Consider the following 288358-nt stretch of genomic DNA (forward strand, 5'->3'; position numbering starts at 1 on the left):
GGTTTGAAGGACACTTGCGGTGCCAAAACAGTAGAAACCCCCCACAAGTGACCCCATTTTGGAAACTAAACCCCTTGAGGAAATTATCTAGGGGTATAGTGAGCATTTTGACCCCACAGGATTTTTGCAGAAATTATTGGAAGTAGGACGTGAAAATGAAAATCTACATTTTTCCCAATAATACGTAGGTTTAGCGAATTTTTTTTAATTCCCACAAGGACTTAAGGAAAAAAAGCACCACAAAATTTGTAGAGCAGTTTGTCCCGAGTAAAACAGTACCCCACATGTGGTCATAGACTGCTGTTTGGACACACGGCAGGGCTTAGAAGGGAAGGAACGCGATTTGGAGCTCAAATTTAGCAGGAATGGTTTGCGGAGGCCATGTCGCATTTGCAAAGCCCCTGAGGGGACAAAACAGTGGAATCCCCCCACAAGTGACCCCATTTTGGAAACTAATCCCCTTGAGGAAATTATCTAGGGGTATAGTGAGAATTTTGACCCCACAGGATTTTTGCAGAAATGATTGGAAGTAGGACGTGAAAATGAAAATCTACATTTTTCCCAATAATATGTAGGATTAGCAAATTTTTTTTCATTCCCACAAGGACAAAAGGAGAAAAAGCTCTACAAAATTTGTAAAGCTATTTCTACCGAGTAAAACAGTACCCCACATGTGGTCATAAACAGCTGTTTGGACACACGGCAAGGCTGAGAAGGGAAAGAACGCGATTTGGCGCTCAAATTTAGCAGGAATGGTTTGCGGAGGCCATGTCGCATTTGCAAAGCCCTGAGGGGACAAAACAGTGGAAACCCCCCACAAGTGACCCCATTTTGGAAACTACACCCCTTCAGGAAATTATCTAGGGGTATAGTGAGCATTTTGACCCCACAGGATTTTTGCAGAAATTATTGGAAGTAGGTCGTGAAAATGAAAATCTACATTTTTTCAAATAAAATGTAGGCTTAGCTATATTTTTTTTCATTTCCACAAGGACAAAAGGAGAAAAAGCTCTACAAAATTTGTAAAGCTATTTCTACCGAGTAAAACAGTACCCCACATGTGGTCATAAACAGCTGTTTGGACACACGGCAAGGCTGAGAAGGGAAAGAACGCCATTTGGAGCTCAAATTTATCAGGAATGGTTTGCAGCGGCAATGTTGCATTTGCAAAGCCCCTGAGGGGACAAAACAGTTGAAACCCCCCAAAATTGACCCCTTTTGGGAAATCATGCCGCTCAAGGAAATTATTTAGGGGTATAGTGAGCATTTAAATAAATGATCCAATTAAAAATCCATGGATGTGTGATAAACTTTGAAGCACTCCTTTATACACAGGGCAGGTTTCACAATGATAAGTTGTGTCTCGTCTTCTCCCCCTTTTGTAACAGACTTTGCACCTTTTTTGGCTCCTTCCCTTTTTACCAGTGGAGGGGATTTCGCCGGGAAAGAGTTGCCCTGGTACAATACGTGGACCATCGCATCTAGAAGTACTGGGGCCCTCCCCTTCCTGGTTCCCAAATACAAGGGCCTTGATAACCACCTCTTGAAAATTAAGGAATGCCCCTGTCCGGCCTGCACATTGGTATAGCACGTAAGCGTTATAAAATGCCATCTGTACCATGTGCACGGCCAGCTTTTTATACCACACCTTTGTTTTCCGCATGGCACTGTATGGCTTTAGTACTTGATCAGAGAGATCAACCCCTCCCATGTACTTATTGTAGCCGAGGATGCAGTCTGGCTTGGAAGTCATGTATTGTGGTCAACATAAGGACATCCCTCTTGTCCTTATACTTGACCAGCAACAAGTTATCGCTGTGTAGTGCCCTGCTTTCTCCCTTTCTTAGTGGTTGCGCAATCAGATATTTAGAGAGGCCTCTCTGATTTTTGCGCACGGTGCCGCATGCTGAAGTATTTCTGGTGGAGAGGCATTTAAATAGTGGGATGCTGGTGTAGAAGTTATCCACGTAAAGGTGATAACCCTGGTCCAGCAGTGGGTGCATCAAATCCCACACTATTTTCCCACTAACTCCCAGGACAGGTGGGCATTCTCGGGGTTCTATCCTGGTGTCCTTCCCTTCATAAACCCTAAACCTATAGGTGTACCCTGAGCTGCTCTCGCACAGCTTGTACATTTTAATTCCGTACCTCGCCCTCTTGCTTGGCAGGTATTGGCGGAATTTTAGTCTCCCCTTAAAATGTACAAGGGACTCGTCTATTGCTATATTCTTTTCGGGGGTGTACACTTCAGGAAATTTGGTGCAGAAATGATCAATGACTGGCCTGATTTTGAAAAGGCGATCGTATGTGGGGTCATCACGGGGTGGGCACTGTGCATTATCACTATAATGCAAAAATTTCAGAATGATTTCAAATCGTGTCCGGGTCATTGCCATGCGGTATAATGGGGTGCTGTATAAAATGTCCGCACTCCAGTATTGCCTAATCTCTGGCTTTTTTACTAGGCCCATATGTAGAACAAGGCCCCAAAATGTCATAATTTCTGCTGCCTCTATGGGGGTCCACCTAGCAAATGATGAAGTGGGGTTTCGGGCTAAAAATTGCTGGGCGTATAAATTTGTTTGGGTCACCATTAAATTAACCAAATCCTCAGAGAAAAAGACCTTGAAAAAGTCAATTTCCGTGAGGCCTGCAGTCTCTAACAGAATTCCTGAGCTTCCTGTGAAATCCAGAATGTGAGGCTCATAATTATCAGGGGGTGGGTTCCACACGATATCACTAATTTGGGGGGTTGCCTGAGCTGATGCCCTGGGGCGCCTTTGTGGGGGTTCCTGATCACTGGATGAGGATGATGAGGAGGAGGTCAAGATGAATGGGGCAATTTCCTCTTCTCCCTCGCTGGCCGATTCAGTGTCAGAGGCCAGGATGGCGTATGCCTCCTCAGCGGAGTAGAGCCTTTGGGATGATTGGGACATTTTTATTAGGGGGGTATGTAGTGCTTCAACACGAGTAATAATTTATTTTTAGAGGTGGTTGTGTGTTGTGCTTTTACACGTGTATATGAAATTTATTGAAAAAAAAAAAAAAAGGAAGAGAAGAAAAAGAAAAATTCCTGACTACCTGACACTAACAAATAAATAACTAACTATAACGCTGTAAATTTACTCTAAAACTGTCGCTACGCTATCAAAACTTTAGTGAACGGACTGAATGTCCGTCACTAAACGGATGCTGACTATAAGATATAAATTTATACTAAAACTGTCGCTACGCTATCAAAAATTTAGTGAACGGACTGAATGTCCGTCACTAAACGGACGCTGACTAGAAGATATAAATTTATACTAAAACTGTCGCTACGCTATCAAAAATTTAGTGAACGGACTGAATGTCCGTCACTAAACGGACGCTGACTATAAGATATAAATTTATACTAAAACTGTCGCTACGCTATAAAAAATTTAGTGAACGGACTGAATGTCCGTCACTAAACGGACGCTGACTAGAAGATATAAATTTATACTAAAACTGTCGCTATGCTATCAAAAATTTAGTGAACGGACTGAATGTCCGTCACTAAACGGACGCTGACTAAAAGATATAAATTTATACTAAAACTGTCGCTACGCTATCAAAAATTTAGTGAACGGACTGAATGTCCGTCACTAAACGGACGCTGACTAGAAGATATAAATTTATACTAAAACTGTCGCTACGCTATCAAAAATTTAGTGAACGAACTTCAGTTAAAAAAAACTGAATGTCCGTCACTAAACGGACGCTGACTATAAGATATAAATTTATACTAAAACTGTCGCTACGCTATCAAAAATTTAGTGAACGGACTGAATGTCCGTCACTAAACGGACGCTGACTAGAAGATATAAATTTATACTAAAACTGTCGCTACGCTATCAAAAATTTAGTGAACGGACTGAATGTCCGTGACTAAACGGACGCTGACTATAAGATCAAAATTTATACTAAAACTGTCGCTACGCTATCAAAAATTTAGTGAACGGACTGAATGTCCGTCACTAAATGGACGCTAACTATAAGATGTAAATTTATTCAAACTGTATAAAAAAATATATAGCTATAACTTCTGCTATATATTTTTTTTACAAAACGGTCCGCTACTCTAATGCTACTCTTTTTTACAGTTTTATAAAAAAAAAAAGGCCAGAAAGAAACCTGCGTAAACAAATTACCACTGAGGCTGATTATTAGACTCAGCACTCAGTAGCCGCAGGGCGCACACAAAAAAAAGGTGCAGTAATAAAAAAAGGCCAAAAAATAAAAAAAATTACCACGGATGCTGATCAGTGATGGCGGTCACTGATCAGCACTCAGTGGCCGCAGGGCGCACACAGGGAGGTGCAAAAATGCAAAAAAAAAGTAAGTCCTGTGCCAAAAATTGGCGGTCAGTGATGGCGGTCACTGATCCGCAGCCGCAGGACGTAAAAAGGGAAAGAGGGGGACGGTACAGGGATAAGACGTTTAGGAAAAAACAAGTGCTGCTGCAAAAAAAATAAAAAAAATAAATCAGCAGCAGCACAGATGATGATGATGACGGTTCACTCTGCAGCAGGAAGCCGTCGGGTGAAGACGTCACAGCAGGATCGCAGCACAGAAGACCTCAGATTCGGTAAGTTGGCTTCACAGATGGTCACACCAGCTCTGCTCACCGTTCCTAACCGGAATGAGGTGGGCAGGGCTGGTGAAGGGTGTTTCAAACACCCACCATGGCTGCGATTGGTCGGTCGGTGCAGACCGACCAACCGTAGCGATCGGGGGGCTGGCATCACCGCCATTTTTTACGTGGAAGATGGTAGTGATTGGTGCTGTCCTAGACAGCACCAATCACCACCATATCACTGTGCCCTGTGGCACAGTAATAGGCTAAAGCCGCAAACGGCCGGAATTGGCCGGTCTGAATTGACCGGCCAATGGCGGCGATCGCCGATGCGGGGGGGAGGCGACACCCCCCTGGGCATCGTGTACAGATGGCCTGCTGTTATGAACAGCAGCCATCTTTACTTTAAAACCTTCTCATTTTTTTTTATAACTGTTTTCCCGTTTGCCGTACATGTACGGCATTTTGCGGGAAGTCAATGCTTTCCATGACGTACATGTACGGCAAATGTCGGGAAGGGGTTAAGAAGCATGTTGGAGATTTGAGCTAATTGCTCGAGAGCACCCTGGGTTATAAGAAGGTCCCAGCCCCATCCTCCCACGCCTGAGCCTTGTTGTTGTATCCCTAGTCTGTCTTGCAAATGGCCCCCTAGTGTTTCCTGCTCCCAGTGTTTTCCTGTTCCTGTTTCCTGTTCCTGTATCCTGAATCTAGTGTCGTGCTTGCTGTAGCCGTGCTGTACTGTATTCTACGCCTGACCTGCCTCTCCACACCTGACGTCCACCTGCTGCCAAGTTCTTGCCTAGCCTGCCTCGCTACTATCTGAGCTGCCACAGGTACCCTATACGAACTATAAACATTTACCTGCGTCCTGTTGGCCAGCTGCCATACCGCCAAGACGGCACGGCCCAGTGGGTCCACGAACCAGTCGTGACAGGGTGACAGAATCGAGTCTGTGGATGCCACTATGGGTCTGCCTGGTGGGTTATCAAGTCTTTTGTGTACCTTTGCTAGTACATCGAATACTGGGGTTATCGGATGTGGATTAGTGAGGAAGGTCGATATGGATATATCTATGATGGGCCTACCGAGGTAGGGTGCTAGGGTAGTACGTATATTTTGAGAAATCTTATTTGTAGGATCTTGTGTCAATCTATCATAAAGGAATGTGTCCTGGAGTTGGCAATAGATTTCTCTAACATAGTCTGACCTGTCCATGATTACCGATGCGCCCCGTTTGTCTGCTGGTTTTATGATGATAGTTTTGTCTTTTATCAAGAAATCTAATGCTTGTCCGTCTAAGTTGTTGGTATTGGATGGGTATCTGTATGTTCCTCTGGAGATCTCATCTTTAAACTCTCCTATATCCCTCTCAACTAATTGGACAAAGGTTTCTATGGCCGGGATATTTTTGGGTGGATGAAAAGTACTTTTGTTGTATAGACCCAGTATTTTCAGATCCACTAATAAGTTGGTAGCTCTGTTAACTCCGATGTCTCTAGGATGTGGATCTAAGAAATGTACTTTGAGTCTAATAGTCCTGAACAGTCTTTGGAGGTCCATGTCCATCCTGAAGGTGTTAAATTGGTAGGAAGGACAATGTGACAAACACGTCTGTGTCGGGCTCAAAGTCTTGAAAGAAATGTTTATAACCAATGATTTGTGCCTACCTGTGATCTCGTTGTTACCATCAAGTGACTTGAGCCTATAGCACCGACCGCCCCTCCTCGTCCTCTTCTTACCCTTCTTAGGCGCTGGTCTAAAAAATGGCTGGAGTTGTAGTTTGGGCTCTCCGCCCCTGATCCGGATCTGGAGGAATCTCTGGATGATGAATGGTTCCTGTTCAGTCAGGTGGCGTAGGGGTCTCTCCATTTGTAGACCCAATTATATCTGTAATCTTCCTTATCCCGGAGGAATTTATTTATTTTCGAATTTTTGAACTCTTTGCGATGCTGGGTAAGTTGAGATGATATTCAGTCCTTGAGTTCTGTGAAGGCCTCTGGAGTTAGGGTGCCTTTTAGTTGCTGTTCTGCTGTATTGGTGCGTTCTTTGGTCTCAGAAATAGATTTGTGTAAATGGGAGACAGTTAAAGTCATCAAGTCAAAAGAAAATTTGTTAAGAATTTGTTTGAATTACTCACTGTATTCTTTGTCTTCGCTGAAGATAGTAGGACGTGTCGACATACGTAGTCCACGTGGAATACGTTGAACCCTCAAGCATTCGGCAATCGTAGCACAATGTAGTTCACAATTCACCAAGTGTCTCGATTCCCATTCCAGGTCACGAGATTTAACTTCAGACGGTGTGGTCTGTAAAAATTCACTTGACAAATTTACTTGGGATATAATTTAATTTGTTTCTTCCTGATTATAGGAGAAGGGCAGGCTGGACATCCTTAGTGCAGGTTCACAACTGAAAGGGATATTCATTGTAGATCAAATCTGTGGCATTCTGCAGGTTGTCTGGGTGCTATGGGTAGGGTTCCCACCCCGTCAATGTTTAGAAGATAAACTCAAGCACTCCTTAGGTCGATATGCAAAAAAATTGGTTTATTCGTAAATGCAGAAACTTTATATATATTAAAGTAAAGACAAAGTACTTGTCACATACAAATCAATCATGTATATAACAAAAATGAAGTGAATAACACATAGATGTTTATAGTAATCACAACAATAATTCAGGAAAAATAAAATTAAAATAAAAAGGGCCTAGTATGGACCTGTAAATACACAATCTCTGGCCTGGATGAAGGTCAGAATAAGAGTGATATAATAGTCAGTGGAAAAAAGCATAGGTAGCTACTATAAAATACCACCTTTAATAATTACCCCTAAAATCAGGTATATAAACTCACAGGACAAACAAGAAAAATAAACGGTGTAAAATGCGGAGACCTCCAGTCAGGGGCGTAACTAGGAAAGACTGGGCCCCATAGCAAACTTTTGACTTGGGCCCCCCCTCCCCTGGGTGTCACACAACCCCCCCCCCTTGTAGATAGTGCCATTTTTACAGCCCCCCTGTAGATAACGCCATACAACCCCCTCTGTAGATAACGCCATACAGCCCCCTCTATAGACAGCGCCATACAGCCCCCCCTGTAGATAACGCCATACAACCCCCATGTAGATAACGCCATACAGTCCCCTCTGTAGATAACGCCATACAGCCCCCTCTGTAGATTACGCCATACAGACCCCACTATAGATAATGCCATACAGACCCCTCTGTAGATAACGCCATACAGCCCCCTGTAGATAACGCCATACAGCCCCCTTTGTAGATATCTACAGAGGGGGCTGTATGGCGTTATCTACAGGGGGCTGTATGGCGTTATCTACAGGGGGCTGTATGGCGTTCTCTACAGGGGGGACTGTATGGCGTTATCTACAGGGGGGACTGTATGGCGTTATCTACAGAGGGTGCTGTATGGCGTTATCTACAGAGGGTGCTGTATGGCGTTATCTACAGAGGGTGCTGTATGGCGTTATCTACAGGGGGCTGTATGGCGTTATCTACAGGGGGCTGTATGGCGTTATCTATAGGGGGTCTGTATGGCGTTATCTACAGGGGGGTGTGTATGGCGTTCCCTACAGGGGGGGCTGTATGGCGTTATCTACAGAGGGGGCTGTATGGCGTTATCTACAGAGGGGGCTGTATGGCGTTATCTACAGGGGGGTCTGTATGGCGTTATCTACAGGGGGGTCTGTATGGCGTTATCTACAGGGGGGGTCTGTATGGCGTTCCCTACAGGGTGGCTGTATGGCGTTCCCTACAGGTGGGCGGCTGTATGGCGTTCTCTACGGGGGGCTGTATGGCGTTCCCTACAGGGGGGGCTATGTGGCGTTCTCTACAGGGGGGGCTGTATGGTGTTCTCTACAGGGGGGCTGTATGGCGTTCCCTACAGGGGGGTCTGTATGGCGTTATCTACAGGGGGGGCTGTATGGCGCTCCCTAGAGGGGGGGCTGTATGCCGTTCCCTACAGGGGGGGCTGTATGGCGTTCTCTACAGGGGGGGGCTGTATGGCGTTCTCTACAGGGGGGCTGTATGGCGTTCTCTACAGGGGGGCTGTATGGCGTTCCCTACAGGGGGGGCTGAATGGCGTTCCCTACAGGGGGGGCTGTATGGCGTTCTCTACAGGGGGGGCTGTATGGCGTTCCCTACAGGGGGGGCTGTATGGCGTTCCCTACAGGGGGGCTGTATGGCATTCCCTACAGGGGGGGACCACAGGATAGGGGATACATGTGTGATCGCTGGCAGCGATAGGGAGAACGGGGGACCGAAATTCCTCCAAGTTCTCCATGACTAACCTCTGACTTCCGGAGTCTGCGCAGCTCACTAAAAATGAAAGGAGCGCTGGTCACGCATGCGCACAAGCACGACCGGCGGTCCATTCATTTCTACAGAGCTGCCGACACAGACCCCGGAAGTCCGAGGTTTGTGATGGAGAACTTGGGGGACTTTCGGTCCCCCGTTCTCCCTATCGCTGCCAGCGATCACACATGTATCCCCTGTCCTGTGGATAGGGGATACATGTCTTTTGTTTAATGGCAGAGCGGGGAGATACCTCCCTGCTCTGCCGTAGTGTTCAGTGGCGTCCCGCTGTAGCAGCCATAGCGGCTGCTAGCGGAGCCTGCGGCAATGGTGGGGGCCCATGCCGGCGGGCGACACGGGCCCCCTAATGCCGCGGACCCCGTAGCAGCCGCTACTGCTGCTACGGCGGTAGTTACGCCACTGCCTCCAGTGTACGATAACTGGAAGAACCCCTAAAAAATCCACCAGCAGTAAAATAGTATGCACAGCAATGAGATCAGATGAATATGAAATCTACCGAAATCAGCACATTATGAGTTAATGTCTACTGAAAAATGTGTGGATCTCACCAGAATCAACGTTGGCTGTCTGTGCTCAAAGCGTATAGATGGAGAAAACTCGGACCCTTGGCCAGCGTTGGTCTGTGGAAAGAGGAGACAGTCGTAGCCATTGCTATCTCATTCAAACGAACGTGAATAACGTCCATGTGCTGCGCAGGGAAATCATGCGCAGCAAACGGACCCATAAATTTTAATTCGGCTGTTCACACATGCAGGAGTTTTCACACAGCGTGTGTCCGTTGCGTAAAACTCAGTGCATGTCCTATATTTTCACGCACCTATCACCGATTGAAGTCAATGGGTGCGTGAAAATCATGCACAGCAGACTGATGCACATCCGTGTGCTGTGTGTGATTTATGCATAAAATTCAATTGAAAATAATAAAAAAAAAAAGATGTGCTTTGCGAGGGCGTGAATAACGCAAGCCCTTGAAAAGCACACTGATGCACAATGGACCAGATTCATGTGCGTTTTTCATGCGTGTGAATCTGATACGCTCGTGTGAATGTAGCCTAAGGCCTTATTAACACGAGCGTATTTCACATACGTGTTATGCGCGTTAAAACAACGGACGTCACACGGACATATGAAATTCAATGGGGACATTCAGACATTCAGTGTTATTCACGCAGTGTGTCCGCTGTGTGAAACTCACTGCATGTCCTATAGTTGTGCGTCTTTTGCGTATCACGCACCCATTAAACATGTAGACAGTGACATACAGCCCTCCACCTCCCCCTTATAGACAGTGCCACCCAAAAATAAAAAATTGTACTCACCTAGGCCCCGTTCCCACGACGAACTGAGCTGCTCCACGACGGGATCCTTGAATAGGCTGGCATGATCCTGTAGCCTAGTACAGGGTTTCCCAACCTTTTCGGACTCGAGGCACCCTTGGAAAAAAAAAAATCTTCGGCACCCCTACCAAAAATTGTTTAGAGAAAGACAGAAAACTGCTCAAAACAAGCACTACATTCTTAGGGTATGTTCACACAGCGTTTTTTGTAAGGCAGAAAAAATCTGCCTCAAATTCCTTCAGCTGTATTTGATGGGTTTTTTATTGCGGGTTTTTTAAGCCGTTGAAGCTAATGCAAAAGATGCAGGCAAAAAAGCACTCCAAACAAGCGCCGCAGGTATTTTCAGCCTCCTATTAATTTCACTTGGAGGTCAGAGGTGGAAACCACTTGAAGACAATCAGCCCACTCACAGTAAGGGTATGTTCACACGGCCTATTTACGGACGTAAATCGGGCGTTTTTGCCCCGAATTACGCCCGAAAATAGCGCCTCTATAGCGCTGACAAACATCTGCCCATTGAAAGCAATGGGCAGACGTTTGTCTGTTCACACGAGGCGTATATTTACGCGCCGCTGTCAAATGGCGCGTAAATAGACGCCCGCGTAGAAGAAGTGACCTGTCACTTCTTTGGCCGTATTTGGAGCCGCTATTCATTGACTCCAATGAATAGCAGCGCTAATTACGGCCGTAATTGACGCGGCGTTCAAGCGCCTGCACATGCCGGTACGGCTGAATTTACGGGGATGTTTTCAGGCTGAAACATCCCCGTAATTTCAGCCGTTACGGACCCCCGCCGTGTGAACATACCCTAAAATGACCATCAGCCCGCCACTCACAGTAAAATGACCATCAGCCCGCCACTCACAGTGAAATGACCTTCAGACCACTACTCACAGAAAAATTACCATCTGCCCCCACTCACAGTAAAATGACCATCACCCTGCCACTCACAGTAAAATGACCATCAGCCCGCCACCCAGCGCCACACAGCCCCATTGTAGGTAGTGCCACACAGCCCCCTTGTAGGCAGTACCACATAGCCCTCTTGTAGGTAGTGCCACACAACCCCCTGTAGGTAGTGCCACACAGCCCCCTGTAGGTAGTGCCACGCAGTCCCCTTGTAGGTAGTGCCACACAGCCGCCTTGTACATGGAGCCACACAGCCCCATTGGAGGTAGTGCCACACAGCCCCCTTGTAGGTAGTGCCACACAGCCCCTTGTAGGTAGTGCCACACAGGCCCTTGTAGGTAGTGCCACAAACCCCCTTATAGGTAGTGCCACACAGCTCCCTTGTTGGTAGTGCCAGACACCCCCTTGTAGGTAACGCTGTGGGTGGGTATTCCGCTTCAGGAGTTGCCCCTGATGCCACTGTCCATATATGGACAGAGACATCAAGCACTCTGTCCAGGAGTGGAATCCTCGGCCACAGGGGGATTCCGCTCCTTCAGGGAGCTACAGTGGCGCTAGTAGATAGTAGAGCAAGGAGATACCTCCCTGCTCTGCTATATTGTTCAATAGTATATGTGTCCGAAGGATGCACGTACTATTGAATGTGGCATCGATTCCGCTGTAGTAGCCGCAGCGGCTGCTAGCGGTGTTGCCGGCTATGGGGGGGCCCGTCTGCCCGCGGAAAGGTAGCTGCTGAGTTGCCGGAACCGGGCGCTTCTGAAATAAGCAGGGAAACGGAGCCAGCGCAGCGTCCCCTTCCACCTGCTGGAGTGATGCGCCCTGTGCAATGGCCCAGGTCACACGCCCCTAAGGCCGGCCCTGTATGTGCTGTCACTGTGTTTGATGTTATCCACTTAACCAGTATTCTAGATATGTATAGTACAAACTTACCTTTAGAGGGAGACTACACAACTTGCAGAAATATGTTGCTACTAGTATGGAAACATGTTACATGGGTTTGCTAGCTAAAGGAATGATAAGTGTTTGTAAAAAAAATACTATAAAAAAATATAAGTGTATTTTAAAACCTAATTACCAAAATTTGAAACCTAAGAAAAAGGCAGAAGCATTTGCTGAATAATAGATTATTCACCCAGGGTAAAGGACGTGGACCTCCTTCCATTTGTTACCCTATAATTTAGTAGATGTTACCTGTAGTCCAATGCAATCCCACAGATAACACAGTGATAAATCTAAATACAGATAATGTAGTAGTGCTACCTGCAGTCCTATGTAACACCACATATAACACAGTGATAACTCTGAGTACAGATAATGTAGTAGATACACACACAGAAATATATACACATACAGATATATATATATATATATATATATATATATATATATATATATAGGCTCTTAGACACACAAATACACACACACAAAGACACACATACTGGAATTTATACACACACACACACACAGAGACACACAGACAATTAGAGGCACAAGCAACAGACAGACTGAGCACTCATATCTCCTTAATCACAGGCTTCATGCAGGTCTTTGCCAAATATATATATGATTGTTATGTATTTTTTTCAAAAACACTCTGTTGAAACAGCCACTTTCAGTCAAAAATGTATTAAAAAATGTTTTCTGACTATTATAGAACTCTTATTCTGACTTTCATCCAGGCCAGAGATTGTGTATTTACAGGATCATACAAGGCAGGGCTTGATTATTGTTGTGATTGCTATAAACATCTATGTGTTATTCAAGTTATTTTTTGTCATATACATAATTGCTTTATATGTGTGTAAAGTCTCTGCCAGACACAGCTTCTGTGTCGACGCCCGTTGATAATCAGTCTGCACAGAGGCGTAGCTAGGTTCTCCAGCACCCGGGGCAAAGATTCAGTTTGGCGCCCCCCCCAACCTCTTTCCCGACATCTCCTCCCCCTCGCCGTGTTTGTTTTCTCTACCAATCGACGTGTCATTTCTTTTTATGTAACGCGAGCATAAAATTATTTGTACATTTCACAAGCAATATGGTTCTATAGACAACACCAGAACCAAGCTCAGTACATATATACAGCCCCAGCACAAATACAGCTCAATTTAGTGCAACCCCTGCCGTATAGGTTTGTACGGCGTAAAACTACAGCTCCCAGCATAGCCCGAACAATGGTAAGGATATGCTGGGAGATGCTGTTTCACAAAAAATAAATCCTATCATAATCATACCACCCATCATCTCACTGCAGATCATACAGTGACTACAGTGCTGATTAGAGGCAGAGTGAACATTTACATTAAGTGACTCACCGGTGACGTCTCAGATTCTAGTTATTTTTCTCCATTTGCTCCAGACCTCTATGATGAATTCTCCTGGTCCATTTCTGCAGTTTGCCGCTCACATGTCTTCAGCTTCTCACTTTTCCAACATTTCTGCACCTATAAATAAATATAAAGTTATCATTATACCACACACTACGCCCCTAAATATAATAGCGCCATACACTGCACCTCTAATTATAATAGCACCATACACCATGTCCCCCCCACACACACACACACACACACACACACTGTGCCCCCTGTAGATAGTGCCTGCCATAGAGCCCCCTGTAGATAGTGCCTGCCATAGAGCCCCTGTAGATAGTGCCCCCATATAGACCACCCCTGTATTTAGTGTCCCACAAATAACTCCCCCTATAGTGCTCTACAGATAGCCCACCCCTGTATATAGCCCCCTGTAGATATAGCCCACCCCTGTATATAGATCTCTACAGATAGCCCAACCATGTATGTAGCCCCCCTGTAGATATAGCCCACCCCTGTATATAGTGCTCCACATATAGCGTTTCACAGATAGCCCACCCCTGTATATAGCCCCCCCTTGTACATATAGTCCACCCCTGTATATAGTGCTCCACTAGATAGTCCACCCCTGTATATAGTGCACCACAGATAGCCCACCCCTGTATATACTATATACAATTGTGGGCTATCTGTGGAGCTCTATATACAGGGGTGGACTATATGTACAAGGGGGCTATATACAGGGGTGGGCTTTCTGTGGAGCACTATAGGGGGAGCTATTTGTGGGATACTATATACAGGGGTGGGCTATATCTACAGGGGTGGGCTATATCTACAGGGGGACCATATCTACAGGGGGACCATATCTACAGGGCTGGGCTATACACAGGGGGGCTATATCTACAGGGGTGGGCTATACACAGGGGGGCTATATCTACAGGGGTGGGCTATACATGGGGCTATATACAGGGGGAATATATATACAGGGGGCTATATCTACAGGGCGACTATATACTGGGGTGGGCTATCTATGGAGCACCATATAAGGGGTGGGCTATATCTACAGGGGGCTATATACTATATAGCCCACCCCTGTATATGGTGCTCTATAGACAGCCCACTCCAGTATATAGCCCCCTGTAGATATAGCCCCCCTGTATATAGCCCCCTGTAGATATAGTCCCCCTGTATATAGCCCCCTGTAGATATAGTCCCCCTGTATATAGCCCCCTGTAGATATAGTCCCCCTGTATATAGTCCCCCTGTAGATATAGTCCCCCTGTATATAGCCCAGCAGATACAGTCCCCCTGTATATAGCCCAGCAGATATAGTCCCCCTGTATATAGCCTCCCTGTAGATATAGTCCCCCTGTATATAGCCCAGCAGATATAGTCCCCCTGTATATAGCCCAGCCCTGTAGATATAGTCCCCCTGTATATAGCCCAGCCCTGTAGATATAGTCCCCCTGTAGATAGACACCCCCCGTAGATAAAGTCCCCCGTGTAGACAAAGTCCCCCCCCCGCAGATACAGCCACACGTCTATTACAATTTTAAAAAAAAAAACATTTCAAACTCACCTTATTCCCGCTCCCACGCCGTCCGGCAGCCATGGAGACTCGCTCTCTTCTGCGCAGGTCTCCAGGGGGTTGAACGCGGTGTCTATGAAAGGCGCTGATTGGCTGGGCAGGATGACTTTCCCTGCCAGTCAGTCAGCGCCTTTCATCGACGGAAGCGTCACTGGTACAAAAGGTACCAATCGCTTCATTCGTGGAGAGGCGCTGAATGGTCGGGCACGGAACGTGCCCGGTCATTCATTGCTTCTAATTGTACCTGTGTCCTTGCGACACAGGTACAATTATAGTGCAGGAGGAGGGGGCGCTGGCGCCCCCCTCTGAACTGCGCCCGGGGCACATGCCCCGCTTGCCCCCCCTAGCTACGCCCCTGGTCTGCATCTGCTCCTAGGTCTGATAGAGTGACTCGATCTGCTACCACTCAGGCTGGTAGGCTGGGGAGTGGGAGAACCTATCACAGCCTGGCCAGACGGAGCTAGCTCCCGCCCTCGGTCTATTTATATCTTCATTTCCTGCTCTTCCTTTGCCTGTGATTCTGTCTGGTTTCCTGGCTCTGCTGTTCCTGCTAGTACTATTGACCTCAAATTGACCCTGGTTTTACTGAATACTCTTCTGCTTTGCGTTTGGTACCTCGTACACTCCTGGTTTGACTCGGCTCGTTCACTACTCTTGTTGCTCACGGTGTTGCCGTGGGCAACTGCCCCATTTCACTTAGCTTCTGTGTACCCTTGTCTGTTTGTCTGTCGTTCACTTATTGAGGGACCGTCGCCCAGTTGTACGCCGTCGCCTAGGACGGGCCTTGCAAGTAGGCAGGGACTGAGTGGCGGGTAGATTAGGGCTCCCCTGTCTGTCTCCCTACCCCGACATTACAATGTGACAAGTACTTTCTGTTTACATTAATATATATATATATATAGTTTCTGCGTTTACTTACAGAGTTTGACAAAGGCCAGATTGTGGCCAAAACTTTACTTATATCTTACTATTGCCTTATATGAATAAACCAATTTTTTGCATACTGACCTAAGGAGTGCTTGAGTTTATCTTCTAAATATATATATATACACTGTATTTCAGCTGTACACAATCATTTTGTAAATGGGGTTATCCACTGTACAATAGAACCCCTGACTTTACGAATAGGTGTTCTACAGAGTAACATGTAAGTTTGTTAGCTATTTTGTCATTAAAGGGGTTTTCACACTAATGATGGTATATCAGCAGGTTATTCTATCACTTGATTGGTTGGGATCCAACTGCCAGGAAACCCACAAAGTTTTCCAGTCCAAGGGGCTTCAGCTACATTCTTGGGGTCGGCATCAGTTCCAAAGTTCAGGCCCCCACCGATCATAATGTTATGTCATATATTAGAGATATGCCATACCATTATGTGATGGTAAACCCCCTTTAAATCCAATGCTGTTTGATATACCATAAATGTCTGACATAAGAAAACTTCAAGCTTTTAGATGAGTGCTATATTAGAATATGCTTTTCTGAGCAGAATATAATTAATATTGTTTACTGCATAATCTGCAGTAAAAATATAGTTTTATGTTGTTGATAATTATAAAAAATACTGCCTGCCTATTTCTTTTCTGAAAACACACAGTTGTTTATCTAGGACTGAATGTGTTGTCTCGTCACTAACACATACAATATGCTTTGCTCCCAGGGCACTGGCACAGTTTGGTGATATCATGCATGATGATATAATATGCACTCCTTGGGGCTGAATAATGAGAACAAGCTAAGTCCATGGAATCCCAGGCATATTCTTGTCTTCTATTCATCTGATCTGGAGCAAAGAAAATGCCTCCAGTTAAAACACACCATTAAACATGCTCATTATTGTGCTTGGATGTATTGTAAAGGTTACCCCTGGCAGTCTTCTCTGCCTCTATAGATAATTGTCTCTACAATGGAGGTCTAGTTCTCTAGTTCTGTTTTAGCAATCGATTCCCGAGAACACCCCTCTCTTTCATTAGGTGTTACGATAATAAAAAATAAAGGCCCATTTACACAAGTACATAATTGGTCAGATGCAAATAATAATGAGCGAGCGTACACGATAATTGCTTAATGTAAATAGGCGTAATGACTGAACAACTAGCGATAAAACACTCCTTGTGCAAATAATCGTTAATGTGTAAAATAATAATAATAATTAAAATAATCGTTGGTTGTTCTGACATTTTGGTACGTAAAGATGAATTATTTGATTGATAGCAAACTTGTAATATTGCTAAATAAGCCACCGAACAATGATTTTTTAATGATTACTTAGGCGATAACATTGTGTGTAAATACTCATCTGGAATCGTTATTGGATCGCTTACAGCGATCATATCGATGATCAGTATTACAAGTAAGTGCTTGTGTAAATCGACCTTACCTTAATCCTTGGACATTGGAAAGTCATTTCTTTCTATAACTTCTGGTGGATTCCTGTTGCTATGATATACTTTTTAAGCTTGATATTTTATTTTTCCCAGTTTAGCATAATTATTGCCACAATGTCGAGTTATTGATTTAGTAATGATACTCTCGCTTGGAGCTTTGGACTCACTGCCACTAGCTTCTAGGTGCAATGCAGCAGAATTAGGCTTGATTCAAATGGGACAGAAATTTCTGTGCGGAAAAACCGCAGTGGATTACAGTCCCAGCCATGTGAATGAGATTTAGGGTATGTGCACACGATAGCGGGCATTTACGTGTGAAAAGACAGACTGTTTTCAAGAGAAAACAGCTGCCTCGTTTCACACGTAATTGCTCCTCCTCGTAATATACGAGGCATCTGTGACTCTCGTAAATCTTGAGCTGCTCTTCATTGAGTTCAATGAAGAACGGCTCAAATTATGTTGCAAAGAAGTGTCCTGCACTTCTTTGCCGAGGCAGTCAATTTACGCGTCGTCGTTTGACAGCTGTCAAACGACGAAGCGTAAATTACAGGTCGTCTGCACAGTATTTCGGCAAACCCATTCAAATGAATGGGCAGATGTTTGCCGACGTATTGTAGCCCTATTTTCAGGCGTAAATCGAGGCATAATACGCCTCGTTTACGCCTGAAAATAGGTCGTGTGAACCCAGCCTTACAGAAATCTCATCCATATGTTGCTGAACATTTTCTGGAGGGTAATCAGAACGTGCTGTTGATTTTCAAATCCGCAGCATGCTCATGCTGTTCTTGATGTTCACTGTGGGTTTCAACTCATATAGAAATAAGCACGATAAAGTTTTGTTTCTCTTTGCAAAAATTTTTATTTTCTTTATCAAATGATTAATATCATATCCAATGAATACAAACATTTTTAGATATCACCCAAAGTGTCAGAGTCCATAAGATTATCCGGATGGACTCTTTCCGGTTTATTATGGTTGTTTTGCGGAGACTCCATGAGGAGGGAGGATTAACATCTTGCCACATTGATGTGACATTTCAGGGTTCCGCACCCAGAACATCGCATTGACATGGGAAAACGCCACTCCTCCCTCCTCCTGGAGTCTCCGCAAAACAACCATAACCCACCAGAAAGTATCAATCCAGATAATTTATGGACTCACTTTGGGTGATATCTAAAAATATTTGTATTCATTGGATATGATATTAATGTTTTGATAAAGAAAATATATTTTTTGCAAAGAGAAACAAAGTTTTATCGTGATTATTTCTATTTGAGTTGAAACCCACAGTGAACATCAAGAACAGAATGAGAATGCTGCGGATTTGAAAATCAACAGCACGTTCTGATTTCCCTCAGAGTTAGAGTATGTTCACACGCAGTGTTTTCAGGCGTAATTCGGGCGTTTTACGTCTGAATATGTCAAAATATGGCGCGTAAAATGACGGCTCGTCAAAAAAAGCGCAGGACACTTCTTGGGATGTTTTTGGAGGCGTTTTTCATTGACTCCATTGAAAAACAGCTCCAACAACGGCCGTAAAATACGCTGCAAAAAACGCGAGTTGCTGCAAAAAGTTGTTTTTGCCTGAAAACAGCTCCGTATTTTCAGACGTATTTTGCTAAGACGTGTGAACATACCCTTATATTGCCAATGTGAGACATCAGAGGCGTCTCCCTTAGCACAATTATAACCCAGGTGTCCATAATCCCTTTATTGGGTCGGATCACTTACGGCTATCACTGTGGGTTTCAACCTTTTCAATGTAAAAGGGATTAAATCCGCAGCGAAATCCGCTCATAAAAACGGCATTTTTTTTCTTTTGGAAACACTGCAGATACACCACCAGAGCTTCAGTGCTAAAGCATCGGAGGATTTAATGGGTGAGTAATGTTTTGTTTGTTTATCTTTTACTCTTGGACAACCGTTTTAATACGCTTATTTACAATAAGAAATGGGTACATAATTCACTACACAATGTAAATTGAAACCACACATATTCATAGGATATACTAGGTACAGTCCTATTACATTTTCAAATGTTTCTAATAGCTTATTTATTCACATTTTTTGGGGATTATATTGGTTCCCCTCAGATTCTACTAAAGGTTTTCTCCGGTAAAACTATTTATTTTAATTATTTATTTATTTTTGGCATCATAATTTGGTGCAACCATCCCCGCAGTATTTAACAGCACTGAGACTCTTTCTGTAAAGCTTAAATTCCAGCCTACAGCATTTTTCACCTATCTACTGGATAGGTGATCAATTCAAGATCAGTGGGAGTCTGACCGCTTGAAACCCCCCACCGATCACTAGAACAGAGGACCCCGGGACCACATTTACCCCTGCCACAAGATGACGGCTAGGAGGAGTTTAAATGGAGCGGAGGCCAGACATGTGCGGTGCCGCTTCCATTCATAGTCAATGACCTTTAACAAAGTTGGAGAACATTTGTTGAGAGATCTTGGTTTATGCAGAACATTTCCAGTTCCTTTATATTCTCGACTGTCGGCTTTTATTACACACCACAGGTTTTCAAGTGGGTTCCATTCTAGAGATTCAGAGTGCTATTGGAAAACTTTGATTTTGTGTTCCCGGAACCAGTTCTGTGTTGATTTTGATGTGTGTTTGCCATACCACTCAAACATCCCGGATTCAGCGGGACAGTCCCAAATTCCAGGCGGTGTCCTGTGCGGCCGGTGGTATGTCCCGGATTCAACTGTATCCACGTCCTCAGAATGCAGATACGGTTGAATCCAATGCTGAAGCAGGAAACAGTCAGCTCTCTGTTCCAGCATTCAACTATGGAGTCCCGGGACAGAGCAGTGCAAGCTCTCTGGCCAGGGACTCCAGTCTTGGGAAAGCCCTTGACGAAACTGTCCATATATGGAGCGAAATCCCCAGCCAGAGCATTGCAGACACCCTCGCTGGGGATTCCGACATCTAAAAACCCTAACATCACTGTCCAAATATGGACAGCGATGTCAGGGGCACCTCCTGAAGCGGGATACTCGGCCAGAGGTGAAGAACTGACCGGCGATTCCACTCCTGGAGAAGCCCCTTGCATCACTATCCATACATGAACAGTGATATCAGGGGCTCCTCCTGGAGCGGAATCCCCAGCCACAGCATAGCCGATGCACTGGCTGGGGATTCTGCTCCAAGAGGGAGCCCCAATGGAGCTATCTACAGGGGGTGTTAGCGCTGTCTACAGGCAGGGTGGAGCTATCGACAGGGGGGTTAGAGCTATCTACAGGCAGGGTTGCGCTATCTTCAAGGGGGTGTGGCACATCTACATGGGCACTGGCACTTTATATGTGGGCACTGGCACTTAATATGTGGGCACCATCTACATGGGCACTGTGGCACTATATGGGGCACCATCTACATGGGCACTGTGGCACTATCTGGGCACTGGCACTTTATATGTGGGCACTGGCAGTTTATATGTGGGCACTGTGGCACTACATGGGCACTGTGGTAGGATGTGGGCACTGCTCCATCGATGTGGCCACTATCTATAATGGGCACCGTGGAACTATCTACAGGGCATTGTGGCACTATGGAGCATTATGCTGTATGGGGCATCTGTGTGGGCATTATATGGGGGCGTTATACTGTATGCGGCAGCTATGGGGCATTATGCGGTATGGGGACAGCTATGGGGCATTATACTGTATGGGGGGCATCTGTGTGAGCATTATAGTCTATGCGAGCATCTGTGTTGGCTATATACTGTATGGGGCATTATACTGTGCGGGGGCAGCTATAGTGCCATTATACTGTGTGGGAGTTGTCACGGACACTGGGTTTGTGGACCCACTAGGCCGCTCCGACGTAGCGGGGAGGCAGCTGACCAGGTCACAGTCTATGTGAAAGTAAGATGGCAGACAGGAATGCTTAGGTACCTGAAATAGTCCGGGCGGTCGCTATGGCTTCAGCACGGATGGAGGCAGGTGCGGAAAGTGGCGCCAGACGTGGCAGGCAGTATCCGATGAGCAGATGGCACTTGACGTGGCAGAAGACACTTGACGTGGCAGATGGCACTTGACGTGGCAGATGACACTTGCCGTGTCAGATGGCACTTGACGTGGCAGATGGCACTTGATGTGGCAGATGGCACTTGACGTGGCAGATGGCACTTGAACACGGGTAGGCACAGGAACAATGCGGAATACAGGAACGGTAACAGGGCACGGGTAACAGCTGGAACGGGAGACACTAAGGGACCATTTGCGAGACAGACTAGTAAAGACTAACAACGCTCAAGGAGTTGATCCTGACGAGTGCGTAGGTCATGCATCTCTGTCTGAATCTTCTGTACTGGGGTCTTGGGCTGGCCAGCGGGTTCCATGGCCTGAGCGTACTGTCACGGACACTGGGTTTGTGGACCCACTAGGCCGCTCCGCCGTAGCGGGGAGGCAGCTGACCAGGTCACAGTCTATGTGAAAGTAAGATGGCAGACAGTAATGCTTAGATACCTGAAATAGTCCGGGCGGTGGCTGTGGCTTCAGCACGGATGGAGGCAGGTGTGGAAAGTGGCGCCAGACGTGGCGGGCAGTATCCGATGAGCAGATGGCACTTGACGTGGCAGATGGAACTTGACGTGGCAGATGGCACTTGACGTGGCAGATGGCACTTGACGTGGCAGATGGCACTTGACGTGGCAGATGGCACTTGAACACGGGTAGGCACAGGAGCAATGCGGAATACAGGAACGGTAACAGGGCACGGGTAACAGCTGGAACGGGAGACACTAAGGGACCATTTATGAGACAGACTGGGAAAGACTAAAAACGATCAGGCAAGGATCAGAAGGGCTAGGGCATTCTTATAGAGCAGGAAATCATGTGGGTTAATGATCATTGTTTTCCTGTGCGCGCGCTGGCCCTTTAAGAGCGGGCGCGAGCGTGCACGCGCACCCTACGGGACCCAGCCGGACGGAGCGGAAGTGAGCGCTGGCATCTCCTAGGAGGGAGACGGAGGCCAGCGCTCACAGATCCATGGCTGCGGGCGTCGGGAGGTGAGTTAACCCGACGGCCCGCGGCCATGGGCGCTACAGGAGTTCTATGGGGGCATTATACTGTGGGGAGGCACTATGGGAGCATGATACAGTGTGGGCTGAACTGGGTGTGTATGGGCGGGAATTGGGCGGGGTCAGAGACTTGGCTTATAACTCTCTCTTTGCGATACTTTAAAGTTGTGGAGATATGTGTTTGCTGTCATTATCTTGCTGAAAGGTCCAATCACTGCCAAGTTTTAACCATTCCGGCGGAGGCAGACAGATTTTGGACTGCAATCATCTCCTGATATTTAGCAAATTTATTATGCCATTGATTTGCAAAGAGCCCCTAGACAACTAACAGCAAAACAGCCTCAAACGTTAATGATCCACCACCAAATCCACCATTTTTATAATGAGTATATAAAGGTGCTGTTCTTTGTACACAGTCCTTTTTTATTTCCACCAGTGGTCACAATGATGTCTGTGACCAAAAAGTAATTTTTTTGTCTCATCTGACATCACACTCCATTTGTAATTTCAATGACATTTTGTAAAGTTCACCTGCTGGTTTTATTTCAAATATTTTGCTAATCACTCTCTCACCCTCCTTGAGAGGGTGGACTTCCTCAAAATAATAATTTTTACAAAGCTACTATATTTGTCCCAATCTCTCCCTACAGCCCAAAGATAAGCAGACAATCAACCTATGCTTTCCGTTTGTTTCAGTTTGGATTCCACTCATGGGTTTCCCTGACAGAAAGGTCAGACGGAACCCATTAACGGAGCCCTGACGCAGATGTGAACGAAGCCTTAGCATGTTACACCTGCCATACAAAATACAATACGGGAGAACCCTCTATTCCTCTCTACCTGGTGCACCTAGATAAGCATCTGGCACCGCCTACATCTGACACGCCATGTCTTTTATACATCCCCTGTTCTAATAATCCGTCATCGGAGGGCATTTCAAGGGTAAAATATCTTTCACACATATCCCCACACACAAACGACTCTTTTCTCCATAGCCTGTGCCAAATATAGCTTCCTGTTAAAACAAAATAGAGTGGATGGGCACCACAAAATCACAACTGAGTGCCCGCATGTATTTATAAGTATACAATGTTAAAAACAAGAAACATGCACGAGTCTATTTCAGTTCTATTTAAAATTGTACAGCTTTATTTAAAAACAAAAACAAAACATATCGCAGACTCACACAAACTCTAGTTGAATACAACTAAAAACTGCACACAAAATGTGATGACATGTCCCTGACCCCTGATAAAGTCAGAAGTCCTCCCACATGGTGAGAATTACATTTCATCTACTACAAAGACAGGAATATAAGAGATAAATATATATAGCTGTAAAGTCAAAGACCCCAAACTGTGCATATCAGAAATGACAAAATAGCTAATAAGAAGAAGAAAGCTGTGCACCCACAATTTTTTACTTTCCTGCAAGCTCAAAGCTACAGTATGTTAAATGGGTTTTGCGTTCCTTAGGGGAAGGAGATAGGATAATGACACCTTTTGTTGCAGGATAAACACCTTCACAGAGCCAAGGGTACAGATTTCAGGTTTCTTCTCATTCCTCTGATCCCAGATAAATTATGAGTCTACCATGATACTCCAGGCCTTCTCTAAAGCCTTAAAATGTATCCCTGATATCTCCTACTGGGAAATGTTTTTAAAAATAGGCCATAGAGTTACATCTCCATTAAACAGAACTATTTTGTGGATAATATCCTGGACATGGGTTCCTCCAGCTGCGTGAAGAGTGGCAGACATGTACACTGCATGTGGGAATGCCCACATGCAGGGTTTTTATTTTAGAAAATAATACTTTTCTTTGTTCACTCACAAACATCGCATCATATGACCCAAGTTATGAATTTAGATGTGATGGATAACAGGTGGATCCTGTGTGTCAGAGACATGCAGGAACCACTTTCACTGAACCCGTCAGGTCCGCGGGATTCAGCGAACGAGGCAGCTGATCTGTATAGAGGATACAGAGCAGCTATATCTCAAAAAAGTTACAATTATTTGAAAGCTGCACAAAACTCACTAACTGACATTTATATATATATATATATATATATATATATATATATATATATATAATGTGTATGCAGGTGCAGGAACACGTGTGACTGCAAATATACAGCAGAAAAAGAATGGCGACAGCACACTGCGACACTAATGCCACCTAAACCACTAAATATAAATAAATATGCACTAAAGCTAAATCTACTTATAATAGGGAGGCTCTTAGTGCACATTTTGATCAAAAAGTATTTGCCCACCTGCCATGACAAGGCGACCTCTGTAAGATGGGAACCTACGCTGCACATACACCCAGAACTGGGACTTTGCCTACATATATAACTGGGGATGGTAGAATCCAGCATTGAACTGGGTGATTTTAATTAGTTCAATGCTGGATCCTACCATCCCCAGGTATATATGTAGGCTTAGTGCATATTTATTTATATTTAGTGGTTTAGGTGGCATTAGTGTCGCAGTGTGCTGTCACCATTCTTTTTCTGCTATATATATATATATATATATATATATATATATAAAATCGCTTTCAAAGGTTTACATAGCCTTTAAATCTGGGGTATGAATGTTGCAGCTTAAAGAGGCTCTGTTACCAGATTATAAATGCCCTATCTTCTACCTAATCTGATCGCCGCTGTAATGTAGATAACAACAGTGGTTTTTATTTTGAAAAACGATAATTTTTGAGCAATTTATGAACAATTTTATATTTATGCTAATTAGACAACTGGGCGTTTTTTTACTTTTTACCAAGCGGGCGTTGTAAAGAGAAGTGTATGATGCTGACCAATCAGCGTCATACACTGCTCTCCATTCATGTTTAGCTGTAGTCACAGCACAGCGTGATCTCGCGAGATCACACTGTGCTGTCACATACTCCCACAGTAACTTTACAGAAGTGTCTTGAGAGTGAATAGACATCGACCTCCAGCCAGGATGCGATGTCTATTCACACTCACGACACTTCGGTAAAGTTTCTGTGAGACTTACTCACAGCACAGCGTGATCTCGCGAGATCACGCTGTGCAGTGAAACTAGCTGGGCATGAATGAAGAGAAGTGTATGACACTAATTGGTCATTCACATGGGAGCTGCGGCCGCTCGGCAGCTTTAGCTGGATTAGCCTATGAGCAGACTGCTTGGCAACTTTATTATACATCAGCAGCTGCACATCGACTGATTTAGCTAGTGAATAAGGCTGCCAAGTGGATGCAGCTCATGTGTTGTGTAGAGAGTAGCATAGCTACAGTTGACACATTATGCATTAGCAGGGCGCCGTATAAATCGTCTTGTGGTCAAACAGATAGGTGTTGGCTACAGGCGGGCAGTGCCAGATCTGGTAAACATTATCAGGAAACAAGACCACGTTCAGGCCAGAGTTCAGTACACACAGAAAGCTGGGTTTAACACAGCAAAATCACAGGACACAACAGAAATAAATGGCAGGCAACATACCACCAAGACTAATAACCAAGCTGTTACCTACAGGTGACTGTTATTAGTAAATGCTCACGGGACGGGTGTTTTGTACGCTTTCTATTGGCAGGGTAATACGATACTCCTAGATTTAGCCTGAGTCTTTTGCAGGCCCCTAAACATCTGGGGGGGGATAGCTGCGCCTAATCTTTACCTGTATTACTTGGCCTCTCAACTTGTTTTCGCGTGTTGGTGGATTGACATACATCTGAGTAATGCTACCACTGCACTTGAGTTCTTATGAGAGCATTCCAAATTTATTAGATATAAATCCCCTTGCTCAGTGGTTTTTCCACTCTAAACTGCGGCTTGGTTCTGGGAGATCACACATATACTCAGATGGAACCCCATTATGGTCTAACCCGTGGTTATCCGTCTCTGCCCGGGCGCGGTATTGTGGGCTGGGATTAAGTTTTCGGGTCAACTCTACTGACACCAGCTTTGTATCCTTCTCTGAAATTGGGGCTCGCTATGGGATCCTGAGGAGTGCCCTTTTCACTATATCCAGTTGAATAATGCCTGTGTAGCCTTGGCTCTCTGTCTAATGAGCTGGGTTTCTCTAAATTGGAGGATCTACCTGGTGCCCCGTACACAGACTTATACCCTTCTCCAATCTTCTGGGCATAGACCCTTTGATAAGGCATTCTCTGGGTGACATGGGAATATTTCTTATCTGACAGAGGAGGAATGGAGGGAAGTAGAACTTTTTAGATTCTGTAGAAAGCTCAAGTGATGTTTTGATACAATCTCGATTTTTACACCGGATTTATTACACACCAGTCAGACTTTGAAGAATTGGGGCATCTACCTCTGACTCATATTTTCATTGCAAGTCTGCTGAGGGCACGTACCTCCATTGTGTGTGGTTATGCTCCAAGATCTCACCCTTTTGGTCAGAGGTGGTTGAGTTCCTCCATGATCATTTTTGGTTCCCTTGACTCCTCAATACCCAAATTTTTCTCTTAGGTGTCATAAATGAGGTGGTGCAGTGCTATTATTAAAAGTTTTTTTTTCATTTGACCTTATTTTGTGCCAGAAAAGTTATCATTATGGCTTGGAAGGCCAGTACCTGTCCAAGTCCGGTGCACTGGCTTCAACTTATTAATAAATATATACCTCTTTATCAAAAGCTGTATTTCAATAGGAAATGCCCATACAATTTTGAGAAGATTTGGACGCGTTGGTTGGAGGCTTCTGAGACTGTGGTGTAATCTGTCTTATTGGTTGTTAATGGGGTTGGGAGGTGGCGGGATCTGGTGGCGCACGTTTGCTTGCTGTATGAATGTGTTGCTGTAGCTGATGGATGGTACCTTCTTTGCCCTGACTATTCATACATGTGTTATCTCTAGTATAAGGCCCCATGAACACGACCGTGCCGTAATCACGGTCCGCGATTACAGGCACGGCCGACCGTGGACAGTCATCTGCATTTGCGGCCGTGCTCCCATTATAAAGTATGGGAGCACGGTCCGTAAAATCAAAAAATAGGACATGTCCTATATTTTATGGATGCTTTCTACGGCCTGGACACCTTCCCGTAAATATACGGGAAGGTGTCTATGGGCCATAGAAATGAATGGAACCATATTTTGATCTGCAATTACGGTCCGTATTTAGGGACCAAAATTACGGTTGTGTGCATGGGGCCTAATACCTTAAAATCTGTGGCTCATTTGCTCTTGCAATGTACCTTATCTTGCATTGGAGTTTCATTCATTGCCATTCTGTATAATGCTATTCTTGTTTTGTTGAAAAAAGCATAAATAAAACTTTGTTTTTAAAAAAAGTGCACAGAGGACGGATATGCTGCAGATTTTCCACACCAGAATACAGTAGCAGCCTAGTGGATGTGATTTTTATCGACATGCTGCTGAATTTTTCAGCGCAGAAAATGACCTGCGGTTTGTATTTTTGAATCCACAGCATTTCAATTTATGTTACAGACTTTTTGCGAACTCTAATGGGGAAATCAAGATCCGCAATAAAATGTATTGCTTGTGGATTTTGCTGCGGATTACATATGGACTCTCAGCAAAATCCGCAATTGCATATTTTAGAATCATTGACTTTTTCTTTTCACAGAATCTACAGGAAAATCTGCAGCAGCAAATATAACTTGGGCTAAGAATTCTTTTTGCTAATGCTAATCATTTAAAAAAAATTTTTAACCCCTTAACAACATGCCAAGGCAGTTGTCAAGGGGAAGTATAGAGCAGGCTCACGGGCTGAGCCCGCTCCACACATAGCAGGTGTCGGCTGTATAATACAGCCAACACCTCACTGCAATGGGCGGAATCAAAGATCACTTTGATTCCGCCAATTTAATCACTTAGATGCCACGGTCAATAGAGAATGAGGCATCTGAGCCGTTAGATAGAAGGGGCGAACCCCTCCAAACGTCCATCAGACCCAAACGACACGATTGCGGGGTGCCGATGGTTGTTATGAAGGCCCTCAGGTCTGCATCTTGGTGCTTCTTTTGAACCCTGCCAGAAGCCTGTCAAAATCACAATGTACTTTAGTATTGCAATATATATATGTCACGATCTAGGGGTATGTGGACCCACTAGGCCGATCCGCTGTAGCGGAGTGGCAGCTAGCCAAACAACAGCCTATATAAAGTCTATGGAGTCTTTAGAACAAGAGTATCTGTAAGAGTCCAGACAGACACGAGGTGCAGCAGAGACTTTGGCACGGATGGAGCTTGACGTGGCAGATGACACCAGACGTGGCAGATGGCACCAGACGTGGCAGATGACACAATCGACTCCAACTATAGGCTTAGGCTCAGGAAACATACACAGCAACAGGATACAGGAAGCAGGATACGGGAACACTGGGAGCAGGAAACAACTAAGGGACCGTTTGAAACACGAATATGGATAGACAACAGCAACGCTCAGGCAAGGAGTGGAAGGGCAGAGCCCTTTTTATAGTTCAGGGTGATCTGGGGATTGGTCAGGGAAGATTTTAAATGTGCGCGAGCTTGCCCTTTAAGCCCTAGGTTTCAGAACAGAGCAGGACGGCCGTGTGTGCTGGCGTCTCCTAGGGAGGGAGACGCTGTCCGCGACTGTTTTTTTGAATGTACAAAAAAAAATATTAAAAGTTTAAAAAAAAACTTTTCTCATTTTTATATATATATATATATATATAAAAAATTAACATAACTGATATTGCCGCATCAATAAAAGTCAAAACTATTACAATATATCGTTATTTAACCTGCACGATGAATGCTGCAAAAAAAAAACAAACACAGAATAATAAAGTCCAATTTGCTGTTTTTTGCTCCCCAAAAAATTAAATAAAAAACAGACCAATGAGTCACATGCACCCAATAATGGTACCAATAAAAACTACAGCTCACCGGCAAAAAAAAACAAAAAAAAACAACTCACACCGTTCACTGGACAGAAATATAAAAAAGTTATGGTGACACAAAACACATTTTTTTTATAACAAATAGTTTTTCTTTGTAAAAGTGTTAAAACTTAAAAAATAAAGATATAAATTTGGCATCACTGTAATCGTATCAATGCGTAGAATAAAGTGAACATGTCGTTTTTATTGCACAGTGGAAAATTCTCTCTAAATTTGGCCCTGGGATAGGAGCAGAGTTGGCCATAGTAATCGACAATGTGTCCATTACTATAACTCATAATGAGATCCCAGGAATAGTTCAGTGGTTCAAGGAAGACATTGTGTAACGTCCGTGGTCGCTGACTACGAACTCCTCCCATCCTGATGACGCCTTTCTCTCCAGAGATGCCAGCACATGCGGCCGTCCTGTTCCGCAGTGACCACTAGGGTGCGCTCGCAAGCTACGTCCAGCCTTAAAGAGCCAGAGCGCACACAAGTGTGAGATTTAGCTGATTGCTCCCAGAGCACCCTGGACTATAAGAAGGGCCCTGCCTATTCCTCCATTGCCTGAGCTTTGTTTGTACCTACCCGTGCCTGTCTTTCCAAATGGTCCCTTGAGTGTTTTCCAGTTCCAGTGTTCCCGTTCCTGCTACCTGTATTCTGTATCCCATGCTACCGTGTTCCTGTGCTGTACAGTGTTGAAGTCGTGTTGTGTTGCCTACTACACCCGCTGTGTTTCACTGCACCTGTTGTCTGCCTGCTGCCAGAGTTCCATCCGAGCCTAAACCATCGCTACTGTCTGAATTGTCACAGGTACCTTATCTGAACTATAGACATTGACTTTGTACCCTGTTTGGCCAGCAGCTATACTGCTACGGTGGTACGACCCAGTGGGTCCATACCCCCCATCATGACAGTACACTCAGGCCATGGACTCCGCTGGTCAACTCAAGACCGTGACGACATCACAAGCCATGCAGTCGGATATGCTAGTCTGCCAAATACGAGAGGACCAACTCCTCCAGGCGGTGAACCCCATTACACAGAGACTGGAGGCACAAGCTGCAGTTCTCCCGGCACCTGTTCCTATTGCCCCTGTTGTTCCTTCTACTACACCTCCTGGCAGTACGGATCCTCAAACTGCATCTCCTGGCAGTGCTGAACTCTGATTTTCTCTGCCACTACCTCATCACTATGATGGAGACGCGAGGACCTGCAGGGGATTTCTCAACCAGTGCCAGATCCACTTCAGCCTGTATGCCAAAGCATTTTCCACTGACAGTGCAAGGGTCGCTTTCATCGTCTCTCTCCTCACTGGCAGGGCCCTAGCATGGGTGAACCCCATTTGGGAACGACAAGGACCAGAGACCCGTGATTTACAGGGGTTCCTACGGACATTTGGCATGGTATTTGAGGAACCTGGATGAGTCTCATTGGCAGCCGCCTCCTTGCTGAACCTTCGCCAGGGAGACAATTCCGTGGGCGAGTATGCCACTCACTTCCGCACCCTAGCGGGAGAGTTGTTATGGAACAACAAGGCCTTGGAGGCAACATTTTGGCAGGGACTGTCCCCCGTGATTAAGGACGAGCTTGCCGCCCAAGATCTGCCATCTATCCTGGACGATCTCATTCTTCTGGCCGCCTGGATTGACATTAGGATCCAAGAACGGTTCCGAGAGACTCGTCGGGAGGGAGGACTCCCTAGTCCGGCTCGCACATTTCAGCAACCCCTGCTTTCCTCATCTGCTGTTCCACCTAAGGAGTCTTTGAAGACGGACCATCTCAAACGCTCTATTCAGGAGAGACAACGCAGACGCACTTCGGGACTCTGTCTGTATTGTGGCCTTGGAGGCCATCTTGTGCGTCTGTGCCCCCGAACCTAGGGTTGCTTGGAGAGACAACTCTGGGTAAAGAGGGGCTTTCTTCCAAATTGTCCATCCCTGTGACCATAGTGTCCGGCGAGAGAACACACCGGGTCTCTGCCTATCTGGACTCTGGATCCGCAGCTAACTTCATTTGGAGAGACCTGGTGGATCTTTTCCAGTTGCCCACAACCCCTCTGGAGAGGCCTTTGATCGTTGCCTCAGTGAATGGACTGCCTCTGCCAGACCCGTTTGTAGCTGTGACCAAACCACTGAAGCTCCGAGTCGGAGCCCTTTATTCCGAGCTCATCTCATTTTTTACCTGCCCAGGGTTGTCAACCCTGTGCTGCTGAGTCTGCCCTGGCTCCGACTACATGCCCCAGTTCTGGACTGGAATTCTGGAGAGGTTCTCCAGTGGGGTCCCGAGTGCCTCAACCGTTGCCTGGGTCAGATCCATCCCGCCCAGTCTCTCCAGTCTCGGTTATTGGCAGGATTGCTTTCTCACTACTCAAAGTTTGCGGATAACTTTAGCAAGAGGGAGGAGGAGACACTGCACTATTGAACTGGTTCCTGATGCATCCCTTCCCCGTGGAAGGGTATACCCTCTCTCCTTGCCAGAGACTCAATCTATGTCCGCCTATATTAAGGAGAATTTGGAGAGGGGTTTCATAAGGAAATCCTCCTCCCCGGCCGGGTTCTTCTTCGTCAAAGAAAAGGATGGATCTCTTCGACCCTGCATCGACATAACAGGGTCTCAACCAGCTCACGGTAAAGAATAGATATCCATTGCCATTGCTGTTTGATCGTATACGAGGAGCCAACACTTTTTCTAAACTAGCCCTGCGTGGGGCGGGCTTACAACCTAATCCGGATTCGCCGGGGTGACGAATGGAAGAAGGCATTTATCACTTGAGACAGGCACTATGAATACCTGGTAATGCCCTTCGGTCTGTGTAACGCTCCCGCGGTCTTCCAAGAGTTCATCAATAACATCTTCCGAGACCTCCTCTATGTCTGTATTGTGGTCTATCTCATGTCTATGACATTCTGATTTTTTTCCCCAGATCCAGTGACTCATCAGAGACATGTTCGTCAAGCTTTGCTGCGATTAAGGGAGAATCATCTGTATGCCAAGCTGGAGATGTGCGTGTTCGAGAGAAAGCCTCTACCCTTCCTGGGCTACATTATCTCGGATCAGGGCCTCAAAATGGATCCTGAGAAGGTAAAGGCCGTCCTTGAATGGCCACGCCTGCAAGGCTTAAAGGCCATAAAGCGTTTCTTGGGATTCGCCAACTTTTATCGACAGTTCATCCCAAACTTCTCCTCACTGACCGCTCCCATCTCTACCCTCACCAAAAAAGGCATGAACAACAAGGTGTGGACTCCAGAGGCAGAGGCCATATTCAATAGCTTGAAGAGTGCCTTCACGTCAGCCTCAACCTTCCATCATCCTGATGTATCTCTACAGTTTTCGTTGGAGGTGGACACTTCCTCTGTTGGTGCTGGCGCACTTCTGCTTCAGAGAGGTCCCAAAGGCAAGACAATGGTATGTGGCTATTACTCCAAGCTTTTCTCTTCCGCAGAACGGAATTACTCGATTGGGGATTACTGGCCAATAAACTGGCTCTGGAGGATTGGAGACACCAACTAGAGGGCGCAGCTCATCCCATCCTGATTTTCACTGACCACAAGAACCTTACCTATCTCCAGACGGCCCAACGTTTGAACCCCCGTCAGGCCAAGTGGTCGCTGTTCTTTGCCTGGTTCCAGTTTGAGCTTCACTACCACTCTGCCGACAAGAATGTAAGGGCCGATGCCTTGTCCAGGTCGTTTGAGACGAGACTCCATGGAGCCTCCACAAAATATCATTGACCCATCCTGTATCATCTCTGTCAACCCTCAAGTTTGAGACATCCCTATCAGTTTTTACTTTCTCAGGATCCATCTTGAGACCTTGATCCGAGATGATGTAGCCCAGGAAGGGCAGATAATTTTTTTTCAAAGACACACTTCTCCAGCTTGGCGTACAGACGATTCTCCCGTAAATGCAGCAGAACTTGACGAACATGTCTCCGATGAGTCGACGGATCTGGAGAGAAAATCAAAATATCATTGAGATAGACCACAACACAGACATGGAGGAGATCTCGGAAGATCATTGACGAATTCCTGGAAAACCTTTGGAGCATTACACAGACCGAAGGGCATCACCAGGTATTCATAGTGCCCGTCTCGAGTGTTGAATTCCGTCTTCCACTCGTCACCTTGACAGATTCGGATCAAATTGTAAGCCCCACGCAAGTCTAGTTTAGAGAAAATCCTGGCTCCTCGTATGCGGTCAGTTTCGGATATTAGTGGCAATGGGTATTTGTTCTTGACCATGATCTGGTTGAGACCACTGTAGTCAATGCAGGGTCGAAGAGATCCATCTTTCTTCATAACGAAAAAGAACCCAGCCCCGGCCGGAGAGGAAGACTTTCGTATGAAACCCCTCTCCAGATTCTACTTGATATAGGCAGACATGGACTGTGTCTCTGGCAAGGAGAGGGGATATACCCGTCCACGGGGATGAGAAACGTTAGGAACCAGTTCAATTGGACAGTCGTAAGACCGATGTGGAGGAAGCATCTCAGCCTCCTTTTTGCTGAAGACGTCCGCAAACTGGGAAAAATATGTGGGTAATCTTGCTAATGACTGAGGCACTGGAGGCACTGGAGGCTGGATGATATGGATCTGTAACAGGCAGCAGTGGGGACAGTTGGGACCCCATTGGAGAACTTCTCCTGAATTCCAATCCAGGACTTGCGCATGCAACTGGAGCCAAGGCAGACCCAGCAAAACCGGATTGATAGCTTTAGGCTAGTAATCAGTTCAGTATAAAGAGCTCCAACTTGGAGCTTCAGTGGCTTGGTCTCAAACACGATTGGTTCGGGCAGAGGAAGACCATTAACCGAGGCAACAGCCAAAGATGTTTCCAGAGGAACAGAGTCCAGATAGGTAGAGACCCGGTGCATCTTTCCGCCGGACACTATGGTCACAGGGGTGGACAATTTGGGAGAGAGTCTTTTATTTAGCGCCCTTCCATCTAGGGTTGTCTCTCCAACCATAACTAGGCACTGAAGTTTTTGGGGACACATGCAAAAAATTTCCTCCGAGGCCGCAATACAGACATAGTACCGAAGTGCATCTGCGTTGTTTTTCTTGGACAGACAATTTGAGGCGGTCTAGTTGCATAGGCTCCTCAGGTGGATTAGCTAATGAGGGCAACAGGGGTTGCTGAAATGTAGGAGCCAGCTTAGGAAGTCTTCTGGACCGGCGCACCTCTTGAGACCGTACCTGAATCCGCATGTCAATCCGGGTGGCTAGAAGAATGAGGTCATCTAGGGTAGAGGGCTGGTCTCGAGTGGCAAGCTCGTGTTTGATTTCAGAGATAGACCCTGCCAGAATTTGGCCACTAAAGCGTCATTCCAGGTCAGCTCGGCCGCCAGGGTACGGAACCAAATGGCGTACTCATCCACAGAGGTGTCTCCTTGGCGCAGGGTCAGCAGGGATGAGGCTGCTGAAGAGACTCGTCCAGGTTCCTCAAATACTGTGTGGAAAATTTGTAGGAATTTGTAAGTCACGGGTCTCTGGTCCCTGATGTGATTCTCCCATGCCAGGTCTTTGCCAGCCAGGAGAGAGACTATAAATGTGATCCTAGCACCATTGGAAGGAAATGCTCTGGCAAGTAGGCTGAAGTGGATCTGGCACTGGTTCAGAAATACCCTGCAGGCCCTCGCGTTCCCGTTGTAGCGAGGAGGTAGTGGCAGCGAGAATCGGAAGTCGGCACTGGTACTGACAGGACGTGTAGCAGGAGGAACAGCCGCAGCAGGTGCTGTGGCGGCTGCAGCTTGAACATCCAGTCAATGTGCAATGGAATTCACCGCCAGGAAGAGTTGGTCCTGACGTGACCGAAGGTCTCGTATGTCTGCCTGCAAGGCTCATGACGTCGTCATGGTCTTGGGTTGGCCAGCGGGATCCATGGCTTGAGCGTACTGTCACAATCTTGGGTGTGTGGACCCACTGGGCCGCACTGCCATAGCAGGATGGCAGCTGGCCAAACTACAGTGTACCAAGTCAATATATATAGTCCAAGCACAAGGGTACCTGTAATAGTCACAACAGTAGCAACATCTAGGCACAGCTGGGATCTTGATGGCAGGTGATGCAGAAGAGACAAATGACACCAGACGTGGTGTAAAACAGTAGACGTGGCCAATGGCAGAACTTGACTCGAACACTATAGCGGGCACAGGAACAACTACAACATGGGATACAGGTAGCTGGGCACGGGAACAGGATAACACTAAGGGACCATTTGCAAGACTAACAAAGGAAAAATAAAAATGTTAAGACAAGGAGTAAAAGGGCAGAGCCCTTCTTATAGTCCAGGGTGATCATGGGCTAATTACTGATGATTTACATGTGTGCGCACTGGTCCTTTTAAGGCCGGGTGCGAGGGTGCGCGCGCACCCTACGGGACACAGCAGAGTGGAGCGGAAGTGAGCGCTGGCATCTCCTGGGGAGGAGATGGGGACCAGCGCTCACAAGTCCATGACTGCGGGCGTCGAGGGGTGAGGAATCATGACGGTCCGTGGCCGGGGATGCAACACCAGACACTTTTGTAAGGTATTTGTCTGGCTGGGAACGGGAGCTCTCGTTTCACCTGCTTACATGTCCAGCGCCGGAACCGGAAATCTGTCTTCTTTGTTTTCACGTACACAGAATTCAATGGAATTGAGTATTCAATAGAGGCAGTGCACCTGCCTTTATTGGTCCCAGTGATCACGTGACTGATCATGTGATCGGCAGGAACCTGGAGCAAAGAATTAGCTGCTGGGTCTAACTAGACCCAGCATAGCACTAATTGTGCACCCCCAGTTACAGTGGGAAAGCAGACCGTAAAAAAGAAAAAATATATAAAATAATAAACTCATTTCAATGACTTCCTGAAATGTGGACATCACCAAATGCTGAGTTACCCCCCTTGTGTTTGGGTCTTTCTGCCTTCTGTTTTGTATTCAGTAAGTGAAAAGCATGGTCAATCAAATTGAGGTCAGGTGACTGACTCGGCCATTGAATAATATTCCATTCCTTTACCTTAAAGGGGTTTTCCCACGAATAATACTTATAACCTATACACAGGATGGAGCGGCGATCGAGCATGCGTGCTTCTGCTTAATTCTTCTCTATGGGACTGATGGAGATAGCTGAGCACAGTGCATAGGCCATCTCCATCAGTCCAATAGAGTTGAATAGAGTGGCAGCGTGCATGCCTGACCACCGCTTTATTTAAATGGAGGACACAGGACCCCATGTATGATTAATGTACCCTCAGCCATCAGACACTTATCCTGCGGATAGGTTGATACCCTCTTTAACACCTTAATGACCAAGCTTGTTTGGACCTTAATGACCAAGCCAGATTTGTCAAATCTGGTATGTCTGACTTTATCAGAGAATAACTCTGCAATAGTTTTGCATATTCAAGTAATTCTGACATTGTTTTTTCGTCACATGTTGTACTTTATTTTAGTGGTAAAAGTAGACTGATACAATTTGTGTAAATAAATTTAAAAAATACAAAAATGTAAGACATTTTGTAAAAATTATTGTTTTTCCCTATTTTGAACAGCAATATGTCACATATGTACATACTGTAAAAAAAAATTAAATTAAATATATATTTCCATCTCTTAACTCTATTTTGGCAGCACTTTTGAAAAAAAATAAAAAACAAATGTAATAATAATTTTATACATTTTTAAGTACATTTTGTTTCCCTGCACCAAGCCAGGTTTTCAGAGGTTCATATGTGTCAGAATGATGGAAACCCCCTCAAATGACCCCATTTTGAAAACTACACCCTGTAAGGTATTTATTAAGGGGTGTTGTAAGTATTTTGAGCCCACAGTTTTTTTTGGTAAGAATTCATGCCAAGCAGGCGTAAAAGAACATAATTAAAAAAATTTCACAACTGTTTCATTTTACAGACCGATTTCTTTGTAAAGCAAACATGAGAATGAAAAAACACACCCCAAAATCTATCACCCTGTTTCTCCTGTTTTCAAAAATACCCACTTTGTGGCCCTAATGTGCTGCCTCGACACATGGCAGGGCCCAAAATGAAAAGAGCACCCGGAGGCTTTCAGGACACATATTTTGCTTGAAAATGTTTTAGGCCCCACTGTACATTTGGAGAGGCATTAAGATGCCAGAAAAATAGATACTCCCCATAAACTACCCCATTTAGAAAACTAGACCCCTTAAGGTATTTATCAATGGGTGTAGTGAGTATTTTGACCACACCGTTTTTTGCAAAATTTAATACAAAGCAGGTATAAAAAAATAAAATGTCACTCGTTTCATAAAAGTATAATTTTGAAGACCGATTCCTTTGTAAAGCGAACATGAGAATGAAGATACACCCCCCAAAATCTATCACCCTGTTTCTCCTGTTTTCAAAAATACCCCCATTGTTGCCTCAATCTGCTTACTAGACGTGTGGCTGGGCCAAAAAGAGAGGGAGCACCCTTTGGCTTTCAGGGCACAATTGAATATATTCTAGGTCACATATCATGCATTTCGAGGCATTGAGCTGCCTGAACAAAAAAAAAACAAACACCCAGAAAGTGGTGTAGTGAGCATGCTGACCAAAAAATTTTAAAGGAGGAAATAATGTGTATTATTTCAGACACTATGAGTATATAATGTTTTATTCAAATTCTTATTACATTTCCACATGAAATAGGGGAGACACGTGGTAAAAGGTTATTTTGTCAGAAATATGCCACATTAATAAATTGGCACGGAATACAAAAGAGAAGTGAAGCTGTGTATTCATAACAGATGCATGTCGCTATATACGCATTTGCCTGTACTTATGACTATGTCTTGCTAAAGAAGCAGTTGTCCCGCATCTGTGCCATTATGATGTCATTGTGGACATTCTAACTTAATATAAAATCAGTCAGAGAGGAAAAAATAAACTGTACCGGAATGACGGGCAATAACTTCAAATAAATGGAGGAAAATGTATCCAAATATTTGGCAAACTCGAGTTTGTTCACTAGATAGAAGAACACCTGTAGGGCCGTCAAGCCAAGCGTTTTTTTTTTTTCTGTGACTGGTTGTACAACGTCTCTTTAGCTCCATCAATCTCTATATGAGGGACGAACGTGCCAAGTGACGCAGTACACCATAACAGGCCCCTGCCCGGCAATGTAGGAACCGCTATGTGCACAAAATAACCAATCGGTTCAATTATATATAAATTGGCAGTGTCCAAAACCATCTATAGGAACAGTAAGGCTGGATTCACACGAACATGTTCGGTCCGTAAAGGACGGAACGTATTTCGGCTGCAAGTCCCGGACCGAACACACTGCAGGGAGCCGGGCTCCTAGCATCATAGTTATGTACGACGCTAGGAGTACCTGCATCTCCGTGGAACCGTACTGTCCCGTACTGAAAACATGATTACAGCACGGGACAGTTGTCCCGCAGCGAGGCTGGGACTCCTAGCGTCGTACATAACTATGATGCTAGGAGCCCGGCTCCCTGCAGTGTGTTCGGTCCGGGACATGCGGCCGAAATACGTTCCGTCCTTTACGGACCGAACATGCTAGTGTGAATCCAGCCTAAAGGATCACTAATCCCCAAATTGATATCAGTATTTCCAGAAGAATTGTCGGGTGTACTACGTCCAGTAAGAACCCGAACAAAACTGTAACAAAGCCCATGGTGTATTGATAAGGAACAGCTTGATTATTAGAGATCCTCCAAAAAAAAATATCATGCCCATATTACGGTTCAGAAATGGGAATGCAACAGCTGTATGTGGCAGGACATAGTCATAAGAAAAAGGAAATACATCCTCAATTTATTCTTGTAATCATTGCTAAAATGCACGACTTCCACTAATTCAGTGGTGGCATGTGCAGCACGTGTTGGATTTATCTACTAATAAATGCAATGCCCACATTTATTTTTTATTTCAAGAAACACTTGTGGGGGTCCATGTTCTGAATAGACAGATGTGGGCTCCTGCACAATAAACTGTATTAATTTGTGAGTGATCATGTCCAGGATTGTAATGGTGCCCCCCACATTTTGACTGACATCCCCCTGGCTGTCCTACATCACTAGCAGCCTCCTCCAACTCTTGCGGATGCGCCGTTGCCTTGTACTGGCATGTGCAGTGCAGCCAGGAAGAATACACCTCGCTGCATGGTGCATGCCCAAGTAGTACAAGGCAATGGCGCATCCGAGAAAGTTGGAGAAGACTGGTAGTGATGTATAACAGCCAGGGGATGTCAATGAAACATTAAGAGGTGGGTTTGGAGGCAGGACTAAGGGACTCTTCAGGATAGCGGCACCGCCCCATGACCCTTTAATGAGTAATTAGCATATAGCGTGCACCATTTTACAAGTTCATTTTAAACTGCATCTGAAAAAAACATACAGGGGAATGTTTGGAAATATTATCAGGTCATGTATTACTGCATGGTGGTGGTTTAAGGGGTTAAAATTACCTGACAGGTTCCCATTAAATATACAATGAATTGAAAACAATTCAATCTTTCCTACAATTTTGTTATTATAAATATATCCTACATAATCACAGCATCAGAACCAATCTCATACATATAAACAGCACCAGGACCAAGCTCAGTACATATATACAGAGAACCAAGCTCAATACATATATACAACACCAGAACCAAGCTCACTACATATATATAGCCCCAGAATCAATATCAGAACATATATACAGCGCCAGAGCCAAGCTCAATACATATATACAACACCAGAACTAAGCTCAGTACATATACAACACCAGAACCAAGCTGTGTACATATATACACCAGAACCAAGCTCTGTACATATATACAACACCAGAACAAAGCTCAGTATATACAGTGACGCAAATAAGTTTTTGATCCCTTGCTGATTTTGTAAGTTTGCCCACTGTCAAAGACATGAACAGTCTAGAATTTTTAGGCTAGGTTAATTTTACCAGTGAGAGATAGATTATATATAAAAAAAAAAAAGAAAATCACATTGTCAAAATTATATATATTTATTTGCATTGTGCACAGAGAAATAAGTATTTGATCCCTTTTGCAAACAAGACTTAATACTTGGTGGCAAAACCCTTGTTGGCAAGCACAGCAGTCAGACGTTTTTTGTAGTTGATGATGAGGTTTGTACACATGTTAGATGGAATTTTGGCCCACTCCTCTTTGCAGATCATCTGTAAATCATTAAGATTTCGAGGCTGTCGCTTGGCAACTCGGATCTTCAGCTCCCTCCATAAGTTTTCGATGGGATTAAGGTCTGGAGACTTGCTAGGCCACTCCATGACCTTAATGTGCTTCTTTTTGAGCCACTCCTTTGTTGCCTTGGCTGTATGTTTCGGGTCATTGTCGTGCTGGAAGACCCAGCCACAAGCTATTTTTAATGTCCTGGTGGAGGGAAGGAGGTTGTCACTCAGGATTTGACGGTACATGGCTCCATCCATTCTCCTATTGATGTGGTGAAGTAGTCCTGTGCCCTTAGCAGAGAAACACCCCCAAAACATAAAGTTTCCACCTCCATGCTTGACAGTGGGGACGGTGTTCTTTGGGTCATAGGCAGCATTTCTCTTCCTCCAAACACGGCGAGTTGAGTTAATGCCAAAGAGCTCAATTTTAGTCTCATCTGACCACTGCACCTTCTCCCAATCACTCGCAGAATCATCAAGATGTTTATTTGCAAACTTTAGACGGGCCTGTACATGTGCCTTCTTGAGCAGGGGGACCTTGCGGGCACTGCAGGATTTTAATCCATTAAGGCGTAATGTGTTACCAATGTTTTTCTTGGTGACTGTGGTCCCAGCTGCCTTGAGATCATTAACAAGTTCCCCCCGTGTAGTTTTCGGCTGAGCTCTCACCTTCCTCAGGATCAAGGATACACCACGAGGTGAGATTTTGCATGGAGCCCCATATCGATGTCGATTGACAGTCATTTTGTATGTCTTCCATTTTCTTACTATTGCACCAACAGTTGTCTCCTTCTCACCCAGCGTCTTACTTATGGTTTTGTAGCCCATTCCAGCCTTGTGCAGGTCTATGATCTTGTCCCTGACATCCTTAGAAAGCTCTTTGGTCTTGCCCATGTTGTAGAGGTTAGAGTCAGACTGATTAATTGAGTCTGTGGACAGGAGTCTTTTATACAGGTGACCATTTAAGACAGCTGTCTTTAATGCAGGCACCAAGCTGATTTGGAGCATGTAACTGGTCTGGAGGAGGCTGAACTCTTAATGGTTGGTAGGGGATCAAATACTTATTTCTCTGTGCACAATGCAAATAAATATATATAATTTTGACTATGTGATTTTCAGTTTTTTTTTTATATAATCTATCTCTCACTGGTAAAATGAACCTAGCCTAAAAATTCTAGACTGTTCATGACTTTGACAGCGGGCAAACTTACAAAATCAGCAAGGGATCAAATTCTTATTTCCTTCACTGTATATATAACACCAGAACCAAGCTCAATACACATATACAACACTAGAACCAAATTCAGTACATAAATACAGCACCAGAACCAAGCTCAGTACATAAATACAGCACCATAACCAAGCTCAGTACATATATACAGCACCAAAGCCAAGCTCAGCACATAAATACGTCATCAGAACCAAGCTTAGTACATATATACAACACCAGAACCAAGCTCAGTACATAAATACAGCACCAGAACAAAGCTCATACATATATATATACAGTACAAGAACCAAGCTCAGTACATAACTACAGCATCAAAACAAATACAGCTCAATTTTGTGCAACCCTTGCCATATAGGTTTGTATGGCATACAACTACAGCTGCCAACATGGCCTGAACAATGGTAAGGATATGCTGGGAGTTGCTGTTTCACAAAAAAAATCATACCACCTATCATCTCGCTGCAGATCATATGGTGACTATAGTACTGATTAGAGACAGAATAAAACTTTACATTAAGTCACTCACCAGTGACGATCTCAGATTCTAGTTGTTCTTTTTCTCTTGTCTTCTCCATCCGGTCAAGACCTCTATGATGACTTCTCCCGGCCGCAGCCCGTTTCTGCAGTTTGCTGCTCAGATGTCTTCAGCTTCTCACTGTTCAAACATTTCTGCACCTATAAACGAAGATAAAATTCTCATGATGCCACACACTACGTCCTAAATATAAATATAATAGTGCCATACACTGCACCTCTAATTATAATAGCACCGTACACTGTGTCCCTGATTATAATAGCACCATACACTGTGTCCCACACACACACACAGTGTTCCCTGTTGATAGTGCCCTCATAGAGCCCCCTGTAGATAGTGCCCCATAAATAGTTCCCCCCCCATAGTGCCATACATAGATCCCCCTGTAGATAGTGCCCTGCATAGATCCCCTGTAGATAGTACCCCACATATAGCTCTCTCTGTAGATAGTGCCTTTACATATAGCCCCCTGTAGATAGTGCCCTACATATAGCACCCCCTGTATATAGTGCCCCACATATAGATAGTGCCCCACATATAGCCCCCTGTATATAGTGCCTCACATATAGCCCCGTTTATAGTGCCTCACATATAGCCCCCTGTATATAGTGCCTCACATAGCCCCCCTTGTATTTAGTTCCCTAAATATAGCCCCCAACTGTAGATATTTCCCTAAATATAGCCCCATCTATAGATTGTGCCAAACATATAGCCCTCCCCTCCTGTAGATGCCACTCACACTTTAAAAAAACAAACAAAAAACTTTACATGCTCACCTGATCCCGTTCCCATGCCGTCCTGTTGCAATGCAGGCCTGCTCTCTTCTGAGCAGGTCTGCTGGGGCCAATTGATGCAAGCGGCAGGATGACGTCATTGCACCACTTGTTGAAAGGCGCTGATTGGCGGGGCAAGTCATTCTACCCTGCCAATCAGCGTCATTGCAAGGCGCTGAATGGTCGGGCACGGAACGTGCCCGGGCCATTCAGCACTAATTCATCTAATTGTATCTGCATCCTATAGACGCAGGTACAATTAGTGCAAGAGGGGGTGGTGGCGGCTGGTTTCAGTGGCGCCACCCCCTCAGAGAGGCAGCAGGCCGCCGCCTGAGGCGAGATGCTCATCTAGCCTTATGGACAGTGCGACCCTGTCTGGGAGTTTTACACAGGGCAGTTATCGGCAACGAGCGTTCTATGAACTCTTGTCTGCCTGATAATTTTCCAGTGTAAAACCCCCTTAAGAGTAGCAGCTCAGGCAAGATAACTGCTCCGATAACCATGTAAACAAAATAGAGTAAAAATATATATCAAGAAATAAAAACAGAAAAAAAAGATAATATCAGTAAATAGTTCTAATTAGTGAAAAGTAAAATTGATACATTTCCTTCAAGTTATATTGTGTTAAATTACAATCCAATTGTTTTATAATACCAGATCTAGAAAAATGAATAAGGGTAACATACTGCATGTAATAATCTGTTTTATATGCCTAAATACAAGCTATGCCCTAATTTACTCTCTTAGGTTTCTATTATTCCAGAATTCATAGAAAAAAAATATATGCACAAGCCCAATTTAGAAAGTGCATGAAAAGGATTCAACTTAATCTGTTAGGAATCACTGGCAATAATTTATGCTTCACTGATGCATGTTTCGGGCTCAGTGGACATTCAGATTCTATAATGCTTCTTTGTTGAAACTAGACTTATGAAGTTATGATGTAAGGATTTGCTATTTACATTAGTCCCTAGTCATCCTGGCATGTTTCCTATAATAACAAAAAGTGGTAAAAGCCCCTAAAGGGGTTGTCCGAGGGCCACCAACAAAAAAGTAAACTCCCCAAACATATCTAAAATACTTCTCTAGTGTTAATACCTTCTTATCTACCTAATAAATAAATTTTACTAGCAGTTCCTTACCCCCCCTATCGCGTCTCAAATGCTTCTTCATTTCCAGGGTGAAGGCGGGACTTGGGCGCTGCGCATGGCTGCCCTTAGGGGTGTGCGACCAGTACCATTGCACAGGGCGCATCTCTCCAGCAGGTGGAAAGGGACGCTGTGCTGGCTCCCTTCCCCTGCTTGTTTTAGAAGCGCCCGGCGACTCAGAAGCCGCCTTTCCGCCAGGGCGCTTCTTCACTCAGTGGTGTCACTACCGCTGCAACAGCCATAGCGGTAGCGACACCACTATAGCAGAGCAGGGAGGTATCTTCCTGCTCTTCTATCTACTAGCGCCACTGCAGCTAGCGTGTGGCCGGGGATTCCGCTCCTGGACGGAGCGCTTGATGTCTCTATATATATATATATATGGACAGTGACATCAGGGGCGACTCCTGAAACAGAATCCCCGTCCACAGCATTGCCTATGCCGGGGATTCCACTCCAGGGGAAGCCAGTGACGTCACTGTCCATAAATGGACACAGACGGCAGGGGCTCCTCCTGGAGTGGAATCCCAGATCACGGCGTCGGCAACGCTGTGGACAAGGATTCTGCTTCAGGAGTTGCCCCTGATGTCACTGTCCACATATGGACAGAGACATCAAGCGGAGCACTCCAGGAACGGAATCCAGGGCCACAAGGGTATTCCGCTCCTTCTGGGAGCTACAGTAGCGCTATCTACAGAAAGGGGGGGGTGCTAGCTACAAGAGGACTGTGGGCTGTGTGGCACTACCTATAAGGGGGCTGTGTGGAACTACCTACCAGGGGGCTGTGTGGCACTACCTACCAGGGGGCTGTTTGGTACCTACAAGGGTGCTGTGTGGCACTACCTAAAAGGGGGCTGTGTGGCACTAACTACATGGGGCTGTGTGGCACTACCTACAAAGGGGCTATGTGGCACTATCTACAAAGCGGCTGGTGGCCCTACCTACAGGGGGCTGTGTGGCACTGACTAAAGAGGGATGTGTGGCACTGCCTACAGAGGGCTGTGTGGCACTACCTATAAGGGGGCTGTGTGGCACTACATACAAGGGGGCTGTGTGGCACTAACTACATGGGGCTGTGTGGCACTACCTACAAAGGGGCTATGTGGCACTATCTACAAAGCGGCTGGTGGCCCTACCTACAGGGGGCTGTGTGGCACTGACTACAGAGGGATGTGTGGCACTGCCTACAGAGGGCTGTGTGGCACTACCTATAAGGGGGCTGTATGGCACTATCTACAAAACGGCTGTGTGGCACTATCTACAAAACGGCTGTGTGGCAATAACTACAGGGGGGCTGTGTGGCACTACCTTTAAGGGGGCTGTGTGGCACTACCTACAAGTAGCTGTGTAGCACTGTCTACAGGGGGCTGTGCGGCACTACCTACAGGGGGCTGTGCGGCACTACCTACAGGGGGCTGTGTGGCTCTACCTACAAGAGGCTGTGTGGAACTATCTACAGGGGGTTGTGTGGCACTATGTACAGGGTATCTGGGGGAATCTGTGAGTGGCGGGCTGATGGTCATTTTACTGTGAGTGGGGGCGGATGGTCATTTTACTGTGAGTGGGGGACTGATGGTCATTTTACTGTGAGTGGTGGGCTGATGGTTTTTTTACTGTGAGTGGGTGGCTGATAATCTTCAAGTGGTTTCCACCTCTGAACTCCAATTGAAATTAATAGGAGGCAGAAAATACCTGCGGCGGTCGTTTGGTGCTTTTTTGTATTAGCTTAAAAAAAGGCAAAAAAAAAAAGGTAAAAAAACAATGCTGTCTATACAAAATCTGATAAAAAATTCCTGAAGCAATTTTGAGGGAGATTTTTTTTGCCTGACAAAAAACGCTGTGTGAACATACCCTATGAGTGTAGTGCTTGTTTTTAGCTGTTTTCTGTCTTTCTCAAAACATGTTTTGGTAGGAGTGCCCTGAGGAAATTTTATTTTTCCAGTGGTGAATGGAGTCCGAAAAGGTTGGGAAACTCTGTACTAGGCAACAGGATCATGCTGGCCTATGCAAGGATCCCGTCGTGGAGCAGCTCAGTTAGTCATGGAAAAGGGGCCTAGGTGAGTACAACTTTTTTGTTTGCTTGGGGGCACTGTCTACAAAGGGGAGGTGAGGGGGCTGTATGGCACGATCTACAAGGAGGAGGTGGAGGATTATGGCACTGTCTGCAGGGAGGCTGTTTGGCACAATCTACAAGGGGGCACTATCTACAAGGGGGGCGGGCTGTGTTTGGCAGCCAGGGGAGTGGCATTACACTGTGTGGGGGTCACTAAGCGGACATTATACTGTGTAGGGGTACTACAGGGGGCAATATACTGTGTGTGGCAGTTAGGGGGCCTAATACTGTGTGGGCACAATTAGAGGACAAAATACTATGTTCTCGAAGGGGTTATAATATATATTATTAAATATTATTATTATACTGTATGGGGGCACTAAAATGGTATTATACTGTGTGGGGCACTATATAGGGCATTATACTGTGGGGGGCATTATACTTTTTTTATGGGGCGGGGCGCTGAAAGATCATTGAGCATGGGGCGCCATCTATCTAAAGGCCGGCCCTGGCATGCGTTTATTTAGTTTCTGCAGCCTAATCCCCGCCCTTTTTACTAAAACACCAATAGGTCCGCCCCACCTGAGCTTTTTATGTCCTCCCCAACAAAATTTAATTTATTAGGAGGTATGGAGCATGCACAGTCAGTGGATATATATGATATACTGCACATGCACTAGACTTCTCTCTTGCGGAGAGAGCCAGGAATTAGAACTACCTAAAAATGCTGGCACTGTGAACGCTGCTTTACTAAGCGAGCCCCCTCACAAGTTTGATGATGCACCAACACCAACAGGATTAGGCAGCCAGCACATGTTGCTGTGTTGGCGCATCAGGTAGGATGAAACCACAGAGGTTCCAGGGTCACGTGACCTGGGTTCTGTCTAGCGATTCTGTACAAAAGCTGAAATTTATCACTATTGGAAGTTGTATGGGATTTAATGAATGTGACAATAGCTTTTCAAAGCAACAAAATGATGGAATTCTTGAAAAATTGGGTTTGTTTAGCTAAACTAAAAGTTTGTGGAGGTCCTGCCAGTTGGCACTTACTCTGACATTGACGTACCAGGGCTGGTGATGGTCATTAGCATGTCAGTATGTGAGCTTCAACTCTACACTGCTAGTCCTCCTACATTAGCCCACTGAGCCTCCATATACCTGTAGCTGTTGAACAACCAAGATGTTGGACTATAAAGAAAAAAATCCTGATAAACTAGCATGGAGTTATTTCAGTGAGAATTTATAGTTATGCTGTGTTGACAAAATTGTACTGTATATTTGTATAAACAAATTTCCTTATAAAATCTAAAAAGATGACATTTTTGTTTTAAACCCCTCCGTATGTAAAATAAAATATAATCATATTGTTTTGTATTGCCTAATATTTATTTTCCCAACTGGCTTATACATTGTTATATCAGCCATTATTCCCTTTATTGAGTGTTGTATGACGGCTATTTTTACTAAGTTTTTGTCATTGCCATTTAGCACCCACTGTGATTTATGTTTCTATTTGGCCAACTGTTCAACTGATAAAAGAATGTTGTTGCTGCTTTCTGCTTTCCTGTCAATCTTTCTGTCTGCTTTCATTTCTGCGTGTGTTGTAGTGATATAATCAAATCTCCTCTTCACCAGGTTTTTATAGTATAAGTTATACATATCTTAACAATCACATGTCCTATAGAAAACATATCATTGATCTTGTCTGCATCGTATTGTGAGCTAGCTCAAATTAACTCAACAAGTACTTCAGTAGTTTCACAAATAGAAGTTATCTTTCCTGAAAATGTCATGAGTCATGACTGCAAGCACACACAATGGTGGCATTCTAAAAGCGTTCATTACAGTAAAACAGTGCCAAAACCAAAGCTTAAAAAAGTGCTTATGTTTTTCAGGGATATGAGCTGTATCAGATATAAGCCAGAAGCAATGCTGGTGACATCACCTCTTACCCAAGAGGGGCCTATCTCACAAGTAGCTGTGACTGCCTGTGCTAAAAAATATTTTTGCCTGCCCTAAACATACACTTGGCATCATTATCATCATCAATATTACTTCCTTCTACCTACAACTCAGCCCCTTCTTTCTCAGCACGACCTAGTTCCAAGGTACTGTCCATCATCATTCTCCATGTTGCCACCCACCTCTAACTCAGATAAATGAGAAGGCACCATCCTTTGTCCAAGCCTTGAGCACCAAAACTACTGCCTATTTCATTGCCACCGTTACCACTACTGCTGTAGCAGTTCCACTCATACTTGCATACTTCTCATCCCTTCCAAGTGGTTTTCACCTCATCATTTACTGTTGACAAAGAGAGTTTCAGTAATTCAACATTTTGGCATGTATCCTACACTGACACAATATCACCTCTTCCTATGTAGTACTGACATCCTGAATTTTAGAGACAAGTGATGACTCTGAGGTGTAAGCTACTTGGAAGGGATTAGAAGGTGCTCAGGATGCACAGTATCATAATCAATGTGTCATGACGGGAATGTGGACCCACTGGGCCGTACCACCGTAGCGGTATAGCAGCTGGCCAACCAGGGTACAAAGTCAATGCTTATAGTTTGGATAAGGTACCTGTGGCAATTCAGACAGCAGCGATGGTTTGGGCTCGGATGGAACTTTGGCAGCAGGTAGAGAACAGGTGCGATGAAACACAGCGGTTGTAGTAGGCGACACAACACGACTCAAACACTGTACAGCACAGGAACACGGGATACAGGTAGCAGCAACGGGAACACTGAACCTGGAAAACACTCAAGGGAACATTTGCAAAGACAGACATGGGTAGGTACAAACAACGCTCAGGCAATGAAGGAAGAGGCAGGGCCCTTCTTATAGTCCAGGGTGCTCTGTGAGAAATCAGCTCAATCTCACACATGTGTGCGCTCTGGCTCTTTAAGGCTGGACTGAGCTAGCAAGCGCACCATTGTGGTCACTGCGGAAGAGGATGGCCGCATGTGCTGGCATCTCTGGAGAGAAAGGCGTCGGCAGGATGGGAGGAGTTCGTGGTCAGCGACCACAGACGTTACAGTATCCTTAACCTCAAATATCTCGGCAGAACCGCTGGGGTCAACTGCAGGGCTAAGAGTCTTAGAGTAGCAGTTCAGGACCACTGGTTTCAGAAGAGAAACGTGAAAGGAATTGGGGATCCGGAAGGTAGCGGGCAGTCGAAACTTATAAGAGACCGGGTTGATCCACTGCAGGATCTCAAAGGGTCCGAGGAATCTGAGAGCGAATTTGCATGATGGCACCCTCAGTCGGATATTTCTTGAGGACAGCCAGACCTTGGTACCTGGAAGAAACTGAAGCGGCTCTCTTCTCCTCGTATCTGCCTTTCGATTTATGCGGTCGACTGCTTGCAGATTAGAGGACCGGGTTTGTTGCATGATCCGTAAAAAGTCCAGGAATGCAGAGTCGGCTGCAGGCACCTGGGATGAAGCAGACACAGGGAGAGGAATACGTCAATGTTGGCCGTAGACTATGAAGAACGGTGTGGAGGCGGTGGACTCACTTGTGTGGTTGTTATAGGAGAACTCGGCCCAAGGAAGAAGCTGCACCCAGTCATCAAGCTGCCTGGAGATCAAGTGTCGTAAGTAGTTCTCCATTATCTGATTGATCCTTACAACTTCACCATTGGACTGGGGGTGGTAGGCTGAGGAAAAGTCCAACTTTATATCGAGGAGTTTACAGAGGGCCCTCCAGAACTTTGAGTTGATCAGACACGATATGCAGAGGTAGGCAGTGCAGGCGAAAGATGTGTTGGATGAAGAGGTTGGCCAGTCGAGAAGTAGAAGGTAGGCCGGTGAGCGGAACAAAATGAGCCATCTTTGAGAATCGGTCCACCACCACCCAGACCATACTGCACCCAGCAGAGGGAGGCAGATCCGTGACGAAGTCCATTGCAATATGCTGCCAGGGAGCATTGGGCACAGGCAGCGGCTGGAGCTGGAGCAGGCCAGCCGGTTTGGAGTGAGTAACTTTGTTTGCTGCGCACACCGTGCAGGAAGAGACAAAGTCCATGATGTCTTTGGGCAGCGTGGGCCACCAGAACTGACGGGCAATCAGGTCTTGGGTTTTACGGACACCCGCGTGACCTGCCAGTTTAGAGCTGTCTCCCCAGCGGAGGATTCTTCTTCTGTCTGCCAGAAGCACTAAAGTTCTCTGTCTCTAACTTGCAGGGGATTAGCCGTAATAATGCTGGACGGATCTATGATACATTGGGGGGACTCCACAATGTCCTCTGTTTTAAATGACCTGGATAGGGCATCGGCCCTCACATTTTTGTCAGCAGGACGGTAGTGGAACACAAATTGGAAACAGGTGAAAAACAGTGACCACTTAGCTTGACGAGGATTTAGCCGTTGAGTCGACTGGAGATAAGTGAGGTTCTTGCGGTCGGTGTAAATCAGGATGGGATGCGCTGCGCCCTCTTGCAGATGTCTCGACAGTGCTAATTTGATGGTCAATAGCTCCCGATCGCCAATAGAGTAATTGCGCTCAGCGGAGGAAAAAAGTCTTGAGTAATAGCCACATACCACTGCCTTTCCTTTGAACCCTCTCTGGAACAGAAGTGCACCTACACCAACAGAGGAAGCGTCCACCTCCAACGAGAACTGTCGAGAGACGTCAGGATGATGGAGGATTGAGGTAAAGGCATTCTTGAGGCTATCAAATGCAGATTCTGGCTTTGGAGTCCAAACCTTAACGTTCACACCCTTCTTGGTAAGGGAAGAAATGGGAGCCGTCCATGATGAGAAGTTTGGCATAAACTGGCGGTAGAATTTGGCAAATCCCAAAAAACACTGTATGGACCGCAGGCCCTGAGGATGTGGCCATTCCAGGACAGGGTCTTTCTCAAGCATAGAATACAACGAACAAGTGCGCAATTTATAGCAGGTGTACTGTGACATCACATCCTGTGAGTTAATTTATACAAAAGTTCATAAAATAGTAAATAATAGATAAAGGCAATGTAAACATATCAATCTAATGTGAGTGACATCTTAAAAAATACATGTAACAAGAATAAATCATTATGAATACTCTATACATTCTAAAAGAGCCTGGATCCAAACACGGTGGCCGTAGTTGATTAGAACAGCTGCTTGTAGGGGGAGTGGAAGCTCCAGACAGTCCCTAGTTACCCAATGTTATCCTATGAGTCATAAGAATACACACACTCCAGTTCTATTAACCCCACTGTTACCGCTCACTCATCATCAGGACAACAACCGATGGCAAAATAGATTACATCTGACCATATATATCAGACTATTTATGCAGCCTTCAACGTAATTTTATCAGGAATCACTTTATATGGCACACTCACACTCGTGGTAATGATTGGAATACAAAGCCTTGGCATCAGGTTAACATGGGTCGTGTCTGGCTGCGCAGTCTCGTCCACAATCCGCTAACTAAATGACAGCTAGTCAAAAGAAGGATTTAAAGGAGCGGAGATACAAAATTCAGCTCCTATAAAACTCACTTAGACCCTTTATTATAAACGTCTGTATTAAAACATTTCACCTAGTTAACAGCAGAAAAAGAAAATGTTCTTACATTTATAATTACTATAACTATAGTAGGATTATATCTATACACAAGGTATAAGTATCACAATGGCAAGCAGATATATCTCATCCAACCAGAGTGGGATTATCTATCTGAAAAATTATTTTTATTATAATTGATATACTTCTTCTCGGTCCATATTTAATAGCTGGCATAGAAAGTCAATGTATACATGGTCCAATATACCACTAAAAAGACCCATTTATCAATATATTCAACAGATTGGACTTCTGACAATCCGTCACCCTCTATTAGAACGAGGGGTCGCACCAATAGACCACTGTATATACTGGCCCACTATGGTTTCAAATTAAATGGACAGGAAAGGCTAAATAGACCACTGTCTAGACATACTGCCACATATAGCCCATCATATAAAGATAAACCCCACTTCACAAAAGAATAAACTGGTCATAACTAATTATATGCTGCGAAACTGGTGAAAGATCCGGCACAGAGGTAAGAGACGGGACTTCAGTTCTAGATCCACGGTCTGGACAGGATCACTTTAGTGTATTCAGAGTATCCAAAATTCTCTAATGTAAATAAATCTAAAAAGGTAAAGAAAAAATAAGTTAAAATCACAACGAAAGGTTGGGCACTAAATCTTCAACTACATATTCAGATGATGATGTCGCCAGGATCCTACACGGGAAAACCATTAACGACAGATACCAGTCATCCTATTAAGACCTTTCGGTTCCAAAGTATCTAGTTCAAAGATCCATTTGAGTTCTAATCTCTTTAGGGCCTGTTCACTATCTCCACCCCTCATTGGTGGAACCCCATCTATAATTTTAAATCATAGCGGTGAAACATTGTGTTTATATTTCATAAAATGATCAGGGACTGGCAATTCATTTTTTTAATTTCTAATCGTATATTTGTGTTGCTTTAATCGAGTTCTGCATTCCTGTGTTGTCTCACCAACATACAATAGCCCACATGGGCATTGGATGATTTATATAACATATGACGATTGGCATGTATGTCTTTTAATGTTATATATCTTGCCTGTTCTCGGATGTAGATAGATGTTACCCGTTATCAAACAATTGCAATATTCAAGACAAGGGTAACAGCCTTTCTTATTAACAAATTTTGGAAAAAAATTTGAGCCCATATCGGCCCTAACCAGTCTAGCTTTTAGATTGGTGGGTCTCCTGTATGCCATCATGGGTGGTTTTTGAAACTCTATAATATTTGGGAATGTATCTTTCAAGACCGCCCAATGTTCCCTAAGGATATTAGAGATCTTACCACAAATAGGGGCATAGGTGGATACAAATTGAATTCTTGTCTGCATAGCCTGTCATCTACCAGATCTTCATCTGCAACTATCCGCCTAACTCTCAGGAGTTTACTAAAAGGGTGTGATTGGACAGTCACTCTTGGGCGACTACTTTGAAAATGCAATGGTTTGTTACGGTCTGTAGGCTTTATAAACAGATCCGTAACCAATCGGTCATCACGTCTTATTACCATCGTGTCAAAAAACTGTAACTTCTCTTGTGAATAAGCAAGAGTAAACTGGAGTTCATTAAGGTGGGAATTGATCTAATTTTTAAATTGAAGTAATGTAGGTTCATCACCATTCCAAACAAAGAAAATGTCATCAATGTAACCCTCTGGGGTTCAATGTCGCACCGACCTATGCAAATATTTTTATGGCGTCTTTTGAAGAAAAATTTTTGTACCCATCCAGTCTTTTCCATATATATGTGGAGGGTTGGATGAGGTACATTGATGACATTTTGGCAGTCAAAAATACAACGTACACACAGCAGAGCTCAGCCCAGTGGTCAGTATTACTACAGGTCAGATCTCCTCTCACCCGACTGTACTGCTCACTTCAGGCTCAGCCAGTAACCCTGCAGTCCGTACAATCTGAGCTCCGAGTACACATACAAGCTCTAGAAAGGATGCTATTGATCAATGAGGGCTCTGCTGTTCTGGCCTGGATTGTTGTTTTTTTTGCGCAGTTGGATTAACACGGTAGGATGATAGGTTGGACTTGATGGACCTGTGTCTTTCATCAACCTTATCAACTATTTAATATGCTGCCTGTCAGTATAAGGCTGCATTCAGATGATCGTGTCCTATTTGCGTGCGTAAAAACAGCAGCATTTTTCCTATATTTCATGTCCGTGTGCCATGAGTGTGCATTGCGTATTGGCATCAGTGTGCTTTGTGTGTGGCATGCGTTTTTCACGTTCTCGCAAGCACTTTTTTTTTCTCTGCACTGCTTTGTAACTGATGTGGGAAACACGGACAACTCACGGATGTCGTCCGTGTGCTGTCCGTGGTTTTCACGCTCCCATAGATTTCAATGAGCAACTAGGTGTGCAAAAACACACCAATATAGGACCTGAAGTGAGTTTCACGCAACGGACACTCACTGAGTGAAAACTCACGCATGTCTGAATAGCCCCATTGAAATGAGTGGGTCCGTGTTTTGTGAGTTATTTCAACGCACAGCACACGGACGAGGAACACAGGTATAATATACTGCAATACATATAAATATTGCAGTGTATTATACCAGCTCCCTAAAGTGGGAATAAAAAAAAAAATAGGAAAAAAAGTTGTAAAAAATGAAAAAGATTACAATTACAAGTTAAAAAAAGTGCCTTTTTTCCAATAAGTCTTTTATTATAGGAAAAAAATGAAAACATTAAAAAAAGCTATACATATTTGGTATTGCTGGGTCCATAACGACCAAACTATAAACCTATTATGCTATTTATCCGCACAGTGAACGCCGTTAAAAAAAAAATACATTTTGAATATCTGGAGACAATCGCTGGAGTATCGGGGCTCACAGGATTTCCACGCTCAATTGACAATGTGAACCTTTAAAGCTCGACCTATTCATAGTTTTTTGATTAGGGGCATATGGGATTCTGGGATCGTTACCTACTTAACCTGTTGAAAAGAAATAATCCTACTACTAATTTTACCTGATTTCTGCCATCCCCATTTTCCTTTCTCTTTTTCCCTACCCCTTAATATCACTTTGTCAATCTTTTGGTTTTATATTGTTTTTATTTTCTATATTTCACATGACTGTAAGATACGCTATATCTTAGATATTTCAATGCAATCGATGATCTACTGTGTAAAATGGTCTGATATATTTTGCAGTGACTATTTCTACTTGTGTATCTAAATGTGAATTTCCTTTGTTTGAGCCCCCCTCATTCCTTTTTGTTTCCCCTTTGCATTCTTTTGTAAAAATTTATTAAATTAAGTATTAAAAAAAAAGCAATTGTTTCAAAGCGTACCACACATTTATGGATTATTTTTTATTTACTGCATTATTATACCACCTTATTGTGCCCTGCATTCCGCACAGCTTAGATATACCCCACATTACAAACTGAAATACCAGTAAAACCACAAACAAACAAAAATACTACCAAGCAAAATCCGCGCTCCAAAGCCAAATGGCACACTCTCCTTACTAAGCCCTACAGTGTGCCCAGACAGCAGTTTACGTCCATACCTGGGAGAAACCGCAAAACAATTTATGAGGTACTTGTCACCAGTGGCACAAGCTGGAAATATATTGCACACTGAAATGGCATATGAGTAGACAAATCGCGATTTTTACTTTGCATTATCCGCTGTCCATTAATTTGTGGTAAAAACACCTATGGTGTCAAAATGCTCAGTAAACCCCTAATATATGCAAAATTTGCAAATGGGTTCACTTCAGAAAAATGCAATCCAAATGGTGGTCGTTGTGAAAACGAAAAATTGGGAGCCAAATCGACATATTATTGGAAAAAATGGAATGTTTCATTTTCACTGCCTAATTCTAATAAAATCCATGAAATACCTGTTGGTTTAAAATGCTAACTACACATCTAGATAAATGCCTTGTGGAGGTGTAGTTTCCAGAATACATTCACTTCTCAGGGGTTTCCACTGTACTGGTACTTCAGGGACTCTGCAAATGCGACCTTGCCAAAAAACCAATCCAGCAAGATCTGCATGCCAAATAGCGCTTTTTCCCTTCTAAGCCCTGCCATGTTCAAACAGCAGTTTATGACCACATATGGGGTATTTCCATACTCAGGAAAAATTGCTTTACAAATGTTGTCGTGCTTTGTCTTCTTTATTCCTTGTGGATTCTTGAGAAAAAAAGAAAAAAAAGAGAGAAAACGGCGCTCCTCTAAGGTGATATCGTTCTGATATATATTGTGAAAGGTGTTACTATGAATAGAGCTCACCTTGGTAAGTTGTGCAGTGTCGCCAGCACAACTTGACTTTGTAGCTTGTATGCACTCGATCACACTGTGCTTGCCTCTGGAGCCATAACCGCATGGGATGAATTCGTATCAGGAATTTGTTTCCTCGTGGTTCTGAAGTAATGCAAACTTGGAAGAAAAAATTGCTCCTCTGAACGGGCGCTCAGGTGTGAATTTGAACCAGTATTTTCACAAAATCGTCGGAGTTTGATACAACGATTTTATTCAATATGCTTTTAAAACATATGGCATATGCCTGATGAAGACCACAGTGCGTGGTTGAAACGCGTTGCAGCAATTGAATTCTTATTGTTTTAAAAGCACATTGAATAAAATCGTTGTATCAAACTCCGACGATTTTGTGAAAATACTGGTTCAAATTCACACCTGAGCGCCAATTCAGAGGATTGGATTTTTTCTTCCAAGTTTGCATTATTCCTTGTGGAAAAATTCTACATTTTTTTGGGAAAAATTCAGATTTTCATTTTCACAGCTTAATTCTAATAAACTTTATAAAACATCTGTGGGGTCAAAATGCTAAGTTCACCCCTAGATAAATTCCTTAAGGTGTGTAGTTTTAAAAATTGGATCTTTTTGAGGATGTTTCTTATGTTTTCTCACCACAATACCTCTGCATACATGACATGGTGCCTAAAATATATTATTTTTACAGTAAACAAATTTAACAGAGGATGTTTCTCATTTGTGCAATGGAAGACGTTATTAAGCTAATCTGAATATTTCCTTTAGAACCAAAACATCTCGTAACGGTTCTGCTAATCCTGAATCAGTTCAAATAGCCCAATAATTAATGAATTTGAGTACTTCCTGTTTGTTTACTGTAGATTGTAGATTTGTTTAACCCCTTCCCTCTTTGGCCACTTTTGACCTTCCTGACAGAGCCTCACTTTTCAAATCTGACATATTTCACTTTATGTGGTAATAACTTCAGAATGCTATAACCTATCCAAGCGATTCTGAGACTGTTTTCTCGTGACAAATTGGACTTTATATTACTGGCAAAATTTGCTCCATACATTCAGTATCTAATTGTGAAAAACACCAAAATGTATTGAAAAATTGCAAAAATCATCATTTTTCGACATTTTAATGTATCTGCTTGTAAGACAGGCAGTTATACCACACACCAATAGTCACTAATTAACATCCCCCATATGTCTACTTTAGATTGGCATAGTTTTTTTGAACATCCTTTTATTTTTCTAGGACGTTACAAGACTTAGAACTTTAGCAGCAATTACTCACATTTTCAAGAAAATTTCAAAAGGCTATTTTTACAGGTTCCAGTTAAGTTGTGAAGTGGCTTTGAGGGCCTTATATATTAGAAAACCCCAATAAGTCACCCCATTTTAAAAACTGCACCCCTTTAAGTATTCAAAACAGCATTTAGAAAGTTTCTTAACCCTTTAGACATTTCGTAGGAATTAAAGCAAAGTAGAGGTGAAATTTACAAATTTAATTTTTTTGGTCGCAGAAACTCATTATAATCTATATTTTTTTGTAACAAAGAAGGTTTTACAAGAGAAATGCCCTAGCGTGCTTATGGACTGAAGCACAGGCCTCAGAATGAGAGGAGCACCTAGTGGATTTTGGGGCCTCCTTTTTATTAGAATATATTTTAGGCACCATGTCAGGTTTGAAGAGGTCTTGTGGTGTCACAACAGTGGAAATCCCCAGAAAGCGACCCTATTTGGGAAACTACGCCCCTCAAGGAATTTATTTAGGGGTATAGTAAGAATTTTGACCCCACAGCTTTTTTAAAGAAATTATTAGAATTAGGCTGTGAAAATGAAAATCTACATTTTTTTTCAAATAAAATATAGGTTTAGCTATTTTTTTTTAATTTCCACAAGGGATAAAGGAGAAAAGACTTCACAAAACTTGTAAAGCAATTTCTCCCGAGTAAAACAATACCCCTCATGTGGTAATAAACGGCTGAGAAGGGAAAGAGCGCCATTTGGCTTTTGGAGCTCAAATTTAGCAGGAATGGTTTGCGGAGGCCATGTCGCATTTGCAAAGCCCCTGAGGGAGCAAAACAGTGGAAACCCACCACAAGTGACCCCATTTTGGAAACTACACCCCCTCAGGAAATTATCTATGGGTATAGTGAGCATTTTGACACTACAGGATTTTTGCAGAAATTATTGGAAGTAGGCCATGAAAATCTACACTTAAATAAAATGTGGGTTTATCTAATGTTTTTCATTTCCCGAGTAAAACAGTATCCCACATATGGTCATAAACGGCTGTTTGGACACACGGCAAGGCTGGGAAGGGTAAGAACGCCATTTGGCTTCTGGAGTTCAAATTTAGCAGGAGTGGTTTACGGAGGCCATGTTGCATTTGCAAAGCCCCTGAGGGGACAAAACAGTAATGCTTTTTATTTAGAAAAACGATCTATTTTAAACCACTTTATTAGCGATTTTTAGTTTTATGCTAATGAGTTTCTTAATGCCCAAGTGGGCGTGTTTTTACTTTCGACCAAGTGGGCGTTGTACAGAGGAGTGTATGACGCTGATCAATCAGCGTCATGCACTCCTCTCCATTCATTTACACAGCAGCATCGCGTTCTTACTAGAACACGATGTGCAGCCACATACACAGACATTAACGTTAATCAAGTGTCCCGATAATGAATATACATTACTTCCAGCCTGGACGTCATGTGTATTCAGAATCCTGACACTTCTGAATCTTTTCTGTGAGATTTCCAGCAAGGGAAACAAAATCTCGTTTACATCGTAATCTCGCGTGACTGGCTGGAATCTCACAGAAAAGATTCAGAAGTGTCAGGATTCTGAATACACATGATGTCCAGGCTGGAGGTAATGTATATTCATTATCAGGACACTTGATTAACGTTAATGTCTGTGTATGTGGCTGCACATCGTGTTCTAGTAAGAACGCGATGCTGCTGTGTAAATGAACGGAGAGGAGTGTATGACGCTGACTGGTCACTGATTGGTCAGCGTCATACACTCCTCTGTACAACGCCTACTTGGTCTAAAGTAAAAACACGCCCACTTGGGCATTAAGAAACTCATTAGCATAAAGCTAAAAATCTCTCATAAAGTGGTTTAAAATAGATCGTTTTTCTAAATAAAAAGCATTACTGTCACCTACATTATAGTGCCGATCTCCTTATGTAGGAGATAGGGCACTTATAATGTGGTGACAGAGCCTCTAAGTTTTTTTTACACTGTAAACAGCGTGGAACATAATATTTTTATAGCTCAGGACGTTACCAAATATGTATGTTTTTTGTTTTTTTTAATAAAGGACTTGATAAGGAAATAGGGCGGTTGTATTTTATTTTATTACTTGAAACTTTTATTATTTTTAAAACTTATTTTATTCACTTTCTTTTATGTCCCACTATGGGACTTGAAGGTCCAACTGTATGTTTTTTTTTAATACCTTGCACTACCTATGTACTGCAATGTATTAGATCTGTCAGTCATTCACTGACAGCAAGCTGATTAGGCTTCTCCTCCCGGCGGGGCCTAATCGGCTTCTGTAATGGCAGAGCAGGCCATTTTTAGCAGTTTGCAGCCCTGCTATCGCATGGCAGGGCTGGTGATCTTCTAGCAACTAAGATGCATCGATCGCTTTCAATCACTGCATCTAAGGGGTTAATGGCAGGGATTGGAGCTAGCTCCGGTTCCTGCCATTACACGTGGTTGTCAGCTGTAACATACGGCTGACATCCACCACTGATGTCACCACAGCTCCTGAGCCGGCGATAGCTTTCGTGTTGGCCTCCAGGCGGGACCTGAACGGCTTCTGTGCTAGGCAGACCGGGAGGCCAGTATTAGGCCTCCGGTTGCCATTGTAGCTAACGGAACCCCAGCAATTTCATTGCTGGGGTGCCGATGAGCTGCAAACACCTTAAATGCAGTGATCGCTTTTGACAGCTGCATTTAAGGGGTTAATGGCTGGGATCGAAGCTAATTTCAGTCCCCGCCATTACAACCGAATGTCAGCTGTAATACACCGCTGACATCCGGCGATGATGGCACCGACTCAACTTCTGAGCCGATGCCATCCACTTGTTGTATGGATACGGGAAAATGTGGGAAGCACTAGCTTTGCAGGACATATCCATACGACAAATGTCGGGAAAGGGTTAAATCAAATAATTTTCGTCACGATATAGGGGTTTGTGGACCCACTAGACCGCTCCGTCTTAGCAGAGGTTTAGCTGGCCAAGTCACAGTCTATGCAAGAGGCTGTACAAGTTCGTAGCACAAGGGTACCTGAAATAGTTCAGTTGGTGGCAGGGGCTCTGGCACGGATGGTAGTAGTTGCAGCAGGTTGGGCCAGACGTGGCGGATGACAGCAGGTGCAGTAGGTTGCACGAGACGTAGCAGGTGCAGTAGCTTGCGGAAGACGTGGTGGATGACAACGGGTGCAGTATTATGTGCCAGACGTGGCAGAGGACAGCGGGTGCAGTGTAGGTTGTGCCAGACGAGGTGGATGACAAAGGGTGCAGCAGAACATGACTCCAATCACTAAACAAGCTCAGGAACAATAACACAGCATGGGATACAGGATACAAGTAGCAGGGCACGGGAACACTGGGAACAGGACAACACTAAGGAACCATTTGCAAGGCTAACATGGGAATTACAAACAACGCTCAGGCAAGGATCAAAAGGGCAGGGCCCTTTTTATAGTTCAACGTGATGTGAGCATAATTAACTACATTTTTTTTTCTATAATCGCCACTCTTGTTCTTAAGCTGTGTCTGATATTGCATTACAGTAACATTAATGTAAAAGGGGCTGAGCTGCAATACCAGTCATGCCCCAAAAACAATAGTGGAGATGTCTCCAGAAAAAAAAAGACATTTTTACTAATATTATACCAACCTTTAATAGACCCTAGCTACATAACACATGTATGGTATTATCTACTGTCTAAGCACCACACTTGCAACCTGAAAATCAGTTTATCCACAGAGAACAGAGCCCGGGCCTGCTGGAAGTGGACCTGGGACAGTGAATAAACAGGGCTGCTCCAGCAGCCAATCAGCAGAACAGGTCATAATCAGGACAGGTAATAATGTGATGTGGGAGGCAACCTAAGTCCAGACAAAAATTCATCGTTTTTCCCAGAATATTTTTATTCAGACATTTCTGAGCTTCCTCAGAAGGTAAGTGCAAAAGGGCGACAACCAAGAATTGCAGTAATTATAGAACACCAGAAAGTGTTCACAAGTGGCTTTCCACAGCCTCGAATGTCATATAAATCTGCTTAGGTATTTTTCAGTTTAGGTTTAGTATTATAATAATGACCAAGGTAGATCAGGATGAAAGTCATATCCATAGTACTGCTGAAGAGAATGGAAATTTTGGGGACCGATATAATTGGAATTCAAAGCCTAAGTCTAGTAACAAACATGGGACTTATGTAACAGATAAATGACATGTAATGTAACTACAGTCTTTTTCCTGTGTGATGTCCACTTCTCCACATGATGTCCTCCAGTCTGCATCTGTCAATCAAGTGACATCACTTATGGTCTCAGGGACTGGACATTCTCGTCTCCTAAAAGACCTACCTTTCATGGTCACAGACAATAATTCCAATCGAGGCCTGGGACAGGGCAGGGAGGCTCCACGATGAGGCCAGAAGCGGTTATGGAAGATGGCTCCTAGTTGGTAGGAGACGTACCTGAACTAAGGGATGGAATACAGATAAGTAGGGAAAAAGCCAGCTGAATACATAGTGTGTGAAGTTTTCATCGTTTGATAAATGGTAAATTTTGTGGAAGAAGAACGCTTTTTTTTTTAGTAACACATAAATATTATCAGTAGGCAAAGCTGCATCCCTATCAGCAATCTATGAGGCATCCTATACTGGCTCCTAAAAGTGTAAATCTAGGCAAAAAAAAACAATAGTTATGGAGCACCACATGCCCCAAAAGTTTCACTTACCCGAACGGCACCATTCCTGCTGTCCTCCTCTAAGCTGCAGCTGATGCCTGTGCGGACCATGACAACAGAGCAGCACTGTGATGAGCACCCCCCCCCCCAAAGTTTGTGTAGGAAATGCTCCAACTTCCATAGTGGCTTATGTCGTCCCAGGTGGCGGATGATAAAGCTGCTCGGTAGCCATTGCCAGTACAGGGTCAGTGGTGTATGCTGTAGGTATGTTTTTTAATACACTTTATTGATTCTTATACATCTTCACTGAAGATAAACCTTTACCCAAGTAACAAATTCATTGACCAGCATTTAAAAATATGAGTTTTCTTTATTTGGAATACGTTTTCTACTCTCCTGTGATACAGTATAAATACATTCTATAAATACTGACCCCAGGTGCCCCTCTGTGTCACAAAACTGTCACTTGAACCCATGGCGTCCCTCCATGTCACAAAACCCATGTCCAAAAGTCATGGCAAATGGTAGAAAAGCTGAAAAGGCGTCGGATCCGAGTTGGAGGAAGAAGTGGGAGGGGGATCAAACATCTATGTGAGTATTCATATGTACAATAGTTTGTTAGTGTTCCTGTGTATGCTTTATATATATATATATATATATATATATATATATATATATACACGTACATATACACGCAGACACATACACAGGTATATACTCATACATATACCCACATACATGCACAAACAATTTGTTCTACACCCATTTACAAACATACCCAAGGAGGCAGAGGTGGGATACTTTGTGTATGAAATACATATTTTTTTTAATGTAAAAATAGTATAAGGTGTCTGCTGCCATGTCAGTCAATGTCTACACCCAACATTTTACGATCTTCGATACGTATTAAGATCTAACTTAATGAGTCGAAATGCAAACAGACAATATTTTGTACACATCTTTACCAGTGGGATTTAAAACCAAACCCCTTAAATTGTCTTTCATGATACATAGGAGAAATCGCTTTACTTCTAGTCCCCAGTCACATCTATGAATTAAAGGTAATAAAGAGAATATCAAAATAAGTCTCTTCCTAAAGTATTTACCCAAACTCTGAAAGATAGGCTCTCTGACCAAACTAATATGTCTCACTAGAGCTCCCACTGAACAAAAGGGTTGTGGAATTTGGCACACTTAAATTGTTTCTCAAGTATTTGAAAATCAAAGTCAGCATGCCAATCTCAAAGGTTTCATTCAGTGGTAGGACATTTGTAACCTACACAGCTAATGACTACATCCAGTTTGCTAGGACTTTATAAGTTTAATAACAACTAGAGAGACTACCTAAGCTGGGGGTAGAAACAAATACTTACAATCTTTAAAAGATGGCTCGCTTTCTATATTTGGCACTGGGAGGATTAAGGTAGTATAGAAACTGGGAAGATATTGAACCCCATTCCACAGCTGGCATAAGAATTTGGCACACATTTGGGATAGAGCTGGTTCCTTTATTTTGTAACTAATTGTTTTTTCTTTCTGCTTTACTTTAAAACAGTTGATTTTAGTAATTTGATTTATATCATACCTCGGCTAGTAAAGAAGACATTTCTTTTTCAGCAGCTCATCTATACTGTGACCAGCTTCAAAGTCAGTATAGCTTTATAGAGCTTAGATGACATTTCATTCTAGGAAGGGGTAAGGAAAATACATTAGGCTTGCCACTCATCTGCCTCTTCTTCACTCACAATCTCCTGCTACTCCTTATACATATTCTTAGTTGCAGACCATTATCTGTAAGGTCAAATCCTTTCCTCAGCTAAGCTTCCTTAACGCTCTATGTGCCTTCACAAGGGTTAAAGCACTTATGAAAACAAGAGCATAGAAGAAGTGTTTTCTTGACAGGTCTTGGCTGAAGAGACCCTTTCCATCATCATAGAAGCAGAGCCCCACTCCGGTCCCCCTTCCTCTTTGGGGGTATGGAATGTGTAATTTCAACAACTTCTCCCTTGCCTCAGACACTTCATATAGATCTAATGTCCAGGCAAGGTGGAAGTGCAACATGGTGGGGTGCTATACTCTAGTGGTGGAGTGTGAGTGGGGGAGGCCAGTGCTGTTGAAGCCTGCAGAAAATGTGTTGTATGGATGAAGGCTTTGCAGTCCCACCAGAGAATTTGGAATCATGGTGATGGTGTTGGGTGTCATGAGTGGAATATCGTCTGGAGAACGACGTAAAGTAAGTGTGTAGTCAGGAAGAGTGGCCATACGCAGGTTATCATGGCTGGAGATCCCTCCTCCCTCACAATCAGGGTGTCCAGCATTTATCTGTAGAGAATTCAGTTCCTCAGGAGGTAAAGGGCTGTGTGTTGGATCACGTGTGGCTGAGGCTCGCTGAGGACTAGGCTGACGCTGTGTGTCTTGACGACGTTTATCATTACGGTAGTAGAGTGCAGCAAAAGCCAGCACATTAAGAAACAAAAGAGAGGCTCCCACTGCAATAGTGACACTAAGTTCAGTAGAATAGTCCCTTGGATCCTGTATCACGACCGGGTCCACTGGGTCCAGGTCTGGGTTCCATTTGGCTGCTGGTCCATTAAGTGTGGGAGAAATAGCTGGTCGTTTAGGATCCCAAACTTTGGGTCGGCGGGTGATATGTGAATTTTGGGTAGTGTCAGATGGTGGCACCTTGGTGGTAGTTGAAGTATAATGAAACATATCATGTAGATTGTATAGGTGTGGAACTAGGTGTTTCCAAAATGCTACTTTCGTAGCACGGTAGTGATCACGTACACGTGGTTTTAAGCCAATGTGTAGATAGAATTGTTCCTGCGGATTGTATTTAGACCATGCCACTTCCTCAAAGCGGTTTGCTTTCGTGTGGATGAACTTGGTGTCTTGTGGGACAGGCTTGTTGGGGTCCCTGAAAAATAGAATTAGGAATTTAAGTGGCCAAATCTGTTTCATAAATAGTTGTCTAAAGTGTGATAAAAGAAACAAGGCATAACCACAGATTTTGTACTTGTATTATGATTTTAAATATCCAAAGACATGTCAAATAGATTGTTACTGGGACAGCCACCAGTTATGGAAACCTCCTAGTGCTTTCAGGAGACAATACCCCACTGACCAGACTCTAATAACATTTCTAAGTGTCATTTTTATTTCTTGACAAAAAAAAGTACAGACATTGGGACAGATTTATAAAAACAAGTGCAAAGGAAAAGTGGAGAAGTTGGCCATAGCAACTACATAGGTTTCATTTTCTAAAGGGCCTGAAAGCTGGAATCTGATTGGTTGCTATAGGTAACTTTTCAACTTTTCCCTTACTTTTGTTAGTTGATAAATCTCTGTATCTTGTTAACCACACATCTATTCTTTGTTAAAGATAAAAGAACTGCGGCTCTATTTCCTTACCCTGTTTTGGCAAAGTTGGTCCAGTAAGTCATGACCACAGCACTTAACATCACATCATTCTTGGAAAAATTGCAGGGAAACAAATCCGTTGGACCCACCATAGGGACACCAAATACATAGGGCACCTCATCTCCATGGGCTGCATCAGACCATGCTGGCTTCATCAGGCTCTGGCAGTGATGGTAGAAGGCATAAAAATAAGTTGGTGAGCCATAACGGGCATGTAAATCAGCAGTTACCACAGATGGCTCTACCCACTGGTGGTCAGTGAACAAAGCAACTAGAGTCTTTCGGCGTGTCTCAGGATTGTCTCGATCTGCCCAGTCAGTGTACATAAACTTGATGGTCTCACGAAGTGTGTCTTTGCCTTCTGGGTATCCATATAGGTTATCCACAAAGTTTGAAACGGAGTAATCAAAATCACTCCCAGAAACGCCATCTTCTGCATCCACCACATTCTCCACAAACTTGAGTCCTTCACCTTGGTTGACCCCCAACATTATATCATAGTTGAGAAATTCTCCTTGTTCCATGAGAATCTCAGGGTCATCTGGAATTACATCTCCATCAATAACTGGACCAAAGGCTACATGATACCGGGCTGGTTGGATATCTTGCTCCACCAACTCTTTGGCATTTTTCTGCCGAAGGCAGTCAACCATGTCCACAGTGTCTAGCACATTACAACCAACTTTCTCTGCAAGCAATCGTGTGTACTTTATGGGCTGGTAATTAACTGCCCAGCTGGAAAGAGCTGAACCACTCTGTATGATAGCTCTCTGGAACAGACCTGTCAAGAAACCAGATAAACTCATAAAACTATTTGGTCCTAGCATAGGACAATTTCCATTTAAAGACTAGCTTTCCATTTTCGTCTAAGCTGTACATCTCTATATTCATCTACAATTACTAATATAACCTCAATACAGTACAGTACAGCATACAGTACTGCCTTTGAAGTGGGTATTTCTGGTTTTCATCTCAGCATCAGACACTGAGGCAGAAGGACAGACACAGATATAAAGAGATCAGCAGCCCAACTTCCTGCCCAGCTGGTCTCAGTGTGTGCCAGGGAAGTAACACAGCACAAGAGGATCTTTCTATAGAGGGGAGATGGAGAAAAATGAGTGGAATCAGAAGAGGAAAGGAGGGAGAATTAGAAAAAAAGGAAGTACAAAAACTTAAAAAATGGAAGATATGATATTGGTGATAGCAGGAATATTGCATGTAAATTGAAGCCACTTTATTACAAATATAGTGTTACAAATGTAAAAAAAAAAATCATAGCTTAAATTTGGAACTATACGCCGCAAGTCCTTAGGGTGCCATATACTTGTGTGTTGTGGGAAATATGGACCATTTGCCTCTGATCACAGACTGTGGGCTGTATTTTATCACAACCCCTGGTCAGTTAATGGTCTTCCAACAACAGGCTGCCATAATAAAGACTAGGTCAATAGTCAAAAGAGAAAGGTATGGGAGATTTGAAACTCCGCAGGTGCAGTTATTTGTGAAATCCTTAATAAATGGTGAAAAGTGTAGTTCCAAATATGACAATTTTAATTATTAAATCAATACTCCGGCCAAAATTGATACACTCTGTTATTTCTAATACAGGGGCTGATGGGTTGGTGCATGACACAGGGATTCTATCTTTGTTGTTCTTTGAATCCCTGTGTTATGCCCAGCCCCTCATGCCCCGCACTAGGCATAACATAATGTGTCAGTTTTGCCTCGAATGTTCCTTTAATGTCAAGGAGTACATGAGAGGAGTAAAAATAGAGTGGTGGAGTAAAGCAGAATGTGAGTAAGATGTAAGGATGTTCAAGAAAAACTGAAACATGGAATGATTTACAAAATAAAAGGCTGCTCTTTTTCAGTACCTTAAAAGCTGGCCCAAACAGAGACATCTGGTGATGGAATCATGGAATAATGTCAGGTGATCCAAAGACCTTCAATGTTGTGGAACAGACATACAGACATGGAGTTACACCGTGTAATCATGAAGCAATGGTATAGTGTGATGGTTATTAGATGGTGTTGAGGAGTAAACAGGAGAGACAAATATTAACCATACCACTATTAAATTATCACACTGGAATCCTGCTATGATGTTCAGACAAACAGCACCACACATTTAATATACCTTCAGAATGATGAGAAAGGGTGAGGAGACTGACACAGGAGGCTCCAATGCCTGAGCCAAACACCGTAATCCTGCGAGGGTCACCTCCAAAAAATGCCACATTTTCGCTCACCCAACGGAGTGCCTGAATTTGATCAAGAAGTCCATAATTTCCTTTAGCTGCTTGATCTCCAGTACTCAGGAATCCTGTGAAGATACATTTATTGTGGTTGGTGAATGAGAACATTCTTCACACATACTTTATTTGCCGCAGTTTTGCCCCAATTATTATTATTTTTTAAATATGTATTTTTATTTTGCAAACGCTACAAACAAGCAAACAAATGATCAACAAGATGTCCCATGGCAAAAGAATCTCTGAACACTTATACCATTATGGTACATCTTGTACAGTATACATCAAATGATTATTGATAAATTGATAATTGGATCAAAGATTTTGCCCCAAAAACATGAAGAAGTTTCAAAAGTCATTAAGTAATAGGACATAAAACATACTAAATAAAAAATAAGAAAAGGGGCAACGGGGAAGGAGAGGATAGAGGGAAGGGGAAGAGGATGGACACGTGTATCTCCTATTGTCATCATGACTACTTCCGGTCGCGGCTTCCGGACATATATTCAGAAGCAAGGACTAGGAGCGGAGGGAGCGGCGGCGGCAGGAGCAGGTAAGTTATGTCTGTGTTTGTTCGTGTTTTACTGTGTGATTACCACTGTATATAAGCCTACTACACTGTGCATTCGCTCAAAAAATGGCGGCACACAGTGTAGGAGGTTTGAACATTCAACCCCCTCCTTTCTCCTGGCACTAGCCAGGATAAAGGAGGGGGATTGTTTGAGCACACTAGAGCGAGTGTGTCCAAGTTTGCAGCATAAAGCAATGAGGTTGCTTTACCACATGCCAATGCTGCAATTTTGGGAATTGCTCCCTCTGGTGACCAGCACATGGAAATGTTATAAATTAGAATCTAATTTATAATATTTCCTGATTTGTGAAAAAATGTAAAAAATTAGAACAATGTGTAATCATGTATATATTAACTGTTTAACGAAAAAAAACAAAAAACATTTCTAGCGACACATTCCCTTTAAGGAAATGGGTCTTGCAAATTGTTGGTCTAATGTGGAATCAGTAAAGCAGGCTACAATTTTGAATGTATTTTTTCTCTCAAAAAGTTTTTTTGGTTGTTGTTTTTTAAAATAATAAATAAATGCAGCAAAAATAGCATCTATGAATACAGTAGATGATTTGCTACAACACATCAAGTTTAGGTTAGCCTCTGTAAGCAAATCAGCCTGGACATCAGGCTGATAGCTGTGATTTAGACTAATACACTGTAGCAAACCCTCAGGAAAGGAGAGCGATTTCTGTTGTTGAGGTCTTTAGTTGACAAAGGATTACCTAGAACGCATACAATGTAGCAAACTCTCCACAGTGAAAAGTAGGTGAAAAGTTTTCATTCGTTGATAGTAATAATTTTTGTGTCTGTCTTTTCCATAAACGACTGGGCTTTATCTATTATTTTCTTTTATAGAAATATTTTGACAAATAAAAAAAATATGAAATGTTTGTTTTACATTTAACGTGGGTTAAAGGCCAGGATCACATGTCCAGTTTTGATGCAGTTTTTGGCTCAGTGTATTGCGCCAAACACAGGTGTTTAACCCCTTAAGGACACAGCCTATTTTTGCAAATCTGACATGTGTCACTTTATGTGGTTATTAACTCCAGAATTCTTTTGCCTATCCAAGCGATTCTGAGATTGTTTTCTCGTGACATATTGTACTTTATGATACTGAAAAAATTTAGTCGTTAAATTCAATATTTATTTGTAAAAAACACCAAAATTTAGAGAAAATTTGCAAAAATCTGCATTTTTCTAAATTGTAATGTATCTGCTTGTAAAACAGATAGTTATACCACACAAAATAGTGACTAGTTAACATTTCCCATATGTCTACTTTATGCTTGCATCGTTTTTTGAACGTGCTTTTATTTTTCTAGGACGTTACGAGGCTTAGAACTTTAGCAGCAATTTCTCGCATTTTCAAGAAAATTTCAAAAGGCTATTTTTTCAGGGACCAGTTCAGTTGTGAAGTGGCTTTGAGGGCCATATATATTAGAAACCCCCTATAAAACACCCCATTTTATAAACTGCACCCCTCAAAGTATTCAAAACCACATTCAGAAATTATTTTAACCCTTTAGGCGTTTCACAGGAAATAAAGCAAAGTAGAAGTGAAATTTACAAATTTCAATTTTTTTTTTACTAAATTCATTTGTAATACATTTTTTTTGTAACACAGAAGGTTTTACCAGACAAATGCAACTCAATATTTATTGCCCAGATTCTGCAATTTTTAGAAATATCCCACATGTGGCCCTAGTGTGAAAATGGACTGAAACACCGGCCTCAGAAGCAAAGGAGCACCTGGTGGATTTTGGGGCCTCTATTTTATTAGAATATATTTTAGGCACCATGTCAGGTTTGAAGAGGTCTTGTGGTGCCAAAACACTGGAAATCCCCCAAAAGTGACCCCATTTTGGAAACTACACCCCTCAAGGAATTTTTCAAGAGGAATAGTTAGCATTTTTAGCCCACAGGTTTTTTGCTAAATTTATTGGAACTGGTCTGTGAAAATGGAAATCTACTTTTTTTCTGAAAAAACATACGATGTTTTAGTTTTTACAAGGAATAAAGGAGAAAAAGCACCCCAACATTTGTAAAGCAATGTCTCCCGATTACGGCAATACCCCATATGTGGTAATAAACTGCTGTTTGGACCAACGGCAGGGCTCAGAAGGGAACGAGGGCCATTTGGATTTTGGAGCGCAGATTTTGCTGGAATGGTTTTCGGTGCCATGTCGTGTTTGCAAAGCCCTGGAGGGACCATAACAGTGGAAACTCCCCAAAAGTGACCCCATTTTGGAAACTACACCCCTCAAGGAATTTTTCAAGAGGTATAGTTTGCATTATTAGCCCAAAGGTTTTTTGCTAAATTTATTGGAACTGGTCTGTGAAAATGAAAATCTACTTTTTTTCTGAAAAAACATACGATGTTTTAGATTTTACAAGGAATAAAGGAGAAAAAGCACCCCAACATTTGTAAAGCAATGTCTCCCGATTACGGCAATACCCCATATGTGGTAATAAACTGCTGTTTGGACCCACGGCAGGGCTCAGAAGGGAACGAGGGCCATTTGGATTTTGGAGCGCAGATTTTGCTGCATTGGTTTTCGGTGCCATGTCGTGTTTGCAAAGCCCTGGAGGGACCATAACAGTGGAAACTCCCCAAAAGTGACCCCATTTTGGAAACTACACCCCTCAAGGAATTTTTCTAAGGGTATAGTGTGCATTTTGACCCTACACGGTTTTTGCTGAATATATGGGAATTATGCCGTAAAATTGAAAATCTAATTTTTTTCTAATAAAATGTAGTTTTAGCTCAGATTTTTTAATTTTTACAACAGATAAAGGAGAAAAAACACCCCAATATTTGTAAAGCAAACTCTTCTGAGCACAGCAATACCCCATATGTGGTAATAAACTGCTGTTTGGACACATGGCGGAAGTTAGAAAGGACGGAGCGCCATTTGACTTTTGGAGCTCAAGTTTTGCTGGAATGGTTTGCAGCACCATGTCACATTTGCAAAGCCACTGAGGGGCCAAAATAGTGCAAACCCGGCAAAAGTGACCCCATTTGGGAAACTATACCCCTCGTGGAATTTATCTAGCGGTATAGTGAGCATTTTGACCCCACAGTTTTTTTGCTGAATTATTGGGATTATGCAGTGAAAATGAAAAATCTACATTCTTTCCACTAAAATGTTGAATTGTTTTCATTTTCACAAGGAATAAAGGAGAAAAAGCGCCCCAACAATTGTAAAGCAATTTCTCCCGAGTACGGCAATACCCCATATATGGTTATAAACTGCTGCTTGGATACACCGCAGGGCTCAGAATGGTAGGAGTGCTACTTGGCATGTAGATTTTGGTTGATTGTTTTTTGGGCGCCATGTCGCATTTGCAGAGCCCCTGAGGTACCCGTACAGTAGAGACCCCTGAGAAGTGACTCCATTTTGGAAACTTTACCCCTCAGGGTAATCATCTAGGGGTGTACTGAGCATTTTGATCCCACAGGTGTTTCATAGATTGTATTAGAATGAGGCAGTAAAAATGAAAAATTATTTTTTTCCCCAAAAATATGTAGATTTGCACCCAATTTTTTTTCCCACAAGGGGTAATAGGAGAAAAAACAACACATAATTTGTTACCCAATTTCTTCCGAGTACGGCAATACCCCATGTGTGGCCATAAACTGCTGTTTGGGCACATGGCAGAGCTCAAAATGGAAGGAGTGCCATGTGGCTTTTAGAGCACAGATTTTGCTGGACTGGTGTAGGGGCGCCATGTCGCATTTGCAGAGCATTCTTAGGTACCAGAGTAGAGTGTAAAACCATGAGAAGTGACCCCATTTTGTAAACTACACCCCTCAAGGCATTTATAATTTGCCTGGACATATGACAGAGCTTAGGAGTGACAGGCGCATGTGAGACCTATTTTGGTGATTTTCGCAGCATTAGCCCACAACGGCAGGGCTCGGAGGTCAAATAGTAAAACAAACCCCCAAGTAGTGACCCCCATTTTGGAAACTGCACCCCTCAAGGCATTTTGACCACACAGGTTTTTTTTTCTATTAGAAATGAATGCTCAGTGGATGGTGCAAAGTGAAAATTGCAAATTTCCACAGGTATGTGCCATTTTAGTGCACAATATTTTGTGCCCAGTTCGTGCCACTGAAGACAAATACCTCAAACTGTTAAGCGGGTTCTCCCGGGTATGGCGATGCCATATATGTGGATGTACACTGCTGCTTGGGCACGCTGCAGAGCTCAGAAGGGAGCGCCATTTGGCTTTTGGAGCGTGGATTTTGCTCGCTAGTTGTTTTGTTTGGGGTTTTGCTGGTATTTCAGTTTATAATGTGGGGGCATATGTAAGCTGTGCGGAGAACATCAGGGTATAATAAGAGGGTATAATAATGGGGTAAATAAATAATTATCCACAGATATGTGGCCGGTGTCACACTGATAAATGGCGCCCGATCTTATCCGCTTTTGGACACTTTGCACATTTTGCGTCGCCATATTCTAAGAGCCAAAACGTCTTTATTTTTTCTCCACCGGAGCCGGGTGAGGGCTTATTTGTTGCGGGACAATCTGTAGATTTCATTAATACCATTTTGGGGTACATGCAATTTTTTGATCACTTTGTATTTCATTTTTTTGGCAAGCAATGTGACCAAAAACCTGCAATTCTGATGTTTTTTATTATTTATGTTTTTTACGGCGTTCGCCATGCGCTATGAATGACAATTTTACTTTATTCTGCGGGTCGGTACGATTACGGTGATACCAGATGTATATAGTTTTTCTTATGCTTTGAAGCGTCTGCACGATAAAATCACTTTTGTTTCAAATAATTTATTTTTGGTGTCACCAGATTCTGAGAGCCATAACTTTTTTATTTTTCCGTCAAAAAAGCGGTGGGAGAGCTTGTTTTTTGCGGGACGGGCTGCGTTTTTTAATGGTATAATTTTGGGGTACATGCAAGTTTTAGATCCCTTTTTTTATTCTGTTTTGCGAGGGGTAGTGACTAACAAACAGCGATTCTGGAATAGTTCTTTATTAAAAATTTTACGGTGTTCACCGTACGGGTAAAATAGCGTGATATTTTTATAGTTTGGGTCGTTACGGACACGGGGATACGACATATGTGTACTTTTTTTTATGTTTTTTGGTTTTTCCTATAATAAAAGACTTATTATAGGAAAAAAGGCTATTAGTGTTTTTTAACATTAAACTTATTTTTTTTTACTTTTTTACAACATTTTTATTAACTTGTTTTAACTTTTTTTTTTGTCCCACTAGGGAACTTGAAGGCATGAAGCCCTGATCGCTATTCTAATACACTGCACTACCTACATAGTGCAGTGTATTAGAGCTGTCAGCTATTCACTGACAGCAAGCCTATTAGGCTTCGCCTCCCGGCGGGGCCTAATAGGCTTCCGTACTAGGAAGCGATTGTTAGGCTATGGTTGCCATAGCAACCATCGGAACACTCGCGGGTGCCGATGGTTGTTATTAGCAACCATAGGGTACGATCTAATCACTTAGATGCAGCGATAGCTGCATCTAAGGGGTTAATCGGCCGGATCGGAGCCTTGCTCCGGTCCTGGCCGTTAGGGCACGATGTCAGCTGTGACAAACAGCTGACACCCGCGCCCGTGGCAACCATCGTGGTTGCCGACAGGCTACAAGCCACTTCGATGCATCGATCACGTTGATCGATGCATCGAAGGGGTTAATCGGCCGGATCGGAGCCTAGCTCCGGTCCTGGCCGTTGCAGAGGGGCGTCGGACAGTGATTTCCCGGCGGTGATAACGCTGGCTCAGCTTCTAAGCCAGCGTCATCACATACACACGTCATAGAGCTGTGATTGGTCAGTCTGCTTTGACTGACCAATCACAGCGATCGACGGCAGGGGACCGCTGTGAATGGTCCCCTGCCGTCTTACTGTGCTGGTCAACTGTCATAAACAGTTGACGGCACAGATCTGTCACCTTGTCCATTGACAGGGTGACAGTTTTTAGCCAGGACGCACCGGTACGTCCCTGTGCCTTAAAGCACTTCAATGCAGGACGTACCGGTACGTCCTGGTGCGCTAAGGGGTTAAGGAGATACATTAGTATTTTCTTTACATCTTTTGCATCCACTTTTGTCTTTGGACAAAATGACTGAGCCAAAAACTGTCCAAAACACGGCATTAAAACTGTGTGTGTGATCCTTTGCGTAACGCAGGTTTTAACGTGGGTTCCCCTTTTTTTTTACAATTGTCATTTTGATATACGCAAAGTACTATTGTTGTTGGTTTTTTTAACTCAGTATCCTGAGGCCATAAGAGAACATTTTATCTTTTGATTTATCTTTTAACATAGGTTTTTTGACATTTAAGCCGCAGTTACAGGGGAATATACAGTATCACCTACCTGCTCTCATTGTGAAGCTGTTCTAGGTCTGCTAAGGGTACGTTCGAACAAGGCAGATTCTTTGCAAACATTTCTGTAACTTTAAAAAATTGGTTTCATCCATGTCAATGGGGCTGTTTTTACATGTGCTTGTGATTTATATAGATACATGGATCAGATTTTTTCCAGATGTAGGAATTGCTGCAAAAAAAGGCTGTATGTGGAAACATACAGACAGAGCATCTCTAGTCCTACCGGTCATTCAGTGATTGGCGGGACTAATTCAGCAAGGAGCATTGTCACTTACTGTATTATGTACGCGACTCTCACTAAGCATCATGTATTCATCCAACAAGAAAGCAGAGACGATAATAAACCATGTCTACCTTCTCTATGCGGAGTACGGCTGTCTATGACACCCAGCTCTCCTTTTCTGCAGTTGCAGAGGTAACTATGCAGCCGCAGACTCCTGTTGCAAATTGTTAACAAAAAGTAGAATTATATACAGTTTTGAATGAAATAAAAGGAACGCATGATGGAATATAAACATATAGTCACAATTTCCAAAGCAGAAATGTATTGGCAGCCTGTAGGCAATATCAGCCATCATTGTTTTTGCAGCAGGGTATCCAGTATAAAACATATAATGAGAACTGTAATGTGAGAATTTGCTGTACATTACAGAATTACAACTTGACACCATGACACCTTACAACACGAAATATGGAAAAGCCAGGGAGTGAATAATGGAAAAGCTAGGAGGGGGCAGTAAATTAATGAAATGTGCTCCCTACTGCTAACTCATAATTTTAATATTAAATGCTTCAGGGAACCCATTATCTTTGATGATGTCCTAAGGATGACAAATAAATGGACTTATTAATTATTGCATTTTATTCAACAATTACATATGCATAAAGCCAATGGCATACTTGGAAAGAAGGTACAGACACAAGCAGATAACAGAAGAAAAACAAGTACAAAAGAGAGAGGTAATGAGGATGAATATATTTTGAAAATAGTCACTAACCCAAAACTCCCACGCGATAGTTTAAGGTGATGACTATCACATTGCCATAGCTGGCCAGTACACTGCCATCAATCATGTTTCCACTGCCCTCCATGTAGGATCCTCCATGGATGTATACCATGACTGGTTTGGCTCCTGTGTCCCGGATATCTACAATGGGAAAAATAAATATAATGGAGACTAAACAAGTTACTGAGTTAATACAAAAATATTTCCTATGTCAGATCAACAGACACATTCACTCAAAGTAACGAGGAACAGTACAACAGCCTTAGTTCACATACAGTAGTCAGAACATAAAGGGGAATGTTGTACAAACCACCAGTCCAACACACACAAAGGAATAGCACCCTGCAACTCTACCATCACCTTCCACAGCATTGAATGCAGAAGCAAATAAAGCATGCGGTTCATGCCAAAGACTAAACAAGCACTTTCTCAGGACTGTGACCATTATGGTATCTGACCACTGTAAGACTGACAGCAAATTATTTGGATAAGCACAGTCCTGTGAAAGAAGATCACAAGGTTGTGGAATGACTTCCCCAGTAAGAAACATGGCACTGCTCTATTTACAGGAGAAAGCCATGGACATCAAGCAAAGAATATGGATATATTAACACGGACACACGAGAAAAACAGGTGTTTACAACAGTCACCTTAGCTGAATTTAAAGATGTGTGTAATATTTACAGGGAAGGAGTATAGAGGGTTAAATACAGCAATAAGGAATATTAAAATAACCCAGAATGTAATAACCATACTCCTCACTCACAAGGATCGCAACCAAAAAATAATGATATAGTATTCAGCAATGAATGCAAAAGAAGAGGACAGAAAAGTGGTGTGAGGGTCATAGATACAATATACGGTCTATCCCTGGATCTATTTATCACCAGCTCTTTAACGGTTGCTGCATACCTTGTATCCACATGAGACACCTACTGCCCCTCACCCAGCACATTGGTTATTGTAATCTATGCTTCAGTGCTCTAACTAGAACAAGGTAATAACTCTGCAAGCTTACCAAGGAAAAAAACATTCCTAAATGGAACGGAAAAAATGCTAGAAAGAACAGGTGCAAATCTGACTTGACAAATGGACTCAGTAAAAATAGAAACAGGGAGTCATGGAGGAATTGGGGAAGATGTGGAGTTTAAGAGATGAGCAGTGCATAAAAAGTACATGAATACCCTGTTGACATATTTTTCTAATGGATGGAAGGATGGAGGGAGTAATGGAAGGAAAGTATGATGATAACAAGTTCCATGCATCAGCCTCAGCCAGCAAATACCTCCTTCCTCGTCTTCGTCATTATCCGATACCTCTTCCCCCTGTTTCTTAGCGCTGGGTCCTGAGCAGAGCAGGAGACCGAGCCGAACAAACAGAAACAAACAAGAGAATTCAAGAGATAACAGGTCTAGAGCGTACAGAATATGAGCTCTTACCCTGGGGTTGGAGGACAACTCTCAGAATGAAGGGTTAATTTACATAGAAAGGTCAGACCTTTTACACTGCACTGGGTGGGTTCTACACAAACTACAAAAAGGGCATTTTATGGGGTAGGTCAACAGTGTTGATGATATCAAGTAATTATTTTTACACTAACAACTTGATGTCTTCAAAACAGATTATGTGCAACATAGTGTATAAGAAGTGAAATGTGCACTGTTTCATATTGGTGCTATCAAAAGTGTACAATGTCTGCTATGTACAAAACTTCCCAAAGACAGTTAGCTCTTTTACAAAAATGTTACTCATTTTTAATAGTTCCATAAATCAGCCACGCCAAAGTTAAAAAGGTAGAACATATTGGTTATATGCTTGTAAGGGTTATTAAAAGGGGTTGTCCAGTTCAGAAAACTCATTTTCATATACTCTATAAGGGAATTCTGAGTTCATAGAGCTCTCTGGCCAGGACCCTCTCCTCTTGGCCAGAGTGGAGAGCGGTTACAAAGAATGTCTCTCGCTCTGGAGGACAGACAAATCACTGATTTGAATGGACACTGTGTAATTCTTAATTTTCACTGTGGTGGCGCTGCAGGAAAATTAAACGCTTACTGCCAGGTTTCCTCACAGATTACAGATGATTGCTGGGGGTCCAGCAGTGGGGCATTTTGTGATCAGATTATTGTCAAGGGACCCTTCTAAAAAGTAGGGATTGTGCGAAAGTGGAGAATCCCTTTGATTTAAAAAAATAAATGGCTGCCCCAAATATTTCTAAATTTGTGTATAAGGGGTGCCATGGACGTAAATGTAATTATTATTGTGTTTTACAGTGAATGTAATAGTATTCCAATCAGATACTACATGGAGACGCTGTTTGAAATCTTCCATATAGTTTTATTTAGTGATAATGTTAATGGACAAATATTATTACATTAAAATGCAATAGTGCACTTGGTGATGCTAGAAATATCAAACAAAACATGTACTGGCAGATGATTGGATATTAAAGGGATTCTGTCAGTAAAAATTGCCCTATAAAAGCAGCAGCACAGTAAGATAGTGTAACCTCACCTGAAACGAACACTGTTTTCCTTTTTCATATGCGTGGCTCCGTTGCAGAAATAGAAGTTTATTCTCAATATGCAAATGAGCAGTTTGGAGCAATGAGGGCGTCACCGTTTCTCCAAAAAGCTCTACGTTCTCTCCCCAGTCCGTCCCTCCCTTCCTTCTCTGATTGACAGAACCACTGGAGTTTCATGGGTCGAATGGGCTCTACTGCGCATGCACCGATTAGTCACACTACGCATGAATAGTGTAGAGCAGGGGTCTCAAGCACGCGGCCCATGGGCCGCATGCGGCCCCTGGGGCTGTCATCTGCGGCCCGCAGGACACAGAGCCGCTAGACTCTGGAATTCCCCGACATCGCTGTCCACATATGAACAGCATGTCTGGGGCTTCCCCAGAGCCGGAGTCCCGTGCAGAGCGCTAGTATCGGCTCTGCTCCGGACTCTGTGGAATTCCCTGACATCGCTGTCCATATATGGACAGTGTGTCAGGGTCTTCCCCAGAGCGGAGTCACGAGAAGAGCGCTAGTACAGGCTCTGCTCCGGAACTCTGTGGAATTCCCCAGAGCAGGAGTCCCAGTGATGTCAGGACCACAGCTGGAGTCCCAGGAAGAGCCTACTAGTGCTCTGCCCGGGACTCCAGCTCTGGGGTTGCCCCTGACATCTCTGTCCATATATGGACAGTGATGTCAGGAGCAGAGCTGGAATCCCAGGCAGAGTGCTAGTAGCGGCTCTGCTACGGGACTCCAGCTCTGGGCAAGCCCCTGACATCATTGTGGCAGCCTCTGCTGAGGGCACTTTTTTCTATATGCGGCCCACTTACCCTGCCGAGTTTGAGACCCCTGGTGTAGAGCTTTTGGGAGCAACAGGGACGCCGTCATTGCTCCAAACTGCTCACTTGCATATAATACGCATATTTCTCATTTGCATATTACAAATAAACGCATATTTCTGCAACAGAGCCAGGCATCTGAAAAAGGAAAACAGCATTATGTTCAGGTGAGGCTACGCTATATTATGGTGCTGCTGCTTTTATAGGGCAATTTCTGGTGACAGAAGCCCTATAAAGTGTAGCTAAACGTTCGACAAACTTCTGACATGTTGGCAATATCTCCAATCTCAAAATGTAGTTGCTACATAGACAGCTTTTTCTTGTGAAGTGTAGAACACCAAGTGAAGCATAGCAGCTGAAAAACACAGCTCTAAATGTTTTAATTTTAAAATGCGTGAGAAAGTGTTTGTTATACAGATTCATAGCCGAGGTGGCAGCCTTACCAGTAGGGTGCACTGAAATGTATGTACCTTTGTGTAGGTATGATTTATATACGTATTGGTACAACAAAATATCTATGAATAGCAATCTTCAACGTAGACACAGGCAAACAAAAAGAGACACAAAAACAAAAAACACATACACTTCTATAACTAAACTTTAGTCAATAAATGGTAGAAAAAACATCTATGCTGCCCGCAAATGGTCTAATTAGACAATATGGGCCATGTGGGGGTCCAGACAGTGGAAAATACTTGTCCTATAAACACAAACCCTTTCTTTGAGAAGGGAGGGCTGGCATTCAACGGTCATGCACCACCAGCAAAATCTATGAGATCTTGTTGGTGGAACAAAGGGGCTGGAGAGATATTTGCTGATCTATGGCCCCCTCTACACAGGATATGTCATAAATGTCAGATAGATGCAGGTCCCACCTCTGGGACCCGCACCTATCTCTAGAATGGGGCCCCCTACATACTGTTCTACTGCTCTGTGTTGTGGCTGAAGCATGTGATTTCCGACCATGAAGAATAAAACAGCATAGCTCGCTGAGCTACGCTGTTTCCGTAAGTCCCATAGTATTGAATGGCAGTTACGAAAGCAGAGTAGCATGCGAGCTACGCTGTTTCTGTAACTACCATTCAGTTCTATGGGACTTATGGAAACAGCGTAGCTAAGCGAGCTATGCTGTTTTATTCTTCATGGTCGGAAATCACACTTTTCAGCCACAACACAGAGCAGTAGAACGGGATTTCGGAGCCCAGTTCTAGAGATCGGTGCGGGTCCCAGAGGTGGGACCTGCATCTATCTGGCATTTATGACATATCCTGTGGATATGTCATAAATGTCTCTGATGGGAAAACCCCTTTAATCCACAGCATTTAGTAAGCAATATGTTGTGAATCAACATATTCTCCTGAAAGTTACACTAAATCTGGAAATGAATGAGAAAAGAGAAGCAATCCAAACAAGCACTTGCCTATGTGTCAGTCTACAGGAGCTTCCGCAAGTTTGTAGAAATATCTGGGGATAGGGGTCAAGAGAGGCATAGTATAGTTTTGCTTTGTGGTAGCTGCAATCAGAGCAGTAGGGGAAGAATTCAAACCAGCCAAAGCACCTGTCTCTTCTCCCCAAACTTTACGGTATTGTTGAAATACCCTGTTCTTAGGAGAGGGAAGGAGAGAGAGAGATAAAACAGATGCCTCCAGGATAATACAAAAAAAGGACTCATACCCCATTGGATTGCAATATGAAACAGAACAGTATCAAGAAAGGAGGATATCATTTTATGCTTTTTTTTATATGACTTAATTTAGTTATTTATGCATTCATGTTCTTTTGCTATTTTTTTTTACTAATGCTTTATTTTTAATACTGTTATGATAAAATTTGCTATTATTTTTTACTCTTTTTTTCTTCTTTAATTTTAGTGTTCTTTTAAAAAAGGATGTGTCAGCACTCTTGTCATGTATACTTTAGTAAATATTTGTAAAAATAGCGAATGCTATCCAACAGTTAACATGGATTTCCACTAGCTTACGTACAGAGGACCATTAGAAAACATCATCAGATATATGGTCAGTCCGAAACAAATCAAAAACTGCCTTGGAAGCTTTTAATACCACAAGATAAAGGCCAACAGAACATGGAAGAAACAGTCGTATATTCAGTGTAACTATAGTGCCTTGCAAAAGTATTCACCTCCCCACCTTAGTGTTTTTCCTCTTTGTTGCATTACAACCTGGAATTCAAATGGATTTTAAATTTGACTTTATGTAATATACCTGTCAAAATGGTCCAAAATGTGGAATAAAAATAAATAATAAAAAAAACCTGAAAAGTGGTGAGTGCATATGTATGCATGCCCTGTGCTATGATACCCCTAAATAAGGTTAGGGCCTGTTCACATCAGTATTGTCTTTCCGTTGAGGGGTCGATTGCGCTATTGATTCTGTCAAAACAAAGGAACCCTGTCACAATGGTGACAAACGGAAACAATTAGCAAAGTTTCCGCCACCATTGAGATCAATGGTGATGCAAACGGAAGCTAAGGGTTCTGTCTGCCTTCCCGTTGATTGGTTCCCCCGACGGAAACCTCAGACGGAACCCCTCAATGGAACGACAACGCTGATGTGAGCAGAGCACAGCCTTAGTTGAATAAGGTCCATTGTGTGAAGTCAAAGTGTTACATGAACTGTCACATGATGTCAGTATAAATACACCTGTTCTGAAAGTCTACAACATCACTAAGCAAGCAACATGAAGACCAAGGAGCTCTCCAAACAGGTTAGAGACAAAGGTGTGGAGAAGTATAGACCGGGGTTGGATTGTAAGAAAATGTCCCGAACATTCCACAGAGCACCATTAAGTCCATTATAAGAAAATAAAAATAATATGGCACAACTACAAACCAGACAAGAGAAGGCAAGGAGGGCATTAGTCAGAGTTAACAAAGACTATAACACTGAGGGAGCTCCAAAGATCCACAGTGAAGATGGAAGTATATGTCCATAGGACCACTATAAGTTGTACACTCCACAGAGTGAGACTTTAGGGAAAAGTGGCCAGAAAAATTCCATTGCTTAACCCCTTGAGTACCCAGCTCATTTTGGCCTTGAGGACCAGACCCATTTTTTCAAATCTGACATGTATCACTTTATGTGGTAATAACTCCGGAATGCTTTTACCTATCCAATTGATTCTGAGATTGTTTTCTCGGGACATATTGTACTTTAGTTTAGTGCAAAAATTTGGTCGATAAATTCATTGCTTATTTGTGAAAAACACCAACATTTAGCGAAAATATGAAGAAATTATGATTTTTCCAATTTTAAATGTATCTGCTTGTAAAACAGATGGTAATACCACACAAAATAGTTACCAATTAACATCTCCCATATGTCTACTTTATGTTTGCATCGTTTTTTGAACATCCTTTTATTTTTATAGGACGTTACACGGCTTAGAACTTTAGCAGCAATTTCTCATATTTTTAAGAAAATTTCAAAAAGCGATTTTTTCAGGGACGAGTTCAGTTCTGAAGTGGTTTTGAGTGCCCTATATATTAGAAACCCCCATAAAACACCCCATTTTGAAAACTGCACCCCTCAAAGTATCCAAAACAGCATTCAGAAAGTGTTTCAACTCTTTAGGCGTTTTACAGGAATTGAAGGAAAGTAGAGCTGAAATTTTCAAATTTCATTTTTTTTTACAAAATTCATATGTAATACATTTTCTTCTGTACCACAGAAGGTTTTACCTGAGAAACGCAACTCAATATTTATTGCCCAGATTCTGCAGTTTTTAGAAATATCCCACATGTGGCCCTAGTGTGATAATGGACTGAAACACCGGCCTCAGAAGCAAAGGAGCACCTCTTGGATTTTGGGGCCTCCTTTTTTCAGAATATATTTTAGGCACCATGTCAGGTTTGAAGAGGTCTTGTGGTGCCAAAACAGTGGAAACCCCCAAAAGTGACCCCCATTTTTTAAACTACACCCCTCAGGGAATTTATCTAGGGGTATAGTTAGCATTTTGACCCCACAGGTATTTTGCTATATTTTCTGGAATTAGTCTGTGAAAATGAAAATCTACTTTTTTTCTGGAAAACGTAAAAATTTCTAATTTTTGCAAGAAATAAAGGAGAGAAAGCACCCCAACATTTGTAAAGCAATTTCTCGCGATTACGGAAATACCCCATATGTGGTAATAAACTGCTGTTTGGACCCACAGCAGGGCTCAGAAGGGAAGGAGCGCCATTTGGATTTTGGAGCTCTGATTTTACTGGAATGGTTTTCAGTGCCGTGTCACGTTTGCAACGCCCTGGAGGGACCTAAACAGTAGAATCCCCCCAAAAGTGACCCCATTTTGGAAACTATACCCCTCAAGGAATTTTTCTAGTGGTATAGTTATCATTTTGACCCCACAGGTTTTTTGCTGAATTTATTGGAATTAGTCTGTGAAGATGAAAAGAGACTTTTTTTTGGAAAAAACACAGAATTTTCTAATTTTTAGAAGGAATAAAGGAGAAAAAGCACCTCAACATTTGTAAAGCAATTTCTCCTGATTACGGAAATACCCCATTATGTGGTAATAAACTGCTGTTTGGACCCACGGCAGGGCTCAGAAGGGACGGAGCACCATTTGGATTTTGCAGCTCAGATTTTGCTGAATTGGTTTCTGGGGGCCATGTCGCATTTGCAAAGTCCCTGAAGTACCAGTACAGTAGAAATTCCCCAGATGTGATCCCAATTTGGAGACTATACCCCTGAAAGAATTAAATTAGAGGTGTAGTGAGCATTTTGAACCCTCAGGTGTTTTATAGATTTTATTAGAATTGGTCCGTGAAAATGAAAACATTTTTTTTTTACAATAACCTGTAGCTTTAGCTCAGAACTTTTCATTTCCACAAGGAATACAGGAGAAAAGACACCCCAAAATGTGTTACACAATTTCTCCTGATTACGGAAATACCCCATATGTGGTTGTAAACGGCTATTTGGACACACGGCAAGGGTCTAAACGGAAAAAGTGCAATTTCGTTTTTGGAGTGGAGATTTTACAAAATTTGTTTTTGACGCCATGTTGCATTGCGCTGAGGTACGAGTACAGTGAAAACTCCCGAGAAGTGACCCCATTTAGGAAACTACACCCCTCAAGGAATTCATCTAGAAGTGTAGTGAGCATTTTGACCCCCAAAGGTTTTGCAGAAATTAGTGCACAGTGGATGTTGCAGATTGAAAATTGACATTTTCCACATATATGCTATTTCAGTGCCCAATGTGTTGGGCCCAGCTTGTACCACTGGAGACATACGCCCCATAAATTGTTAAGCGGTTCTCCAGAGTACGGTAATACCCCATATGTGGTCATAAACCGCTGTTTGGGCACACTGCCAGGCCCAGAAGGAGCGCCATTTGGCTTTTGGAGCGCAGATTTTGCTTGGTAGTAGTTTTGTTTAGTGTTTTACTGGTGTTTCAGTTTATAATGTGGGGGCATATGTAATCTGTGCGGAGTACATACATTTTTTGCGTGACACACTGTCGTTTTTATTGGTACCATGTTTGGCTACGCGCGACTTTTTGATCACTTTTTATTCCATTTTTTTTTAAACGTGACCAAAAAAGGAAATTCTGCCATTGTCTTTTATGGTATTTTTTTTACGGTGTTCACCGTGCGGGATAAATAATATGGTATTTTTTTAGGTCAGGCCGATACGAACGTGGCAATACCTATTATGTCTAGTTTTTGTCTTTTTTTTCATTTTTTTTCTAATTATAAAGGGCTTGATCAGGGAAACAAGGCGATTATTGTTTTTATTACGTAAAACTTGTATTTATTTATTTATCTAAAACTTTTTTTTTACTTTTTTTTCACTTTTTATTTTACACATACTAGGGGACTGGAAGATCTGATCTTCTGATCCCCTGCACAATACACTGCACTACTTCTGTATGTACTGATGTAGTGCAGTGTATTGTAACTGTCACTTTACAACTGACAGTTGAGCCTATTACGTCCTGCCTTGGGCAGGACCTAATAGGCTCCCGTACCTGGCAACCAGGAAGCCGTTGCTAGGCTTCCTGGTTGCCATTGCAACCATCAGAACCCCGCGATTTTTCGCGGGGGGGGGCAATGGGGTGCAGAGGGAGCCCCCTCCCTCTGTATCAATCACTTAAATGCCGCTGTCGCTATTGACAGCGGCATTTAAGGGGTTAAACTACAGCGATCGGAGAGGACAGTGATCGCTGTAGTTGCAGTGGGATGTCGGCTGTATATTACAGCCGACATCCGATGAAGATGGAGCGAGCACAGCTCCTGTGCCCGCTTCATCCTCAGGGCGTTACTATACGCCCATTTTCGGGAAGGGGTTAATAAAAAGTGTTTTGTTTTTTTTTACACCGCTTTCTCTGATCTCCTCATGTATCTCACAGAAGTGAGGAGATCAGAGAAAGTGACAGGAGCTTTCTCCTGCAGACGACGTCACAGACGGCTGTGATTGGTCAGTCTTCAGAGACTGACCAATCACAGCAATCTCCGGCATTGGGGACTGCTAATTGGTCCCCAGGCCGGTAGCAGAGACGGTTAGCTGTCAATGACAGCTGCCGCCGCTGTTCTGTCACTATGTGATTTCACATAGTGACAGTTTATTCCTGCGCCGTAATAGTACGTCGAAGGTACGCTGGAATAAGCGGCCAGCGACGTACTATTACGTCGAAGGTACGCAAGGGGTTAAAAGAAAAAAATAAGAAAACACTTTTTGAGTTCGTCAAACAGCATGTGGCAGATTCCCTAAACACATGGAAGAATGTTCTCTGGTCGGATGAGACAAAATTTTACTTTTTGGCAATCAGAAAAAACGCTATGTGTGGCTCAAATTCAACACCTCCCATCACCCAAAGAAAACCATTTCCACAGTGAAGCATGTTGGTGGCTGCATCATGATGTGGAGTCAGGATTAAAGAACAGATGGATGGCAGTAAATACAGGATGCTCAGCATTCTAGTGCAATATGCCTACTAATGCTCAGAGCGTGATCGTAAAGTCATCTCAATTTTTAACCAGGTCGGCGTAGGTAACCAAATAAAAATTAACTTTTAATAATCTCCATTAAAATATACGGGTACACATAACAAACATCATGTGCAAACAACTAGATGTCGTATACACACAACATGTATCTAGGAATGGACGTCAATGGTAAACCATACCCCACAAAATCTTCATAAAGTTAGATAGTGTCAGAATATGTCAAACAGTCCATGCTGACTTGCCCTTGTAAGTAGTGTATGCAACAGAAAAAAAACAAATTGGGTGGATCTTAGCAGACTTCTTTCTGGTACGAACTAGATTCAGGGAATGAGGTTCAGGTAGTTCCTACCGGCACTCCAAGGAACAGAATTATCATGGAGACTGTCCCTACCTCACCCTAATATCTAAAAAGGAACAGGAAAGATACTTAGTCCCGTTACTGACCCTGTCTGTAATGTGGAACACAGAAGATTTGGAATATGTCCCTACACTAGGCAGACCCTAAACATTTCCCTATTAGCGTTCCTAACACGTTCCTTCCCATGTGTCATATGGGAGTCTTCTGGGGACTGGCAGGGTTTTAAAAATGAGTTCAGTGAAACCAAAGTTTAGTGAAACAAAAAATACATGTAATCGGGGGTAAAAGTGAAAAACAGAGCGCTCCCATAGTGGTGGGCAGCGTGGTGCCTCCAAGTTTTTTGTACATGGCGCCCAATGACGCACTTCCCCTTATATTAAAATGTGCACCATGGGTTCCCGCCCCTCCAACCTAATGCGTCTAAGTGGAGACTGGGTCACATGGCCCAGCCCATACTATCCAATGTCCCGCGTCAGCAATGGAGGGCAGGTTTGTGTAGCGTGCACAGTAACTACGGCGCTGGTAACAACAGGGGACACGTCTCCATGGTTATTCTCCTCAACCAAACAAATGGTGTTTTTCAAACATGTGGCTAGACTCCTGGGCAGCGGGAACACTATATTACTGCCATAGCTGATGCACAGGATACGCTAGTGGCTCTAGCGTGGGCAAGTTGAGGTTCTTTGGCAGAATTATAAATATCCCTGCTGTGCATCACATTGTATGCGCTAGGTATGTTTCAGAATGGGAGATCACAAACATATATCAAAGGCATATTCATGGGGAAGCAGAAGAAGGGGGTAAATGCAGGGCAACTCTTGAGTCTGCCAGAAATTTGAGACTGGGACGGAGGTTTATCTTCCATCAGGACAAGGACCCTAAACATACTGCTAAAGCTATTCTGTGGTTTAGGAGTAAACATTTGGATCAGTTCACACAGAGTTTTTTGGTGCTGATTTTAATGCGTAAAAAAATATATTTTTTTCTGTCTGCAATAAACTTCATGTGAACTAGGCGTTAAATGTCTTGGAATGGCCTAGTCAAATCCCAGACCTCAATCCAAATGAGAATTTCTGGCATTACTTGAAGACTGCTGTGCACCAATGCAAGCCATATAATGTGAAGGTGTTTGACCAGTTTTGCCTGAAAGAATGGGCAAAAATCCCAGTGTCTAGATGTGAAAAACTAATAGAGACATGCTCCACAAGACTTGCATCTGTAGTTGCAGCAAAAGGTGACGTCACTAATTATTGACTTTCAGGGGGTGAATACTATGAAAGTTCTTTGTTTTTTGTCATAATTATTGTTTGACAAAAATAAAAAAAAGAAGCCAAAAATCCAACACGTTTCGTAAAACACGGTTTCCTTCATCCTGGATTTGAACTCTGGTTGCCTGTGGTTCTTTCTTATACCCCAAAGAAGATTATGACCATATCTAAAAAATGTAATTGGTCCAGTCTCTTTTTTTTTTATTAGAGGTTTAACTCAATTATAAATAAAGTATTGTTATTTGAATTTTATGTATACTGGTTTAAAAACATATATGAATATAGAGATGATGGTAACTATGCAAAGCCTCCATAAATAATGTACGTGGCACACAATATATACTCAGTGCCATCTACGTATCTTGTGTGTTTTCAGTTTCATCCTTTACATGAGTGTTTGTGTATAGCCCAGTGTGGCACGAAGGGTATTGCTCTTCGCATTTTTTTGTAGTGGTGGGCTATACCATTTTATGCACTTACTCTCTTTTTTTTAACTATCAGAGTTTAAACCCTGACGAAGGAAAAAGCATTTTCCAAAACGCGTTCGATTTTTGGACTCTGACATGTGCAGTACCACTTTTGTGACGTCACTGTAAAGGATCTGCCAGACACAGCTTCGGGGTTAACTACCATAATTAATCAGTCAGCACCTGAATCTACATCCCTGAGACTGACTCCAGCTTCCACCACTCAGGCTGGCAGGCTTAGGAGTGGGAGAGCCTATCGCAACCTGGCCAGACTCAGCTAGCTCCCGCCCTCGGTCTATTTAAGCCTGCCCTTCCTGTCCCTCGGTGCTTGTGATTCTTTTCGTGTGGTTTCCTGGCCCAGCTACAGCTCCTTCTATTTTGATCCTGCTCCATACAGACCCTGGCTTACTGACTACTCTTCTGCTCTTCGTTTGGTACCTCGCACACTCCTGGCTTGACTCGGCTCGTTCACCACTCTGGTTGCTCACGGTGTTGCCGTGGGCAACTGCCCCTTTCCCTTGCTTGTATTCCCTTGTATGTTTGTCGTGCACTTACTGAGCGCAGGGACCGCCGCCCAGTTGTACCCCGTCGCCTAGGGCGGGTCGTTGCAAGTAGGCAGGGACAGAGTGGCGGGTAGACTAGGGCTCACTTGTCCGTTTCCCTACCCCCCGTCATTACATAATCACAAGCCCATACCTAGTCTACCCTGGTCCCTGACACCACTATGGACCCCCGTGAGACCCTGGCTCAGCAAATGCAGGGTCTCTCCCTACAGGTCCAGGCCCTGGCTCAGAGGGTCAACCAGCCTGATGCTACCTTGGTAGTTCCCCTCACCTCACCTCTTGAACCCCACCTCAAGTTGCCGACCGGTTCTCAGGGGACCGGAGGGCTTTTCTCTCCTTTCGGGAGAGTTGTAGGCTTTACTTTCGTTTAAAGCCCCATTCCTCAGGTTCTGAGAGCCAGCGGGTGGGTATAATTATGTCTGGGCTCCAGGAAGGGCCCCAAGAGTGGGCCTTCTCCTTGGCTCCTGACGCCCCTGAACTTTCCTCCGTTGATTGTTTCTTTTCTGCTCTCGGACTTATTTATGACGAGACTGACAGGACTGCCTTTGCCGAGAGTCAGCTGGTGACCTTACGTCAGGGTAAGAGACCTGTTGAGTATTGTTCTGACTTTAGGAAGTGGTGCGTAGCTTCTCGGTGGAATGACCCTGCCTTAAGGTGTCAGTTTAGGTTGGGTCTGTCGAATGCCCTGAAAGACCTGCTAGTTAGCTATCCCTCTTCTGACTCTCTAGACCAGGTTATGGCTTTAGCGGTACGACTTGACTGACGTCTCAGGGAACGACAACGTGAACGTTTATGTGTTTTCTCCTCCGACTCCCCCATGATGCCTCCCGAAGTTCCGTTGCTTCGTTCCTCCCCAAAAGACTCAGAGATACCTATGCAACTCGGGGCCTCCGTGTCCCCCCAACAACGTAGAGAATTCTGCAGGAAGAATGGTCTCTGCTTCTACTGTGGGGATGACAAGCATCAAGTGAACAACTGACTTAAGCGTAAGAATGCAGCCAGAGAACTTCCGCGCCTAAGTGATCATCGGGGAGGTCACTTGGGCGCACAGGTATTTCCCGTAAATAGGAAACGTACTAAGATCTTGCTTCCCTTTCAGGTCTCTTTTGGTGGTAGGTCTGCTACCGGCAGTGCCTTCGTGGATTCAGGGTCCTCTACTAATATCATGTCTGTGGAATTTGCTATGTCTCTTGCTATGCCTCTGATTGATTTGCCTAAACCTGTCCCGGTAGTGGGTATCGACTCCACTCCTCTTGCTAATGGTTATTTTACACAGCATACCCCTGTTTTTGAACTCCTTGTTGGCTCCATGCATTTGGAGCAGTGCTCTGTACTGTTGATGCAGGGATTATCGTACGATTTGGTTCTAGGCCTTCCCTGGTTGCAGTTGCATAATCCCGCGTTTGACTGGAATACTGGGGAGCTAACCAAATGGGGTAATGAATGTTTTACGTCATGTTTTTCTGTTAATTCTATTTCTCCCCCTGAGGAGGCGAACACGCTACCCGAGATTGTTCAGGACTTCGCTGATGTTTTCTCTAAGGAGGCCTCCGAAGTGTTACCTCCTCATAGAGAATACGATTGCGCTATTGAACTGGTACCAGGAGCTAAGCTTCCTAAGGGTAGGATATTTAATCTTTCTTGTCCCGAACGTGAAGCCATGAGAGAGTATATCCAGGAATGCCTGGCCAAGGGTTACATTCGTCCCTCTACTTCTCCGGTAGGTGCTGGCTTCTTCTTCGTAGGGAAGAAGGATGGTGGTCTTAGGCCATGCATTGACTACCGTAGCCTGAATAAGGTCACGGTAAGGAACCAGTATCCCCTTCCTTTGATTCCTGATCTCTTCAATCAGGTTCAGGGGGCCCAATGGTTCTCTAAGTTGGATCTACGGGGGGCGTATAATCTTATCCGCATCAAAGAGGGGGATGAGTGGAAGACTGTGTTTAACACGCCCGAAGGCCATTTCGAATACCTCGTCATGCCCTTTGGGTTGTGTAATGCCCCTGCGGTCTTCCAGAATTTCATAAATGAGATTTTGAGAAATTACCTGGGGATATTTCTTGTAGTGTACCTTGATGACATACTGGTGTTTTCCAAGGACTGGTCCTCCCACATTGAGCATGTCAGGAAGGTGCTCCAGGTCCTTCAGGAAAACAAACTGTTTGCCAAAACCGAAAAATGTGTGTTTGGGGTACAGGAAATACCATTTTTGGGTCAAATCCTCCATCCTCATGAATTCCGCATGGACCCCGCCAAGGTCCAGGCTGTGGCAGAATGGGTCCAACCTGCCTCCCTGAAGGCGTTACAGTGTTTTTTGGGGTTCGCTAATTATTACAGGAGATTTATTGCTAACTTCTCGGTCATCGCTAAGCCTCTTACAGACCTCACTCGCAAAGGAGCTGATCTCCTCCACTGGCCCCCTGAGGCTGTCCAGGCTTTTGAGGTCCTTAAGAGGTGCTTTATCTCGGCCCCGGTGCTGGTTCAGCCCAACCAAATGGAGCCATTTATCGTGGAAGTTGACGCATCTGAGGTGGGAGTGGGGGCTGTCTTGTCCCAGGGTACCAGGTCCCTCACCCATCTCCGCCCCTGTGCCTACTTCTCCAGGAAGTTTTCGCCAACTGAGAGTAACTATGATATTGGCAACCGCGAACTCTTAGCCATTAAATGGGCATTTGAAGAGTGGCGCCACTTCCTGGAGGGGGCTAGGCACCAGGTAACGGTCCTTACCGACCACAAGAATCTGGTTTTCCTAGAATCTGCCCGGAGGCTAAACCCGAGACAAGCTCGATGGGCGTTATTTTTTACCAGATTCAATTTTTTGGTTACCTATAGTGCTGGGTCTAAAAATATTAAGGCTGATGCACTGTCGCGTAGCTTCATGGCCAGCCCTCCTTCGGAGGAAGATCCTGCTTGTATTTTGCCTCCAGGTATAATCATTTCCTCGATCGATTCTGATTTAGTCTCTGAAATTGCTGCTGATCAAGGTTCAGCTCCCGGGAACCTTCCTGAGAACAAGCTGTTTGTTCCCCTGCAATTCCGGCTAAGGGTACTTAGGGAAAATCATGACTCCGCACTATCTGTTCATCCAGGCATCCTGGGTACCAAACACCTCATTACTAGAAACTATTGGTGGCCTGGGTTGCCTAAAGACGTTAAGGCCTACGTCGCCGCTTGTGAGGTTTGTGCTAGGTCCAAGACTCCCAGGTCCCGACCAGCGGGCTTACTGCGTTCGTTGCCCATTCCCCAGAGACCTTGGACACATATCTCCATGGATTTTATCACCGATTTGCCTCCATCCCAAGGCAAGTCGGTGGTGTGGGTGGTAGTAGACCGCTTCAGTAAGATGTGCCACTTTGTGCCCCTCAAGAAACTACCCAACGCCAAGACGTTGGCTACCTTGTTTGTCAAACACATCCTGCGTCTCCATGGGGTCCCTGTCAATATTGTTTCGGACAGAGGGGTACAATTTGTTTCATTGTTTTGGAGAGCCTTCTGTATGAAGTTGGAGATTGATCTGTCCTTCTCCTCTGCCTTCCATCCTGAAACCAATGGCCAAACTGAGAGGACTAATCAATCTCTAGAACAATATTTAAAGAGGCTCTGTCACCAGATTTTGCAACCCCTATCTGCTATTGCAGCAGATAGGCGCTGCAATGTAGATTACAGTAACGTTTTTATTTTTAAAAAACGAGCATTTTTGGTCAAGTTATGACCATTTTTGTAGTTATGCAAATGAGGCGTTTTTAATACTTTTACTAGCTGGGCGCTCTGATGAGAAGTATCATCCACTTCTCTTCAGAACGCCCAGCTTCTGGCAGTGCAGACACAGCCGTGTTCTCGAGAGATCACGCTGTGTCGTCACTCACAGGTCCTGCATCGTGTCAGACGAGCGAGGACACCGGCACCAGAGGCTTCAGTTGATTCTGCAGCAGCATCGGCGTTTGCAGGTAAGTCGATGTAGCTACTTACCTGCAAACGCTGATGCTGCTGCAGAATCAACTGTAGCCTCTGGTGCCGGTGTCCTCGCTCGTCTGACACGATGCAGGACCCGTGAGTGACGTCACAGCGTGATCTGCCAGAAGCTGGGCGTTCTGAAGAGAAGTGGATGATACTTCTCATCAGAGCGCCCAGCTAGTAAAAGTATTAAAAACGCCCCGATGTACGCACATAATACACGCCCACTTGGACTTTTACTTTTAAACACACCCACTTGGACTTTTGCAAGCCTCATTTGCATAACTACAAAAATGGTCATAACTTGGCCAAAATGCTCGTTTTTTAAAAATAAAAACGTTACTGTAATCTACATTGCAGCGCCTATCTGCTGCAATAGCAGATAGGGGTTGCAAAATCTGGTGACAGAGCCTCTTTAAGGTGTTTTGTCTCTGACTGTCAATATGATTGGGTCTCATTCATTCCCCTCGCCGAATTTTCCCTTAATAACCGGGTCAGTAACTCGTCAGGGGTCTCCCCCTTTTTCTGTAATTTTGGGTTTAATCCACGGTTCTCCTCCGTTTCACCTGGTAGTTCCAACAATCCCGAGGTAGAGGTCGTTCATCGGGAACTGTGCACAGTCTGGGCCCAGGTTCAGAAGAACCTAGAGGCGTCCCAGAGCGTACAAAAAACTCAGGCTGATAGAAAACGTTCTGCTAACCCCGTTTATGGTCGGGGATCTGGTGTGGTTGTCGTCTAGGAACTTGCGTCTCAAAGTTCCGTCCAAGAAGTTTGCTCCCCGGTTTATTGGGCCGTATAAGGTCATTGAGGTCCTCAATATTGTCTCCTTCCTGCTGGAGTTACCCCCGTCTTTTCGTATACACGACGTGTTTCATGCCTCCCTCCTTAAACGCTGCTCCCCGTCCTTGGCTCCCTCGAGGAGACCTCCTGTTCCCGTCCTCACCCCTGAGGGGGTGGAATTCGAGGTGGCCAAGATTGTGGACAGCAAGATGTTCCAAGGCTCCCTCCAGTACCTGGTCCATTGGAGAGGATACGGGCCCGAGGAGAGGACTTGGGTACCCGCCCGGGATGTTCACGCTGGGGTATTGGTCAGGAGGTTCCACCTGCGTTTCCCCAGTAAGCCAGGTCCACTTAGAAAGGGTCCGGTGGCCCCTCATAAAAGGGGGGGTACTGTAAAGGATCTGCCAGGCACAGCTTCGGGGTTAACTCCCATAATTAATCAGTCAGCACCTGAATCTACATCCCTGAGACTGACTCCAGCTTCCACCACTCAGGCTGGCAGGCTTAGGAGTGGGAGAGCCTATCGCAACCTGGACTCAGCTAGCTCCCGCCCTCGGTCTATTTAAGCCTGCCCTTCCTGTCCCTCGGTGCTTGTGATTCTTTTCGTGTGGTTTCCTGGCCCAGCTACAGCTCCTTCTATTTTGATCCTGCTCCATACAGACCCTGGCTTACTGACTACTCTTCTGCTCTTCGTTTGGTACCTCGCACACTCCTGGCTTGACTCGGCTCGTTCACCACTCTGGTTGCTCACGGTGTTGCCGTGGGCAACTGCCCCTTTCCCTTGCATGTTTGTCGTGCACTTACTGAGCGCAGGGACCGCCGCCCAGTTGTACCCCGTCGCCTAGGGCGGGTCGTTGCAAGTAGGCAGGGACAGAGTGGCGGGTAGACTAGGGCTCACTTGTCCGTTTCCCTACCCCCCGTCATTACAGTCACACATTGGTATTACGGAGCAAGGATGCAAGAAGATTGAGAACACTACCGACCAGAGCGTCTCTCTGCATAAAAACAATGAATGAACAGAGATCTCCTCGGACCTTACTGCCGATCATGCAATGATACTATTTACCATCGTTGCCACTGGAGGACATTTTACCACAGATTGGACTGCACTTAATACAGACTGGATAATATTGACACAAGCAACAGAGCATATTCTATTGGCATTTATTGTGGTATTAACCCCTTGCTGCCTTAGCCTTTTTCCATTTTTTGTTCCACGCCTTCCAAAAGCCAAACCCATAGGGCAACATTCACACGGACTACGTCAGTATTTTGAACTTCTATGGGAGTTACGGAAACAGCATAGCACAGCAAGCTCGGCTGTTTCTGTAATCCTAGCTATCTCTCCACTGATCCTCCCCCTGTATGTGGTGGACAGCAGTCGCTTTACCAGGAACTTTCTGGGTATTGGTGCCGGTCTAAGATGGGAATACTCCTTTAATAATTGTATATTTAAATGACCTGTAAGTTGCTAATATACTTTGTTTTTCAATTCCTCACTATTTTTAATATCTCTCCTTGCTGTAAGTAAATGAGAATATTCTTATTTACAACCAGAAGCAGAAATCCTAGTCAGACCTAAGGCTAGGGCTAAAAAAAAAAAAATTCTATTAAATAATTACAACTTTAAGAAGCAATTTTCTTATTACTCTATGTAGGGAAAAAAAGTAGTTACTACTTTTTAAAACTGCTTAGAAATCCCAGCATGTAGCGATTACAAACATAAATCAGAAGAGACTACAGTGACTGGAGTGATCTTGGAAGAGATTTTCAAGTTACATAAGGTTATCCAGAGGAATAAAATTGATGGCCTATCCTCAGACTGGGCCATCAATATCTGATCGCTGAGGGTCTGACTTTCGGCACCCAAACGGTCAGATGTTTGTAGGGACCGTGGTGCTCATGTGAGGGCTGCTTCCCCTACGTTTTTTTCATTACTCCATACTGCAAAACACTGACACATTTGTAGCGGCGGTTCACAGTATTACAGCCTTCTCTCACTGACTTGACGGAAAATCTGCTACATGTGAAATAAAGACACGGCCTAATAGATTGCCTGTCAGTTTTACACTGAGAGGCAATAACGCTCTGGTTGCTTTGATCATTATAGAAGCAATCAAAAGGATTGTATTTTGGAGTTTTTAAGTGGGACTAAAAAATAATGAAAGCAAGTTAAATAAAGTTTCTTTTAAAAAAAAAAAGCGTACACAGTAAAAAAAAAAAAGAAAAACAATAAAATAAAAAATGTTTTTATTTTGTAAGTGTTAACAAAAATTATAATACAAATATGTGATATTTCCACAATTTTAAAGACCTATACAATATAGTTAAAAGCTATAGAAACCGGTAAAAAATGGAAAAGGAAAAAATAATGAGTTATTTTTTTCCCATTTCCCCCAGAAATAGTTAATAAAAATTAAGAATTTAGGCCCCATGCACACAAAAGTGCTTTTGTGGCCGCAATTCCCCCAAAAAAATCCACGGGAGAATTGCGGCCCCATTCATTTCTATGGGCCCATGCACACGGCCGCAGTTTCCACGGTCCGTGCATGGCCCAGGAGCCTCATAGGAAATATAGGAAATAATGGAAGCGGCCATGTGCACGGCCTGCGATTTGCGGGCGTATCGCTGGTGACACTCCGCGGCCGGCCGACCCGAAAAACACGGCCGTGCACATGGCTACGGTCGTGTGCATGAGACCTAAGTTAAATATACTACAAAAGGGTGCCATTGAAAACTTCAACTCGTCCCGCAAAAAAGATGGTCCTCATAAGATGGTGGAAAATAAGAAAGTTATAGCTCTTGGAATGCTGGGATGAAAAAAAATAAAAAAAATTGCAGAGTCAGATAGTCTGAATCAAAGGTACACTAAACATTAAAAAAAACAAAAAATAATAATATCCCAGCAATTCTTACCACATCTTCCTTTTCTTATCCTGACCCAAATTGAGTATATAAAGATTTCTTCTATAAGACCCCCCACTTTTGTCTGGCTTGAAGACAACTGGCTGCAGAAGGAGCCTTCCCCCCTGCTCTGTCTACAATAGGAGATCAGGAATGTTAAGCTTTGTCCCTTGGGTAATCTCTGTCCTGATATGGATAAGGAAGAGATCATGTATACAAGTGTTTACTTCAGGGGCATGCAGAAAATGCTAATGACTGACAAACATGGTAAGAAAATTCATGTCTTTATTTTCATCATTTATTTCTAGGCTTAAGATGTATACTTATTAAGCACATATGCCTACAAGATATAACATATTGCATTATTATTTGTTTACTTTGCGGACTGACAATTCAACATTAAATTTGCGGAAGAAAATTCATCAGTTAGGTCCCCTTCACATCACATTTTAGCATATGACTAAGTTGATGAAAAATAAAAAAGTTAAGGCTCTTAGAAGGAGAGGGTGAAAAAAATCCAAAATTGCCACATCACTAAGACCAAAACTGGATGAATTAGAGGCAGACTAAACATAAGAAATACACAAAAATAAAATCCCAGCAATTCCTACCTTTATATTTTCCTTTCCTTAGCCTGATGCTGTTTTGTCTCATATTGAAATAAAAACGGAGAAATACAGTATATAAAGAATTCTTCTATATGAACAGTGATGTGAGAAGCTACAATACTGGAGTAACTAACCAGAGCGTTGGAAGCACTCTAGATGGGCACTCTGGCCCTGGAGAAGCCCCTGACATCACTGTCCATACATGGACAGTGATGTCAGGAGCGATACAATGATGGAGCGCTCTGGCCCGGGACTTCTGTCCTAGGGCAGCTCCTGGCATACTGTACATACATGGACAGTGATGTCAGGAGTTTTACGACATATACGTTTAACGTCTACCTGTGACATATGCCATACAGTGGCATTCGTCACCATAAGGTCCCATGTTAAAAATGTAAACTGCGCGATATACGGTTTGTACAGGATCCCTCAGGATGAAATAGCACAGTCTACTACACTATTCAATCCTTCAAAAAAGAAGGTATACCGACATATAACAGCCCGACGGAGACCAAAAGGACACTCTCTTGGTCTCCGTCATGCTAGTAAAGTTCTATGGACACGTTTATCGCTGAGAGTGTACATGATAAATGTATGGCACAAATGTGATGTTAAGGGGGCCTTAGTGTACAGGTATAACTAACATGAATTTGTGAGTTTTGTGCCAAAGCCGCAGGAAATTAACAAACCATCTCTGCTGCAGGAATACAACAAAGAACATTTATTCTAAAACACTTATTTACAGTGCCCAGATGTACAGAAAATGTGTTATTTTTAGGGAATGTACATTTGCCAGTGTACTTACAGGGCTGTGCATGAATGATAGTTTCAATGGGTGTTACGGAAACAGCCGAACAATCAATGCTCGGCTGTCTCCGCAACTCCCATACAGTATAATGGAGAGAGCTGCACGCAAGCGCGGCCCTCTCTTCAGTAGCTTCCGCCAGGAATCTGCTGCCAGAGGATGCCACACCAGGCAACACAGGGGTCGCGTGACCCGCATTCTTGATATAGGTACAGGTCCCAGAGCTGAGACCCGCATCTATCAGACATTTATGGCATATTCTGTGGATATGCTATAAATGTCTAAGATGGGAATATCCCTTTAAGGCCCTTTTACACGGGCCAACGATCGGACGGACAAGCGCTAGTACAAGCGCTTGTTCACGATCAATGTCTCGTATGAACAGGGCAGCATTTAGCTGATGGTCGAGCAAACACTGGTTTTTCGGCTGTTCCGATGTTTTATGCCGCCCCCAAAAAAAAATTGCGTGTTTGCAGCACATCTCCCTGAGTAAACAGAGGATGTGCTGCCGACAAGATGCAAAATGTATGAGGATGAACGATCGTATTAATGATCACTCGGCCTTATACATTTCAATCATTGTTCCATGTAAATGGAGCTAAATGATCGACGTGCTACATATATCATCGATCAGCGCTAGTTATCGGCCAGGAAATCTGCCTGTGTAAAACCAACCTTAGAGCCAATGGATAAGCTGTAAACATTGATCTCCTGATTCAAAGATAGGTTAGGTGAATTCTTTTCCTATTAGCAAACAACATTTACGTAGGATACAGTGGGTAGCAACAGTTCACCTAAGGAGTAACTACACTTTCATCAAACTTTTGGTATTTCATAGAAACATATCAAAAGTTTGGATTGGTGGGGTTCTGAGGCACCCACCGTTGCTGAATCCAAGGTGCAGAAGCGCTCAGCTGAGAACTTTGCTCCTTCAGCTGTGATCAGCGCTCCTTGTCAGGCTGAAGACGGTTCACATAAAACGTCTATGTAAGTCGTCTTCAGCTTGACAGGGAGCGCTGATCACAGTTGAAGGTGCAGGGCGCTTAGCTGAGCGCATGTGCACATTTGTTTCAGCAATGGTGGGGGTCTCAGGACCCAGGCCCCCACCGATCCAAACTTCTGATACGTATATATGACATATCAAAAGTTTTATGAATGTGCAGTTGCTATTTAAGGTAAATTCGCATCACAATTCTAATTCTGTGTATGGTAGTACGTTGAAAGTCATAACGCAGCGCCTGTCAAAGGTGGCACTATAATGGGAAAAATGCACAGGGGTTTCTTGCGTTTTACTACTGTTGGATCCACCAAACAGACATTCATGGCACCAAACAGGACCCCCCCCCCCCCTTATGCGGTTCATGTGGCTTGATGGGACAACCCCTTTAACCCCTTACCCCTGCAAGCAATTTTTTTTTTAGTTTTTCCATTGTCACATTCCAAGAGCTATAACTTTTTTATTTTCACGTGTACATGGCTGTTTGAGGACTTGTTATTTGCAGGATGAGTAGTATTTTTCAATGGCACCATTTTGGGGTATATAGAATTTTTTCATTAACTTTATTAACTTTTTTGGGGCAGGGGGATATAAAAAAAAGCCCCAGCAATTTAGCCATTGTTCTATGCATTTTACATTTACACCGTTTACCATGCAGCATAGATATCATGGTACCTTTATTCTATGGGTTGGTACGATTAGGACGATACCACATATGTATCGTTTTTTTTATGTTTTACGACTTTTGCAGAATAAAAACACTTTTGAACTAAAATAATTATATTTTGCATCGCCGCTTTCCAAGAGCCATAACTTTTTTATATTTCCGTCAATGTCGCCATATGAGGGCTTGTTTTTTGCGGGACTTCATTGCTACCATTTTGGGGTATATGGGACCTATTGATTAACCTTTATTATTTTTTTGGGGGGGAATGGGAAAACAATTGCAATTTTGCCGTTGTTTTTTTACGGCGTTCACATTGCGGTTTAATTAATATGCTAACTTTATTTTTTGGGTCATTACTATTGCGGGGATACCATATATGTGTAGCTTTTATTTAACTTTTACACTTTTTCTAAATAAAAAAAATTGTTATGGGAAAAAATTTTTTTTATTTTTTTTATGTGTACCTTTTACAAAATTTTTATTTCACATTAGGGGACTTCACCATGCGATCTTTAGATCGCAGATATAATGCTTTGGTATACTTAGTAAACCAAAGCAATTATTGCCTGTCATTATGGCCTCTGGCACGGCCTAATAGGCATATAGCCAGGGCAGGCCTTGTGGGTTTGCCGGCCGCTGATGGGTGACAGAGGGAGCTTCCTTTTCTCTGTAAACTTCTCAAGTGCAGCGGTCGCTAATGATCGCGGCATTTGAAGGTTTAAACGGTCGCGATAGAAGTAAAGTTCGATCGCTACCGTTGGAGCAGGAGCCCGGCCGTCATCCAGCCTGCAGGACGTTGATTAGGCCGCCGTAGAAAGGCGGCGGCCTACAATAAAGCCCATTAATGACCGACATCATTAAGGGGTTAATGATGAGCTATTCTGTATCAAAATGTAAATATTGGAACTGTTCCACTTACAAGTAGGATTATCTCGATAATACATTTCAAATTCCTTGCTGCTGTTCTTCAAAAGCCAACTCCAGCATTACCAGTTTAGCAGCCTGTATTCTGATAATGCAGTGCTGATATAGTCTGTAAAAATGCCTGTCCGCACATCAACAGAACCTACACAAACAGGAAATGTACTGCACTTCTCTGGTGTGACTGGAATGCCACAATATTTCCCTTCCCAGCTCTAGAATCATTTTACACATCCTAATTTATTCTGGTTTATTTTTGAACTCCTCTCATAAAAGTAAGTATGTATGTGCCAAATACACTCGATCCCATGTTCACTAACAGTAGACAAGAAGTGATCTTTATACATAGCTAAATTCAGCACCAAGGACAGTCAAACCTTTCCACTAGTATCTGGTGAGCTTTTCAATGTGAAAATTTTCCTCTCAAAATAGAGTTTTAAAGGGATTATTACCAAAACTGGAATATACACAGGTAAACTCTTTTGCCCACATATTAGACCCTATAGATATCCTCCAGTAGTTACTTTATCAATGCTTAATATTCCTTTTGGCAAATAGAACCAGCCCTCTCTGTATTTTAAGATGTATTTGACATGGTCTTTAACCCCTTAAGGACGCAGCCTAGTTTTGGCCTTAAGGCTCAGAGCCCATTTTTCAAATCTGACATATTTCACTTTATGTGGTAATAACGTCGGAATGCTTAAACCTACCCAAGCGATTCTGAGATAATTTTCTCGTGACACATTGGGTTTCATGTTCGTGGTAAAATTTGGTCGATATATTCAGTGTTTATTGGTGAAAAATTGCACAATTTAGAGAAAATTTTGAAAAAATTGCATTTTTCAGAATTTAAATTCATCTGCTTGTAAAACAGACGGTTATACCACCCAAAATAGTTACTAGTTCACATTTCCCATATGTCTACTTTAGATTGGCATCGTTTTTTGAACATTCTTTTATTTTTCTTGGACGTTACAAGGCTTAGAACATAAACAGCAATTTCTCATATTTTTAAGAAAATTTCAAAAGCCTTTTTTTTAAGGTACCTCTTGAGTTCTGAAGTGGCTTTGTGGGGCCTATGTATTATAAACCCTGATAAAACACCCCTCAAACTATTCAAAACAGCATTTAGAAAGTTTTTTAACCCTTCAGGCATTTCACAGGAATTAAAGCAAAGTGGAGGTGAAATTTGCAAATTTCATTTTTCTTGCTGAATTTCAATTTTATTCATTTTTTTTTCTGTAACACAGAAGGTTTTACCAGAGAAACACTACTAAATACGTATTACCCAGATTCTGCAGTTTTTAGAAATATCCCACATGTGGCCCTAGTGCGGTAATGGACTGAAGCACCGGCCTCAGAAGCAAAGGAGCACCTAGTGGATTTTGAGGCCTCTTTTTTATTAGGCACCATGTCCGGTTTGAAGAGGTCTTGTGGTGCCAAAACAGTGGGAACCCCCCAAAAGTGACCCCAATTTGGAAACTAGACCCCTTAAGGAATTCATTTTAGTTTTCTTGGGGTGCATGCGGCTTTTTGATCAGTTTTTATTCTATTTTTAGGTGGCGTGGTGACTAAAAAACAGCAATTCTACTATTGTTTTTTTATTCTATTTTTTTACAGCGTTCACCGTGCGCTATAAATGACATATTCACTTTATTCTGCGGGGCGATACGATTACGGCGATACCAGATGTTTATAGTTTTTTTTAATGTCTTATGGCGTTTGCACAATAAAATACGTTTTGTAAACAATCATTTACTTTTTGTGTTACCTTATTCTAAGTGCCATAACGTTTTTATTTTTCAATCAATAAAGCCGTGCGAGGACTTATTTTTTGCGTAACGAACTGTAGTTTCGATCAGTACCATTTTTAGGTACATGCGACTTTTTGATCTCTTTTTATTCCATTTTTTGGGAGGTGAAGTGACCCAACAATTGTGATTCTGGTACGGTTTATTATTATTTTATTTTGCGGCGTTCACCGTGCGGGATAAATAATGAAATAATTTTGTAGTTCAGGCCGTTACAGACGCGGCGATACCAATTATGTATAGTTTATTTATATATTTTTATTAATAATAAAGGACTGATAAGGGAAAAGGGGGGATTTTTACTTTTATTACTTTTAAATCTTTTATTTTCTTATTTTTACACATCTTTTTTTTACTTTTTTTTTAACTTTATTACTTTGTCCCTCTAGGGGACATGAGGGCAGGAGGCCCTGATCGCTATTCTAATACACTGCACTACATGCGTAGTGCAGTGTATTAGAACTGTCAGCTACTCACTGACAGCAAGCATAGTGGATCCTGACGTTGTCTGCCATTGTTTGGTGTCCAGGTTGCCATAGTCACCATCGCCGGCCTCTATCGCGTAGCAGTCCGGCGATGGCAGCTTAACCCCTAAAAAGCCGCGATCTCTATAGAACGCTTTTAAGGGGTTAATCAGCGGGGACACAGCGATCGGTCCCCGCTGTAGGAGCTGTGACAGCTGCTGAACAAGACAGCAGCTGTCACAGCTCCTGTATGTGTCGGGAGGACGGCCGAAACGGCCGTTACACCCGAGACTAACTATTACGTCATGGAGCGCGAACGATACAGCTGCCATGACGTAATAGTACGTCAAGGAGCGGGAAGGGGTTAATTAAAGTGAACAAATGACACACTAAACGTTATATTGAGACATTTCTTGCTGATCACTGAGACCCAACAAACAAGACACGCACAAATTTAAATACTGGAACAAACAAAAACAAGACAAGTCAAAAAATGTAACCCATAGATATGTCTATAGATTTCAAACCTCGCTTCATCATGTCTGTGTATGTTGCTAATACCCATATACTGAGGGGGGGGGGGGGGATAGGGATTAAACATATAAGTGCAAACATTCAAATGTGTTCTAGACAATAGATATTAGCTTTGACCGGCCTAGTATAAGAGTAAATAGTTAACTGCAGCTCACATTTCAATATTTGTACATATTAAAATACTGACTGTACATAACACAGTAAGGGGTTATTCACACGAACTACTTAATCGGGCTGCAATAACATCAATGTACTTGTATGGGACTATTCACACGGCTATTGTTTTAATGGACCGTGTGAACAGCCGGTGAAAAAAAAGTACATGTCCTATTTTTGCCCGTTTTCACGGATCCCGCAATAGACTCAAGTCTATGAGCGATCGGTGAAAACGGGTCCGGCACAGATGCAAATTGGCAGATTTGACATACGTTCGTGTGAATAAGGCTTATGGCCTGTTCACATTAAATTTTTTGTTTATGTTTAGTATGTGCACCAGGAAACCTACTGTCGTACACACTAAACGTGTCCATAGGGCTCCATTGATAGACGTCTAGTAAACCGCAAAAAAAAAAGGAATATGTTAAACTGACACTTTTTTATTTAACATGGAAGCTTATGGGTGACTGATGCCACTTAATGGCATCTATCACAGGCATCCGTTAAACGTATACGTCATGAGCTTTTCAATACGTATCCATTAAAATGATGCTACTATAGCCTATGGGTGACGGATGCGTTAATCAGATGCCAAACGGTGGCTGTTACCCATAGGCTGTAATGGCATCTGTTTAATGGATATTTCATAAAAAGCTATTGAAAATCTCATGACGTATTTGTTAAATGATGCCATTATAGCCTATGGGTGATGGATGCCACTGTTACAGCCTTCATTTAACATATTTGTCAGGAGCTTTTCCCAGTGTATCTGTTAAATAGAGACAAAAAATGTGATGTGAACATAGCCTAACTGACATGAGTAAAATATACGTCCCCTAAAGCTAGGCAACGGTAAAAAGCTGTAGGATAATCACTAGATTATTGAAAGTCCTTTATTTTTCTGTTTTAGAAGGAGAGACTTCAGTACTGTGGAAATAAATAAAAGTTGTGAGGAAGGGAATATCCTACATAAAGTCAGTTTGACGCTGTTAGAAAATGTCATCCGTTACATTGGTAAGCCACTCATTGATTCTGTTGACAAAATTATGAACCGTATCTTCCATTTATCTTTTGTGTGAATCCATGACTACTTGCATTTGCCAGATTTAAGTTTTTGCTTAGTGGAAATGTAAATATTTCTTACTCTAACAATGCTTGTTTTAATGTTCCCCAGCCATCGTTTATACTAATGTGTTCTCATTGTGGTAGTCATGTTAAAAGTTTAGTACTGGTTCACTTGTTCAGATTTTTTGTCTCCTCAAAACAATGGTGATAGTGTTTATTCTTCAATTGCATTCAGATAATTGTAAGTCCTGCCTTAATGCCTTACATTTTCATCAAAAGAACAGCCCAAACAGCTCTCTTAAGTGAAGGGTTAATATTGCACCGCTCCTCTTTTAAAATGGAATTGGTCCGGACTCCACTAACTTTTTTGGTGGGTGTTTGTTCCTGCCACACACCTTGGGATTACATACCTCCTTTCCTACATATTTTCTTGTTGGGTTTTCGGACACACTCCTTGGAAATCCGTTTTACTGTAAAATGAATAAAAGACTCCAAAATAATAGGAGGTTCCACCCTGGGGGGAGGGGGGGGGGGGTCATGCAAGCCCAAGTGGCTGTGCTCCCCCTCAAAAACCTCTGAGAGGAAGGAGTATAACTTTCATGTACCAGGTGACCCTAGTGAGTCCCTGCCCCATGCAGCCTCTTCCCATCTCATGAAGGACAATTAAATAATGAAACTGGGTAATGGGGTCTACAAGGTCGTAGATATAACACTGAGCAGCTCTCTATTTTACAAAATGTGAGAGATGCTGAGTGATAATCTGAGGGACATAATATACGTCCATGTTACATTCCCCATAATCATATAGTAGTTAGATTGCTTGACCCAGAAATCCCACAAACAACTAAGAATTATTCCCACCAAGGGCTTTAAGGAATAAAAATATTTGATACTAAAGGGAAAATGTAGGTTTCAGTTGTAACATCTTTTTCAAAACTAAGAACATGGCACCATATAGGTTGGGGTAAAACGTGAGGCAAGACTCAGCATAGGTGAGGAGAGTGAAGCAGAGTCTAGGTGATCAGAAAATGGAAGTGAACTAAAAGAAAGCAGGACTTCTGCCAAGACAAAATGAATGAAGGGTCAAACATAATGTACTTGCAAAATAGAAAAACCAGGTAGGAGGTAACTATGAGGACAGGACGCCAAGCAGAGAAAGCTCAACAAGATTTATCAAAGGGTGAACTAATGCAAAGAGCCACAAACAAAATAAATGGTCCACTAAAGGCAATGGCATGGGATCCCAGATATAAGAAATATGACAAGAATGTACAGAAGGGTTTAAGCCAAAATGTTCGTAAATGGAATAAAATAAAAATACATTAAGGTAAAATGGATGCTGACTTAAAGGTAAGAAATAAAACCAAGTAAAAAGGGAAAATTGGAAATGATATATAACCACATTTGTATGACAAAAGTGGAAAATCATGGCAAACAAAACAGCGGTAGGTAAGTAAACAAGAAGAGTTGATGCTAAATCAAGTTGGAAACAATGAAAGAAAGTGAAATAAAACAGGTCAAGGTGAAGGTTAATAAATAAATAAATGTAAAAGAAATATAAATAAATCTGGCACAAAAAAATGGTACGACAATATCATTAAGGCTACATTCACACGACAGTGAAAAGCGGCGCTGAGCTCGGGGAAGCCCTTAACATTACTATCAATATATGGACAGTGATGTCGGGCTTTCAACTGTGAAGTCTACTGCCAGAGCATCGCAAGATCTCTGGCCGGGGACTCCTGTCTCCCTCTGAAACCCCTGTAGATAGCACCCCCCTGCAGATAGCGGCACCCCCCCCCTGTAGATAGCGCCGCTATACCTCCTTGAAGGAGCAGAATCCCCGGCCGACACCCTGGCCAGGGGATTCCGCTACTGGAGAAGCACTGTCAATATATGGACTGTGACGTAAGTGGCTACCTCTGTAATCCTCTGCCAGGGCGGAATCCCGGCCGACGCTCTAGCTAGGGGATTGCGCTACTGGAGAGACCCGTGGCGTTACTGTCCATATATGGACAGTGACGTCAGGGGCTACCTCTGGAATCTCCTTCCAGAGCGGAATCCCCGGCCGACGCTCTGGTCAGGGGATTCCGCTACTGGAGAAGGCCCTGGCATCACTGTCCATATATGGACAGAGACATCAGGGGCACCCTCTAGGAGTGAAATCCCTGGCCAGAGGGAATCCGCTCCTACAGGGAGTTACGTTGGCTCTATATACAGGGGGAGGTTCCATATACGGGTGTTGCTATCTATGGGGGTGCCACTATCTACAGGGGTGCTATTTACATGTGGGGGTGCTATCTACAGGGGAGGTGTCATTTACGGGGGGGGGGGTGCTTTCTACAATGAAAGGTGCGATCTACAGTGGGGGCTGGTGCTATCTATAGTGGGGGGTGCCATCTAAAGTGGGGGGTGGTGCTATCTACAAAGGGGGTTGGTGTTATCTACAGGGGTGTGGCGCTATCTACATGGGCACTGTGGCACTATATGGGGGTGTGACTATCTACAGGGGACACTGTTGTGCTATCTACATGGGCACTGTGGCACAATGAGGGCACTGGCACTTTATATGTGTGCACTATAGCACTAGGTCACTTTATATTTATATTCTATCTGCAGGGGGCACTGTGGCATTATGTACAGGGTCGTTGCAGCACTATCTACATGGGAACTGTGGTGTTTTCAGGGGGTTTGGACAATAAAACCAACAAATTAAATCCAACTGTTTTTTTAATGGCCATGAAAAACGGATGACAAACGGATGGCCATTAAAAATGGACAGACGGACTGGAAATGGATGAAAGTTTAGAGACAAACTGATGAAAAATGGCCATGAAAAAATCGACAGTCGATCGGTTTTTAATTTCCATTTTGTTTCACTGTCGTGTGAATGCAGCCTAACATGTCAAAGATAAATGATGACCTTTACTGTGAGCATTCAAATCATAACAGAAAAAGGAGGAGTATAAAAAAAGCTATATCTGAGCATGATACAGTAAGACATGATCTAATAATATTCATGTAGAATTATAACAGGGCAATGAAATACTAAAGTGATAAATACAAATGGAAGAATTAATTAAAGTGGCACTAAAGCTTGAAATTATTTAAAAAAAAAAAGACTAAATCACATTAGTCAGAATGCAAAACTTTCTGCAAATTCCTAAACCAAACAATTTTGTAGAAATGTGGTAAATAGTTATCAACTCCTCCTGGTCCTCTTCATCTTTGGCTAAGGACCAGGTAAAAATGAGGATCTTCATTAAAGGGGCTAGGTTAACATGATTGGTCTTCAGTGAACACAGAGCAGGGGGAAGTGCCCAGCCAGCGAGAGACAAACCAACTTAACCATCAATTTTCACTCGACAGATGATGGGAGGCAGTCCAGAATAGTAGAGGATTATGAAAGAGGAATATATTGGTAAGGGGTGTATTTTTATTTAACTTTAGTGCCCCTTTAAACAACAAACAAGGAAAAAAATGACGATAATAGGTGTTAGGCTGGATTCACACGAGCATGTATGGTCCGTAAAGTACGGAACTTATTTCGGCCGCAAATCCCGAACCGAACACACTGCAGGGAGCCGGGCTCCTAGCATCAGAGTTATGTACGATGCTAGGAGTCCCTGCCTCTCCGTGGAACTACAGTCCCGTACTGAAACATGATTACAGTACGGCACAGTTGTCCCGCAGCGAGGCAGGGACTCCTAGCGTCGTACATAACTATGATGCTAGGAGCCCGGCTCCCTGCAGTGTGTTCGGTCCGGGACTTGCGGCCGAAATAGGTTCCGTCCTTTACGGACCGAACATGCTCGTGTGAATCCAGCCTAATTGTAATGCAGTTACAAAATGATAGTGAACAGAAGGTAAAAATCAGGAAACTCAAGGTAGTGAAGGAAAAGTGACTTCAACCAGTAAATGGGCGAGTGTGTAAAGTAGAAATAGAAAAAGAAGGTTTTCAAATACAAAAACGAGAGCATGAACAAAAGAAACTTAGCAACATAATAAAGCAATAATATATAATCCAATATGTAAATTAAAACAATTAGTATTTTGGAAATCTTAAGCAGGCAGAAAAACAAATAAAAACTGTGGGTATATGATTTAGCAACACAGCTAAAATATTGGATCAAATCCTAGTTTGAAGTGGAAGTATCACATCTCTTTTGGTTAAAGGTGTTCATCGCTTCAGTTATTGAAATTCACTGTAAGGCTGGGTTCACACGGAGTATTTTGCAGGCAGAAAATCTGCCTCAAAATCCAGTTTGGAATTTTGAGGCAGATTTTGCTCTGCCTGCACGCCAATTTTCGCGGCGTTTTTCACCCGCGGCCATTGAGCTCCGCGGGCAAAAACGCCGCGCAATACGCTTTTGCCTCCCATTGACGTGGGAGGTCGGAAGCGTAAATGCCCGAAGATAGGGCATGTCCCTTCTTTTTCCCGGGAGCCGGTTTTTCCGCTCGCGGGAAAAAAACTCCTCCGCCTGCCATTCAAATCAATGGGAGGCATTATTGGCCGTTCCTTGGCGCGTCTTCCGACTTTGTATCCGCGTCAAAAAACGGGTCAAAAAACTCAGTGTGAACTGGCCCTAACCCAGTTAATGCTTATATATTTTAACATTTTGCTGACTATGTGCTCTTCCCTTTTCCGGAAGGCTTACTTGAAGTAATTATGAATAGAAGTGATGGGGCACCCTTCATTCTGATAGGAACAGAAAGATAAACATGAATAGTGATACTTCATCTTGAAACTGATGTTAACATACACAAGAGAATGTATGATGCACAAAATTAGGAAAGCAAATAAAGCAATAATAATAATAATAACATTATTATATACATGATAAAACTAATTCAAACAAGTCAGATGGAAGGTTAATGGGAGATAAATGGACAAAACCTAAGGTTGAAGAAAAACAAAATAGAAGATGTTAGAAGAAAAAAAATACAGTAGGAAAGACTGGAATTTGAACTATCATTAATATTTAATGATTAGATAATACATACACTTCATTAGTGACAAGATAAACTAAACTATCAACTAAACTATTACAAGTCAAGACTAGAAACAAAGAAACAGAAAGACAATTAAAAGAGAAGATAAGAATGGACGTTGAATGACAACTGAATACCCATCTAATAAAAAATGTAGGTAGAAATAATAGCGTAAATGACAAACGATTAATTTGACTTCAAAGTTGAGTTCACTTTAAAATACAATTTAACATATAGCTGGTAAAACAAAAAAGTTTGTAACTAAAGCTTCAGCGTTTAGCTTTGTTTGCCTTCTAAAGAGTCTTCCCCTAACAGCAGTCTGGCTGTGTAGTCTGGACCTCCACGTATAACAGTAGTCTGACTGTGTAGTCTGGACCTCCACGTATAACAGCAGTCTGGCTGTGTAGTCTGGACCTCCACGTAGAACAGCAGTCTTGCTGTGTAGTCTGGACCTCCACGTATAACAGCAGTCTGGACCTCCACGTAGAACAGCAGTCTGGACCTCCACATATAACAGCAGTCTTGCTGTGTAGTCTTTACCTCCACGTATAACAGTAGTCTGGCTCTGTAGTCTGGACCTCTACGTATAACAGCAGTCTGGCTGTGTAGTCTGGACATCCACGTATAACAGTAGTCTGGCTCTGTAGTCTGGACCTCCACGTATAACAGCAGTCTGGCTGTGTAGTCTGGACCTCCACGTAGAACAGCAGTCTGGCAGTGTAGTCTGGCCCTCCACGTATAACAGCAGTCTGGCAGTGTAGTCTGGCCCTCCACGTATAACAGCAGTCTTGCTGTGTAGTCTGGCGGTGTAGACTGGACCTCCACGTATCACAGCAGTCTGGCTGTGTAGTCTGGACCTCCACATATAACAGCAGTCTGGCTGTGTAGTCTGGACCTCAACGTATAACAGTAGTCTGGCTGTGTAGTCTGAACCTCCACGTAGAACAGCAGTCTTGCTGTGTAGTCTGGACCTCCACGTATAACAGCAGTCTTGCTGTGTAGTCTGGACCTCCACGTAGAACAGCAGCCTTGCTGTGTAGTCCGGACCTCCACGTATAACAGCAGTCTTGCTGTGTAGTCTGGACCTCCACGTATAACAGCAGTCTTGCTGTGTAGTCTGGACCTCCACGTAGAACAGTCTTGCTGTGTAGTCTGGACCTCCACGTATAACAGCAGTCTGGCTGTGTAGTCTGGACCTCCATGTATAACAGTAGTCTGGCTGTGTAGTCTGGAGCTCCACGTATAACAGCAGTCTGGCTGTGTAGTCTGGCTCTGTAGTCTGGACCTCCACGTATAACAGCAGTCTGGCTGTGTAGTCTGGACCTCCACGTATAACAGCAGTCTGGCTGTGTAGTCTGGGCCGTGTATTTTCACAGCAGTCTATATAGACTGCACTACTCCTTGTAACAGCAGCTTGACTGTTATAACAGCAATCTGGTAGTGTTGTGTGGAATGCTCCTTATAACAGTAGTCTAGCTGTGAAGTCTGGACCGACACCTAAAACAATCTAGCCTTGTATTATGGACCTAACACTGCAACAACTGTCTGGCTGTGTAGTTGGACTGCTCCCTCTAACAGAAGTCTGCCTGTGTAGACTGCACTCTCTCTCCCCTATAACAATAGTCTGGCTGTTCAATAAGGGCTTCCTCCTATAACAGCAGTCTGACTGTGTAGTCTGCTCCTTCTGCCAGTCTGACTGTATTGTCTGGATGCCCCCTATATAAAATACTCTGACTCTATGGTATGTTTGCACAGTTTGTTACCTGGATTTCCAAACTACACAGTCATATTTCTCTGTAGCAATAAAGTTTATAAACTATGGAAAGTATATTACACATTTTATGATTTTTTGTTTTTTAGCAGCTATATATGACAATTCATTTTAAAGCAAAACTGCCCTTTAAATGTGAACTATCAGGAAGACAAACTCAGAATAAAAAAAAAAGACTAAAAAAACAGAGAAACACTAGCATGACATGAGAAGGTCTGGCCAGTTTAGGGTAATTTTCCTAAAATCAGACTTCAAATCCCAATAAAGATAAAAACTGAGCACATATAAATATAAGTATCTCTAAGCAACAGTCTTCAAGAATGGTGATAACGTTATGCCTAGCAGAAAAGATATTGGAATTCTAGCAATAAACATTCTAGCATGATGCCTCCAAGATTTATATTTTCTTGACTGTTGACAGGTATTCCGTCTTTTATGGCAGTAGATTTTTTTCAACTAAAAATGTGGTGTTTAAAAAAAACAACAACAAAAAAACCCCAGTATTTTTAATGATACATATTTTCTAATTCTTATCATGTAATGCAATGAATTCCCTATAAAAATGTTAGTAAAGGAATAATTCTATTAACCTCTGGTACCAAGTAATCAAGATAACTATAATGCTGAAGATATACACCGTTCAGCCATAACATTAAAATCGCTGACAGGAGAAGTGAATTACATTGATTATCTCATTACAATGGTGCCTGTCAAAGGGTGGGATATATTAGGCAGCAAGTGAACAGTCAGTGCTTGAAGGTGATGTGTTGGAAGAAGGACAAGAATCTAAGCGACTTTGCCAAGGGCCAAATTGTGAGACTAGTGTTTCCGATATGCAGTGGTTAGTACCTAACATAAGTGGTCCAAGGAAGGATAACCGGTGAACCGGCAACAGTCATGGGTGTCTGACTCATTGATGCATGTGGGGAGCAAAGGCTAGCCCATCTGGTCCGATCCCACAAAAAAGCTACTTCAGCCCAAACTGCTGAAAAAGTTCATGCTGGCTATGATAGAAAGGTCTCAGAACATTTGGGGCTGCGCAGTTGTAAACTGGTAAAAATGCTCATGCTGACCCATGCTCACCGCAAGAATCAAAACTGGACCATGGAGCAATGAAAGAACGTGCCCTGATCTGATGAATCACGTTTCCTTTTACATCATGTAGGCGGACGGATGCATATCTGGGGAAGAGATGAGACCAGGATGCACTATGGGAAGAAGGCAATCTGGTAAAGGCAGTGGGATACTCTTGGCAATGTTTTTACTGGCAAATTTTAAGTCCTGGCATTATTGTGTATATTACTTTGACAGGTACCATCAATCTAGCGATTGTCGGCGGTGACCTCTTTCAGCAGGATGATGCGCCCTGCAACACTGCAAAAATTATCCAGAAATTGTTTCAGAATTATGGCATAGAGTTCAAGGTGTCGTCTTGAATTCCAAGTTCCTCAGATCTCAATCCAATCGAGCATCTATTCTATAGGATGCCGTGGAAAAACAAGTTCGGTCCATGGAGGCCCCACTTCTCAACTTACAGAGCTTATAGGATTTGCTGCGAATGTCTTGGTGCCAGATACCACCAGATGCTTTCAGAGGTCTTGCAGAGTCCATGCCTCGACAGGACAAAGATATTTTGGCGGCACGATGGGGAACCTACACAATATTAGGCAGGTGGTTTTAATGCTATTATTGAACGGTGTACATACAGCCAAATTCTGTTGATAAATCTAAGCTTCTAGTGAGACTTAGCACCTGATATTGTTATCTATCTTATGCACAAATTGGATGATAACTGGGATATTAGTTTGCAGCCTGTTATATTCTTTGCTACAAAGCCCGATAGTTGCTTCCAGCGGTCATTTCACTCCTAATTTGAATATCTGGCCAAACAGTCCACTTTCTGGGTAATTACAAAATATTGGCTGTGAAAGCTTAAATGTATTCACATATTTTTCCAATACCCACAACTCTAATTTATTTGTCTTCATCTTTGTAATGTAAAAAAGGGTACTCATTTATGAAAAAAAAACAAAAAGAAGGAACAAAAAAGGATGCTTTAGACAATGATTCCCACTAGTAAACTGAGCAAAAGTATTGAATGTTTTCAAAACAATGGGAAACCGTGACAATGAAAAGGGAATGTAAAACTGTCACAAAATTAAACACAAACCACAAATAAAAATAACAAAGCAAAGCATAGAGCAAGTGGTAAATGTAAAGCGATACTGATTCTGGTAACTAATCCTGAATTTTTCTGAATGATTTACCTCAGCAGAAATCCAGTAACCAAAATACAGAAAATGAGCAACAGAAGGAAATTAAAATAAGTGATGGCAAAGTATTTCATCATTTTATAAGGAAATTATTCAGGAAGTAGTCCTCATTTATATGCAACATGTTGTTCTTATTTTCCTTTTTAGAAGCTGAATCATTTATAGAAGTAAATCCTGACTGTAATCAACTACCAAACATATGTATACCTGGTATATGTAAGCTGAATCTTTTATCTTTGATTACCCCAATATATTCGGGCACACCAGCCCTTTAACCCCTTTCTAACATTTGACGTACATGTACATCATAGTCAGGAAAGGAAAGCATAGAGCTGGCTCAGGTGCTGAGCCCATTCTATAAAGAGCGAGTGTCAGTAGTATAATACAGCTAAAACCTCCTCTAACGCCCGGGATCGGAGATAACTCCAATCCCAACCGTTTAACCACTTAGATGCCACAGTCAATAGTGACCAAGGAATCTAGCTGTTAGACAGCCAGGGGGAGGCCCTCTGACACCCGATCGGATCTCGCAACGCGATCGCGGGATGCTAATGATTTGCTATGGCAGCCAGGGGCCTAATGAAAGACCCCAGGTCTGCCCTCTTTGTCCTCCTATTAAGCCCTGCAAGAGTCAGAGCTTAATATGAGAACGCAAAAAGAACAATACACTGCAGTACATTGCATTGGGCAAACAATCCAACAATGCCAAGTTCAAGTCCCCCTAGTGGGACTATATAAAAATAAAAAATAAAATTGTATTAATATTTTTAAGAATATAAAAACAAATATTGAGTAAAAAAAACAAAAAAAAAACTATTTCCCCATTTTTTACGTTATATAGTGTAAAAAATAAACATAACATAATGATCTGAAGTATCACAATATAATGTTATTTATCCTGCACGGTGAAAAAAATATTTTAAAAAAACTGAATTTCTGCTTTTTGGTCACTTTGCCTTCCCAAAAAATGGAATAAAAAGTTAACAAAAAGTTGTATGTACCCCAAAATGGCACCAATAAAAAAAACACAGCTCGCCCTCGCAGAAAACAAGCTCTCCCACAGAACCATCGACAAAAAAATAAAAGTTACGGGTCTTTTTAACAAAATGTTTTTATTTTGTAAATGTAGTAAAACATTTTTAAAAACTATATAAAATAACTATTTCATATTGCTGTAATCGTATTGACCCGCAGATTAAGTTAACTTGTCATTTTTCACTGCACGATGAACGCCGTAAAAACAAAATAAAAAAAACAATGGAGGAATTACTGCTTTTTTCCAATCCACAAAATTATTTTTAAAAGTTTCTCAGTAAATGATATGGCACATTAAATGCTGGCTTTAAAAACTACAACTTGTCCCGAAAAAAAAAGGAGCTCTTATACGGCTTTGCCAACGGAAAAATATAAGAAAAAGTTATGGAAGGCGGGGAAGGAAAAAGAACATGAAAAAACAAAAACTGATTGTGGAGGGAAAACAAATAAAAATGTGAATCTGAATGCCGATGGATGCTAAGTATCGATTGGTAGCTATTCTATCCAGGTTCTTAAAGGGAGGATGACATGCTGATTTCTGACAGGAACTTTCGTGATGATGAGCTGTTAAGTGCGATGAAAATGAAAAGTCAATGAAATGCAAGAACGCAACAGAATGACTAACAGTGGAGATTGATGATATAACTTGGGGCCACATTGCTTATAATAATATGACATTTTACTGGTGAGGCGCGGAAATCAGCAAAACATGTAATTAAAATATCAGAACTGGCAGGAAACACAAAAAAAGCAGGACAACAGGGTTAAGGCTCTGTTCACACTAGTGTTATGTCTTCCGTCAAGGCTTCCATATCTGACGGATTAATTTTAACAGATCTAAGCAGACATCATTGAATTTAATGGTAACAAAGGGAATGTTAGGTTGAAGTTTTTATTTTTTACTGGTTAGAATAGCCAAGGCTATGCTAGTGTGTCCGCTAAAAAACCTAGAAAAAAATGCTAATGTGAACAGAGAATATCATAAGAAAAAACTTGTACAGGAGAATGAACATTGGGCATAGATAAGATGACATTTCCCATGTGAAAGAAACTTACAGAAATAGGGAATAAATTACATTTACAGAGTTGTAGTTGGAAAAGTTGGGTAATGGAGTTATATGGTCAGATGTTGCAAAAAAAAAAAAAGACATAGGGGATGCAGAAAGTGAAAATACCATCTCCCTATGAAAGGGCACAGGTTAAAAAATATAAGGAGAAATCCGATCTGTGGAAGATTAAAAACAAAAAACTGATAAGAATGATGGGAGAAGAAACAGTACTGAAGGCATGATTAGCAAACAGCACTCATTGTTGCCGAAACACGGCATGCAGCAGGCACACCCCCCCCCCCCCCTCCATGCTGTGGACATAACACTGGAGGGACAACACGCAATCCAGCTTGGATCCCAAGTTTAGTGAGGGGATCTTACCGTACCCCTCATTACTCACCATCCTCTGTAGGAACATAGATGTTAAGATATAGGCAATCCTCGCTCTGTTCTTGAAGGTATCCGGTCACAGTATCCAGATTTGAGGTGAACCAGACTGGCATCATAATGTCTGGTACTGCATTTTGTATATTCTGTGGGCACACGGGTGAGAAATGGGTGGCGTTTCGTATTCCAGACCAAGAAGGTGGAGGCTCTGGGGGGAGGAAGCGTTTCTCTCCCACAGGCGGTGCAGCATAAGGCACCCCTAAGTACTGATCCACAGGGCCCAATATATCGTTCGGCAAAGACATTCGCATGCCACGCAGCTTGCCGTAGTGTGTGTTTACAGTCTGAGAATATACCTGTGCATGAGAGTAGAGTACACGAGTAGTCACACTCAGTACCCACAGGGCCAGACTCAGCTTCCCGGGGGCCACACCAAGCCCAACCACATGCATGGTATGAACAGTACAGTCCTAGCATCCAGAATGTAAGCACCACTGGGGTAGGGGGTTTACAGAAATTGAAGGTCCCCCAAACAGGACACGTCAGTCACATCCTGTATTCCAAAAACTAAGGCCACGACAGACAAGCAGCAAGACAAATGACACAGCCAGCATCCACAGGACCTGCAGAGAAAAGAGTTATTGTTAGTAACAATGAAAAACACAATACTCACAAAAGCAATATTAAACTCAAACTTTTCCAAACTCTCACTACGAAAGATTTGTATAAACATGCAATGCTTCACAAAGCCCCAGGATTAGAACAAGTAATCGATTTTATTCTTTGTCAGGTAACAGAAAGCACCTGCAGCTCTTCAAATCCTATAAAGGATAAATTGCAGAAATGTAAGGACCCAGAGACACCTAAATAGGACTACTGACATGTATATCTATTGTGCATCTTATCTCCTTGTTCTTTGCACAATTCCACTGGCTACTGAGGGGTATTCGGTGCTTATGAAAAACACAGAAAGATACCTATGTGTCTGGATGGTCACCAGATGATGTCACCATAGCTCACAAGTAGTTATTGTTCATGTTCATTATGTTGCAAAGCTCAGTGCAGCACTGGTTTTTTTTTTGTTTTTTTTTCTAGGGAGTGGGATTACCATGTAAATCCTATAGTTCCCATGATTCCTCTCCCTTCTCACAGATATGTCCTATATTTACAGCTGCCTGCATGCCCCTCTATTACAAGGTGTAAGGTAGTTCTGTAATTACTCACTGTCTGCTATTGAGACACAGCTCTGCAAGATCTGCTGCCCGTTATGTGAAACATATTCCTCCATTGACAGAGAGGAAAGGGGAGAGTAGGGAGCAGTGGAAAGAACAGGCATGTAAGGTATGATTTTCTGTACTATAAGGAACAGGGAGAGTGGAGATAACCACGTGTTCAGAGTACAATACATCACACAAGCTAGAGGTAAACACCAGAAGCATGGCTGAATCTTTTTATAATTATGTCCGCCCTTGCTGCAAGGCATGGCGGACATATCTCACTTGCCAGTCACATTCAGTACTATTTATTGTGTGCTAGACTTCTGCTGTCATACAAGAAGACAGTGTACGATAACCAATAAAAAAAAAAAATGTTATATTGATGCTTAAGAGACCTTCCCGATTCATTTAAATATAGATTAGCATTTGCAGTCCATTATTTAGAAAAAAAGATAGTGCGGAATTTTTGCAAATCCCCAACAGAAATGGCAAAGTCAAAGTATTTTGGAATTTTAAGTGTCTGTACAAAGACTAGAGATTAATTAATGAAAGGAAGTCCTTGAAAACTATGGGTTAAACACATGCAGCGATGTGTGTTTGAGTGTGTGTGGGTGTATATATATATATATATTTATATATTAGTGGAAGCAAATAAAAAAGGTTTATTGACATGTCACAGCAACATTTCAGCTTGAAAAAAGCCTTGTGACAGGGCTGAAACGGTGCAGTGACCTGAGTGCTGCAACCTCTTCTTTTATATGTACTGGGCCCCTTAACAAGGTCAACTTGCTGGCACCAATATTTTTCAAATATTTATATACATCACCCATTTATGACATTAAAATAAATTCCCTAATATTGTGTAGGTCTCCTCTGTGCTTCCAAAACAGCTCTGGCCCACTGAGGCACGGACTCCACAGGTGTCCTGTGGAATCTGGCACCAAGACATTAGATCCTTTAAAGGGGTTTTCCAGAATCATAAGTTATCACAATTTTCTAATTGCTGGGGGCCCCACTGCTGGGACCCCCACCGATCGTGAGAATGGCGGACCTGAGCCCTCGTTCCTCCTCACTGCTCGACCGAAGTGATGAGGACATTGAATGGGGGCGGTTGAGAACGCGCACTGTAACACTATTCAAAGTATCTGAGAATGACTGATACAGCACCCGACTGTTTCCGTAATTTTAATAGACCTTGAAGAGAGCGGAGGCGCGCACGCTCCTCCACTGCTTCATTCAATGTCCTCATCACTGTGGTCCAGTAGTGAGGAGGGGCCTTCATGGATCAGACTTGTTTTTTCTAGCACATTTCACATATGCTCAATCAGACTGAGATCTGAAGGATTTGAAGGCCAAGTCAACATCTTGAACTCTTTGTGAGGTTCCTCAAACCATTCCTGAACAATTTTTGCAGTGTGGCAGGGCGCACTATATAGCTTAAAGAGACATCTGCCATTAGGTAATATAGTTGCCATGAAAAGGTGTACTTGGTCTGCAACGGTGTTTAGGTAGGTGATACGTGTGAAAGTACCGTCCACATAAATGCCAGGACCCAAAGTTTCCCAGCAGAACATTGCCTAGAGCATCACCCTCCCTTCGCCGACTTGTCTTTTTCCCAAAGTGCATGCTGCCGCCATCTTTTCCCTGGGTATGCGACATACATGCACCCCTCCGTAGACACATAACGTGAAAGAAAACATGATTCATCAGACCAGGCCACCTTCTTCCATTTGCACCATGGTCCAGTTCTGATGCTCACGTGCCCATTGCAGGCGGTTTTGGCGGTGGACAGAGGTCAACATTGGCACTCTGACAGGTCTGCGGCTACACAGACTCAAATGCAGCAAGCTGCGATGCAATTTGTTTTCTGACTCATTTCTATAATAGCCTGTATTAACTTTTTCAGCAATTTGTGAAACAGTCGTTTTTGTGTGAAATCGAACCAGATTCGCCCCCCTCGTGCCTTGGGCATTCATAACCCTGTCGCTGGTTCACTGGTTGTTCTTTATTGGACCACTGTTGGTAGGCCCTGCATACCGGAACACCCCACAAGACCTGCCATTTTGAAGATGCATTTTGTCAAAGTCGCGCAGATTCTTGCACTTCAAATTTCTTGTTTCCAACACAACTTCAAGAACTAACTGTTCATTTGCTGCCTAATCTATAGCCTACTTGAGACTTCACTGGTCAGTGGTTTTAATGTTATGGCTAAGCTACATATATCTAAAATATTTCCCCTTATATTATCAGCTAAAAAAAAAAGGAAACAAAAAACCTGCATTTTTTGACTAATTGGTCTTTACAAAAAAAGATCTTGTAAAGCAAAATTAATTCTCCATATAAAATCTCCATATCTCAAAATTCCCCTAGATATATTTTTCTAGCATTACAAACACAAACTGCTAGTATACTATCGAAGAAATTATATTTTCCGCAATACTGCTACATGAATAGACTCATGTGGAACAATGTCCTGAAATCGGATTCTAGAATATACTGTAACATACAATGTATGTTTTTTTAAATAACATAAAAAAGAATCACCATTTAATATGACTGATAAGCTCAAGACTCTCCTGCTCAAGTGAATTGAAATTGGGGCTTAGCGCTATAGAAATGGGCGGTTTGGACTTCTGTAAATACAAAAAAAAAATGAGGTTTGCTTTTTCCTCACTTCTTGGACTAGGAATCAATTTCCTATGTTTACTATATATTATATACAGATATAACAGTCTAGGTGACAAGATTCCGATAAAACTAAGCCCGCACTTCTATCAACAGCAGTCCTTTGAGTGGGCGGTGAGGAGGAAAGGTAATATGCTTTCTTTTTTTCAACTGAACCTTTTATTAAACTGTCATTCTACATGCAACTGATACTACATCCTGTTTTAATGGCATCCAGTAATCCATTACTACTAAACTAAAAGATGCTGGCCTTTGCTCCCTAGTACAATAAACATCCGTATCAGGGGTAGGCAAACTTTTTGTATGGCGTGCCGATAATAATAATAAAAAAAAGTCAACGATGAAGTACTCAGTGTGCCATGCAAACATGAAAATCATATAAGACAAACTGTTGCTACATATGCGACATAAATCAATTGATCAGTTAATTAAACTTACATTTCAATATGACTCTTGTTTCTGACTTTCTTTGCAAATATGATCCATCTGTGGTGCACATGAGGCTACTGAACACCATCTGGGAAGGTGCACATGGGAGGGACAACGGCTACTGAACACCAGCTAAGCGGAACCGTACACAGGAGAGACCGCGGCTACTGAACACCAGCTGGGAAGGTGCACATGGGAGGGACAACGGCTACTGAACACCAGCTAAGCGGAACCGTACACAGCAGAGACCGCGGCTACTGAATACCAGTTTGGGGCGGTGCACAGTGGAGAGGGAGCAACTACTGAACACCAGCTTGGGGGGCACATAGGAGAGAACGCGACTACTGAACATCCAATTTGGGGGTGCCCATTGACGAGACCGTTGATTCTGAACACGAGCTTGGGGGGTGCACCTAGGAGAGACCACACTACTGAACATCAGCTTGGGGTGTGTGCACATAGAAGAGCTGCAAACTTTTCCTTTTACATAGCGGTTACTGAACTACTGTTGATCACCAGGAAACAGCGCTTCATTATGCACTTGGCGACGCGGTACGCCAGGAGAGAAAGCAGTGCTGGACTGTGTGCTTGCCAATTGTTCAGCAGCAAACACAATGAAGCACTGCTTTCTCTGGTGATCAGTGCCACCAAGCGCATAATGAAGAGCTGCTCTCGCTGTGTAAAGCGCCGCCAAGCACACAACGCCGCTAGTCACCGGGAGCAGGAAGTCTGCCAGCAAACCCTGCCCCAAGTGCTGGCTGTGGCACCGATGACAAAGATTGCCGACCCGATCTATGTTATGTTCTACTGCCCTGCCTCCAGGTATTACTCATAATAAGTGCCACGGCTTGTACTTTCTCCTATCATACCTGTCTACATTAGTATCCTTACTTGTACTTGTCTCTGCCCACTGTATCTTCCCTTTAATAAGTGTAAATTATTCAACATTATAGAACCTTTGCGTCAGAGGGACCCATCAACGGAAAGGCAAACAGAAACCATAGCTTCCGCTTCCATTACCATTGATTTCAATGGTAATGCTTCCGTTGCTAATGGTTTCCTTTTTTCTCAGTTACGTAAGATTTCCGTTTATTTGATGGAATCAATAGCGCAGTCGACTGTGCTATTGTTTCCGCCAAAATAACGGAAACAGCAACGCAAAAAACTCTGCTTTTGAACAACATACAAGATTCCAATCTTAGGACTCTACATAAACTGTTAAACGTTGTAATTTTCCTTTACTTATCTTGCACTGATCTCGAGATACATTGCATTTTATTCTCCATTCATAGCTATGACTAAATTGAGAATTACGCTTGTAGTGCATTCTGTGAGCTCACATGTCAGTTACATGCTAAGAACTAAGGTTTTAGTCACGTCTGAACGCGGAGTACAGATAAACAAGTATATGTTTGTTAGGGCATTATGTTGAAATTGCAAAAGCAACTATTTATAGGAGAGGAGAATAAATCATGTAAACGCCATAATTCGGTCCAAAAACAGTAAAACAAAATATCTGCAAAGCTATTCAACCTAAAGTTAAACTGTGAAATGTGTCTGAAAGTGGAATGAGGCTCTGTTCACTTCTGCGTTGGGGTCCCGTCCTGACGTTCCGACTACGCTATTGCTTCCGGAAAAATAACGGATCCGGCGCACAACAGAGGCAAACGGAAACCAAGGGCACCGGATCCGTCACCATTGAAATCAATGGTAATGGAAACCTTCCTGTCTAAAGCACAGTGCAAACATGTAAATCGTCCACAAAAAGCTAACTAGATCTCCACAGGATCAAGAGGAGTGGTTATCCAGTGTCTAACAAGATAAAAGGGGTTGCCACTTTCAGGTAACCGCCTTTATATAGATGTATAGCTGATCGCTCCCAGGAACCTCACTGACTTATAGTGTTTATGCCCATATTCCCTGCTACGCTCCTGCAAGAATCAAAAAAGCATCAATCTGGAAGAAGACAAATAGTGGTTTTGATAATAAGACCACAGCAGAAATTATTGGCCTTATTTCCAAGAGACAGGTTTGGTGTAAAGCCAACTCAGCTCATCATCAAAAGAACACAGAAACTCCTGTCAAGGATGCTGGGAGCGGTATAAGGCCTCATGCCCACTTCAGGTTTTTTTGTCAGGGTGCTATCCATTGTTTTAGCACCCTGTCACATTCATTTCAATGGGCCACATACACTTCCGTTGTTTTAACGGAACCGTGCAGCCGTTCCGTCAAAAATAGGACAGGTCTTAATCCTGTACGTTTTTGACGGAACAGTCTTGGCCTTTTCATTGATTTGGTCCGTGAAACAACGGACTGCACACGGAACCAATCCGTGTGCGGCCCGTGTTTCACGGAACAGTCATTAGCGGCCGTTCAACAACTGATGGAAGTGTGCATGCAGCCTACTAAACCTATGGAGTTAATCTACTTTGGCGAGTGCAGGGGCTCAGGTAAGGATAAAGGGAAACTGAATAGCTACAAATATCAAGATACTTTGGCATAAACATGCTGCCGTCTGCCAGAAATCAGAATTTAAAGAAAATGTTATACTTATACAGCTATCTGTTATTGCTTCTACACAAGAAATCTGCAACACATGGAATATGTTCAGCACCATGAGCAGATTTTGTAGAAAATCCTATTCACTTGCATTGTGTGTATTTTTGGTGCAGCAAACTAAATACATGTATAGCACTGAGGATGCAATCTTAGGTTAATCTTATATAAAACATTTAGGGTAACCTAAATAAATTCCTATTCAATATAGAGGACTCTAAAAATAGAGACCTATCCAGATATGCAGTACTTCTTTAAAGGGGTTTTGCCACATATTAAAGGTCCCACCTATGTCTAGAACGGGGTCCCCTAAACCTTGTTTTAGCTTTCTGTGCTCTCCATGCCTCCCGGCCACTTACTGATTACATGGTTAGGAGTAACGGAAACAGCGTAACTCGCTGAGCTACGCGGTTTCCGTAACTCCCATAGTAGGGAATGGCAGTTACGGCAGCAACGTAGCATGCGAGCTACGCTGTTTCCATAACTACTATTCAGATATTCAGTTCTATGGGAGTTACGGAGAAATGTAACTTAGCGAGTTACGCTGTTTCCGTTACTCTTAACCATGTAATCAGCAAGTGGCCGGGAGGCAGCGTGTGCATAGAAAGCTAGAACGGGGTTTAGGGGACGCCGTTCTAGAGATAGGTGCTGGTCCCAGCGGTGGGACCCGCATCTATCTGACATTTGTGACATATCCTGAGGATATGTCATAAATGTCTCTGATGGGGAAACCCCTTTAAGTGAGGTCATATCACTAGAATATATAGAGGAAAGCACGAACAGAAAACTTTTTGAGTCGTTTCTTTTTTTGCAAAAATGCATTTGATTCATAGAAAAGAGTTATATCAGAAAAGCATGTATATAAACTAAGTGTTATTTCACCCATTCTGCCATGGTCCGTTGGAGGATCCGGTTAGTTTTTAGGTCTCTGTTAGGGCATGACCAGACGTGGCGTATTTCTTCCGCCACTATCCGCATCAATGCCACACATAATCTGCGTTGCAGATTCTGTTGCGGCTCTGCCTAAAATGGGCATTAAATTGATGCGGATTAGCCGTTGCGTATTGAGGTGAAAGTACTTTCCCTTCTCTCTTTCAGTGCAGGATAGAGAGAAGGGACAGCCCTTTCCCTAGTAAAAGAAATTCATACTTACCCGGCCGTTGCCTTGGTGACGCGTCCCTCTTTCGCCATCCAGCCCGACCTCCCTGGATGAAGCGGCAGTCCATGTGACCGCTGCAGCCTGTGATTGGCTGCAGCCGTCACTTGGACTGAAACGTCATCCCGGGAGGAGGCCGGACTGGAGGAAGAAGCAGGGAGTTCTCGGTAAGTAGGTACTTCTATTTTTTTTTACAGGTTGATCTATATTGTGATGTGTAGTCACTGTCCCGGGTGCTGAAACAGTTACTGCAGATCGTTTAACTCCTTCAGCACCCTGGACAGTGACTATTTACTGACGTAGCCTAGCAACGCTCCCGTAATTACGGGTGCACACACGTAGTCACCCGTAATTACGGGAGCCCCATTGACTTCTATGGGCCTGCCCGTGCCGTAATAACGGCCCGTGATTACGGGCGTTTTTACGTCTGTGTACATGGGGCCTCGGTCTGGCTGTAGACCTAGAAATACATAGGTCCAGCCAGAACGCAGCACACATAACATCTGCGGACTTCATCGCGGAATTTTGACTCTCCAAATGGAGAAATTCCGCTACACGTCCGCAACAACCAGTGTATACTGCGGACACCAAATTCCGCACCGCAGCCTATGGTCCGCAGCGGAGTTTTCCGCAACGTGTAAACGAACCTCACTAAAAAGCTGTGGAAAGCAATGAAGAAACGTGTACGCTGCGGATTTCCGCAGTGGACTGTTCGCAGCGGAATTCCAGAGCAATTCCGCCACGTCTGTTCATGCCCTTACTGGACTAGCAATGGAGACTACACATGGAGGATAAGTCGGTGTCTCACAACACTTGGTGCGTGGTTACACCCGATACCAGCTTAAATAGTTTTAGTGTGATGCACGTTACTACTACCAACAGAAATGTAAGTATTCATTTTCAATAAATAGACAAAAAGGGAAGATTAAATCTATTAAAAGCATTGAGGGGGATATACTGTAACAATTTATTGTTTACACTATAATTTTAACTTAGTGACCAGCCTATTTTAGGCCCTAATGACCAAATTATTTTATTCGGTTTTCTATAGTCACATTCAAAGAGCTATAACTTTTTTTTTTCGTCGACATAGCTGTATGAGGACTTGTTTTTTGCGGGATTAGTTGTACTTTTTAATAACATCATTTTAGGGTACATATAATTTTTTTATTAACTTTTATTAACTTTTTTTGTGGGGATTATAAAAAAAACATTGTTCTATGCGTTTTAAATTGACGCCGTTCACCATGCTGCGTAAATAACATATTACCTTTATTCTATGGGTCGGTATGATTACGGCGATACCACATATGTAGAGGTTTTTTATGTTTTACGACTTTTGCACAATAAAAACACTTTTGAACTAAAATTATTTGTTTTTACATCGTCGCTTTCCAAGAGACGTCATTTTTTTATTTTTCCATCAATGTAGTGATTTTTTGGGCTTGTTTTTTGCGGGACGAGATGTAGTTTTGATTTGTGCTATTTTGGGGTGCATGGGATTTATTGATTCATTTTTATTATGACTTTTTTGGGGGACAATAGGAAAAAATTGCACTTTCGCCATTGTCTTTTGCGTTTTTTATTACGGTGTTCACCTTGCGGTTTAAATTACATATTAACTTTATTAATTGAGTCATTACAGTCGCGGCGATACCATATATGTGTACTTTTATTTATTTTTTACACTTTTACTAAATAAAGTATGGAAAAAAATGGTTTCATTAATTTTTTTACTGTCATTTTTATTATTAATCTTTATTTCACATTTATTACTTATTTTTTTAGTCCCACTAGGGGACTTTACTATGCGATCTTCAGATCGCTGCTATAATGCTTTGGTATACTTCGTATACCAGAGCATTATTGACTGTCAGTGTAAATCTGACAGGCAATCTATTGTGCCTCCGGCACGTCCTAATAGGCATATATCCAGGGCAGAGCTGGTGCTTTTATCAGGCCCCCGGCTGCCATGACACCCCATCGGAGACCCGCGATTGCATTTGCGGGCCGCCGATAGATGACAGAGGAAGCTCACTCCCTCTGTAAACAAGTTAAATGCCGCGGTCACTATGGACGGCGGCAATTAACGGGTTAAACGGCCGTGATCTAAGTAAACTTCGATCGCGGGTGTCGGAGCAGGAGCCGAGCTGTCATCAGACAGAGCCCCGGCTCCAGCCTGCACGGGAGACCCGTGCAGGACTTAGACTAGGCTCACGTGAAAAGGCGTCAGCCTAGCCTAAGGCCCCTTAGTGACGAACGTGAAAAGTCGTATTAGTGGTCACTAAGGGGTGAAATCTATTTGATTATATTATTTTTTATTTTTATAGTGAATTTTGCTAAAATCCCTTCCTGTTATAGTGTAGATTGCAGTCCTTTTCTATTCTATCTACTATAAAATGGATTAGATCGGAACTTTGCAAACTTGCAGTTTGGCTGAATTTATGTACGGGTATTTAACCTCTACACGCACGTGTGATGTGTGGAGGCGGTCCACGCGCCCACTCCGAACGCTGCAGGTGTCAGCTGTTTGTTACAGCTGACACCCGGTACTTAACGGCCAGGAACAGCGACTGCCAGTCAATCTCGACCAAAGCATCTAAGCTGTCGTCGTCGTCCCCCGAGAGGCTGGTGCTGATGAATGTCATGGCAGGCCAGGGGCCTAATAAAGGCTCCCAGGTCTGCCTGTAAAAATTACAATATACTGTAATACATTAGTATTGCAGTGTATTGTACTGACGATCAACGATGTGTGTCTAACGATCGCTGGTTCAAGTCCCCTAGGGGAACTAATAAAATGTGTAAAATAAAGTTTAATAAAGTTTTTAGTAGTGTAAAAAAAAAAAAGTCAAAAGTTACAAAAAAAAAATCGCCAAAATCGTCTTGACCCGCAGAATAAAGTTAACATGCCGTTTGTAGCGCATGGTGAATGCAGTAAAAACGGAACCCCTCAAAAGATTGAGGAATCACAGCTTTTTTGCTATTCCATCCCACAAATAATTTCCCAACACTTTATATAGTACAGTAAATGGTACCATGAAAAAATACAACTCATCCCGCAAAAATAACCCCTCATACGGCTTTATGGACAGAAAAATAAAAGTCATGACTTTTGGAAGATGGGGAGGAAAAAGCTTAAATGAAAATCCGAAAAATGGCTTCGGAGGGAAAAGGTTAATAAAATGGTAACATTATTGATGGATTTATGATATTCGACTTACTATATATTGCCAAACTGAATGTATTGTTTATCCATAATAAACACTCTGGCCTAATTTCACCATAATACTTGTTTGTGTATTTCTTTATTGAAGATAAGATTATAATTTATGCTTATTATTATGGGGCCTGCAATTCCGTGAAGGAGCTCCGGAGCGAAGTGCTGCAGCTCCTTCACAGTGTTTCCTGCACAGCAATGCTTTTTGCCACCCGCTTGAAAGATGCTGCCAATGGGAATGTTGTAATTCCCTAAAAAGCCAAAGAAACTCCAGTCCCTTTATTCTCAGGGTAAGGCCTACAATGATCAAAATGTTATGACGAATCACGGCAAAATGGCAACAACATTTTAAGATAGGAATATCTCTTTCATTTTTTTCCTAAAATTGACGAGTCCTTTTTGTACATGGTTGGTGACGAGAGGCGTTATTAAACGTTAAAAGTGATCTGACATCTTTTGTGTTGACTTTAGCCTTTGCTGTTTACTTCAGCCTTTGGCATAAACAAATGTTAGCGCCAAACGTTCGCCTCTGGTTTTCAGACCATCTTTGCTATTCTATGCTGTCTCTGTTGCATTTACAGCTTTATCTTATTTTTTCAGAACAGATAGGGTTTTGTTTTTTGGTTTGTATCTCATATATGATGTAAATGGAGAAAGCAGAAATACAAAGAATGACAAAAATCTTAATTTCACCAAAGACACTACAACTTTAGTACAGTGAACAAATTGTTAAATTAGTATCACTGTCCAGATTAAAGCAATTTCAGCATATGGCCAAGGTAGGGGAATTGAAAAATAGTGATCGCGACATAGAGATGTTGATAATCCCCATTCTAAGGCCCGATTCACACGAGCGTATTTTACGTCCGTGTGAGGGCCGTTAAAACAATGGCCCTCACACGGACCTATGTAATTCAATGGGGCCGTTCACACGGCCATTGTTTCAACGGACCGTGTGAACGGTCCGTTGAAAAATCAAACATGTCCTATTTTGTTCCGTTTTAACGGATCCCTCCATGGACTCAAGTCCGAGTGTCCCCACGTTTGTGTGAATCTAGCCTAACACACAAGTGTAGGACACGTAAACTCTCCTTGACTCTGTGGCAGACATGAGTTTCTAATGTGGTGAATTATGGTATAACACCCAATATATGAGCCAATGACAAGAGGCAAATCTGATCTATGTTATGCAGAATTACAAGCAAACATACAAAAGGAACAATATTATTCTTCTTCTCTGTCCAAGTGTCTAACTGTACTGCATGAGCTGCCAATTTACTTTGCTATATTAACCAGTGTATACAGGCCTGAACGTGGCGTAACTCCACATGCTCCAAGAAGGATACTATAAAATGCTCCCAAAGGATTCCTCCACTTTCCTGCTCACCCAGCGGGTTGCATATAATTCTCCTGATTCATTTCTAATGTTTTGAGGACTGTCTCAGCGAATGGCACTTCATTTTTAATTCCCTCGATGCCTTGCGCTTTCTCTGTTTTACCACACAGTTATTTTTATCCCGCAGCCAAAGTTACAGATTTAAAGGGTGACATCTGCTGGATGGCTTTCTTTTTTAAAATGGACTAAAACCCGCATGTATTATTTCTTACTAAGTCACGTCTTTACACACAGAATATTTATAGCAAACACCTCCCCCCCTCCAGGGTTAGGAGCTCTGTTGCTTTAAGACGGTGACAGAAGAGACACAAGAGCAGAATGTAAATGGATGTTGAGCGTGTCACAGGAAGGGAGGGCATGGAGGCACAGGCGAGGAGTGGGATGCTAGAAGTGAGGCAGAGGGGACGGCGTGGAATACACAAAAACGCAAAGGTGTAAGGATGGGATGAAACAGGACACAATGTGCAAACAACAGGGCGGATAGAAAAGAAACTAAACAGAGAGAAGTATATATGTACAGAAAATGGAGAATGAGAAATAATGGGAGGAATAAGGTGACAAGGAAATGATTGGACTAAATGAGTAGGTGAGACATAGAGATGAAGACATAGCATGAAAAGTGGGAGCAAGCCAAAGAGTAAAACAAGGAGGGGGATTAGATGTGGAGGCAAGAATAGAGAGAGAGTAAAGAGGGATGAAGAGAGGTAAAGGAGAGGTGTGTAAGGAAGGGATAACCCAGGGTGAGAGTGCAAAATAGGACAGAAGAAATGGAGGCGTAAGAAAAAGGCAAGGATCTAGTGAAGAAATATAAAAATAAGGGATAAGACGAAGTCAAAAGAGAGGAGGTAATTCATCGGCAAGGCATAGGCAAACGGAAGGAGGACAACAATCATCCTTGTCTTTATGGACGTGATAGATCTAGTGATTAGGCAGGATCCATGTTATATTACAGTAATGTCTAGGCAGGATAAAGATGGAGGTGCATGGTGAAGGACGGTGAGACGCCAAATATGTTCACTGAGAACTGCAGTAACGGAAGTGATAAGAAAGACAAGACATTGAAAAAAGGAACTGGGCACAGGGATGGAAAGGTGCAGAAATAGAGAAAATATGGAGCATATCCCTCTCCACCACCACCTCCTCCTCTTCAGACAAGAGCTTCTATGTTGCGCCCTCCCCCTTCTAACACAGGAGCACCCTCTCCCCACCTCTTCTCTCCTGCAGTGAGGGTCTGCGGCTCATTTTCATGTTCACTCATTCACGCCGTTGCCAAGGAAACTGCAGCCTGTCGCGCGCCTCCATTCAGCCCTGCTTCCCTCCCCCAATCTTTTAGTAACACTTTCCTGACAGAGCCATCCTGCAGCAACAGGCATAGCCGCTGAATGCAGGTGCCATGCTCTGCATCAACAGGCAGATGATCCGAATACAGCAACAAAGCAAAGCAGCAGCTACAATGCAGGGGGACAACACAGGGGCCCCACAAAACACAGAGACCATATATGCCCAGGAGCCAAGCAGCCCTTCCAGTAGCAGGTGGATAGAAAATGCCATGGTAGTTAGATGGCACCAGCTCAACTAGCAGTATTATTTTTTTTAAAAAAAATTATACAAAAATAAATAAATCTTTGACCACTGGGAAAACTACTTTGAGATGAAGAGCCGGAGCTCACCTGCTGTTATCTAGCCACCCCCAGGAGACTAGCACTGAGGGCCTGGAGACAGCAAGGAGCTGCCCTAATGAGCTCTGCCTCAGCCCTGCCTGCATGCGCAATATTTATGTAAATCAGCTGCCTGACCAAGTCTATTCTGCAAGAACAAAGCACCAATACATCTGTTATATTAATCACCTGGGAAATGGCTCTGATCCACATCTCTGTATAGATGAACACAGGTGTTAATGTATATCGCTGCAGCTTCCCATCTCCCACTACATGGATGCCACCATGGCCGCCACAGACTTTATAATTGTGGTAATGTAAGCTGTAAACCGGCTATATAAACAGTGAGCAATCACGTCTAGCTATTTGGTTGTTTTCTTTAACACAAAAAATGTACTGAACATCTGTTTAGACAGATCTTCGTAACTGCAGCATTGTCTTCTCGAAGTCTAGCTCAAAGATGGAGTATGTGATCAGCAGCATATTATTCCACATGGGGCACATGCTTGTATATACCCAATCTCATGTCAGCTTCGCTCGTAAAACACTAAAGTTAGGCATTATTCACACGAGTGTATTTCACGTCCGTGTTACGCACGTTAAAAAAACAGACCTCACACGGACCTATGCAATTCAATGGGGCCATTCAGACATTCAGTGTTTTTCACGCAGCGTGTGTCCGTTGCGTAAGGCCTGATTTACACGAGCGTGTGCGTTTTGCGCGCGCAAAAAACGCAGCGTTTTGCGTCCGCAAAAGGCACTTGACAGCTCCGTGTGTCATCCGTGTATGATGCGCGGCTGCGTGATTTTCGCGCAGCCGCCATCATAGAGATGAGGCTAGTCGATGCCCGTCACTGTCCAAGGTGCTGAAAGAGCTAACTGATCGGCAGTAACTCTTTCAGCACCCTCGACAGTGAGTTCCGATCACAATATACACCAACCTGTGAATCAAAAAAAAACGTTCATACTTACCATGAACTGCCTGCTTCCTCCAGTCCGGTCTCCCGGCCGTTGCCTTGGTGACGCGTCCCTCTCTTGTCATCCGGCCCCACCTCCCAGGATGACGCGGCAGTCCATGAGACCGCTGCAGCCTGTGATTGGCTGCAGCCTGTGCTTGGCCTGTGATTGGCTGCAGCTGTCACTTGGACTGAATTGTCATCCCGGGAGGTCGGACTGGAGAAAGAAGCCGGGAGTTAATAGTACAAGAAACTTTGTAATATATCTTATTACAGAAAAATGTCTCTTTCTCCACTTATCAGGCTCCTTCTCCCCACCCCCAGCCCAAAGTGTTTACTCACTCTGAATTTACTGCTTTTTTTTGTCTCCTCAAGAAAAGACAGACAATCAGCTCACTGATGGATCAGGTTACAGCTGCACATAGAAGGGAAGGAGAGAGCACAAGCAGAGTGAGAGAGAGAGAGACATACAGGAGCGACACACACTGCAGCTGCCCATAGTAAGTGTTATATCTCAACCCTCTGCTGGATTCACAGCTACACTGCTCATTATTGCTGTATGTTGTCCTCAGTGTTGCTGCTTCTATATTGTGATAGATAGAGATAGGAGAGCAGGATTTCCCTCTTCTATTTGTGCAATGCATAGAAGACATGATAGCAGTTAGGCTCTATCCATTGGCTCAGAGAAAACATAGAATTAAAGGTAGAGTCTGCAGAGGGGAAAATTGCAAAAAAAAAAAAAAAAAAGCAGAATACATATCATATAGTGACCAGAAATAGTGTTATTCCTCATGTACACACATATGACAGCATATACTAAAAATTCCCCTGATAGGTTAGGTATGCTTTAAATGATCTGATCAGATACTATAGGACACCTTCAAAGGTCTTGTGGTGAAATAAAAAATGGTGAAATAAATGCCTTGACAGGTTAGAGCTGGCGAGGAGTTGACGGGTTAGAGCTATTTTTGTGGCATGAGGGAGGCCTACATAATATTAGACAGGTGGTGTTTATGTTATGGCTGAGCGGGGTATGCTATCATAATAAAGTAGGTGCAGTAAAAATAGGCATTCTGATGCTTTGACCGTGTAGAAGCGCAGAAGTTGACTATGATGTCATGATCGGCTCCCTAACTGGCCAAGTATGGGGAAGTAGCATGCTGAATCTCGGATCTCTGCCACGGGCTGGCATGCAGATGTACCTAATCTACGGCTTTTCATCACAGAATCTGCGCCAATAAGGAACATGCCGTGGATTTTGGAATCTGCGGGGTGTTCATTATTCTGCAGATTTGTTTTCCGGAGAATGTTAATGGGGCACAAAATATGCCTTCACATGCATTGCATTGCTAGCGGATTCTGTCAGGATTTAGACATGGAATCTGCGCTTAAATCCTGTCAGAATTCACATTGAGTGAACATGGCCTTCGATGTGTTTTAGATTATGTAAAATGTTTTTATTATTCCCTGTTCTTCCAGGAAAAGGAAAGACTGGACCCTCACTGTGCTGGTAATGCCTTGAGACTGAGAACAGGAGCTGTCTCACTGACCACAGGCAATGAGAAAGCTGGGGATAGATGTGAATACTATTGTTAACAATCTTAACCCTTTTATGAGTAAAGGTGGGTTTACAATGGCAGATGTGCCCATACCGAGCACCAATCGCCGATAAGTACAGGTCGATGGGCACTCTTTTGAAGGCCCTTTATACGGGACAAGGTAAACTGTATGGGGCGATCGTTCGATCCTCAGTTTACATGTCAGCAGCACATGCCGTTTACTGATCGATGCCCTGGGCAATGATTGGGAACGAGTGTTCATATGAATGCTGATTCGTCCTATCATTGGTCCGTGTAATTGAGCCTTAAAGGGGTTTCCAGGATTAGTAAAACATTGCTTTCTTCCAAAAACATTGCCACCAATTTCCACAGGTTTTGATTAGTATTGCAGCTTCAGACCATTTATGTCAATGGAGCTGAGCTGCAATACCAAGACACAACCCATGGACAGGTGATCCATGGTCTTTGGAAGAAGGTAGCCATGTTTTACTGATCCTGGACAACCCCATGAACAGGTTATTGGACTGCGTTCAAATATTGCAATTTGTTTTGCAGTTTTATTCAGAGTATGAAGAAATGGTTCTTCAAAATATCCAGTTGATGAAACTGGACTTTACTTCTGTCACTTTTGCCAAAATGAGGGTTTATTTGGACGGATATCATAACATTTTCTTTGTAGTTACGTACACAATTTATGCATAGAGAGCATTTAGGAAAATATCCTGGACATGTATTAGCATTTGTTACTTGGCAGCGAGTACAAATGGATCTAAGTATGAACAATGTAGCTTAAGGGTAAATTAGGTAATACATCAAGATAGGTTGTTTCTATAGAGTTTCCCCATGTTGTGGCTGTTTCTGGGTCTGTCACCAGGGTCACTGGTCCTTTCATGACTATGACAGCCGGATGTGTCTGTCCACACAGTTGTAGATGCTACGAAGATAAAAAGGCCACATACAGCATGTATTATTTCGACCACTGCAGATCTAGCTAGAAAGGGTGGCTGCCACCAAATGTAACCCTTTAATGACCAGCCTATTTGTACAAAGAAATGTTTATAATTTTTTTCATCGTCGCCTTCCAAGAGCTGTTACTTTTTAAATTTTCTGTCGACATAGCCATATGAGGGCGCTTTATTTTCGCAGGCCGAGTTGTATTTTTTTATTTCACCATTTTAGGGTACAAAGAGTGTATTATATTACTTTAATGAAAACTTTTGTGGGTGATAGAAAAAACCACAGCAATTCTGCCATTGTTTTTACGGCGTTCACCTTGCAGTATAAATAACATGTTAGCTTTATTATATGGGTTGATACGACTATGGCGATACTAAATTTATATTGTTTTTTTTATGTTTTACTACTTTTACACAGTAAAAACACTTTTTACAAAAAATGTTTTTGCGTTGCCGCATTCCAAGACCCATAGTATTTTTAGTTTTCAGTTGACGGATCATTATGACGGCTTGTTTTTTGAGCGACGAGAAGCAGTTTATTGGTAGCATTTTAGAGTAAATATGACTTTTGATTGTTTTTTTGTTTATTCAGGAGGTGGGATGAACAAAAAAACAGCACTTCTGGCATAGTTTTTTTGGCTTTTTTTTACGGCGTACACAGTGCCGAGGGAAAAAAATGTTTACATTAAAGGTGTTTTTTTCCCCAGTAAGGGACTTAACCCTGCGATGCTCTGAACGCTTCTATAATACATTGCAATGCTTTGCATTGCACTGCAATACTGTATTGCAAATGTATTATTCAAAACTGACAGGGAACCTGGTAGGCTCTGCCTCTAGCAGGCTATAATAGGCTTCCGTACATGGCAGACCTGGAGGCCATTGTTAGGCCCCGGCAGCCATGGCAACCCATCAGCACCCCACGATCACATAAGGGGCGCCAATGGGCTAACAGTGTAAAGACTTAGATGATGATCCTATTGATTGTGGCACCTAAGGGGTTAAACGGCCATGATCAGAGGTTCCTTCAATCCTGGCCATTAAAGTAGGAGATCGGTTTACATTAGACAGCCGAGCACTCGCTCCACACAGCACCGGGACACCCGTGCAGGGCTTGAAGCTGGCTATACACAAGATAAAAGTCACTCAAAATTGCTGGTGCAGGTTTTTGCCTAGAATGTCCGCTGCGGAAAACTGCAGCACTTAGCCGGCCTGCTAGCAGTCTGGCCTCCTGGGATGAAACTTCATCCCAGGAAGCCGCTGCAGCCTGTGATTTGCTGCAGCGGCGGTCACATGGGATGAAGAGTCATCCCAGGAGGCCGACCCTCTGACATCATCCAGGTATGACGTTTCATCCCATGTGACCACCGCTACAGCCGGTGATTGGAGGAAGAAACACAGACTCCTGGGTAAGTGTAAGATATTTTTTTTCTCTCTGAGTTGCGTTTTTTGTGCGGAATTGCTGTGAATCCACCACAAAAAAACACAACAACTGCTATTTGTTGCAGGTTTTACCTCCCCATTGAATTCAATGGGGAAAACCCGCAACAAATAAGCGTTTACACAACTACAATTGACATGCTGTGGAATAAAATTCCGCACCGCAGGTCAATTTCTGAGTGTTTTTTCCGCTTGGTATTTATGCAGCGTGTGGATGAGATTTGTTAATCTCATCCACTTTGCTGCTACTGTATTTGCTGCGGATTCTCCGCAACGAATTGTGGAAAATCCGCAGTATTTATGCAACAAGTTTAATACAAATTTTGAATTGTTTTTTATTAATAAAAAAATTTACTTACTGTATTGCAGTGTATCATGCCAGTGAATATAAAGATGATTCTAAGGCGGGATTCACACGACCGGGTCCCGCCCGAGCCTGAGTGTCGGCCGGTAAAATCGGCCATTTTGCCCGGCCGGTTTGCATAAAGTTTTGCATCCGTTCCGGGCCGGGCAGATCTGGACAGTGACATCAGCGGCAACTCCTGAAGGGGAATCCCCATGTGTTCGGGGATTCCGCTTCAGGAGTTTCCCCTGATGTCACTGCCCAGATATGGACAGAGACATCAAGCGCTCTGTCCAGGAGCGGAATCCCCGAAAACACGGGGATTCCGCTCCTTCAAGGAGCTGAAGTGGGGCTAGCACATAGCAGAGCGGGGAGATACCTCCCCGCTCTGCTATAGTGGCGTCGCTACAGCAGTAGCAGCCGCAGCAGCAGCAGCTGCTAGCGGTGCCATGGAAGGTGTCGCCGGGACAGGGCGCTTTTAACAAGCAGGGGAAGGGAGCCAGCGCTGCGCTCCCTTCCACCTGCTGTACACCCCGGCCCTGCCACACAGTCTCCAGCGTAGCCATTCGTCCGAATGGCATCAACTCCTCCTCCTCACATGCACTCTGCGCTGTGAGGAGGAGGAGATAGAGCGCAAGCCACGTAAAACCCGGCCATCACTCGGGACACATTCCGGTGATGGCCGTGTATTACCCGGCCCCATAGACTTCTATGGGAGCCGGGCGGCCGGGTACCTGGCCGAAAATAGAGCATGGCCGTCAAAAAATCGGTCGTGTGAATAGCCCCATTAGGGGTCTATTATTCCTAATGCAGCCGGGTGCCGGACGATTTATGAACGGCCGGCACTCGGACGGGAAACCCTGTCGTGTGAATGAGGCCTAAGAAATTGTGCTTCAGCATTGTTGTTTTACGAGGAATACAAGTATTTACTAAAAAAAGACAGAAGAGTTGTAAGGTTCTTATGTTTATCAGTTATTCTTCATTCCACAATAACATTGAGCTTCAGAAGATTTTTCAATAATAATGGACCACAAACTATAGGACGTTTTATTACTATTAGGCCTCATTTACACGAGCGTAATATACGCGCGTGCGACGCGCGTGCTTTTCACGCGTGTCGTACGCACATATATTACTCTATGGGGCAGTGCAGACGATGCGCGAATTTTGCGCAGAGCGAGTGCGTTGCGTAAAACTCACGACATGTTCTATAATCGTGCGTATTTCGCGCATCACGCACCCATTGAAGTCAATGGGTGCGTGAAAACAACGCATGACACACGGACGCTCCTGCGTTGCATGCGCGAAAATCACGCATCACTTGTTATGTCCATGAAAAACAGTCTATAAAGCTGGACAAAGCAAACAAAATCCAGGAAGTGCTTGCGTTTCCACTGAGAGTGGGCAAGGCTAGTGACTGGAGACTGTGAAGGTATCTTCCACTGAACATCTGCTGCCATGCCGCGTGGGATGGACGTGGAGCGCCTCCTCGTCCTGGTCCAGGGACATCCTGCAATTTGGGACACTCGCTCGGAGGCGTACCACAACCGGACGGTCAAGGAGGACGCCTGGGAGGTGGTCGCGAGGGAGCTTTTCGACCAGGAGTGGGAGAGTGGGCGAACCCGGGACCGCAGTCGGTTGGGTGAGTACCAGGCATTTTCTGTCAATGCATGTCATCACTATTGAAGAACTGGGGCCCTGTATGTGTCTTCTGCGCATTTGCATGAGGAACTTTTGTGGAGCAGGCGCATCACTGTGTACCACGTCATTGGCAGTGCAGGGCCCCTCATTTAAGTGAGAGGGCATAGTTCTGATGGCGTGATATGTGTTTTTTTACTCCAACAGTCCAAGATATCAAAACACAGTGGCGGAGCTGCCGTGACCAATTCCGGCGTGAAATGGGTGAAAGGGGACGCAGCGGGGATGGCGGAACTCGCAAGCGACCCTATATATACACAAAACAGCTGATGTTCTTGAAGGACATCATGGAGATGCGCACGTAAGAGTTTCTGCCTTTGCATGTGTCTAATGTGTGTTCGCCCATGTCCTGTTTGCCATCGTGTTGGTGTGGGCATTGTTCTATATTCTGTTCTAACTTAATTTTTTCATTATAGGACCACCGACAATTTGGAGGATACCACAGAGGAGACAGACGTTGGCGAGTCTCTGCCAGAACCTCCTGCTGCCCATGTCCTGCCCCCTAGCCCATAGCTGACACCCCTGGAGCCCGCCCCTGGCCAGTCTGCACGGGCCGTCGCCTCTCCGGCAGAGGAGCATCCCGTGCGTGCCAGCACTCGCCGGGCCCGTGCTCAACAGGCCTCCGTAGCTGGGCAAGTAGATACCCGGATCCTGGAGTATCTGAGGCGAGCCGCTGATGAGGACGGGAACGACGCCTTTAGCCGAAGAATCGTTCCCCTACTCCGGCTGGTCCCCATGGAGCGTATGGGCCGTCTGCAAGCGTCGATCGTAACGTTGATCGACGCTTCCAGACCGCCCCACAATCCCAACCAGTGCTTCACAGCCATTGAGGAGTGGCGCAGTTCAGCCATGCCGGCCACCACGCCCCAGGTGCCGGGCCCATTCCACCCATCCCCCCAGATACCACGTCCGCATCCCTATATGCGCCCTATGGATCCCCACTTCCCAGGCCCAACATACCACGGGCAACAGCAGCACCACTATGCTGGCGAGGGACAACCTACACAGCTCCAGGTCCAGCATAGTGGTGCTGAAATGCAGGCGTATTCGTCCCCGGGCCACCAGTACCAACACCTTTGAGTGTGTTGGAGGCCTGAATTTTTGACGCCACAGTTGTTTTTGTTGCAGGGCTGGCAAATACCCGTCCGCTTTTTTTTGGATGTATATTATACACCATGTTGGTGTTTTTGGGTTGACGCAAAATGTTTGTGTTTTTGCAAAACACAGTATTAAAAAATTGCATGTTGAATGGTTAGATTTCGTGTTGTTTTTCATTGATACCCCTCAACACAATGTTTGTGCCACATTTCCTTTGCCTATACCCTCGCACACTTCTGGGCTTTGGGTCCAATGCATACACACGTGATATGAGATTTTCGTTAATCACTCGGGGTTTGATATGGTTTGCAAGAGGTGTGGACGTTTAGGTGCTGTCATGGGCCCCGAGGCAAACTATATACACTAGCAATTGAACTTTCCAAACTTTAGCCCACACAACATTCTATCTCCAGAAAGAAGGTTGCCAACTTTCTAAAGTCCTGCTCAAAACACCGACAGATGTAAGCTCGCAACCCGCGTCAAGACTCCTCTTGTTTTGCAAGTCCCTAACCCAACACCAACCCCAAAAAACAGAAAAACCACAGGCCACATGTGACGTGTGTCGGGAAGCCGACAAACAACAGAGAACCCCTCAAAGGTCATCACGCACCCACGATGCGGCTCCAGATCGACACTCCAAATATGCCGCCAAAGTATCCCTCACGCGAAGGCAGGATGAGAGAGATCGGCCGAGAGGAATAACCGGGACAGTGTGGCTGCTGCCTGCATGTGTTATGATATATTCAGCATCAAAGGTAGCATCATTAATGCGGCAGAAGTTATGCAGACCGACACACAATTCTCTAACACGTGTCACATTCTGCATGGACAATTGCATTGTCGTCAGAAAGACACGCCACCTGCTCGACATAATGACAAAGGCACATTCCACACATCGACGAGCTCGGCAGAGGCGGAGATTAAGGTGCTAAACCTGCTTCTCCCAGCAAGCAGGGGTTGGGCCAGCTGGCCTATTTGTAGGCTGGCTTGCCATGAATCTCCTCTGCGTTTTTGACGCGCGTTGCAAACGCTAGGCGTGCGCGCGGTTAAAACGCAACAACGCTGCGTATACGCTGTCAAAACGCAATGCCAACGCGTACAAAAAGCTGCGTTTTATGCGCGCGCAAAACCGCACACGCTCGTGTAAATGAGGCCTTAGGCCGGATTTACACGAGCGTGTGCATTTTGCACGCGCAAAAAATGCGGCGCTTTGCACGCGCAAAAGGCACTTAACAGCTCCGTGTGTCAGACGCGTATGAAGCGTGGCTGCGTAATTTTCGCGCAGCTGCCATCATTATGACACTGTTTGTATGTTTGTAAACAGAAAAGCACGTGGTGCTTTTCTGCTTTCATTCATACTTTTTACTGCTGTTGCACGAATCACGCGCGTCACACGGAAGTGCTTCCGTGTGCTACGCGTGATTTTCACGCACCTATTGACTTCAATGGGTGCATGACGCGCGAACAACGCACAAATATCGGACATGTCGTGAAAATCACGGACAGTCTGCACGGCCCCATAGACTAACATAGGTCCGTGCGAGGCGCATGAAAATCACGCGCGTTGCACGGACCTATTATACGTTCGTCTAAATAAGCCCTTACATACTAATGAAATCAATGGGAGGCGTTTTCGGGTTTTTTTGGCAAATGGTTTCCGCATCAAAAAACCTGTAAAAAAAACTCTGTGTGAACTCCACCTAAGTTATCGACAAATAAATTGATAAATAAATCCTTAAATCCATATTTTATCTAAATACATTTTTATGGAAAATCAGTGCTCGTGAAACTTTGAAGGGTGTTTCTTGAAAAAAAAAACTTGAAAATAGGGTTTTGCCAGAAGTATTTGTGGTATATCAGTACATATTATACATAATGCAGGGCTATAGAGGTGGTATATGACATGACAATCTGCCTGAGCACCAAAAGGGGAAAGCCATGCCCGGCTCAACCATACTGATCAGCAAGTTCTAAGCATAGGTATGCAATGTACATCCTTGGCAAGCTGACAAAAAAAAATATTCTTATGTATTACAGGCAAAACTGTAAAAAATGTTTTTACGTACAGCAAACATCTTCTGCATCTCGCCACAAACAATCCATTAACATGAGTCCTTGACTCTAGAGGCACAAAATATAATTTGCGTATTTCAAGTACACACACACACAAAATGACAACTTCATAAATAAGCCAACTGATCGTTAGTATGTGTTTCCACGTATAAAAAGATTCCCAACTACCTTGAGGAAACTCACATGTACACTAGGAGATGATGCGAAGACCAGTAGTGCTAACCCCTGAGCCATTTGGGCATTTTCAGAAACTACTAACTTGGACTGTACTGGAGAACAGTAGCAAAGCACGAGAAGGGTCACGTCCATTACAGAATAAGACGGAGATGGAAAAAACCTCGGGGGACAAAGGTAAGATTTTTATCATTGCGCCCCACAAAAGCAGTTCCTAATTCTGTGGGATCAGCATGACAGTAATGCATGACAACAAAAAAGCCAACTATTGCTTCTGGTCGTCATTGCGATTGCGGTATCCCCCATTGAAGTCAATGAGGGACATTGATGAAGCCCTCTCTGCTAGTTTTTGGGCATAAAAAAGGCGCAATTTCGCAAAAAGTTGTGTCTTTCTATTTTTGCAATGCCTCTGCCAGTATTCAAAACAGTGGGCGAGACTTAGTTCAAAGGGGCCCAATACATTTACTATAATTTATGCCACAAACCTGGCGCAAATCTACTCCACCTTATAACGTCTAGTTTTTCTGGGGGAAAAAAAAATTGCCCTAGTTTTTCTGAACAAAAAATTTTAGGAGAAAGAGAATGCCAGAAACACAGGAAGTGTGAAAATTACTGAAAGACAAAAAGACCAAGGCTAGATTCACACACAGCAGTTACTCATGTTTTTGGTGGCTTTTTTGCATGTATTTTTTTTAAAAATGCAGTGGCCAGATGTTGCTTCAAAGTTTATAGTAAAATATGAGAAAGTGGCTTTTTTGCTTTTTTTTTTAAACGCAGTATGCTGTAGGTATGGCGATTTTTTTCTGGCTGTTTTTCCATAGGCTTCTGTAGGTTTTCAAAAACGCCGGGAAAAAATGCCTGTACAAAATTAAAGTACATAAAAAACACAACCAAAACGCATGTTAAAACAAGATGAAAAACACTTGTTCCATTCAGATGTATGGAGCAGATTTTTAGGCAACAAATCTGTCACATGTGAGTATACGAGAAAGCCAATGTACAATCATCGCCCCCTCCGCCCCATTGATAATAAATGTCATTTAGGGACCCCTCAATAGTTACAAGGACAGGGAGTAGGTCTGTTTAGTCCCTGTTCACATCATGTGATGAACGTTTAGCGTGTACGCCAGCAAAGCTCTCGATGTATACCATGCTCAACATGTCCCTAGTGCTCCATTAGCCTGACTATTGTCCTTTTGGCCTCCATCAGGCTGGAATTTTTTTTTTGAGGTATGAAACAGCGTAGTAGACTACGCTATTCCATACAACGGGATCCCACAAAAAGATGTGTATAGTTTTTTTAACAATTAACTATGTCTATGGGTCATGGATGTCACTGTGAAACATGCGTCACAGCTTACGTTTAACATATATGCCGGGAGCTTTTCCTGGTGTATACGTAAAAAACATGATGTGAGTAGGGCCTTACAAAGAAAAGGGCAATGATGACAGGATTTAATAGGTTTTTAAGACCCCATCCCTTCTCATGCTCCTGACAGAAGTAGTACTAAGGGCACGACCAGACGTGGCGGAATTGCTGTGGAATTCCGCTGCGGACAGTCCGCAGTGGAATTCTCCTGCGGCCGTTTTTTACAGTTGTTTCAATACATTTTGTGGCAATTTAGTTCAGACGTTGCGGAAAACTCCGCTGCGGACCATAGGCTGCACTGCGGAATTTTCCCTCCGCAGCATGCACTGACTGTTGCGGAGAAGAAGCGGAATTTCACTGCGGATTTCAGCCTTTGCAATGCAAAAACTGAAATTTGTGGCAAGTCCGCTGTGTTTTCTGCAACATCTGAATTACCTGTCAAATATGCAAATGCTGGTGCAGATTCGTTGCGTAAATGCCCCAAATCTGAAAACCTCTGCCACATCTGGCCGTGCCCTGAGGGTATGTGCACACGTAGTGACCAAAAACGTCTGAAAATACAGAGCTGTTTTCAAGGGAAAACAGCCCCTGATTTTCAGACGTTTTTTGAGCAACTCGCATTTTTCGCGGCGTTTTTCGCGCCGTTTTCGCTGCGTTTTTTACGTCCGTTTTTGGAGCTGTTTTCATTGGAGTCTATGAGAAAACAGCTCCAAAAACGTCCAAAGAAGTGTCCTGCACTTCTTTTTACGAGGCGTAATTTTACGCGTCGTAATTGCGGTACGACGCGTAAAATTACGCGGCGTGGGAACAATACAGCGTTATACCCATAGAAAGTAATGGGCAGATGTTTGACAACGTATTTGAGACGTATTTTCAGACGTAAAACGAGGCAAAAAACGCCTCGTATACGTCTGAAAATAGGTCGTGTGAACCCAGCCTAATAGTGTTACCATATAAATAGTTCCCGTAGATTCAGTATGCATAGCTCACATTTGCTTTAATGATCACTGCTCATCCAAGTGAAAACTGATTCAAATGTTGAAATCAAGAAGGAGATTCTCATCTATTAAGAGGGGAGCCTTTGAACTCCTCTGACATAAGCTTGCCCTATCTTCACATTATTTTTGTATGGTCTGACTTGCAATAACATTTCCGTGCTGCGCCTGCTACTGAGCTAAATAAGGAGTAATTACAAAGTAAAGGGGTCTGGTAAACATTCCCCGGTTTAGGAAATAAACAAATTGTTTGTTTAGGCTCTTTTCACACTTCGTTTAGTAGTCTCGGTTTAATATATACACCGGGAAAAGCTCCAGACGTATACGTTAAACGGAGGCTGTGACGGGTGCCTACCAGTGACATCCGTCACCCATAGACTATAATGGTATCCGTTAAAGGTATACCTCATGAACTCTCATGACCCTTTCCATGACCTATCCGTTAAACAGATCCCATTCCCATTATAGCATACGGGTGACGGATGCAAGTTTTAGGCATCCATTTCATGCATCCGTCACCCATAGGTTATAATGGCATCCGTTTAACAGTTACATTATGAAAAGTTATTGAAAACGCCACGACCTAGACATTAAATGGATACTGACAGATGCTATAAAGTGACATCTGTCACCCATAGGCTACAATGTTAAAAATAAAACGTATACATTTAATGTATACGTTTCTTTACTGAATGCCTCTGTATAGCAGTGTAGTCTGCTATGTTATCAAGCAAAAAAATCAACTATATGTCCGATGCATACTGCCTGACCGTGGCCAAAAGATAACATTTTGGCCTACGTCGGTATAAAGGGAGCCTAAGTATAAGCTGGGAGGTTTCCCAACACATACATCAAATGTACAGAAAAAACGCAGTGTGAAAGGGGCTTTAGGCTCTGTTCACAGTACCATCAGAGGCGAAACGACGGACCCCATTATAAGTCAATGTGATCCATGGGGCGCAGATGGTGTCCGTCATTTTCCTTTTTTTGCTCTTATGACGGAGCAAAACAGCGGAAATTTTGGCTGCAAATAAATACATTATGCTGTCTGGTTCACTAGACATTCTACCTGAATATGAGGACTGGAAGGCACTGCCATTGGGGCAGCCATATCTACTACTTGATTTGTTCACATAGGAATAAAAAAGTGGATATTCTATCCAGATGACCATCATATAAATTTAGAGATATATTCAATCACGTTTAGTTCACAAGTGACTGGTAGGGAATCACTGGATATGGCAACATGATAAAGCTGAATACATTGATAGTCGTAGGGGATTCTATAATCAGGAAGATGGATAGAATAATTTGTCGCCAAGACCACCTCAACCGAATGGTTCGCTGTCTCCCTGGTGCCAGGGTTCGGCATGTGGTGGAACGGCTGGACAAATTGCTGGGAGGGGCTGGTGATGATCCAGCTGTCGTGGTCCATGTCGGTACCAACGACAGAATAAATGGTAGGTGGAGGAGCCTTAAGAATAATTTTAAAGAACTAGGATACAAGCTGAAGGGAAGGACCTCCAAAGTAGTATTCTCAGGAATACTGCCTGTGCCATGCGCATCACAGGAAAGACAGCGGGAGCTCAGAGAGTTAAATTCATGGCTGAAGTCTTGGTGTAGAGGAGAAGGATTTGGGTTCCTAGAGCACTGGGCTGACTTTTCATTGGGGTACAAACTGTATTCTGCAGATGATTTGCACCTAAATGGAAGGGGGTCCGCTGTGCTGGGGGAGAGAATTCTAGCTGGGGTGGTGGAGTATTTGGGCATGACCACACATGGCGGAATTCCTCCGCAACTGTCCGCATCAATGCCGCACAGAATCTGCGTTGCAGATTCTGCAGCGGATCTGCACAAAATGTGCAGAAAATTGATGCGGACTGGCCGCTGCGGACTGCAGGAAAAGTGCTTCTCTTCTCCCTATTCAGTGCAGGATAGAGAGAAGGGACAGCACTTTCCCTAGTGAAAGTCAAAGAAATTCATACTTACCGCCCGTTGTCTTGGTGACGCGTCCCTCTTTCGGCATCCGGCCCGACCTCCCTGGATGACGCTCCAGTCCATGTGACCGCTGCAGCCTGTGCTTGGCCTGTGATTGGCTGCAGCCGTCACTTACACTGAAACGTCATCCTGGGAGGCCGGACTGGAGACAGACGCAGGGAGTTCTCGGTAAGTATGAACTTATATTTTTTTTTACAGATACATGTATATTGAGATCGGTAGTCACTGTCCCGGGTGCAGAAACAGTTACTGCCGATCGCGTAACTCTTTCAGCACCCTGGACAGTGACTATTTACAGACGTCTCCTAGCAACGCTCCCGTCATTACGGGAGCCCCATTGACTTCCTCAGTCTGGCTGTAGACCTAGAAATACATAGGTCCAGCCAGAATGAAGAAATGTCATGGTAGTAAAAACAATACGCTCCGCAGCACACATAAGATCTGCGGACTTCATTGCGGAATTTTGACTCTCCATTGAAGTCAATGGAGAAATTCCGCCATGAGTCCGCAACCAGTCCGCCACTGCTCCGCAACAGACAGAGCATGCTGCGGACACCAAATTCCGCTCCGCAGCCTATGCTCCGCAGCGGAATTGTACGCATCGTGTAAACGAACACTGCTAAATTAAAGTGAAAGTCAATGGAGAAACGGCTCCGCTGCGGATTAACGCTGCGGAGTGTCCGCAGCGGAATTTAAGTGAAATTCCGCTATGTGTGAACCCGCCCTTTAAACTAGGGCTGAGGAGGGAGGTCAATGTAGAAAAAAAAGGGGTAGCCAGGTTAGAGAGGGGTCAGACTATATTGGTGGGGGGAGAAACAGAATGTGGGGAGAGGACTAGACAACAAGATAAGGAGATCCTTTCGTTACAAAACATCAGTGTAAATAAAAAGGCCCGATTAATGTCAAATCACATTTCTGATAATAAAAGTGGAAAACTGACAGGCAAGTTAAAGTGTATGTTCACAAATGCCAGAAGTCTAGCAAGCAAAATGGGGGAGCTGGAGGCCTTGATACTGGAAGAAAATATAGATATAGTTGGTGTTGCTGAAACATGGCTGGACTCTTCACATGACTGGGCTGTAAATCTACAGGGTTTTACACTTTTTCGGAAAGACAGGACAAATAGGAAAGGCGGTGGTGTATGTCTGTATGTGAGAAATGATATGAAGGCGAGTGTGAAAGAGACAATAGTGGGTGAATACTGTGAGGAGGTTGAAACCTTGTGGGTGGAACTAGAAAGGGAGGTAAACACTGAAAAAATTACTTTTGGTGTAATCTATAGACCCCCCAATATAACTGAGGAGATGGAAGTTCAGCTATATAAACAGATGGAGCAGGCTGCACAGGCGGGTACTGTAGTGATAATGGGAGATTTTAATTTCCGGGATATTAATTGGTGTCATGGTTCGGCTTCAACTGCAAAGGGGAGACATTTCCTCAACCTGTTGCAGGAAAATTTTATGGGCCAGTTTGTGGAAGACCCGACTAGAGGTGAAGCTCTGTTGGATCTGGTCATTTCTAATGCAGATCTTGTTGGGAATGTCAATGTTCGTGAAAACCTCGGTAACAGTGATCATAATATAGTTACATTTTACCTATACTGTAAAAAACAAACGCAGGCTGGGAGGGCAAAAACATTTAATTTTAAGAAAGCCAATTTCCCCAGGATGAGGGCTGCAATTCAGGATATGGACTGGGAAGAACTAATGTCAAATAATGGAACAAATGATAAATGGGAGATTTTCAAATCTACTTTGAGTTATTATAGTGCAAAATTTATTCCTATAGGTAACAAGTATAAACGACTCAAATTAAACCCCACATGGCTTACACCTTCTGTGAAAGGGGCAATACACGACAAAAAAAGGGCATTTAAAAAATACAAATCTGAGGGTACATCTGCAGCCTTTGTAAAATATAAAGAGCTTAATAAAATCTGTAAAAAGGTAATAAAATTAGCAAAAATACAAAATGAAAGGCAGGTGGCCAAGGATAGTAAAACAAATCCCCAAAAATTCTTCAAGTATATAAATGCTAAAAAGCCAAGGTCTGAACATGTAGGACCCCTAGATAATGGTAATGGGGAGTTGATCACAGGGGATCAAGAGAAGGCAGAGTTACTAAATGGGTTCTTTAGCTCTGTATATACAACAGAAGAAAGAGCAGCTGATGTAGCCGGTGCCAGTGCTGTTAATATATCAGTTGATATACTGAATTGGATGAATGTAGATATGGTCCAAGCGAAATAAAATAAAATAAATGTGCACAAGGCCCCGGGACCAGATGGGTTACACCCTAGAATACTTAAAGAGCTTAGTTCAGTTATTTCTGTCCCACTTTTCATATTATTCAGAGAATCTCTAGTGACTGGTATAGTGCCAAGGGACTGGCGCAGCGCAAATGTGGTGCCTATTTTCAAAAAGGGATCTAGGTCTTCCCCGGGTAATTATAGACCAGTAAGCTTAACATCCATCGTGGGGAAAATGTTTGAGGGGCTATTGAGGGACTATATACAGGATTATGTGACAATAAATAGCATTATAAGTGACAGCCAGCACGGTTTTACTAAGGACAGAAGTTGTCAAACTAACCTAATCTGTTTTTATGAAGAGGTGAGCAGAAGTCTAGACAGAGGGGCCGCTGTGGATTTAGTGTTTTTGGACTTTGCAAAGGCATTTGACACTGTCCCCCATAGACGCCTAATGGGTAAATTAAGGACTATAGGTTTAGAAAATATAGTTTGTAATTGGATTGAGAATTGGCTCAAGGACCGTATCCAGAGGGTTGTGGTCAATGATTCCTACTCTGAATGGTCCCCAGTTATAAGTGGTGTACCCCAGGGTTCAGTGCTGGGACCACTATTATTCAACTTATTTATTAATGATATAGAGGATGGGATTAATAGCACTATTTCTATTTTTGCAGATGACACCAAGCTATGTAATATAGTTCAGTCTATGGAAGATGTTCATGAATTGCAGGCAGATTTAAACAAACTAAGTGTTTGGGCGTCCACTTGGCAGATGAAGTTTAATGTAGATAAATGTAAAGTTATGCATCTGGGTACCAACAACCTGCATGCATCATATGTCCTAGGGGGAGCTACACTGGCGGATTCACTTGTTGAGAAGGATCTGGGTGTACTTGTAAATCATAAACTAAATAACAGCATGCAGTGTCAATCAGCTGCTTCAAAGGCCAGCAGGATATTGTCGTGTATTAAAAGAGGCATGGACTCACGGGACAGGGATGTAATATTACCACTTTACAAAGCATTAGTGAGGCCTCATCTAGAATATGCAGTTCAGTTCTGGGCTCCAGTTCATAGAAAGGATGCCCTGGAGTTGGAAAAAATACAAAGAAGAGCAACGAAGCTAATTAGGGGCATGGAGAATTTAAGTTATGAGGAAAGATTGAAAGAATTAAACCTATTTAGCCTTGAAAAAAGACGACTAAGGGGGGACATGATTAACTTATATAAATATATTAATGGCACATACAAAAAATATGGTGAAATCCTGTTCCTTGTAAAACCCCCTCAAAAAACAAGGGGGCACTCCCTCCGTCTGGAGAAAAAAAGGTTCAACCTGCAGAGGCGACAAGGCTTCTTTACCGTGAGAACTGTAAATCTATGGAATAGCCTACCGCAGGAGCTGGTCACAGCAGGGACAGTAGATGGCTTTAAAAAAGGGTTAGATAATTTCCTAGAACAAAAAAATATTAGCTCCTATGTGTAGAAATTTTTCCTTCCCTTTTCCTGTCCCTTGGTTGAACTTGATGGACATGTGTCTTTTTTCAGCCGTACTAACTATGTAACTATGTAACTATGTAAAGGCCCTGGTTACACGGGATGACTTTTCATCAAATGGTCATTTCTATCAGGACTTCTATGTGAGGGATGGTAAATAGATGGTATAAATCTGGGCTTTACAGTTTGACTGCATTTTTATATACATAATGAACACCCATGAACAACATTGGGAACGATGGACAGCGATGTCAGGGAATTCCACAGAGTCCTGGGAGCAGAGCCTATACTAGCGGTCTTCCCGGTACTCCGGCTTTGGGGAAGCCCCAGACATCGTGTGTCCATACATGGACACCGATGTCAGGGAATTCCACAGAGTCCCGGAGCAGAGCCGATACTAGCGCTCTGCCCGGGACTCCGCTCTGGGGAAGACCCTGACACACTGTCCATATATGGACAGTGATGTCAGGGAATTCCACAGACTCCCGGAGCAGAGCCTATACTAGCGCAGCGGCCGCACAGCTATGTATAGTAACACATGAATGTTGTTAGGGCGGGGCTGCGGTTGTGCAATACAGCCATTGCCCCGCTCCTGAGTCCTGACAAGTGCGCGCGGTCAGCATGAGGTGATGCGACCAGCGCTGCACTAATGATTGACAGCAATGAAGACAGAACATGGCGGGCGCACTGCAAAACACCCCAATGTCCTGTCTTCAGCGCCTGCGCCGCCACTCATTAGTACAGCGCCGGCCGTATCACCTTATGCTGACCGTGCACACACTTATTGTCAGGAATACACAGCCCCTTTCTAACGGCGGAGATCAGAGTAACCTCTGATCTCTGCCGCTATTCCCTAGAATGCTGCGATCAAAGCTAATCGCAGCATTCAAGGGGTAAATAAGAAAGGGGGATGCCCTTTGGATCGCGTCACAGGGAATTCCTGTGACGCGATCGAGGAACAGACCATATATGGGCAGACAGCCCAGGGTCCATTGAAGGACCCCAGAGCTGTCTGACCATATTTTCTGTTGTTAGGGCACTATTAGTACACAGGCTAATGTACTGGCATATAGACATATAGCAGTACATTCAAGTTTAAAAATAAAAAAGGAAAATAAAAATAAAGTAATGTTAAATTAGAAAAAATACACACATTTTTTACAATAAACATTAAAATAAGTCTCAATACGTAAAATATACACATATTCGGTAATGTCGCGGCCATAATAACAAATTTATAGCGTCATTTATGATGTTTACGCGGTTATAAAATAAAATAAATACTGCTTTCTTTCACCTATTATTATGAGGCACGAGCTATTATGAATTTTGAACCTCCATGTGCCTCACATTAATACTAATTAACCCCATCATGTACCTCACACATTAACCCAATGTTGTCCATTATGACTAAGGGACATAATGGGGTTAATTACTATTAATGTGAGGCACATGGAGGTTCAAAATTCATCACACCACGTGCCTCACATCAGAAAACGGAAGAACTTTTTTGTTATTATTTTTGGCAAAGTATTGTTTTGGTAACGAGTATCACAATACTACATGAAGTATCGGTATCAAAGTCCAAATTCTGGTATCGTTATTGATATAACTATTGACTCGTTGCCAAAAATTGCCCTGTGTAAAAAGGGCAGCGATCAGCAGATGAACTAGCAAACGCTTGATCATCTGCAGGTCGTATAGTTTTCAAAAAGTAAAATATTATCGTTGTCGGCAGCACATCTCCCTGTATAAACAGGGAGACGCGCTGCCGACATGATAATAATGTATGGGACGAGCGATTGGAGTAACGACCGCTCTTCCCCATCCATAGCTCTGTGTGACAGGAGCAAACGAGCGCCCATCAACGATGTCTCTTTGATCGACAATCGCTGCAACGGCCGGTGTAAAAGGGCCTTTAGGCCCTGTTCACACAGAGTTTTAACGGCCGGTTTAAAAGGCCCTTTAGAAATGTATGCAATAAAATTTGGCGCATGTGAATTCACGCTTAAAAGCTAGGAGGTTGACAGCTGTGAAGTAGTCAACGTTTATGAAAATATTGTAGTCCAGACCAGTCTATTATAAAGAATAGCAGAGAATAACCAGAGCTGCCATATTCCAAACACAGGCCTGATTTAACAACTTCTGATTAAAGGAAGTGATGGATGCATGTGCTGTCATTTCAATCCTTGCCCTCTGGCAAACAACCCCTTCTGTATTGCTCTAAATAGTCAATCATTGCAGACTTTACTGCGTGCTAGAAGTAAATTATTTTATTGACCAATCTGTACTATTTATGACTTGCAGCCAATTAAACAAAACATGAACTCTCAACTATCCATTGTAGTAAAATGTTAAGTGAACAAGAGTCACAATAGCACAAGAGTTTGGAAACCAACAAAAGAGTACATTACCTTATACAGAATATGTGACGTTACTAGTCCGAGTCCAGTTTTCATGTGTGTGCTGCCTCGTGTTAATAATTTCAAACATGGAAGTAAGGCCTTATTCAGACGGCCGTGTTCAGTCGTGATAATCGGACCGTGTCTTGGCTGTATTTCCCAGACCAACCATAGTTCAGCAAGCCAGGCTTCTAGCATCATAGTTATCTATGATGCTTAGGGTATGTTCACACGGCCAAATTTCAGACGTATACGAGGCGTATTTTGCCTCGTTTTACGTCTGGAAATACGTCTCAAATACGTTGTCAAACATCTGCCCATTACTTTCTATGGGTATAACGCTGTATTGTCCACACGACGCGTAATTTTACGCGTCGTACGGCAATTACGACGTGTAAAATTACGCCTCGTAAAAAGAAGTGCAGGACACTTCTTTGGACGTTTTTGGAGCTGTTTTCTCATAGACTCCAATGAAAACAGCTCCAAAAACGGACGTAAAAAACGCCGCGAAAACGGCGTGAAAACGCAGCGAAAAATGCGAGTTGGTAAAAAAACGTCTGAAAAGCAGGGTCTGTTTTCCCTTGAAAACAGCTCTGGATTTTCAGACGTTTTTGTTGACTACGTGTGAACATACCCTAAGAGTCACTGCCTCTCCACGGGAATACTGTCCTGTACTGTAATCATGTTTTCTTAACTATGATGCTAGGAGCCCGGCTCCCTAAACTGTGGTCGGTCCGTGAAATACGGCTGACACACGTGCCATATATCACGGACCGAACTCGGCCGTCTGAATAAGGCCTAAGGCTATGTTCACTTCCACGTTTGGTATTTCCATTGCTCTGCCAATCATAGGAGAAAAAAAACTGACAAAGTGGTTCCGTTGCACCACGGACACCATCAGTGACCGACAGAACCCATTGACTTGAATGTGACCGCCGGGTTTCCATCAGGAGTTACATAGTTACATAGTTAGTACGGCTGAAAAAAGACACATGTCCATCAAGTTCAACCAAGGGACGGGAAAAGGGAAGGAAAAATTTCTACACATAGGAGTTAATACTTTTTTGTTCTAGGAAATTATCTAACCCTTTTTTAAAGCCATCTACTGTCCCTGCTGTGACCAGCTCCTGCGGTAGGCTATTCCATAGATTCACAGTTCTCACGGTAAAGAAGGCTTGTCGCCTCTGCAGGTTGAACCTTTTTTTCTCCAGACGGAGGGAGTGCCCCCTTGTTTTTTGAGGGGGTTTTACAAGGAACAGGATTTCACCATATTTTTTGTATGTGCCATCAATATATTTATATAAATTAATCATGTCCCCCCTTAGTCGTCTTTTTTCAAGGCTAAATAGGTTTAATTCTTTTAATCTTTCCTCATAACTTAAATTCTCCATGCCCCTAATTAGCTTCGTTGCTCTTCTTTGTATTTTTTCCAACTCCAGGGCATCCTTTCTATGAACTGGAGCCCAGAACTGAACTGCATATTCTAGATGAGGCCTCACTAATGCTTTGTAAAGTGGTAATATTACATCCCTGTCCCGTGAGTCCATGCCTCTTTTAATACACGACAATATCCTGCTGGCCTTTGAAGCAGCTGATTGACACTGCATGCTGTTATTGAGTTTATGATTTACAAGTACACCCAGATCCTTCTCAACAAGTGAATCCGCCAGTGTAGCTCCCCCTAGGACATATGATGCATGCAGGCTGTTGGTACCCAGATGCACAACTTTACATTTATCTACATTAAACTTCATCTGCCAAGTGGACGCACAAACACTTAGTTTGTTTAAATCTGCCTGCAATTCATGAACATCTTCCATAGACTGAACTATATTACATAGCTTGGTGTCATCTGCAAAAATAGAAATAGTGCTATTAATCCCATCTTCTATATCATTAATAAATAAAGTTGAATAATAGTGGTCCCAGCACTGAACCCTGGGGTACACCACTTATTACCGGGGACCATTCAGAGTAGGAATCATTGACCACAACTCTCTGGATACGGTCCTTGAGCCAATTCTCAATCCAATTACAAACTATATTTTCTAAACCTATAGTCCTTAATTTACCCATTAGGCGTCTATGGGGGACAGTGTCAAATGCCTTTGCAAAGTCCAAAAACACTAAATCCACAGCGGCCCCTCTGTCTAGGCTTCTGCTTACCTCTTCATAAAAACAGATTCGGTTAGTTTGACAACTTCTGTCCTTAGTAAAACCGTGCTGACTGTCACTTATAATACTATTTTTTGTCACATAATCCTGTATATAGTCCCTCAATAGCCCCTCAAACATTTTCCCCACGATGGATGTTAAGCTTACTGGTCTATAATTACCCGGGGAAGACCTAGAGCCCTTTTTGAAAATCGGCACCACATTTGCGCTGCGCCAGTCCCTTGGCACTATACCAGTCACTAGAGATTCTCTGAATATTATGAAAAGGGGGACAGAAATAACTGAACTAAGCTCTTTAAGAATTCTAGGGTGTAACCCATCTGGTCCCAGGGCCTTGTGCACATTTATTTTATTTAATTTAGCTTGGACCATATCTACATTCATCCAATTCAGTATATCAACTGATATATTAACAGCACTGGCACCGGCTACATCAGCTGCTCTTTCTTCAGTTGTATATACAGAGCTAAAGAACCCATTTAGTAACTCTGCCTTCTCTTGATCCCCTGTGACAAACTCCCCATTACCATTATCTAGGGGTCCTACATGTTCAGACCTTGGCTTTTTAGCATTTATATACTTGAAGAATTTTTTGGGATTTGTTTTACTATCCTTGGCCACCTGCCTTTCATTTTGTATTTTTGCTAATTTTATTACCTTTTTACAGATTTTATTAAGCTCTTTATATTTTACAAAGGCTGCAGATGTACCCTCAGATTTGTATTTTTTAAATGCCCTTTTTTTGTCATGTATTGCCCCTTTCACAGAAGGTGTAAGCCATGTGGGGTTTAATTTGAGTCGTTTATACTTGTTACCTATAGGAATAAATTTAGCACTATAATAACCCAAAGTAGATTTGAAAATCTCCCATTTATCATTTGTACCATTATTTGACATTAGTTCTTCCCAATCTATATCCTGAATTGCAGCCCTCATCCTGGGGAAATTGGCTTTCTTAAAATTAAATGTTTTTGCCCTCCCAGCCTGCGTTTGTTTTTTACAGTATAGGTAAAATATAACTATATTATGATCACTGTTACCGAGGTTTTCACGAACATTGACATTCCCAACAAGATCTGCATTATTAGAAATGACCAGATCCAACAGAGCTTCACCTCTAGTCGGGTCTTCCACAAACTGGCCCATAAAATTTTCCTGCAACAGGTTAAAGAAATGTCTCCCCTTTGCAGTTGAAGCTGAACCATGACACCAATTAATATCCCGGAAATTAAAATCTCCCATTATCACTACAGTACCCGCCTGTGCAGCCCGCTCCATCTGTTTATATAGCTGAACTTCCATCTCCTCAGTTATATTGGGGGGTCTATAGATTACACCAAAAGTAATTTTTTCAGTGTTTACCTCCCTTTCTAGTTCCACCCACAAGGTTTCAACCTCCTCACAGTATTCACCCACTATTGTCTCTTTCACACTCGCCTTCATATCATTTCTCACATACAGACATACACCACCACCTTTCCTATTTGTCCTGTCTTTCCGAAAAAGTGTAAAACCCTGTAGATTTACAGCCCAGTCATGTGAACAGCCCAGCCATGTTTCAGCAACACCAACTATATCTATATTTTCTTCCAGTATCAAGGCCTCCAGCTCCCCCATTTTGCTTGCTAGACTTCTGGCATTTGTGAACATACACTTTAACTTGCCTGTCAGTTTTTCACTTTTATCAGAAATGTGATTTGACATTATTTGGGCCTTTTTATTTACACTGCTGTTTTGTAACGAAAGGATCTCCTTATCTTGTTGTCTAGTCCTATCCCCACATTCTGTTTCTCCCCCCACCAATATAGTCTGACCCCTCTCTAACCTGGCTACCCCTTTTTTTTCTACATTGACCTCCCTCCTCAGCCCTAGTTTAAATACTCCACCACCCCAGCTAGAATTCTCTCCCCCAGCACAGCGGACCCCCTTCCATTTAGGTGCAAATCATCTGCAGAATACAGTTTGTACCCCAATGAAAAGTCAGCCCAGTGCTCTAGGAACCCAAATCCTTCTCCTCTACACCAAGACTTCAGCCATGCATTTAACTCCCTGAGCTCCCGCTGTCTTTCCTGTGATGTGCATGGCACAGGCAGTATTCCTGAGAATACAACCTTGGATGTCCTTCCCTTCAGCTTGTAGCCTAGTTCTTTAAAATTATTCTTAAGGCTCCTCCACCTACCATTTATTCTGTCGTTGGTACCGACATGGACCACGACAGCTGGATCATCACCAGCCCATCCCAGCAATTTGTCCACCCGTTCCACCACATGCCGAACCCTGGCACCAGGGAGACAGCAAACCATTCGGTTGAGGTGGTCTTGGCGACAAATTATTCTATCCGTCTTCCTGATTATAGAATCCACTACGACTATCAATTGTCTTGGCTTACCTGCATTACCATCCCGCCGACTACTAGATGGGCTGTTCTCCCGGCTGTTAGGGAGATCAGTATCCACTAGGGCTGCCATTTCTGAGACTGACACCCTCGCATCATCACCCAACTTGGCAATTTTGGTTGGAATGTCAGAAACCGGAACGGCCTTCCTTTTCTTTGACCCCTTTCTACTGCCCCTCACTACATTAACCCAGCTACTTACCTGATCCTGCTCACCCATGTCTTCACCCTCCAGTTCTAACCCACTAACTGCATGCTCCGTGAGCAGCATGCTTCGCTCAAGATTGTCTATCCTCCTCAGTGTTGCATTTTGCTCCTCCAGATCTCTAATACGAGCTTCCAGGTGACCAACATGCTCACATCTGCCACAGAGTGTCCGTGGTTTTACCGTAAACAATAGGGTGCCAGTATTTTCTACGGAATCTGCAACGGGTCCTCCAACGCAGTTGTCAACTAGGCCTTATCCATAAAAAAAAACTTAAACCAGGCACAGTAGGAAGAAGTTGGCACCACTCGTCAGTCTCTTTTGTATGAAGCAGACATATAAAGCGAAAAGTGGGGCAGGAGTTTCTTAGCCAACACTGTGGGCGCTGCTCAGCAAAGAGATGTAAGGGCATGTTCACACGTGGAGGAATTGCTGTGGAATTCCGCTGCGGACAGTCCGCACTGGAAATCCGCAGCAGACAGTCTGTCCATTGGTTTCACATCTTTTTAGGTATCTTCGTGCAGACATTGCGGAAAACTCCGCCACGAACCATAGGCTGCGGTGCAGAATTTGGTGTCCGCAGCATACACTGGCTGTTGCGTACTTGATGCTTACTTGTGACTTCAATGGAGTTGCAAAATTCCGCAATGAAATCCGCAGATGTTATGTGTGTTGCGTTGCGGATTTATTTGCGAACAGGATATTTCCTCATTCTGGCTGGACCGATGTGTTTCGAAGGTCTATAGCCAGACTCAGATGGAAAGTTTTAAAAGACAGCAGGATGTACTCTTCACCTGAATACGCAACAACTAATCCGCAGCATTTTGCTTCACATTTTAGGCAAAGGAATCTGCAACGCAGATTATGTGCGGCGTTGATGCGGACAGTGTCTGCAGAAATACGCCAGGTGTGACCATGCCCTAAAAGTAATCTGTGAACATGTAGTGAGAGAGATGGAATTACGTCACTCAACCGTTTGGCTCGTATTGTTTCTTTTATTGTGACATCAAGCAAAAATAAAAGCGTACAAGGGAGGACATAAAATCTTAAATGCATATGGGGTTATATATATATATATATATATATATGTAGTATATATTATATGATGTTCATATTGAAATGCCAGTGTTTGCAACCTTAGTTGAACTGTACTTTTTAATACAGTTGGTTCTGTGGGACCCCAATGCCTTGCAGCCAAACAGATACCAAAAGGACTCGTTGGCACAGATGTCAGATTTTCCCATTATAAACACTAACAAGGCACCACAGACGTGCTGTGCATTTAACGTAAATAGTTAATGAACAAAAGAAACCGATTCATGCCTTATAGCTGCTTTAGGCCTTGTTTACACAGTGCAGAATTGCTGCAGATTTTTTATGTCTGTTTTAAGACAAAACAAGGAAAAGAAACCTAAACAAGTTGTATAGACTTTATAGGTCTGCTCTACTGGATCCAATTCTGGTTTTGGCATAAAAAATGCATTTAAAATCTGCACTGTGTGAACAAGGCCTTAGGCCGGGTTCCCGCGTAGCGTAAACACTGCAGAATTCTTTGTGGAAATTCCACAGCATTTACAGTAGCAGCAAAGTGAATGAGATTTAGAAAATCTACCACTCTGCTGAAAAAAACAGCAGCGTAAACTTTAATGAATTGACCTGCGGTGCGGAATTTAAATCCCCAGCATGTCAATTTATGCTGCGTTTTAGTTGATTTTCCGTTGCGGGTTTTCTCACAGGATGCCGGCATGGATGACGTAAGAAGGCCGGCCACCTGGGATGACATTACATCCCATGTGACCGCCCATAGTCACAGCAGCGTCATCCAGGGAGGCCAGACCGGACTGCACAGGAGGGACGCGTCGCCATAACAACGGCCTACTTTAGCACTACCATTTTTTACCGCTGCTTTCCGCAGCAGAAAATGCGTCCGAAAAAAACGCACCACGACGTGGTGCGAGTTTTCGGACAAAATGTACTGCGGGTTCCAGGTCGGACAAGATGCATGATTTTTAGGCAGCGTACCTGACCAGTGGGAAACTGGCCTTAGAGTGGATTCACACACGGCTGATTTTGTTGCAGAAATTTCTACGACTGAATATCAGTTGCATTCATCTAAATGTGGTTGTTTCTGCAGCAGGTGCAGGGATTTCTACAAGTTCCATTCAGAAGTCACGTGTGACTGCACCCTAAGGTTTGGTTCCCACAGTGCAGATTTGCTGCAGATCTTACAAAATGCAGGAAAAATCTGCAGCAAATCTGCACTGTGGGAACCCAGCCTAAGGCCTCGTTTACACGAGCGTGATACACGTGCGTGCGACGCGCATGCTTTTCACGCGTGTCGTACGCACCTATATTAGTCTTTTCTGTTTACAAACAGCCAAACGGAGTGTCATAATGATGGCGGCTGCGAGAAAATCTCGCAGCCGTACATCATACGCTGATGACACACGGAGCGGTTAAGTAACTTTTGCGCACGCAAAACGCAGCGGTTTTTTGCGTGCGCAAAACGCACACGCTCGTGTAAACCCAGCCTTAGGCCTCATTTACACGAGCGTATTATACGCGCGTGCGACGCGCGTGCTTTTCACGCGTGTCGTACGCACCTATAATAGTCTATGGGGCTGTTTAGACGATGCGTGAATTTTGCGCAGCGTGAGTGCGTTGCGTAAAACTCACGACATGTTCTATATTCTTGCGTTTTTCACGCAACACGCACCCATTGACTTCAATGGGTGCGTGAAAACAACGCATGCCACACTGACGGTCCTGCGTTGCATGCGCGAAAATCACGCAAGAGCTGTCAAACTCCTGAATGTAAACAGAAAAGCACCACGTGCTTTTCTGGTTACAAACATCCAAACGGAGTGTCAAATTAGAGATGAGCGCACCGAACTTCACCGGGTTCGGCCGAACTCGTTTTAACCGAACCCGGCAAAAAATGTTCGGGTACGCGACGTCAGGAGACAGTCACTGCCCACGGTGCTGAAAGACTTAAAGAGGCTCTGTCACCAGATTTTGCAGCCCCTATCTGCTATTGCAGCAGATAGGCGCTGCAATGTAGATTACAGTAACGTTTTTATTTTTAAAAAACGAGCATTTTTGGCCAAGTTATGACCATTTTCGTATTTATGCAAATGAGGCTTGCAAAAGTACAACTGGGCGTGTTGAAAAGTAAAAGTACAACTGGGCGTGTATTATGTGCGTACATCGGGGCGTGTTTACTACTATTACTAGCTGGGCGTTGTGTATAGAAGTGTCATCCACTTCTCTTCATAACGCCCAGCTTCTGGCAGTGCAGCACTGTGACGTCACTCACAGGTCCTGCATCGTGTCGGCACCAGAGGCTACACTTGATTCTGCAGCAGCATCAGCATTTGCAGGTAAGTAGCTACATCGACTTACCTGCAAACGCCGATGCTGCTGCAGAATCATCTGTAGCCTCTGGTGCCGACACGATGCAGGACCTGTGAGTGACGTCACAGTGCTGCACTGCCAGAAGCTGGGCGTTGTGAAGAGAAGTGGATGATACTTCTATACACAACGCCCAGCTAGTAAAAGTAGTAAACACGCCCCGATGTACGCACATAATACACGCCCAGTTGTACTTTTACTTTTGAACACGCCCAGTTGTACTTTTGCAAGCCTCATTTGCATAAATACGAAAATGGTCATAACTTGGCCAAAAATGCTCGTTTTTTAAAAATAAAACCGTTACTGTAATCTACATTGCAGCGCCGATCTGCTGCAATAGCAGATAGGGGTTGCAAAATCTGGTGACAGAGCCTCTTTAAACTGTTTCAGCACCATGGACAGTGACTTTCGATCACAATATACATATACGTGTAAAAAAAAAAAAGAAGTTCTGACTTACCGATAACTCCCGGCTTCTTCCTCCAGTCCGACCTCCCGGGATGACAATTCAGGCCAAGTGACAGCTGCAGCCAATCACAGGCCAAGCACAGGCTGCAGCCAATCACAGGCTGCAGCGGTCTCATGGCCTGCCGCGTCATCCTGGGAGGTGGGGCCGGATGACAAGAGAGGGACGCGTCACCAAGGCAACGGCCGGGAGACCGGACTGGAGGAAGCAGGCAGTTCATGGTAAGTGTGAACGTCTTTTTTTATTCACAGGTTGGTGTAGATTGTGATCGGCATTCACTGTCGAGGGTGCTGAAAGAGTTACTGCCGATCAGTTAGCTCTTTCAGCACCTTGGACAGTGACGGGCGTCGACTACCTCATCTCTATGATGGCGGCTGCGCGAAAATCACGCAGCCGCGCATCATACACGGATGACACACGGAGCTGTCAATTGCCTTTTGCGCACGCAAAACGCAGCGTTTTTTTGCGTGCGCAAAACGCACACGCTCGTGTAAATGAGGCCTTAGTGTGAGTAGCATTATCTACAGGGGGGGGCCATATCTAGAGGACTATCTACAAGGGGGCTATATGTGGGGCGCTATCTACAGGGGGCTGTATGTAGAGCAGTATCTACAGGGGGATCTATGGGGGGCACTATCTACAAGGGGCTCTATGGGGGGGCACTGTGTGGGGGGGACACAGAGTGCGGTACTATTATATTTAGGGACGTCGTTTGTGGCATCATGAGAATTTTATCCAGGTATTTTGGTGCAGAAATGTTTGAAAAGTGAGAAGCTGAAGACATCTGAGCGGCAAACTGTAGAAATGGGCTGTGGCTAGTAGAAATCATTATAGGGTTCTGGACCGGATGGAGAAGAAAAGAATAACTAGAATCTGAGAAGACATCACCTGTGAGTCACTTAATGTAAATGTTTATTCTGCCTCTAATCAGTACTGTAGTCACTGTACGATCTGCAGCGAGATGATGGGTGGTATGATATTTATTTTTTTTAAAGAGCAACCTCCAGCATATCCTTACCATTGTTCGGGCCATGCTGCGAGCTGTAGTTTTACGCCATATGCGGCAGGGTTTGCACTAAATTGAGCTGTATTTGTGCTGGTGCTGTATTTATGTACTGAGCTTAGTACTGCTGCTGTATATATATGTATTGAGCCTGGCTCAGTTGCTGTATTTATGTACTGAGCTTGGTTCTGATGTATTTATGTACTGAGATTGGTTCTAGTGTTGTATTTATGTACTGAGTTTGGTTCTAGTGTTGTATTTATATACTGAGTTTGGTTCTGGTGTTGAATTTATGTACTGAGCTTGGTTCTAGTACGGTATATATGTACTGAGCTTGGTTCTGTTGCTGTATTTAATGACTGAGCTTGGTTCTGGTGTATTTATGTACTGAGCTTTGTTCTAGTACTGTATATATGTACTGATCTTGGTTCTGGTGTTGTATTAACGCACTGAGCTTGGTTATGGTGCTGTATATATGTACTTAGCTTGATTCTGGTGTTGTATATATGTACGGAGCTTGATTCTGGTGTTGTATAAATGTAATGAGCTTGGTTCTGGTGTTGTATATATGTACTAAGCTTGGTTCTGAGGTTAGTACTGGTGCTGTATTTAAGTACTGAGCTTGGTTGGTTCTGGTGCTAAATATGTGTACTGAGCTTGGTCCTGGTGTTGTATTTATGTACTGAGCTTGGTTCTGATGTATTCATGTATTGAGATTGGTTCTGGTGCTGTATATATGTACTGAGCTTGGTTCTGGAGCTGTATATATGTACTGAGCTTGGATCTAATACTGTATTTATGTACTGAGCTTGGTGCTGGTGATGTATTTATGTACTGAGCTTGGTGCTGGTGCTGTATATATGTATTGAGCTTGGTTCTGGTTCTATATATATGTATGAGCTTGGTTCTGGTGCTGTAATTATATAGGATATATTTATAATAACAAAACTGCAGGGCAGATGGAATTGTTTTCAATTCATTGAATATTTAATGGGAACCTGTCAGCTGGTTTTAACCCCTTGAATGGCCACCATGCAGTAATACATGACCTGACAATATTTCCAAACATTCCCTTGTATGTTTTTTTCAGATACAGCAAAATCTATAAAATCTACTTTTAAAACGGCACAAGCTATATGCTATCTACTCATTAAAGGGTCATAGGTTGGTGCCGCTATCCTGAAGAATTAAATAGTCCTGCTTCCAAACCCACGTTTCCATGCTTGATTGACATCCCCCTGGCTGTTATACATCACTACCAGTCTTCTCCAACTTTCTCGGATGCGCCATTGCCTTGTACTACTTGAACACGCACTGTGCAGCGAGGTGTATTCTGCCTGGCTTCATCGCTGCACCGCACATGCCAGGGGAGTACAAGGCATTCGAAAGAGTTGGAGGAGGCTGCTACTGATGTAGAACAGCCAGGGGGATGTCAATCAAGATCTGGGTGGTGCCATTTAAATCTTTGCCTCAAACAACATAAAAGCTAGAATCGGCCCTTGCTGCAGTGCCATCCTAGCAGGCTGGGCTGTATTCAGAGCAGAGGGATGCGTCGCCTTGTTTTTCAAAGCATTGCTTTCCACAGCGGACATTCTGCCCAAAAATCTCAACCACATTTTGCTTTGGTTTTTCTGGCAGAACTCCCTGTGGGTTCTAGGTCTGATATGCTGCGTCATTTTATGCAGCGTATCCGGCCCATGGGAACCCAGCCTAAGGGTATGTTCCCACAAGCAGGATACCCTGCAGATTTTGCATGTATTTTTTAATCCAAAACCAGAATTGGATCCAAGAGAGGCCTTCCTTTATAGGTTTCTCTATTTAGGTTCCATTCCTGTTACATCCAAATACACTGCAGCAAATCTGGACTGTGGGAACCCAGCCTAAGGCCAGGTTCCCACGTAGCGTAAACACTATAGAATTTCCGAAAACTGAATTCTGCGCGAAAATTCCACAGCATTTACAGTAGCAACAAAGTGGATGAAATGTAGAAAATCTCATGCCCACACTGCAGAAAAAAACCGCAGCGTAAACGTTAACAAATTGACCTGCTGAGGCGGGAATTTAATTCCGCAGCATGTAAATTTAGGGTATTTTCACACGCTAGCTGTCATTTACGGCTGAAATGACAGCCTGTTTTCATAAGAAAATAGCTGCCTCGTTTCAGCCGTAAATGCTCTTCCTCGTAATATACGAGGCGTCTGTGACGCTCGTATATCTTGAGCTGTTCTTCATTGAGGTCAATGAAGAACAGCTCAAATTACGTGGCAAAGAAGTGCCCTGCACTTCTTTGCCGAGGCAGTCCATTTACGCGTCGTCGTTTGACAGCTGTCAAACGTCGACGCGTAAATTACAGGTCGTCTGCACAATACGTCGGCAAACCCATTCAAATGAATGGGCAGATGTTTGCCGACGTATTGTAGCCCTATTTTCAGATGTAAAACGAGGCATAATACGCCTCGTTTACGTCTGAAAATAGGTCGTGTGAACCCAGCCTTATGCTGCGTATATGTTGATTTTACGTTTGCGGGTTTTCCCCATTGAATTAAAAAAGCCTAGTGTTATTACTTTTGCTGCGTAATCACAGCGATTAAGCCACTGTGGACCGTGATGCGTCGCCATAAGAACGACCTACGTAGGTATGAGCAGTTCTTACCGCTGTTTTCGGAAGCGGTAATTCGGTCCGAATGTACTGTGGGTTCCAGGTCGGATACACTGCGTGGTTTTTATGCAGCGTATCAGTCCTGTGTGAACGCGGCCTCATACTTATTGCATCCATATGCCATCAGTATAACATCTGTTTTTAAAAAGGGCTGTCTTTATGTAATTCAATTATCGTCCTAAAAGACAGCCCATCAGTATTGGGCTTTGTTCACACAGTGCAGATTTTGCATGCATTTTTTTTTTTTTAATGCAAGTCAAAGGAGAGGAGATACCACTTTAAGGCCTTCCTGATTTATTCTTTAAAAATACATGCAAAATCGACGTCAAATCAGAACTGTGTGAACAAGGCTGCAGGCACACTCTGCAGATTTGGTTGCAGAAATTTCTGCGACTGAAAATCAGTTCCGTTCATCTGAATGGGAGTGTCTGCAGCAAATTCAAAATCTGCAACAAAATCTGGTGTGTGCAGGAGACCCCGAAATTAATTCCAACTGAAAAAACACTCCAAATTGTGGTGCAGTTTATCGGGCAGAAAGTGTGCTGCGGACAACAGCAGGTTAAAAAAAAAGCTTATACTTACCCATAGTCATGCCGACGTGTCCCATGTGATTGGCTGCAGCAGTCACATGATATGAAACGTTATCCCACGAGGCGGGCTGTAGGACGTCAGAGGGACGTGTCGCCATAACTACGGGTAAGTTTAAGGATTTGTTTTTTTCTGAGTAGTGATTTTTGAGGCGGAATCAAAGCTTTTCCGCTGCAAAAAATGCAACATTTGCGATGTGTTGCAGGTTTTACCTCCCCACTGATTTCAATGGGGAAAACTGGAAACAGAAAACCACAGTGTGCACCGGGAACCGGGAGGTGAGCTGTCACCGACAGCTGACACTCCACTCTTGCCGGCCAGCGGTCCTTTGCCGCTGATTTCGGCGAATTAACCCCTTAAAATCGGTTGCAATTGCAGAATTTTAGGGGTTTATAGCATATCGGCAGACCCTGGTCCGAAATCGCGGGGTTTGCCGATAATTAGTATGGAAAACGGAAGCCAAACAATGGCTTCCGTGTCTGCCAAGGACGGAAGCCCATCAGGACCAACCTTCGGCTGGTCCCAATAGGCTTCCTGTCAGAGTGACAGGAAGTCACTGTGTCGTTCCCGATGCCCACGGTCGGAGACAAGGTGTGCATCGGGAACTTGGAGATCAGCTGTCCCCGACAGCTGACACTCCAGTGTTGCTGATCAGCGGCTCATCGGCAATTAACCCGATAAATGTGGTGCTCGATTGCGATCACCACATTTAGGGGGTTTGTAGCACATCAGCAGCCCCCATGCAATTGTGGGGGTTGCTGATGCTTGTGATGGCATCCGGAGGCCAGGCAACGGCCTCCGGGTCTGCCATGTATGGAAACCTATAAGGACCAGCCTCTGGCTGGTCCTCGTAGACTTAGTGTCAGAGTGACTGTGACGTCACACTGACAGTTGGAATAGATTACACCACCTAGGTAGTGTAATGTATTCTAGCAGCGATCAGAGATGCAGGTAAAAAAAATAAAGTGTAAAAAGTAAAAAAAAGTTAATAAACAAAAAAATAAAGTGTAAAAAGTTAATAAAATTTTTTTATAAAAGTGTCAAAATAAAAGTTTTTGTTTTCCTATAATAAGTAATTTAGTAAAAGGGAAAAAATTAAAACGTTAAAAAAAGTACACATATTTGGTATCACCGTGTTCGTAACGACCCAAGCTATGTAACTATAATGTTATTTTTCCGCACAATGAACGCCGCAAACAAAATAAACGGAAAACTATGTCAGCATCGCTATTTTTTGGCCACCACCCCTCCCAAGATATAGAATAAAAAGTGATAAAAAAGTCGCATTTACCCCAAAATAGTACCAATATAAACTACAACCCGTCCCGCAAAAAACAAGACCTCCCACAGCTTTTTTGACGAAAAAATTAAAAAGTTACGGCTCAGAATATGGTGTCTCAGAAAATAAATTATTTTATAGAAACTTAATTTTATTGTGCAAACGCTGCAAAACTTTAAAAAAACTATACACATATGGTATCGGCGTAATCGTACCGACCGGCAGAATAAAGTAAAACTTAATTTATTGCGCACGGTGAATGCTGTAAGAAAAGATTTATTACTTACCGGTAATCGGTTTTTCAAGAACCTATGATAGCACCCCTGGAGAGACGTCCCATCCACTGGACAGGAAACCTGAGGGTATAAAAAGGGACACACCTCTCCACACGCCCAGTCTTTAGAAAGAACTCGGGATGAGAAATAGTTTAGTTTATATTATTGTTGGTGTTTTGTTTTTTTTTAACCAATAGTGAAATTCCCTCACACCTTTAGGACTTATTCAGACGAACGGGATATACGAACGGGATATACGTCCGTGCAACGAACCTATATTAGTCTATGGGGCCGTGCAGACAGGTGCGTGAATTTTACGCTGCGTGAGTCCGCAGCGCAAAAGTCACGACATGTCCATTGGTTCAAATGGTGGATTTATCATAGCCTGGAGAACGAGATTTAAGTCCCAGGGAGGAACTGTGGATCTTATCTTGGGTTTAAGTCTGCAGGCAGCGGTTCGGAATCTCTTGATCCAGGGGTGTTCTGCTAATTTAGAATTGAAGAAGGAACTTAAAGCAGAAATCTGAACCTTTAACGTAGTAGGCCTAAGGTTTTTTTTTAATTCTGCCTGGAGGAAATCCAATATTAAGGGAATATCTGGTCTGGTTAAAGGATTAATATCCTTGCCTGCAAAATTCAAGAATGCCTTCCGGGACCTCAGATATGTTTTTGAGGTAACCGGTTTCCTACTGCCTGGTAGGGTCTAAATGACAGATTCTGAGAATCCTCTTTGCCTAAGGATTATTCTTTCCGTTTCCAGGCTGTCAGATGGAGTTTCTGAATGTCGGGGTGTATTACTGGGTCGTGATATAGGAGATCTGGCATGTTCGGGAGAACCCATGGTTGGTCTGAAGACATTTTCCTCAACCACGTGAACCATGGTCTCTTTGGCCAGAAGGGGGCTATTAATATCACACTGGCCTTGTCTTCTCTGACCTTTCTTATTACTCTTGGGAGGAGGTTCAGGGGGGGGGGGAGCGTAGCCCCTCTCTTGACTCCAACACTGGGAGAATGCGTATATTGCTGTTGAGTGGTCTAAAGGGTTTAGGGAGAAGAATCTTTGGGTTTTTCTGTTTTCCTTGGACGCAAATAGATCTATTGATGGGGTCCCCCATTTGAGGATGATTTTCTGAAATACTGTTGTATTCAGGCACCATTCTGATTGGCGAAGCCTTTCTCGGCTTAGGAAGTCTGCCACCTGGTTGTCTTTTCCCTTCAGATGGACAGCTGATAGGGTCAATAGGTGCTGTTCTTCCAGAAAAAAGATCTGTGAGGATCCATCAGCGAGGCCGATCTTGTACCCCCCTGACGATTTATATAAGACACTGTGGTCGTGTTGTCGGAATAGATCTTTAAGTGTCGACCTGAAATTGCAGGTATGGATCTCTTCAAGGCCTGAAGAACTGCCACCAGTTCCCTGAAGTTGGAGGATCTCTGAACGGTCTGTTGATCCCACTGACCCTGAAGAAGAGAGGAGTCGTAATGAGCTCCCCACCCCCAAGGACTCGCATCTGTGGTAATGTTGAGAATAGGGGTTAACTTGCATGGAATACCCCGCATGAGGTTCTCCCTGTTCAACCACCATCTGAGGGACAGCCTTGCTGCGTTCGAGATGTGTAGGGGCTGGTCTAGGGAGAGACTGCTCCTGTCCCACTGATTTAAAATGTCCCACTGTAGGGGCCTGGATCTGAAGTGAGCCCATAGTACAGCTGGGATTCATGATGTCATGAGGCCCAGGACAGACATAGCTTTCCTGAAAGATGTCATATGGCCTAGGTAGATCTCTGATATCCTGTCTATCAGGGGACTGATTTTTTTCTTCTGGAAGGAAGGACATCTGCTTGGAGGAGTCAGCAGAGTTCGTAGGAATACACATCTTTTTGATGGGTTTAAATTAGATTTTTTTAAATTTATGTTCCATCCTAATTTTGTTAGTATAGCGCAAACGATTTGTATCTGTAGGGTCAAGGTTTGAGATGTTTCTGCAACCAACAGAAAATCGTCCAGGTATGGGATCAGGAGGATGTCGTTCGTCCTGATGTAAGAGGTCATTTCCGCTATCAGTTTTGAAAATGCCCTTGGGGCTTGTGAGATGCCAAAGGGGAGGGCTCTGTATTGTAGGTGAATTACGGACCCGTTGAGTGTCACTGCTACCCTTAGATATCTTTGATGATGAAGACATATGGGTACGTGATAGTAAGCATCCTCCAGGTCTATTGAGGCCATCGCACAATCCCTGGAGAGGAGATTTATAGTTAACGCAATGCTCTCCATGCAGAATTTTTTGTAGGTCAGATAAAGATTTAATCTTTTTAGATTTATAATGACCCTGTGTTTTCCTCCTGGTTTGTTCACGAGGAAGAGAGGGGAATAAAAGCCTTGACCTGTCTCTATGCTTGGAACCTGAATTAGGACTCCTTTTTTTATGAGTGACAGGACTTCTAATTCTAGGATCTTTTGTTTCTCTGGGTCCCTTAGGGCCCTTGTTGGAAAAAAAATCTGTCTGGGGGAAGGGACCTGAACTCTAGTACGTACCCCGTTTTTATGATTCCTAAAATCCAAGGATTTGCTGATATTTTCTGCCAATCCTTGAGAAACAGGGAAAGACGACCCCCCACCATAGACTCTATGGCGTCATTTTTGGTCCCTATTTTTAGGGTCCTTCTGGGGCCTGAAGAGAGAGGATTTATTCTTCATAGTAAATCTTGAGGATCTAAAGTTCTGTCCACTAGGGTTGGGTCTTTTGTTATTAGGCCCTTTGGGACGAAAGGAATGTTTTGTTGGCCTTGCTTGTGCAGGGAACCCCTTCTTGCTATCTGACGCTTTTTCCAGCAGGTCGTCAAGCGGGGGCCCAAAGAGATAATCTACCGAGCAGGGAATAGCACAGCTTCCATTTGGATCCAGTGTCCCCTTTCCAGGTTTTCAGCCAGATAGCTCGTCTAGCAGAATTTGATAGGGCTGCTGATCTGGCGGAAAGGCGTACAGAATCTACTGAGGCGTCTGCCAAGAAATCTGCGGCCTTGGAAAGTGTTGGAAGGGTGGATAAGATTTGATCCCGAGGAGTCTTGTCTTTTAGATGAAGCTCCAATTGTGCGAGCCAAATTTTCAGAGATCTGGCCACGCAAGTGGCTGCAATGCCTGGTTTAAAGGCCCCTGTAGAAACTTCCCAGGTCTTTTTTAGATAGAAGTCGGCCTTCCTATCCATAGGGTCAGACAAGGAGCCTGGATCTTCAAAGGGAAGGGAGTGTTTCCTTGAAATCTTAACTACTGGAGCATCGAGTCTAGGGGTGTTATCCCAGTCCTTACATACCTCGCCCTCAAAGGGATACTTCCTTTTGAGGAATTTGGGAATAACTGCTTTCCTATCAGGATTTTTTAATTATCTTTTAATGAGGATAGTTATGTTTCTATGGATGGGAAAGGTTCTATTCGTCTTAGGTCCTAGGCCTTGAAACATTATGTCCTGGACGGACCGAGGTTCCTTAGGCTCATCTATGTTCATAGTAGCCCTTACCGTTTTAAGGAGTAGGTCTATGCCCTCAGTTGGGAACAAATTCCTTTCTCCCTCACCCTCACCTGAGGAATCTAAGGAGCTGTACTCCCCTTCTTCTGCTAGTTGAGGTTCCGCCTCAGCTGAGGAATCAGAATCCATCCGGCTGGAAGAGGCAGACGGTGGATCTTTTTTCCTTTTAAGGGACTTTAGGAAGTTTCTAACTTCAGCCCTCACAATATCCTTGATACTTGTGGCTAAGTTTGTAGACTCTTCTAAGATGATGTTGTCTAAACATTTCTGACAGAGCCTTTTATTATAGGATGATGCTAGTTTCTTTTTACATATAGCACATTCCTTGTTATGGGCCTTATCCTGTTTTTTTCTAGGACAATCTCTGGCCTAAACATATGAGAAGAAAGGGGAACAGTATTTAGTAAGGAAGGTTTTTTTTTTTATCTTACCTCATATTCCTGGCGTCAAGTACCGGACTGGAGGATTTGGCATCCGAGCGGTCAGTGCGTCCTGGTGCTTCTCCTGGCGTTTTCTTAATGGAGGAAGAAGACTGGAGACCGAAGCTCCTGCTGTTTTAGGCCTAAATAGGCCATGGATTGGCTGGGAGGCCCTCAGCTCCGGACGCTGGAGCGCCTCCTCCCCGCATGGGTCACCGGAACCACCGCCTCCTGGAGTGTTGGACGCATCACCCCGCCGGAAGTGACGCATCGCGGCGACCGGAAGTGCCTGTGAATGCGAAGCCACCAACGCTGGGCATTGTCCAGCTAAGCTGAACATGATCCCAGGAAGCCGCTCCCCGCCAGAGGAAAGACCACAGTGTGGACCTTAAACCACCTCCGTTTGCAGGCTGCAGGAGGGAGGTGATGGACCGGGAGAGGAGGGAGTACCTGTACCAGGCTCAAGGTTGCTCCCTCCAAAGGAGACTTATACCTTCCAGAGCACCCCTAGTGGAATATGGTAAGACCTTGCTAGGGGGTCTGCAACCCCGGGAGAACTGCTTTTCCTCAGGACAATCCTTCCATCCGGAGGACAGGAAACCTGACTGGGCGTGTGGAGAGGTGTGTTGTCCCTTTTTATATCCTCAGGTTTCGTGTCCAGCGGATGGGACGTCTCTCCAGGGGTGCTGTCATAGGTGAAAGGGTAAATAAAGATTTTAAAGTGCCAAAATCACTCTTTTTTGGTCACCTTAGCTCTAAAATAGATCCTGTGGGGTCAAAATGCTCACTATACCCCTAGAAAAATTCCTTGCGGGGTGTCATTTCTAAAATAGGGTCACTTTTGGGGAGTTTCCACTGTTTTGGTCCCTCCGGGGCCTTGCAAACCCGACATGGCACTGAAAACCAATCCAGCAAAATCTGCGCTCCAAAATCCAAAAGGCGCCCCTTCCCTCCTGAGCCCTGCTGTGGGTCTAAATATCAGTTTATGACCCCATATGGGGTATTGCCGTAATCGGGAGAAATGGCTTTACAAATGTTGGGGTGCTTTTTCTCCTTTATTCCTTGTAAAAATGAAAAAAATTCTATGTTTCCACAGAAAAAAATTGTGATTTTCATCTTCACAGACTAATTCCACTAAATTCTGCAAAAAACTGTGGGGTCAAAATGCTAACTATACCTCTAGAAAAATGCCTTGAGGGGTGTCGTTTCTAAAATGGGGTCACTTTTGGGGGGTTTAGACTGTTTAGGTACCACAAGACCTCTTCAAACCTGACATGGTGCCTAAAATATATTCCTAAAAAAAGGAGGCCCCAAAATCCACCTTTGCTTCTGAGGACGGTGTTTCAGTCCATTAGGGCCACATGTGGGATAGTTCTAAAAACTGCAGAATCTGGGCAATAAATATTGAGTTGCATTTCTCTGGTAAAACCTTCTGTGTTACAGATTTTTTTTATTACAAATTAATTTCGGCAAAAAAAATGAAATTTGTAAATTTCACCTCTACTTTGCCTTAATTCCTGTGAAACGCCTAAAGGGTTAAAATACTTTCTGAATGTGGTTTTGAATACCTTGAGGGGTGCAGTTTTCAAAATGGGGTAATTTATGGGGACTTTCTAATATAGAAGGCCCTCAAAGCCACTTCAGAACTGAACTGGTCCCTGAAAAAATGGCCTATTGAAATTTTCTTGAAAATATGAGAAATTGTGGCTAAAGTTCTAAGCCTTGTAACGTCTTAGAAAAATAAAAGGACGTGAAAAAAATTATGCAAACACAAAGTAAACGTATGGGGGATGTTAACTAGTAACAATTTTGTGTGGTATTACTATCTGTTTTACATGCAAATACATTTAAATGTAGAAAAATGCAAATTTTTGCTAAAATGTGAAGTTTTTCACAAATACATATTGAATTTATCAACCAAATTTTTTCACTAACATAAAGTACAATATGTCACGAGAAAACACTCTCAGAATCGCTTGGATAGGCAAAAGCATTCTGGAGTTATTACCACATAAAGTGACACGTCAGATTTGTAAAAATCATCTGTGTCCACAAGGCCAAAATAGGCTGTGTCCTAAAGGGGTTAAATGCATTTCTTATGCATATGTTTTTTCTGTTTATGTTCTGTTCCTTGCTTTGGCTTAAAAAAATGCATTCAAAAAAAAAAGAGGAGATTTGTTGAAATCTTACCCACACTTCTCCCGCAGAGTATTACAGTAGACTTTCCGTAATTAATCTGTTGCGGAAAATCCGCATTGTTTAGTCTGTGTGTGTTCCTACCCTGAGGCCTGATTTACACGAGCGTGTGCGTTTTGCGCGCGCAAAAAACGCTGCGTTTTGCGCGCGCAAAAGGCATTTGACAGCTCCGTGTGTCATCCGTGTATGATGCGCGGCTGCGTGATTTTCGCGCAGCCGCCATCATAGAGATGAGGCTAGTCGACGCCCGTCACTGTCCAAGGTGCTAAAAGAGCTAACTGATCGGCAGTAACTCTTTCAGCACCCTCGACAGTGAATGCCGATCACAATATACAGCAACCTGTGAATAAAAAAAGACGTTCAAACTTACCAGGAACTGCCTGCTTCCTCCAGTCCGGTCTCCCGGCCGTTGCCTTGGTGACGCGTCCCTCTCTTGTCATCCGGCCCCACCTCCCAGGATGACGCGGCAGTCCATGAGACCGCTGCAGCCTGTGATTGGCTGCAGCCTGTGCTTGGCCTGTGATTGGCTGCAGCTGTCACTTGGCCTGAATTGTCATCCCGGGAGGTCGGACTGGAGGAAGGAGCCGGGACTTATCGGTAAGTCCGAACTTCTGTTTTTTTTTACACGTATATGTATATGGCGATCGAAAGTCACTGTCCATGGTGCTGAAACAGTTTAAGTCTTTCAGCACCGTGGGCAGTGACTGTCTCCTGACGTCGCGTACCCGAACATTTTTTGCCGGGTTCGGTCAAAACGAGTTCGGCCGAACCCGGTGAAGTTCGGTGCGCTCATCTCTAATTTGACACTCCGTTTGGATGTTTGTAAACAGAAAAGCACGTGGTGCTTTTCTGTTTACATTCATCCTTTTGACAGCTCTTGCGTGATTTTCGCGCATGCAACGCAGTAGCGTCCGTGTGGCATGCGTTGTTTTCACGCACCCATTGACTTCAATGGGTACGTGTTGCGTGAAAAACGCACGATTATAGAACATGTCGTGAGTTTTACGCAACGCACTCACGCTGCGCAAAATTCACGCATCGTCTAAACTGCCCCATAGAGTAATATAGGTGCGTACGACACGCGTGAAAAGCACGCGCGTCGCACGCGCGTATATTACGCTCGTGTAAATGAGGCCTAACACTGGATTCACTCATTGTGTTTTTGTGAAGATTTTGAAGCAGATTATTTAGCCAAAAGTGGATCTAGGGAAAAGGAGAGGTAGAAATTGTTCCTGGTCCTTTTGAAACAACTTCTGGCTTTGGCTCAAAAATCTGCATCAAAATCTTTAACAAAATCTGCAACAATTACACTGTGTGAACACAGCCTAAGGCCTTATTCACACGGACCTGTCCGTTTTGCGCACGTAAAAAACACAGCATTTTTCTTGTGTTGCAGTTCCGTGTTACATCCGTGTACAGCGTCTGCGATTTTTACGCGCGTATGTCATCCGAATGGCACGCTGTTTTTACGTCCGCAAAAAAAACTGAAGGTGTATTTCTTTTTCTCATCATTTCTTTAGCAACTGTTGCATGAATTACGGACAGCACACGGATGACTGCATGTCCTATACTTGTGCTTTTTTTTAAGTCAATGGGTGCGTGAAAATCACGGACAGGACACGGACGCACTTCCGTGTGCCATGCGTTTTTCACGCAACAGTTGCTAAACAAATGATGAGGGAAAAAAATACCTCAGTTTATTTTGCGGATATAAAAAAACGCGTGACATACGGATTATCGCAGTGTATCCGCACTGAATACGTTGTGTGTGTTCCTACCATAAGGCTACGTGCACACGTTGTGTACTTTGATGTGGAAAATCCGCAGGTTTACACACGTATTTCTGCAGCTAATACCACACCTAATGGTACGTTTTTTTTAATGCGTTTTTATGTGCGTTATTCACATTTTGATGCAGAAATAGGTGTGGTTTTATGCTGCGTACTTTGGTGCGTTTTTCTTTAAAACTAGTCAGATACAATTCGCAAGCGGAAACGCAGGACAAATTGACATGCTGCGGATTTTAAAATACGCTCAACAGGTCAATTTACGCACAGAAAATATATGCAACGCGTAGATGAGATTTCTTGAAATCTCATTTACTTTGCTGGTACTGTATCACGCTGCGGATTTGCCGCATGAAAATACGAGTAGCAAATACGCACGTAATACGCAACCTGTGCATTCAGCCTAATTCAATATAAAAGCTTAAAGTGTATCTCCAGTTGCAGACCACCACCGTTAGCTGGAACAAAGCTGATACAGCACTTGTTAGAGCTTAGAATCTTTGGTTTTCATTGGACTTTTCAGGAGAGGAAAAGTTGAAGGCAGCCGAGAGACTTGCATTAGGGTATGTGCACATTAGGCGGATTAGCTGCGGATATTCCGCAACAGATTTCATTGCGGAAAATCTACAGAGTGTCACAGTATCAGCAAAGTGGATGGGATTTGAACAAATCATATCCACGCACGATGTAAATTATAAGCGGGAAAAGAACGCAAAATTTTTTTCCTACGGTGCCTTTTTTTTATCCACAGCATGTTCATTGTATTTGCGTATTCACTGCTTTTTTAATAGAAGATGTTGCGATTTTGCTGCAGAAAAGCTGCAGATTTTGCTGTGGAAAAGCTGCGATTTGGTGCGGTTTTTCGGCTGGAATTTCCTGCGGCGACCAGGGCAGATTCGTGTTGAGCTTTGACGCAGCGTATCCGCCATGTGTGAACATACTCTAAGGCTAGACGTAGCATTTTTTGGCGAAAATCCACAACTATTAATTACATTGGCTGTGGATTTTTATCCTATGCATTAAGCAAGGTGAAATCCGCTGTGAAAACCAACAACATTTTAGAAATAGAAAATACACAACTTGCTCATATTTGAACAAGGAGTTTTTCCACTACATGTGAATGGGGTTTTAAAAATCCCATCCACAAGTATTGTACTGTAAATGACTGCAGATTTTTTTGTGCAGAATCCGCACAATAAGTCTGCGACAATTCTGTCACGTCTGAATGTGACTCAACAGTCTCCAATGGCAGCAACAGTATTGTCATAGATGCCACAACGCTTACACCACTTTTATCATAACAAAGATATAACAAGAGTGGCTACAGGACAACACTAAGATCTGCAGGATGAAAGTGATGTCATAAGTATTATACTAGCGTCAAGATGTCACACATCATAGCACAGTTTGTTTGTTTTTTATATAAAAATCAGCGTTATACGAGCATTATGATGTCATTGTTATCCTGTCATCCTTTAGTGTCATTCACCTTGTGATAGCACTTTTATGATACATATATAACATTTAGCTATCCGGTCACTGTATTGATCCTGGTAATATGCCAATATTTTAATAGCACTGTTACGTGTCAACTAAGCTTTGTATCAGCAGCATCCTGTCATTGTGTTTGGGTTGCTTTGTTCCTATTACAATGTAACACTTGTCATAAGAACGTGATGTTATGTAACCATGACGTATTAGTGTTGTACTGTTTGATGATTGTGTACTTCTGTCACAGTTTTCCTGTCCACATTAGGAGGTCACTTGAACAGATAAAATACAGTATATTTAATTTTACCTTTTTACCTTTATAGGTGGCCCATGCTCACCCTTTTCTGTATTATTAATTGTACAATGAGGTTTAGTATGAAAAGAAATTATGGTGGTGGGTTAAAATCAATGGAACATTGCATACTACAGTCACCCTTTACTCAAGCCACCCATCATGGACCGACCAGCACAAGTCTAGTACAGGACTAGGGATCTATGAATAATCTGATGCACACTGTGAAAACTTGGCCAGCAACAGGAGTCAATTGTGCAGCTACTGTGGTGTCCCTTCATGTCTGTTGTGCCACTTTCATAAGTGACTCAATAATACCACTTTGGGTGTTATTGTTTTGTAACTGCCTATCCAAGGTCAGCGTATAGCATGGGTCTGTATTGAGTATCAGTATTGTGTCCATCCATCACTAAAGAACTGACAATTATAATGTTTTTTATGGTGAAAGTGAAAACCGGTCCTTCTCAATGAATTAGAATATCATCAAAAAGTTAATTTATTTCAGTAATTCAATTAAAAAAGTGAAACTCATATTATATAGATTCATTACACACAGAGTGATCTGTTTCAGGCATTTTCTTATTTTAATGTTGATGATTATGGCTAACAGTTAATGAAAACCCAAAATGTAGTCTCTCAGAAAATTCGAATATTGGGTAAAAGTTGAAGACTGTAGACTCATGGTGTCACACTCTAATCAGCTAATCCACACAAAACACTTGCAAAGGTTTCCTAAGCCTTTAAATGGTCCAACAGTATGGTTCAGTAGGCTACACAATCATGGGGAAGACTGCTGACTTGACCGTTGTCCAGAAGACAGTCATTGACACCCTCCACAAGGAGGGTAAGCCACAAAAGGACATTTCTAAAGAAGCTGGCTGTTTACAGAGTGCTGTATCCTAGCATATTAATGGAAAGTTGAGAGGAAGGAAAAAGTGTGGTAGAAGGTGGTGCAAAAGCAACAGGGTTAACCGCAACCTTGAAAGGACTGTCAAGAAAAGGTCATTCAAGAATCTGGGGGAGATTCACAAGGAGTGGACTGCGGCTGGAGTCAGTGCTTCGTCACACACAGACGTATCCAGGACATGGGCTACAACTGTCGCATTCCTTGTGTCAAGCCACTCATAACCCAGGGGCAACGTCAGAATCTTACCTGGGCTAAGGAGAAAAAGGACTGGTCCATTGCTCAGTGGTCCAAAGTCCTGTTTTCAGATGAAAGTAAATTTTGCATTTCATTTAGAAATCAAGGTCCCAGAGTCTGGAGGAAGAGTGGAGAGGCGTCAATCCAAGTTTCCTGCGGTCCAGTGTGACGTTTCCACAGTCAGTGATGGTTTGGGGAGCCATGTCATCTGCTGGTGTTGGCCCACTGTGTTATATCAAGTCCAGAGTCAACGCAGCCATCTACCAGGAAATTTTAGAGCACTTCATGCTTCCCTCTGATGACAAGCTTTATGGAGATGATGATTTCATTTTCCAGCAGGACTTGGCACATGCCCACACTGCCAAAAGTACCAATACCTGGTTTAATAACCACAGTATCACTGTGCTTGATTGGCCAGCAAACTCACCTGACCTTAACCCCATAGAGAATTTATTGGGTATTGTCAAGAGGAAGATGAGAGACACCGGACAATGCAGACGAGCTGAAGGCCACTATCAAAGCAACCTGGGCTTCCAGAACACCTCAGCAGTACCACAGGCTGATCGCCACCATGCCACGCCGCATTGATAACACATTAGCAGTGCCACAGGCTGATCGCCCCATGCCATGCCGCATTGATGCAGTAATTAATGCAAAAGGAGCCCCGACCAAGTATTGAGGGCATATACTGTACATACTTTTCAGTAGGCCAACATTTCGGTATTAAAAATCATTTTTGTAATTGGCCTTATATAATATTAAAATTTTCTTAGAGACAAAATTTGGGGTTTTCATTAACTATTAGTGATAATCATCAACCTTAAAAGAAAAAAATGCTGGAAACAGAGCACTCTGTGTGTAATGATTCTATATAATATGAGTTTTACATTTTGATTTGAATTACTGAAATAAATGAACTTTTTGATGATATTCTAATTCATTGAGAAGGACCTGTATGTATTATGATGTCACGGTTGTCCTGTTTTTAGTTGTTTTATGACTAAGGCCTCATGCCCACTTCAGTTTTTTTCGTCAGGGTGCTATCCGTTGTTTTAACTGATAGCACCCTGACACATTCATTTCAATGGGACCATGCACACTTCTGTTGTTTTAACGGAACCGTCCAGCCATTCCGTCAAAAATAGGACAGGTCCTACTCATGCCCGTTTTTGACGGAACAGTCACGGCCTTTTCATTGATTTGGTCTGTGAAACAACGGTCTGCACACGGAAGCCATCGGTGTGCAGCCTGTGTTTCACGAAACAGTCATTAGCGGCCGTACAACGGCCGACGGAAGTGTGCATAAGTGTGACTGCTGCTTCGATGGAGAACCAGTAATGTTTACTAATGTACGGTTTGTTCATATAGGTAGTCTGTAGCAAGTAGATTTGTGTGATACTGTACATCCAAAAGGGACTTATGAAGAGCAATGACTGCATTATCCATAAAGATGCATGTACACATCACATACCTGCAGCCACAATCCCAAAGATTACATTTTTACCAGGGGTGAAGACTCTGAAGCAATAGCAGAGGTGGAGGACGCAGATCCAATTTAATGTGATGATCACTGGTGCCAAAAGACATGGGGCAGCAGACAAAAGACCCATGTGTCCCTTCCGCTAGGTACGAGCAACACCACTGTTTACACATATGAGAACTAAATGGATGCCGTCATTTGATGCCAATTGAAAATACAGAACCTTTATAGGCCGTATATGCATGTACTGGGCTGGTAATACTCTAGAAGTGTTTTTACAGGATCACTTCTGGAAAGCTACTGGCACATGTGAGTACACCCTTACAAGTGATTCATAATACAAAGCAAACCTTAGTTCCAGTAAGGACTATTGCATGCCACGAAGTAGTCTAATTCATTTAGTGCCTGCACATAATAAGTACAATACTTGTAAACCTCACTTTAATTGTAGACAGCATTTGGTTCGATCATGTTCATCTCTTTTTATAGAAAACGACAATTGCTATGTCTAGAACTGCATTCCCCTGTTTCACAGAAATCCATATTTTTCAATGTGTTTAACAACTAGGGCAAATATGTCACTTGCTAATTAAATTGACAAATACTTGTGGACCCACCGACACCATTCTTGGTAGATGAATTTAACACCATATTATGGTTATTACTTGACATTTGTGCAACAGAAAATTGTAACTATGGTCAATATGAAGACTATCTATCAGAGGCAAATTATTTACAATTGTGGCGTAAAAGACACGGAAAGCTGCCAATTTCATAGATAAAAAGGGAGTAAAGCTTCGTTCATATCGGGCTCAGTTCATGGGCTCTGTCAGACCTTTCCGTCAGGGGAACGCCTGAACGGAACCCAAACTGAAACAAAATAGTCGACTACGCTATGGAGTCCGTCAAAACAACGGACACCTTACAGAACGTTGACAAACGGAAACCATTTGCAACAGATGTGTTACCATTGAAATTAATTGTAATGCAAATGGAAAGCTATGATTTCCGTTTGCTTTAGTTTGGGTTCCGTTCATGGGTTCCCCTGACGGAAAAGTCAGACGGAACCCACGAACGGAGCCCCGAAGCCGATGTGAACAAAGCCTAAACCAGTTATTATAAGGGGCAAACTTTATGATGCACATGAGAACTTTATAGGGAACCGGTGTTGTAATGTATAATCACGGGTTGTCAGTCATGCTATCTCTTTCATATTACATTATAAAAATCTCAAGAGAAAAAGGTCTGGAGAAAACTTCAATACAATTTCATACACCACTAATTATTTCCAAGACATCTAAGAACACACTCCTGAGCAGATAAATGTGGGTACTATGGGATCTTCAAGACATTGGTATTTTATTTAAAGAGGCTCTGTCACCAGATTTTGCAACCCCTATCTGCTATTGCAGCAGATCGGCGCTGCAATGTAGATTACAGGAACGTTTTTATTTTTTTAAAAACGAGCATTTTTGGCCAAGTTATGACCATTTTTGCAGTTATGCAAATGAGGCTTGCAAAAGTCCAAGTGGGCGTGTATTATGTGCGTACATCGGGGCGTTTTTAATACTTTTACTAGCTGGGCGTTCTGATGAGAAGTATCATCCACTTCTCTTCAGAACGCCCAGCTTCTGCCAGATCACGCTGTGACGTCACTCACAGGTCCTGCATCGTGTCAGACGAGCGAGGACACATCGGCACCAGAGGCTACAGTTGATTCTGCAGCAGCATCAGCGTTTGCAGGTAAGTAGCTACATCGACTTACCTCCTAACGCCGATGCTGCTGCAGAATCAACTGAAGCCTCTGGTGCTGATGTGTCCTCGCTCGTCTGACACGATGCAGGACCTGTGAGTGACGTCACAGCGTGATCTGGCAGAAGCTGGGCGTTCTGAAGAGAAGTGGATGATACTTCTCGTCAGAGCGCCCAGCTAGTAAAAGTATTAAAAACGCCCCGATGTACGCACATAATACACACCCACTTGGACTTTTACTTTTAAACACACCCACTTGGACTTTTGCAAGCCTCATTTGCATAACTACAAAAATGGTCATAACTTGGCCAAAAATGCTCGTTTTTTAAAAATAAAAACGTTACTGTAATCTACATTGCAGCGCCGATCTGCTGCAATAGCAGATAGGGGTTGCAAAATCTGTTGACAGAGCCTCTTTAAAGCTAGATTACAAATGCCACTTGCAAAGAACGTCTTCCCCAATTTCTATGAGCAATCCATAAATATAGACTTAAAGGGAACCTGTCACCAGTATTTCACCTATTGAACTCTACTCACCCCTCGCTGGCCGCTACTGTAAAAAGTTCATTGCCGTTATCCCCGCTCCTAAACTCCTCCTGACCGTAAATAATGGTCTGCAAACATTTTATGGGCCCACCCTGAATGCTGGCAATCAAAATTAAGTTGTCGCTCAAAAGTAAGGATGCAGGGTTAACTCGGAAAGGCTTAAATAATGAAGATATGACTCTTATGCTCATTAGCATACGGCGCAGAAACACTAAGATAATTATAGGTTACATTAAAAAAAATGTCACCCACTTTCACCCGGTATTGCTGGTTTAATAGGTGAAATGCTGGTGACAGGTTCCCTTTAACGTGAATGTCCACCTTTGAGCACCATTTTGTTGTTTTCATTTTGTGCAGATTCATTTCATAATTTATCTTTATAGGGTTCAGAGCACTGTTTTTTCTGATGGAGATTTTTTCCCTTCATATAGCAATAGAATTAAATCAATGTTTGCAAAACTGGGTTCTGCAAAACACACTGAGTCTCAAACACTCTGAGTGTGAGCTTTTTATTATTATTATTATTATTATTTATTTTAAATCGCCATTAATCCCATGGCGCTATACAGATGAAAAAGGGGTTTAAGTACATAGCATGGGACAATAAACATGAGTTTAATGAATGAGACTTGTACAGAAGAAGAGAGAAACCTGCCCACTAGGGCTTACAATCTTGGAAATCAATTGCCTGAGACGTCAACATGAAAACACTCATCATTCTACAAGGCCTTTCCAGCTTTGGGTCTTTCACGGTGGAACTATTAAAAAAAATCAGCGGGCCCATTCATACGGCCGTATTACAGCTTTATTTTGTACAGAGCAGTAATAGGGCTTCTATAGATGTCCATGAGGCCCCTACTGTACTTATGTCTTCGATTTCATATGGCATACGGGAGGTTGTTCTGTTGGATTAGTACAAATGCTAAATCGGACTCCGCATGTAGGGAGGTATAATCCCAAGAAGCCACAACTGTAGAAAATGACATACACTTTACATACATTGATCTATGGCCGCTAAGCAAACATTTTTAACATGAGGTTCTTAGTAAACATTTTGATCCAGCTTTATAAAGCCACTTGCCACTTCACGGCAACCTCCTTTTAGTGGATCTATACGCCGTTAGTTGCAACACTGCATGGCGGCCGCTGCCGCAACTCAGCACCTGCAGAGAAAGTGACCCAGCTGCTCAACAGTGCCCCTGCTGCCAGTCTAAGGCCGATTGGCTCTGGGCCATATCCACCCACAGCAACAATGACCTTCACACAGCACCACAACCTCCTTTAGAAGCATCGCTTCACACATGGAGTCCGGCTGCATTGTACAGCAGGTCACAGAGGCTGTGCAGGCTTCATGCACTGCCGTACAGGCTCCAAACCGTTAACATGAGCTGATGTGCTGATTCGGAAAATCCTCAGCATGTTCTCAAATCTGCACATATTTTATTTTCTGCTGCATGTGAATATTATTTTTTTTATTTGAATTATACTGTACCTCGCTACAGATTTTTAGTGCAAAATGTTCCCTGAAAATCCTAAACAAATATGCCACGTGAATGTCACCTTTCTTGAGCTGCTCCTGCTTCCCATTTCAAGGTCCTTATCACCCTTTTAATGGAGCCACGTGTCTTCACCCAGTATCAATCATATTGGCGTCTGCCCTCTAGCACGCACAGCTTATCAGACTGGCAGTTAGAAGAGACCTGTGTGAATTGCACTCTCCTTCCTGACTGCAGACGCCTGTTTGGCAAAAGGAGCAGTCTGCTCCTGCCAACCAAGTGCGTATCTATAGCTGCTGCCCACAGGGGACAGATATTACACCGGTCATCCACCCACCACCGTTGACATGCTATGGGAAGACAATGCTGAGAAAGCAACATAAAGACCCTCTATTACAAAATAAGGTATAAGACACACACACACACACACACACACACACACACACACATTGCAAAACATTAGGGATGGTTTACAGTATACAGATTTTTACAGCTCTATAATAAATCCATATGCAGAAAGCTCTTAAGCTCTCCCTAGTGGTGGTCCCAGGCAGAAAGAATTTTATTATTTACCTATGCGAAGGGATTTGTAGCTCTGTTTCAGGAAAACGTAGCTCCTATGCAAGTAAAGTTGTATTATAATAATAATAATAAGCACAGAATTTTGGAACTAAAAATTAAATGAATTGTTCCCATCTCCCAGCAATTATTTTTCCAATCCTGTACAATCCTTTAATATCTATTGAATGAGGTCCTTCCTACTGTAATTATAAAGACAGGCTGTATAAAAGAGGACCCGTCAGCTCTCCGGACAGGTCTGTTTTAGTAAATAATTGTATATCCAATTAAAGGGAAATGGTAACCCCCAGTTGTCAATCTATTCATACATTTCTAGGAGGAATAACAAAGGAACAGCACAACACAAAGTTTTAATAAAAGATGCTCTAGAATTGTTATTTCATGGGAAATACAAATGTTTATTAAAATAAACATTAGGAGAGGCGACAGATTCTCTTTGATGACATTTGATATGACCATAAGCAAGAAATCCGGTCTAAATTTTGGAATGGGAGTAAAATCTTTTTTTATGCATTGTGAAGAATATTTATTATATTGTATTATCTATTATTATAATCCTGACCATATTCATGAAAATTAACTCACTGCATCTACCATACATTGGTAGAACTGCGGTTCAATCTGTAACCTTGGACATATGTTCTTGTACTAGTGAAACGAGAGTTCCAGGGAGCATAAGGGCCTAGCCAATATTTAAAGTATTACACCGTACGTGGCGTTTTTGCGGACGCAAAAACGCGGTGTTTTGCGCGCGCAAAATCCACTTGACAGCTCCGTGTGTCATCAGTGTATGATGCGCGGCTTCGTGATTTTCGCGCATCCACCATCATAGAGATGAGGCTAGTCGACGTCAGTCACTGTCCAGGGTGCTGAAAGAGTTAACTGATCGGCAGTAACTCTTTCAGCACCCTCGACAGTGAATTCCGATCACAATATCGAGCAACCTGTTAAAAAAAAAATAAATAAAGAAGACGTTCGTACTTACCGAGAACATCCCTCCCGGCCGTTGCCTTGGTGACGCGCCTCTCTTGACATCTGGTCCCACCTCCCTGGATGACGCGGCAATCCATGTGACCGCTGCAGCCTGTGCTTGGCCTGTGATTGGCTGGAGCTGTCACTTGGACTTAATTGTCATCCCGGGAGATCAGACTGGAAGAAGCAGGCAGTTATCGGTAAGTCAGAACTTCTTTTTTTTTTTTTTACACGTTCATGTATATTGTGATCGGAAGTCACTGTCCAGGGTGCTGAAACAGTTTAACTCTTTCAGCACCCTGGACAGTGACTATCTCCTGACGTCGCGTACCGGAAATTTTTTTGCCGGGTTCGGTCAAAACGAGTTCGGCCGAACCTGGTGAAGTTCGGTTCGGTTGTCCGGGTTCGCTCATCTCAAAGACACTCCGTTTGGATGTTTGTAAACAGAAAAGCACGTGGTGCTTTTCTGTTTACATTCATCCTTTTGACAGCTCTTGCGCGAATCACGCAGTTCGCACGGAAGTGCTTCCGTGCGGCATGCGTGGTTTTCACGCACCCATTGACTTCAATGGGTGCGTGATGCGCGAAAAACACCGAAAGAACGGACATGTCGTGACTTTTTTTCAGCGGACTCACGCTGAGTAAAAATCACTGACATGTCCGCACGGCCCCATAGACTAATATAGGTCCGTGCAACGCGCGTGCAAATCACGCGCGTTGCACGGAAGTTTTTTTCCGTTCGTCTGAATAAAGTAGCAGCCAGTTTATTTAGGCCAGACCTACAATGCTGATTTTATGGAGGACGTTCCCGAAACTACAATGATGGAAGCCATCTATGTGCCAGGTGAGCAAATAAACATCTTCCCAAACATTCTGCCCATTCTCTAGATTTAAACCCTTGCAACCAACCCCAACTCTCAGTGAACAATCCATGCAGTAATCTATCAAATGTGTTACATTATATAAAAACCTTGGTCATTCAATGGTGAAGAAGAATTGACCACATATGTTTCCCTGCTACATTCATGTAAGAGAGGTCACAGATTTCAATAACATTTCCTGCGTCATTTCATTTGTAGAGCTGTCTATATAATTGGATTGCTATTTTCTTCAATCTGTACTACCATGCAAAATCAATCCATTACAGCATTTCCTATTTATTGATTGATCTGAGTTTTCATAAACTCTTTGTTGACAGAGGACATGTTCTTTTCCTTATTAATGAAGATCATGAGTGCAGGAGGAGAATACTTTTTAAAGGGATTTTTCAGTAGATCCCCAGCCGATGTGCAATCAATGAGGGGGCGACAGCCAAAAATCATTGCCTTGTGTGTACAGCAGAATATATTACACTGATTCCGACACATTTTCCGCGTCAGAATTAGCCTCAAAAACGCTTGTAAAAAGCCAATGAATTTGAATTAAAACAATTAATTTTCACGGGACGGAATTGCCAACCTCCTCGCTGAAAAAGTGACATGTCACTTCTTGATGCATATTCCGCCGTGAAAACAGCGTTGGGTAGCCATATGCAGATTAACCCCATTGAATGAGGCTAATCTGCATGCGAGCATTGGATTTCTGCTGCGGATTCTTGGCCAATACCACTTCAGAGTTTTTTTCTTAGGCTAAATCCTTTGTGTGAACCTAGCCTAATAAAAGGCCCGTGACCTTTAACCCCTTCCCGACCCATGACGAAAATACACGTCATGGAGCGGAGGGGGTGATGTTTGGAACCGGATCACGTGCTTCGCCCCCTCTACACACCGCAGCGGTCAGCTTTGTATTACAGCTGACACGATGCTCTAACGGCCAGGAACAGTGATCGCTATGTTCCTGGATCGTTTAACTAGTTAAATGGAGCGGTCGATAGAGACTGTGGCATTTAAGCTGATAGAAGAAGGGTGGCCCCCTCCGACAGCCCAACGGCCCCAACGCAGCATGGTCAGGGGGGCGCCGGTGGTTGTCATGGCAGCCCGGGGGCCTAATGAAGGCCCCCAGGTCTGCCTTCTGTCTGCCTCTGCTATTCCATGCCTCTGGCAGGGCTTAGCAGAAGCCTATGAAAATGATCTATAGATCGCTGGTTCAAGTCCCCTAGGGGGACTAATAAAAAAAACGCTGTGTCCGTAAAAGTCCGAACAATTAGAATATACCATTATATAACTCGCACGGTGAACGGCGATAAAAAAAATATGAAAGCTCACAAATCGTTGTTTTATGGTCAACTTAGAGCTAAAAAAAAATAATTAAATCAAAAGTGATAAAAAAAACATATGTACCAAAAAAATCGTGCCAATAAAACCTACAGCTTGTCCCGCAAAAAATAAGCCCTCTCACCGTTCAATCAACGGAAATATAAAAAAAGTTATGGCTCTCAGAATGTGGTGAAACAGAACAATTTTTTTTTAACTGTTTTTTTTTTTGTGTAAAAGTAGTAACAAATTTATATAGGTTTTTTATATATTTTATCACCGTAATCGTATTGAGACGCAGGATAAAGTTACGTTGTCGTTTTTACTGCACAGTGGTAGTCGTAAAAATAGAATACAAAAACTATAGAGGAATTTCGTTTTTCCCCTTTTCCACCCCACAAAGAATTTTTTTTGCGTTTCCCAGTATATTGTACTGTACTTTAAATGGTGCCAATAGAAACTACATCTCCTCACACAAAAAAAAAAACCCTCACACCACTCTATTGACGGAAAAATAAAACCGTTATGGCTCTTGGAAGACGGGGAGTGAAAAACAAAAACGTAAAAATGAAAAATTGCTGGGTCGTTAAGGGGTTAAAGAGATTTTTGCGATAAAGCAAGTGATGGAATATGCTATCCAACAGGACCTCTAATGATTGCAGGAAAGAATGGGCCGTAGTGCTCTTTTGTGCACAACACCTGGATGGGGGCGGTGCCATGCAGAAAAAATGCCAAGGGGGCATTGGCCTCTTCATTCTCATATTTAATGAGGGTTAAAGCCTTCAGCAACTGATGACATGTCCTAGCGATATACCAGCACTTGCTAAGATGGGAACACCACTTTAATGCCTAGGGACCAAGATCACGCTCAGTCTGCCTATTGCTAATAGTAGTGTGAACAGAGCCTAAAAGTGAAGTACTTTGTAATGTGTTCCAGTCGAATCCCAGAGAGAGAAGATTTTAGAGACCGCTACTTGCAGTGTGTGTATGATTACTGACAGACGCTGACATGATGCTCGTTCAGGCAGTGGATGGGACTTAAACATAGAAAGTCTGTACACGTATCATAGCCAGCTTCTCTGCCCGGACAAGCAATCATACACACGCCACAAGTAGTGGTCTCTGAGATATCTTCTTGAGGGCCACTTAGAAACACATAGCAATTACAAAACCAGAGGGCCCTACGTGCTCTGTTCACCATCAGATCAAACTACAGAATCCCTTTAAACATTAAAGGTTTGGAGAATTATCTTTCTCTGTTCTCTACAATTTGCAGGAATTATATACTAGACAGGAACATTTATTTTAAATTTTATTTTTATTTTATGGATTATTTTTATTTAATACGGTTATAATTTGTAACGAAGCACAAATTCTATGGTAAGATGATCACATTTGTACATGCGGTTTTTAATGAATAAATCCCAAAGAAGAAAGATAAAGGAAAGGATTTTCTTTTGGGATGAGTTTTGCAGCTTTTTCCTTTTTACTTCAATGGGCAAATAGACACACCATTACCACACCCAAAAAGCGTGCCAAATTCACATGTACATAGATGAACTTATAGCAGGAAAATGTTCATACAACTGTTTCTATGAAAAATATTAATCACATTTTTTCCACGTTAAAGTCAATGGGCAATACCGCAGCAAAAACACCACAATAAAGCCACCTAAATATGCCCTGAAAACTGCCTGGTTTAGAATCATGTAAAAGCACCCAGCGAATCCACCCTGTGGGACACAGGGAATTCCGGCAGAAAAACCGCACCAAATTGTGGTGCAGTTTTTCGACCATAAATGTCTACTGTGGAAAACTGCACCTAAAATAAAAAGATTCATACTTACGTAGTCATGGCGACGCGTCCCTCTGCCGTCCTGCAGCCCGGCCGGGATGAAGAAACACAGAATTCTGGGTAAGTATAAGATTTTTTTATTTTCTGAGTTGCGTTTTTTGCGGCGAAATTGTTGCTTTTCCGTCACAAAAAACGCAACTTCTACTATATGTTGCGGGTTTTACCTCCCCATTGAATTCAATGGGGTAAACTCGCAACAAATATGCAGCGTTTACGCAAATACAATTGACATGCTGCGGGTTAAAAAAACACACCGTAGGTCAATTTCTCAGCATTTTGTTCAAATCTCATCCACTTTGCTGCTATTGTATTATGCTGCAGATTTTTCGCAATGAAATCCGTTGTGGAAAATCTGCGGTATTTACGCTACGTGTGAACTTACCGTTAAGTGCGTCCCTAACGTAAAAACACACCTCTCTTCTGGGCCTAAGGCTGGAGTCACACGACCATGTTACGTCCGTAATGGACGGAACGTATTTCGGCCGGAAGTCCCAGACCGAACACAGTGCAGGGAGCCGGGCTCCTAGCATCATAGTTATGTACGTGGCTAAGAGTCCCTGCCTCTCCGTGGAACTACTGTCCTGTACTGAAAACATGATTACAGTACGGGACAGTTGTCCTGTAGCGAGGCAGGGACTCCTAGCATCGTACATAACTATGATGCTAGGAGCCCGGCTCCCTGCACTGTGTTCGGTCCGGGACTTCCGGCCGAAATACGTTCCGTCCATTACGGACGTAACATGGTCGTGTGAATCCAGCCTTAGGCATCATGGGCACGGCTGGCCGCAGCCGTGCTCCCATTATAAAATATAGGAGTACAGTTCGTAAAATGAAAAAATAGGACATGTCCTTTTTCTGCAGATTTCTACGGCACGGACACCCTCCTGTAGACATACGGGAAGGTGTTCGTGGGCCATAGAAATGATTGGGCCCGTAATTACAGGCGATTTTACGGTCGTGTGCAGGCCTAAACCTGCACAATGAACTCAGTTAGGGTATGTTCACACTCAGTGGTTTCAGACGTAATTCGGGCGTTTTACGCCTCGAATTACGCCTGAAAAAACACCCAATACGCCTAGAAATATCTGAACATTGCTTTCAATGGGAATTACGATGTTCTGTTCCCACGAGCCTTTATTTTACGCGTCGCTGTCAAAATACGGCGCATAAAATGACGGCTCGTGAAAAGAAGTGCAGGACACTTCTTGGGACGTTTTTGGAGCTGCTTTTCATTGACTATAGAAAACATCTCCAAAAACGGCGGTAAAAAAACGCCACGAAAATCGCGAGTGGCTTAAAAAAAACTTCTGAAAATCAGGAGCTGTTTTCCCTTGAAAACAGCTCCGTATTTCCAGACTTTTTTGCTAAGCGTGTGAACATACCCTCAGAAGCAGAACGCCTCCAAACATCTGCCCATTGATTTCAATGGGAATAACGGCGTTCTGTTCCGATGGGCGCTTTGAAAAACGGTCGCGTAAAAAAACGGGCGCGAAAAAGAAGTGCGGGTCACTTCTTGGGACGTTTTTGGAGCCGTTTTTCATTGACTATTGAAAACAGCTCCAAAACGGGCATAAAAAAACGCTGTGAAAAACGCAAGTGGCTTAAAAAACGGCTGAAAATCCGGAGATGTTGTCCCTTGAAAACAGCTCCGTATTTTCAGAAGTTTTTTGCTAAGCGTGTGAACATACCCTGAGGTAGAAACCAGCTTTGCTCTAATTAAGAAAACCTTGGGCAAAATAGGAGTGCACAACCAAAATGAAGGCAGTCACCACGCCCACGTGTACAACACAAAACACAAAAAAGTTGATCAGCGCATCCTAACAAAATTACATAAATGTGTGGGAGCACGTACGCTGTGAGAAAGGGGGGTTCAGTACTATGTGTGGTGCAGAAAGAAGGTGCAGGGCAGCCCACTTGACCTATAGGCATCTAGACAGCATGGTGCACTACACGTCATCGTGTGACTGGCACCTTATACAAGCCTGTGTGTAATTATTATACTCCACATCCTCAGTGGTAGGTGTGTGAGTGGCTGTTCATCAGTATTTTGCACCTGTGCAACCTTGCTCATATATCATTGTGGCTTGTCTGCATCCTGCTTAGTAGGCCTCTTTTACACGAGCGTGATATACGTGCGTGCGACGCGCGTGCTTTTCACGCGTGTCGTACGCACCTATATTAGTCTATGGGGGCATGCAGACAGTCCGTGAGTTTTGCACAGCTGAAAAAAACTCACGACATGTCCTATCTTTGTGTGCTGTTCGCGCATCACGCACCTATTGAAGTCAATGGGTGCGTGAAAACCACACATGCTGCACGGAAGCACTTCCGTGCGAACTGCGTGATTCGCGCAACAGCTGTCAAACTCTGAATGTAAACAGAAAAGCACCACGTGCTTTTCTGTTTACAAACATCCAAACGGAGTGTCATAATGATGGCGGCTGATGACACATGGAGCTGTTAAATGCCTTTTGCGCACGCAAAACGCCGCATTTTTTGCGTGCGCAAAACGCACACGCTCGTGTAAATCAGGCCGTACTGTGTTTAAAGGGATATTTCCATCTCTGACATTCATGGTACAGTCAAAGGATGTGCCATAAACGTCCGATAGATGCAGGTCCGATGCCTATCTCTTTAACGGGGCCCCCTGATCCCATGTTACCTCCTGGCCCTGTCACTATCCGGCCACTGTCTGACGAGGCTGCCGGGTTTTTCGTAAACAGCCAAGCATGCTTCACTACGCTGTTTTCAGGGCTCCCATAGAAGCAAATAGAAGTTACGGAAACAGCGTGGCACATAAAGCTACGCTGTTTGCGTAACTCGGGAGCTACGGAAACAGCGTAGCCTGCGGTGCTGTCCGAAACAGCAAAGCAAAACGCGCTCAGTTTTCTGGAAAAGCCGGCCACCTTGTCAGTCAGAGCAAAAATGGAAGAAGATAGAATGGGGGATCAAGGGGCCTCATTCTAGAGATAGGTGCGGGTATGTTCCCACAGGCAGGAGACAACAGAAAATCTGCAGCGGTATCTAAAAAAAACACGTAGGTACATCATATACAGAAATTCTGTGTTTTTTCTGCGCATATTGCTGCGTAAATTATGCAGATTTTGTCAGTGGTTTTATCTGCGGATTTAGTGTGAAATAGGGCTGGGCGATTAATCAAATTAATTCAATTAATTCGCCCTTTCATTGAAGCTCAATTCAGATTTAAATCAGAATCGTGAAATCGATATTAGCCCCGACCCTATGGCAGCGGCTTCTCATTATGGTGGGAGGCTCTCCGAACTTAAACCCTTCTGACCCCCGACCTGTTTAGCATCAGCTTCCCCCCGACGTCTTCACTTTCCTCCGCACACCTGCCCGGCCACCTCACCACACAGCACAACTGTTGCTGCCTGGCCCTGACCCCCATGTATTTAGGGGAAGATGAGTGGATTAGGAACCCGAGGACACACACGAGATCCTGCTGGCTCTCTCAAAGGAAAAGGAGAGACCCAGGAAGTAGGAGGACGGTGGAGGAGACACTTCAGCCAGGTAAGTATGAAGGACAAGGAGGACCCCACACCCTGGAGACTGAGATATCTCAGTTTTTCTCTCTCCTCCATTTACATTAGACAGTCTCTTCTGTCAGATATACAGAGAGGAGAGAGACTGTCTTATATACAAGAATCAGACACTATTTTCTAACCTGCTTATTAGTCGGAGTAATTAAGGAATTACTGTGCATGCATTTCCCTTATCTAAAAAGAAATACCAAGGCACAATTATTTTACATAAGGGAATTGCAGGCACAGTTATTCCATAATATATACCGATTATCCCTTTTAGGGCTTGTCCACACATAATAGAATTACTGCTGAAAATTTCTGCAGCAATTCCGCAGAAACTAGCAGGATTTCCGCTGTGGAAAAACCGCACCGTTTCCTGAGTTTTTTTACTGCAGAAAATGGTGCGTATTTTGCTGGGAGATGGTGACATCTCCTCTGAAAAACACAGGAATTCAGTCCACTTTCCGCAGCAGGAATTGACCTGCTGCGGTACAAAAAATACGCACCGTAGATCAATTTCAGGTCGGACATGTTACACTGCGTGTGGATGAGATTTTTTAAATCTCACTGACTTTGCTGCTACTGTATTCTGCTGCGTATTTTCCGTCCGTAATTCCAGAGGGAAAATACACAGCAATTCCGTTATGTGTGGACAAGCTCTTATAAGGCTACATTCACACGAGCGTATCAGATTCACGCGCGTGCAGAATGCGCATGAATCTGGTCCGTGTGTGTGCTGCGTTAGCATCAGGGTGCTTTGCGAGTGGCATGCGTTTTTCAAAGCACATCTTGTGCATCCGTGTGCGGTGCGTGGTTTTCACGCACCCATTGACTTCAATGGGTGATAGGTTCTTGAAAAACGCATTAATATATGACATGCAGTGAGCCTCACACAACGGACACACGCTGCGTGAAAACTCCTGCATGTGTGAATGGCCCCATTGAAACCAATGGGTCTGTGTGCTGTGCGTGATGCACAGCACATGGATGAGTTTTACGCTTGTCTGAATGAGCCCTAAGTGAGCGTGATCACACATCGCACCTAAGGGACAATCCTGATAATCGGTATATTATGGAATAACTGTGCCAGCAATTGCTTTATGTAAAAGAATTGTGTCTTGGTAATTTTTTAGAAAAGGGAAATGCATGCACAGTAATTCCTTAATCACTCCTAAAAATAGCAAAATTGTGATTCAAATCGAAAATCATCCATAGGGTTGACAATAATCGAGATTTTATTTTTTTGCTAATTTTATGTGCACGTGTGGATTTTCAGCAGTTTTTACTGCAAGTCTGCTGCGGAATCACTGTACAAACCGCAAACAACTGAAGTTGTGTATTTTAGTGTAGAATTTATGCTCCCTATTAAAGTCTATGTGCCAAACACGCAGCATCTCCGCACAGAATACGAAGCATAAATAGACAATGCCGCTGGTTTGAAAGTGACACCACAAAACAATTTCCACTTGACTTTTCTGCGTTTTTTTTTCTGCAGTGTGTGCGGAGATTTGCAGAAATCGAATTTACTTTTCTGCTACTGTAAATGCTGCAGAATTTCGGAAATTCGGCAGTGTTTACGCAGTGTGGGAACCCAGTTTATGGCTGCTAAGTGGCTGGATGTAGATCCTTTCACCAAAACAGGACGTTTCTTGTGTGTATGGACACATCTCCATCCACAATTCTAAAAATTTTTTTGCCTTTTACAAAAAAATCAATAGTGTTCTAGTATATTCCCTGAAAATGTAAAAACTAGACCCATTGTGTGCAGGATTGTCTGAGGGAATTTAATCTGAAAGCTCCAATGGGGGCAGAGATACTCATAAATACTTTATGTAAAAAGGATAATAAATAATAAATATAAAAACTATAGTAACAATTTCATAAAGGGAGGTCATCACTGTGAGCATCAAATATGGGAATGTTGGCAGATAGAAGTTCTGTATAAACACCAGTTATTTCATGCATATTATTAGCTCAGTAATAGACAGGCTTTGATATATACTAATGTCAAAAAGTGCCTTTAATTGATCTTAAGATGCTTTTCAATTATGACAAATGTAAGGCAGGGGATGAAAAAGACAGCATGCGATATAGATTCTGTTAAGTAGAAACACTCATTTCAGTCATATTATTTAGCTCAGTAATGCTGTCCACGCATGACAACACTCAATATTCCAATGTTTTAATCCCAAAACAACATTTGGCGGATAATAATACCAAGCCTCCTAACACTTTAAATGCCCAAAGAGGGACACTTGTGGCTTGATGAGAGGAAGCCTCATTTTGCCCGACATATCCATACCCAGCAAGACCTTCAGCAATCCTCTATGTCTATAAAATCCCCATAACATCGTCAATACATGAACCACCAAATGCCAAGTAGCCATAGGATATCATTTTTCCCAGAGTCATCCCATTTTTATGTCCATGTTTTGTACAGGTTATTGAAAAAGATCAAGGAGATAAGTGGCTGCCAAATGTTCACACGGTTTATTTTCAGGCGTATTTTGGAACGTAAAGCTCTCGTATTACACTCCGAAATACGCCAGCAAACAGTTTCCCATTGATTTAAAAATGTATACCATGGGGTATGCGGTTTATTTTTGCACTGGGAGCCTATGGAGAATGTATGCCAAATACATCAGAGCTTTAGTTTGGCGAATTTGTCAGTAGATTTATACAGGATATGGGCCGAATGTAGCCCAATAACATGATGTCAACCGAGTCTTAGGGTATGTTCACACGGCCTCTTTTCGGGCCGTAAACGCCAAAAAAGACGGCCGAAAAATCAGAAGCAGAACGTCTCCAAACATCTGCCCATTGAAATCAATGGGAAAAACTGCATTCTGTTCCGATGGGCCGTTTTTTTACGTGGCCATTTTGAAAAACGGCCATGTAAAAAAACGGCAGCGAAAAAGAAGTGCAGGACACTTCTTGGGACATTTTTGGAGCTGTTTTTCATAGACTCCTATTGAAAAAAGCTCCAAAAACGGCCGTAAAAAACGCAGTGAAAAACGCAGCGAAAATCTCGAGTGGCTTAAAAAATGTCTGAAAATCAGGAGCTGTTTTCCCTTGAAAATAGCTCCGTATTTTCAGAAGTTTTTAGTCTAGTGTGTGAACATACCCTTAGGCTATTTTCACACCCCGTTTGTTTTAAAAAATATATATAATAAATCCAATACTGCAAAAAAAACAACAAATGCAATTGTATACCAACCTTTTATTTCTGTCACACAAAGCCATAAAAAAATATATATATACAGTGGCTATACATTTGCATGCAAATAAATAAAGATAAGGTAGAGCACTCAAAATTCTATAAAAGCTCAATTACCGAACTGTTCCTGCTCCTGATTTGGAATGTAAATCGGTTAAACAATTTGTTCTGGAGCTGTAAGGTAACTATAATGGTTGGGGTAAAATGCAGTCAGAATACAAAACGCAACCACTGTAACTACAAATCATTCAATATGACAAATGGATCCTACAGTGGGAATACAACTACAAACATAGTAAGAATACAATTGCCATCCGCGCGCATACAGCCCCATTTGACAACAGATTTCTCAGTGAGGCCAGGAGTGATGCCGTTTTTGGCTGTTTTTTTTTTTTTAGCCAGGCATAGACACAAAAAAGGATATGTATCAGTCTTTTCTTTATACTTTTCATTCGTTTTGGATCCACTTCTGGCTTTGGCTCAAAAACTGCACCAAAAACTGGATGTTATCTTGGACTAAAGACTCACTCGCCTTTTCTAACCACTGATGCGGCAAATACATTTTTTGTAAGCCCCCTATTTACAAAAGTGGTAAGGGTCGACTTTTCTATGCCAGAAAGGTAGATAAGGTTGGTAGATTGTTAAATGTCTATCGCACTATGGGAGAGATGTACTAAGACTGCGCCAGTCTTAGGCCTCGTTTACACGAGCGTGTGCGTCTTGCGCACGCAAAAAATGCGCCGTTTTGCATGCGCAAAAGCCACTTAACAGCTCCGTGTGTCATCACATATGATTTTCGCGCAGCCGCCATCATTATGACACTCCGTTTGGATGTTTGTAAACAGAAAAGCACGTGGTGCTTTTCTGTTTTCATTCATCCTTTTCACTGCTGTTGCGCGAACCACGCTGTTCGCACGGAAGTGCTTCCGTGTGACATGCGTGGTTTTCACGTACCCATTGACTTCAATGGGTGCGTGATGCGCGAACAGCGCACAAATATAGAACAGGTCGTGAGTTTTTTGCAACGGACTCACGTTGCACAAAATTCACGGACTGTCTGCACGGCCCCATAGACTATAATAGGTCCGTACGACGCGCGTGAACATCACGCGCGTCGCACGGACGAATAACACGCTCGTGTAAACAAGCCCTAAATAAAAAAAAGCTAGAGGCACACTCCTCTTAATAAATTTGCATATTTTTTTCGGCTGTTCGTGCGACGCTGAGTGAAATCGGCCAGGAGCTAGTGTAGATTTCCATTATAATTTACGCCAGATGCTGGCCACACCCTGTTCCGCTAAGCTTCACCTACTTTCTTGAAAAATGTTGCGACTTTTGGTCCATTTGCGACTGGGGCCGGAACGTTGTTAACTTTCACCCCATACGTTCTGTACTGAAAACATGCATATTTCCCATAATCACATTGTATTTGTCTTCACATGCGTGTTGCGTTCCTTTTCATTGTGGTTACGATGTTTTCGACAGCAAGAATAGACCAGTTTGCAGTGCTATTCTTTCCATCAAAAATCCTGGAACCCTGATGAAAACATGATGAACCCAATATAAGTTAGGGCATGGCCAGACGTGGCGGATTTCTTCCGCAACTGTCCGCATCAATGCCGCACATAATCTGCTTTGCAGATTCTGTTGCGGCTCTGCCCAAAATGGGCATTAAATTGATGCGGACTAGCCGTTGCGTATTGAGGTGAAGTACTTCCCTTCTCTCTATCAGTGCAGGATAGAGAGAAGGGACAGCCCTTTCCCTAGTGAAAGTAAAAGAATTTCATACTTACCGGCCGTTGTCTTGGTGACGTGTCCCTCTTTCGCCATCCAGCCCGACCTCCCTGGATGACGCGGCAGTCCATGTGACCGCTGCAGCCTGTGATTGGCTGCAACCGTCACTTAGACTGAAACGTCAATCCTGGGAAGCCGGACTGGAGACAGAAGCAGGGAGTTCTCGGTAAGTATGAACTTCTATTTTTTTTTACAGGTTGATGTATATTGGGATCGGTAGTCACTGTCCAGGGTGCAGAAACAGTTACTGCCGATCGCTTAACTCTTTCAGCACCCTGGACAGTGACTATTTACTGACGTCGCCTAGCAACGCTCCCGTAATTACGGGTGCACACACGTAGTCACCCGTAATTACTTGAGCCCCATTGACTTCCTCAGTCTGGCTGTAGACCTAGAAATACATAGGTCCAGCCAGAATGAAGAAATGTCATGTTAAAAAACCAATACGCTCCGCAGCACACATAACATCTACATAACATCTGCGGACTTCATTGAGGAATTTTGAATCTCCATTGAAGTCAATGGAGAAATTCCGCAATAAGTCCGCAACCAGTCTGCCACACGTCCGCAACAACCATTGTATGCTGCGGACACCAAATTCCGCACTGCAGCCTATGCTCCCAGCGGAATTGTCCGCAACGTGCAAACGAACCCTACTAAAAAGCTGTGGAAGGCAATGGAGAAACGTGTCCAGAGCAATTCCGCCACGTCTGGCCATGCCCTTAGTAGAATCCATTGGTATCCGCGTGACAATAGATCGGAAATAGCAGTCATGGCCTCATTAACACCGACACACATGACAGTAGCGTTAACAGAGCCTTATACTTTCTGGTAGCGCAGGGGATATAATTGTTGGTTGTTTAAGTAACTGTTTACAATTTACCTAAGCACTGTATGGATTACTATTTATACCGATGTAGCCATCTTTATCAATTAAATACAGTGTCAAGAAATTTTAACTTGATTTTTTACAATGACTTTTCAATGGCTTTTGTTGTGTGATATCACACTGCAGCAAGTTATCAGTCAAGATAAACTTGGCTACATCTGTACTTTATCTTGTCACTGCAATATGTTATCTGGGCATTGTTTGAAGCTATTTGGTCACTGTATAAAGTTATCTGTATGCAGTATGTAGCAATCTGGGCACTGTATCATGTTATCTGAGCATTATATGTACTGTGTAGGCACTGCATACACTTTATCTGGGTCCTTTATGAAATTAGCTGGGCACTGTATAGTTATTCGAACAGTGTATAAATTGATCTGGAAACGGTACTGTTTGGGGGATGGCATATACATTTTAGAGGGAATTGTATGTTGTTATATGGTCACTTTAAAAAGTTTGTGCACGGTATGATGTTTTTTAAGCACTATATGGAGTCATCTGGGGACTGTATGGAATTATGGGGGTACATACTTTTTGTGCATGGAATATGTAGATACAAGGAAGGTACTTGAATAAAGTGCGTGCGTACAGTTATGTTTGACCTGGTATGTTATCTTCCTTTTTTGCCCTGCCTTTAAGTTATACATCTTTATGACGTTTTATTTATTTTCATGTTATGTTTTTTGGGGATCCTGCTCCCAAGGACTCTTTGTTGCTGCATCACCTCAATAATCTATATTTCCTTACATTTTTCTATAGTCCTACAATCAATACCTTCAATTAAAAATGTAAAAAGCCAAACAAAAAAAAACAACTAAATTCAAAAAGTGCCTGTGTATTCTTGAGGTACTGCTTGTATTTCGAGACTTTTTTTTTGCGTGGTTCTTATAATCCCACCGTCTATCACACATGTTCAAACCTCCAATTATTCTCCTTTTCATTCATAACCGTCCCGCTTTTATTCTATTATTTATTATCTTGCTTTCTTTTGTAGCGTAATTTGAATAACAGATATATGATAATAATAATAATAATAACGTAATGTTTAATAATCAGGGTTCCCCCCAAACAGACTCTCTGGTAACTTAATTGCCATTGCAGCCTACAAGTTGTGAACTGGGAATAACAATATGGGAAAGATTTATATTATATCTATTTCTGCAAGGCAGCAAATATTGCACACTTACTCTTGTTCACAGAATTCAACTATGTTTGAATTAATCAGAGTGCGGATGTTTGATTCAGCAAGATTACCTCTCACAGATTTTACTCCGAAATGAATATTTTATTTTCCTTGAAATTACCTTGACTCATTAACAGTCTTCTGGGAATACAGATGGCCATCAGAGAACCTCGCTGAGGGCACAGTTGGATCGAAGAGAACATGTCAGGTTAGTAAAAAAGTAGATTTTGCTTAGTTCCTTTTGCACTATGTATGTGCCAGGAAAATACAATGCCTTCTGCCTGGTAGAGTGCAGGGCATTATGTCAAACAAGATTTTAACAAATCTCATAGGTCCTCTTATAAAGGGTGGAACACATTGATGCCCAATCTGCGGCCACAATTATTGTGTCTCCTGGCTCGCAGGATAGATCCAACGCACCTTGTTTATTCCATATTATTTCTTAAATGGGTTGCTCGCTTTTTATTTTTTTGTTTATTCATAGAATAGGAGATTGTACAGTTTTCTAATATACACGTATTAGTAATTCTGCACACCTATATTTCTTAGGCCAGATTCACACGAGCGTGTTCAGTCCATGATATACTGTCTGCAGGTCGGCCGCATTTCCCGGACTCAGCACAGTGCAGGGAGCCGGGCTCCTAGCATCATCGTTATCTATGACGCTAGGAGTCCCTGCCTCGCTGCGGGAAAAATGTCCCATACTGTAATCATGTGTTCAGTACGGGACAGTAGTTCCACGGAGAGGCAGTGACACCTAGCGTCATAGATAACGATGATGCTAGGAGCCCAGCTCCCTGCACTGTGCTCAGTCCGGGAAATACGGCCGACCTGCGGACCATATATCACGGACTGAACACGCTTGTGTGAATCCGGCCTTATAACAATGTTGTAGTTCCCTGTCTCTTCACAGTAGAATGGGATAGCCAACCGTTTACTCCCGTGTAATGCACCTGTGGGCTAACCGAATAGGACTAAACATAGTTTCAGTCATGTGACCCCTAACATTAAATTAGTAACAGGGTAACATGACATAGATGTGTTGGGCAAGACAGGGGACACATCCATGGACTAAGGCCCCATGCACACGACCGTAAAAAACGGAGCCATTCACTTTCATTGAACACTGACACCTTTCCGTAGCACTACAGAAGGGTGTCAGTGCCGTGGAAATGTTCCGGGAATTATCGAACATGTCCGTTCTTTCGCATTTTGCGGGCCGTGTTCCCATACTTTGTATGGGAGCACGGCCCAAAAATGCGGCTGTCAGTCAGCGGCCGGCCGTGCCCGCAATCGCGGGACGTGATTGTGGGCACGGTCGTGTGCATGGGGCCTAAGTGAATAGAATTAATGGTGGAATAACTGTGAACAACTGCTGCACTGTGCCTGTATTTACTGTATAACATGGCTGCCTGTCTCTAGGTGATGTTGTCATGTTGTTAATAAAGTTAAAGGGGTTGTTAAGCAGCCCCCAACCTGACCAACACTTTTAACTTTATTAACAACACGCCACTTTCACATGGCAGTATTTCGGTCAGTATTTTGCATTAGTATTTGTAAACCGAAACCAGTAGTGGGTCCAAAATACAGAAAGAGGTATATTTTATTTCTATTAGGCCAGAATCACACACAGTTTTGGTTCTGTTTTTGTGGCAGGTTTCTTTAGCCAAAGCCAGAAGTGGGCACAAAAGGAAGGAAAGATATAATGAAAAGACTGATGCATCTCTTTTCATTTGTGTCGACTTCTGCGTTGGGCTAAAAAAAACTGTACGAAAGACTGCCACAAAAACTGCATCAAAACTGTGTGTGTGTGATCCTGGCCTTACACTTTTCTCTGTTTGTGTTTCACTCCTGGTTTTGGCTGACCAAAATATTGCCGTGTGAAAGTTGCCTACGGGTGCAGTCACTCGTGCCAGATTTTGTTGCAGAAATCATGGATTTCTGCCAGTTCCTTTCAGATAAATGGAATGGAATTTTCAGTTGTAGAAATTACTGCAACAAAATCTGCAGTGTGTGACTGCACCCCAAGGGTATGTTTACATGCTTAGCAAAAAAATGTCTGAAAATACAGAGCTGTTTTCAAGGGAAAAAAGCTCCTGATTTCCAGCCGTTTTTTAATCAAACTCGTGTTTTTCACTGCCGTTTTTGGAGCTGTTTTTATGTAGAGTCAATGAAAAATGGCTCCAGAAGTGACATGCACTTCTTTTTCGCGGGCCGTTTTACAAAACAGCGTAAAAAAAGGCCCCGTCGGAACAGATCGCCATTTTCCCCATTGAAATCAATGGCCAGATGTTTGGAGGCATTCTGCTTCTGATTTTTCGGCCGTTTTTCGGGACGTTTACGGCCCGAAAAACTTCGGAAATTAGCCCGGGTGAACATACCCTAGGGGTCTCACCTTGGAAGGCATGGAGTATATGTGTATTAGATGAATTGATGTGTAGTGTACTGAGTAGTGAGTACTCGCTGTCCACTTCCTCCAGAAATTACAGCAGATTCCAATTAATTCTTGTGTTGCCTTCATATTATAAAAATGCTGTATGTGGTCCTTGGACGTGCCTACTCATGGTTTAATAAGATAGATAGCCAGTAGGTCATGCGGCAGCATTCTGACTGAGGTCGGTGCTGGCCCGGGAGTGGACCAGTCCAGTCACCTGACCTCCCATCAGTGACATGAGGTCAGGTGACTGGACTGGTCCACTCACGGGCCGGCACCTACCCAAGTCAGAACGCCGTCGCAAAGACCTCCTGCCTCCTCCTAACGGTGAGTCACGTCAGGCAAAGCGGAGAGCAGTAGCGGTAAGCTACCGCTCTCTGCTCTGGTGGCAGTGTGGCACTAAGTACAAGGGCGAGGGGGCTATGTGTGACGCTATCTACAAGGGGGGCTGTGTGTGTCTCTATCTACAAGGGGGGCTGTGTGTGGCGCTAGCTACAAGAGGGCTGTTTGTGGCACTATCTACAAGGGGGCTGTGTGTGGCGCCATCTACAAGGGTACTGTGTGTGGCCTCTTTAATTTATTTTCTTTTAACTTATTGTCATGTTAAACTACCTTATAGAACTATATCGTTTGTAAAATGTAGAAATGGTTTTATGCTCGAGTTACATTAAAAAAATTACACCTCATTGATTGGTAGAGAAAGCAAACATGTCGCGGGAGAAGGAGATCTCGGGAAAAAAGTTAGGGGGGTGGCGCTAATCTGAATCTTTGCCCCGGGTGATGATGCCAATATACCACAGCAATATATAGGCACCTCCCAATGTAAATCATCCTCCTGATGGCAGGAAATTAAAGTGGCTACAAAAAAAAAATAGACAAAGACACTTGAGAGATTACACATGATTCACACCTCAATGAATGGGCAGTCCGCTATCTTTACATGGAAACCATATGGAATTATTGGTATCAATGGGGGTCATGGACCCTCACCATTGTGATTGACTGGCATGTCATAAGCCAGTTGTAAGGGGTTGTCTGGTTTGGAAAACCCTTGTCTTGTCCAGCTGTTAATAGTGGGAGAATACGGCAGCAGAAATGTACACATGCGTCCTCCGGATTAAGGCCCCATGCACACGTCCGTATTTTCATCCATCCGTAAATATTGTCCGTAGTGCATCCATTATGTATCCATATATATGGATCCGCAAAAAGAAGAAAACCACAAATGATGTGCAACATCTGCAAACCTGGCGTGGCCTAGCAACGCTTCCGCAATTATGGACGGCTACAGGTGCACATCCGTAGCCGTCCGTAATTAGGGAAGCGCCCATAGACTTCTACGGACAAGAATAGGACATGTTCTATATTTTAGATGATCTCTAAGGAACGGACACCCATCCATAAAAATACGGAAAGGTGTCCATAGCCCATAGAAATTAATGGATCCGTAATTACGGTCTGTAATTACGGATGAAAAATACGGTGGTGTGCATAGGGCCTTAGTAAGTTCTGTAACTCCCATAGACTTCAATGGAGAGAGCTAATTGAGATCAATGGTGATGCAAACGGAAGCTAAGGTTTCCGTTTGACTTTCCATTGAGGGGTTCCCCCCGATGGAAACCTCAGACGGAACCCCTCAACGGAAAGTCAACGCTGATGTGAACAGGCCCTAAAGTGGGAAAATCTCTCTAAATACCCACCATGGGAACTACTCCACCAATCATTGGTTTAAAAAAAAATTATAAATGTTCATGTTAGATAGATGGAGGAATTGGGCAATGAGCACCCGGACCCCCCATTGATCAAGAAATCACTGTAAAGAAAAAAATGTGCAATGGTGCAACATGGGATATCATTTCACGATAAATAGGAGAGGCAGGAAAGTGAGAAGTGTACACTCAACTGGAGGAGTCGTGCTGGGGCAATTGTGAGCAGCGGTCCAAAAACAAACAAAAAAATTTACTGCTGACCTTTGTAATCACTGCTTTCCCGTTTTTTATGCTTATATAAGGCCATAGAGGCCACTGCTTTTCTATCATGCAAATCTGCCCGATGAAGAAGCCGGGCTTTGAAACAGGTTGAATGCTACAATATTAATAAAAGGTTAATATTTGCATGACTCCAGAGGATCTTCCTTAATACCGCAAAGGGAACAGCGTCTTCGTAAAGGGACATTTTTCACCGTCTTGCACTCAGAATTTCCTAGTGCATCTCAGCAATTGATATCGCTTATCCCCCATTGATCAAGAGAACAGAAGTTCTGTGCCCCCATTATGTATAATCAAACCAGGAGGAGAGGAAGGAGCTGAAGGGAGTGGAGGGCATGGTGTGTGGGTTTTCATATCTCCCATAGATATATATGGAGGGCGCTGTGTTCATGCGCGTCATGCCCTTTGCTCATTTCCTCCAGGCCTGATCCTAGGGTATGGGGGGCATGGGAACCCCATTATAGTGGTTAATGCAAGCGCTTAGATAACCATTAATCTAATATTTTCTATCATAAATTGGATAGGTGATAAATGTTACAGATGGGAAATCCTCTTTAAAAATAGACTATATATATATATATATATATATATATATATGTGTATATATATATATTTATTTTTTTCAGTAGAAATGGATATGCTATTAATCTCTGGGGGTCTGAGCCCCAGGACACGAACCAATCATCAGAACAAAGTGCGGAAGTGAATGGGGTTGAGGTGCAGTACCAGGCACAGGTACACAATGAAGTGATCGCTGATCAAACCTTAATGGCTTGTGCTATGGAGAAGTCATCAATGTTTTTAGTCCCGGAAAACCCCTTTGAGTCTTTTTGAGGCGCACGACACTTAAATGGCAAACAATACTCCAACTATGTGGCTAATATTTAGTCACAGAGAAGAAAGATATTGTTAACTATAAATGGCAATTAAAGGTATTGTAAAATTTTAGCAACCAGCGCTCAGGTATATGAACACCAAAATTGCTAACCGCCGCTATAAACAAAGAGAGTTCATAGATGCCCAAACTGCATTCTATGGACGCTCTGTACACTGTCTATATAAGCAGTATGTCTCGAGTAGTGTATAGACGTGCATGTGTAAATAGACACAGCTCCTCCATAATCCTTGAGATCTTTGCCTGGGGATTGCAGGGAAATAGTGTGAATGACAAATGTACACAACTTACAGAAAGGTGGAGAACTCCTTTAATAGGATTGTAAACATTTATTTACCTATTATTCCAACTTTGTGCTACATCTTTTCATTTAGACTGTTAGGGCTCACGCACACATCCTTGTCCTTTTATACGGCCGTAAAAAACGGATCAGCAAAGAATGGACAGCATACTGATGGCTTCCGTGTGCGGTCCATTTTTTTAGCGGGACATTGACTAGAATAGGTGAGACAGATTCATAAAAACTGACAGGTACAGGATCTGCCCTAAATTTTGCTGATCAGTCCCCACAGATCTGCAAAAAATAAAACATATGTGTACATGGCCACATAGAAATGAATGGGCCAGTGTAATATCCATTAAAAAAATGCATAGCACACTGAAGATATTAACTCGTATGTGCATGAGCTCTAAGAGCTGATCTTGAGGTCCAGAGCCAAGGGCAATGTTTATTTACATAGAATCCCTGCCGCTGCTTAATGCAATGTGTAGATAGAGGACAATGCTTACGCCTTGTCGGTGTAGTGTTTGTATGGATGCTACATCAATAATTAAAAAATTATCCGACACCACCAAATTAGAAACGGTTGGACAAAATACAGCAGACACTAAGAGCCTGTTACACCACTCCAGCAGCCATCTTGACTTAGTGGCCAGAAATGCAAGGTTTGGGGGAACAAAAAAAAAAAAAACAACACCTGTAGACAAACCAAATGTGCATTGGCTACCTGCTTCTGTCATTTATCCAGCCATAGGCATATATTACAAAGTTGAACCACCACCTGTAATTTACAAGCCCTTTAAATGTCCTCTGGAAATGCACTATGCCCACTTATTTACATTTTCCGTCCATTGATCTTCAAATGGAAGGAAATGTCTGATGTAAAAAAATAAAGGTTGTCCAATCTACTGAAAAGAATTGCAATTTACAATAAATTCCATTAGCAGGGAAGACGATTGAAATGAGAAAACAATGGCCGATTCCACAAGAGCTACGATGGTCACCTGTATACTCAAACTTCAGAACAACTTCATACACAATTTCCAATGTCAAATAGTTTCATTCATAGTTTGGGTATGGTTACTGATATTCTACTGCTACAGACGTGCTCTCAAGAGTAGACTAAGGACATGCAAGGAAAGATTCATGTAAGTAAAAGGCAGTCTGAGATGGACATAAAGCAATGGAGTACCCCTGGAATCTGTTCTAGAACAGGGACGCTTCCATTACCTTTATTGGTACTGTGGCGACTGTGCCATAAAAAAGATGCACAAAGGGGTACAGTAAAGAGAAGCATGTAAATCAAAGGGATCTATGATGTCATCTAAAGCAAAAATGTTACAATATTTAAGAAAATTAAATATAACAAACTTTCTATGATAATATCAAGTTCATGTAAAGAATACATTGTAACAACATTTATGTGAAAGCACAATAATAAAGATGTGATGTGAAGTATGAGGTAGGGAAAAAACAAGAAAAACTGAGATTTAAAGGGGGCACTTTAAACTAAAGGACAGAAAACTAACACAAAAAAACATGGATTGATGGATCTGACATAACATGGAGAGGAAGTGAAGCAACATGGACTTTACAGGGATTATCTAGGAACATATCTGGGAGTAAGCACGAGATGAGCTCCGGCACTGCAAATGGTGGCTGACAGCCCCTGAGATGAGTACACCGGTACTTGAGAGCGGGCACACACCATACAAGACTCCTCCAGTAGTAGAGGGGGTACCCCAAAATTCATTAGGAAAACATGGAAAGGCTGTCTATAGACAAAAGGCAAATATGATCAGAATCTGGTGTCAGGGTCTTATGAGTTCTTAGGCTTCATGAGGATCCAAATCCTACCAGGTAAGGAAAGACATCACATCCTACCTCATGCCATCTATATTTATACACAGACGTTATATAAACGCGGTGCCAATGTACTTATGGTGCAGCCTGCCCCCCCCCCCCCCCCCCCTATCTCCCTAATATGCCATGCTTGCCCACACCGTAGTTGTCCTATGGTCTGGCAAATATATAAAGGCAGTTAAGGTGTGAGATAGATAGATAGATTAGATAGATAGATAGATAGATAGATAGATAGATAGATAGATAGATAGATAGATAGATAGATAGATAGATAGATAGATAGATAGATAGATAGATAGATAGATAGATAGATAGATAGATTAGATAGATAGATAGATACTAGGGGGTAGGCGAAGCCTGTGCTGTCATGTCCTCAGTGTGTCCGTGTGCATGTATGTGTGTGCATGGGTGGGGGGAGCCAGTGAAGAATATTGATGTTCATAGCGGTGATGCATCCATACATACACATCTAATAAATAGCAGATATTCTAACACCCTCGAAGAGCCAAATGTACGAATATAGGAGCGTGTTCTCACCCGGCTGTCTCTCTGCTCCGGGTGTGTCCGGCCCAGGGCCTCTCCGCTATCCCTCGTCTCCCGCCGCCCGCAGCAGCAGCAGCAGTAGCAGCAGTAGCTCCGAGAGCGCGCACAAAAGGATGAGGAGGACGAAGGACCGGAGGGTGCGGGGGCGCGCAGCGAGGGGAGGGGCAGCTGCCTCATACAGAGCTCCTGTGTTGGGGATGCTGGGAATGTAGACTGGATTCGTGTAGCTGACTGGAAGGAGCAGCCCTGGAGCTGTGCTATAGGTAGAGCCGGTGCTAAGCTGTGTGCAGGGTCTTTCTGTTTGACCTTGCCTAGGTGGTGGTGTTGTTGGTTTTTTTTGGCGGGGAGATAAGATTACTGTGTCACAGTGTAAGCTTTAGCCAATATCCTGGATAGCGGAATCATATAAAGGAAAGCTTTAGGTTATGTTCACATGTGCAGGTAGTGGTGTGTCAGGAAGCCCCCATAAGAAAAAAGAAAAACTCTTAAAAGGGGTTTCCGACATATAAAGAGTGATATCCACAGCAGTGAATGGCGGCTGAGGTGACCTGAGCATCAGGAGAATGGAGAAACGAAGGGGAATTGCTTGGGAACATATATTATTTTACTACATTCCCTACAGAGAAATCAACATTTTTAGATGTCAGAAGACACACAATTTTACAGCAGATTTTGTCTCATTGTTTCATTCTTAAATAAGCCGTTTTAGGAGATGGTCATAGGGCCTTGTTCACATTCTGCCGTTTTAATAATTATTGATGATTTTTTTGTTTGGGCAAAACTAGGACAGGTTCCAAAAAATGAAGAGAAATTCAGGCTGAGGAGTATTTCATTTATACTTAGATTCTCTTTAGGCCATGTTCACACAAGAGTTTTTTGCAGGAGGAAAATTCTGCCTCAAAATTCCGTTTGGGATATTGATTTTGTCCTTTCTGCACTTTGTTTGCTGCGATTTTCACCGCGTTTCTTGCGGCGTTTTCGCTCGCGCCCATTGAGTGCTACGGGCAAAAAACTCAGCGAAATACGCTCACTCTGCCTCCCATTGATGTCAGAGGCGTAAACGCGCAAAGACAGGGCATGTCTCTTCTTTCTCCCGTGAGGCGGTTTTACCGCTCGCGGGAGAAAACCGACCCCGCCTCCCATTGAAATCAATGGGAGGCATTTTCGGACGGTTTTTGACGAGTTTTGAGGAGCGGTTTCCACTCCAAAAAGCTTGTCAAAATACTCGGTGTGAACAGGCCCTTCGGATCATCTCTAACTACCATTATTTATATCTTATCTCTTATATAGCTACATCAGATTTCCCTGTCATACACACACTAGGACGAAGCTCATATGAAAGTCAAAAAACCTATCCGTATGCTTCTGCTCAATAGAAAGTCTGTTAACCCCTTCCCTCTTTGGCCACTTTTGACCTTCCTGACAGCCTCATTTTTCAAATCTGACATGTTTCACTTTATGTGGTAATAACTCCGGAATGCTTTCATCTATCCAAGCGATTCTGAGATTGTTTTCTCGTGACACATTGCACTTTAAGTTACTGGCAAAATTTGCTGAATATGTTCAGTATTTAATTGTGAAAAACACCAAAATTTAGCGAAAATGTGCAAAAATTGGCATTTTTCTCAATTTAAATGTATCTGCTTGTAAGACAGGCAGTTATAACACACAAAAATTCTTGCTAATTAACATCACCCATATGTCTACTTTAGATTGGCATCGTTTTTTGAACATCCCTTTATTTTTCTATGACCTCACAAGGCTTAGAACTTTAGGGTATGTGCACACGAGGGCATTACGTCCGTAATTGACGGACGTATTTCGGCCGAAAGTACCGGACCGAACACAGTGCAGGGAGCCGGGCTCCTAGCATCATAGTTATGTACGATGCTAGGAGTCCCTGCCTCGCTGCGGGACAACTGTCCCGTACTGTAATCATGTTTTCAGTATGGGACAGTTGTCCGGCAGCGAGGCAGGGACTCCTAGCATCGTACATAACTATGATGCTAGGAGCCCGGCTCCCTGAACTGTGTTCGGTCCGGGACTTGCGGCCGAAATACGTCCGTCAATTACGGACGTAATGCCCTCGTGTGCACATACCCGTAGCAGCAATTTCTCACATTTTCAAGAAAATTTCAAAAGGCTATTTTTACAGGGGCCAGTTACATAGTTACATAGTTAGTACGGCTGAAAAAAGACACATGTCCATCAAGTTCAACCAAGGGATGGGAAAAGGGAAGGGAAAAATTTCTATACATAGGAGCTAATATTTTTTTGTTCTAGGAAATTATCTAACCCTTTTTTAAAGCCATCTACTGTCCCTGCTGTGACCAGCTCCTGCGGTAGGCTATTCCATAAATTCACTATTCTCACAGTAAAGAAGGCTTGTCGCCTCTGCAGGTTGAACCTTTTTTTCTCCAGACGGAGGGAGTGCCCCCTTGTTTTTTGAGGGGGTTTTACAAGGAACAGGATTTCACCATATTTTTTGTATGTGCCATTAATATATTTATATAAGTTAATCATGTCCCCCCTTAGTCGTCTTTTTTCAAGGCTAAATAGGTTTAATTCTTTCAATCTTTCCTCATAACTTAAATTCTCCATGCCCCTAATTAGCTTCGTTGCTCTTCTTTGTATTTTTTCCAACTCCTGGGCATCCTTTCTATGAACTGGAGCCCAGAACTGAACTGCATATTCTAGATGAGGCCTCACTAATGCTTTGTAAAGTGGTAATATTACATCCCTGTCCCGCGAGTCCATGCCTCTTTTAATACACGACAATATCCTGCTGGCCTTTGAAGCAGCTGATTGACACTGCATGCTGTTATTGAGTTTATGATTTACAAGTACACCCAGATCCTTTTCAACAAGTGACTCCCCCAGTGTGGCTCCCCCTAGGACATATGATGCATGCAGGTTGTTGGTACCCAGATGCATAACTTTACATTTATCTACATTAAACTTCATCTGCCAAGTGGACGCCCAAACACTTAGTTTGTTTAAATCTGCCTGCAATTCATGAACATCTTCCATAGACTGAACTATATTACACAGCTTGGTGTCATCTGCAAAAATAGAAATAGTGCTATTAATCCCAACCTCTATATCATTAATAAATAAGTTGAATAATAGTGGTCCCAGCACTGAACCCTGGGGTACACCACTTATAACCGGGGACCATTCAGAGTAGGAATCATTGACCACAACTCTCTGGATACGGTCCTTGAGCCAATTCTCAATCCAATTAGAAACTATATTTTCTAAACCTATAGTCCTTAATTTACCCATTAGGCGTCTATGGGGGACAGTGTCAAATGCCTTTGCAAAGTCCAAAAACACTAAATTCACAGCGGTCCCTCTGTCTAGACTTCTGCTCACCTCTTCATAAAAACAGATTACGTTAGTTTGACAACTTCTGTCCTTAGTAAAACCGTGCTGGCTGTCACTTATAATGCTATTTATTGTCACATAATCCTGTATATAGTCCCTCAATAGCCCCTCAAACATTTTCCCCACGATGGATGTTAAGCTTACTGGTCTATAATTACCTGGGGAAGACCTAGAGCCCTTTTTGAAAATAGGCACCACATTTGCGCTGCGCCAGTCCCTTGGCACTATACCAGTCACTAGAGATTCTCTGAATATTATGAAAAGGGGGACAGAAATAACTGAACTAAGCTCTTTAAGAATTCTAGGGTGTAACCCATCTGGTCCCGGGGCCTTGTGCACATTTATTTAATTTAGCTTGGACCATCTCTACATTCATCCAATTCAGTATATCAGCCGATATATTAACAGCACTGGCAGCGGCTACATCAGCTGCTCTTTCTTCTGTTGTATATACAGAGCTAAAGAACCCATTTAGTAACTCTGCCTTCTCTTGATCCCCTGTGATCAACTCCCCATTACCACTATCTAAGGGTCCTACATGTTCAGACCTTGGCTTTTTAGCATTTATATACTTGAAGAATTTTTGGGGATTTGTTTTACTATCCTTGGCCACCTGCCTTTCATTTTGCTAATTTTATTACATTTTTACACATTTTATTAAGCACTTTATATTTTACAAAGGCTGCAGATGTACCCTCAGATTTGTATTTTTTAAATGCCCTTTTTTTGTCATGTATTGCCCCTTTCACAGAAGGTGTAAGCCATGTGGGGTTTAATTTGAGTCGTTTATACTTGTTACCTATAGGAATAAATTTTGCACTATAATAACTCAAAGTAGATTTGAAAATCTCCCATTTATCATTTGTTCCATTATTTGACATTAGTTCTTCCCAGTCCATATCCTGAATTGCAGCCCTCATCCTGGGGAAATTGGCTTTCTTAAAATTAAATGTTTTTGCCCTCCCAGCCTGCGTTTGTTTTTTACAGTATAGGTAAAATGTAACTATATTGTGATCACTGTTAGCGAGGTTTTCACAACATTGACATTCCCAACAAGATCTGCATTATTAGAAATGACCAGATCCAACAGAGCTTCACCTCTAGTCGGGTCTTCCACAAACTGGCCCATAAAATTTTCCTGCAACAGGTTGAGGAAATGTCTCCCCTTTGCAGTTGAAGCCGAACCATGACACCAATTAATATCCCGGAAATTAAAATCTCCCATTATCACTACAGTACCCGCCTGTGCAGCCCTCTCCATCTGTTTATATAGCTGAACATCCATCTCCTCAGTTATATTGGGGGGTCTATAGATTACACCAAAAGTAATTTTTTCAGTGTTTACCTCCCTTTGTAATTCCACCCACAAGGTTTCAACCTCCTCACAGTCTTCACCCACTATTGTCTCTTTCACACTCGCCTTCATATCATTTCTCACATACAGACATACACCACCACTTTTCCTATTTGTCCTGTCTTTCCGAAAAAGTGTAAAACCCTGTAGATTTACAGCCCAGTCATGTGAAGAGTCCAGCCATGTTTCAGCAACACCAACTATATCTATATTTTCTTCCAGTATCAAGGCCTCCAGCTCCCCCATTTTGCTTGCTAGACTTCTGGCATTTGTGAACATACACTTTAACTTGCCTGTCAGTTTTTCACTTTTATTATCAGAAATGTGATTTGACATTAATCGGGCCTTTTTATTTACACTGATGTTTTGTAACGAAAGGATCTCCTTATCTTGTTGTCTAGTCCTCTCCCCACATTCTGTTTCTCCCCCCACCAATATAGTCTGACCCCTCTCTAACCTGGCTACCCCTTTTTTTTCTACATTGACCTCCCTCCTCAGCCCTAGTTTAAATACTCCGCCACCCCAGCTAGAATTCTCTCCCCCAGCACAGCGGACCCCCTTCCATTTAGGTGCAAATCATCTGCAGAATACAGTTTGTACCCCAATGAAAAGTCAGCCCAGTGCTCTAGGAACCCAAATCCTTCTCCTCTACACCAAGACTTCAGCCATGCATTTAACTCCCTGAGCTCCCGCTGTCTTTCCTGTGATGCGCATGGCACAGGCAGTATTCCTGAGAATACTACTTTGGAGGTCCTTCCCTTCAGCTTGTAGCCTAGTTCTTTAAAATTATTCTTAAAGAGGCTCTGTCACCAGATTTTGCAACCCCTATCTGCTATTGCAGCAGATAGGTGCTGCAATGTAGATTACAGTAACGTTTTTATTTTTAAAAAACGAGCATTTTTGGCCAAGTTATGACCATTTTTGTAATTATGCAAATGAGGCTTGCAAAAGTCCAAGTGGGTGTGTTTAAAAGTAAAAGTCCAAGTGGGCGTGTATTAGGTGCGTACATCGGGGCGTTTTTAATACTTTTACTAGCTGGGCGCTGTGAAGAGAAGTAACATCCTCTTCTCTTCAGAACGCCCAGCTTCTGACAGTGCAGATCTGTGACGTCACTCACAGGTCCTGCATCGTGACGGCCACATCGGCACCAGAGGCTACAGTTGATTCTGCAGCAGCATCAGCGTTTGCAGGTAAGTCGATCTTACCTGCAAACGCTGATGCTGCTGCAGAATCAACTGTAGCCTCTGGTGCCGATGTGGCCGTCAAGATGCAGGACCTGTGAGTGACGTCACAGATCTGCACTGTCAGAAGCTGGGCGTTCTGAAGAGAAGAGGATGTTACTTCTCTTCACAGCGCCCAGCTAGTAAAAGTATTAAAAACGCCCCGATGTACGCACCTAATACACGCCCACTTGGACTTTTACTTTTAAACACACCCACTTGGACTTTTGCAAGCCTCATTTGCATAATTACAAAAATGGTCATAACTTGGCCAAAAATGCTCGTTTTTTAAAAATAAAAACGTTACTGTAATCTACATTGCAGCGCCTATCTGCTGCAATAGCAGATAGGGGTTGCAAAATCTGGTGACAGAGCCTCTTTAAGGCTCCTCCACCTACCATTTATTCTGTCGTTGGTACCGACATGGACCACGACAGCTGGATCATCACCAGCCCCTCCCAGCAATTTGTCCACCCGTTCCACCACATGCCGAACCCTGGCACCAGGGAGACAGCAAACCATTCGGTTGAGGTGGTCTTGGCGACAAATTATTCTATCCGTCTTCCTGATTATAGAATCCCCTACGACTATCAATTGTCTTGGCTTACCTGCATTACCATCCCGCCGACTACTAGCTGGGCTGTTCTCCCGGCTGTTAGGGAGATCAGTATCCACTAGGGCTGCCATTTCTGAGACTGACACCCTCGCATCATCACCCAACTTGGCAATTTTGGTTGGAATGTCAGAAACCGGAACGGCCTTCCTTTTCTTTGACCCCTTTCTACTGCCCCTCACTACATTAACCCAGCTACTTACCTGATCCTGCTCACCCATGTCTTCACCCTCCAGTTGTAACCCACTAACTGCATGCTCCGTGAGTTCAGTTGTGAAGTTGCTTTGAGGGCCTTATATATTAGAAACCCCCAAAAAGTCACCCCATTTTAAAAACTTCACCCCTCAAAGTATTCAAAACAGCATTTAGAAAATGTCTTAACCCTTTACACATTTCACATGAATTAAAGCAAAGTAGAGGTGAAATTTACAAATTTCATATTTTTTTGCAGAAATACATTTTTAATACAATTTTTTTTATAACACAGAAGGTTTTACCAGAGAAATGCAACTCAATATTTGTTGCCCAGGTTCTGCAGTTTTAGGAAATATCCCACATGTGGCTCTAGCGTGCTACTGGACTGAAGCACCGGCCTCAGAACCAAAGGAGCACCTAGTGGATTTTGGGGCCTTATTATTGTTAGAATATATTTTAATAACCATGTCAGGTTTGAAGGGCTCTTGCGGTGCCAAAACAGTGGAAACCCCCCACAAGTGACCCCATTTTGGAAACTACACCCATTGAGGAAACTATCTAGGGGTATAGTGAGCATTTTGACCGTACAGGTTTTTTACAGAAATTATTGGAAGTAGGCCGTGAAAATTAAAATCTAAATTTTTTCAAAGAAAATGTAGGTTTAGCTAATTTTTTATAATTTCCACAAGGACTGAAGGAGAAAAAGCACCGCAAAATTTGTAAAGCAATTTCTCCCGAGTAAAACAATACCCCACATGTGGTAATAAACGGTTGTTTCGAGACACGGCGTGGCTGAGAAGGGAAAGAGCGCTATTTGGCTTTTGGAGTTCACATTTAGCAGGAATGGTTTGCGGAGGCCATGTCACATTTACAAAGCCCCATGAGGGGACAAAACAGTGGAAACCCCCCACAAGTGACCCCATTTTGGAAACTACACCCATTGAGGAAATTATCTAGGGGTATAGTGAGTGTTTTGACCCCACAGTTTTTTTGCATAAATTATTGGAAGTAGGCCCTGAAAATGACAATCTAAATTTTTTCAAAGAAAATGTAGGTTTAGCTAATTTTTTATAATTTCCACAAGGACTGAAGGAGAAAAAGCACCGCAAAATTTGTAAAGCAATTTCTCCCGAGTAAAACAATACCCCACATGTGGTAATAACCGGCTGTTTGAACACACACGGCGAGGCTTAGAAGGGAAAGAGCGCTATTTGGCTTTTGGAGATCACATTTAGCAGGAATGATTTGTGGAGGCCAGGTCACATTTGCAAAGCCCCTGAGGGGACAAAACAATGAAAACGCCCAAAAAGTGACTCCATTTAGGAAACTACACCTCTTGAGGAATTCATCTAGGGGTGTAGTGAGCGTTTTGACCCCACAGATATTTCATAGAACTTATTAGAATTGGGCAGTGAAAATAAAAACAATCCTTTTTCTTCAATAAGACGTAGTTTTAGCACACATTTTTTCATTTTCTCAACAAATAAAGGAAAAAAAGAAACCAACATTTGTAAAGCAATTTCTCCCGAGTACGGCAATACCCCATATGTGGTCATAAACTGCTGTTTGGGCAAACGGCAGGGCTCAGAAGGGAAGGACCGCCATTTGGAGTGCAGATGTTGCTGGATTGGTTTCTGGGCGCCTGTGGGCCCAAAACAGTGGAAACCCCCCAGAAGTGACCCCATTTTGGAAACTACACCCCTCAATGCATTTACCAAGGGGTGTAGTAAGCATTTTTAACCCTGCTGGTGTTTTGTAGAAATTAGTGTGCACTCAATGTTGCAGAGTGAAAATGGGATTTTTTTTCCATAGATATGCCAATATGTGGTGCCCGGCTTGTGCCACCATAACGAGACAGCTCTCTAATTATTATGCGGTGTTTCCCGGTTTTAGAAACATTCTACATGTGACCCTAATCTTTTGCCTGGACATATGACAGGGCTCAGGAGTGAAGAGTACCATGCGGAGTGGAGGCCTAATTTGGCGATTTACAAAGTATTGGTTCACAACTGCAGAGGCTCAGATGTGAAATAATAAAAAGAAACCCCTGAGAAGTGACCCTATTATGGAAACTGCACCCCTCAAGGCATTTATTAAGGGGTGTAGTGAGCATTTTCACCCCACAGGTCTTTTCCATAAATGAATGCACTGCGGATGGTGCAAATTACAAATTTATATTTTTCCCTAGATATGCCATTCAGTGGCAAATATGTCATGCCAAGCTTATGACGCTGGAGACACACACCCCAAAAATTGTTAAAAGGGTTCTCCCAGGTATGACGATGCCATATATGTTGAAGGAAACTGCTGTTTGGGGACGCTGTAGGGTTCAGATGGGAGGAAACGCCATTTGGCTTTTGGAGAGCGGATTTTGCTTGGTACTATGTTTGAGTATTGCTGGTGGTTCCATTTATAATGTGGGGGTACATGTAAGCGGGGCAGAGTATATAAGGGGCATAGTCAGGTGGTATAATAATGGGGTAAAAAATAATAATAAAATAATCCATAGATGTGTGTTACGCTGTGAAGCAATCCTTTCTGCACAGGCTGGTGTCGCACTGATTAATGGCGTCCTTTCTTATCCCCCTTTTGGTCCACACTCTGCACCTTTGCAGTTTGGGGAGTTTTGCTGGGAAAGTGTTGTCCTGGTATAATACGGGCACCGTCGCTTCCAGCGGATATGTTTGGGCTCTCCCCTTCGTGGTTCCCTAATTTTAGGTCCTTGATAAATCGCCTCTTGAAACAGAAGAAATGTTCCCCTCGGGCACAACTGCATATTTGTTTATTTCCTGACTTATTGGAGCCATAACTAATTTTATTTTTCATAGACTTATCGGTATGAGGGCTGGTTTGTTGCGGGACGAGCTGTAGATATTATTGGTACTATTTTGGGGTACATGTAACTTTTTGATCACCTTTTATCCTATTTTTTGTGATGCCAGGTAAACAAAAAAACGCAATTCTGGCACAGCTTTTTTAGTTTTTTTTATACAGCGTTCACCATGCGTTATAAATGACATGTTAACTTTATTCTGCGGGTCAGTACGATTCCGGCGATACCTAATTTATAGCACTTTTTTATGTTTTACAACTTTTTGCACAATAAAATTACTTTTGTAAAAAGAATGTATTTTTTCTGTCGCCAAGTTGTGAGAACCATAACTTTTTAATTTTTTTTATCAACGGAGGTGTATGAGGGCTTGTTTTTTGCGGGACGAGCTATAGTTTTTATAGGTACCATTTTTGGATACGTGCGACTTTTTGATCACTTTTTATTCTAATATTTGTAGGGCAAAGTGACCAAAAAACAGAAACTCTGGTAAATTTTTTTTTACGTTTTTTTTTTTACGCTGTTCACCGCGTGCAATAAATAATATAATATTTTGATACCTCAGGTCATTACGGTCGCGGCGATACCAAATACTTATGGTTTATTATTATTTTTCAATAATAAAGGACTTGATAAGAGTAAAAGGGGGATTGTATTTTATTTGATTACTTGAAACTTTTAGGCCTCATTTACATGAGCATGTGCGTTTTGCGCACGCAAAAAAACGCAGCGTTTTGCGTGCGCAAAAGGCACTTGACAGCTCCGTGTGTCATCAGTGTATGATGCGCGGCTGCGTGATTTTCGCGCAGCCGCCATCATAGAGATGAGTCTAGTCAACGTCAGTCACTGTCCAGGGTGCTGAAAGAGTTAACTGATCGGCAGTAACTCTTTCAGCACCCTCGACAGTGAATTCCGATCACCATATCGAGTAACCTGTTTAAAAAAAAAGAGGTTTGTACTTACCGAGAACTTCCCGGCCGTTGCCTTGGTGACGCATCCTTGGTGACGCGCCTCTCTTGACATCTGGCCCCACCTCCCTGGATGACGCGGCAGTCCATGTGACCGCTGCAGCCTGTGCTTGGCTTGTGATTGGCTGCAGCAGTCACTTGGACTGAATTGTCATCCCGGGAGGTCAGACTGGAGGAAGAAGCCGGGAGTTATCGGTAAGTCAGAACTTTTTTTTTTTTACACGTTCACGTATATTGGGATCGGAAGTCACTGTCCAGTGTGCTGAACCAGTTTAACTCTTTCAGCACCCTGGACAGTGACTGTCTCCTGCCGGGTTCGGTCAAAACGTGTTCGGCCGAACCTGGTGAAGTTCAGTTCGCTCATCTCTAAGACACTCCGTTCGGATGTTTGTAAACAGAAAAGCACGTGGTGCTTTTCTGTTTACATTCAGTTTGACCGCTCTTGCGCGAATCACGCAGTTCGCACGGAAGTGCTTCCGTGCGGCATGCGTGGTTTTCACGCACCCATTGACTTCAATGGGTGCGTGATGCGCGAAAAACGCACGATTATAGAACATGTCGTGAGTTTTACGCAACGCACTCGCGCTGCGCAAAATTCACGCATTGTCTGCACTGCCCCATAGAGTAATATAGGTGCGTACGACACGCGTGAAAAGCACGCGCGTATATTACGCTCGTGTAAATGAGGCCTTATTGTTTTCAAACTTTTATTTTTTGCACTTTTTTTGACACTTTTTTTATACTTTTTTGACACTTTTTTTCTCAAGTCCCACTAGGGGACTTGAAGGTCCAGCGGTCAGATATTTTTTTTTCTAACACATTGCACTACCTATGTAGTGCAATGTATTAGATCTGTCAGTCATTCATTGACAGCAAGCCGATGAGGCTTCGCCTCCCGGCGGGGCCTAAATCGGCTTCCGTAATGGCAGAGCAGGAGACCATTGTGTCTCCTGTTGCCATAGCAGCAGTTGCCAGTCCTGATTGCCTGTCAGGGCTGGCGATCTGCTAGTAACCGCTATGATGCAGTAATCGCTTTCCATTGCTGCATCGAAGGGGTTAATGGCAGGGATCGGAGCTAGCTCCGGTTCCTGCCGTTACAGGTGGATGTCAGCTGTACAGTACAGCTGACTTCCACCGCTGATGACGCCGGATCAGCTCCTGACCCGGCGCCATCTTGCCGGCAGCTACGGAAGCCGATCAGGCTCCGCCTCCGGGCGGATCTTGACCGGCTTCGGTGCTAGGCAGACCGGGAGGCCAGTATTAGGCCTCCAGTTGCCATTGCAGCCACCGGAGCCCCGGCAATTTCATTGCTGAGGTTCCGATGAGCTGCAAACACCTTAAGTGCAGCGATCGCGTTTGAGCACTGCACTTAAGGGGTTAATGGCGGGGATCGAAGCTAATTTCGGTCCCTGCCATTACAGTCGGATGTCAGCTGTAAGATACAGCTGAGATCCGACGATGATGGCACCGGCTCAGCTTCTGAACCGGTGCCAAACATTTGCCGTAAATGTACGACATTTTGCGGGAAGTCAATGCTTTCCATGACGTACATTTACGGCAAATGTCGGGAAGGGGTTAACCTGTACACCGCTCGCTCTGCTTTTCGAGGAAATCCAAACAGAAACTCACCCGAGCTCTTCTGCTGCTTCGTTTTAGCGATTTGTGGGGGTCTCAGTGCTCGGACCCCCGCCGATCAAAACTTCTGACATGTCCCTATGACATCTCAAAAGTTTTTTTAAAAGTTAAGTTACACTTTAACATTTCCCTTTACTGGAAATAAGGGGCCTATCCAAAATAGGGGCCTTTACACCATTCCAGCCGATGCCCAGGCATTGCGCACGGTGATGTTGGAACTCTGTAGTGAGTGATGCAACAGAGGATTTTTACGCACCATGTGAATGAGCTCTCGTTGGCCCCGCTCTGTGAGTTTGCGTGGTCTGCCACAACAGCTGATCTGATCGGATATTTCACAAACTGACCTGTGGCAAAGATGGTTTCCTATGACAGTGACCCATACTATTACCAATGTTGGTCTATTGAGTTTGCATTGCTGTGTGCTTGAATGTATGCACCTGTTTGCAGTGGGTGTTCCTCAAACATCTGAACTCATTAGACTGGGTTCACATGTTGTGCTTATGTTGCTTTTTTGTTGTGTATTTTTAAGGGTATGTTCGCACGACCTATTTTCAGACGTAATTCAGGCGTTTTACGCCTGAACAAACGGCTCCAATACGTCTGCAAACATCTGCCCATTGATTTCAATGGGTTTTACGATGTTCTGTTCAGACGAGGTATATTTTTACGCGTCGCTGTCAAAAGACGGCGCGTAAAAAGACGCCCGCCTCAAAGAAGTGCATGTCACTTCTTTGGACGTTTTTTGAGCCGTTTTTCTTTGACTCCATTGAAAAACAGCTCCAATTATGTCCGTAAAAGACGCTGCGAAAAACGCGTGCACTTGCAAAAACGTCTGAAAATCAGGAGCTGTTTTTGCCTGAAAACAGCTCCGTAATTTGTTAAGACGTGTGAACATACCCTAACTGTTGGGAAGGAAAACGCATGCTTTTTTTTAATTACCCCTGCATTTTATAAAGTGTTTCAACTATAATCTGGTTTTAAACTCACTAGTCGTAGGCTTACAGTTGAAACACTTTGTTAAACTAATGCGTTTTTCAGATGTGTTTTTCTCCCCAACAGTTCAAAAATGCAACACATAAGCCCAGCCTTAGGCTATGTTTATATGGGGCGGATACGCTGCGTAAAAGCACACAGCGTATCCACCCTAGATGTCGCAGGGAATTCCAGCCGAAAACTGCACCAAATTGTGGTGCAGTTTTTCGGCCGGAGTGTCCACTGTGTAATGCTGCACGTAAAAATACATTTTCCTCTGCCATCCTGCAGCCCAGCCTCCTGGGATGACGCTTCATCTCATGTGACCGCGGCAGCCCGTGGTTGGCTGCAGCGGTCACATGGGATGAAACGTCATCCCAGGAGGCTGGCCTGGACAAAGAAGCACAGAATTCTGGGTAAATATAAAAAAAAAAAATTTTTTTTTTTTAGTTGCAATTTTTGCAGTGGAATCGCCGCTTTTCCACCAGAAAAATTGCAACATCTGCTATTTGTTGCAGGTTTTAACTCCCCATTGAATTAAATGGGGGAAAACCCACAACAAAAAAGCAGCGACTACGCAAATACAATTTTAAAAAACCGCACCGCAGGTCAATTTATGAGTGTTTTATCCGCTTATCATTTACGCAGCATTTGGAGGAGATTTGTTCATTCTCATCCACTTTACTGCTATTGTATTAGGGCTCGATCACACGTAACGTAGTTGCTGCATATTTTCCGTCTGGAATTGCTGACGGAAAATACACCGAAAAAAAACAGCAAAATACGCACCATTTTCTGCAGTGAAAAACATCGGAAATGGTGCCTTTTTTCCCGCAGCTGAATGTCTGCTACTTTCAAAGGAATTGCTGCAAAATTTTTCTGCAGCAATTCTGTTACGTATGGACAAGACCTTACGCTGTGGATTTTCCGCAACAAAAACCGTTGCGGAAAATCTGCAGTATTTACGCCATTGTGTGAATTAACCCTTAGGCTCAGTGCATATTACGTCTGGCAAATCCGCAGCGTAATACAGTACCAGCAAAGTAAATTAGATTTCAGGAAATCTCACGTACATACTGCATTGTTTTTCTGCGTATTTTACAATCTGCAACATGTAAATTTTTTCTTGTGTTTACACTTGTGAATTGTAGCTGTCTAGTTGTAAGGAAAAACACACCGAAACGCGCAGCATGAAAATGCACTGATTTACATTGATCAAAATGTAAAAACCTCACTAAAAAACGCACGATTAAGTGCGGTATTTACCTGCATATTTACTGTGGTTTTGATGTGTATTTTCTGCAGCAAAATACGCAAAGTGTGCATGTAGCATTAGGGTGCAGTCATAAACGGCAGATTTTGTTGCAGAAATTTTCTGCGACTAAAAGTTAATTCATCTGAATGTGGTTGTTTTTGCAGAAATGTCTGCAACAAAATGTGCCGCGTGTGACTGCACCCTTCCCCAGAGCCGGAGTCCCGGGCAGAGCGCTAGTACAGGCTCTGCTCCGGGACTCTGTGGAATTCCATGACATCGCTGCCCATATATGGACAGTGTGTCAGGGTCTTGCCCAGAGCGGAGCAGAGCGCTGGTGTCGGCTCTGCTCCTGGGCTCTGTGGAATTCCCTGACATCGCTGTCCACATATGAACAGCGATGTCTGGGGCTTCCCCAGAGCCGGAGTCCCGAGCAGAGCGCTGGTGTCGGCTCTGCTCCGGGACTCTGTGAAATTCCCTGACATCGCTGCCCATATATGGACAGTGTGTCAGGGTCTTGCCCAGAGCGGAGCAGAGCGCTGGTGTCGGCTCTGTTCCTGGACTCTGTGGAATTCCCTGACATCGCTGTCCACATATGAACATCGATGTCTGGGGCTTCCCCAGAGCCGGAGTCCCGGGCAGAGCGCTAGTACAGACTCTGCTCCAGGACTCTGTGGAATTCCCTGACATATCTGCCCATATATGGACAGTGTGTCAGGGTCTTCCCCAGAGCGGAGTCCCGGGCAGAGCGCTAGTATCGGCTCTGCTCCAGGACTCTGGGGAAGCCTTTGACATCGCTGTCCATACATCGACAATGATGTCAGGGGCTTCCCCAGAGCAGGAGTCCCAGTGATGTCAGGAGCACAGCTGGAGTCCCAGGAAGAGCCTACTAGCGCTCTGCCTGGGACTCCAGCTCTGGGCAAGCCCCTGACATCACTGGGGCAGCCTCTACAGAGGGCACTGGGGCAGCCTCTACAGAGGGCACTGTGGCAGCCTCTACAGAGGGCACTGTGGCAGCCTCTACAGAGGGCACTGTGGCAGCCTCTACAGAGGGCACTGTGGCGTTATCTACAAGTGGGTGTGTAACAGTATCTGAAGAGGACACTGGCATTATCTAGGGGTGTGTTGCATTATCTACAGAGGGCACTGTGGCCTTATCTACAGAGGGCACTGTGGCCTTATCTACAGAGGGCACTGTGGCCTTATCTACAGAGGGCACTGTGGCCTTATCTACAGAGGGCACTGTGGCCTTATCTAGGGGTGTGTTGCATTATCCACAGAGGGCACTGCGGCAGCATCCACAGAGGGCACTGCGGCACTATCTAAAAAGGGGCTGCCCAATCTTGACATGTGTGCTAAAGGAGCCGCCGGACTGCATTTAGCGACACTTAAACTGGAAATCTGGATTGTTGAAATAAGCACGTGGAGAAATATCTCAAATTTTAAACCTAGCGCTATTATTATAGTAATGTAGTATTATTATTCTAGTAATATAGTGTTATAGTAGTTCAAATAACTAATTGATTAACAATAATTTTGTATTGTATCAAATTTGAAAGTAATGCGGCCCGTCAACTTCCCATTTTTTCTATATGCGGCCCACTTACCCGGCCGAGTTTGAGACCCCTGCTCTACAGCATAGTGGTGCTGATGCTGCGCCTGGTAGCTGTGTCTTAGGAAAGCAGGTGCATACGTTTCAGCTGCTCTGCTGTAGGGTGCAAAATGACGGTCCCGGGCAGGCAGAGGACCAGGGGAAAAGCGGGCAGTCACTGGCCTATACTGGTGTTGGCGAGGGCTGGGGGTGGCCGGTTGGGATGGGCCTGGGAAATTTGAGCCGACAGAAGGCTCGGGTAATCCTCGCCAATGCTTGATTGCTGAGAAACACTCGCGAGGATTGTTGGGTGGTGTCGCACAGTCAATCAAGGAGATGATTGCGGACTGGAGGCGTGGCAGCCTATTGTCTGGTAACTTGCGCAGCAGCGGCACGATGCTGCGGGCAAAGTAGTCGTAGCCGTCCTCATCTGCCGCACGACCTAGGTATTTCAGGACCCTTCCATCCACTTGCGCACCAGCGGATGCCATCTGACTGCGTCGGCGTCGGGCTGGTGCACGATGTAGTGGCATTTTGTGGGACTTCTGGTGGGCCCGACACTAATGGCGCAAGGTCCTGTGGTGTCGGCTCTGGGGTTAGGGGCAGCAGGCGACTGGTGTGACGTTGCGCCTGGGACTCCGCATGGTCAGGCTCCTCTTCCGAGTCGTTCAGATTGTCTGAGGTTTTAGAATATAAAAGCATAATGAGAAACCACTTGGCAACAATGAACAAACAGGCTGTTTTGAGGACATGACATGTGCAAACAAACATTTTGTCAGGCAACAGTACATTTACTTACGCTCGCATCTCCATAATATCTTTGAGGAACATTAGCTGGTCTGTGTACAGGTACCTCCTTTTCTTAGAGGCACCATCGCCACTTCTGCCTCTGTCGCCGTACTCCCTACAGAACTGATCCCTGCAGCTCCTCCACCGGGTCTTAACATCATGGAATGTAGGATGAACAACAAAAACATGGTCACTAATTGTGTTCCTGCAAAAACAGCTCTACTGGAAAAAACATTCCGGTCCTTACACAGAAAAATACATTCCACAAGGTGATGCTGCAGTGACACAAAAGAAACGTTGGCCATTTTGGAAAAGTATCGCACAGGGACACACTACTGAATAGGGATGACATTTCATCTAGAAAGACGTACTCAGCAATTCTCTGTCGGTCTCGCGTGCTGCTTTTAGCCCATTCGGTGCAGAATAGCGCCTAGGCTATGTGGTCCCATGCCACTTCTTTGGCCGACCGGTCATGGTAGGACTCCGCACGGGTGTCCCACACCTCGGGCCTGTCCTGCACAAGGCAGATTCGTTTCTCAACATCCAGAGCACGCGGCATGGCTGCACTTCTCTGTCTGTAGGTAGGTATGGGCCAAACACGTTGTAGAATCTAAAGCACTTCCTGGTTTGTGCTTGTTTGGACAAGTTTTCGAAGTCATTTACATGGACTTAACAAGTGATGCGTGAAAAACGCACGTCCCACGGAGGTGCATCCTTGTGGCATGCGTGATTTTCACGCACCCATTTACTTCAATGGGTGCGTGATGCGCGAACAACGCACGAATATAGGACATGTCGTGAGTTTTACGCAACGGACTCCCGCTGCGCAAAACTGACTGTCTGCACTGCCCCATAGACTTACATAGGTCCGTACGACACGCGTGAAAAGCACGCGCGTCGCACGGACGTATAACACGCTCGTGTAAATGAGCCCTTAAGGAAAGAAAAGGTGTATAGAAAAGACTGATGCTTCTCCATTCTTTGGTGTCCACTCCTGTATTTGGCTAAAAAAACGGAGCCAAAAACGGCATCAAAACTGCATCGAAACACTGTGTGTGGTCCTGGCCATAGGTAGTAGTATAAGGGTATATTCACATGTAGCAGTTGCAGTTAAAAACAGCATAAAAAAATTCACCTGAAAAACTGCATGCGTTTTACCACGATTTTGTGCGTTTTTCGGTGCGTTTCTTAACCGCACCTCAACCACTGCGTGTGAATATACCCTTAGGGTGCATTTACAGGAGATGTCTTTGGCCGCACGGCAAAACCGCAGTTTTACCGTGAATTGCAGTTTTGCAATGTTGGCTTCCCCATGTGGTTTTTATACGTGAAACATTTATTTATTTTTTTTATTTGAAAATGTTTATTAGAATTTTGAAAGGAGACGGAAAAGTACAAATGTATAACGAGATAATTTCAATACAAAGTACACAGTAAAACGTGTCAGATTATTACTCCAGTTTAGTTTTAAAATACTGCAGTCAAATATAACAAACATCATACATGGGGATATAATAAATCAATAAATATAATGACCAGGTATCAAGAGACAGCTAAGTTTCAAATTCTGAGGACTGAGATTGTGGATGCTGAGACAAATGTGCAAAGTAAAAAGATTCCATGGAAGTTCTCCAGATTTTACGGTGAAGACAAAACAACCTGACTACACCAAGACAAGGGAGCAGGGGGTAGGGGACGAGTGGGAAACCTGACAACCCGCCCGGAGGTGGGGCTTAAAAGGCTTCCGGCCACAGATGCAAGATGGTAGCGGGCTCAGAAGCTGAGCCTGCGCCATTAGCCGAAGGGTGTCAGCTATATGCTGTAATGGTAGGGAACGGAGCTGGCTCCGCTCCCTGCATTTAACCCCTTAGATGCCGCGATCAAAAGCGATCACGGCATCTTAGTGGTTTCCAGGAGATCGGCATCTCTGCGATGTGGTCGCAGGGATGCAGATCGTTGCTATGGCAACCAGAGGCCAACAGTGGCCTCCTGGTCTGCAACGTATGGAAGCCTATTAGGCCCCCGCCTGGAAGCGGAGCCTAATAGGCTTGCTGTCAGTGAATAACTGACAGCTGTAATGCATTGCATTACGTGGGTAGTGCAATGTATTAGAATATAGATGAGAGGTGCAGGTATTCAAGTCCCCTAGTGGGACAAAAAAAAAGTTAGAAAAATGTTCAGCAATAGTGTAAAAATTAAAGTTCTAAGTTAAAAAATTAAAAACTACCTTTTTTCCTATAATAAGTCTTTTATTCTAGGAAAAAATTTAAATGTAAAAAAAAAATACACATGTTTGGTAACACCGCGTTCGCAACAACCCAAACTATAAAACTATAATGTTATTTTTCCCGCACGGTGAACAACGCAAAAATAAAAATGTAAAAACCATGCCAGAATCGCTATTTTTTTTGTCACCAACACTTCTAAAGTATAGAATAAAAAGTGATCAAAAAGTCACACATACCCCAAAATAGTACTAATAAAAACTACAACCCGTCTCGCAAAAAACAAGCCCTTACACAGCCTTGTCAACGCAAAAATAAAAAGTTATGGCTCTCAGAATATGGTGACACAAAAAATAAGTGATTTTTAAAATAAGTGATTTTTTTTTTGTGCAAATGCTGCAAAACATAAAAAAACGATATATATCGCCGTAATCGTTTCGACCCGCAGAATAAAGTAAAATGTATTATATTACCCCTGGGTGAACACTGTAAAAACAACAATAAAAAAACATTGTCAGAATTGCTGGTTTTTGGTCACCTTGCTTGCCAAATTTTTTTTATAAAAAGTGATAAAAAAATTGCATGTACGCCAAAATGGTACCAATGAAAACTACAGATTGTCTCGCAAGAAAAAATTATCTAAATCTGCACTCCAAAAGCCAAATGGCACTCCCTCCATTCTGAAACCTACAGTGTGCCCAATCAGCTGTTTATGTCCCCATATATGGCATCTCGCCATACCCGGGAGAACTGTCTTAACAGTTTATGTGATATTTGTCGTCAGTGGCACAAACTGGGGACAACATATTGTGCACTAAATTGGCATATCAGTGGAAAATTGCAATTTTCACTTTGCACCATACGCTGGGCACTAATTTCTAATGTAGACTCACCCGTGGGGTCAAAATGCTCAATACACCTCTTAAAATGCCCTAAGAGTGTAGTTTCCAATATGGGGGGTCACTACTTGGGGGTTTGTTTTACTATTTGACCTCAGAGCCCTGCAATTGTGGGCCAATGCTGTGAAAATCACCAAAATAGGCCTTAAATGCGCATGGTGTTCCTCACTTATGAGCCCTGTCTTGTCCAGGCAAATGATAAATGCCTTGAGGGGTGTATTTTCCAAAATGGGGTCACTTCTTGGGGCTTCCACTTTACTCTGGTACCTCAGGGGTTTTGCATATGTGACATGGTGGCCAAAAAACAATCCAGCAAAATCTGCATGCCAAATAGCGCTCCAGCCATTCTGATCCCTGCCGTGTGTCCAAACAGCAGTTTATGACTACATCTGGGGTATTGCCATGCTCGGGAGAAATTGTTTTACAAATGTTGGTGTTCTTTTTCTCCAGTATCCCTTGTGAAAATGAAGACATTCTACAATTTAGTGGAACAAAATTTTCACGGCCTAACTCCAATAAATTCTGCAAAAGACCTGTGGAGTCTAAATGCTCACTAATCCTACATTGATTCCTTGAGGGGTGTAGTTTCCCAAATGGGGTCACTTTGTGGGGCTTTCCACTGTTTTGGCCTCTCATGGGCTTTGCAAATGAAACATGGCACCCCAAAAAAAAATCAAGCAAAATTTGAGCTCCAAGCCCCAAATGTCGCTCCTTCCCTTCCTAACCCTGCCGTGGATCCAAACAGCAGTTTATTACCACATATGGGGTGGTAAAAATGGAAATGGAAAAATCTGACGTAAATCTGAGCTATTGTGAAAATGGAAAAATCTGAGCTAAAACGACATTTTATTAGAAAAAAAAACTTAGATTTTCATTTTCACAGCCTAATTACACTAAATTCAGCAAAATACCTCTGGAGGTCAAAAAGCTCGCTATACCCCTTGATAAATTCCTTGAGGGGTGCAGTTTGCCAAATCGTATCTTTTTTGGGGTGTTTCTTTTGTTTTGGCCCCAGAAAGACCTCTTCAACCCCGACATTGTGCCTAAAATATATTCTAATAAAAAGGAGGCCCCAAAGGTGCTCCTATGCTTCTAAGGCCTGTGTTTCAGTCCAGTAGCACACTAGGGCCACATGTGGGATATTTCTAAAAGTTGCAGAATCTGGGCAATAAATATTGAGTTGCATTTCTCTGGTTAAACCTTCTGCGTTATAGAAAAAAATGGCTTAAAATTGATTTTCTGCAACAAAAAAAAATGACATTTGTAAATTTAACCTTTAATTTGTTTTAATTCTTGTGAAACGCCTAAAGGGTTAAGAAGCTTTCTAAGTGCTGTTTTGAATACTTTAAGGGGTACCGTTTTTAAAATGGGGTGATTTTATAGCGGGTTTAAAATATATAAGGCCCTCAAAACCATTTCAGCACGGAACCTGTCCCTAAAATAAGGCTTTTGAAATTTTCTGGAAAATGTGGCAAAGTTCTAAGCCTTGTAACAGCCTAGAAAAATAAAAGGACATTTAAAAAACAATGCAAACATAAAGTAGACATATGGGATTTCTGAAATAGTAGCTATTTCGTGTGGTATTACTATCTGTCTTACAAGCAGATACATTTAAATTTTAAAAAATGCTAATTTCCTGCAAATTTTCTCTAATTTTGGTGTTTTTCACAAATAAAAACTGAATGTGTCGACCAAATTTTACCACTAATTTAAAGTCCAATGTGTCACAAGAAAACAATCTCAGAATCGCTTGAAAAAATAAAAGCATTTCAAAGTTATTACCACTTTAAGTGACACATGTCAGATTTGAAAAAAATGGCCTGGTCCTCATGGCCAAAACAGGCTTAGTCACTAAGGGGTTAAGATTATAGCTAATCACTATACTAAGCAAGTAATTTTACCGGCCCATTTTAGTGGGGAGGGAAGACTAATATCTTTGACCCCTGTATCTACCGCCATTACCAAGGACTTTAACCAATACAATCATAAACCAGAAAAATATGTAAATAAGTCAAACAGAGACAATAATGCCCATAAAGACAGACCTGGATCATTGAGGAATAGAAGCGTTTCATCGCCATAGCGAGAGACACGCTCCTCCCTCCCCCTCAGCTCGAGGCCTTTTATGTCAGACAAACCTCTTATAGCCAGAGCAAGGGGTACAATAGCCAACGCAAAAAGGGAAGGGGTCAATGGGCAACCCTGTCTAGTAAAGTCAGGGTAAAGGTAGGGGAGATGTGTGTCACGATCCGTAGGTATGTGGACCCACTGCGCTGCACCGCCGTAGCGGGATAGCAGCTGGCCAAACAACAGTCTATACAAAGTCCTAATACAAGAGTACCTGTAATAGTTCAGTCAGTAGCAGTGGCTTAGGCACAGATGAAACTTGAAGGTAGATGATGCCACACGTGGCGGAGGATATCCGACATGGCAGATGACACCAGACGTGGTGTAAGATAGCAGGCGTGACGGGTGGCACAACACGACTGCAACAATTGATAAGGCTCAGGAACTAACAGTACGGGATACAAGATAGAGATAGCAGGGCACGTGAACACTGGGAACAGGCTAACACTAAGAGACCATTTGCCAATACTAACATGTGAATACACAATAACGCTCAGGCAAGGAGTGAAAGGGCAGCACCCTTTTTATAGTCCAGGGTGATTAGTGATATTTTTCATGTGCGTGCGCTGGCCCTTTAAAGCTGGGCACTAGCACGCGCGTGCATCCTAGAGGATAATGCAGAGTGGGAGTGAGTGCTAGGAAGGAGATGCCGGCCAGCACTCGGGAGTCTGCGGTCGCGGCCTTCAAGGAGTGAGTGGGAACGACGGGCCGCGGACGTTACAGTGTGACGGTGTTAGGAAACGTCTGCCACTTTAAGATTACCTTGACTACTAGTCTAGCCTTTGGGCAGTTCTTGTTTTAGTAGTTCAGCCTACCCCTTTTCTCTGTTTTTCTTGCTATCAGGTGTAAGGGTGGAGTACTTACACATGGATTGCTTCTGTGTTCTTTGTTTGCGAATTTCCTTGTTGCATTTGTTTGATCAAGCTTCTGACTAAACCCTGTACCTTTGACTTTTTGGAACTGGACCTCGGCTTGTCTCTGGATTACCCTTTGCTTATGGATTTGAACTTTCTGCTCCCGGCTTGTACTGATCTCTGCTATTCCTGACATCCCCTAGCTTTGTGATTTGGACTTTCTGTTTACCGTCTGGCTGTCTTGTTACCTGTTCTGGTATTGCCTGCATTGCACCTTTTATCCAACACTGAACTCTTTTAAAACAACCTGGAGAAAAAACCATCCTGCCTTGCGGTGGGCTCTGGTGAAAATCATAGAATATCCTTAGACACTGTTGATCAGAGTTGTGACGGATTTGGGGTTGCGGATTTATTTGCACGCTCAGTCCTGACAGTCTCCAGTAGCCTTTGAGGAATCGCTGACATAGCAATTCCAAAAAAAATCCACCCTGGGAATTACTCAACCAGTGATTCCATAACAGACCGTTAGTTTTGATGCTTGCTATAGGTTGGGAGTACAGCAGATGTATCCATTGGATAAATCTCAGTTCCAAACCCAAATCTACCTAGCACAGCACACAGATTATGACCATTCTACCGAGTCAAATGCTCTCTCCAAGTCCAAGGAGGCAATAATCCGGGAGCCACAAGACCCAGAAGCAGTTGATAGATTAGGAAATAGCCTCCGTAGGTTAATATCAGTAGCCTTTGCTGGCATAAAGCCAGATTGGACTGGGTGAATGACATGGGATATAACCTTCTGCAAACGCCAGAATGTTAGCTAGTATTTTTACATTGTAATTAAGAAGTGAAATAGGCCGGTAGGAGCCACAGTCTTTTGGGTCTTTACGGGGTTTGGGGACTAGAACTATAAGCGCCTCTCTCCTAAAAGGGGGGAGGGTTGTTTCATTACATAAATATTGAAGAAGACTAAGTAAATGGGGAGCAATCAATTCCACATGCATGTTATATCATTCTATAGGCAGACCATCTAGACCTGGAGTTTCCCCTGTTCGGAAAGGAGCCAATAGCTGCAGTGATTTCCTCTACAGTTCCTCTACAGTTAAAATTTACATCTGTATTATCCAACATGGGGAATGCTATAGTGTCTAGGTATTCTTCCAGATCAGATTAATTGTATGATACCTTAGAGGAGTTTATATCAGAATAAAATTGGGCAAATATTTTGTTAATAGTTAGAGGGTCACTAACACACACCAGTGCAAGAGCTCAATGGGGAATTCCCACAACAAATAAGCTGCTTTTACGCAAATACCATTGACATTCTGCGGATGAAATTTCTACTGAGTTTTTACTCAGCGTGTGGATGAGATTTGTTCAATCTCATCCACTTTGCTGCTACTGTATTCTGCTGCATTTTTTCCATCCGCAATTTGGACGGAAAAAACGCAGCAAATCCGCAACGCTAGACCTAGACTTTTTTTTTTGTAGTCAGCGATTTAATCGCTGTCCATAGGAATGCATTGGGCTAGGGTTATTTATCTTACTACAAAAAGTGCTGTGATATTGCTGTGACAAATCACTATCCATAGGATTGCATTGAGTAGCTTGAAAATCTCTTCAAAATCGCTCCAGTCAAGCGATTTGCTAGCAAATTTTTTTTTTATTTCTACATTCTGGAATTTCAGAGCTACACACGTGTCAGGAGAGAATTTTAAGAAATTTTCAAATTACTCAATGCATTCCTATGAACAGCGATTTATCACAGCGATTTTTTTTGTAGTGAGGTAAATAGCCCTAGCCTAATGCATTCCTATATAACAACTGTCTAGGTCGAGGACCAGCCTCAGACCATGTTCACACGGGTAAATTGCAGGCGTATTTTGGCGCATAATGCACCTCGTTCTACGTCTAAAAGTACACGTGCACTACGCCCAGAGACAGCTGCTATTGAATGCAATTGGAAATATGCCGCGTAGTTCAGATGAGGCATAATTAAATTAAAAAATGCTGCGTAAAAATAATTGTCACTTTTGAGGCGTCTTTGAGGCAGGTTTTTAACATTTCCAATGCACTATGTGAAAAATGCTTGGTTTATGGGAACTATTGCTAGCTGAATTATGAGGCGTATTACACGCTGAAATTCGCATACAATTAGCCCGTGTGAACATAACCTTAGGACAATTAGGGTAAGGCCACATGGTGCGTCGCTGACGCGGTTTTGTTGCAGTTTTGTTGCATTTGAAAAAAGCATGCGGTCAACTGCATGCATTTTTTGTCTCTGTAATGCGGCAGTTCTGGTGAAATAATTGATGGACATAGTTTTCACCCGTGTTGAAGTTTGTTAGGTGCTTCCTGTATATAGTTCTTTAAAAAGCATTGCAGAACTGTTAGCAAAAACGCAAGCAGTTCAGCAACAACTTTGGCAGCGCGGTCATTAACTGCATGCGGTCGGAAATTATGAAGATGCAGTTAAATGCACAAAAAACACATTGTAATATAATAGCAGCAGTCTGTCCATAACAAAAATGTCACTGTTGACTTCTATTGAAAAATGACTTGCTGCGGTTTAAAACCGCAACATAAACCCACCGTGACTGCACCATGTGGCCTTACTCTTAGGCCTGGGCTACATGGAGACTTTTTGTAGCACTACTGATTAATTTTAACCATTGAGTGGCAGCTACAGTCCACAAGACAGCTGTAGCTCTATAGTTAAAATGAATTCATTTGTTACGATTAGCAGCAGGCCTGCTACTAATCAATGATTCTGTTATCCCTGTGTTTGGGCGTAGCTAGGCAATGCCTTTGGTCTGAATCTGCATTGGGTCATCATTTAGCTTTGCCTGGTTTATTAGCTTGGAGTATCTTTCTTGGACATATATACTTCAGGCTTGGATTACTCAGGTGCTGGTTATACTGTTTCCGGCATGTGCTAACGCTTTCCAGATTCGTGTTTGTGAATTTGTTCTTCTTTATTGTTTGTTTGTCTGTTGGTGCTCTGAGAGATCTAGTTTTTGTGTAGTGGTTTTATGGGTTTCCTGGGGTCAGTAGTTCCACTAGTTTGTTTGCCTTTCCTGAGCATTTGGTCTGCTGCCAAGCTGTTGTCTCTCCCTGCTGTGAGATAGTATTCAGATATGGTCAGTAAACGCTGTAAATTCTTGTCCACTGTCTATTCATCCGTTAACTGCTTGCATGTTATCCACTCCATTTGTGCATGATCTCCATTTTCTACTGCCTTCATTGTTCGGTTCCGCTCATCCACTGGTAAGTTGTTTGTGCCTATTGTTTTCTGCCAGTGTTGATGTGTGCTTCACCCATGTTAAAAGCGATTGTCTGATGTTGCGGTATTGAGCACCACCAGCAGCGTAACATAATTTCATGTGCCTACGTTCACACTTGCGTTTTAAATTCCGTTACTCTGATCCGTTTTTAGATCAGAAAAACAAATAAGAACGGATCCGTTAAAAATGCCTTTCAGATCAATGTAATTTTTTATTAAATTTGTTAGTGTCCGTTTGCGTCTGTTATGCTAGTTATCCATTTTTTTTGCCGAAGATAAAAGTGCAGAGTACAGGAAGTTTTTCTCCACTTAAAGTGAATGAAATTATTTTTTTTATCATATTGCTTTTAGTATGCTATTAACAAATTTTATTTATTTGTGTTCTCGTGTTTACTTTGTTCTTACTTTTACTTCTCTATGGGGGCTGCCATTTTTTTTTTTAACTCTGTATGTGTCGATTAACGACACATACAGAGATGGAATACAGCACATACAACCCCATAGAGAATGTGAACGGGAGCCGTTCCATTTTCTGCAGCGTATGCGGTCTGTGTGGGAACGGCGCACACAGACCAAAACGAAGCTCGTTCGCAGAGCGAAATCCGGCACCATTTTAATGTAGAGCGGGAGCCGCTGCCGGACAGTAAGATGACGACTTCCGGCCGCGGCTTCCGGCCATATGTTTAAGGAAGCAAAGGCGCAAGGAATAGGAGCGGTGGTGGCAGCGGCGACAGGAGCAGGTAATTTATGTTCGTGTATGTGATGTGTGTATTATGTTCGTTTTATGCTGTCTGCTGAGCACTGTATCTAATCCTCCTACACTGTGCAGTCGCTCAGAAAATGGCGGCACACAGTGTAGGAGATTTGAAGATTCAAACCCCTCCTTCTCCTGGCACTAGCCAGAATACGGGAGGGGGGATTGTGTGAGGACACTCGAGACAGTCTGTCTACCCCAAATTTGCAGCATAAAGCAATGAGGTTGCTTTACCACATTGACCATGCTGCAATTTTGGGAACTCCTCCCTCTAGTGGCCAGCACATGGAAATGTTATAAATTAGAATCTAATTTATAATATTTCCTGACTTGTGAAAAAAATTAAAACAATGTGTAATCACTCAAATAATAATTGTTTAACTAAAAAAAATAAAACTTCTAGCGACACATTGCCTTTAAAAAGACGGATGTCTAACGGATGGGTTATTTTCATCATTGGTGTTGTGAAGGATGGTTTATTTGCTTATATTCTCTGTATGAAATTACTTTATGAATTATAAAGCAGGATGCTGAATTGCTAAGATATGTATTCTCCATTTTGTAATGAACTTTCCTCTATATAATTCAAAGAAACATTTTATCTTCATGTTTTCATAATATGGCCTTCATACCCCATTGTAGCGTGTTGGCTGAACGCCCAGACATAAAGTGCAACTATTTCTCATTATCGCAACAAATTCCCCCATGATAACAAACTCCCCCCATGGGATAGATCAGTTAACAACTGTCCATTATATGCTTGTCTCCAGGTGTTACCTGATGTCAGTATTTTAATGAAGAATTATAATTATGTACTTGAAATATTCTTATGGTCTACTATTGGCTGAAAAAGTTATTGCAACATTGCCTCTGATTGTTTAACCTCAAGCCTACACCCCATTTGAATGAGATTATTATAATTGAGTTTGGCAATAAACCCCTAGAGGAGTATTTTGAGCATACCAGCAGCATCTGTGTGTTATTTCTCCTCTCTCGAGATATATATCGGTATGAAATCTCCTGATTAGGATGCTGGATAAAGTACCTGGCGTGAGTGTCTGTTGGAACACTGGTCTGAATTTCAGTCTAATATATTTTGAGCCATTGACATCCACGACAGTCAGTGTATGTTTACACGGCTTATTTTCAGCCTATTTTCAAGCCGTAAACGCCTGAAAAACGGCCGAAAAATCGGAAGCAGAACACCTCCAAACATCTGCCTATTGATTGCAATGGAAAAAATGGCGTTCTGTTTCGATGTGCCGTTTTTTTTTACGCAGCCGTTTTTTACGCGGCCGTTTTGAAAAGTGGCCGCTTTAAAAAATGGCCGCCATAAGAACTGCAGGTCACTTCTTGGGACGTTTTTGGAGCTGTTTTTCATAGACTCTATTGAAAACCGCTCCAAAAATGGCAGTAAAAAACGCAGCGAAAATCATGAGTGGCTTAAAAAACTTCTGAAAATCAGGAGCTGTTTTCACCTTGAAAACAGCTCCGTATTTTCAGAAGTTTTTGGGTTTGTGTGTGAACATACCCTCATGGTGCCGAAAAGACCAGGGTAATTGCTCGTCTGATAAGCTGTCGCTAGAGAGGTGTGGCTTTACATCTATGAATTACAAAAAAACCACATGTATTGCATAAGCCTCTGAATTTTGCTGTCATGACGTCACATCGTCTGGATGGGGCACCTTATCCAGCAGTGAAAGAATGAAAGATGGATCCAAAAAGGTATGTTGAAAAATTTTGTGTGATGAAAGATTGCAGTTGCGTATGTGATCTTGAACTGTTGATATGAAAGACATGAGAGAATTTTTGCCAGCAATTACATTGTTAACCAGAAAAAGTTGTGAGAAGTTTAAGACCTCCCCCCTTTGGAATGCAGTGAGGTAGCGCATGGTGGAGAGAAGTTGTAACTCACGTGAAGTTTTTGAAATGAAGGGATTGTAGTCTGGACAGTGAGGAAACAAAACTTGTGCTGCTCCGTTGTAGTGTGTCATTTGTTATTTAGTTGTTGTGTAAAATCGTTGAGGATTAATAGTTACTTTGTTACCCGTTTGCTCTGAGATTATAGTTGGGAGGTATTGACTGTAAGTTGTAAGTGACAGAAAAGTTGGATATTTGTGAGTAATATCCTGTAGTACCACAAGGGCTTCAATGGTTAAGTCCCGATAATGGAGAATCCAGTGCAACAGGGAAAACTTTGAAAGTTGTTTTGAATAATCATTGATACACTTTTAGCACACTGCCAGCATATAATACTGTGTGTAATGGTCCAGTTGTATCCAGTGTCAGACTGGCATAAGGTGGGAATCAGTACAGACTAATTTCTAGCACGCATTTGATAATCCGGCATGGACTTTTGATGTAGTATAACGTCCACAGTCAGTCAGTCTGTATTAATATAACATCAGACCGCTGGATTGAATACCGTGGTCAAATAACATCCTGTATTCAGTGAATGACCCTGACACTTACCCCAATTGCCATCTGTGTCGTAGTAATATAACTACCTACACAAATTACAGTGAAAGATATTGGTATTAGCTCACACCCAGGGACCCTAAAGAAATTATCACCAAAATACATCACAGGCTGTATGAACCAAAAGTTCTACAAACCCCCAGCAGTGAGGGGTTTGTAGATGTTTGAAATGAATGTGACCAACTCCTGCTTGAATCAATAGAGGTTCACGAATGTTGATTATATTGAAGAATTTTCTCTTGCAATTATTGATTGGCAGCATTTTGTCTGTTCTTGATGTTCAATACAGTGAGGGATCAGAGGAAAGGATACCCTACTGCTAGAATGTCTGGAGGGACGACTTTTGATATCGTATTGGTAAGACAGTCTAAGAGATAGACTGGTCTGAGATATCTGTTGGCAAATGTGGCCAGTTTGCCTGGAGGTGGGGGATTTACCAGAGATCACCCTACTGCTCTCCGGAGAAAGTGAGACAAAAAATGCGGGACAGCCTTGGGGCATGGGTCCCGGCCATCATTATAGGAGAATGACCAAAAGGAGCTGGGGCTTTAATTGTAAAGAATGTTAAAGAGTGATGGGAGTTGGATCTTGTGATGCTGGAAGAATGTGAAGATAAAATAAAACACTGTAAAAAAAAAAATAGTTGAAGAGGCTGGCAGCCGTAAGATGGATTTTTGCATGTGATAAATAGAATGGTTTGTGGAAAGTTGAGAAACGGATGGTGGATGGCCAGGAGTAACAAGACATAAGTTAAAATGACATAGTAAGTGATTACAGGTGGTTACAAGAAAGTTGATGTGAGAAAGAACAATTTAAATACAGGTGTAAATTTTGATAGGAAGAGTGAAGAAAACGGAGCAGCCGGGTACATTGCATGTGGGTCAGAACGGGGGGAGTGTAATGTGAACGGGTGTGATTTGACATCTGTGTGATGTGTGACACGTGTGTAATGTAACAGGTGTGAAGTTTGAAATTAGTGGCCACAATATAGCAGATCTATATTGTATGTTTATATAGTTACGTAGTTACATATATAGTTACATAGTTCGTACAGTTGAAAAAAGACATGTCCACATGTTCTTATTTTTAACAGTAGTACCGTCTAAAAAAAAATTTAGTGTCTTGTGTATGGGGTTAAAATCAGTTCCTCTCCTCTGTGTAAAGGAATGTTTCTTATCTTTGCGCATGCACTGTTGTCCGTAAGTACCAAGTGAGAAAAATATTACAGCCGGCTGAATTTGTCTGCAAAGAGATAAAAATGACGTTGCATATTTATATGTTATGATGTGATAAGATTTAATGTTGGAATGTTTTGATGTTAATTCTAATGAATTAAAATACAGATATTGTAAAACACGGGGTCTTGAAGATGTATTTACCCCTACTGTTCCCTATTCTCATATACAGTATAGTTTATTGGTTTGCAGTAATTAATATTACCAGATATATTATTTTCTGTTTTATTGGATAAATAATTACAATGGTTTTGTTTTTGTTTTCACACATGCAGGCAAGTGCTATATATATAGTACTGCCTAAATGTCATTTTTGAAAATGTGTGATGTTTTAAAGGTAAATGTTTGCAATTTATTTAAAAGCTAAAATGTAATTTCTCTCTATAAAATGTATTTTTTTTTTTGTCAGGAGAAAGTCCTTTTTGTTTCAGGGGACTGATTAAAAGATAAAATGTAATTTCTCTCTATAAAATGTATTTTTTTTTTGTCAGGAGAAAGTCATTTTTGTTTCAGGGGACTGATCAGGTACAGTTTTGTTTTGTATTTTGTTTTGAATTAATGAATTTGGTTCTAGGAGGTCTACAAAATGTGTATGAGACCCCAATGAGTAATCCAGATTAAATGTGTATGACAGTAACCTAAATTTTGAGGCTTTTCTGTATAGATGGTTCCAGATCCTTCCAGAACGGTAAATATGGCACTGGGTATGCTGTGCTGTAGCCTCCACCCAATATGAGGTACTGTGTAAGAGACCACCCCCCTCAAGCAAATCTGCACAAGGGGCCGAGGTGACGTCACTCACAGATAAGTCTTTACAGATTTAGATGGGGAGAAGGCAAAAAAATAAAAAATAATTGTCTGAACATTGTTCATTTAATGCTAGATTTTAGTAAAATAATTTGGTTGTTTTTGTATTAATCAGGTATTTCCAGGACCTGATCGGAGTGGGATTTACAAGTGTTCTGGATTATCAGATGAATATGGAAAAATAAAACTCCACCCTTTTGAAATAGTCTATCTATATGTGACATGGGTTTCCAATGTAAATTTGTGATGAAGAGATACTTTATAATATACAGTATGTACAAGACAGGATACGATGCACAAGGTAAATCATCCAGAAACCACTCTCTCCTTCTTGTTTATCTCAAGAAGAGCTGGAGGCGCTCGATGAGGCTTGTAACCTGGCAAAAGGTAAGACGGGCCAAAACTTACACTGACTCTAGGTACGCTTTTGGCATCACCCACCATTATGGGCCCATTGGTAGTAGGAACTTTATTGGATCATCGGGTAAGCCAATTGAGAGAGCAAGAGATGACAGCCATGTCAACAAGAGTACGTGCAGCCAGGTGTCAGTAAATTGGCTTGTCCCTGGATTCAATAATGCCACCACTAGGTTTGTAGCAGCCTGCATGATATGCGCACGGCATGTCATAGGTAAAATGGCAAAAGGTACCTATGAAAAGTGCAGCCCGGCCAGATTACCCGTCCCAGCAACTGTAGAACATACAACTACCCGAGGGAGGTGTGTATGAAAATGTGCTTGTATGTGTAGACCTGTTCTCATGGAGGCCTGAAGCCTGGCCAGTATTTTCCCCACTGCAGAAGTTGTGTGTAGTGACAGGGGAATAGTTTTTATCCCAACTATTGAATTAGTGTTTGTACAATGATAAGATATCAGCAGTTCTCCAGATGTTATTCCAAAGTTAGTTTGTTTAATAATGGTATTCAAGAAGTGCTGTGGGAATATAAAATACTGAGGGTAAGTTTTATGTAAAGTTCTAGACCAGTGTGCCTTAGAATTGGACTATTGGAGGCATGTGTCAGATAAAAGGTACAGAAGTGGAATATTGGCATTTGAAAAAAATTTTTGTTGTGAAAGGAAAATTTTAGAGCAGAAAATTCTGTGCAGTATATATATATAAAGCAGAAGAATCGGTTTGCATGTATCACTTCTAGTTACTGCTTAATGTGAATGTTTAATGTAAAGATGTTATTTGTTAATGTTTTTATACAATTGAATTATCTGATTAAGATCAATTCATGATTATGCAATAAAAAAGATTGTTCACCATAGGAAGTGTCCAACTGGGAGCGAAAGGCGTGAAAACCAGATTCTAACAGAATGTGGACGGCTAAAGGAAGGTAAACCGGTAGCACCCAAGGCACTCTTGATGGCACTTGCATTGATGGTGTGTGACCTCACATATGACCCAAGACTGCAAGGATCAATGTGGTAAGATCTAATTGGTATGTCCCAGGTTTTATAGCTGTTGCTGCTAAATTCTGTTAGAGCTGTTTCATTTGCCTACATAACAGTCCTGGCATACCGGTGCCAACTTTATCATACCCACCTCCCACGAAGAGAAGGGATCTTGAGAGGGGTCTTCCCATGCAATACAAATTAGAGTAAGAAAAATTGGTTTGCGACACTTGTCAGATAAACATGTGGAATCTGTGTATATTTTTGTGAGTAGGAGCTGTTCCAGGTAATCCGCTCAAAACAAGGTATAAATCCTGCTGAAAAGAGTAACACCAAGTGCAAATACAATGTACCCAGTAACTACATATCTTCTAGGTGCCCTGTCCATTAGGACAGAGACATTTTTCTTATATAAAGGAAACTAAAGGAACTAAAAGACTTTAATATGATGAACTCTATCACTGAGATGTGGCAGGCACAGCCTGAGCCAATACAACGCGCTTGTCCTGAACTGACAGCAGTGTCACAATTCTAAGCAGCCGTGCAGACAAGCAACTTACTGGAGGAAGAGGACAGATGCGGAAGGTTTGTGGTAGTCACAATAAAACTCCACTACTCCGTCTACGTGGGATCTCACCTCAAACTCACAGTACAGCCCGGTGATGTATACTAAAAGAGATGGTGTGTCTGACAGATGAGAAGGACCAAGCCAAGTCCTGATGACATCAGCAAAGGTCAAAGTAAAGCAAAGACCAAAAAACCTAAGTGAACCAGTTAGCAGCATCCAAGTGTTTTAATAAGTAAGTGACCAGGAGGGGGTAATATTAAATCCCCCACTGGACACCACCGTACAGTCTGACACCATAATTGTGTGGGTTACCCTGAGGGTAACAGTCAGGGAAGAGCAGAAGATAGAAGAGGATGACGATGTACAGGACTTGTCAATGCACTGGTGGGACCCTATACCCAAATCTGAGATTGGTGATGGCATTATATTATTAGTTGTGGCCCTATTGATATATTGTTTGAGGTTTATAGTCATAATATATAATTTCTGTAATTTAATATGAGAAAAAGGGGGGTTTGTGAAGGATGGTTTGTTTGCTTATATTCTTTGTATGAAATTACATTATGAATTAACAAGCAGGATGCCGAATTGCTAAGATATGTATTCTCCATTTTGTAATGAACTTTCCTCTATTTAATTCAAAGAAACGTCTTATCTTCATGTGTTCATAATATGGCCTTCATACCCCATTGTAGCGGGTTGGCTGAACGCCCAGACATAAAGTGCAACTATTTTTCATTATCGCAACAAATTCCCCCATGAGAGCAAGCTCCGCCCCATGGGATAGATCAGTTAACAACTGCCCATTATATGCTTGTCTCCAGGTGTTACCTGATGTCAGCATTTTAATGAAGAATTATAATTATGTACTTGACATATTCTTATGGTCTGCTATTGGCTGATTAAAAGTTATTGTCACATTGCCTCTGATTGGTTAACCTCAGGCCTACACTCCATTTGCATGATATTATTATAATTGAGTTTGGCAATAAACCTCCAGAGGAGTATTTTGAGCATACCAGCAACGTCTGTGTGTTATTTCTCCTCTCTCTATATATATTGGTATGAAATCTCCTGATTAGGATGCTGGATAAAGTACCTGGCGTGAGTGTCTGTTGGAACACTGGTCTACATTTCAGTCTGATATATTTTGAGCCATTGACTTCCACGACCGTGTCAATGTAAAATGGATACAAATGGATTGTAATCAGTTTCTATCCGTTTATTCATCAGTTAAAAGAAGCCATTTTTTTTTTTTTTTGCTTAGGGCTTAGGGCATTTATATTTTGTTGCTATTGTTGACCCTGTTTTTGTGTTTTCTTGTGTTTTTTATTTTATACTGTGGTTTGGTGAAGGAGGTTTGTATGTACATGGTTGTCATGTGTGGTGTATGCAAATGTGGTCTGCATAATAGTGACTGAACTTTTCTAGAAGCCTACAGAGCTCCTGGTACAAGGTTTTTTAACCCGTTCAGTGTTTTTTGCGGTAAACTCTTTGGCCTGCCTCACTTACTTTCTATGGCACTGCATTAGAATAAATCAGCGCCGCCAGGAGGAGGGAGGAAAGCTCCATGCTCTCAGCTACCGAAGGTAACTGAGGGCTTGGAGCACTGACTGGGGACCGTTGTTTGCCATCCCCAAACCGGTGATCGCCGATATTCAACGAATACCAGCGATCACCGCTATAATGCTGTGTGAAGTAAAAATAAGATTTTTATTTCCTCTCACCATGAATAATTGGTGAGTGGAGATAAAAAAAACTTAAAGTTAGGCCCCCACAGTCACCTTTCGGCACCCCCGCTTCCTCACACACACCCCCCCCTGCTGCCGGAAAAACAAAATTGGGCACTCATGCACAGTAAATGCAAGACAGAGTCTGCCTGTGTATTGTCACTGATCAGGGACCGATATAATTGGTCCCTGATCATATGGTCACTGTGATATACCTATCACAGTGAGCATAGTCACATATTTAGTAAATACAGCACAGTATTTGTGCTGTGTCTTTCTCTACTTCCACTGTAGTTGTTTTGTGAGAGGAGAGAGAGATACTGCGTTCAAATCTCGTGCCGTCAGACAGTAAAAAACCTGCCTGTGTTCCCAGATTACTTGTAATCACCCCCAGATTACACGTGATTACTGTGATCTTTTTTTGTGATTATGCTATTATAATAGCGGTTATTAGCTGCAGTTTACCGTAATATCTTTTATTTTTTTGTTTGTCTTATTGAAAAAAAAATTACGAAAATACAAAAAGAAAAGTTTATTAGTATAGCGGACATGAATCGCAGAATGTTCACTGTGGAGCAGGCGTACACCTTGCTGTGCTCCGGCAATTCAGGCAGCAGTACGGACACTGCATCAGAAGCAGAACTTAGTTTAGAAAGCGACACTGCCACTGGAACCCCCAGCCCTATGGTGGTGGACGCAGCTGTCACCATTGAAACATCAGGAGCAGGGCCTAGTAATGCAGTCCCTTCTGCAATGTGGGATCTTGCAGATTCTTTCTCCCACCATATTTTGCCATTTATAGTGACTCCAGGAATCAATATAGATGTCTCAAATTTTATCCCCTACGATTTTTTTTAAATTGTTCATAGGAGATCAGGTCCCGGAATGAATTGTCCAGTAGACAAATGTATATGCCAGACAATTTGTGACCAAAAATCCAAGGCCTTGCTATGCCAGAGCATGGATCCCCACAACGGTCTCTGAAAGAAAACATTTTTTGGAAATTACCCTGAACATGGGGTTAGTAAAAAAAACTTTCCATCCGGTCCTACTGGGCTATCAGCACCCCTGTATTTGCAGCCGTTATGGCCCAAACGTGCTGTGAAACTATAATGTGTTTCTCTGGCAATTCTCAAATCCCCCCAAGAAGTGACCTAGGCTATGATCGGCTTAACAAATTGAGACCCCTTATCTCCCTCCTAAGAGATTAAATTTTAGGCCCTGGGGTGTATAAACTTAAAAATATCAGTAGACAAGTCTCTTATGAGCTTCAAGGGCAGTCTATCCTTTCACCAATACATCCCCTCCAAAAGAGACCGATAGGGTGTCAAAATGTATAAGGTGTGCGAGAGCATAGATATGCCATTTCAGTGGCAAATATGTCGTGCCCAGCTTGTGCCACTGGAGACACACACCCCAACAATTGTTAAAAAGGTTCTCCTGGGTATGGTGATGTGGAAGTAAACTGTTGTTTGGGCACGCTGTATTGTTCAGAGGGGAGGGAGCGCCATTTGGCTTTTGGAGGGTGGATTTTGCTTGGTAGTAGTTTTGTTTGAGTATTGCTGGTGTTTCCGTGTATAATGTGGTGGCAATGGGAGGGGGGTAGAGTATATCAGTATATCAGGGGCATAGTCAGGTGGTATAATAATGGGGTAAAAAAACAATAAAATGATCCATAGATGTGTGTTACGCTGTGAAGCAATCCTTTATGCACAGGCCGGTGACACACTGATAAATGGCGTCCTTTCGTTTCCTCCTTTTGGTCCATTTGCTGTTTGGGAAATTTTGCTAGGCGTGTGGTCCTGGTATAATACGGGCACCCTCGCTTCCAGCAGATATGTTTGGGCCCTACCCTTCCTGGTTCCCTTAATTTTAGGGCCTTGATAAATCGCCTCTTGAAACAGAAGAAATGTTCCCCTCGGACCTGTACAACCTATAGCAATTTTCTAGCACTCTTTCAAAGCAGCCACAGTCCCCGGCTGCTATGTTGGTCCCGGGAAGCTAGGTCACTGGAGCTTCCCGGGGGTTACCTCCAGTGATGTAACTGGACAGTTACGTCACCTTCCCGTCAATGGCAGCACCTTGTTCCAGCATGATTCCACTGTGATGATGGGGTACAAATCACTTGGATGCCACGGTCGCTATTGACCACGGCCTCAAAGGGGTTAAACGACTTGGTTACAGACCTAGCTCTGATCCGGGCTGTTACAGCAGAGTGTCAGCTATATTATACTATCTGGCTGCTACATTTTGATAAATACAGTATTGTGCAAAAGTTTTGGGCAGTTGTGGAAAAATGCTGCAAAGTAAGAATGATTTAAAAAATAGAAGTGTTCATAGTTTTTTTTTTTTTTATCAATTAACAAAATACAGAGTGAATGACAGAAGAGAAATCGAAATCAAATCAATATTTGGTTTGACCACCCTTTGCCTTCATAACCGCATCAATTCTTCTAGGTACACTTGCACAATGTCATATTTTTTGTAGGATTATCTGTAACAGAAACAGCTATGTAGGAGGTTTAAAATTGAATGAGGAACAGCCATACTCTGCTACAAACAGGAGGTTGTGGAAGACTATTTCATGTCACACAACCACCATGTCAATACTGAGCACAGCAACCAGACACAAGGTAGTGATACTGCATCAGTAAGGTCTCACCCAGGCAAAGATTTCAAAGCAGACTGGGGTTTTAAGATGTGGTGTTCAAGCTCTTTTGAAGAAGCAGAAAGAAATGGGCAACGTTGAGGACAGTAAGATGCAGTGGTCATCCAAGGGAACTTAGTGCACCAGATCAAAGACACATCATGTGTACTTCCCTTAGAAATCTGAAGATATCCAGCAGTGCGTTCAGCTCAGTACTGGCAGAAACCAGTGGAACCCAGGTACACCTATCTACTGTTCGGAGAAGGCTAGCCAGAAGTAGTCTTCATGAATTGCGGCCAAAAAGCCATACCTTTTTGATGTGAAAACAAGGCCAAGTGACTCAACTATGCACCAAAACATAGGAACTAGGTACTCCTAGTTCTGCAAGATATTTGGAACAACCTGTCTGCGGAGTTCCTTCAAAAACTGTGTGCAAGTGTACCTAGAAGCAGGAGCGTAACTGGGAAAGACTGGGTCCCATAACAAACATTTGGTGCCACACACAGCCCCCCTTATAGATAGTGCCCCCTGTAGATTGTGCCATACAGACCCCCTGTGCTATACAGTCTCGCCTGTAGACAGTGTCACACCCCACTTGTAGATAGCGCCCCACCTCTCCCTTGTAGATAGTGCCATATAGCCCCCTGTAATATATAGCCATAAAGCCCACCCCTGTATATAGCAAAATACAGCCCCCCTCCCTTGTATATAGTGCCACACAGCCCAGCTAAGTAGATGGTGCCACACACCGATCCCTCTGGTGCCACACAGCCCCTTGATAGTGCCACACAGGTCCCCCATGTGTATAGTGCCACACAGCTCCCCCTTTTGTATGGTGCCACACAGCCCCCCCTTGTATATAGTGCCACACAGCCCCCCAAGTAGTATAAGGCAATGGCACATCCGAGAAAGTTGTATCAGCCAGGGGGATGTCAATCAAACATGAAAAGGTGGGTTTTGAGGCAGGACTATGTGATTCTTCAGGATAGCGGCACCGCCCCATAACCATTTAATGAGTAATTAGCATATAGTGTGCGCAGTTTTAAAAGTTGATTTTATAGATTTTTCTGCATCTGAAAAAAACATACATTGCATGTGGCGGTTCAAGGGGTTAAAACTACCAGGCAATATACAATGAGTTGACAACCGCTCCATTTGCCCTGCAATTTTGTTATTATGAATATATCCTATATAATTACAGCTCCAGAACCAAGCTCTGACATATACGGCTCCAGAACTAAGCTCATACATATATACGGCACCAAAACCAAACTCAGTACATAAATACAACACCCGAACCAAGCTCAGTACATAAAATACAGCACAAGAACAAAGCTCATACATATATACGGCAAGAAAGCCAAGCTCAATACATATATACAGTACCACAACCAAGCTAGTGTCCATGGCCGCGGGCCGTCGGGTTTACTCACCTCCCGACGCCCGCAGCCATGGATTCGCGAGCGCTGGTCCCCATCTCCTTCCTAGGAGACGCCAGCGCTCACTTCCGTTCCGTTCTGCTGTTTCCCGTAGGGTGCGAGCGCACGCTCGTGCCTGGCCTTAAAGGGCCAGCGCGCGCACATAGGAAATCGTCATCATCATCAACTGCCACGATTTCCTGGTCTATAAGGCTGGGTTCACACGACCTATTTTCAGACATAAACGAGGCGTATTATGCCTCGTTTTACGTCTGAAAATAGGGCTACAATACGTCGGCAAACATCTGCCCATTCATTTGAATGGGTTTGCTGACGTACAGTGCAGACAACCTATCATTTACGCGTCGTCGTTTGACAGCTGTCAAACGACGACGCGTAAAAATACAGCCTCGGCAAAAGAAGTGCAGGACACTTCTTTCAGACGTAATTTGAGCCGTTCTTCATTGAACTCAAAGCACAGCTCAAAATTTACGGCTGTCAGAGAAGCCTCGCAAAATGCGAGGAGGAGCAATTACGGCTGAAACGAGGCAGCTGTTTTCTCCTGAAAACAGTCTGTCTTTTCAGACGTAAATGCCTGCTATCGTGTGCACATACCCTAAGAAGGCCCCAGGCCTTCTGATCCTTGCCTGAGCGTTGTTCGTTTTCCCAGTCTGTCTTGCAAATGGTCCCTTTGTGTTTCCCATTCCAGTTGTTACCCATGCCTTGTTCCCTGTTCCTGTTTCCCGTGCTGTGCCTTTAGTATCTAGTCGTGCCACGTCCTGTGTCATCTGCCACATCCGGAGGAAACCGCCACATCCTGTGTCATCTGCCACGTCCGGAGGAAGCCGCCACGTCTGGCGCAACCTACGGCACCTGTGTTATCCGCCACGTTTGGCGTGATCTGCTGCAACCATCTACATCAGTGCCAGAGCTGCGGTTACCGTCTGGACTATCCAGGTACCATTGTGCAGGACATTGTATTTCTGGGGTTTCCTGTTCTTTGGCCAGCTGCCTCCCCGCTACGGCGGTACGGCCTAGTGGGTCCACTAACCCGCTTTGTGACACTCAGTACATAAATACAGCACTAGAACCAAGCTCTGACATATATACAATACCACAAGCAAGCTCAGTACATAAAAACAGCACTAGAATCAAGCTTATACATATATACGACACAAGAGCCAAGCTCAATACATATATACAGCACCAGAACCAACCTCAGTACATAAATACAGCACTAGAACATAGCTCAGTACATATATACAATACCACAACCAAGCTCAGTGTAATATCCGTGGCTGTGGGCCGCCAGCTCCAATCTCCTCCTGACCGCCGCAGCCACGAGTCGGCAAGCGCTGGCCCCAGCCTCCTCCTCAGGAGACGCTAGCTCATGTCTACTCACCTCAGCCGGATCCCGTAGGGTGCGCGCGCACGCTCGTGCCCGCTCTTAAAGGGGCAGCGCGCGCACCGGACTTCTGATGAACTTGAACCCGTGAGTACCCTGGACTATAAGAAGGCTCCAGTCCCTTGCTTCTATGCCTGAGCGTTGTTGATATTTCCTAAGTTTGTCTATGTGATGGCCTCCTAGTGTTTTCCTGTTCCCTGCATTCCATACTATCCTGGTTGAGCACTGTGCTGTCCCAAAGTCGTGTCGTACTGTATCCCATTTCTGACCTGCTTCACCTCGCCTGACGTCTACCTGCTGTCTAGTCCCAGACGAGCCTGCCTTGCTGCTGTCCAAGCTGCCACAGGTACCTATACAAACTATAGAGATTGACCTGCGCCCTGTTGGCCAGCTGCCTTACCGCCAAGGTGGTACGGCCCAGTGGGTCTACAGACCCTTCGTGACAGTACGCTTAGGCCATGGACCCCGCTGGTCGATTCAAGACCATGACGACGTCTCAAGAAATGCGGGCGGATATGCTAGACCTCCGGTCTCGACAGAACCAACTCCTCCAGTCATTGAACATTCTTGCACATCGGCAGGAGGCACAAGCTGCCGTTCCTCCTACTACACCTCCTGGCAGTGTTGCTCCTCAGACTACACCTCTTGGCAGTGTTGGCCCACGTGTTTCTTTGCCACTTCCCGACCGCTATGATTGAGAAGCAAGTACCTGTCATGGATTTCTGAATCAGTGCCAGATCCACTTCAGCCTGTATAATAGGACATTTTCGTCTGATGGCGCAAGGGTCGCTTTCATCATCTCTCTCCTCACTGGCAAGGCTCTTGCATGGGCGAACCCTATCTGGGAGAGACAAGCAACAGAGAGCCGTGACTTCCAAGCCCTCCTCCGGACTTTTCGTATGGTGTTTGAGGAGCATTGTCGGGTCTCCTCTGCAGCGGCTTCTTTGATTAACCTACGTCGAGGAGACATCTCCGTGAGTGAGTACGCCATCCACTTCCGCACCCTGGCGGGAGAACTGTCATGGAATAATGAGGCCCTGGTGCCTGCATTCTGGCATGGACTGGCTCCTAAAATTAAGGACGAACTTGCCGCTCGGGATCTGCCGTCTACCCTGGATGACCTCATCCTTCAGTTTGCCCGGATTGATATACGGATCCGAGAAGACCTCCAAGAGGTTTGACGGGAGGGAGTTCTTCCCAGTCTGGCTCCTACTTTGCAGCAACCCTTGCTGTCCTCAGATGTCGATCCTCCTAAGGAGTCTGTGATAATGGACCAGTTATCCACCCAGAGACGACGCAGATGCACTTCTGGACTCTGTCTTTATTGCGGCCTTGGTGGCCATCTTGTGCACCTGTGTCCCCAAAGCCTAGGGTTGCTAGGAGTGACAACCTTTGGTAAGAATGGACTTCCGTCTAAATTGTCCATACCTGTGGCCATAGTGTCCGGTGAGGGAACGCATCAGGTCTCTGCGTATCTGGACTCTGGATCCGCTGTTCATTTCATCTGTAGAAACCTGTTGGACCTTCTGCAATTACCCACCACCCCTCTGGAGAGCCAGATGACAGTTGCTTCAGTAAATGGAGTACCTCTGCCAGACCCAGTTATAGCTGTGACCAAGCCGCTGAGGTTCCAAGTAGGGGCACTTCACTCCGAACTTCTGTCGTTCTATGTCCTATCTAAAGCTGTTAACCCTGTGTTGCTGGGCCTGCCTTGGCTCCGACTGCATGCCCCAGTCCTGGACTGGAATTCTGGATAGGTTCTCCAGTGGGGCCCTGAGTGTCAAAGCCGTTGTATGGTGCAGATTTGTTCGGTTCAGCCTTCTCTGCCTCGGTCATTGGCAGGATTGCTGAGTCATTATGCTGCATTTTCTGACATCTTCAGCAAGAGTGAGGCGGAGACATTGCGTCCACATCGGGCGTATGACTGCCCTATTGAACTGATTCCTGGTGGATCCCTTCCCCGTGGTAGGGTATATCCTCTCTCCTTGCCAGAGACTCTGTCCATGTCCGCCTATGTGAAAGAGAACTTGGAGAGGGGCTTCATACGAAAGTCTTCCTCCCCGGCAGGAGCCGGGTTCTCCTTTGTCAAAAAGAAAGATGACTCTCTTTGTCCTTGTACCGAGGTCTCAACCAGATCACGGTGATGAATAAATATCCGTTGCCACTGATCTCTGAACTGTTTGATCATATATGTGGTGCCAATATTTTTTCTAAACTAGACCTGCGTGGTGCTTATAACCTAGTCTGGATTCACCAGGGTGATGAATGGAAGACTGCATTTAACACCCGTGATGGACACTATGAGTATCTAGTAATGCCCTTCGGCCTGTGTAACGCTCCCGCGGTCTTCCAGGAGTTTGTTAATGACATTTTCCGTGACCTCCTCTATATTTGTGTAGTAGTCTACCTTGATGACATCTTGATTTTTTTCTCCAGATCCTATGACGCATCAGAGACATGTCCGTCAAGTTCTGCTACAGTTAAGGGAGAATCGTCTGTACGCCAAGTTGGAGAAGTGCATGTTTGACAGAGATGCTCTACCCTTCCTGGGCTACATCGTCTCGAATCTAGGTCTCGAGATGGATCCTGAGAAGGTAAAGTCTGTCCTGGAATGACCACGCCCTCAAGGCTTGAGGGCCATACAGCGCATTTTGGGATTCGCCAATTTTTACAGGCAATTTATTCTAAACTTCTCACTGACTTCTCCCATCTCTAACCTCACTAAGAAGGGTATGAACGCCAAGGTGTGGACTCCCAAGGCAGAGTCCGCATTCATTAGCCTGAAGAGTGCCTTCACGTCAGCCTCTATCATCCGGATGTCTCTCTGCAGTTCTTGTTGTAGGTGGACACATCCTCTATCTGTGCTGGTGCACTCCTGTTCCAGAGAGGTCCCAAGGGCAAGTCAAGGTTATGTGGATACTTCTCTAAGCTCTTCTCTTTCGCAGAACGCAACTACTCGATTGGGGATTGGGAGTTACTGGCCATCAAATTGGCTCTGGAAGAGTGAAGACATCTACTAGAGGGCGCAGCTCATCCCATCCTAATTTTTACAGACCACAAGATTCTGACCTACCTCCAGACGGCCCAATGGCTGAACCCTCATCAGGCCAGGTGGTCACTGTTCTTTACCAGGTTCCAGTTTGAGCTCCATTATCGCCCGGCCGACAAGAATGTGAGGGCCGATGCCTTGCCCAGGTCTTTCGAGGCGGAAGACATGGAGATTCCACAGAACATTATTGATCCGTCTTGCATTGTCTCTGTCAATCCCCTGCAAGTTGGGGACCTTCCTCCAGGGATGACTTTTGTGCTCCTGTCTGATCGTGGAATAATCCTCCACTGGGGACACTCTAGACTGGCAGGTCACAGGGCAAGACCCGGGATCTGATTGCTCGTCATTTCTGGTGGCCCACGTTGCCCAAGGACATTATGGACTTCGTTTCTTCCTATTCTATATGTACAGCCAACAAGGCCGCTCACTCCAGACCTGCTGGTCTGCTCCAGCCATTGCCTGTGCCCAATGCTCCCTGGCAGCATATAGCTATGGACTTTAGTACGGACCTGCCTCCCTCTGCTGGATGCAGTGCTGTCTGGGTGGTGGTGGACCGATTTTCGAAGATGGCCCACTTCGTTCCTCTGACCGGTCTTCCTTCTGCTCAGCTGGCCAAGCTGTTCATCCAACACATCTTGCACCTGCACGGCTTGCTGCAGCATATTGTGTCTGATCGGGGGCTTCAGTTTACCTCGAAGTTCTAGAGAGCCCTCTGTGGACTCCTCGGTGTGAAGTTGGACTTTTCCTCAGCCTACCATCCTCAGTCCAATGGTCAGGTCGAGCGGATCAATCAGATCTTGGAGAACTACCTATGCCACTTCATTTCCAAGCAGCATGATGACTGGGTGCAGTTGCTCCCATTGGCTGAATTCTCCTATAATAATCACACCAGCGAGTCTACAAGGAATACACCGTTCTTCATTGTCTATGGCCAGCACCCACGAATTCCTCTCCCGGTGCCCGATACTTCCGAGGTACCAGCGGCTGACTCCGCTTTTAGAGACTTCCTGCAGATCTGGCAGCAGACTCGATCCTCCATCCTAATGGCAGTCGACCACATAAAACGAAAGGCTGACACAAGGAGAAGAGAACCTCCTCCGTTTCTTCCTGGCACAAAGGTCTGGCTGTCTTGTAGGAATATCCGACTAAGGGTGCCATCGTGCAAATTTGCTCTCAGGTGCCTCGGACCATTCAAGATCCTGCAGTAGATCAACCCTGTTGCCTACAAGCTTGGGCTGCCTCCTACCCTCAGGATCCCCAACTCCTGAAATGTCTCCCTCCTGAAACCGATGGTTCTGAACCGCTATACCAAGACTCCTAGCCCTGCGGTTGCCTCCAGCGGCCCTTCGGACACCTTTGAGGTTAAGGAAATCTTGGACACCAAGAAAGTGAGAGGAAAAACTTTTTATTTGGTGGATTGGAGGGGGTTTGGTCCTGAAGAGAGGTCCTGGGAGCCAGAGGAGAACCTCAATGCCCCTTCTCTTCTGAAAAAGTTTCTGTCTCGTTCTGGTCCCAAAAAGAGGGGGCGTAGGAGGGAGAATACTGTAATGTCCGTGGCTACGGGCCGTCAGCTCCAATCTCCTCCTGACAGCCGCAGCCACGAGTCGGCAAGCGCTGACCCCAGCCTCCTCATTAGACGCCAGCGCTCGCGTCCACTCACCTCAGCCGAATCCCGTAGGGTGCGCGTGCCCGCTCTTAAAAGGGCAGCAAGCGCACCGGACTTCTGATGAATTTGAACCCGTGAGTACCCTGGAATTTAAGAGGGCTCCAGTCCCCTGATTCTATGCCTGAGCGTTGTTGATGTTTCCTAAGTTTGTCTATGTGATGGCCTCCTAGTGTTTTCCTGTTCCTGTTCCCTGCATTCCATACGATCCTGGTTGAGCACTGTGCTGTGCCAAAGTCGTGTCGTACTGTATCCCACGTCTGACCTGCTTCACCTCGCCTGATGTCTACAAGCTGCCTAGTCCCAGCCGAGCCTGCCTTGCTGCTGTCCGAGCTGCCACAGGTACCTTTACGAACTATAGACATTGACCTGCGCCCTGTTGGCCAGCTGCCTTACCGCCAAGGCGGTACAGCCCAGTGGGTCCACAGACCCTTCGTGACACTCAGTACATATATACAATACCAAAACCAAGCTCAGTACATAAATACAGCCCCAGAACCAAGGTCAGTACATATATACAATACCAGAACAAAGCTTAGTACATATATACATCCCCAGAACCAAGCTCAGTGCATATATATACCACCAGAGGCAGAATAAACATTTACATTAAGTGAGTCACCGGTGACGTCTAAGATTCTAGTTCTTTTTTTCTTTTTTCTTCTCCCTCCGGTTCAGACCTTTATGATGGATTTCACTATAATGGGATACACTGTGTCCCTGAATTTAATAGTACCATACACTGTGTCCCACACACACTGTGCCCCCTGTAGATAGTGACCCCATAGCCCCCATGGTCCCCTGTAGATAGAGCCCCCAAAGAGCCTCTGTAGATAGTGCCCTACATAGAAGCCCCTGTAGATAGTGCCCCCACATACATCCTACTGTAAATAGTGCCCACATATGGACTCCAGAGCTGTAAGGCAATAGTGCTAACCACTGAGCCACCATGCTGCCCTACATATAGCTTCCCTTATAGATAGTGCTCCACATATAGCCCACCTCAATAGATAGTGCCTCACATATAGCCCACCCCTGTAGACAGTGCCCTACATATAACCCCCCTGTAGATAGTGCCCTACAAATAGCTCCTCCTATAGATAGTGCTCCACATATAGCCCACCTCTGTAGATAGTGCCTCACATATAGCTCCCCCTGTATATAGTGTCCCACATATAGACCACCCCTGTAGACAGTGCCCTACATATAACCCCCTGTAGATAGTGCCCCACAGGTAACCCACCCCTGTATATAGTGTCCCACATATAGCCCACCCCTGTAGATAGTGCCCTACATATAGCTCCCCCTGTATATAGTGTTCCACATTCCCACATATAGCCCCCCCTGTGAATGCAGCCCCCACTGTAGATAATGCCACTCACAGTTTTAGTAGAAAAAAAAACTTCACATACTCACCCTGATCCCGTTCCCATGCCGTCCGGTGACAATGCAGATCTGCTCTCTTCTGAGCAGGTCTGCTGAAGCTGATCGACGCAAACGGCGTGTCATTGAAAGGCGCTGATTGGCAGCACAGAATGACTTGCCCCATCATCGTCATCGCACCGCTAGCATCGTTGAAAGGCGCTGATTGGCAGGGCAAGTCATTTTGCCCCGCCAATCAGCGTCATTGTAAGGCGCTGAAAGGTCAGGCACGGAATGTGCCCGGCCATTCAGCGCTAATGCATGTATTTGTACCTGCGTGCTATAGACTCATGTACAATTACTGCAAGAGGGGTGGCTGTAGCTAGCACCGGGCACATACCGGACCCCCTATGGTGCTAGCGACCTCACCGGGCATGAGAGGGGCCCGTGCCGCCCGGCTGGCCCCGTAGTAGCGTCGCTACCGCTGTACAGCCACGCCCCCCTCAGGCCGAGGGCCCAATAGCATCTGCTACAGCGGTAGTTACGCCACTGCCTAGAAGAATTGATGCTTTTTGAGGGCAAAGAGTGGTCGCACCAAATATTGATTTGATTTAGATTTCTCTGCATTTTGCTAATTGATACAAAAAACTATTAAAACTTCTATTTTTGAAAGCATTCTTACTTTGCAGCATTTTTCTACAACTGCCTAAAACTTTTGCACAGTACTGTATGTCTCAGACATTGCTCAAATTAATGACAAGACAAGAACTTGTTCCTGCCACAGTATCGATAAACCTACCACATCGCTTAGCGTAAAGTTCTGATTTGGCTTGCCAGCAGTCAATTTAGAACAAACAATACAAACAGTGAAGAGGTATTCCTTTTTTTAAATTGATATGGGTGTAACAAGTAAGAGGTAATTGATAGGATAAGTGGGCAGATAAATATTAAATAATACCATTCATCGACACCTGTCTTTTGCAAACAGTGTCACAGTTTATGTATATTCAATAAGCCTTATATAGGAGGCAGATATACTACTAATTGGAGTTTAGCATACTACAATATCTGTTCTGGCATATGTAGCAAAGTGTGAAGCAATAAGGTAAAATTGGATTACAGGGCTTCTGGCCAAACAAGAGTTTAGAATAAAAAAATAACAGCTAGATTATAAAAGGGAAGCAGTCAAGCTAAGAATCGGTTCACTGGGTGACAGATGGTGCTACAGTCTGTCAACCTGATAGGTGCTTCACTATAATAGTGATATACAGTAAACATTACATGGATTGTCGTAGAAAAGCAAGAACATTCAGAACTGATTAGATTGAATTTTTTCACTTTTTATGTAAACATATCCTTTGTGTTTGACTATATTAAATGAGGACAGAACAAATATATATACAGTGATGTGAAATTATGATTGGCCCTTTCTCTTCCACACTGTTCCAAACAATTCAATGTACAAAAAAGAAACCCAGAGTAAACAAGAAATATCGTTTTTAAACTATCATAATGTTGTTTTTTTAAAATTTTCAGACAATACTGGAACTGGTTCCAAAATAAAGAAGTATTTTCCATCACACGGCACATGTGCCGCTGTATGGAGGTACCGTACCATATTATGGGAATATTTACCCCCTAGAAGGCATGCTTGTAGGGGAGAATAGCTCCATAGTACAACATCTGATGAAACATAGCATAATTCTTTATGAATCTGGCAGAAAGCCCTCTGCATGCCTCTGTGGCGTGGCATACTACGGAGGTGCTGTATGGCCCATCGACATCCATATGTGTCATATTATGGATTTATATACTCAGAACTTCTGTGGAGTTGCAATACAGCATATGAAAGCATACTGTATGTATAAGCCCTTGGTCCTTCCTTTATACTTGTAAAAGATATAAAATGGATTGCAATTGCTGACTAAAATGTCATCTGTTTTCTAGTGTTTTTTTTTAAAGTTTTGATTCATTATGATCTATTTTTACATATTGATCATGAAGAAATCTTTGTTTATCTTTAAAGGGGTTGTTCCATCAGGACAATACCTGTCCATATGCCCTATAAGGTGATCTTGACATCATAGAAGGGGTGTCCTCTACATTTCTACATTTTCCCCAACATATAATTCTACATTTCCCTGCAGTAGCCAGAGAGTGCAGGAGAAATGTGTGGATGACCAGTTTTCCCAAGAGATAAGGTGAGAGAAGCCAGACCAGCGGTGATCAGCTGATCACCGTGCTGGCTTTTATTTGTAAAGATGTTGTCTTCATGAGACAACCCATTTGAAAATAAATGCAAACATAAAAATGAATTGCAAATATAAGAAATTACTACTTTTTTTTAACAAGGTTTTCCATTGTATCCTCAACAGAAGAAAGGTGTACGAAGCACCAGTATACAGTATATATAAATAGGGCAGTGCAAATAAAGATATGTCATATCAGTTAGCTATTGAACATACCCGGAGCGGAATATGTGACCAGAGGCCCTGGGTTACTCCCCAAACTAGGGCCACCCTTCTCCACATCCACTCTGCCGTGCCGTGCCTATTGTCAACACCTCCTTTCTGTGCGAGCATTGATAAATAGGTGTTACAGTTCCATTTGTCAAAGTGCTGTGTCCCTACAAACTGTCAATCTTCAACCATCGCTGACAGCATCACACTGTGTAGGGACACATCCTCCTGACAATGGGAATGGTAACACCCATTTGTCTGTTATCCTGGGTTACATAGAGACTTTTTGGGGAAAACAAGGAATTCCTACAATAGTCATGTCAGAAGAGGTTACAGCTCGTCTATAAATCCAGTGACTTACACGTGACGTAATCTCTGATGGCAGTCACTCTTTTCATTTCTTCTCCATCTGACACAGACCATTATGACGACTTCTGCCACACTCTTTGCCACAGGAGTCTTTCGTTTAAGTGCAGGGTTCCTTTTTGGAGGCATGACTGGCATGAATGGGTTTCAATTCATGAGAATGCTCAAATCCAGTATAGGTACAGTTCATTTACAGCGAATAACATGTCGGGTAAAGAAAAATGGCTTGGTTGTTATGGAAACCTGGTCTAAAACTTTGTGTATGTGAGTGAGGCTAAGAATAAAGGACCCATGAGCCTCTATTGGCTAATACAGGTCATCCGATATGGAGGAAGGTCCTTGATGTGGAAGCCAGTGGTGCCATATTTGCTTTTGTGAATATGTCGAGAATGGTAGGTCCTAGAGAGCTGAATCCCAAATGAACACAAAATGTGCAGAATGTTCCAGAAGCAGATAAGATTGGACACCATTTATCAGTGCGAAACTGGCCACACATTTGCAGATTATTATTTACTGCATTATTATACCCTCTTATTATACCCTGATGTACTCCACACAGTTTGCATATGCCAGCACATTCTAAACTGAAATACCAGTAAAAACCCAAACAGAACAACTACCAAACAAAATCTGCACTTCAAAAGCCAAATGGCGATCCCTCCCTTCTGAACCCTACAGCGTGCCCAAACAGCAGTTTAGGTCCACATATATGGCATCTCGCCATACCCGGAAGACCCACTTAACATTTTATGATTTAACTGGGTTCACAAACTGGGCACAACATATTGTGCATTAAAATGGCATATCAGTGTAAAATTGCATTTTTACTTTACCCCATCCGCTGCACATTAACTTCTTCGTGCACCATGATGTAATAGCATGTCTTGCTGCGTGTGTAACCCATATGCTGCGGGTGTCAGCTGATTATTACAGCTGACACCTGAGACCAGTGGCGGATCCTCATATGGGCAGCTCAGGCGGCCGCACGAGGCCCAAGGATGCTAGGGGGCCCATGGCCGCCCAAACCTCACATAAGTTTAAAAAAAAACTATCCAGTGCTGCTGTCGGCCGCATTCTCGTGGTTATCGGTCCCACCTGCTGATAAAGGGGGGTGGGGCATGTTCAGGGGGAGTCAATTGTGGCCAGGGGGCAGGTGGCACAGCACATCAGCTGTAGAGAGCAGACTGTCAGAGTTTGTGATGGGCAGATGCTGGAGTCACTCTCCCTGCCAGTCTGCTCCTTTGTGCTGCTGTGCACTGTCCCATCTGTCTAAACCTCCAGCAGCTGCTTGAAAACGGCAAGACTGCAAGTAGGAGGTGAATCACCTGTGGTGACATCACAGTCACATGATCAAGGTCCTGGAGGCTGCCAGAGCACAAGCACCGCAGAGCAAGGGGCTCTGGTAAGTGTTGTGTGTGTGTGTATAGTGTAAGTCTATGTAGTGTGTTTGTGTGTGTATGTGTATAGTGAACATAGTGTAAGTCTATATAGCGTGTGCTGTGTGTGTAGGGTTTATAGTGTGTTAAATGTAAGTGTATATAGTGTATGTGTATATTGCATATATGTGTGTATAGTGTACATAATGTATAGTGTGTGCTGTGTGTATAATGTAAGTCTATATAGTGTGTGTGTGTGTGTGTGTGTGTGTGTGTGTGTGTATAGTCTATATAGTTTAAGTCTATATAGTGTAAGTCTATATAGTGTGTGTATAGTGTATATAGTGTGTGTATAGTGTAAGTCTATATAGTGTGTGTATAGTATATATAGTGTAAGTCTATATAGTGTGTGCTGTGTGTATAGAGTTTATAGTGTGTAGTGTGTGTGTATATAGTGTGTGTGGTTTGAATATATAGTGTGTGGTGTTACTGTGAGTTGTATAAAGGGGGTTTCGTGTCAAAATTTTTGTGTGTGAAATTGTTTCCCACCCATAGAGCCCTCTGCAGTCAGCCAGATGCTCAGAACCCCCGTCCCTTGCAGTATAATCTCCCCCATAGAGCCCTCAGTAGTTAGTATACTGCATGGGGGGGCGGAGCTTCTGAATGACTGCTGAGGTCTCTATGGGGTGGATAAATCCTCCCCCCCCCCCAGAGACATAGGAGTCAGACGCTCAGACCCTCCCATAGAGCACTTAGCAGTCAGTCAGACGCACTGATCCCCCCTTGCAGTATAATCCTCCCATATAGCCCTCAGAAGTTATTTTACTGCAAGGGTAGGGGTGTCTGACTGCTTAAAGGGTAACTAAACTTTTTTTTTTTTAAATTTGATATGTCATAGTGACATGTCAAAAGTTCTGATCGGTGGGGGTCCGGGCACTGAGACCCCACCAATCGCTAAAACAAAGCGGCAGAAGCGCTCAGGTGAGTGCTGTGCCACTTTGTTTCTGATAGTCTTTCCTCTGATAGCCGAGCAAGTGGTTTATGGGCTCAATAGAATGTCTGAGTCCGTACACCGCTCTGAGGAGAGAAATCATAATCAGAAATTAAGTGGAACAGCGCTCACCCGAGCACTTCTGCCACTTTTTGTTTTAGTGATCGGTGGGGGTCTTAATGCTCGGACCCCCATCGATCAAAACTTCTGACATATCACTATGACATGCCAAAAGTTTTTTTTAAAAAGTTTACTTACCCCTTGGGGACTGAATTTATTGGTCTGAGTTAATGTATGGACCTGGGGTCTTAATTTGCTTAGTGGTTTAGTCTGGGGTTTAAAACAATTCAGGGTGTTTAGTTTAGAATTTTTGTGTTGCTATAGATGCTGAAAATGGCTGCAGAATCGAGGGGCAAAGATTTCTCATCACAAAACTCTGCAGTCATCAGAAGAAGTCGCCATAACGGTCTGTGTCAGATAGAGAAGAAAAGAGAACAACTCCCATCAGAGAGGAAATCACTTGTGAGTCATTGCATTTATAGATCTGTCCCCTCTCCTGACATGTCTGTTATAGGTAATCCTTGAATTCTATAAAAAGTCTTTGTGTACCCAGGACTAATAGACAAATGTGTGTTACCATTCCCATTGTCAAGAGTAGAGATGAGCGAACTTATCAAAAGTTCGGTTCGGCTAGTTCGCCGAATTTCACTAAAAAGTTTGATTCGGACCGAACTAGTTCGGACCAAACCTGTCATTTCCGTGCGCCGAGCATAGTACTGTCCAGGGTGCTGATAGACTTAATGGGCTGCACTAACTCTTTCAGCAACCTTGACAGTATATGCTCGGCGCGCGGAAAATAAAATTTTAATGTAATAAAAAAAAATAATAATACGTTCATACTTACTTTCCTCCTGTCCGGCCTCCAGCGATGACGTTCCATCCATGTCGCCGCTGCAGCCAATCACAGGCTGTAGTGGCGGTCACGCACGTCAGGATGACGTCAGAAGGCCGGCCTCCAGGGATGACGCTTCATCCCACGTGACCGCCTCTGCAGCCAATCACAGGCTGCAGTGCACTCTACACTACACTACACTACACTACATTACATTACATTACAAATCTTCGTGGGAACGTCTTAGGTGAGTTTATTTATGTATATTTGTATGTATGTATGTTGGCATGTATGTATGTTGGCATGTATGTATGTTGTCATGTATGTATATATGTGCATGTATGTTTGCATGTATGTTGGCATGTATGTATATATTTGCATGTATGTATGTTTGCATGTATGTTGGCATGTATGTATATATGTTCATGTTTGTATGTATATTTGCATGTATATATTTGCATGTATGTATGTTGTCATGTATGTATGTGTATATGTGAATGTATGTTTGCATGTATGTATGTTGTCATGTATGTATGTTGTCATGTATGTATGTGTATATGTGCATGTATGTTGGCATGTATGTATGTATGTATGTTGGCATGTATGTTGTCATGTATGTATGTATATATGTGCATGTATGTTTGCATGTATGTTGGCATGTATGTATATATGTGCATGTATGTATGTATATTTGCATGTATATATGTGCATGTATATATTTGCATGTATGTATGTTGGCATGTATGTATGTTGTCATGTTTGTATGTATATATGTGCATGTATGTTGGCATGTATGTATATATGTGCATGTTTGTATGTATATTTGCATGTATATATTTGCATGTATGTATGTTTGTATGTATGTATGTTTGCATGTATGTATGTTGGCATGTATGTATATATGTGCATGTTTGTATGTATATTTGCATGTATATATTTGCATGTTTGTATGTATGTTTGTATGTATGTTTGCATGTATGTATGTTGGCATGTATGTATGTATGTTGTCATGTTTGTATGTATATATGTGCATGTATGTTGGCATGTATGTATATATGTGCATGTTTGTATGTATATTTGCATGTATATATTTGCATGTATGTATGTTTGTATGTATGTATGTTTGCATGTATGTATGTTGGCATGTATGTATATATGTGCATGTTTGTATGTATATTTGCATGTATATATTTGCATGTTTGTATGTATGTTTGTATGTATGTTTGCATGTATGTATGTTGGCATGTATGTATGTTGGCATGTACATACATGCAAACATACATGCACATACATACATACATACATACATGACAACATACATACATACATGCCAACATACATACATACATGCCAACATACGTATGTATGTATGTATGTATGTTGTCATGTATGTATGTATATATGTGCATGTATGTTTGCATGTATGTTGGCATGTATGTATATATGTGCATGTTTGTATGTATATTTGCATGTATATATTTGTATGTTTGTATGTATGTATGTATGTTGGTATGTATGTATATATGTGCATATATGTATGTTTGCATGTTTTTATTTTTGCATGTATGTTTATATATATGTGCATGTATGTAATTATGTTTGCATGTATATTTGTGCATGCTTGTATGTATGTATCTTTGCATGTTTGTATGTATGTTTTCATGTGTGTGTGTGTATGTATGATAGTTTGCATGTATGTATATATGTGTATGTTTGCATGTATGTATATTTGCATGTATATATGTGCATGCTTGTATGTATGTATGTATTGTTGCATGTATGTTTGTTTGTTTGTTTGTATATATGTCTGTATGGCCATGTATGATACTGTCTGCTGGCGCCCTGTATCTAAGTCAACTTCGCGGCAGGCTTCTATACATGGTATAACAGTCAGTATCACACATTAAACTGAATCTAAGCCTACGACATGTTTTATTTCATTTATTTCATTTCTTTTTTTACAGGTTTGGTGTTTGGACTACGTCGGTTTCGAGGACTACTTAGATGACGTTTTTTTTTTCTACAATAAAATGGTTAATGAGGGTTGTGTTGGGGGTGCTTTATTTCAATAAAATATTTTATCTATATCTTTGTCTTTTTCTTTTCAAATTTTATTACTACCACTTTAGTAATGGCCGCTGTCTGAGTGACAACATCCATTACTAAGGCGAGGCTTAGTGTTAGCCGGTGCAGAGGCTAACACTAACCACCATTATTACCCCGGTACCCACCACCACCAGGGGTGCCGGGAAGAGCCAGGTACGATCCAGTACCCGACCATCTGTTGTGATGGTCGGGCTCTGGGGCGGCCGCAGGCTGGTATTATGAGGCTGGGAAGGGCCAAAAACAGTGGACCTTCCCACCCTTGTAATGTTAGGCTGCTGCTGCTGTGTTGTATCTGGCTGGTTATAAAAGTGGGGGGGACCCCACGTCATTTTTTAAAAATTATTTATTTATAAATTTTTAATTTTTAAAAAAAAAAGACATGGGGTTCCACCCAATTTATCATAACCAGCCACATACAACACAGTGTTATTAGCCGGGGAATGGACAAAACCAGTGGCCCTTCCCACCCATGTAATGCCAGACTGCTGCGGCCTTGTATATGGTTGGTTATTAAAAATGTGGGGGACCCGTCTATTGTTAAATTTGTTAAATTAAAAAAAAAAACGACGTGGGGGTCCCCCCCATTTTTATAACCAGCCCGATACAACACAGCAGCAGCAGCAGCAGCCTAGCATTACAAGGGTGGGAAGGTCCACTGTTTTTGGCCCTTCCCAGCCTCATAATACCAGCCTACGGCCGCCCCAGTACCCGACCATCACAATAGATGGTCGGGTGCTGGATCGTACCAAGCCCTTCCCGGCACCCCTGGTGGTGGTGGGTACCGGGGTAATAATGGGTGGTTAGTGCTAGCCTCTGCACCGGCTAGCACTAAGTACCGCCTTAATAATGGATGCTGTCAATCAGCCAACTGCCATTATCTAGGCACTAATAAAGTTTAAGAAAAAACACACAGACAATTCTTTTTTATTGAAATAAGAAATCCCCAACAAAACCCTCGTTAACCATTTTATTAAAATTTGAAAAAACGTAGATCTACGCAGTAGTCCAACGAAACGAAGATGTAGTCCAATCGGTACATCAAAATCTGCAACAACATAAAAAAACAGTTATCAATGTGAACAATAACAATACTTCTACTCACCTACACACATATATATACACGCACACACAAACAAACAACCATACACAAACACACACACACACACACACACATATATAGACAAACACAAGATATATACACACACACACACATAAACAGACAAACACTCACACATATACACGAACTCACACATATACAAACAAAAACACGCATATCCAAACACACACATATACACGAACTCACACATATACAAACAAAAACACACATATCCAAACACACATATACACAAACACACACACACATATACACAGTTATACACAAACACAACAAGATATACACAAACACACACACACACATATACACACATATATACACGAACTAACACATATACACAAACACATATACAAACAAAAACACACATATACACAAACACACCCATATACACAAACACACCCATATATACAAAAACACACACACAAACATCTACACACAAACATATACACAAATACACCCATATATACACACACATATACACAAACACACCCATATATACACAAACACACATAAACACACACACACACATATACACAAACACACATATAAAAACAAAAACAGACACATACCCAAACACACACATATACACAAACACACACACTGTTTCTTTTAAATGCTGCTGGGGAACCCGCTCGATCCACTATATAAGGCTGCGCTACAGTGCAGCATTTAAAACAAACAAGATCCTGGCCTGTCCATAGAGTTTAAGGCAGCACAGAGTCTTTCAGGAGATGAGCGTGCAGATTCAGTGCTGCTGTGAACTCTGCTCTTACCATTACGTAGCTCTCAGTCTGTTACCTCTCCTCCATTCCTGTCCTCAAGAACACCTTCACATGATTGGCAAGTCACCACGTAATGGTAAGAGCAGAGTTCACAGCAGCACCGAGTATTTCAGGAGATGAGCGTGCGGATCTTGTGCGGGGTGGTGACTTACCTCTCCTCCACTCCTGTCCTCAATAACACCTTCACATGATTGGTAAGTCACCACCCCGCACAAGATCCGCACGCTCATCTCCTGAAATACTCGGTGCTGCTGTGAACTCTGCTCTTACCATTACGTAGCTCAGTCTGTTACCTCTCCTCCACTCCTGTCCTCAATAACACCTTCACATGATTGGTAACAGACTGAGCTACGTAATGGTAAGAGCAGAGTTCAAAGCAGCACTGAATCGGCACGCTCCTCTCCTGAAATACTCTGTGCTGCAGTGAACTCTGTTCTTACCATTACGTAGCTCAGTCTGTTACCTCTCCTCCACTCCTGTCCTCAATAACACCTTCACATGATTGGCAAGTCACCACCGCGCACAAGATCCGCACGCTCATCTCCTGAAATACTCTGTGCTGCTGTGAACTCTGCTCTTACCGTTACGTGGTGACTTGCCAATCATGAAGGTGTTATTGAGGACAGTAGTGGAGGAGAGGTAACAGACTGAGAGCTACGTAATGGTAAGAGCAGAGTTCACAGCAGCACTGAATCTGCACGCTCATCTCCTGAAATACTCTGTGCTGCCTTAAACTCTGTGGACAGGTCAGGATCCTGTTTCTTTTAAATGCTGCACTGTAGCGCAGCCTTATATAGTGGATCGAGCGGGTTCCCTAGCAGCATTTAAAAGAAACAGGATCCTGACCTGTCCACAGAGTTTAAGGCAGTACAGAGTATTTCAGGAGATGATCACGGCCGGCCACGGGCAGCCGGTCGTTTTTCCGAGCCGTGCTCCCATTATGCACACGACCGTAAAAACACCCGTCATAGACTTCTGTTACCCACGGGTACCTTCCCGTTTTCTTACGGGAAGGTGCCCGTGCCGTTAAAAAAATAGAACATGTTCTATTTTTCTATTTTACGGGCCGTGCTGCTATACTTTATAATGACAGCACGGCTCGCAAAAGCGGCCGGCTGCCCGTGGCCGGCCGTGCCCGGCCGTGCTCGTAATTACGAGTCGTAATTACGAGCACGGCCCGTAAAATTAAAAAATAGAACATGTTCTATCTTTTTAACGGCACGGGCACCTTCCCGTGAGAAAACGGGAAGGTACTCGTGGCTAACAGAAGTCTATGGGCCCGCTATTTCGGGTCGTAATTACGACCCATAATAACGGGTGTTTTTACGGTCGTGTGCATGAGGCCCCGTAATGACGGGTGGCTACATGTGTGCACCCGTCATTACGGCAGCGTTGCTAGGCGACGTCAGTATATAGTCACTGTCCAGGGTGCTGAAAGAGTTAACTGATCGGCAGTAACAGTTTCAGCACCCTGGACAGTGACTACCGATCACAATATAGAGTAACCTGTAAAAAAAAAACACGTTCATACTTACCGAGAACTTTCTGCTTCCTCCAGTCCGGTATCCTGGCCGTTGCCTTGGTGACGCGTCCCTCTCGACATCCGGCCCGACATTCCTTGATGACGATGCAGCCCATGTGAGCGCTGCAGCCAATCACAGGCTGCAGAGCCCTCTGCAGCCAATCACAGGCTGCCGCGTCAGAAAAGAAGGTCTGACTAGAGGAAGAAGAGGGACTCGTCACCAAGACAACGACCAGGTACGTATGAAATGCTTTTTATTTTATTTTTAATCAGCAGCCTCTTTTCTCTATCAGTGATTGATAGAGACAAGTAGCTGCCTATTTTTATAATATTTTTGACCGGGTTCGGTCAAAACGGGTTCGGCCGAACCCGGTGAAGTTTGGATTCGCTACGAACCGAACTTTTCCGGAAGTTCGGACCGAAACCGGGTTCGGTTGTCCCGGTTCGCTCATCTCTAGTCAAGAGGATGTGTGATACACAGTGTGATACTGTCAGCGATGGTTGGAGACTGTCAGTATGTAGGGACACAGCCCTTTGACAAGGGGAATCGTAACGCTCATTTGTCAACGCTCACACAGAAAGTTGGTGTTTAATATAGACACGGTGTGGCAGGGCGAAGGTGGAGAAGGGGGGCCCAAGCTTGTGGAACAGCCCAGGGCTGTTCCAGCCTACTTAATCTGCCACTGCCTGGGACTAACTGACAGAAACAGCAATCATGCTGTTACAGAAGCCTGTAAAAATGACAATGTACTGCAATACATTAGTATTGCAGTGTATTGTACCAGCGACCTAATGATCATTGGTTCAAGTCCCCTAGTGGAACTAATAAAATGTCTAAAAAAAAAGTTACAATTATTAGTAGTGAAAAAAAATAAAAAATAAACAAAATTGGTATTGCTATATCCGTAAAAGTCATAACTATTACAATATACCATTATTTAACTCGCACAGTGAACTGCGTAAAAAATAAAAACATTTAACTGCTAAAATTGCTGTTTTTTGGTCACCAAAAGAGATAAAAAAGATGTATGTATCAAAAAATGGTACCCATAGAAACTACAGCTCGTCCCGCAAAAAAAAAAAGTCCTCAAACCGCTCAATCGGACAAAAAAGAAAAAAGTTATGGCTCTCAGATTGTGGTGAAACAAAAATATTATTTTTTTAACAAATAGCTTTTTCTTTGTAAAAGTAGTCAAATATAAAAAAAACATATATAAATTTGGTATCACCATAATCGTATGGAGCAGAATAAAGTTAAGTTGTCATTTTACCTCACGGTGAAAGCCGTAAAAACAAAACCCAGGAATGGCAGTTTTTCCCAATTTCAGCCCGCAGATAATTTTTTTTTCAGTTTCCCAGTACATTGTGTGGTACTTTAAAAGGTGGCAATAGAAAATACAACCCCTCCCGCATAAAAAAAAAGCCCTCACACCACTCTATTGACTGAAAATAAAAAACTTACGGGTCTTGGAAGGCTGGGATGGAAAACAAAAATGAAAAAGCAAAAAATGTCTCAGTCCTGAAAGGGTTAATTAATTTCTAATGAAAAAAACACCTGTCGGGTCAAAATGCTCACTACACCCCTTAAAATGCCTTTAGGGGTGTAGTTTCCAAAATAGGCGTCATTACTTGGGGTTTGTTTTACTATTTGACCTCAGAGCCCTGCAATTGTAGGCCAATGCTGTAAAAATCAGCAAAATAGGCCTAAAATGCGCATGTTTCTTTTCATTTCTGAGCCGTCATATGTCCAGGCAAATGATAAATGCCTTAAAGGCAATGTGTTGCCAGAAAAACATGTTGTTTTTTTTAAAATTAAACATGTAGTGTTTGGGTGATTAAACATTGTTCAAATTTTTTTTATTTTTTTCACTAGTCAGGAAATATTATAAATTAATTCTAATTTATAATATTACCCATTTCTGGTCACTAGATGGAGCTATTCCCAAAATTGCAGCATTGCAACATTGGGTGAAAAGCCCTCGCTCTAGTGAGCTCTCAGCATCCCCCCCTCCTTTATCCTGGCTAGTGCCGGGATAAACAAGGGGTTTGAACGGTGTAACCTCCTACACTGTGTGTCGCCATTTTTTGAGCTAACACACAGTGTAGTAGGTTTACATACAGTAGTAAACACACACAAACACGGAACATACATTTAAATCTCTTACCTGCTCCTGCCGCCGCGGCTCCCTCCGGCCCGTCCGGTCCGTCTGCTGCCGCTGGTGCAAGTGCACAAGTCCGGAAGCCGCGACCGGAAGTAGTAATATTACTGTCCGGCCGCGACTTCCGGTCCACAGGAAAATGGCGCCGGACGGCGCCAATTTCAAATTGGACTGTGTGGGAGCGGCGCATGCGCAGTTCCCACACAGACGCCGTACACACAAGTGAATGGGACGGGAGCCGTTCGCAGTCCCTATGGGACTGTGGCTGCCGTATTCCATGTCTGTATGTGTCGTTAATCGACACATAAAGAAATGGAACAAAAAATGGCAGCCCCCATAGGGAAAAAAAAGTGTAAAAATAAGAAAAAGTAAAACACAAACACACAAATAAATATAAACATTTTTAATAAAGCACTAACATCTTTAACATATAAAAAAATAATTTGTGATGACACTGTTCCTTTAAGGGGTGTAGTTACCAAAATGGGGTCACTTCTTGGGGGCTTCCACTATACTCTGGTGCCTCAGGGGTTTTGCAAATGCAACATGGCGCCCCAAAAACTATCCAGCAAAATCTGCATGCCAAAAAGCGCTACTGCCTTTCTGAGCCTCATGTGACCGAATTGAAAGGAAAATAGGGTACAAAACCACGCAAACATAGTGCATTACCCACATATGAGGTGAAAAAAAGGTAAGTTGTTCAGATTTTGCTCACCTGGTGGTGTCGTGCTAGGAGCACGACACCCCTGTAGATATGGTCTTTAGGTTGTAGATTTTCCAGGGAACTGCAAGCCACAAGTTGCGCCGGATACAAATGCTTTGTCCGGTTTTTTAGAACTGTAGTGGTATTGCGAGCATGGCACCTTGGACAGGTGGAAATATCACAAAAGAATCAGCCCAAGGATCGGCGCTGTTCCCTTTTGGCGTAATGTAGTGCTGGTTTCTAGTGTCGCATGGCAAGGATCTTTATGGATACAATATGGATCACAGTTCTTTATTATATCAAGGATACAAGCGACGCGTTTTGGAAGCCGAACCGACTCCTTCCTCTGGCAATATCATTGAAATAAAACTTTTATTCCTCAAATGCTAAAAGGGAACAGCGCCAATCCTAGGGCTGATTCTTTTGAGATATTTCCACCTGTCCAAGGTGCCGTATTTGGGAGAAATGCTTTTCGAATGTTGGGGTGCTTTTTCTCCTTTATAGCTTGTGAAAATGAAAAAATTCAAAGTTTTAGTGGACAAAATGTTGATATTTATTTTCACGGCCTAATTCAAATAAATTCAGCAAAAGACCTGTGGGTTCTAAATGCTCACTATACCCCTAGATAGATTCCTTAAGATGTTTCGTTTCCTAAATGGGGTTGATTTTTGGGTTATTTTCACTGTTTTGGTCCCTCAGGGGCTTTATAATGTGACATGCCACCCGAAAATCATTCCAACTAAATTTAAGCTCCAAAAGCCAAATCGTGATTCTTCCCTTCTAAGCCTTGCTATGTGTCCAAACAGCAGTTTATTACCACATATGGGGTATTGTCATGCTCAGAAGAGTTTGCTTTACAAATGTTGGGTTGCTTCTTCTCCTTTAACTATAATGAAAATGGAAAAATCTGAGCTAAAACGACATTTTATTAGAAAAAACATAGACTTTCATTTTCACGGCCTAATTCCACTAAATTCAGCAAAAAACCTGTGGGATCAAAATGCTTACTATACACCTAGGTAGATTCCTTAAGGGGTTTAGTTTCCCAAATGGGGTCACTTTTGGGGTGTTTTCACTGTTTTGGTCCCTCAGGGGCTTTGCAACTGCGACATGACACCTGACAACCATTTGCTAAATTTGAGCTTCAAAAGCCAAATAGCGATTCTTCCCTTCTAAACTCTGCCATGTATCCCAAGAGCAGTTTATTACCACATATGGGGTGTTGCCATAATCAGGAGAAATTGCTTTTCAAATGTTGCAGTGCTTTTTCTCCTTTATGCCTTGTAAAAATTGATAATTTAGACTTTCATTTTCACGGTCTAATTCCACTAAGTTCAGCAAAACACCTGTATAGACAAAATGATCACTATACCCCTTAATATATTCCTTGATTACCTGAGGGGTGTAGTTTGCCAAATGCTGTATTTTTGAACCTCTTCAAGCTTGACATGGAAACTAAAATATATTGTAATAAAAAGCAGACTCAAAAATCCTCTAGGTGCTCCTTTGCTTCTGAGGCCAGTGTTTCAGTCCATTACCACACTAGGGCCACATGTGGGATATTTATAAAAACTGCAGAATCTGGGCAGTAAATATTGAGTTGTGTTTCTCTGGATTAAAATGGATTTTCTAAAATGGATTTTTCCATGTAAAACCCCCTCAATAATCAAGGGGGCACTCCCTCCATCTGGAGAAAAAAAGGTTCAACCTGCAGAGGCGACAAGCCTTCTTTAGGGGGGATTCACACGAGCGTGTATTCGGTCCGTGCGGGCCGCGTGGTTTTCACGCGGCACGCATGGACCAATACAAGTCTATGGGGCAGTACAGACAGTCCGTGCTTTTTGTGCAGCGTTTGTCTGCTGCGCAAAAAGCGCGACAGGTTCAATAACTCTGCGTATTTCGCGCATCACGCACCCATTGAAGTCAATGGGTGCGTGAAAACCACGCAGGTTGCACGGAAGCACTTCCGTGCGAACCGACTGAAACAGCGCACCAGCTGTCAAAAGGATGAATGTAAACAGAAAAGCACCACGTGCTTTTCTGTTTCCGAACATCCAAACGGAGTGTCTTTGCGATGAGCGAAGCCGGACAAGCGAACCGAACTTCACTGGGTTCGGCCGAACTAGTTTTGGCCGAACCCGGCAAAAAAATTATCGGTACGCGACGTCAGGAGATAGTCACTGTCCATGGTGCTGAAAGAGTTAAACTGTTTCAGCACCATGGACAGTGACTTCCGATCCCAATATACATGAACCTGTAGAAAAAAAAACGAAGTTCTGACTTACCGATAACTCCCGGCGTCTTCCTCCAGTCTGACCTCCCGGGATGACAATTCAGTCCAAGTGACAGCTCCAGCCAAGCACAGGCTGCAGCGGTCACATGGACTGGCGCGTCATCCAGGGAGGTGGGGCCCGATGTCGAGAGGCGCGTCACCAAGGACGCGTCACCAAGGACGCGTCACCAAGGCAACGGCCGGGAAGTTCTCGGTAAGTACGAACTTTTTATTTTTTTTCAACAGGTTTTTCGATATTGTGTTCGGCATTCACTGTCGAGGGTGCTGAAAGAGTTAGCTCTTTCAGCACCTTGGACAGTGACGGGCGTCGACTAGCCTCATCTCTACGATGGCGGCTGCGCGAAAATCACGCAGCCGCGCATCATACACGGATGACACACGCAGCTGTCAAATGTTTTTTGCGCGCGCAAAACGCCGCGTTGTTTGCGCGCGCAAAAACGCAACGTTTGTCTGAATCTGCCCTTACTGTGAGAACTGTGAATCTATGGAATAGTCTACCGCAGGAGCTGATCACAGCAGGGACAGTAGATGGCTTTAAAAAAGGCTTAGATAATTTCCTAGAACAAAAAAAATTAGCTCCTATGTGTAGAATTTTTTCCCTTCCCTTTTCCCATCCCTTAGTTGAACTTGATGGACATGTGTCTTTTTTTCAACCGTAGTAAAGAGAAGAAAAAAAATGAAGAAATTCATTAATTTCACCTCCAATTTGCTTAAATTCCTGTGAAACACGTAAAGGGTTAAGAAACTTTTTAAACGCTGTTTTGAATACTTTGATGGTGCAGTTTTTTTTTAAATGGGGTGATTTATAGGGGGTTTCTAATATATAAAAACCACAAAAAAGGCCATACTCACTAGGTAGGTGGGTGGGTGAAAACCCGTTCCCATCAGGACGCAGACGGGTCAAAGAATGCTGCAGAAGGAGTGTGCATTAAATAGTGATATCCCCTCCCACTAGTCTTGAGGGGAGTGGCGGACTAAGTGCTCAAAGGTGTGCGATAAATGAGTGTCAGTGTAGTGCTAAGGTGTGAATGGATGGTAAAAAATAAATATGTATGTATGAAAGTGTCAGAACTGTGTAATAATGTAATAAAAATAAATAAATAAATAAATAAATGTGATGAATAGGGGTCAGTGCTGTGAATAGTACATGGGGTGTCAGTACTATGTGTAATACGTGGAGGGATAATGTGCTGGTCGTCAGGCATGGCGTATCTTGCCGAATAACAGCCTATTTGTAACGCCGCTAGTGTTAGCTAAAGCGGGCTGCTCTGCATTCCAAACCAAACGCCAGCACATCATGCCCTCCCAGCATATAAGACCCGGCTGCGTCCTGAAAAAAAGTGTAGTATACGTAGTAAGAAATATCCATGAAACATGGGGTATTAGTTGTTATTTTGGCCAAAATACGCAAAGCTCGCAACCCAACGTCAAGGGTCCCCAGTGCCTTGCGAGTCCCTAACCAGAACTTTTCGTTCCTAATTTAAAAACACAAACAGAAAAAATGGGACATAAAGATCATCAAAACCACAAAAAAGGCCATACTCACTAGGTAGGTGGGTGGGTGAAAACCCGTTCCCATCAGGACGCAGACGGGTCAAAGAATGCTGCAGAAGGAGTGTGCATTAAATAGTGATATCCCCTCCCACTAGTCTTGAGGGGAGTGGCGGACTAAGTGCTCAAAGGTGTGCGATAAATGAGTGTCAGTGTAGTGCTAAGGTGTGAATGGATGGTAAAAAATAAATATGTATGTATGAAAGTGTCAGAACTGTGTAATAATGTAATAAAAATAAATAAATAAATAAATAAATGTGATGAATAGGGGTCAGTGCTGTGAATAGTACATGGGGTGTCAGTACTATGTGTAATACGTGGAGGGATAATGTGCTGGTCGTCAGGCATGGCGTATCTTGCCGAATAACAGCCTATTTGTAACGCCGCTAGTGTTAGCTAAAGCGGGCTGCTCTGCATTCCAAACCAAACGCCAGCACATCATGCCCTCCCAGCATATAAGACCCGGCTGCGTCCTGAAAAAAAGTGTAGTATACGTAGTAAGAAATATCCATGAAACATGGGGTATTAGTTGTTATTTTGGCCAAAATACGCAAAGCTCGCAACCCAACGTCAAGGGTCCCCAGTGCCTTGCGAGTCCCTAACCAGAACTTTTCGTTCCTAATTTAAAAACACAAACAGAAAAAATGGGACATAAAGATCATCAAAACCACAAAAAAGGCCATACTCACTAGGTAGGTGGGTGGGTGAAAACCCGTTCCCATCAGGACGCAGACGGGTCAAAGAATGCTGCAGAAGGAGTGTGCATTAAATAGTGATATCCCCTCCCACTAGTCTTGAGGGGAGTGGCGGACTAAGTGCTCAAAGGTGTGCGATAAATGAGTGTCAGTGTAGTGCTAAGGTGTGAATGGATGGTAAAAAATAAATATGTATGTATGAAAGTGTCAGAACTGTGTAATAATGTAATAAAAATAAATAAATAAATAAATAAATGTGATGAATAGGGGTCAGTGCTGTGAATAGTACATGGGGTGTCAGTACTATGTGTAATACGTGGAGGGATAATGTGCTGGTCGTCAGGCATGGCGTATCTTGCCGAATAACAGCCTATTTGTAACGCCGCTAGTGTTAGCTAAAGCGGGCTGCTCTGCATTCCAAACCAAACGCCAGCACATCATGCCCTCCCAGCATATAAGACCCGGCTGCGTCCTGAAAAAAAGTGTAGTATACGTAGTAAGAAATATCCATGAAACATGGGGTATTAGTTGTTATTTTGGCCAAAATACGCAAAGCTCGCAACCCAACGTCAAGGGTCCCCAGTGCCTTGCGAGTCCCTAACCAGAACTTTTCGTTCCTAATTTAAAAACACAAACAGAAAAAATGGGACATAAAGATCATCAAAACCACAAAAAAGGCCATACTCACTAGGTAGGTGGGTGGGTGAAAACCCGTTCCCATCAGGACGCAGACGGGTCAAAGAATGCTGCAGAAGGAGTGTGCATTAAATAGTGATATCCCCTCCCACTAGTCTTGAGGGGAGTGGCGGACTAAGTGCTCAAAGGTGTGCGATAAATGAGTGTCAGTGTAGTGCTAAGGTGTGAATGGATGGTAAAAAATAAATATGTATGTATGAAAGTGTCAGAACTGTGTAATAATGTAATAAAAATAAATAAATAAATAAATAAATGTGATGAATAGGGGTCAGTGCTGTGAATAGTACATGGGGTGTCAGTACTATGTGTAATACGTGGAGGGATAATGTGCTGGTCGTCAGGCATGGCGTATCTTGCCGAATAACAGCCTATTTGTAACGCCGCTAGTGTTAGCTAAAGCGGGCTGCTCTGCATTCCAAACCAAACGCCAGCACATCATGCCCTCCCAGCATATAAGACCCGGCTGCGTCCTGAAAAAAAGTGTAGTATACGTAGTAAGAAATATCCATGAAACATGGGGTATTAGTTGTTATTTTGGCCAAAATACGCAAAGCTCGCAACCCAACGTCAAGGGTCCCCAGTGCCTTGCGAGTCCCTAACCAGAACTTTTCGTTCCTAATTTAAAAACACAAACAGAAAAAATGGGACATAAAGATCATCAAAACCACAAAAAAGGCCATACTCACTAGGTAGGTGGGTGGGTGAAAACCCGTTCCCATCAGGACGCAGACGGGTCAAAGAATGCTGCAGAAGGAGTGTGCATTAAATAGTGATATCCCCTCCCACTAGTCTTGAGGGGAGTGGCGGACTAAGTGCTCAAAGGTGTGCGATAAATGAGTGTCAGTGTAGTGCTAAGGTGTGAATGGATGGTAAAAAATAAATATGTATGTATGAAAGTGTCAGAACTGTGTAATAATGTAATAAAAATAAATAAATAAATAAATAAATGTGATGAATAGGGGTCAGTGCTGTGAATAGTACATGGGGTGTCAGTACTATGTGTAATACGTGGAGGGATAATGTGCTGGTCGTCAGGCATGGCGTATCTTGCCGAATAACAGCCTATTTGTAACGCCGCTAGTGTTAGCTAAAGCGGGCTGCTCTGCATTCCAAACCAAACGCCAGCACATCATGCCCTCCCAGCATATAAGACCCGGCTGCGTCCTGAAAAAAAGTGTAGTATACGTAGTAAGAAATATCCATGAAACATGGGGTATTAGTTGTTATTTTGGCCAAAATACGCAAAGCTCGCAACCCAACGTCAAGGGTCCCCAGTGCCTTGCGAGTCCCTAACCAGAACTTTTCGTTCCTAATTTAAAAACACAAACAGAAAAAATGGGACATAAAGATCATCAAAACCACAAAAAAGGCCATACTCACTAGGTAGGTGGGTGGGTGAAAACCCGTTCCCATCAGGACGCAGACGGGTCAAAGAATGCTGCAGAAGGAGTGTGCATTAAATAGTGATATCCCCTCCCACTAGTCTTGAGGGGAGTGGCGGACTAAGTGCTCAAAGGTGTGCGATAAATGAGTGTCAGTGTAGTGCTAAGGTGTGAATGGATGGTAAAAAATAAATATGTATGTATGAAAGTGTCAGAACTGTGTAATAATGTAATAAAAATAAATAAATAAATAAATAAATGTGATGAATAGGGGTCAGTGCTGTGAATAGTACATGGGGTGTCAGTACTATGTGTAATACGTGGAGGGATAATGTGCTGGTCGTCAGGCATGGCGTATCTTGCCGAATAACAGCCTATTTGTAACGCCGCTAGTGTTAGCTAAAGCGGGCTGCTCTGCATTCCAAACCAAACGCCAGCACATCATGCCCTCCCAGCATATAAGACCCGGCTGCGTCCTGAAAAAAAGTGTAGTATACGTAGTAAGAAATATCCATGAAACATGGGGTATTAGTTGTTATTTTGGCCAAAATACGCAAAGCTCGCAACCCAACGTCAAGGGTCCCCAGTGCCTTGCGAGTCCCTAACCAGAACTTTTCGTTCCTAATTTAAAAACACAAACAGAAAAAATGGGACATAAAGATCATCAAAACCACAAAAAAGGCCATACTCACTAGGTAGGTGGGTGGGTGAAAACCCGTTCCCATCAGGACGCAGACGGGTCAAAGAATGCTGCAGAAGGAGTGTGCATTAAATAGTGATATCCCCTCCCACTAGTCTTGAGGGGAGTGGCGGACTAAGTGCTCAAAGGTGTGCGATAAATGAGTGTCAGTGTAGTGCTAAGGTGTGAATGGATGGTAAAAAATAAATATGTATGTATGAAAGTGTCAGAACTGTGTAATAATGTAATAAAAATAAATAAATAAATAAATAAATGTGATGAATAGGGGTCAGTGCTGTGAATAGTACATGGGGTGTCAGTACTATGTGTAATACGTGGAGGGATAATGTGCTGGTCGTCAGGCATGGCGTATCTTGCCGAATAACAGCCTATTTGTAACGCCGCTAGTGTTAGCTAAAGCGGGCTGCTCTGCATTCCAAACCAAACGCCAGCACATCATGCCCTCCCAGCATATAAGACCCGGCTGCGTCCTGAAAAAAAGTGTAGTATACGTAGTAAGAAATATCCATGAAACATGGGGTATTAGTTGTTATTTTGGCCAAAATACGCAAAGCTCGCAACCCAACGTCAAGGGTCCCCAGTGCCTTGCGAGTCCCTAACCAGAACTTTTCGTTCCTAATTTAAAAACACAAACAGAAAAAATGGGACATAAAGATCATCAAAACCACAAAAAAGGCCATACTCACTAGGTAGGTGGGTGGGTGAAAACCCGTTCCCATCAGGACGCAGACGGGTCAAAGAATGCTGCAGAAGGAGTGTGCATTAAATAGTGATATCCCCTCCCACTAGTCTTGAGGGGAGTGGCGGACTAAGTGCTCAAAGGTGTGCGATAAATGAGTGTCAGTGTAGTGCTAAGGTGTGAATGGATGGTAAAAAATAAATATGTATGTATGAAAGTGTCAGAACTGTGTAATAATGTAATAAAAATAAATAAATAAATAAATAAATGTGATGAATAGGGGTCAGTGCTGTGAATAGTACATGGGGTGTCAGTACTATGTGTAATACGTGGAGGGATAATGTGCTGGTCGTCAGGCATGGCGTATCTTGCCGAATAACAGCCTATTTGTAACGCCGCTAGTGTTAGCTAAAGCGGGCTGCTCTGCATTCCAAACCAAACGCCAGCACATCATGCCCTCCCAGCATATAAGACCCGGCTGCGTCCTGAAAAAAAGTGTAGTATACGTAGTAAGAAATATCCATGAAACATGGGGTATTAGTTGTTATTTTGGCCAAAATACGCAAAGCTCGCAACCCAACGTCAAGGGTCCCCAGTGCCTTGCGAGTCCCTAACCAGAACTTTTCGTTCCTAATTTAAAAACACAAACAGAAAAAATGGGACATAAAGATCATCAAAACCACAAAAAAGGCCATACTCACTAGGTAGGTGGGTGGGTGAAAACCCGTTCCCATCAGGACGCAGACGGGTCAAAGAATGCTGCAGAAGGAGTGTGCATTAAATAGTGATATCCCCTCCCACTAGTCTTGAGGGGAGTGGCGGACTAAGTGCTCAAAGGTGTGCGATAAATGAGTGTCAGTGTAGTGCTAAGGTGTGAATGGATGGTAAAAAATAAATATGTATGTATGAAAGTGTCAGAACTGTGTAATAATGTAATAAAAATAAATAAATAAATAAATAAATGTGATGAATAGGGGTCAGTGCTGTGAATAGTACATGGGGTGTCAGTACTATGTGTAATACGTGGAGGGATAATGTGCTGGTCGTCAGGCATGGCGTATCTTGCCGAATAACAGCCTATTTGTAACGCCGCTAGTGTTAGCTAAAGCGGGCTGCTCTGCATTCCAAACCAAACGCCAGCACATCATGCCCTCCCAGCATATAAGACCCGGCTGCGTCCTGAAAAAAAGTGTAGTATACGTAGTAAGAAATATCCATGAAACATGGGGTATTAGTTGTTATTTTGGCCAAAATACGCAAAGCTCGCAACCCAACGTCAAGGGTCCCCAGTGCCTTGCGAGTCCCTAACCAGAACTTTTCGTTCCTAATTTAAAAACACAAACAGAAAAAATGGGACATAAAGATCATCAAAACCACAAAAAAGGCCATACTCACTAGGTAGGTGGGTGGGTGAAAACCCGTTCCCATCAGGACGCAGACGGGTCAAAGAATGCTGCAGAAGGAGTGTGCATTAAATAGTGATATCCCCTCCCACTAGTCTTGAGGGGAGTGGCGGACTAAGTGCTCAAAGGTGTGCGATAAATGAGTGTCAGTGTAGTGCTAAGGTGTGAATGGATGGTAAAAAATAAATATGTATGTATGAAAGTGTCAGAACTGTGTAATAATGTAATAAAAATAAATAAATAAATAAATAAATGTGATGAATAGGGGTCAGTGCTGTGAATAGTACATGGGGTGTCAGTACTATGTGTAATACGTGGAGGGATAATGTGCTGGTCGTCAGGCATGGCGTATCTTGCCGAATAACAGCCTATTTGTAACGCCGCTAGTGTTAGCTAAAGCGGGCTGCTCTGCATTCCAAACCAAACGCCAGCACATCATGCCCTCCCAGCATATAAGACCCGGCTGCGTCCTGAAAAAAAGTGTAGTATACGTAGTAAGAAATATCCATGAAACATGGGGTATTAGTTGTTATTTTGGCCAAAATACGCAAAGCTCGCAACCCAACGTCAAGGGTCCCCAGTGCCTTGCGAGTCCCTAACCAGAACTTTTCGTTCCTAATTTAAAAACACAAACAGAAAAAATGGGACATAAAGATCATCAAAACCACAAAAAAGGCCATACTCACTAGGTAGGTGGGTGGGTGAAAACCCGTTCCCATCAGGACGCAGACGGGTCAAAGAATGCTGCAGAAGGAGTGTGCATTAAATAGTGATATCCCCTCCCACTAGTCTTGAGGGGAGTGGCGGACTAAGTGCTCAAAGGTGTGCGATAAATGAGTGTCAGTGTAGTGCTAAGGTGTGAATGGATGGTAAAAAATAAATATGTATGTATGAAAGTGTCAGAACTGTGTAATAATGTAATAAAAATAAATAAATAAATAAATAAATGTGATGAATAGGGGTCAGTGCTGTGAATAGTACATGGGGTGTCAGTACTATGTGTAATACGTGGAGGGATAATGTGCTGGTCGTCAGGCATGGCGTATCTTGCCGAATAACAGCCTATTTGTAACGCCGCTAGTGTTAGCTAAAGCGGGCTGCTCTGCATTCCAAACCAAACGCCAGCACATCATGCCCTCCCAGCATATAAGACCCGGCTGCGTCCTGAAAAAAAGTGTAGTATACGTAGTAAGAAATATCCATGAAACATGGGGTATTAGTTGTTATTTTGGCCAAAATACGCAAAGCTCGCAACCCAACGTCAAGGGTCCCCAGTGCCTTGCGAGTCCCTAACCAGAACTTTTCGTTCCTAATTTAAAAACACAAACAGAAAAAATGGGACATAAAGATCATCAAAACCACAAAAAAGGCCATACTCACTAGGTAGGTGGGTGGGTGAAAACCCGTTCCCATCAGGACGCAGACGGGTCAAAGAATGCTGCAGAAGGAGTGTGCATTAAATAGTGATATCCCCTCCCACTAGTCTTGAGGGGAGTGGCGGACTAAGTGCTCAAAGGTGTGCGATAAATGAGTGTCAGTGTAGTGCTAAGGTGTGAATGGATGGTAAAAAATAAATATGTATGTATGAAAGTGTCAGAACTGTGTAATAATGTAATAAAAATAAATAAATAAATAAATAAATGTGATGAATAGGGGTCAGTGCTGTGAATAGTACATGGGGTGTCAGTACTATGTGTAATACGTGGAGGGATAATGTGCTGGTCGTCAGGCATGGCGTATCTTGCCGAATAACAGCCTATTTGTAACGCCGCTAGTGTTAGCTAAAGCGGGCTGCTCTGCATTCCAAACCAAACGCCAGCACATCATGCCCTCCCAGCATATAAGACCCGGCTGCGTCCTGAAAAAAAGTGTAGTATACGTAGTAAGAAATATCCATGAAACATGGGGTATTAGTTGTTATTTTGGCCAAAATACGCAAAGCTCGCAACCCAACGTCAAGGGTCCCCAGTGCCTTGCGAGTCCCTAACCAGAACTTTTCGTTCCTAATTTAAAAACACAAACAGAAAAAATGGGACATAAAGATCATCAAAACCACAAAAAAGGCCATACTCACTAGGTAGGTGGGTGGGTGAAAACCCGTTCCCATCAGGACGCAGACGGGTCAAAGAATGCTGCAGAAGGAGTGTGCATTAAATAGTGATATCCCCTCCCACTAGTCTTGAGGGGAGTGGCGGACTAAGTGCTCAAAGGTGTGCGATAAATGAGTGTCAGTGTAGTGCTAAGGTGTGAATGGATGGTAAAAAATAAATATGTATGTATGAAAGTGTCAGAACTGTGTAATAATGTAATAAAAATAAATAAATAAATAAATAAATGTGATGAATAGGGGTCAGTGCTGTGAATAGTACATGGGGTGTCAGTACTATGTGTAATACGTGGAGGGATAATGTGCTGGTCGTCAGGCATGGCGTATCTTGCCGAATAACAGCCTATTTGTAACGCCGCTAGTGTTAGCTAAAGCGGGCTGCTCTGCATTCCAAACCAAACGCCAGCACATCATGCCCTCCCAGCATATAAGACCCGGCTGCGTCCTGAAAAAAAGTGTAGTATACGTAGTAAGAAATATCCATGAAACATGGGGTATTAGTTGTTATTTTGGCCAAAATACGCAAAGCTCGCAACCCAACGCCATGCCTGACGACCAGCACATTATCCCTCCACGTATTACACATAGTACTGACACCCCATGTACTATTCACAGCACTGACCCCTATTCATCACATTTATTTATTTATTTATTTATTTTTATTACATTATTACACAGTTCTGACACTTTCATACATACATATTTATTTTTTACCATCCATTCACACCTTAGCACTACACTGACACTCATCTATCGCACACCTTTGAGCACTTAGTCCGCCACTCCCCTCAAGACTAGTGGGAGGGGATATCACTATTTAATGCACACTCCTTCTGCAGCATTCTTTGACCCGTCTGCGTCCTGATGGGAACGGGTTTTCACCCACCCACCTACCTAGTGAGTATGGCCTTTTTTGTGGTTTTGATGATCTTTATGTCCCATTTTTTCTGTTTGTGTTTTTAAATTAGGAACGAAAAGTTCTGGTTAGGGACTCGCAAGGCACTGGGGACCCTTGACGTTGGGTTGCGAGCTTTGCGTATTTTGGCCAAAATAACAACTAATACCCCATGTTTCATGGATATTTCTTACTACGTATACTACACTTTTTTTCAGGACGCAGCCGGGTCTTATATGCTGGGAGGGCATGATGTGCTGGCGTTTGGTTTGGAATGCAGAGCAGCCCGCTTTAGCTAACACTAGCGGCGTTACAAATAGGCTGTTATTCGGCAAGATACGCCATGCCTGACGACCAGCACATTATCCCTCCACGTATTACACATAGTACTGACACCCCATGTACTATTCACAGCACTGACCCCTATTCATCACATTTATTTATTTATTTATTTTTATTACATTATTACACAGTTCTGACACTTTCATACATACATATTTATTTTTTACCATCCATTCACACCTTAGCACTACACTGACACTCATTTATCGCACACCTTTGAGCACTTAGTCCGCCACTCCCCTCAAGACTAGTGGGAGGGGATATCACTATTTAATGCACACTCCTTCTGCAGCATTCTTTGACCCGTCTGCGTCCTGATGGGAACGGGTTTTCACCCACCCACCTACCTAGTGAGTATGGCCTTTTTTGTGGTTTTGATGATCTTTATGTCCCATTTTTTCTGTTTGTGTTTTTAAATTAGGAACGAAAAGTTCTGGTTAGGGACTCGCAAGGCACTGGGGACCCTTGACGTTGGGTTGCGAGCTTTGCGTATTTTGGCCAAAATAACAACTAATACCCCATGTTTCATGGATATTTCTTACTACGTATACTACACTTTTTTTCAGGACGCAGCCGGGTCTTATATGCTGGGAGGGCATGATGTGCTGGCGTTTGGTTTGGAATGCAGAGCAGCCCGCTTTAGCTAACACTAGCGGCGTTACAAATAGGCTGTTATTCGGCAAGATACGCCATGCCTGACGACCAGCACATTATCCCTCCACGTATTACACATAGTACTGACACCCCATGTACTATTCACAGCACTGACCCCTATTCATCACATTTATTTATTTATTTATTTATTTTTATTACATTATTACACAGTTCTGACACTTTCATACATACATATTTATTTTTTACCATCCATTCACACCTTAGCACTACACTGACACTCATTTATCGCACACCTTTGAGCACTTAGTCCGCCACTCCCCTCAAGACTAGTGGGAGGGGATATCACTATTTAATGCACACTCCTTCTGCAGCATTCTTTGACCCGTCTGCGTCCTGATGGGAACGGGTTTTCACCCACCCACCTACCTAGTGAGTATGGCCTTTTTTGTGGTTTTGATGATCTTTATGTCCCATTTTTTCTGTTTGTGTTTTTAAATTAGGAACGAAAAGTTCTGGTTAGGGACTCGCAAGGCACTGGGGACCCTTGACGTTGGGTTGCGAGCTTTGCGTATTTTGGCCAAAATAACAACTAATACCCCATGTTTCATGGATATTTCTTACTACGTATACTACACTTTTTTTCAGGACGCAGCCGGGTCTTATATGCTGGGAGGGCATGATGTGCTGGCGTTTGGTTTGGAATGCAGAGCAGCCCGCTTTAGCTAACACTAGCGGCGTTACAAATAGGCTGTTATTCGGCAAGATACGCCATGCCTGACGACCAGCACATTATCCCTCCACGTATTACACATAGTACTGACACCCCATGTACTATTCACAGCACTGACCCCTATTCATCACATTTATTTATTTATTTATTTATTTTTATTACATTATTACACACTTTCATACATACATATTTATTTTTTACCATCCATTCACACCTTAGCACTACACTGACACTCATTTATCGCACACCTTTGAGCACTTAGTCCGCCACTCCCCTCAAGACTAGTGGGAGGGGATATCACTATTTAATGCACACTCCTTCTGCAGCATTCTTTGACCCGTCTGCGTCCTGATGGGAACGGGTTTTCACCCACCCACCTACCTAGTGAGTATGGCCTTTTTTGTGGTTTTGATGATCTTTATGTCCCATTTTTTCTGTTTGTGTTTTTAAATTAGGAACGAAAAGTTCTGGTTAGGGACTCGCAAGGCACTGGGGACCCTTGACGTTGGGTTGCGAGCTTTGCGTATTTTGGCCAAAATAACAACTAATACCCCATGTTTCATGGATATTTCTTACTACGTATACTACACTTTTTTTCAGGACGCAGCCGGGTCTTATATGCTGGGAGGGCATGATGTGCTGGCGTTTGGTTTGGAATGCAGAGCAGCCCGCTTTAGCTAACACTAGCGGCGTTACAAATAGGCTGTTATTCGGCAAGATACGCCATGCCTGACGACCAGCACATTATCCCTCCACGTATTACACATAGTACTGACACCCCATGTACTATTCACAGCACTGACCCCTATTCATCACATTTATTTATTTATTTATTTATTTTTATTACATTATTACACAGTTCTGACACTTTCATACATACATATTTATTTTTTACCATCCATTCACACCTTAGCACTACACTGACACTCATTTATCGCACACCTTTGAGCACTTAGTCCGCCACTCCCCTCAAGACTAGTGGGAGGGGATATCACTATTTAATGCACACTCCTTCTGCAGCATTCTTTGACCCGTCTGCGTCCTGATGGGAACGGGTTTTCACCCACCCACCTACCTAGTGAGTATGGCCTTTTTTGTGGTTTTGATGATCTTTATGTCCCATTTTTTCTGTTTGTGTTTTTAAATTAGGAACGAAAAGTTCTGGTTAGGGACTCGCAAGGCACTGGGGACCCTTGACGTTGGGTTGCGAGCTTTGCGTATTTTGGCCAAAATAACAACTAATACCCCATGTTTCATGGATATTTCTTACTACGTATACTACACTTTTTTTCAGGACGCAGCCGGGTCTTATATGCTGGGAGGGCATGATGTGCTGGCGTTTGGTTTGGAATGCAGAGCAGCCCGCTTTAGCTAACACTAGCGGCGTTACAAATAGGCTGTTATTCGGCAAGATACGCCATGCCTGACGACCAGCACATTATCCCTCCACGTATTACACATAGTACTGACACCCCATGTACTATTCACAGCACTGACCCCTATTCATCACATTTATTTATTTATTTATTTATTTATTTTTATTACATTATTACACAGTTCTGACACTTTCATACATACATATTTATTTTTTACCATCCATTCACACCTTAGCACTACACTGACACTCATTTATCGCACACCTTTGAGCACTTAGTCCGCCACTCCCCTCAAGACTAGTGGGAGGGGATATCACTATTTAATGCACACTCCTTCTGCAGCATTCTTTGACCCGTCTGCGTCCTGATGGGAACGGGTTTTCACCCACCCACCTACCTAGTGAGTATGGCCTTTTTTGTGGTTTTGATGATCTTTATGTCCCATTTTTTCTGTTTGTGTTTTTAAATTAGGAACGAAAAGTTCTGGTTAGGGACTCGCAAGGCACTGGGGACCCTTGACGTTGGGTTGCGAGCTTTGCGTATTTTGGCCAAAATAACAACTAATACCCCATGTTTCATGGATATTTCTTACTACGTATACTACACTTTTTTTCAGGACGCAGCCGGGTCTTATATGCTGGGAGGGCATGATGTGCTGGCGTTTGGTTTGGAATGCAGAGCAGCCCGCTTTAGCTAACACTAGCGGCGTTACAAATAGGCTGTTATTCGGCAAGATACGCCATGCCTGACGACCAGCACATTATCCCTCCACGTATTACACATAGTACTGACACCCCATGTACTATTCACAGCACTGACCCCTATTCATCACATTTATTTATTTATTTATTTATTTTTATTACATTATTACACAGTTCTGACACTTTCATACATACATATTTATTTTTTACCATCCATTCACACCTTAGCACTACACTGACACTCATTTATCGCACACCTTTGAGCACTTAGTCCGCCACTCCCCTCAAGACTAGTGGGAGGGGATATCACTATTTAATGCACACTCCTTCTGCAGCATTCTTTGACCCGTCTGCGTCCTGATGGGAACGGGTTTTCACCCACCCACCTACCTAGTGAGTATGGCCTTTTTTGTGGTTTTGATGATCTTTATGTCCCATTTTTTCTGTTTGTGTTTTTAAATTAGGAACGAAAAGTTCTGGTTAGGGACTCGCAAGGCACTGGGGACCCTTGACGTTGGGTTGCGAGCTTTGCGTATTTTGGCCAAAATAACAACTAATACCCCATGTTTCATGGATATTTCTTACTACGTATACTACACTTTTTTTCAGGACGCAGCCGGGTCTTATATGCTGGGAGGGCATGATGTGCTGCCGTTTGGTTTGGAATGCAGAGCAGCCCGCTTTAGCTAACACTAGCGGCGTTACAAATAGGCTGTTATTCGGCAAGATACGCCATGCCTGACGACCAGCACATTATCCCTCCACGTATTACACATAGTACTGACACCCCATGTACTATTCACAGCACTGACCCCTATTCATCACATTTATTTATTTATTTATTTATTTTTATTACATTATTACACAGTTCTGACACTTTCATACATACATATTTATTTTTTACCATCCATTCACACCTTAGCACTACACTGACACTCATTTATCGCACACCTTTGAGCACTTAGTCCGCCACTCCCCTCAAGACTAGTGGGAGGGGATATCACTATTTAATGCACACTCCTTCTGCAGCATTCTTTGACCCGTCTGCGTCCTGATGGGAACGGGTTTTCACCCACCCACCTACCTAGTGAGTATGGCCTTTTTTGTGGTTTTGATGATCTTTATGTCCCATTTTTTCTGTTTGTGTTTTTAAATTAGGAACGAAAAGTTCTGGTTAGGGACTCGCAAGGCACTGGGGACCCTTGACGTTGGGTTGCGAGCTTTGCGTATTTTGGCCAAAATAACAACTAATACCCCATGTTTCATGGATATTTCTTACTACGTATACTACACTTTTTTTCAGGACGCAGCCGGGTCTTATATGCTGGGAGGGCATGATGTGCTGGCGTTTGGTTTGGAATGCAGAGCAGCCCGCTTTAGCTAACACTAGCGGCGTTACAAATAGGCTGTTATTCGGCAAGATACGCCATGCCTGACGACCAGCACATTATCCCTCCACGTATTACACATAGTACTGACACCCCATGTACTATTCACAGCACTGACCCCTATTCATCACATTTATTTATTTATTTATTTATTTTTATTACATTATTACACAGTTCTGACACTTTCATACATACATATTTATTTTTTACCATCCATTCACACCTTAGCACTACACTGACACTCATTTATCGCACACCTTTGAGCACTTAGTCCGCCACTCCCCTCAAGACTAGTGGGAGGGGATATCACTATTTAATGCACACTCCTTCTGCAGCATTCTTTGACCCGTCTGCGTCCTGATGGGAACGGGTTTTCACCCACCCACCTACCTAGTGAGTATGGCCTTTTTTGTGGTTTTGATGATCTTTATGTCCCATTTTTTCTGTTTGTGTTTTTAAATTAGGAACGAAAAGTTCTGGTTAGGGACTCGCAAGGCACTGGGGACCCTTGACGTTGGGTTGCGAGCTTTGCGTATTTTGGCCAAAATAACAACTAATACCCCATGTTTCATGGATATTTCTTACTACGTATACTACACTTTTTTTCAGGACGCAGCCGGGTCTTATATGCTGGGAGGGCATGATGTGCTGGCGTTTGGTTTGGAATGCAGAGCAGCCCGCTTTAGCTAACACTAGCGGCGTTACAAATAGGCTGTTATTCGGCAAGATACGCCATGCCTGACGACCAGCACATTATCCCTCCACGTATTACACATAGTACTGACACCCCATGTACTATTCACAGCACTGACCCCTATTCATCACATTTATTTATTTATTTATTTTTATTACATTATTACACAGTTCTGACACTTTCATACATACATATTTATTTTTTACCATCCATTCACACCTTAGCACTACACTGACACTCATTTATCGCACACCTTTGAGCACTTAGTCCGCCACTCCCCTCAAGACTAGTGGGAGGGGATATCACTATTTAATGCACACTCCTTCTGCAGCATTCTTTGACCCGTCTGCGTCCTGATGGGAACGGGTTTTCACCCACCCACCTACCTAGTGAGTATGGCCTTTTTTGTGGTTTTGATGATCTTTATGTCCCATTTTTTCTGTTTGTGTTTTTAAATTAGGAACGAAAAGTTCTGGTTAGGGACTCGCAAGGCACTGGGGACCCTTGACGTTGGGTTGCGAGCTTTGCGTATTTTGGCCAAAATAACAACTAATACCCCATGTTTCATGGATATTTCTTACTACGTATACTACACTTTTTTTCAGGACGCAGCCGGGTCTTATATGCTGGGAGGGCATGATGTGCTGGCGTTTGGTTTGGAATGCAGAGCAGCCCGCTTTAGCTAACACTAGCGGCGTTACAAATAGGCTGTTATTCGGCAAGATACGCCATGCCTGACGACCAGCACATTATCCCTCCACGTATTACACATAGTACTGACACCCCATGTACTATTCACAGCACTGACCCCTATTCATCACATTTATTTATTTATTTATTTTTATTACATTATTACACAGTTCTGACACTTTCATACATACATATTTATTTTTTACCATCCATTCACACCTTAGCACTACACTGACACTCATTTATCGCACACCTTTGAGCACTTAGTCCGCCACTCCCCTCAAGACTAGTGGGAGGGGATATCACTATTTAATGCACACTCCTTCTGCAGCATTCTTTGACCCGTCTGCGTCCTGATGGGAACGGGTTTTCACCCACCCACCTACCTAGTGAGTATGGCCTTTTTTGTGGTTTTGATGATCTTTATGTCCCATTTTTTCTGTTTGTGTTTTTAAATTAGGAACGAAAAGTTCTGGTTAGGGACTCGCAAGGCACTGGGGACCCTTGACGTTGGGTTGCGAGCTTTGCGTATTTTGGCCAAAATAACAACTAATACCCCATGTTTCATGGATATTTCTTACTACGTATACTACACTTTTTTTCAGGACGCAGCCGGGTCTTATATGCTGGGAGGGCATGATGTGCTGGCGTTTGGTTTGGAATGCAGAGCAGCCCGCTTTAGCTAACACTAGCGGCGTTACAAATAGGCTGTTATTCGGCAAGATACGCCATGCCTGACGACCAGCACATTATCCCTCCACGTATTACACATAGTACTGACACCCCATGTACTATTCACAGCACTGACCCCTATTCATCACATTTATTTATTTATTTATTTTTATTACATTATTACACAGTTCTGACACTTTCATACATACATATTTATTTTTTACCATCCATTCACACCTTAGCACTACACTGACACTCATTTATCGCACACCTTTGAGCACTTAGTCCGCCACTCCCCTCAAGACTAGTGGGAGGGGATATCACTATTTAATGCACACTCCTTCTGCAGCATTCTTTGACCCGTCTGCGTCCTGATGGGAACGGGTTTTCACCCACCCACCTACCTAGTGAGTATGGCCTTTTTTGTGGTTTTGATGATCTTTATGTCCCATTTTTTCTGTTTGTGTTTTCTAATATATAAGGCCCTCAAAGCCACAGAACTAAACTGGTCCCTGAAAAAATGGGCTTTTGACATTTTCTTGAAAATGTGAGAAATTGCTGTTAATGTTCTAATCCTTGTAACGTCCTGGAAAAATAAAAGAATGTTAAAAAAACAATGAAAACATAAAGTAGACATATAGAAAATTTTAACAAATAACTATTATCAAGATGCTTGATAAAGACCCATTCATGGGTTGAAACGTTGGAAGTGTTTTTATTCTTGGTGAATAAATCAAATACACTTCTTTGGATTATCTTGAGTGCTGCAGTTCCTTTCTTCGATTGCATATTGATTGTCTCCCTTGGACCTGGGATTCTTTACTGTGTGCACCACCCATGTTTGGGGAGTTGTCCTTTAACAGTGAAGAATATTTTGTGGCTGTGCTGCTGTTTTCTTGAATAACCACATAAAGTAACACATTTTAAATTTGAAAAAATCGGCTGTGTGCACGAGGCCAAAACAGGCTGCGTTCTGAAGGGGTTAATGTCTCCAATGGATTTCTCAAGCGCAGTGGCGCAGATGTATTAATGTAGTTGCGCCTCGATTCTGGCCAGTGAAGCGCCATATTATTGGTGCATTTTAAATTTACTACATGAACTTAAAAAGGTACAGGAACATTTATGAAATATTTGCGACAAAAAGAACATTGCGACATGCTCGCCATGTCGGGTCGCATACTTAGAATATGGCTGTGGATTGGTCTAGTCATAAAATTGGACATAGTATATCACTGGGGTGCGCCAGCTTGTGGCACAAAATTCTTGTCTAAAGTATAACACTGAATAGGTTGTGTAAAGAAGGGAAAATAGTTTATTATGCGTTAAGATGTGGCAAACCTATTAAATAGTGTGCACGTCATTGAAAAATTTGGCACATCTTCAGCCCAGCACCTCTTTCTTTAGGCTATGTATTTAGAAGCCGTTTTTAATAAATCTGCCCCAGTGCATCTAGGCATTGTTCCTTTGTTTATAAATGCATCACTATTACACCTACTGAGCAGGTACTGGCTACCATTCCTAAAAGATTCCTGAAAGGGAGTCTTATTGGATTTATCAACTATGCTGTCTTCAGTCTAATAATCTCAATGAGAACATAGTCTTCCTTTTAAATCCTTGTTTAGTATTCTCTTCAATCCAGCACATTAATCCCTTCAGAACACAACCTGTTTTGGCATTGTGGACGCAGCCGATTTTTTTCAAATCTGACATGTCTCACTTTATGTGGTAATAACTCTGGAATGCTTTTACCTATCCAAGCAATTCTGAGATTGTTTTCTCGTTACATATTGTACTTTATGGTAGTGGAAAAATTTGGTCGATAAATTCAGTATTTATTTGTGAAAAACAGCAAATTTTTTAGAAAATTTGC

The 288358-nt window shown here is 43.2% G+C and overlaps 1 protein-coding gene and 1 long non-coding RNA gene across 5 annotated transcripts; one reads left to right on the forward strand and one right to left on the reverse strand.

Annotated features, from left to right (window-relative positions):
- Positions 1-62365: 62365 nt before the first annotated feature.
- On the reverse strand, positions 62366-205827 carry NLGN3 (neuroligin 3). Of its 4 annotated transcripts, none has more exons than XM_075835686.1 (8): positions 205697-205827; positions 115788-116397; positions 104678-104737; positions 76923-76982; positions 75629-75778; positions 67573-67758; positions 65427-66216; positions 62366-64932 (listed from the first exon to the last, which is right to left on the reverse strand). In XM_075835686.1, the coding sequence occupies exons 2-8, from the start codon at positions 116224-116226 to the stop codon at positions 64086-64088; spliced, it is 2532 nt and encodes an 843-aa protein (XP_075691801.1). In that variant the 5' UTR covers positions 116227-116397; positions 205697-205827; the 3' UTR covers positions 62366-64085. The 4 variants fall into 4 exon arrangements, with proteins under 4 accessions (XP_075691801.1, XP_075691802.1, XP_075691803.1 ...); XM_075835687.1 differs by lacking the exon at positions 205697-205827 and adding an exon at positions 131061-131222; XM_075835688.1 differs by lacking the exon at positions 104678-104737.
- On the forward strand, positions 129656-132889 carry LOC142659499 (uncharacterized). Its single transcript, XR_012850338.1, has 3 exons — positions 129656-129963; positions 131420-131544; positions 132524-132889. It is a non-coding gene; the product is annotated as an uncharacterized LOC142659499 (long non-coding RNA).
- Positions 205828-288358: the final 82531 nt, after the last annotated feature.

This window comes from Rhinoderma darwinii, chromosome 8 (assembly GCF_050947455.1).
Source record: "Rhinoderma darwinii isolate aRhiDar2 chromosome 8, aRhiDar2.hap1, whole genome shotgun sequence".
In the NCBI taxonomy this organism is placed as follows: Eukaryota; Metazoa; Chordata; class Amphibia; order Anura; family Rhinodermatidae; genus Rhinoderma; species Rhinoderma darwinii.

Bases quoted from the DNA above. Each gene is read 5' to 3' on its own strand.
- NLGN3 (XM_075835686.1), bottom strand. From the start codon at position 116,226: ATGCATGTGGTTGGGCTTGGTGTGGCCCCCGGGAAGCTGAGTCTGGCC. The intron at 104,738-115,787 runs GTGAGTAATGAG...TTCATTTTACAG, and splicing joins CTATGTTCCTACAGAGGATG to TAAAACGGATTTCCAAGGAG. The intron at 66,217-67,572 runs GTATATTAAATG...GTTTCTTGACAG, and splicing joins CCTTTCTCATCATTCTGAAG to GTCTGTTCCAGAGAGCTATC.